General features: G+C 40.7%; 2 protein-coding genes across 3 annotated transcripts; both read left to right on the top strand.

The window, feature by feature from the left end:
- The first annotated feature begins 10,215 nt into the window (after nucleotides 1-10,215).
- On the top strand, nucleotides 10,216-22,389 carry LOC145359779 (hyaluronan synthase 1-like). The gene is made up of 4 exons (XM_080214557.1): nucleotides 10,216-10,914; nucleotides 18,943-19,168; nucleotides 20,682-20,814; nucleotides 21,714-22,389. The coding sequence occupies exons 1-4, from the start codon at nucleotides 10,216-10,218 to the stop codon at nucleotides 22,387-22,389; spliced, it is 1,734 nt and encodes a 577-aa protein (XP_080070683.1).
- Nucleotides 22,390-50,046: 27,657 nt separating this feature from the next.
- Nucleotides 50,047-243,590, top strand: sorl1 (sortilin-related receptor, L(DLR class) A repeats containing). Of its 2 annotated transcripts, none has more exons than XM_080214840.1 (48): nucleotides 50,047-50,334; nucleotides 87,264-87,380; nucleotides 109,718-109,843; nucleotides 120,354-120,515; nucleotides 121,298-121,365; nucleotides 122,718-122,895; nucleotides 144,594-144,692; nucleotides 145,274-145,443; nucleotides 151,995-152,187; nucleotides 152,688-152,805; nucleotides 155,810-155,883; nucleotides 160,342-160,430; nucleotides 160,990-161,168; nucleotides 163,087-163,273; nucleotides 165,331-165,459; nucleotides 165,719-165,804; nucleotides 166,581-166,753; nucleotides 168,482-168,613; nucleotides 170,442-170,533; nucleotides 175,722-175,968; nucleotides 177,462-177,600; nucleotides 179,387-179,557; nucleotides 181,727-181,840; nucleotides 183,596-183,718; nucleotides 184,919-185,038; nucleotides 188,060-188,185; nucleotides 191,147-191,257; nucleotides 192,897-193,028; nucleotides 194,876-195,007; nucleotides 196,193-196,324; nucleotides 199,719-199,877; nucleotides 201,094-201,243; nucleotides 201,977-202,105; nucleotides 204,835-204,958; nucleotides 207,470-207,633; nucleotides 209,703-209,809; nucleotides 210,305-210,409; nucleotides 213,121-213,193; nucleotides 214,367-214,449; nucleotides 216,975-217,071; nucleotides 217,366-217,550; nucleotides 218,946-219,065; nucleotides 221,897-222,061; nucleotides 222,752-222,932; nucleotides 226,476-226,582; nucleotides 233,352-233,544; nucleotides 236,369-236,575; nucleotides 238,877-243,590. In XM_080214840.1, the coding sequence occupies exons 1-48, from the start codon at nucleotides 50,056-50,058 to the stop codon at nucleotides 238,939-238,941; spliced, it is 6,612 nt and encodes a 2,203-aa protein (XP_080070966.1). In that variant the 5' UTR covers nucleotides 50,047-50,055; the 3' UTR covers nucleotides 238,942-243,590. The 2 variants fall into 2 exon arrangements, with proteins under 2 accessions (XP_080070966.1, XP_080070965.1); XM_080214839.1 differs by having other exon boundaries at nucleotides 122,718-122,898.
- Nucleotides 243,591-248,834: the final 5,244 nt, after the last annotated feature.

Genomic DNA, 248,834 nt, shown 5'->3' with positions numbered 1-248,834 from the left:
TTGGCCATAATAAATTGCCCCTAAGTGTCAGGAGGACTAGTAAGGTAAATGCATGGGGTTACAGGGATAGAGGCTGGGTGGGATTGCAGTTGGTGCAGACTTGATGGGCCAAATGGCCTCCTGCACTATAAAATTCTATGATTTCCAATTTGAAAACCTCTGGAGTCATCAAATTTCTATTTAAGTATTGCAGTGTACAAGTTGGGATAATACACTGTATTAAATAAAGAGTGTGTTGATCTAATTAAAAGGAAATTCATGTAGCTTTACTGAATCAAGGAGACTTGATTAGATATGTTCCTTTCATGTTCACCTTTGCAACCTGGTTTGGCTGTTTTAACATCTCAAAGTTTTTGTCCTTACCTAATGGTTATTCATATTCTTGTTTTGTTTCTATCTGCACAATTTCCTGACTTTTTTGTACTCATTATTTATATCTATCCAACCCCCTGCTGGCATGTTCTGAGCAATGAACTTTGGGCGGCACGGTAGCACTGCTGCTTCACAGCTCCAGGGTCCTATTCCCGGCTCGGGTCACCGTCTATGTGGAGTTTGCACATTCTCCTCGTGTCTGCGTGGGTTTCCTCCAAAGATGTGCGGGTTAGGTTGATTGGCCATGCTAAGAAATTGCCCCTTAGTGCCCACGGATGTGTAGGTTAGAGGGATTAGTGGGTATATATATGTAGGGATATGGGGGTAGGGCCTGGGTGGGATTGTGTTCAGTGCAGACTCGATGGGCCGAAGGGTCTCTTTCTGCACTGTAGGGTTCTATGTTGATGTTCAAGTTCATTTCCTTCAGCGTATCTGTGATGAGTAGCTTTCGCTGGCCACCACAAACTCGGTCCCTCTGCTGTGTTTCCACAAACCTTGAGGAAATCAGGGCACACCACAGGCCCCAATGGAACCCAGCAACATAATGCAATGGAAAACAAGAGGGGGGAGAGGCTGGCAAGGACATTGTTTCATTCTTGAGCTCAGCTCAAAAACCTGGGAATCAGAGGGATTCTGTTAGTCACGGTTTCTTGTTGCTTTTTTTTCTATTGCCATCTGCTGAAAAACCAATGGAATATCCACTGATTCATTGCAATAGCAGACAAATGCAATCAGATAAACATTGCTCCCTTTATGATCCAGATTCACTCCTTATCTAAAGGAAGGCCAAAAATACAAAAAACAATGTCTGTTTTGTGAAAGGGTGGAGTGAAGTTCAACTTGAACAGGGGATACAAAATGAATAATATTGCATCTGATACCAATTATGTTACTGGTTCACTATTAAGTTCCATTTGTTTGAAGGAAACTCAATGTGTGTAACTGGTTGGATTTGAGATGCCACCAATTTTGCATCCTCACCTCAGTGAAGTTGCCCTGCAAACTTTCTACAAGAGCGAGAGGGTCTTCCTTTAATTAGGTTGGCACTGGGCATGATAAAATGTTGGCCATTGGAGGAGGCATACTTCAGTGGGAGGGAGAATGAACTGAGGAGCCGTGATATTCCAGAGAATCAGTGGCTTTGGACTCGGGCTCTTAACAGGCAGTATTTGCATGGAAGTTTTTGCTGGTTCGAATCAGAGGGAGTTCAGGCACCTTGGTTTCCAACTTGCAAACCCATGCACCTGTTTCCTTCCCAACTCCCTGCCAATTTGTGCCACCCCTGAAGTAAAATGATCTTTCAGGAATTTTTCTTTGACGGCGGATTTTAATTCTTAACAGATACTTGGAGCGCCCATTGAGTTTGTCATTGTGGAATTGTACATGTGGTAATCAAAAACAATTCAAATTTCTTAATTCCCTTAGTCTTCCCTTCAGGTCAAAAAAGCCCAAGTTTAGGGTCAACTAACCTCAACTTCCTGATTTTCATACTGTTCGTTCTTTTTTAATATTTGGTGTTGTCCTGCTCCACGGGCCTTTGGTTTTCATTGAAGTAAATATTTCATGGCAAAAAACTGGTCTCCTGTTAATTCTGTAGAGCATCCCTATTCTGGCTATAACTAGAAACTGAAACCTCTTCTTTAAAACCAGATTGAATAGTAATATATTTACACTCACTCAAGGTTTGTGGCATTTTTTGAGGACACGCTGTCAGTCTGTCCTCCTTTCGTGCACCCTAGCTTTTCCCACCCTATTTTACGTTGCCTTTTCACTTCTTCTCCATCTGCCTCAAACTCCATCCCTCGTTGTGCTCTATTGGTAGAGCAATGAGTCTGTGCATTTACCACTAGGTGACTATGGTTGCTAGCACTCCTGCCAGCTGCTGTCTATTGTTATTCTGTGCTTTTTCTGAACCCTTCAGTGAACTAACTCTCAGCCCATGACATTGGAGATTTTGAGTGTCGTGCAATTGTGCCTCCAACCACAACACTTTGAAAGGGGCTTCTTAAAAGGAATATTCTGATATTTAGATGTTCTACAGGAAAGTACGTCTTGAATGATTGGAGCTTGGTTTTGTGGAACAGAAATGCCTGTCTATCTGATTCAAGCTTGGCAGTATAATTGACAATTATATCCACTTAACTCAACATCCTTGACTCCCGAAACAATCTTATTCAAGGTGAGCTTCATCCCTTCCTTTTATCAATCTTATTTTGCTTTGAAAAGGCCAATCAAACCCTTACTTATTCCCAACCAAATGCAAGAGTTGACTCAGATTTGCCGTCACTCAGATTGGGACAATGACCCTTGGTGCCATGAAGCAGCAGGGCATAGGGTGCACCTCTTGTGCCATTTAGACTGACCAGCTTTTGTAAAACGACATTGGTTGCAGCTTGATGAGGGCAAACTCACCTTCTCGGTTAGGAAGAGAACAAGTTTTTAAAAATATATATTTCACATCTTTTGTAAAGTAAAATTTCAAAAGCTTGTCTTACTTTGGGCTGACTGAGTCTTGTTTGGAAATGGGTTCCCCAGTTGAGGAACTCGATTCTTGGGTTGAAGCTGTACTCCAGTGCAGCAATCCAGGCCAACTCATATTCTCAAGGTTGGTTAAAGAATGAGAGGTTGAATAAATTGGAGCCAAGGAAACAAATTAAAATTAGTTTAAAAGTAAATCTGAAACCTTGTTAAAAAAGAAAGCATTTCCTGCACAAGTGTGTTCAGTTAACATCAATCAAGCATTAGGCTGTGTTCTCTCTTTAATTATATAAACCCTACACTATATATATTTTCCATATTAGTTTTGTATCTAAATTGTGAGTCTTGACAGTGAGTTGATCCTGGTTGTGTCTTGGTCCTTGTGTTCCCTACTTTCTCCTATGTGTAGGCAATATACATAAGTGGACTATAAATAAATTAAAGAAGAATATATTAAATTAAATATACACACACTCTATTAAAAAGCCTGGCGCTTTTGTGATTATATGGCTGGAGTGGGGGGGGAGGGGGTCGATTGGGGGGGGTGCGGGTGGGGTCAAGTGGGGGGAAGCTCGTCTTTGGCATGTCATTGAGTAGTAACTTGTTTGCAACTCTAACAGGCAGACCTCAATTCAAATGTCAAGTCTCTTGTTCTTCAAACAAATGCTTTATGTATTTAAATTATTGTTCCATTTTTATGTATTCATAAGTGTGTTCTCAAGAATGTGCAATTTTTTTTGTTACAAACGACTGCCTCGACAATTATTTACTGCTTCCTACTGTGTAAATTATGTTGCCAAATAAATGTTTTTATTAGCGTTAAGTATCAGTATTTCGTCTAAGTATCTTTTCAGGACTTTTTCAATTGCCTATTTGGTTTTGTGAATGTATAATTATTATGTCATCGTTCCTTCAAGGAATCAATAAATGGGGAAGAAACTCTGGCTGTGTTGTTGCTGAAATTTTATTAAAATACAATGGCAGTTGTCAGAAATATTCATACTGACCATTTGGGAAACACCTAGCAGGGAAGTTATATAGTTTCCTTCCAAACTTGAGTTGTGCATGGAGAAGTGTCTGTGAGCTGGTCAACTTGAGAGTGAAATGCAGCTGGGAACACAGCTATTTTTTTAGAAGAGGTGATGGCCTATTATCGTTAGATTACTAATCCAGAAATTCAGCTAATGATCTGGGCACTGGGTTCAAATCCCCTCATGGTAGTTGGTGGAACTTGAATTCAGTAAAAAAAAATCTGGAATTAAGAATCTACTGATGACCATGAAACCATTGTGGATTGTGGGAAAAACCCACCTGGTTCACTAATGTCCTTTAGGGAAGGAAATCTGATGTTTTTACCCGGTCTGGCCTGCATGTGACTCCAGAGCCACAGCAATGTGATTGACTGTCAACCGACCTTTGAAATGGCCCAGCAAGGCACTCAGTTCAAGGGCAATAAGAGATGGACAATAAATACTGGCATCCATGTCCCACAAATTTAAAAAAATTCTTGATGTCATTGGTGCTGGGGGTAATTTAAGATGGCAAATTAAAAGCCACAGAAGGAAGTGTTCATGCAACATTTAAAATGTCCAAATTTGTAAAATCATTTTGACAGATCATAGAATCCCCACAATGCAGAGGAACGCCATTCGGCCCATCGAGCCTACACCGAAAACAATCTTACCCTATCCCCACACAGTTACCCTGACACTAAGGGTGAATTTAGCATAGCCGATCTAACTAACCTGCACATCTTTGGACTGTGGAAGGAAACCAGAGCACTCAGAAAACCCATGCAGACACAGAGAGAACTTGCAAACTCCAACCAGTCTCCCGAAGCTGGAATTGAACCTGGGAGCCTGGCACTATGAAGCAGCAGTGTTAATCACTGTGCCACCGTCATTACAATACATTCAGCTTTGTGACAATACCAATCATATGTATTGCTATTTGTTCTTGACTCTTTTCCACCTCATTGAGAAGAAGTACATTAAGAAAGAAGGTTGACAGTGGAAATCTCAGGAGATCTCCAAGTGGCAATCAACCTAGAACTGAAGGACTTTTGAAGTATGATCAGAATTGTATTTTCGGAAAACATGACAGCCAATTTGTCCACAGAACATTTCCACAAACAGCAATGAGCTAAATACCAAGATCATAAGAAACGGGGATAATTCACTGGAAAGAAAATAAATTACTGGGCTATGGGAAAAAGGTGAAGGACTGGGAGTAGGGAAAGTTGCTTTTGTAGAGAGCTAGCAGGGACACAACAGGCTCAATGGCCTCCTTTTTTGTAATAATATGATATGGCTATGTTTGTAAGAGACAACAGAGGACACTGGGAAGAATGCTATTGCTCTTAAATAGTAGCCTGGAATTTTACACATCCACTTTAGAAAGCAAGATGGGGCCTGGGTTTAATCCCTCATCTAAAGGCTGACACTTCTAACTGCAAAACCCTCAGTTCTGCATTACATGTCAGCCTAGATCTCTAGAGTGGGGTTTGACTCTGATGTTCTAATTAAAGCAAAGTTTATTTATTAGTCAAAAGTAAGGCTTATGTTAACATTGCAATGAAGTTACTGTGAAATTCCCCTAATCGCCACACTCTGGCACCTCTTTGGGTCAACACATTTAACCAGCATATCTTTCAGACTGTGGGAGGAAAGCAGAGCATCCAGAGAACACCCATGCAGACACAGGGAGAATGTGTAAACTCCTCACAGAGAGTGGCGCAAGCCAGGAATTGGACCCAAGTCCCTGATGCTGGGAGGCAACAGTGTTAACCACTGTGCTGTAGGGGTGATCTGTAATTTTTTTTAAAAAGCAGTAAATCTCTCCTGATGATTTGGTAGGCAAATGGATGGCCTGTTACAACATCCACACCAGGAATCCTGGACTGACAATGACCTTGCAAAAGTGGGGGTATTATAATCCCACCCCCACCCCCTTGTCAATTAGGGGGAGGGGAAATCAAACAGGGTTCCTAGTCATCAGTCACCTCTGTTGAAGGCTATGGCTGCCCTTCCCTACCTCCAAAGCTCTCCATGTGGTATAAGTTATTAACGTTTATAAAATATATATATATATATATAAGCATTTTACCTGAATCTGGCACTCTTTGAACTAGCAACCTCAGCGATTGGGTTGTTTCCTTCATGTGTGTCCTGTGGAATGAGGCCCTTCCGCCCGCCCTCTAGCTCCTAGCCCCCTCTCCCCCCCTCCCCCCGCCCCCAACAACCATGCGCGCGGCCGCAGCTCCATTCAACCGAGTGCAAGGTTCTGGTGCGTGCACGCGCACCCAACGGTCAGAGGCCGGAGAGCAGAGACTGAGAGAGAGACCCCCGGCCAAGCTGCTGTCTGTCCACACCCAGACCAAATGTGGCAGGAATGACTAGACAGGCATTGTTTAAAACAAAAGTAATATTCTAGCCTAATTCAACTGTTCAAGTGCAACAGCTTATTTACTTATTACAGTAAGTCGTTTTAACTATTTTGTAAAAATGAGCTCATTGACAATATTTACAAAGTTTCTGATGTCCCTTCCACTTCTAAAAACAAAAGTGGTTGGAAAGTTTGGGTGTTTGTTTTGGTCAAATTTCACCCACATCTAATTTAACACGACAACAAAGAGAAAACAAACATCGTTTGGAGCTGGAGAGTTTGGAGAGAGTCGGGTTTCTTGATGTGGTTGGTTATGTTATTAGGCTAATAATAAGGTTTGAGCAAAAGATCCAGACTCAGGTTAAATACACCATGGTAGTCTGGAGGGTTAGACTATGTTAAAAATTCAACTAGTTCACTGGTTTGTAACAGTAAAGGGCCAATTCCTTCCTTCAGGGAAGAAAACTTGATTTTCCCATCTGATCTGGCCTATATGTGACTCCAGTCCCACACCAATATGAGATTTGTTTTTCTTTATTTGTTCACGGGAAGTGGGCATTTATTGCCCATTCTTAATTATCCTTCAGAAGGTGGTGGTGAGCTGCCTTCTTCAACTGTTGCAGACTGATTGGCTCTTAAATCGCCCCTAAATGGCCTGGCAAACATAGAAAATAGATGCAGAGGTAGGCCATTCGGCCCTTCGAGCCTGCACCACCATTTAATATAATCATGGCTGATTATGCACATTCAGTATCCCACTCCCATTTTCTCTCCATAGCCCTTGATCCCTTTAGCTACAAGGGCCACGTCCAGCTCCACCTTGGGTGGCACAGTGGTAGGGACCCAGGTTCAATTCTGGCCTTGGGTGACTGTGTGTGTGGAGTTTGCATGTTCTCCCTGTGTCTGCATGTGTTTTCTCCAGTTGCTCCAGTTTCCTGCCACTGTCCAAAGATGTGTGAGTTAGGTTGATTAGCCATGGTAAGTTGCCTCTTAGAGGGTAAATACATAAGGCTGCAGGGATAGAGCCTGGGTGGGACTGTTGTCGGTGCAGACTCGATGTGCCAAAAGGCCTCCTCCTGCTCTGAAGGCATTCTATGATTCTATATCTAACAAACTGCCCCAACAGCCTTCTGTGGTAGAGAATTCCTCAGGTTCATAAGTTCTTCCTCATCTCAGTCCTGAATGCTAACTCCTTTTTCTTAGACTGTGCCTCCAAGTTCTGGACTTCCCCAACATCAGGAACATTCTTCCCACAATTAACTGTCCAGTCTCATCAGAATTTTATATGTTTCTATGCGATCCCCCCTAATTCAGCAAGGCAGTCAATTGGCAACAAGTCCTGGCAATGGCCAGCAATGCCTCCATCCCAAAAACGAATTGGGGTAAATCTTCATTTTCACAATAATTTAAACAACATTTATTTTCAAAAGGGTAGCCCAGGTGTGTGGGGAAAACATAGATTAGATTTGGCTATGATGCTTCTTCCCAAATGAGAAGAACTTCACCCATTCACTGACCAAGCTCATGCATCCAGAATGGTCACTTGGACAAGATGTTGGAGAACTTCAGATGTTGATAGAATCTGTATCCCAATCAACATCTTTAGAAAAGGGGAGAAGACAGTAGAGACCATATATATTTAAATTTGGAATATCTTTGTGAGAACAGTGTACTCTCAAATTATTAACTGTTTGAAATTGGTGCGGAGCCTCCATTGTAACCTCGGCTTTTTTTTAAATTCATTTGTGGGACATGGGTGTTGCTGGCTGGCCAGCATTTATTGCCCATCCCTAGTTGCCCAAGGGCAGTGAAGAGTCAACCACATTGCTGTGGCTTAGGAGTTACATGTAGGCCAGATCAGGTAAGGATGGCAGATTTCCTTCCCTAAAGAACATCAGTGAACCACATGGGTTTTTCCAACAATTGACAATGGTTACATGGCCATCAGTAGATTCTTAATTCCAGACTTTTTTTATTGAATTCGAATTCCACCATCTGCCGTGGCAGGATTCAAACCCTGGTCCCCAGAACATTGACTGAGTTTCTGGATTAATAGTTTAGTGATAATACCACTAAACCATCGCCTCTCTCAAACCTCTGCTGACCACCTTTAAAAACTCTATCCTCGTCTCCTCTGTCTTGCAAATTAACATGCCACCTATAACCTCCCTTTTCTTCCCCAAGACCCATGCTGCACTCTCTTGAAACTCCCTATGTCCAATCCTGCCATGCAATTTTTCAATCTTCCCATACGACTAAAATGGCCTAATCCAATGATATTCGCTGTGACTGATGTGGCTGTGGTGCACACACACACACACACACACACACACACACACACCCCTCCACCCCCATTCTCTACAGGCTTTCAACCAGGTCATTCTCCTAACTCCTTCTCTTCGTTATCCACCTCAGCTGGACTGCTTTCGGTCACTCTTACCTATTATTATTTATTAGTCACAATTAGGCTTACATTAACACTGCAATGAAGTTTCTATGAAAATCTGCTAGATGCCACACTCCGACACCTGTTCCAGCACACTGAAGGGGAATTTAGCAAGGCTAATACACCTAACCAGCACATCTTTCGTACTGTGGGAGGAAACCGAAGTACCTGGAGGAACCCCATGCAGAAACAGGGAGAATGTGCAGACTCCACACAGACAGTGATCCAAGGCGGGAACTGAACCGGGGCTCCCTGACACTGTGAGGCAGCAATGCTAACCACTGTGCCACCATGCCACTCATACCTATCCAGATGTACTGAATGCATTTACACTAATGGTTTCTCTTCTGTCTCAGGGTATCCTAATGATACATCCTTAATCCCTTTCATCTCCCTCAACTATAGCCAAGTCAACTCAATTCTGCCATAATGATTCCTCCTTCAGGCTAAATCAGACCTTTTCCAACCTCGCTTTTTTTTAATCAGCCCTGGCCAAAACTTCTAACTATCCTCTCCATCATAAAGACAACTTCCCTTAAAATCATTCATTTCTGTTCATTCTCAGCCCATCTGCTAGTTTCCTCCAGGCTCACGCAGTTATAGAATCTCTGCAATTCAGAAGGAGGCCATTCGGCCCAACGAGTTGCACTGACTTCTCGACAGAGCATCCCACCCAGGCCCTATCCCTATAACCCCACATAATCACCCGCTAATTCCTCTATTACACATCTTGGGACACTAAGGGGAAATTTAGCATAGCCAATCCACTAACCTGCATATATTTGGACTGTGGGAGGAAACTGGAGTACCTGCAGGCATGGGGAGAATATGCAAACTGCACCCAGTCACTCAAGGCTGGAATCAAATCTGTGAGGCAGCAATGCTAACCACTGGGCTACCCTGCCACCTTATTCCAATGTACTTTTCCCCAATCACTCATCTTCCTGCCTGCACAAGTGTAATTCCATCCAAAATCTTGCTGCTATAGCTATTCTACACAAGTTCCACTGAGCCATCAACTCCAGCTCACCGATCTACGTTGGCTTCTGAACATTCAATGTCTATCATTTAAAATTCTTTTTCTAAATTTAATTCCTCCATGACCCTGTTCCCTATCTCTATTCACCTGAATCCAGCCTCTTGTACATTTTCTCCTCCCTTCATACCATCATTACAAACTCTGCCTTTAGCTGTCTAAACCCTGAGGAATTCCATCTCTTCACCTCTTATTCCTCTCCACTCATTTCTTGGCTTCCAACAGCTTTTTTAATACCAATCACTGACTTAGCTATTTGGCCACTCTTAATATCTCATTATTTGATTCAGCATTTTTTGTTGACTTACATCCCTGTTAAGTGTTCTGAGAATTTAAGCTGCTGTATTCAAGTCGCTGCTACTAACTAGACAACAATATGTTGGTAGAATTAGTGAATATTAGAATCAGCATACTCACCCATGTTGACAAAGCTTTTGGTTTTGTGTTTCTATCATTCCACAGTCAACCAGGAATTTGTCAGCTTTTATCCTTTCCAGCTATGGATAACAATGGCGTCACGATTTCAGTGGTTCATAGAACATGTACCATAGTCTTTGCACTGCTGTTATTTTTAGGTATGTCATGGGCATATCTGGCAGGATTCCAGCTCCTCTTAAATGGTTATAAACTCATTTCGCTTGGAGTGTATGGTTCCCTGATCATTATCCATCTATTCCTTCAAACAATTTTTGCCCTGTTTGAGCGCAGCACGCCGGAAGATAATGCTTTGCATTGTAATAGCAACAAGTCGGTGGCCATAATTATATCGGCTTATCAAGAGGACCCTTTATACCTGGCACAGTGTCTCAATTCTGTGAAGAACATTGCGTATCCAAGTCATAAGCTGAAAATTATCATGGTCATTGACGGGAATAGAAAAGAAGACCAATACATGATGGACATGTTCAAGGAGGTTTTCTGCAAGGAAGATATTGGGACATATGTGTGGGAGGGCAACTATCACTCAAGAAATTTCAATAGAATTATTCAGAATAAAGAGGAGGATAACAACAAACCGCACAGAGACCCTATCAATCTGTTTTATGGGGAGGCATGTATTGGAAATCCGGAGAGATTAGAAGTGGAGTCACTAATCAGGACCAAACGTTGTGTTTGCATCATGCAGAAACGAGGAGGAAAGAGAGAAGTAATGTACACAGCCTTCAAGGCTGTCGGGGACTCTGTGGATTACATTCAGGTATGATTGGTGCACCAAGTCTATGTCACTTATTAAGCCTTTACACTGGTGTGAATTTACCTTAGTCATAAAATAAATTCCTCTTGCTTCATCACTCTGAAACTGAAAATTGAGCTGAGTTTCTCAAATTCCATCTGACCTACTTCCTTTTTTTAATTCTTGATCATTTCCAGTGGTTGCAAGTCTATGATTTCAACTTCCCCAGAGAGCTCTGTGGTATGGTTTTTTAAATATAATCTCAGGATGTAAGTAAGCATGACTGTTGAGACTGACTTGTTTTCCAAGTCCCTGCTTGCCGTGAGATGGTGACGGTGGGCCAACTCTTGAGCTGTCATGGCAGACAGCAACTGAGCAGCTTGTTAGGCCAGTTCAAAGTACATTTAACAATCAACCATTGGTGATCGGAGTCACACAGCAGCTGATAAGAGGACATTCATAGAATCCCTGCAGCGCATGAGGCCATTCGGCCCATTGATTCTGCGTGACAAAATCCCACCCAGGCCTATCCCTGTGACCCCATATATTTACCCCAGTTATCCCTCCAATTTACCATCCCAAGACACTAAGGGGCAATTTAGCATGGCCAATGCACATAATCCATATATCTTTGGACTGCAGGAGAAAACTGGAGCACCTGGAGGAAACCCACGCAGACATGGGGAGAACGAGGCTGGGAATTGAACACAAGTCCCTGGAGCTATGAGGCAGCAGTGCTAACCACTGTGCCACCCACATTGTTAGGCTTTTTGCAACAGATTTGCAATGTTGTGGTCACTTTTAGTGATATCATTGATGATTTTCAGGACTTTGTTAAAGATTTCAAATTCTCCACCCTCTATCCCCCCACACATATACAAGCACCCAGAGAACTCCCTCCCATACTCCTGTCTCCCACACCATCCCTAAGTTCCTCCCACCAGCATCTTCACAGGTTTCCCTCACACATCCCCCACTCTCTGAGGCCTGACACTATGGGCCAGATCTGACCTGAGACCTGCCCCCCACCCCCCTTCCTCCCTCTAGGCCTGACTACCCCCACCAGACCCAGTCCAATCAGTGGATTTGGCTCCTTCACTTCGAATCTCCTGAACTTCAACGCTGGACTCCAGGGACACACTGCACTGGCTGGATTTCACTGAGCCTGAGTCAGAAGATTGGGTGAGATGGGATCTAAATAACAATGAGGTGTGTAATTGGGCACTGAATGCCAATCCAAACCTGATTACCACTCCAAAGAAGGTCAGGCTCAACATCCATATTAGTGTACCTCTGTTTGCCCAAATTAAATTACGAGCTTCAAAGTTCATAGAAAGGGACAACCTGTCCTTGTTTGAGTTGCGGTATCAAGGAGAAGGGAGTATATTGTATGCAAGTTGTGCAGACACTGTCCACAGAGAAAATGATGGTAAATTGACCTAAATTGTTCTGGGGCACCCTCTACTGATGAGTTCCACAAAAACAGCAAATCACAGACCTTACAAAGCAAAAATGAAAATTGGTACTAGTAGCATTTTTTTAAAGATAAATAAGGTCCAAATCCAGGTGCTGTCTTAGTTTCCTAATTTATTGTTGCATATTTTCTTCATACAATTAGCATATACATTTGTGCAACTATCTCAGTCTGAGAAGGGAGAAAGTTACAAGCCTAAAGTTACAGTTTGGACACAAAAGCAACTTTACCCAACATAAAAATTCCAGGTGCCTTTTTATCTTTTGATTATCTGCAAGACCTTGATCCAATGTTTTTCCTCCTTTTGAGGGATAACACCAATGAAGGTTGTTATACAAATGCATTAGAGAGTTCAATAAATAGTCTCACAACACCAGGTTCAAGTCCAACAGGTTTATTTGATAGCACGAGCTTTCAGATCATTGCCCCTTCATTAGGTGAGTGATCCACATGATGGCTAGAGAGTTCAGATCAAGCTTTGCTTGTCATTAAGTAGTATAAATGTGAGGATCATTGACTTACATTTATTCGCTTTACTTTGGGGCAGCACAGTGGCATTGTGGTTAGGAACGCTGTCTCATAGCGTCAGGGACCCGGGTGACTCAGTATGGAGTTTGCACGTTCTCCCCGTGTCTGCGTGGGTGCTCCAGTTTCCTCCCACAGTCCCAAGATATGCAGGTGAGGTTGATTGGCCATGCTAAATTGCCCTTTAGTGTCAAGGGAGATTAGCAGGGTAAACATGGGACTATGGGGATAGGGACTGGGTGAGGTTGTTGTCGATGGGCCAAATGGTCTCCTTCTGCACTGTAGGGATTTTATGATTCTGTGAATTCTGTGAGATATATTTCCATCTTCTGATAACTCACCAAGCTTCAATTTCTATTGTCAGCCTAGAAATTGAGTAATAATGGCCTTGGAGAAAGTGCTGCACAATTCACCAAAATCATACCTGGACTAAAAGGATTAAATTATAGAGCATAGATTGCATATATTACACTTGTTTTCCGTTGAGTGCAAGAGATTAAGATCTAAATGTTTAAGATAATTAATGATTTGATAAGATAGAGAAAAAAAAATTCATTTGCTGGGGGTGTCCAGAACAAGAGGATCTAACCTTAAAATTAGAACCAGTTTATTCAGGAGTGAAGCCAGGAAACATAACAAAGGTTGGTGGCAATCTGGGACTCATTCCCCCAAAAAGCTGCTGGGCTTGAGATTGGCCAAAAGACAATTGAAAATCATGGTGTAAGCTGGAGTTAAGGTACAGGTCAGTGCTGACTTCAACAAATGACAGAATAGCCTCGCAGAGCTGCATGGTCTACACTTGTCTACATTTTCACCAACGTTTACAGATGCACCATAAAAAGCATTCTTTCTGGTTGTTTCACAGCTTGGTATGGTTCCTGCTCTGCCCAAGACCACAAGGAACTACAAAAAGTTATGAATGTGGCCCAATCCATCACACAAACCAGCCTCCCATCCATTGACTCTGTCTACACTTCCTGCTGCCTGGGCAAAGCAGCCAGAATAATTAAGAGCCCCATGCACATCAGACATTCTCTCTTCCGCCTTCTTCCGTTATACAAAAGTTTGAGGTCATGTACCAACCATCTCAAGAACAGCTTCTTCCCTGCTGCTGTCAGACTTTTGAATGGACTTAACGTTGAATTAAGTTGATCTTTCTCTACATCCTAGCTATGACTGTAACACTACATTCTGCACTCTCTTGTTTCTTTCTCTATGAACGGTATGCTTTGTCTGTATAGCACACAAGAAACAATACTTTTTGCTGAATGTTAATTTGTGACAACAATAAATCAAATCAAAATCAAACTTGTTGCTCTTTACTTTGGAACAAGAGAGAGATAGAGGCAAACTGATTCTATCTCTATCCGACTTTTTGAACACACTTTTCAGTCAGGCATCAGGTTAAGGATCTATGGCTGTTTTTTACCCTTCCTTAGCCTAGGGGCAGTGAGGTTAGTTACAGGTCCTCCAATGCTATCTTGCTAACTCAGTACAGACCAGCGATCAAACCAGGAAACCACTGGTATGCAAGCCTTTAGATATCCTGTTTGACCTTGGTTATTTTCATTTCTTTTTACCAACACAAAAGATAGTTCTATTTAAGTTTGAATATCTCGAATAGAACTAACACTGCTTAGGTCATCAGGCACTGAAAAGGCACATAACTACAGTTTCGATTTCAGAAAATTTTCAAGGATGTCACACAATGAACATCTCTTTCGTCACAAGGCAGAACATTGAATTATGGGCCTGTAATGAGAAGAAAGTAACTGGAATAATGCAGCGGCTCAGAGCTTTGCAGCAACAATCAATATTCATTACCCTGCTCTCTTATATACAGGAAGTCTAAACTGTGTATAAATTTACAGTACGCATGTTTCTAGCTTGTCTCATTGCCCGCCAGATTATTTTTTACATGTTATTGTCATTTTGTCCTGCTGTCTGGTTAGACAGCTTCCATTTTATCTCATGGAACTTCAGCATGTTTCCATCAGTAATTCTAGAAACAAAAGCATTGACAATAGAAGCAGGAGGAGGCCATTTGGCCTTCAAACCTACTCCGCCATTCATTATGATCATGACTGATCATCAAATTCAATATCCTGATCCCTCCTTTCCCCATATCCCATAATGTAGCCCCAAGGCGTTTATCTAATTTCTTCTTGAGATCAGACAACACTTTGGCTTCTACTAGTGAGTTCCACAGATTCACCACTCTCTGGGTGAAGAAATTTCTCCTCACCTCAGTCTGAAAAGATTTACCCCTTATCCTCAAACTATGACTCCTAGTTCTGGACTTCCCCACCATCAGGAACATTCTTTCTGAATCTACCTTATCTTATTCTGTTAGAATTTTGTATTTCTATAAGATGTCACTTTTCTAAACTCCAATGAATATAATCCTAATATGTCTTGCTATTTGCAGAATTACTGTACAGGGAAGATTGCCACCTATCATTGATGGACTGCATTAACTAGTTTTACATCTGAAAATTTCTAAAATGTAAATAGGACATACTGGTTTTTTTTTCTCTATATTTCTTTGTCGCACAAACATGTGTATGAGTTAACAGCAGGAGTCGGACACTTGGCCCCTCGAGCCTGCTCAGCCATTCAATAAGATCACGGCTGATTGATTTTAACCTCAATTCCATACAAGTGACTTTTAAGGGGCATCTGGACATATACAAGAATTGAATGGTAATAGAGGGATATGGTCCCTGGAAGGATAGGGAGTTTTAATTCACATGGGCAGCATGGTCACTGCAGGCTTGGAGGGCCGGAGGGCCTGTTCCTGTGCTGGAATTTTCTTTGTTCTTTGTGCCAGATTCATGCATTCCCCCGAAAACTTTTCACCTCCTTGTCAATCAAGAATCTATCTCTGCCTTAGGAAAAATCCAAAGGTGTTACCAGGCAGCTTTTGGAAAAGGAGAGTCCTAGGCACTCACAACCCTCTGAGAGAGAGAAATTCCTGTCCTCTGTCTTAAATGGGAGACCTTTTATTTTTGAACAGGGCCCGCTGGTTCTAGATTTTCCAATAACAGGAAGCATCCTCTCCACATCCACTCTGTCAAAGTCCTGAGGATAATAAAGGTTTTCATTAAGTTGCCTCTTTCTCTTCTAAACTCTAGTGGATAAAAACCTAACCTCTCCAACCTTTAGTCCTAAGATAACCTGCCTATTCCTGGTATAAGTCGAGTAAACCTTCTCTAAACTGCTTCTAACGCATTTACGTCTTTCCTTACATAAGGAGACCAAAATTGTACACAATATGATTCTAGGATTCAATGAATACTCTAGATGTGGTCTCACCAATGTTTCGTGATGCATTGGGAATGAAGCTTTCCAACATATTTTGATCAGCAACAACAAAACTAAACCCAATCAAAAGCCATGCACTGATCTGATCCTGCCCAGCATTTGGTTTTCAGCTTAGCTACAAGTGGAACACTGGAGATAGATGGAATGTAGAATCATAACAGCACTGTACTAGTGCACCAAAATGAGAGAAAATGCTAAAAATTGCATTTTTATTAGCACTTGAAGGAGAAAAGGTGGTTTGGTATCTCAGGAAGGGTCCTTTACTGGATCAGATAGTTACTTTAATCATAGGTTAATTGAAAAATGGATCATTCTGAATAAAGATGGGACTGTATCCCTTGGATATAAAAAGAGAAAATGCTGGAAACTCTCAGCAGGTCTGGCAGCATCTGTAAGGAGAGAAAAGAGCTGATGTGTTCAGATGACTCTTTGTCCAAGTATAGCAGCACCTGTGGAGAGAGAAATAGCGCAGGGCAACGGCCTAGTGGTATTAGTAGACTATTACTCCAGAATAGAATCATACAGTGCAGAAGGTGGCCATTTGGCCCATCGAGTCTGCACTGTCTGCGATCCCACCCAGACCTTATCCCAACCCCATGTATTTACACTAGCTAGTTTTAGCTAATGTTCTGGGAACCCGGATTCAAGTCCAGCCACAGCAAATGAAGGAATTTGAATTCAATAAAAAAAACTGGAATTAAGAATCTACTGATGGCCATGAAACCATTGTCGATTGTCAGAAAAACCCATCTATTTCACTAATGTCCTCTAGGGAGGGAAATCTGCCATCCTTACTCAGTCTGGCTACATGTGACTCCAGAGCCACAGCACTGTGGTTGATTCTCAGCTGCTGTCAGGCAACTAGGGATGGGCAATAAATGCTGGTCAGCCAGCGACGCCCATGTCCCATGAATGAATGAAAAAAGGGATTAAAATTTCAGATCTATGACCTATCATCTGATGTATGACTGTAGGAGAGTATCTTCAGCACACATTGGACTGCAGTGGTCCAAGAAAGCAGCTCATTACCACCTTGTCAAGGGCAATAAATGTTGGCTTTGCCTATAATGCTCACATCCCTATTTTTTTAAGTACTTTGATTAGCAATGACAGATATCAAAACAACATGAGCTTCTTCATTTATATTTTTACCAGGTTATGACATGGCAAAAAGTAATTTCGCAGCTATGATTGATCACACAATGCTAACAAGCCCAGCCTCTTTGCAAGTGTATTCAATATCATAGTCTACTTTGAACATTGCTGATGTGTAGTATTTCCAGCTCTATAGCTCCTATCAGTCAATGCACCACTTTCTTTGTCACTTTCCATTTTTGTCAGTAGTGGAGTACCTAAACCCAAAGGACAGATTCTTTGCTCATTTCTCCATGTCTCGTGCTCTCATTTTTGCCTATCATCGCTTTCAAAAATGTCACGGAAAGTTCACTATCTACCGCACCGCCACCTTTGTTTTGCAGTGCTTTCACCCTCATCATGGGCATACAAATTTGAACGATGAGATAAAAGGTCACTCATAGTTTCCAAAAGAAATCTGCTTAGGTTTGTAATTGCACAGTGGAAGAATTTGCATTTTTATTGTTCCTTATCACATCCTCAGGATATTTCAAAGCAGTTTATAACCAATGGATTATGTTTGAAGTGCAGTCATTTATTATTCAGTCAAAGGCAACCAAAATATGCACAAAATGCTAAAAACAGCAAATAAAAAGCAACCAAATGACCTATTTTTGATGGTGTGGCTTGAAGAATAAATGTTGATGAGGACACTGGGAGATGTCTTGCACTTCTTTCTATATAATATTTCTTACAAGCACCCAAACAAGTTGACAGAGCCTTGATTTGAGCTCTCATATGAAAGATAGCAACTCTGATCGTGCAGCAGTATTTAGTAGTTTGCAAAGGGATAATTTTAATTGAACATTGTGGGTTTCACATCCGCTCCTACCCAAGCTGGTATTGGGTGTGCCCCAAATGTAAAAACCAGGCCTTGGTTAAAGCCTCTTTTGTTTTGAGTCTAACAGTGGCAAAGATAACAACTGGCCATTTTAGTGAGTGAATTAAACATTTACACTAATGGTGCAACTTGTGGAGCAGCAGGTCTAGAGAAACTGCACACTCCTCCCACCCTGGTCATGACACTTGTCCACAGTGTATTAGATGATGGCAAACACAGCATCCAACCTCTCACTTGGTCCTTTCACAACTGGAAATGTCTTTTTGGTTGGTGATCACTTAATGTATGAGTTATTGATGCTTGGAATGTTGATATATCCAGATCAATCCATGCAGCTGAAGACAGTCTTTGCAATAATGTTAAAGTTGGACATACAGATACAACAGCAATAGTCCAATGTTATTGACCTGGCCAGTTTTCATGAAGTGCTGCTGACTCTACCCAGATATAGTTAGATGGATGGTTATAGTTAAACTAATATGGGATATCTTTCTGAGCCCATGGATCTTGGCCTGCCAGCAATGTATATTAGGCACACTGGCTACATAACATTTTGGTGATTCATTATAATGTTTAGAAAATCAATGAAAGCATGTGCTGATATAGAGATTTTCTGTGCTAGAGTATGACAATCGCTGTCAGCCAAGTGAACTTATAAAATGACCTCTTATGTATCCTTATCAATTAATTATTTGGCTTTAGCCATGAATTATGCATGTTTATCAATGGATTTTGTTGATTTTCTATATTTTAGGTGTGTGATTCAGATACAAAGCTTGACTCACAAGCAACTATGGAACTGGTTAAAGTTTTGGATTCAAAAGAGAACTATGGAGCAGTTGGAGGGGAAGTGCGAGTACTCAATGTCACCGACTCGTTTGTTAGTTTCATTAGCAGCCTGCGTTACTGGATCACATTCAACATAGAACGAGCCTGCCAGTCTTACTTTGACTGTGTGTCCTGTATCAGTGGACCTTTAGGTAAGGCATGTGAACAAATCAGGATCTTATTGGAGGATGTCATGATCCCAGATAGTTTAAAATAAAACCCTTTCATTGATCTCCCTGGTACAGGTGCAACTTTTGTAAAGTAGGCCTAAGTTATGGATCTTACCTTTTAGACACCTGAAACACCTAGGTGCCTCACAGCACCAAGGCCTTAAGTGACTGTGTGCCATTTGTACATTCTCCCCATGTCTGTGTGCATTTCCTCTAGGTGCTCTGGTTTCCGCTAACAGTTCAAGGATGTGCAGGTTAGGTGGATTGACCATGCTAAATTGCCTCCTAATGTGCAAAGATGTGTATGTGAAGGTAGATGGGATTAGCCATGGTCAATACATGGGGAAACAGGGATAGAATGGGGGCAGATTGGGCCTTGATAAGATTTCTTTCGCTGACTTGGTGCAGACTTGACGGGCCAAGTTGCCTCCTTCTGCATTGCAGGGATTCTGTGGTTTTATGGACAAAGAAAGATTTTCCAGGATGCACTAAGGCTGAACAACAGTCACAGAGCAATACTGCCAAATTTGGGGTGTTAAGTCAGCCATTTGAAGTACAAAGGAAAGACTGGGATGTGATGCACTTGAGTCCTAGAATCATAGAGGTTTACAGCATGGAAACAGGCCCTTCGGCCTAACTTGTCCATGTTGCCCCTTTTTTAACCACTGAGCTAGTCCCAGTTGCCCATATTTGGCCCATATCCCTCTATAATCATCTTACCCATGTAACTGTCTCAATGCTTTTTAAAAGACAAAATTATACCCACCTTTACTATTACCTCTGGCAGCTTGTTCCAGACACTCACCATCCCCTGTGTGAAAAAATTGCCCTTCTGGACACTTTTGTATCTCTCCCCTCTCATCTTAAACCTATGCTCTCTAGTTTTAGACTTCCCTATCTTTGAGAAAAGATATTGACTATCTAGCTGATCTATGCCCCTCATTATTTTATAAATGTCTATTAGATCATCTCTAAGTCTCCTGTGCTCCAGAGAAAAAAGTACCTTTCTATTCAGCTTCATAACTCAAACCATCAAGTTCTGGTAGCATCTTAGTAAATCTTTTCTGCACTGTTTCGAGTTTAATAATATCCTTTCTTTAATAGGATGACCAGAACTGTACACAATACAGTATTAAGCCCTAGGAATGAGTGAGTTAGAATTGGAGACTGCGTGATGAGTCTTGATTTTGGCATAATGCAGGGAGAAGGAAGCATTTGGAGTTTAGGATGAACAAGGGTGAAAAGTTCAGGAGGGGAACTGAGCATTGTTATATTGGTAAATCACCAGACACAAGAGGAAGATGTGTTATCAGCCTTTTTTGGGTGTTGTTTGGTTTTGCTATCAGGTCTGACTTCCTCAGTAGCTCACTTCTAACCTTTTCAATTTCAAGGTCTATCTCTGGTATAAGAACTATTCATCATTGCATACAGAACTGTTTGACTAGACCCAGGTTCAAAGTCTGTCTTCAATTCTAACAATGGCATTCTCTTTCAGGGATGTACAGGAATAACTTGCTCCAGCAGTTACTAGAACCCTGGTACAATCAGAGATTCCTGGGAATTCGGTGCACATTTGGGGATGATCGTCACCTGACTAATAGGGTGCTTAGTCTAGGCTACTCCACCAAGTAAGATGTATCTATTTTCTGCTCGGTCTTATATTAAAAGAATTGTGTTGTAATCAAAATTTTAAATATGGGCCGATTATTTCCATTTAGATGGATGAGGTTTTCTCATCCAAACTATGGACCATAACTGCCTGATTCTTCAGTGTCACATCTGGAAGCAGTAGACCAATGATGCGCTGGAGAATTCCTCCAGGAAGTTCCTACGTAAAGTTTTACCCAGCAATTGTCCAGAAGTGCTAACTTCTCCTGGATAATAGTGCCGGGCTAGGAACCATCTGACAGAAGTGATTTGAATTGCTAATTCTCTGCCAGTTTTACCGATAGTTATTCTGAAAGAGTTGGTAGGAAGAAAATCACTTCTAACTTGAGAGTAACTACTAAACACCTTGACCCAGCCGCACAGGAGACACCCCCTGCCCACACATGATCCTCCCAGGGGACCCACCACAGTACCCCAACCCCCGACCCAACCTGAAACCTGACCCCTTCCCCCTCCTTCCTGGCCTGATGGCCTCATCCACTCTGACCCTCTGCTCTTAGATATTAATGAAGGGGACTTTGCAGGGTCCATTTGCTTGGGTGTGCTATTGTCATGTTCAGTGCCTAGGTCAATTCTGGTGATCCACCCAGTTATATTGTTATTATGTCCTGCGGCAGTTTGATACAAGTAAGTACTCTCCTTCGCTAATTCTCAGGTAGTTATGGACAGGAAGACAATGGCAAAATGGCTAAAGAAGCTGGCAGAGATGGGATTGCAATGTCAAGGTACTCTAGTGTCTGTGACCAGCTTGGTTTTAATGATAATATTGAAAGATGTGTTAAATTTGATTGCTTTAAAATGAAAGCCAAATACAGAAATAAGGGAAGTTAATTAAAGAAAACTGATTTGTTTCACCCAGGTATACACCCAAAGCTTGGTGCTACACAGAAACTCCAGCTCAATACCTGCGCTGGCTTAATCAACAAATGCGATGGACCAAGTCATCCTTCATTGAGTGGTTCTACAGTTCCCTCTGGTGGCATAAGCAAAGTCTATGGATTACGTATGAGTCTGTAGTCATGGGGATTTTGCCAGTCTTCATCATTGTGACAATTGTCAAGGTATTCTACCGTGGATATCTCTGGGATATTCTCTGGGTGCTCCTCTGCTTCCATGGCATTGCATTGCTCAAAGCAATCAACGCCATATGCCTGAACGGGGGTCTGGTGATGCTATTGCTATCTCTGTATCCTATCATCTATTTGAGTGGATTGCTGCCAATCAAATGCTTTTCCCTGCTTACAGTTAACAATGCCAGCTGGGGAACATCTGGGCGCAAAGAGAGAGTCAAGAACTACACCCCATTGCTTCCACTGTTGGTGTGGGGCATCACTCTCCTTGTGGGCTTGATTGAGACTATATTCACGGAGACTGAAAGATCTTGGATCCACGCTGAACAGCCGTCATATAAAAACTATGTGCTCTGTGGTGCATTGGTCTTGTTTTCATACTGGGCAACTATGGTTGCAATTTACCATCTATGGTCATGGCACCGGTGTAAGAGGACCATTGCAGTGTACCGCGTTGAAGTGTAGATTTTGTGTAAATCACTTCACAATTACTGAAACATTTGAGGAATATGTGAAACATATTTTACAAACATAAATTGAGAGGTTCTGCTTTTTGTTCCTGGGGTAACTTTTCTCTGGAATCCCTTCTGGGAGATGCACCTTTTCAAGCCAGAAAATTGGTAGGGATACTATCTCCCAGCTCTCTGCCAGCTTCATTCTGTGGTAACCAGTACCACAGAGCTTTATATATTTGGAACTCATTCATCAGTATTGGGTAAATGCACAAACAGACAGTGAAGACTATTCTTTCAGGGTGACAGTATGGAGCACTATAATTAGCCTTGCTAAGGTAGCAAGAGAGCTCTCTCCAGTTTGCTATCCAGTAACCTTTACTAGTTTGTATGACATGGGGTGAGAACAGGACTTGGTTCAGATGTGAAACTCACAGCTGACACTCCTTGTTAGGGATCAAACCAGAAGAGTGGCCACTTTACACTGATCCAAACTCCACATTAACAATACATATAGGAGATAACATAAGAACTAGGAGCAGGAGTAGGCAATTCAGTTCTACCTTGCCATTCAACACGACCATGGCTAATCTAATCTTGGCCTCTTCTCCATCTTCCTGCCCACTCCCCATAACTCTTCAACCCGCTATTAATTAAAAACATTATCTATTGCTCCTTCAGATTTGATTAGTGTTCCAGCGTAGAATATTCCACTAATTCACGACTCTTTGAGTGAAGTAATTCCTCCTCATTTCTGATTTAGACCTGCCATCTTTTTAACCTAAAACTATAGTCTAGAATGTCCAACAATGGGAAAGGTCTGTTCTACATTTATATTATCAATCCTCTTTAGCATATTATATACTTCAATTAGATCTCACCTTATTCTTCTAACCTCCAGTGAGTATAGGCCTAAACTCCTCAATCTCTCTTTATAAGATAATTCTTTCATCCCTGAAATCAACTAAGTGAACATTCTCTGAATCACCTCTGATGCATTTATGTCCTTCCTTAAGCAAGGGGACCAAAACTGTATGCAGTACTCCAGATGCAGTCTCACTAATACCCTATACAGTTGCAACAGCACTTCACTACTTTTATACTCTATTCCATTAGCAACGAATGCCAAAATTCTATTCACCTTCCTTATTGTCTGCTGCAGCTGCGTACTAGATTTCTGCGATTTGTGCATGAGGACACCTTTTGCACTCAAGAATTCTGAAGTTTCTTTCAATTTAGATAACAAGTTACCTTTTTATTTCTGACCAAAATGGAAAACCTCACACTTATCCATGTTAAATTCCATCTCCCAAATTTTGGCCCACTCAACTAACCTATTCATATCCATTTGTACATTTCTTATTTCCTCATTGCAACTTGCTTCCCCACCTATTTTAGTGTCAAATTTGCCTATAGTACATTCCATCCTTGCATTAACTCATTAATATAGATTGTAAATAGTTGGAACCCAAGGATCGAATCCTCGAATTCACACAAATATTTACAGATTGCCAACCAAGAAAAGACCCATTTATTTCCATCTCTGCTTTATGTGGGTTAGCCAATCCTCTATCCAAGGTAATATATTACCCGTAATCCTGTGGGATCTTACCTTGTGTATTAACTGTTTGTGTGACACCTTATCAAAGGCCTTCTGAAAGTCCAGACATACTCCATCTACAGGACCCCCATTATCCACTTTGCTTGTTATATTTTTAAAGAAGTCCAACAAGTTAGTCAAACACGATTTATCATTCATAAAATCATGCTGACTCTGATGGATTGCATTTTGAATTTCCAAATATCCCATTACAACTTCCTTAATAAAGGATTCTAACATTTTCCCTACAAAAGACTTAAACTAACTGGTTTACAGTTTTCTACTTTCTGCCTTTCTCACTTTTTGAACAGAGGCATTCCGTTAGCCTTTTTCCAATCAACTGGAACCTTTCAGTAAGAGAATTTTGGGATATAAAAACCAATGCCTCCATTATCTCTGCTGCCATCTTTTTAAGACTCTAGGATATTGGCCATTAGGCCCTGGGACCTGTCTGCCTTTAATTCCAGTAGTTTGCTCGATACTCAGTCCCTAATGATGGTGATTGACTTGATTTTCAACAACCTCTGCATTGCCTGTTATGGTTGGGATGGTTCTAGATTCCTCCACCGTGAAAACTGAGGCAAAATATTGATTTAGTATCTCTGCCAGTTCTGTGCTCCCCATTATTAACTCCCCAGTCTCATTCTCTAAGGGACCAATGATGATTTTAGCTACTCCCTTCCTTTTCATATAATTATAGAGAGGAGGAATTACTTTCTTTAAATCAGAACAGTATTCACTTTCAATTGTCACAGAGTATAAATGTCCCTTTGGGCAGGATTATTTTGTAAAAAGAAAGTGATGGTTCTGAAATATATAGAACATAGAACATAGAAGAGTACAGCACAGTATGGGCCTTTCGGCTCTCAATGTTGTGCTGAGCTATGTCCAAACCCAAGATCAAGCCATCCCACTCCCTATCATTCTGAAGTGTTCTATGTGCCTATCCAATAATGGCCTGAATGTTCCTAAAGTGTCTGACTCCACTATCACAGCAGGCAGTGCATTCCGCACCCCAACCACTCTCTGAGTAAAGAATTTACCTCAGACATCCCTCTTATATCTCCCACTATGAATCTTATAGTTATGCCCCCTAGTAACAGCTACATCCAACCGAGGAAATAGTCTCTACACGTCCACTCTATCTATCCCCCTCATCATCTTATAAACCTCTATTAAGTCGCCTCTCATCCTCCTCCGCTCTAAAGAGAAAAGCCCCAGCTCCCTCAACCTTTCCTCACAAGACCTACCCTCCAAACCAGGCAGCATCCTGGTTAATCTCCTCTTCACTCTCTCCAATGCTTCCATTTCCTTCTTATAGTGAGGTTATCAGAACTGCACACAACATTCCAAATGTGGTCTCACCAAGGTCCGGTTTAACACCAAGGCTCTTAAATTCAAACCCCCTGTTAATAAACGCTAACACACCATAAGCCTTTTTCATGGCTGTATCCACTTGAGTGGCAACCTTCAGAGATCTGTGGATATGAACCCCAAGATCTCTCTGTTCCTCCCCATTCCTCAGAACCCTGCCATTGGCCCTGTAATCCGCATTCAAGTTTGTCCGACCAAAATGAATCACCTCGCACTTATCAGGGTTAAACTCTATCTGTAACTTTGCTGCCCAGCTCTGCATCCTATCAATGTCTCTTTGCAGCCTGCAAGAGCCTGTCACCTCACCCACTTCTCCACCAATCTTGGTGTCATCAGCAAATTTACTAACCCACCCTTCAGCCCCTCTTCCAAGTCATTGATAAAAATCACAAATAGCAGAGGACCCAGCACTGATTCCTGTGGTACACCGCTGGTAACTGGCCTCCAGTCTGAAAATTTTCCCTCCACCCCACCCTCTGTCTTCTATGAGACTGTGAAAAGTCTGACAACACCAGGTTTTAGTCCAACCTATTTATTTGATAATATACTCACAAGCTTTCGGGGTTAGCCCCTTCGTCAGGTGAATGGAGAGTTCTGGCCTCAGACAGAACATATAAAGCACAGTAGCCAATCGGCCAAACTTCCTTCTATCCCACATCTCCTTACTTTCTTCATGAGCCAACCATGGGGAACCTTATCAAACACCTTACTAAAATCCACATGTACGACATCAACTGCTCTACCTTTGTCTACACACTTAGTTACCTCTTCAAAGAATTCAATCAAATTTGTGAGGCAGGATTTACCCCTCATGAAACTATGCTGACTATCCCACATTAAACTGCATCTTTCCAAATGGTCATAAACCCTATCTCTCAGAACCCTTTCCATTAACTTATCGACCACCGAAGTAATAACTAGCCTATAATTACCAGCGTCATTCCTATTTCCTTTCTTGAAGAGAAGACCATTTGCCACTCTCCAGTCCTCTGGCACAATCCCCATGGACAGTGAGGACCCAAAGATCAAAGCTAAAGGCTCCGCAATCTCATCCCTTGCCTTCCAAAGTATTTTAGGATGTATCCCATCTGCCCCAGGGGACTTGTCAACCCTCAGGATTTTCAAAATTGCTAATACATCTTCCCTCAGAACATCTACTTCCTCCATCCTATCAGCCTGTATCACACACTCATCCTCAAAAACACGGCCCCTCTCCATAGTGAACACTAAGAAAAGTATTTATTCAACGCCTCATCTTTCTCTTCTGACTCCATGCACAAGTTCCCACTACTATCCTTGATTGGCCCTAACCTCACTGTGGTCATTCTTTTATTTCTCACATAAGAGTAAAAAGCCTTGGGGTTTTCCTTTATTTGACCCGCTAAGGACTTCTCATGCCCCCTCCTACCTCTCCTAAGCCCTTTTTTTAAACTCATTCCTTAGCTACCTTGTAACCCTCCTCCACCTCTTTGAAAGACTCTACATTATGTATTAAGACGAAAGAGCTAATATTAACAATAATTAAACATAGGCGTGTCTGTAAAAAATCTACCGACATTTTACTTTTAACACCTGGAGTGTCCCAGTGCAGCTATGAGTCCCTTGTGGCTCCAGGTTTTTGCATAGTCTTTATGAAGCTCAGACAATTTGTAGTTTGTTTCCTCTTTTATGAATTACCCTGTTTGACTTTTGTGAGCCGAGAATTTGAAAAAAAAGCAATTTTTCTTGCTCTTATTTCATGGTATATAAATTTTGACTCAACACAAATTTCTAATTGTATCAAGAAATCAATGTAATATGGATTCCATATGGTTGCTGAGGCTTCATGGTGGAAACCTGTATGGTCCGCTGTTACATATTTTGAGAATCAGTCATTGTGTTTGCTCTAACAGATAGATTTTACAAGTAGAACCTTTCACACTATTAGCAACGAGAGGCCTATGTTAGGCTGATTTTGGGTGCCATCCATTGGACCGTATAAATGTAATTTAAACCCTACACAATTATGCCGATTTTGTAAATTAGCCATTAGCGGTTTATTTGTTACTTCTATCATGTACCATTTCAACTGGGTGAACTTTCTACCCACCAGCACACAGGAGACAATACCAACAGTGATAATGAAAGGGGAACCAGCATTTATTAGCCTGAGAACAGCCCAGAAGCTGTCTCTTTTCCACCATGCTGTGCCTGCACTTGTCCCTTCACCTCAGTTCCTCATTTGAAACTAAACCTTAGGCAATTACATGAATCGATATAACTGGATTGCATTGGCATCAGAAGTGCTGCTCATTTACTGTAGAGATGAACATGTCCCTTGAAGAGAGGTGCTTCACAAATGGGAATTACTAATTAAGGACCGAGTGTATGGTGTCGAAATTTGCTGATGACACCAAGATTGGTGGAACGGCAAATTGCGCGGGGGATGTGGAGAGTCTGCAGAAGGATCTAGATAGGCTGGGCGAATGGGCCAGGAACTGGCAAATGGAATTTAATGTTGGCAAGTGTGAGGTGGTCCACTTTGGTAGGAATAATGGTAGGAAGGACTATTACTTACGTGGCGAAAAACTGCAGCAGGCGACGGTGCAGAGGGACCTCGGGGTCCTTGTGCATGAGTCGCAAAAACCCAGCTTGCAGGTGCAGCAGGTGGTCAGGAAGGCTAATGGGATGCTGGCCTTCATAGCGAGGGGGATTGAATATAAAAGTAGGGAGGTCTTGCTGCAGCTGTATAGGGCATTGGTGAGGCCGCAGCTGGAGTACTGTGTACAGTTTTGGTCGCCGCATTTACGCAAGGATATTTTGGCCGTGGAGGGAGTGCAGAGGAGGTTTACTAGGCTGATACCGGAGTTGAGGGGGTTGAGCTATGAGGAGAGGCTGAATAAACTAGGCTTATACTCGTTAGAGTTTAGAAGAATGAGGGGAGATCTCATTGAGACATATAAGATGATGAATGGGATGGATAGGATAGAGGTGGAGAGGCTCTTCCCGCTCAGAAAGGATAGTAGGACTAGGGGGCACAGCCTCAAGATAAAGGGGGGGCAGTTTAGAACGGAGTTGAGGAGGAACTTCTTCACTCAAAGGGTGGTGAATTTCTGGAATTCTCTGCCCGTTGAAGTGGTGGAGGCTGCCTCGCTAAATATTTTTAAGACGCGGGTTGATGGGTTTTTGATAAGCGAAGGGATTAAGGGTTATGGGGAGAGGGCGGGAATGTGGAACTGAGCCACGACAGATCAGCCATGATCTTATTGAATGGCGGGGCAGGCTCGAAGGGCTAGATGGCCTACTCCTGCTCCTATTTCTTATGTTCTTAGAAACTTGAAGTAACAAAGGTGGTTACGTAAAAACATGGTTGCAGTACATATTTTCTTCCACACGATAGCACCACCACCCTCTGTAATATTAAATGGAATTTATTATGCCACACTGTGGATTTCCTAGGTACGGCATAAATTTCAACTCCATAGCCCTAATGAAAATAGTAGCTCTACGCACTGCTACTATTTGCCATTAGTGGCGACTGTGACAAATTTCCTGTGACAAACGGACTAAGGTTTTCTTATGAGGAGAGATTGAGTAGGTTGGGCCTGTACTCATGGGAGTGTAGAAGAATGAGAGGTGACCTTATTGAGAAATGTAGGGCGCAATTCTCCAGAGTAAAAACTAAGTGCTGACGCTAGTGAGAAAGTCAGATTGTTTCCTGCTGACACTGGCAGTGCTGCAGAGGTAGGATTCAGCCACCTTTGACATGTAAAACTATACAAAACATAAAACGCCAGCCACAGAGATAAGGGCGCCCTTTACAAATATCAGTGTTCAGAGACAGGCCCCTCCTCCACCAGCCACAGACAAGGTGACCCCCGCTGACCAGGGGAGCACTCCTAATGCCTTCGCACAGAAAAAGAATGTGTTCCTCCCCTCTGCTCTACAACACACACCAAGCAGGCAAGTGGGTGTAATGGTTATAATAAGGGAACAGGACCCCAATGGGTATAATTTGACTTCTGGTGTAATGAAGATGAAAGTTAATTCAATAAATCTGGTAATTTACAGGTAGCTACCAAAACAAAGCCATGAAAGCTGATGATTTATGAACAGAGATACATTTAGTTCGCTACTGTCCTTCAGGAGACTGGGACCCTATGTGTAATTCCTTTCCAATTCATAATATTAACCTTTAAAGTCATACTAAAGCTGGAATGATTCAGATGCTGTGAAGGGGAGATCGGATAAGGATGGCATAAGAGATTAAATAGGTTTGGGTGCCTTCCTGATTCAAACTGAACATGATCATGATCTTTGTTCTGCCCACGTCTGGTGCTGGATATTGCCAAAGATGCCCTACACAGATAGCAGACAGGAAAGCAGCTGAAGTATGATAGGTGGAATCTGACCATATTATTTCAAAGGGTCAGGCTGAGCCTGAAAGCTGGCATGTAGCACCCCAATTTTTAATCCAGATCTTGAGCCTTTCTGAGTGAGAAAAGCAAGTGGACAGGGATTACAGCATCACTCTGGCTTCACAGAGATTGGGTGCAGGAAACCCTGAATGGCAGTGAAATGGAACTTGACCCCCCCTCCTCCCCCCCATCTCCTGCCATGGATGAAATGGGGGGTTCCTTTGTGGACATAATCATGAAGGGCTTCCACTCCACCCCCACCCTGTACAATCATCAGGAGCTACCTTGCCTTAGAATCTCTGGTGGATCTCTCCCCCTTCATCACCGCAGGTGAAACGTTGCAGGCGTTCTCCCCATCACAGTCCGCTGCCCCATGTCTCCAAGTCCACTCCCTCCCACACCCCCAACTCTAAGTGCACGCCCCAAGGGGCTTCTACAAGGGCCCATCCCAGCACTACCACCTGGTCCTGCCCCTTGGCACAGGTTGTCACTGCTAGGTTAGTGTGGCCAGGGGATTGCTAGACTGAATCTCTCCTTTTAAAATGTATTGTAAATGTAGCCAATGTGACATCAGCGAGCTTTGAATATTGAGTTGGGGGAATCATTTGTTGGGGGGGGTGCGCTGCTGGGTAGTTATATTGAAACGTTTGGAAATCCATTTAAATAAGGTTCTCTTCCTCTGTGGGAGTGAACCTCATGACGTTCAAGAGAGGATAGTCATGATGAGGGGAATGGAAAGTTGGAAAATGTGATCTCTCCGGAGAGACTCATGTTTCCCAATTCTCTCTGGATTTTCCACTCATGTTGTTGATCCCCAGACTGCTACTGCAAGTTGAAAATCACCCTCATCATCTTGGCAGCAGTTTCAAAAAAGCAGATACAGCATTCTATTTGTAGGCTATTCCCCTGACCAGAGTGTTAGCATCTAGTGAAGATAGGCATCGATAAGTGTATTCAGGTGAAGTGGGGATAGGGGTAGAAATAATTGGATATAAGTACATAGACTTAATTTAGTACTCCTTCTCAAGAAATTACTTTTTGTTCATTTTCTATAATGATTTGATTTTATATTATTTATTTAAAAAGCAAAATAGTATTTTTAAAAGCTGGTTGATACAAAAGGGAGGTACCAGTGGCAGGAGAGTGTCATTACAGTGGGACAATTTCATTATACAGGTAGTTTTCAGCGTTACAATATTTGAGTTACAACATCACTTAGGACTTTTACAAATTGACACCCTGTTTCGACTTTACAATGCTGATTTCAACTTTATAATGCAATGCCAGTGAACTGTTGGTCTTTATTACTAGGTATGTTCCTTAAGGTCCACCTTTCACAATCTGAGGAAGGGCAAATTACTTCTCAGATGCAGCATAGAAGTGACTTTGAAAGTGTTGGCACTGTTATATCATGGGAAATACATTATTGTAAAGCAATTATATGAAGCAAGATCTCAAAAACCTTTCACTATTCAGTGAAAATAGTGTATTGCGTCTTGGTTCAGGAACCAATCCCCCATTTATAACATTGTTCCTATGGGAAAACCGATTCCAATTTATGCACCGGAATTCTACCACCCAACTCGCCATAGGAATTGGAGCGGGTGAGGGGCGGACAAAGGGAAGGCCCATTGACCTCGCAAGGGATTTTAAGACGATCAAGGCCATAAAATTCCATCTATGACGTTTTGACTTAAAACACGGTTTTCGGGAACCAATGTGTCATAAGTCCGAGGACTGCCTGCATACGTGGATGTAGAAATTAGTAATGGAAAAGATGACACAAAAACATGACAACAGAAAATAAGGCAGAGTGGTCAGGAATTATGTGCAAATGTAAAATTTGAAATATACCCAATAGCAATAGGATAACACTAGGATATATAGTTCAGGATGTGGTAAGTGGGAACTTGGAATATCACAAAATGATCAGGCAGAGTGAGGGCAGAGTTATGAATGGGAAATGGTCTGTGGCAAAGCTGCTAGAATTATATAGTAGCAGCTACTGTTACTACGCATGAGGTTCTTATGTGAGGTGACATCAAACACAAGTTTTTAACCTGTGAAAGGAGGAATCAAACAGGCAAAGAGCCTCACAGTTTTGGATGATTTGAAACACAGTGCAATAAATCTAGACTGCAACCTAGTTGACAGGTCTTTTTTCAATTTATCACATTTAGCATCAAATCCAAGAGAAAAGTCAGATAATAGAACTATTACATTTTTTTCTCACTCTAGCTGACATATGGCCAGAATTCTACCGCCTCGCCCACCACGGAATCAGTGCAGGTGAGGGTCCAACAAGGGAAATCTCCATTGATTTCCGGTGGGAATTTCTGGTTTTGCCTGTAAAATCTCCTTTACAGTTATTTCTTGCTTCGCTGATAACACCATAAGACCATAAGACATAGGAGCAGAATTAGGCCATCTAGTCTGCTCTGCCATTCAACCATGGCTGATATTTTCCTCATCCCCATTCTCCTGCCTTTTCCCCATAACCCCTGATCCCCTTATTAATCAAGAGTCTATCTGTCTCTGGCTTAAAGTCACTCAGTGACCTGGCCTCCACAGCCTTCTGCGGCAATGAGTTCCACAGATTCACCACTCCCTGGCTGAAGAAATTCCTCCTCATCTCTAATTGAAAGGATCGTCCCTTCTTTAGTCTGAGGCAGTTCCCTCTGGTTCTAGTTTTTCCTACTAGTGGAAACATCCTTTCCATGTCCACTCTATCAGGCCGCTATCCTGATCTTGGAGCATAACAAAAATCTAGTTTCAAATTCAGAAATTTAAAAATTCAGGAAGGTATTCCATTTTCTTTTCTTGCATTAATCCTGAGAAGGAAATTTGTGCAATTATTTATAACCACCAAATGGCTTCCTCAAGCACTAGACTGCTCACATTTCTGAGGGAGATTGGAATTGTTAGCCTTAGTATTTTTGACAAAAGGGAGTGTTATTAAACTGCCATATAACCACAATACAGTGAGAAACTGTACACCTAACAGCACGTCTCCGATGACCATTGTGGTTTTTATTTCAAACTGGTGTTAAAGTGCAAAATTCTAGTATATGTAGGCACAGTTCAATGAGTATGAATTTCAAATTGTCTCAAAGCCTTTGAGCCATGATGAGGTAAAGACAATCAGGACTCCCACTCTGGATTCTACCTAATGATGCCTGCTCCAAACTTGAGAATAAATATCTGTGAAGTACAGGATCACTTATTGCTGTGTTACCCTTTGTACACTGTTGTTACCATGCAGCCGATGTTTATATTTAACACATCTTAACGTAACCAGGGTGTCACATTCCTTGATACTTTCACCATCATCATGCGCCACACAAATTTCTGTAACTGGACAATGAGCGGTACCTGTTCTTTGATCATCGTGATACTTTAAGTGGCAAGTTGCTGAAAGCATGAGTTGGAAACGGCACACAGAGATCTGGGTTCTGACACAACAGGACAAGCACATGTGTATCTCTATAACAGATCAAGTTGAAGGGTTATTAATGTCCAACAGGTTTATTTGGTAGCACAAGCTTTCGGAGCATTGCTGCTTCTTCAGGTGACTCACTTGAGGAAGGAGCGGTGCTCCAAAACCTCATGCTATCAAATAAACCTGTTGGACTTTAATCTGGTGTTGTGAGACTACTTACTGTGCCTATCACAGTCCAATGTCAGCAACTCCATTTCAAGGATTACTAAATTAGTGGAGCAAGGACTGGGAGGAAGTGTAAGTTAGAATGGTGAATTCACCCTCAAATTAGGCACAAAGAGAAATAAAGAGAGAAAGAAAAATGGCGTGAGAGAGAGAAAAGAGAGATAGAAAAAAAGCAAAAACATTTTTTTTAATTATGCTTCATTAAAAATCTTCAATATTTATACTAACTGACTGAGGCGCCACATTTGTAATTTTCATTTTATGTATCAAGTGGCACTGTAGCATGGTGGCACAGTGGTTCATATGGCTGCCTCACAGTGCCAGGGACCTGGTTTCGATTCCCGGCTTGGGTCACTGTCTGTGTGGAGTTTGCACGTTCTCCCCGTGTCTGCGTGGGTTTCCTCTGGGTCCTCTGATTTCCTCCCACAATCTGAAAGTCACGCTAGTTTGGTGAATTAACCAAACAGGTCTGGAGTGTGACAACTAGGGGAATTTCACAGTAACTTTATCGCAGTGTCAACATAAGCCTCACTTGTGTAATAAATAAACTTTAAACTTTAAGTGAGGTCAACTCAGTACTCCATTGTTAAAAGGGTACATAAACTTGAAATGTTTTGACATAAAAAGTGAACTCACTACAGAAAGTCATGAACCATGCAAGTACAGGAACCTCATACCATTCATGCATTCGAGTTCAAAGCCAGACGACAAGGCTGGAATTTTACCTCTCTGCCCACCATGGGAATTGGAATGGGCAAGGGGCAGACAATAGGAGAGTCCGTTGACCTCGGGAGGGATTTTACAGTCTCAAGGCGAGTGAGGCCATAAAATCCCACCCCAAATGTTGCTTTTACAAAGCTAGCGGCAGAGCAATGCATCCCTAACTGAAAATTTTTTATTCCTGTGACTACCCACGCATCTGCTCTTTCTGGAATTTGCTGTGACGTTTGCACATTAATAACTGTGTGTGGTGTTAGCTTCATAGTTATTTCCACAGTAAATCTTTGGTCCACATAATGACCATCTGGAGTTGCATAGCACTGACCTATATTCAGAAGGTTTAAACTGGCTACTAAAATGTTAAACACCCAGTAATTAACTCTCAGAACAATGCCACATTATTAACATTTTAAACAAAAACAAACTTAATTGTACATAAAGAATTTATGCAAACTGAAAACCATGAACAACACTTGAGCTTAATAAAGTCTTTGCTATAAGCTCACTTCTACTTTTAGTTACTCCTGCCCCCAAGAGTTCCCTTATCTTACAAAATACTCCTTCACTGTTTCTTGAACCTATCCAAAATATGCCACAACCATCTAGCAGTTTAATTCTCCTCAATGTGCTAGCTATCTAGAATATTCTATTCTATTTTGTTTAATGTTTACTGCTCTCTACCTTCTAATTCTTCATTGTCTTTTTTCATTTTTTCTCCCACTTCCTATGCCTTTTAACTTTGACAAAGGGTCATCTGGACTTGAAACATCAGCTCTTTTCTCTCCTTACAGATGCTGCCAGACTGGCTGAGATTTTCCAGCATTTTCTCTGTTGGTTTCAGATTCCAGCATCCGCAATAATTTGCTTTTATCCTGGTCTGGATCATGTGTTTTCTAATATCACTGTTAGGGCAGTACTAGACTCAGTCCCACATTAACCCTAATTGTGCCAGACCCTTACACCACCACTAGCTGCAAGCTGGAGCAAATCTTCCAGCTGTTTTTCTCTTATGAAATCCAAATTGACATAGAGTTCCATCCACATTCCACATGATGAACCATCAAGTTAGTATTTTCTCTGCTTGAAGTGCAGGCCTAATAAACTAACTTTCTTTGGCTCTCTCAGCTCAGTAAGCTGCAGCCTACACAAGGTGAAGTCTGCAACTTCCTCTGTCTGTTCCCCAAACTGAACTGCTTGCTTCTGTCAGCAAATACACACAGATAAATTAAACAAAGGCATCTTCTAACCAAGGCTCTACCTTGAATCACTATCACTATGACAACATGATATGCTTTGGGTTCAAACAGAAATTCAAACTTTCTTTTATCATTACACAACTCTTTGACTCGGTAAACAAAATGAATTATTTATATTGCTAACAGAGTTTTAGGACTCTTTCTCTGGACTTCTTGGCTTCCTGTCAAATGTAGAGATGCATCATTTATTGTTGCAAGTTTTTTCATCTGTGACCTTGCAAGAGAAACAAAGGTTGTGTTTTAAGTATAATAAACCCAGGCCTTTTTGTTTACTTGAGAACATCCCCATTTTGCTAGTTAAAACTTTAACTCCTAAAACTAAATATTACATTCTAAAACAACTGAATTGTGAACTAGATTTTCATAGCAATGCAAATGACCTGACCCACAAAATTTACGGAGTGTGTGGAGTTTGTAATTTTTTGATATTTTGCACACTATTTGCATATTTTTCTTCCTGTTCTCTGGGACACGCTATCTTGTTCATTCTCCAATGCAACATGCAATTGGCTGCAATGGCAAGACACAAAATTGAACATGATTCAGGAGATGTTTGTTCTGAGGCATAAGTGTATGTTGGATCAGATACAAAAGAGTTTTTTTTTGGTGTGACTGGAACATGTTGCAGATATACACAAACAGCAAGATTATGGGTATGCTGGACGAAGGATCATTTGGAATTCAGCCACGGTGATCCCTGCACTTGTACATTTCCTCCGTGTAAACTTGATGTTGTGGCAAGCAGACTTTCTAAAATTGCAGAACTGTAATTACATCCCTCTAGGTATTGATGAATGTTTGCAAAGCTGGGCAAGGAAGCAGTGAATATAGAATAGAAGCTATTGGAGATGACATTGAAGATGGTGATTTTCATGTGTATTGATTAATCTTGTTTTATAATTCATTCCCCTCACAAAGCCAATGTATTCAGCAAGGGCATGTGCTAGCAATAGAACAATGATGTAGAGAGTACGGTGTCCAAAATCCAGGTTGTGCCAGTTAGTTTCTTAGCAAAACAGATTTTTGATACAGTCATAGCAACTCAATCTAAGGCCAATTTTCACCAAACAAGTTACATTGATTCTGAGTTATATGAAATGATATACAGAGTTCATAGTTTTCTCTTAGGAGAATCAAGTGTTGTTATCCAGACCTCTATACCATGAACAAGGTTCCACCCTGATTTAATAGCTTGGCAATATTCACTACATTCACACCTAAAGAACAGTTATTTCAGTGATGCATTGGAGGATGTTAGGGACCAGATAGCGTGCCCCAGAGAACAGAAAGAACAATACGTAAATGGTGTGCAAAATATCAAAAAATTACAGTTAAAAATTTTAATTTATTGGGGCACAGGAGGCAATTCGGCTCATCAAGAATTGATGAAACTGAGATCCCATATGGTCAAAGTTCTAACATGATGTAAGTATTATGGCTAAGTTAGAAATCAGTGTAAAACAAACTGATATTGTTTAAAATGGGCATGGAGTGTGACGGGGGTGGGGGGGGTCGTAGAATGGAACTGCATAAATATGTTAATCTCTCCCACATTTGGCAGGTACAAAGGTGTGCACACCGTCATTCCTCACTCTGAGCTCTGTTCTAATGTTCAATTGAGAACCTTGTCAGGAAATTGAATACAGGTGTTGGGACATCTCGTTGAAGTTGTACAAGACATTAGTAAGGCCACATAGTTCTGGTCACCCTAATATAGAAACAATATTATTAAACTAAAAAGAGTGCAGGAAAGATTTACTAAGATGCTACCGGGACTCGATGGTTTAGGTTATAAGGATAGGCTGGACTTTTTTCCCTGGAGCATAGGAGGTTTACGGGTGATCTTATAGAGGGCATGAGCCTGGATAAAATTGACCTATAAAATAATGCATAGATCAGTTAGTTAGTCAACATCTTTTCCCAAAGGTAGGGGAGTCTAAAACTAGAGGGCAGAGGTTTAAGGTGAGAGGGGAGAGATACAAAATGGTCCAGAGGGCAATTTTTTCACACAGAGGGTGGTGAGTGTCTGGAACAAGCTGCCAGAGGTAGTAGTCGAGGTGGGTACAACTTTGTCTTTCAAAAAGTATTTAGACAGTTGCATGGGTAAGATGGGTATAGAGGGATATGGGGCAAATGCAGGCAAGTGGGACTAGCTTAATGGTTAAAAAAAAGGTGGCATGGATAAGTTGGGCCGAAGGGCCTGTTTCCACGCTGTAAAGTTCTATGACTCTATGAGTGCTATTTTACCATTTTAAGTCTCAGTGCTGGGCAGACTTGAAACTGGGTGTGTTTCAGATCCAACTTTTAGACCCATTCTCAGGTGCCCCCCCAATATGCATTCTGCCTGAAAAACTAACAGCCATTCTGAATCGCACTGTGGGCAGGGCTTAATGGACCTGAAATCCTGCAGCGGTGCTGAAGGGGGAAGTGCTGGTAAAGTTGGGTGCGCAGCCCGCTAAGTCAATTGAAACGCATGCAAATGCATTTAAATGGCTGTCGGCCCACTTTGGGCACGGTCCCAATCGCGGCCATTTTTAGGCCTCGGTAAAGGGGGAACCAGCACAGCGGCAGGTGCGGATTGCACTACTTGCCTCACGCCCAACTTTACCAAGTTTTCATGCCTGAACACGAGCGCAACTTGATGGTAAAATTGGGCCCTATGACTCTAACTGAAGCTTGATTGGAACATAGATTGAAAAGTGGATTCTGTGCATCTTGAGTTGGTTGCAACTGACAGTAGGATACACTTCAAAGTTAAAGTGTAAAGTATAGCATCTAGTACTGATTAATAAATCAGGATATATTTACCTACATGAACACAACATTTAAAACTACTGTCTCACATGGGACAGCTTTTGCTGAAGTGTGGTTACTGTTTTAAGTCCAAGAGTACAACGATAGTAAATTGTTATAAGTAACACATTGACTTTAGGTTCAATATATCTGCAATAATTGCACAGAATAGGTAAAGTATTTAACCGCAGGATAAAAAAAATCACAAATAGAGTAAGTCTCCTAATGGAGCAACGTCATCTGTTGCAGTGTGAGCTTTTTCATTGGTGTCAGCACCATGTAGATAAAATGAATAAAACCCTAGAACCAGAAACATGCTTGCCTAATGCTGGTACCAGTCTGTTTATTACCAAGTGAAGTAGGTTCAATAAGTTAAAATCATAGAATGCCTAAAATGCAGAGGAGGCCATTCAGCCCATCGAATCTTCAGCAACTACTGTGCGCAATTCTGGTCGCCTCATTACAAGAAAGATGTGGAAGCTATTGAAAGGGTGCAGAGGAGATTTACAAGGATGTTGCCTGGATTGGGTGGCATGACTTACGAGGATAGGTTGAGGGAGCTCAGTCTTTTCTCCCTGGAGAGACGAAGGATGAGAGGCGACCTGATAGAGGTTTATAAGATGTTGAGAGGTATAGATCGGGTGGATTCTCAGAGGCTATTTCCCAGGGCTGAAATGGTCGCTGTGAGAGGACACAGGTTTAAGGTGCTGGGGAGTAGGTACAGAGGAGATGTTAGGGGTAAATTTTTCACTCAGAGGGTGGTGGGTGAGTGGAATCAGCTGCTGTCGGTGGTGGTGGAGGCGAACTTGTTGGGGTCTTTTAAGAGACTTCTGGATGAGTACCTGGGATTTAATGAGATTGAGGGTTATAGGTAGGCCTAGTAGGTAGAGATATGATCAGTGCAACTTGTGGGCCCAAGGGCCTGTTTGTGCTGTAGTTTTTCTATGTTTTTCTAACTCTCTGAAGGAGCATTTTATCCAGGTGCATCCTCTGCCCTAAACCCATAACCTCCCAATAATGCCCCTAACCTACACATCTTTGGACACTGAGGGGCAATTTAGCATGGCCAACCTGCACATCTTTGGTCTGTGGGAGGAAACCGGAGCACCTGGAGGAAACTCATGCAGACATGGGAAGAACATGCAAACTCCACACAGTCATCAAAGGCTAGAATTGAACCCAGGTCCCTGGTGATGTAAGGCAGCAGTGCTAACCACTGTGCCACACCTTCAACTTCATTGAAAGCCTGCAGCATGACACTTGCAGCTATGTATGTAAGGATTGTGTTGGCCAAATTGAGTAAAAGGCATAGGAGGAGCCCATTAACAGAGCAGTTTAAAGTATGGTAATTAATGATTTTTGAAACTCACTTATGGGGTATGGGTGTCATTTATTGTCTATCCTTGGGGCATTTAAAAGTCAACCACATTGCTATGGATCTGGAGTCACATTCACGTCAGACCAGGTATGGCCAGCGGATTTCCTTGCCTAAAAAACATTAATAAATTCGGTGAGTTTTTACGACAATCAATAATGGTTTCATGGTCATTATTAGACTTCAAATTTCAGATTTTTATTGAGTTTAAATTTCAACATCTGTCACGGCTGGAATCAAACCTGGGTTTCCAGAGCATTGCTCAGGGTATTGGGATTACTAGTCCAGCAACAATGCCTCCCGTTAATCTAGTTAGGAAGACAGTAAAAAACGCTTTTTATACAAACCCTTTTTCAGAATATCCCAAAGTGCGGTACTCAAATTAATCATTTCTTAGCACTGATTACATGTTATTATGTAGGTAAATAACCAGCTTTCAGTGATGTTGGTTGAGGGATAAATGTTATCCTCTACTGTTCTTTTTGAACATGGGAACTGTGACCTGAACAAGCAATTGAAATTTAACACCTTATCTAAAAGATTGTGCTTTGGACAATATAGCACTCCCTTGCATTGCTCTGAAACGGCAGCCTAGACTGTGCATTCAAGTCTTGCAGTATAACTTGAATATATAATATTCTGATCAAATGAAAGATTAATGGGAGGAGCTCAGAAATAGATTATGGATTGGAGGAAGAGTTGAGGCAGGGTTAGAAATTGGACAACTTGGATCAGAGGAATAGTGAAGAAAAAATGAAACAAATTAGATCTGTGACCTAAATTTAGCTTATAAACAGACATTTTAAATCTCTCTTGATCAGAAATGAAACAAAAGCACATTACTGCATTTAACTCTCTTAAAAACCTTGCTAATGCCTACCAAAGGTTGGAAACAGTTCTGCAGCAGAGATTTAAGAGCACCTAAAATAGAACTAGAGACAAAAACAAGCTGAATTAATTACAGAGTTATACAACAATTAAACCAACAAATTGGATCATATATTTCACAACCAATTGTACATCTGTTAATTTTATGTATAATCATCAAGTCATCTTTGACTTTATGGCCAAAAATGAATACAACTAAGAGAATGGAATAGCATGTTATAGTGCAACAGAATTGTTACAAGAAGAGCAATAATGTATTTCACCATTCCTTATTTGAAGGCACTGGTTTCAATTGGTTAATTCTCAGATACTCTGATCTAGACTTTCATACTCAAAGCAGATCGGGAGAAATGGAAATTCCCAGCTTGGCCTGTGTGGTGCAGAAGAAATTGTTTGCCAAAGTGGGATCATCATTGCTGGGGTTGGTGAGCCAATCCGAGAAGTGGTATGAAGGCAAGGCATAGGGGCTGTCGAATGTGGAGGCAGGTTGTTTATAAGGCCTGCTTTGTTGTGGTGGGGCTTTGTCCCAGCTGGAAATAAACTAGAAAGGTTCTCAATGCTTACCACATTCTTCAAGTTTCAAAACTCCCCCATGACCCATCCATGCCACGTCATGCCCTTCCATCTACATTTTCTGGCTTCCTATGTCAAGCACTGATCCATATCGTCTCATGGCCCTTGTCAATCTCGAGCACCTTGTTGCCCATTGACCCACCGTAAACAGCCTACAACCAATAAACATCACAGCATAAAATGGGGTGTCTCTAAAAAAATGTAATTGTTTAATTTCTCCTCTGAAAAAAACTCTGAACGACATGCTAATAAAATTGTCAACCATTCAATCTGTTTGAAATTTTGAAAACATCAAACACTTGGAACCACTTACATATGTCAATAAACATTGTGAAATTGACACAGAGATCAGAGAGCCTAAACTGTCAAACAAATAATGTTTCCTGTTGATCTGTTATTCCAATAGATCTCGGAACACTTGGACAAGCCTCCTTATGTATGCTGGGGGAGGGGGAGAGTGGAAGAACCAAGCCTGTCATAAGGGGCACAAGGGCGTGGGTACGGGTGCAACTTGATATGGAGGGCATTTGAATTTACCTTTTAAAAGCTCCTCCATGCACACTAGAGTTCACAACTCCACTAGGGGCTGTGAACCTGGCCCAATTCCATGAAGATTGCAGAGGTGTAGAAGGTACCTAGCTTTGCAATGGAGCCAGCCAGGTCGGGAGTGCCAGAAGCATACTTCTGACAGAAAGAGGCTCATGTCCTTTAAAAGGATTCCCAGGAACTGGGTCTGGAATCCCAAAATCGGGAATTACTCGCCATTCTTAGAGGTCTCCTGAATGTTAGGAAATAGTTTAAACAATTTATATTTGTTTGGGTATTAGAAATAAATCATAATTTTAAGCTTAATTTGTGTTTCATTATTTGTATGCTAAGAAAGGGTTAAAACTTCAGTTTAGCTTTATGTTAAACAAAGGTGCCTGCACAGCAATGATTTAGTTTCAGTTTAAACTTTTGCTGCATTGCAATTGAGGTTTTACAATGGAATAGAAATTGCAAGCTTTTTCTAAAAGAAACTGAGTTGTTGTTTAGTAACCAGAGGCCCATACCGAAAAGGAGAAGTAACCGAGAAGAAAGTCGCTCTCACAGAAACAGCCAATACAGGCCAGACAGTAGAAAAAGGGCAGCTAAAGAAAAGATAGTTCAATAAATCAGGGAATGGAAAGAGGAGTCCCAGGAAGACTGAAGTCAAAGGACAAAGAACTAGAATTTGAAGAAGGTACTGTTCACTGAAGTTAAAGCAATGGTCTAGAGAGGCTCCCAGTTAAAAGCAGAGTTACAAGGTACAAACCCTGGAGAAATCGGCGAGCGAGAAGCCAGACATCCAAAGTAATCCTAAGGTTCGTGATAGCTACAGCCCATGAAGCAGTGGCATTCTATTGGTGTGGCTGAGTATTGAGAGATTGTGTGGAAGCTTGCACAGTGTAGTGTTAATCTAGTGTACAGAAAAACCAGAAGGCTAGATTGAAATGCTAGATGTGGATCCTTGGTGAAGGCAATTGAGAGAAAGCCTTGTGTGGGATAAGATTTCAAAGTGTGCTCTTCGAGAGCCGTGAGAGTAGTAACTGGAAACCGTTGTGTGGAACCCAGTGTTCTAGTAAGGCCAGTTGGCTTTTAGTGTGACAAGCATCTGGGGGGATTTGATGAGAAACAAATAGAAGTTGTATTGAGTGACACCTGTCACTTGGTTTCAGAGCGCGGCATGTCTAACCACATTTCACCTATTGGCATATTTAACCACATTTCACATATTGGACAGTTTACTTAGTAAGAACATTAGAGTATAAGATATGTTTTGTAACTTGTGTTATCCTTATCAATCGATATATCCGTAAAGGTATAGCTAAGGTGAAGGAGTAGCATATTTCAGAAATCTTTTTCAGAAATGTTTTATTCTTTTGCTAGAAGTTCATCAATAGTCCTGTCATTCTGTTTATCCACATCTCTAAGGAAAAACACTTCACACAACATTAACGTGCATGGAAAGATTTGTCATCTTTTTTCTCTTGGTCACTTTAGGTCAAACATTGTAAGCTACATTCATTCCACTTCAATTATGTTATATAACTACAAAGAACAAAGAACAAAATCAGCCCGGGAAACAGGCCCTTTGGCCCAACGAGCCCGCGCTGCCATTTTAACATTACCAGTCCCCCCCTCCACCCATGAGGGAAGGAGATGCATTAACTACCATTTTATTGTCTGGATGATAATCTCTTGTTAAAATTAATTCTGTACATTTATGAACAACAGGAACTACCTGAGAACACTGGGAATGGGTTTACAGAAATTGTACACAGCATTGCACAACAGAATAACTAGCGATTCAAATACCTCACTGCATAAACTTGGATACAAGTTTATGCTTCAGATTGCTCACTCAATTTCCTCACAAGTGTTTTTTTGTGGAGAGTCAAGTGCATGAGTATTAGGAAAAGACTTTGGGTGGGATTCTCCGGCCGTCCTCGCCCCAAATACTGGAAAATCCTGCCCGAGGTCAACAGACCTTTACATGGTCTACCCTCTGCCCGCTTCGATTCCCATGGTGGGCGGGATGGGATAATTCCCCTCTTTGGGCTAAAGTTCCTGGTCAGCCAATGTTGGGTTTCATAATGGGTGGAAACACAAAATTTGGAGAGAGATCTAAAGTCAGATTTCCCCCCGGAGAGGAAACTTTTGGGGCCTCCAATATTTCTTCCCTTTTTAGAAGATTTGGCCTTGTTATTCACCTCCTAAACAAGATTTATTTGTCTATGGCCATGTGATGGTTAGCTACCGGACCATCACTGCAGACAACGTGTGTTCAAATCCCACCATAGCATGCTGTGAAATTAAATTTAGTAAACTTGGTAATTTGTGGGCCAGCAGCAAATAACAACAAGAAAAGCCGTTGATTGCTATCAAAAACCCACCTAATTCACTAATGTCCTGTGTGTGACTCCAGACCACATTATGTGGTTGACTATAACATACTCTGATGTAGTCTTGAAAGTCATTCAGTTCTCAGATCAACAATGGGTGGGCAGGAACTGTGGCTTTGCTATTGTTAACCATTTAAGAACAAAGTTTTAAAAATCATCTCCACTTTAGAGAATAATTGCCTAAAGATCCTTTGTGGGGATTGAGACATTGGTCATGGAATTTTATTAATGAAACAGAATTGTGCTGAAAATCTCTGTGCAGGCAAGAAATGTGCAAGTTACAGCTTGATTACGCAATTACAAACCATAAGAAACACACAAACATCAGTGTTTTTGATACACAGCCAGTTGCTTCATGATGAGAAAAGCAGGAACACAGTAAATAATCCAAAGTAATGGTGGAAATCCAGGTGCAATTGTTTGTTCATTGGTTAAATCACTTGTTTACTTTAATAAAACTAATGGGATATATGTAAAGAACACAATATTTGCAGCCTTTTACTAACATTTTTAACAGTCTCAAGGGCAATTAGGGATGGACAATATATGCTAGCCTACCCAGCAACTCACATCCTATGAATGAATAAATAATAAAAAAAACACATTCCTATCTTTTTCTTCCTCTGCTCAAGGTCCTGACTTATTCTGGGATACAGTTTATGTGTACTGAGAGTACTCAATTATTTTATCTAGTGCCCAGTCAACTAGTTTACCTAGTGAATCATAGACCTATATAACACTACCACACCTGACATGCAGACTCATGCACTTTCCACTTAGAACAACTGGACGCTAATCACTGGTTGGGACACATGCTGATTTGCCCCAGCTGAGGCAGCAGAGGTCAATTGCACCATTCCAATTATCAATTCCAGTGGGATCAGCTAATCATGCAGCAGTAAAAACCTGGGGCATACTGATTCATCTGCCTTGATCAACTGAACAATCACAGAAACCTCTTAATAGATTTTTAGATACAAATTGCGCTCATCCATATTTAAAAACAAAAATATAATAAAATCGGACTAAATTTAGAACTGTTGCTCACCAATTAAATATAGAGGTAGGCAGGTATCACAGCAACCCAGCAGAGGAGAGAAGCTGTTCTCTGTTTGAATGGGCTGACGTGGGACAAGAGCTGCACCTGTTACTCCTAAGCCCCAAACACCACAATCTCCAGGAGCAGATGCTCTCAGCGTTCCTGTTGAAAATAAATCATCAACATGGGAATTGGCTTGTAATTATAAATTTCCACCACATTGAACAAAATGATGTTTTGTTTTATTTCCTTCTTTCCCCAAGGATTTTGAAAACAATATTATCCTGTATTATAAGAAAAAACTATAAAGACACTGAACCAGATTAATGATAAATAAATCTAACAATGCGATATTAGTTTAGTGACACCACCAAGGAAGACTTGGCATTTTATAGTGCTGTGTAATTCTCTTAATGTCTTAAACTCCTTCAGATGTAATGAATCATTTTAAAGTCCACTGACTGTTATATTGGTGATATTGGATAATGGAAATCTACAACTTCATCGTGAGGCTGTGAATGCTGGGTCACTTGATAATTTTACAAACTTAATTGGCAGATTTTTGTTTGATAAGGATAACGGACAAAGGGCAGGTAAATGGAATTACAGGTCAGCCATGGTCCTAAAACTTTTACAGACGCACCATGGAAAGCATTCTTTCTGATTGTATCACCACTTGGTATGGCTCCTGCTCTGTCCAAGACCACAAGAAACTACAAAAGGTCGTGAATGTAGCCCAATCCATCACACAAATCAGTCTCCCATCCACTGACTCTATCTACATTTCCCGCCGCCTCGACAAAGCAGCCAGCATAATTAAGGACCCCATTCACCCTGGACAGTCTCTCTTCCACCTTCTTCCATTGGGAAAAAGTACAAAAGTCTGAGGTCAAATACCAACCGACTTCAGAACAACTTCCCTGCTGCCATCAGACTTTTGAATGGATTTACCTTGCATTAAGTTGATCTTTCTCTACACCCTAGCTATGACAGTAACACTACATTCTGCACTCTCTCCTTTCCTTCTCTATGAACGGTATGCTTTGTCTATATAGTGCGCAAGAAACAATACTTTTCACTGTATGTTAATGCATGTGACAATAATAAATTAAATCAAATCAAATCAAAGTGGCGGCCCTTTGAAGGCAGCAAGATCCTACAAATCACACAGATGAATGTTCAATGAATCTGGTTTTGATGGTGTTATTTGATGGTGTAAGACTGAAAGCCAGAACATGTGATCCTTAATATCTACCTGCACTACTAGATCAGGCAGACAGGGCTTTGTCTTCAGACTATACAAACAGATTGGTTGATAAAACTCAACTCTTTCGCTCTTACTCTGTTCAACTTTGGTGGCATCCTGCACTGTGGGTCTTGGGAATTCCTTTGGGATTTTTTTCATTAAAAATAGCTCCACCAGCTGTGATGCATCATAAGTAATTCAGTGCACTTGTATCAACACATTGCAGTGCAGCAACTTTTTTTTATTATTTATGGGCTGTGGTTTATTGCCCATTTCTGCTTAAAATGGGGACATTAAGGTTGGGACTAGGTAGGGCTGGAAACATGCGCAGGTATCTCAGGTTGTTCTCCCATGAAGGACATCAGTGATAATCTGACAGCTTTCATGGTCAATTTCTTTTGCTGTCAGCCCAGAAATTATTTGATTAATCACATTAAATTTGGCAACTTTCCATGGTTCCCTCCACCACAGGACATCTTTGACAGCAGGTCTGCAGTCCCTTAAAGTTGGCAAAAATGTAAACTGCTGAAAAACATAATCTTACTGACCTTACATATCCTTCAAGTTCAGGATAAACTAAAATAGTTGCTGTCCTGTTCATATTGGACAGTATGTCTTCATCAGAAATGAGAGCATACTGGATAAGTAATCTGGAGTTTATGCATTCATTATTAACGGTCAGTGATGTCAACTATTGATCAGTTGGTAGCACATTCACCTCTGATTCAAAAGGTTTCAGCTCCCATTCTAAAATCCTGTGAAGTACCAATGGAATGTGGCACAGTAGAAGGTGTTGTCTTTTGGATGGAATGTGAAATTCAGTCCTCATGTTTAGAGGGATGTAAATTCTAAAAAAAAATCAATTGTTCTATTTTAAAGGGGATCAGGGTGTTATCCCATGTGTCCTGTCCAACATGCTGAATGAGAATGCCCAACATGCCTGAATTAATTGAAACTAGGCTCCTTGCTCCTCAAGAGACCTTGCCTTACAAATGAGATCAGACTTGTGGGTCTATCTGGCTTATCAGGACACTTACAGACAATGTTATCTCCAAACTTTTCTGTTCAAATCATTCAAATTTAGGAGGCTTCTGATTTAAACAGTTTAAGCACCATATGTATGTGCCATATGCTCTATCCTTCCTTCTCTATATCAATTTATAAAACAGCCTGTTAGGATATTTCTTGGCAACTTTCCATTTCTTTGAAGTGAGGGAAAAGAGCATAAGAAATAGGACTAGGTCACAGTCCATCAAACCTGTTCCTTCATTCAATGTGATCATGGCTAATCTTGAGCTTCAACGCAATTTTCCACCATAACTCACTATATGATTTAATTCCCTGAGAAACCAAAAATGTGTCTATTCCAGCCTTAAATGTATTCAATGACAGAGCATTTGCAATCCTTTGGAACAGAAAATACCAAAGATTCACAATCCTTTAACTGAAGAAATTTCTCCTCACCTCAGTGCTAAATGATAAGTGCTTTATCCTGAGACGGTGTTCATGTGTTTTAGCTCCTAGACCAATGAAAACAATCTCCACCCTATCAAGTACCTTCAGGATTTTGTAGGTTTCAGTGAGATTGCCTCTCATTCTTTGAAACTCTAGAGCATATAAACCCAATTTACTCAGTCTCAAGTTCAAGGGGTTGATAATTAGCTTGGGAATCTTTCCACCACACACCCCCCCTAATTCTTCAAAGGATAGAAAAGAGGTAGGTGGGAAGAAAAACTACATCTTCCACATCCCAGGAACCAATTTAGTGAATATTCATTGCACTGTTTCTAATGTATGTATATCCTTTCTTAAATGTGGATACCAAAACTGCACACTACTCCAGGTGTAATCTCACCAAACCTCGTACAAGACTTTTTTATTATTATACTTCAATTACCTTGCAACAAAGGCTAACATGCGTTTGCCTTCTTAAATGAATAAAAAAACTTATTTAAATGAAAAAAATTGGAGTTGCCTTTCCAGCATAGTCAGGCTGTACCTGGAGTGCTGTAGCCAGTTCTGGGAACCACACTTTATGAAGGGTATATTCACCCCAAAGCGAGTTTAGTATAGATTTACTAGGATCTTGACTTGACTCCAAGGGCCACATTACGATGATGGATTACATTGTTTCCTGCAAATCTGATGCTTATAGGATGATTTGATCAAAGTTTTCAAGATATTAAGGAAACAGACAGGATAGAGATAAACTATTCCCACTGATTTGGGGAGTCCAGAATTTAGGGGCAGAGTATTTCAGGAGTGACGTACCAAACACTTCTTGGCATGGGAAGGTGGTTAACACTTCAGCCTCACAGCTCCAGGGAGCTGGTTTGATTCCAGCCCTAGCTGGGTTTGTGTGGAGTTTGCACATTCTCCCCATGTCTCCATGGATTTCCTCCAGGTGCTCCGTTTTCCTCCCTTTCCTCCAAAAATGTGCAGGTTAAGTTGATTGGCCATGCTAAATTGCCCGTTAGTGTTCTAAGATGTTAGGTTATATGGATTAGCCATGCACGGTATGCTTTGCCTGTGTAGCACACAAGAAACAAAACTTTTCACTGTAGGTTAATACGTGACAATGTTAAATCAAATCAAATCAAAAATGGTAAATGTGTGGGGTTACACAAAGAACAAAGATTATTACAGCACAGGAACAAGCCCTTCAGCCTTCCATGCCTGCACAGAACGTGCTGCCCGACTGACTTCTACCCTTCCGGGGACCATATCCCTCCATCCCCATTCTATTTATGTATTTGTCCAGACGCCCTTTAGAAGTCACTATCATATCCTCTTCCAGTAAACCCCCTCGCAGCTAGTTTTAGGTTCCCGCCACCCTCAGTGTAAAAACAACTTGCCTTGTACAGCTATGGGAATAGGACCGGGCTAAGATGCTCTGTAGGAGGGTTGGTGTAGCCTCAGTGCGTCAAATGGCCTGTACTGTAGGGAATCTATGGATTCTACAGAGTGATAGAAGTTTGAAACTCTGTTCCACTAATGGCGATTGATCCTGGATCGCCTTTCAACTTTAAAACTGATTTGATAGATTTTTGTACAGCAAAGCTATTCCAGAGAGGTGGAATAACTATTGTCTGATTGAAAGGCCTGGAGAGGCCGACTGCAGCACTGTAATCTTCCAAGTGGAGCCTCACGAGTTGAGTGATGATTGAAGGAGTGAAGGTGGAGCCTTACAGCACATTCTTCATCAGGAGCTGCTCCTTCAGGTGATGCTACAGGTGAGAGAGGCGGACACGGATCGGCCTGGCCGGATGATTGACATCTCACGCCGCCCCGCCTCCGCAGGTAAAGGCTGGGAGAGCTGGGCCATTGATTGACAGCGGGAACCCCGCCCTCGCTGCCTGTCCTCTAACGCTGTCAGCCTGCCAACGATGCCCCTCATCGCTCCACGCGCTTCTCGCCTCGTGCCATCTCCGACCGTTGGTGCCAACGGCCGCCGGGCTGTGTAATTGACAGCCTTTCTCCCCCCCCCGCCCTCCTCTGCGGTGATTGGTTCAGGCACCGAAACCACCCACCCACCTCCCCGCTTCTAACCATTGCAGGTCTGTGGGCGGAGGGGGGGGGCGGGGCAACATATTGGTTGATTGACAACTCGTTGATTGACAGCTGACTGCCTGATTGATTGACAGCTGACTGTCGCCTCTCTTGCTCGCTCTCGCCCGCGCAAGCGCACTGGCAATTCCCAACCCGACCTTAAAGCTCCGTTCCGTCACGCCCCCTCAGCGTCAGGCCCTTAAAGGGGCGGGGATATAGAGAGGGAAATAAATCCGCCGTCAGTAAAAAAAACCCACCACTGAGCACAAACCAGCGCTAAGATGGCGGGTGGCACAGCCAGAGCCCGGTGGTGTTTAGCCCTCTTGCAGCTCCTCCTAGCCACTGGCGCGGCTCGGCGGCCGTACTTCGGCTCACAGACGCTGCACTTTGGCGGGGGGGCGGCCAGCGACCCTCAGGAGCGGGGCTTTTCCACATTGGAGGCGGCGGGGGCGGGCGGCTTCAGGCAGCGGACTGCGGGGCCGGTGTTCCCGCAGCAGAGCCAGCACCGCCGGTGGCGCAGGAGCCTGGACCGAAAGGAGCATCTGCAGGTCTTTGGACAGGTACAGGAACCGAGACTCTCACACACCGACACACACATATCAACCAAACAGCCACCTTGTCAGCAAACTGCTCAGAGATTTCCACTCATTTCCCCCCAGAAAATATCTCCCAAATCCCGGCAAACATAATGCCCATTGCATTGCTGCAAATGTCTAACTTAAAGTTGCCCATAGTCTGTGAAACTAGTTGTTTATCTGCTTCTACAGACATATGTAATTGCTTGTTTTTCTTTTAACCATACCTTCTACGGCTAAAGCCAAAAAAACACTTTTTTTCCGTCTGAACTAACTCAGTTGCTAAATCATAACTCTTGTTATCGTACCCATTACAGTCTTTACCTGTACAGACATTGGCGTTAAACTCCGTGTTAAAGATAGCAAGTGAAATGAATGTGTTTTTCACCCTCTCTCCAAGTGACATTGATGTATTTATGCAGACGTACCTTTTTTTTTTAAGGGGGTTGATCTTGTTGCTGGCTATTTTATTTTAATCTATTATTGTTATTTGCATCACAGCAAAAAGTACTGTTTCTTGTGTGGTGTACAGACAAAGCATACCATACATAGAGAAGGAAAGGAGAGACTGCAAAATGAGTGTTACAGGCATAGCGAGGGTGTAGAGAAAGATTTTATTAAGATCTGCTCCTCCTTTATTTAGGGGAAAAAAACAATGACTTGGCTTAATGAAGCACTGACAAGTTGGGCTGAATGGCCTGTTCCTTGATTTTTTTTTTAACACATCACCTATGGTTGGGTTTTACTTTCAGTGGATTGACTTTTTAAAAAAAAACACCCAGACTTGTTTTGGTAGTTGATTGTGCAATCAAATATGTTCAGTACACTTGAGCAAAACAAGTGGCAAAGTTTATTTCAAGTTGCAGAATGTCTTTAAATGTTTAGGCCTTAGATACTTCCTGGTGTAGTTGATAAATATTCTAGTGCGCAACGTATTTCAACATTTCCTCTTTTGGTTGGGCTATAATACAGTATACGTCCCAAGAATGTTTTGTGGCTTTGGTTTGAAACCTTATTTTGAGAGAGGAGGCTGTGCAGAGTTTCATCTAATGTCATGATTCATTTTTCTGCTTATTGTGCATTTCTTAGGAGTTGTCTTCAGATTATGAAAATTTAAAGCTGTAAAACTTCATTTCTTAAAATTTATTTTAAGATGACGATGAGCAGGATTGAAGTGTTAGAAATGCATGAATCTGAACTTGAACTGTAGCTCACTGTCTTGATGACTGAGAGGCAAAAAGTCTTCATAACTAGAATACAAGAGCAGGGATGTACTACTGAGGCTGTGTAAGGCTCTGGTCAGACCCCATTTGAAGTATTGTGAGCAGTTTTGGACTCCATATCTAAGGAAGGGTGTGCTGGCCTTGGAAAGGGTCCAGAGGTGGTCACAAGAATGATCCCTGGAATGAGGAGCTTGCCGTATGAGGACACGGTCTGTACTCATTGGAGTTTAGAAGGAGGGATCTTATTGAAACGTACAGGATACTGCAAGTCCTGGATAGAGTGGACGTGGACAGGATATTTCCACTAGTAGGAAAAACTAGAACCAGAGGGCATAACCTCAGGTTAAAGGGACAATCCTTCAGAACAGAAATGAGGAGGAATTTCTTCAGCCAGAGTGGTGAATCTGTGGAACTCTTTGCCACAGAACACTGCAGAGGCCAGGTCATTGAGTGTCTTTAAGACAGATAGGTAGGTTCTTGATTAGTGAGGAGATCATGGGTTATAGGAAAAAGGCGGGAGAATGGGGATGAGGAAAAAATTCGCCATGATTGAATGGCAGAGCAGATTTGATGGGCCAAATGGCCTAATTCTGCTCTTAAGTCTTATGGTCTTTATAACATGTGGGGGGAAAAAAAAGTTGAATTTGCACCTCAAGGGCTGTAACCTTCAGATCTTGGGTAGCCCCTTGTAGGATGGTGCAAATGACCTTCCCTGTTGTAATTTTCTATGATTTTATGATTTGCTTATTATAATACTTGTTGGAAAAATAAGTTAAAATTCATTTTATTAGATACTGGACTTTAGGAATCAAGAAGTGATTTCCTTATAGCACATAATTAAACTTCTCTGTGTACAATATTCTGGAAAAAGAAATCACTTCAATAGCAGCCCCAACCCTTACCCTGACACCTGTGCTGATGGAGAAGTTTTTTGATTTGTGTCTCTATGGGTTCAGAGTCCTGTCATTTGATCATGAGTGCAATTCATTTTCTTCATCATCAGCACTAAATTTGAAGAAGTGCTGATTTCTGGTATTAAAATGACATGGAAATGAATGTACATGGAAATGAATGTACATGGAACAAAATGTTGTATGCATGATAATGGATCATCCAGATTCAATGTTGACTCTATTCTGTCTCCACAGGTACTGTCAAACCTGCTGAGTTTGTCCAGCATTTGCTGTTTTTGTTTTGGGTTCCAGCTTCTGCAGTATTTTGTCTTTAAAAATGCACATGGAATGGTTGTTTATGTATATTGTGATTTTTGTAAATGCTTGTATGTCCTTCCTCTGAAGTATAATGTGGACATCAGGAAAAATACTTTGTGATCTATTTTAAGTGTAACCTATAGGGATTAAGGATTATTTAATTACTTTGTTGTATTAAAATAAGCAACTCCCTCTTAACAGGGTGGTTTCCTGTGTCTTAAGACTGTATTTAACAAATACAGCAATTTGCAGAGCCATTTTCAAATTGTGTGACCTCCCTCTCTCTCTCTGGCATAACCTCTTTTATAAGCTCTAAATGCCTGTCCACACCCTCCACGATACTAAATCTGATCTTCTGTTTATTATTTTCTCATTCACTGAAAAGAACATTGGCCTCTGGTGGTGACGGGAGCTTTCAAATGTTCCCTGCAGTTCTCTCCCCAAACTTTATCTTGCTACATCCCTTTCACAAGTCGCCTGGAACATATCTGTTTGATCCTCACCCATAATCCCCATCTCCTTCCCTGCAACTGTGAAATGCTTGGGGATGTTGGCTAGGTTAAAGATGCTACATAATTACAAGTTAACATTAAGTGAGGATTAATATGATGCTGCACAGATGCAGGTAGGGATTCTCTTGAGCTTTGACCTAATTCTGAAACGGTGATCTTGGCAATGTTAAGCAGCAGTCCAAACTGAACAACTGAATCTTTGAGTGTATAGCTGTTTTTAACTTTTGCTCTTTACTTGTGAGCGTCTAGCCTCTAAATGTTTTGGTGCCATGACAATAGTGGAAAGCAGTTCAATTTGCTGAATTTTCTCAGTTGTAGCTCCTATGATGAACCAAAAATGACAGGTAATTTCAGCTTAAGATGCCCTGTGGGTAGCTGGCAGAATTGGGATTGGACCTATTTCACACTAGAACCATTTGATTCTCTGCTAATTAGGTTTGTTTTGAACTATTTTGCACTTTTTTTTTCAATGCATTGTCCAGTTCAACAAATGTTAACCCTCCAATGTTTTAAACTGGTGAACTTGACAAAATATTGATTCTTGTTTGGAAATGCAGTAGATGTCACAGTAAAATTACTTGTTGGATTTTTTAATTTTTCATTCCATTCTTAATGCAATTATATTTTGTTTTAAAAATAATCTAACCAAACTAGGTGAGGATTATTTGGTAATTGAAATGGTGGAGATATCCTCTTATCCATAAGAATTTCAATCAGATTTTCAATGTTTATAGATACACATCTTGATGTATATTATTTAATAAAAAGCACCATATAAAAGTTGTGTGTTTGTGTAGGAACTCTCCTGAGGAAGGAAGAGGTGTGCGGCATCCTCGAGTTAGAGTTTGACCACATGCTTGGTTGAGGATGGGTTTTTGTAGGAAAGCTTTTAACAGTAGGCATAAACACAACAGTTAAATGAGGGAGTTCCAGAGTGGGGGATTGGGATAGTTGAAGGCACTGCTGCCAATGAAAGGTAAGTGGAAGGAGCGGGAAACAATACCAAAAGGGCTAGAGACTGGGGATACAGGATGAGATGCGGTAGGCTGAGATTGTTGAGACTTTTTTTAAAAATAGCATTTTAAAATTCCATCTTGCCTACAGAAAGGGTGCTGGTTAGTGAGGAGCGGTTAATGAGCCATGGAACGTAGTGTAGATTGGGATGTGGGTTGAAGAATTTTGGATGTTCAGAGAGACTCCAGTTGATCATGCACTCGAAGCAACATACTCTGACAGTGACAGTCATTCATAGTCGGAATTGGAGATGGGATGAAGGTAGTGAAAAGATATCAGAGAATCCTTACAATGCAGAAGGAGGCCATTCGTGTATCAAGTCTGCAGCGACTTGTCAATGAAGTATCTTACCCAGGGCCTATCCACGTAACCCCACATATTTATCCTGCTACACCCTTCCTTCCCTCCCAACCTACACATCTTGGGACACCTAAAGGATAATTGAGTATGACCAATTTACCTAACTTGCAAATCTTTGGACTGTGGAAGTAAACTGGAGCATCAGGAGGAAACCCATGCAGACACAGGGAGAATGACTGTGTGGAGTTTGCACAGTCAGTCATCCAAGGCTGGAATTGAACCTAGGTCCCTGCTCTGTGAGGCAGCAGTGCTGACCACTGCCACTCTAAATCCTATCCTCCAGATTCCATAGATTGCCCTTTTATGAATGCTCAGCTTAATCTTGACTGGAATGTGAGGTGTGTTCTGTTCTAATATAGAAATGCATCATTGTTGGGACAAGGATTAAAATCTTGTCATGGGATTAAAGAAAAAACTGGATAAATATTAATCAATGCTATTTAAAATTTAATTGCAAGTTTGTTAGTAATGCCAAAATAGTTGACTGACTTTGAAGTTGGAATCTTAATGAATTATTGTCAGAAGAAAGGAAAGACTGGAACAATTGGAAATATCACGAAAGGTGCACAGGACCAGAAAGTCCCAGATTCCATTCTTGGTTTCTTTCGTGTGAGTTGAGCTGAGCACTTCAATTGAGTGCCTCTGGGTTAGGAAGGAATTTTAAAAAAAAAAGGCCAGATTTCTACTCTTAATCTCATCCAATGACACTGTGCAGAAGAATCTGTTTTCTTGGCTAATGAATGAGAACAGCATCAAGCTGAGCTCTGATGCCCTCCGTAACCTGATGATACTTACTGTTTAGCATCGAGGCAAGAAGAATACCAAGACCTCTGAACCTAGGGAACTTTGATAAGAGTCAACAGCTTTAGAAGATGGGAGATGATGTTTGATCTGGGATGTGTCTTCCCATCAAAGAGAGCACATGGATTTCAGCTTTCCTTACAAATGTCTTGCAGTAAAAATGTAGAAGCCATAATTTTGTTTTCATAATAAACAAAGATGTGGGTTTCCTCCCACAGTCCAAAGATGTCAGTGAAGTGGATTAGCCGTGGCAAAAGTGTGGGATTAAGTGCTCTTTTGGAATGCTGGTACAGGCTTCCTGGGCTGAATGGCCTCCTTCAGCATTGTAGAGATTCTATGGTTCTGTGTCGAAATCAGGATGGGTCATTCAGAACATCTATTTTTATACAGTTCTGCCTTCCAAACCATGCCAAGCTACTTATCTTTTTCTTGTTTTTGTACAAAGTCTTTTGTTCTGTCCAGTGATACAAGAGCAAGACTAAGTCCAAATAAAATTATAAATCATAGCTGAATATTAAGGTCTGACAAAAGCTGCTAAAATTGAGTGAGCTATAATATATGCTATAACTGTGCATTCCTGTTACCTTTCAAAGGAGTGATGGGTGGACAGTAGGTGGGAAGGAGTGGATGAAATTGGAGGGCTAAGTGGTTGGATCAGGATGGGCAAAGTGGCAGTAGTGCATGATGTGGGTGGCAGGAGAGGGGAGGGTACATGGTTGGAAGATGCCACATGTTTGCCAGGGGGTGAGGTTGGGCAGGCAAGGTTTTGTGAGCTGTGTGCAAGAGGCTGCAAGAAGAGTGAGGCTGCATAGGTGGACAGGCGATGACAGACCATGTGGATGGGTGGTGGAAAGTAGGGTTGATGTGATGTGGGTTCTGGTGGAGAAGGGTGGCTGTGGATTGGGTGCAGGAGAGTGGCAAGAAATCCTGATTTTGGATGCAGGCATTGGGGGCGGGGGTGGAGTGTTGTGGGTTGGGCATTGGCACGGAGTGGTGGAGATGGGAGGAGAGTGGTGGGAGGCTCCATTGCTGGCTGTAGTGGCACATGGAGGGGCAAATATCTGAAGGGATTCTGGCGCACTCAGATGGATGTGCCGTAGACCCAGTCAGTGACCTACTGGCGTGGGGGTTCAGTGCGGCTGGGGAACAGCATCAGGGACAGGGATGATATGAGTTGTAGGCTGGAAAGTGGATGACAAGGAAGAATGGGTGAGATGGAGTTGATTAGAGAGGGATGAAAAGAGCAGTAAGGGGATATCAAGAAAGAAATCACATTGGAAGAATGGAATCATAGAGGATGGAGATTTAATGCAATACTGTTGTCATTAAGATGATTTCATTAACTGTTTTTGTAGGTGTTACCAGTTTTTAAAAAAAGTGTGATCAAGATGTAGGTGATTTGCTGCTGGAATAAGATTGCTCCAGTAGTGTTATCGGAGGCCATTCAAGGATGCAAATGGAATATTTTGCTTGAACGTTAACACAGAATTAGAAGACCCAGATTAAAAACTGCTGTCTTCATGTGTGACCAGAAACAATAAGAAATTGTTCTATTCAGTTGTGGGTGTTTTTGAACAAGAGTCACAACAAGCAGTTGTTTTTTTCATAGACACTGCAAAGGCACAATAAACTCTGCGCTGTTAGGGCCCAAAAATGCCATCTCTTATAAACAAATGGCCAGGTTCCAATAGTATCTGGCATTCTACTTAATTACCTTTTGAAGATCAGGGAATATTTATGCCGAAATTGCCTTTGGGAAATTAAAGTTGCGTGCTTTGCAATGATGATGTTCCAGTGCAGATCTGAAATTGAGAACCAATCCGAACCAATTCTGCAAAGTGAAATCTTGCACTTTGGATTGGTTTGATACTAAATGAGTGATCAATGTAGAAAGAGCTGTAGTGTTTGCTTCTTTTGAAGACTGAAAACAGATTAACTGAAGACAAGTTTAAAAATAAATTTACTCTAACGTGGGTCTGAACTCTGAGCATATGTGGACCACTGTTGTGGTCCACAGGACTGTTGTTACAGCTTTGGCACTATAAAAGAGGATAAAATTTGATCAGGAGCTCAGGATGTTGATTAGTCGCTTAAAGTTACATTTGCTTTTTAAAGAAAAGGCTGCCCACTTTAGTGAATCTGTTGGCGAGGAGCTAATGACTTTTGCATCCCTTCGAGCTTTGTGAAAGCATCTTTAAATGCATCCTCAATGTGAAGTTGTGTAGAATTTGTAGAAGGAAGGCATTTGAGCTGAGTAATGTTTTCCTTTCTTCATTTGTTTTTGTGAATTAATGGAGATTATAACAAGCTTGAACCGTGTTCAAAAACTTGAGCCCAATCTTGCAGTTAACTTTGCTGATTTTTTTTTTTAAGAAGTACTCATTTTTGACTTGAATTTAAAAAAACATTTTGTAATCTCCACTTTCTTCCTGTATAACCATAACCATTGTTTGATCAGAGAACTCTTGACTACAGCATCAATAATTTGTGTTTTGTAATTAATTCCATGGATATTGGTATCCCTAAATGCTACAACTGAGCATTGTTGGGGCAGCTAAGAGTCAACCATGTTACTGTGCAACTGGAGTCATATAGGCCAGACCAGGTAAGGATGGTGGATTTCCTTCCTGAGACAGCATTGGTGAATACTTCAAATTAAATATTTACAATTTTAAAGCTCCTGAGCAAAATTTGTAAGATACTAATAGAGAAGAAGCTGTTAGATTGACTCTCTCTTTGAGAAGAGCAAAGTCTCTCGCTCTGAAGGTGAACTTTGTGTAGTTGAAAGTAGAGAGGTTTACTGTTTATTGCACAGAGCTATTCAAATATTCATTTTGCAATGATCCCTGTGAAATTGACATTTTTTTTTCAATTTTGTGTACAAGCATCTGTTATTTTGGTTTGATCATTTCTCTTGAAGAAAATAAGCTTTATTTGAATGCAATTATTTTTAAATGGTTGCATTGAACAATCGTAGTGAGATGAGGAGAAACCTCTTTACTCAGAATTGTTGGGAGAATGTTGGAGGTGGATTCCATAGGAGGTTTCCAAAGAGCTGGATACATTATTTGAAAATAATGAATTTAGAGGGTTAGGGAGATGGGGCTGGAGAATGGGGGCTAGCTGGACAACTCTTTCGGGAGTTGATGTAAACACAATGGGCTGAATGACCTCCTTCAGTGCTGTTTTTAAAAAAAAAAGTAATTCTGATGCTAATAAGCAAAATGGGGAAATATAGTTTTCTCAGTTTCAGCATTAAGCATGCAATATCGCATATAGAAAAGTTTGTTTGACTTTTCTTTTTGCAAGTCTTGCTATTTTCTGTTTCTAGCAATACTTTTTAATCTGAGTTATTTTAACATGGATAAGTGATGTGACTGAACAGGGCCATAAGTGCTGGGAATGAATATAAAGTATAATAATCTGCAAGACAAGTTGGAGATGGGAATAGAAAATGCTGGAAAAGCTCTGGTTTGGTAGCATCTATGGAGAGAGAGAATCAGAGATGATACTTCAAACCTGAGCTCTCCACAGATGCTGCCAAACCTGCTGAGTTTTCCAGCATCATGCATTATTATAGTGGGAGGTGCATTTGGGAGACTCGTGGCTATCTGAAGTTATCAAAGCAGACTTCCTGTATGCAACAGCTGTAATTGAAAAAACCAGTCTAATATAACCAAATGTCCAGGGTGCTTTACATGAGCATTAAAAAGTTGGATGTTGTTAGAAATAGTAAAAAATCAACATTACTGAATTTATGCAAAGCTCTAGTCCAGCCTTTACCTGGAATATGTATACGTTTGATTACTTGGATATGTTTGTACTGGGTAGGTCTTTTGAGGCATTCACATTTCTAATTTGAGCTTTGATATGTTTGTCACGTCTTTCTCTAGACAAGGAATGTATATTTTTAAAAAATTATATAATTAAAAAAATGAACTTCCCAAGCAGGTGGGATAGATGGGCGTTGTTGCCAAATTCAATGGAATTAGTTAAATATTTGACAGAAAATAAGGTTTAGTGTGGAAAATGAATGCATGTTATAGTCTGAGAGGGGATCAATTGGATGCAATGATCTTTATCATCTGTATTTTCAAAGAAATATAATTGTCTAAGTTAAGTAGGGATGATGCTTTAAAAGTTTATTTATTAGTCACAAGTAGGCTTACATTAACACTGCGATGAAGTTACTATTTTAGAAAAATCTCCTAATTGCCATACTCTGTTCAGATACACAGAGGGTGAGTTTAGCAGGGCCAGTGCATCTAACCAGCATATCTTTGGACTGTGGGAGGAAACCCACGCAGACACGGGGAGAACGTGCAAACTCTACACAGACGGTGACCCAAGCCAGGAACCAAACCTGGGTCTTTAATGCTGTAAGGCAACGGTGCTAACCACGTGTCACTATGCTGCCCAGAAATTACTCTTTGGTCTTGCTGAGACATATCCTTCCGAACCTCCTTATTTCTCTTTTAGATATTTAGTTGTGATGGGCACTCCAACCACAAACACATGACAGTATATAGAATCTATAGTGCAGAAGGAAGCATTCTTCCCACTGAATCTACACTGCCTCTGACAGAGCATCTTGAGCAGGCCCTATTCTTGCAACCCCAATTATTTATCCCTCTAACCTACACATCTTTGGCATACTAAATTGCCCCTTAGCATCCCATCAATCTAAACTGCAAATCTCTTGACTGTGTTTGGGGGGAGGGGGTGGGGAAACCAGAGCACCTACGTAAACATGAGGAGAATGTGCAAATTCCACAAGTGAACTGGGTTTCTGGTGCTGTGAGGCAGCAGTGCTAACCAATGTGCCACCTTCCTATGCCACCCTTCCTATATTCATGCCTGTGTCATACTTAATGCTATTTCATGTTCATTCTCTTCCCCCTCCAAAAAGGAAGACCAATTCAGTATCATAAATGTTTAATAGGCCAGAGGAGGAAAGGAGGATAAAGCGTAAAGACATTCAGTACTGCCAGATGTTTATTTCACTGAGCTTCCATTGACAATCTGGAATATAATGTCTAAAGTGGCAGTAAAGCTGTTCTTGGTGTTGCCAGGTCATTTACATGTCATTAAAAACATTCAACAATGGCAAGGATAATCCATTTGTAAGCTGAAAGAGGGGGAAGAAAGAACTTCCTGGTTCTTAAATGTCGGGAGGGTATAATTTACTTAGAATTACCTTCTTGATAAGCAGAGCAAGGAACTGGTAAACTTTTTAAATCAAATATTGCAATAATTCCAGCTGATCGGGGAGAATTGTAATACTTAGGGCAGCATGGTGGCACAGTGGTTAGCACTGCTGTCTCTCAGCTCCAGAGACCTGGGTTCAATTCCCAGCTTGGGTCACTGTCTGTGTGGAGTTTGCATGTTCTCCTCATGTCTGTATGGGTTTCTGTGTTGTGATCTGGTTTCCTCCTCAGTCCAAAGATGTGTGGGTTAGGTGCATTGGCCATGCTAAATTGCCCCTTTAGTGTCCCTCTGTTTTTAAAATGTAATATCATCCTTCATTTTGTTCCCTTCTTCAAAGCTCAGCCAGGTATATAACTTTTGTAGTAGTCTAGGCATAACACTGTAAAATGACATTCTTCAAAATGCACTGTTTTATAGATGTTCTGAATGGTTCAGAATGCCTCTAGGGGAGGAACTCTGCCCTCCTCCATTTTGCAGCGTAGAATGAGACCATTGGGCACATCATGGAGCAATCCAGTCAGTTCCTCTCTCTACATGTTTGTTTCTTTTAAATGCCTATCCAATTTCCTTTTGAATTTCATTGTTTCTGCCTCAGCTTCCATGTTGGTGAGAATTCAAGCCATTACCACTTGCTGCATGACAAATTCTTCCTCACTATCCTGCTACATCTCTTGCCCAAAATCTTAAACGTGTCCCCTAGCCTTTTGTATTAGCAGCAAATGGAAAGATTCTTCAGGTCCACCTCACCTAAGCCTGGAAATTATTATATTTAAAAAAAGTTAACTTGGACAAAATGTAACACAGTATTCAAAATAAATGTTGGTAACATTCAGAGTTCAAATAATAATTGGATTATGTTTTAACTTGCTTCCCTCAATCTTTCTAAGACATCTGACAGGAGACCATCAACAGGATGGCCATCAGATTTAGGGGGATGGTAGGAGTGTAGTCATACATGTCTGGATGCCACAGTATTTCTCTATCCTCGATTTCCAGCAGTTGAGTTCAAACAACAATATTTATATTGTCCTTTTTGTATTTCAAGGAGCATTAAAAGCAAAATGTGACCTAAGCCACTAATGTTCAGGCATGATTTATTTATTGAAAAATTGCACAGAAGCAAGAGACTTGTGTAAAATATATGAATTGCACACTATTTCAACACAATGGGAGTTAATTTATTGGAACACTAAGAGCTTTTTTGATAATCTGAGATCAAAACACTATGTTGAAGTTTTCATGGCATTCCGCATAATTATATTGATTAGAATAGCATAAACCATAGTTCTTGGCTTCCTGGAATCCAAAGACTGACAGATTTAACTGCTCAGGATCGTAGAGCTTATTCTAGATGGATGTCATCATAATTGACTAATCATTTTAACACTAAGTAGAAGTGATCAATGGTCTCTAGGTTACCTATTCATTTACACTTGACATCAAACTGCAACATAAAGCATTCTTCTTCTGCCAACAAATAAAATATCCAATGCCTTTCGAGGTTTCAGTAATTCAAATTTGAAGGTTAAGTCCCTGATGCAGACACCAGATCATTTTCTGACTGAAACTTTTTTGTAAGGAAAGCTATTCTGAAGCTAATCTTCGATTCATTGCCTATCCAGGCACAGTTATATTGATGAGAATTATGTAATGTCAAAATTCTTTATGTTCTGTTTCTTTCACATTTCAGTGAGATTTTTTATTTTGAATTTTCTGCACTCTGCTTCTAGTATAGTTGCTGATACTATTTTGTTAATCACATGTAACTATCACCAGCACCAACTATAATTTTGTTTGTTTTTGTCATGGAATTGATATTTGTGACCTTAAAGTTGGGGAGAAAGAACTAAAGGGGAGTGAAGCAATAAAGTGAGTGGCAATTGTGCATAAATGGACTAACCATGCCCAGGCAAAATTGCCCCTTTAAAATCAGGGTGACAGCAGGGTAAGTAAGTGGGTTGTTGGGGTGGGATTGTTGGTGGTGCAAGCTTGATGGGTCAAATGGCCTCCTGCACTGTGGATACTCTGCGATTCTTTCTAACTAATACGAAGCTTACAATATTTGTTTAAGCCCAAGACTAAAGTTTAAGAAAAGAAATCCCCACACAAGTGTCTCCTGTCCCTATTATTCGTTCTAGAAAAATCATTCATTGTGAGTTTCCAAAAATTGACATTCCTTTCCTAAGATAACTTGGTGTTTTTTCCCATCTCACTTTCTGCAATATGCTTAAAATTAGTTTACTTTATTCTTGTTGAATATGTTTGAAACAGTTTTTGTTTCTTTTCTAGCCTGGTCTTCATTGCTTTTTTGCCATGCTATGTCTTGAAGAATTAATTTTATCCTTTGCTTATTTTTGTGCCTATTAATGATGGAAATGTCCAGCCTGGGTGGCTGAGTTTGTCAATTGGCATACTTCTCTTTTGTTTAATTCTCTGCTCATTTGGATGGTGCAGAAATAAGATTTACTTTTAATGTCTTGTCATCCCCTTTGATGTAAATTGTTCTTTCATTAGTTCAGAATAGAATTGAATTATTAGAAATAATTAAAACTTTTAATGAGTTTGCAATGTTCCTCTAATGAAAACTGCACAATTGGGTCTAAACTGAGGGTTGCCTGGATATTACCTTTTATTGCTGTCTGTAACACATCCATTTTGTTGTGGATCTGAATTCTATTGGAGTTTGACTGGGCAGACATGAAGGAACTGCTCCACTTAGTGTCTTGATACATATATGAAAAATAATTTAAGAAGACATGATTACAGGAGCAGAAGAACTAACTATGGTGAGAGGAAGTTTGTGTGGAGTAGAACAATGCATCAATCTGTTGGGCTGAATGGCCTGTTTTATATGCTGTAGATTCTGTGTAGACCTAGATTTTGCCATTGTAGTGAAGGAGGAGAGTTTTACCAAAACTTGCTGGATTCCGGGGAAGTGCCGGAAGATTGGAAAACGGCTAATGTTACGCCGCTGTTTAAAAAAGGTAGCAGACAAAAGGCAGGGAATTATAGACCAGTTAGTTTAACGTCTGTAGTTGGAAAAATGCTTGAATCCATCATCAAAGAAGAAATAGCGAGGCACCTGGAAAGGAATGGTTTGATAGAGCAGACGCAGCACAGATTCATTAAGGGGAAGTCGTGTTTGAAGAATTTATTGGATTGCTATGAGGATGTGACTAGTGCGGTAGACAGAGGGGAACCAGTGGATGTGGTGTATCTTGATTTTCAAAAGGCGTTTGATAAGGTGCCTCACAAAAGGTTGCTTCAGAAGGTTAGGGTGCATGGAGTTGGGGGTAAGGTGTTAGCATGGATAGAGGATTGGTTGTCTAATAGGAGGCAGAGAGCTGTTATCAATGGGTGCTATTCTGATTGGCGGTTGGTGACTAGTGGAGTGCCGTGGGGATCAGTGCTGGGGCCTCAGCTATTTACCACTTATATAGATGATCTGGAGGAGGGGGCTGAGTGTAGGGTGACGAAATTTGCTGATGACACAAAGGTGAGTGGAAAAGCAAATTGTGCAGAGGGTGTGGAAAGTCTGCAGAGGGATCGGGATAGGCTGAGCGAGTGGGCAAGGACCTGGCAGATGGAGTACAATGTTAGCAAGTGTGAGGTTATCCACTTTAGCAGAAATAATAGTAGGAGGGATTACTATTTAAAGGGCAAAAAGCTGCAGCATGCTATGGTGCAGAGGGACCTGGGGGTCCTTGTGCATGAGTCGCAAAAACCCAGTCTGCAGGTGATCAAGAAGGTGATTGGAATGCTGGCCTTTATAGCGAGGGGGATAGAATATAAAAGCAGGGAGGTTTTGGTGCAACTGTACAGGGCACTGGTGAGGCTGCAGCTGGAGTACTGTGTGCAGTTTTGGTTGCCGCACTTGCGCAAGGATATTTTGGCCTTGGAGGGAGTGCAGAGGAGGTTCACTAGGCTGATACCAGAGATGAGGGGGTGGGATTATGAAGAGAGACTAAATAGACTGGGTCTGTACTCATTGGAGTTTAGAAGGATGAGGGGGGATCTTATAGAGATGTATAAGATAATGAAGGGGATGGATAGGGTAGAGGTAGAGAGATTCTTCCCGCTCAAAGGATAGCAGAACTAGAGGGCACAGGCTCAAGATAAAGCTGGGGGGGGTGTGTGTATGTATGTGTGTGCAGTTTAGAACAGAGTTGAAGAGGAACTTCTTCACTCAAAGGGTGGTGAATTTCTGGAATTCTCTGCCTGTTGAAGTGGTGGAGGCTACCTCACTGAATATATTTAAGTCACGGGTAGATAGGTTTTTGACAGACAAGGGAATTAAGGGTTATGGGGAGAAAGTGGGAAAGTGGAACTGATCCACTTCAGATCAGCCATGATCTTATTGAATGGCAGGGCAGGCTCGAAGGGCTAGATGGCCTACTCCTGCTCCTATTTCTCATGTTCTTGTGTTCATCTACAGGGGATCTGTGGTGACGATGCAGGCTATTTTGGGGTGGGGGAAAAGAGACAACGGCCTAATAATCTATGGGCCCAGGCTATTGCCCTGAAGGTGTGGGTTTAAACCTGATATTGGTTACTAAACCTGGACTAAAAGCCAGTCTGTCATGGTGACCACGAAACTATTGAGTCACAAATGCAGTTTGGGGAAAGAAATCAGCCGTCCTTTGCCAGGGGTCAAACCCAAACTGGGTATGTGGCTGACTCTCAATTGTTGTCTGAAATGAACAATTAGGGCAAGCCTTGCCTTACCAAAATCCCATGAATAAAAGAAGATAAATATGATTCAGCCAGTTGAATTGAAGAACTCTTACTGAGAAATGCAGAGAGCAAATTAGGAACAATAAATCAAGGAATACAATTTAAATTTTATTTATGCACAGAAAGCAAAATGAAGATAGGCAAAGGGAGGAAGATCAGAGCCAAGAAAAAGGATATTTTTAAAAAAAATTCCTTTGAAACTGAGGGAATGAGACTTTTTTTTTGAACGACCAGTGATTTGTTCACAATTGTTAAATATTAGGCCTTGTCTGCTATTTAGACACTCAACTATCACATTCAAAATTTGCATTCAACAATTTTAGATCTTCACTTGATTATTCTGGCCACTTGCAGTTCCTCTAAGTCATCCTTTTTGTTTTATTACTTGTCCCATATCCTTTTTGTCATTTAACATCTAGTCTGATCTCTGCCTTATCACTGTGCTGCATCTATGCTATAAAATTATGTTGTATCTCTTGATCTTTTGCCAGAACTAAAAAGTTGCCAACCTGAAATGTTGCCTGATTCGAGTATTTCTAGCATTTTCTGTTTCTATTTCTGATTTCCAGCCTTAAATGTTTTGCTTCTATAAAAGCAGAGTATTGGCAGATCTGATTGTCCCCATTTCATAGTTTTTGTCTAATGCTGCTTGTTGAAAATAGAAGCTAGAACTCAAAATTATTGGTTTTGGTGTTCTGCTTGACTGGTCTATTGCCTAGTGGGAATAAAAATAAGCTAGTGTTTACAGTAAATGGCTCAGTTCAAATTGTTGGGTTGACCTCTGACTGGGAATTGCATATGTTGTTAAATGTGCAGCTTTATATGTAAATTATTAAATTTTGAAATTTCATGTGTTAAAGCACTTTGGAAAATGTTTTATAAATTGATGATAAATGGCTTAAATATTCCAGGCAAATGTGACAAATGTAAAGCTGATGTTGTTAATCCATGTTGTTGCACTTAAAGTATGATCATGGAAAGTACAAAGATAGTGATGATAGAATAAGTTAACAGCATGACTTTTTGTGTTAAGTTGTTAGGTACTATGCAAAAATAACTTTTTTATTTAATGGATCTCATATATGGAACAATGCTCCTTTTGATAACACTTGGTTTTTGACTGTTAGACAAAGCAAACCCTTCATTAGAATGTTTTTAACTTGAATGCTTGTTATTGAAACTACAAATGTTCTGAAACTTTCCCATCTGATGCTGGCTATTACACAACTTTCAAAAATAACCTTAATGTCCTTTCCTGTTTGCCAATATTGTAGAAATGCATAATTATCAGAAACATTTAGTGTACTTTAAGTGGAAGTCTGTAATAGATTAATTGCCAATCCTGGGATTTGTGATTGACTTTGGAAGGACAAGGCTCTGCCTTCTAGCAAGAATGATGTGGAAATGCCAGCATTGGACTGGGGTAAACACAGTAAGAAGTCTCAACAGATTAAAGTCAACCTGGTGTTGAGAGATTCCTTACTGTGGTTACCCCAGTCCAACGCTGACATTTCCACTTCATGACTCCATCGACACCGCAAACTGCCGGCTCCAAATGGAGAGGATCTCCAAGAAGATCATGCGTGTTGACACAGACGTCAAGTTTCTAGGTTGGACTTTAATCTGGTATTGTGAGACTTCTTCTTGTGTTCTAGCAAAAATTCAGGAGGTTTTGTCTTCTCCAGCAATAATTTTTTTCCCACCCCATACTGTTGCATAGAATCCCCCAGAATCTATTTCCACCTCCCTTCATCTGCATGATTCCCCTTTGATAACATTTGCTGATACTGGATCAGCCTTCATGTGTATACCACCAACACTAAGCTCTGGGGAGTTGATGGCCTAGTAATATTATCACCAGACTATTATTCCAGAAAATTGGCTAAGGTTCTGGGCATCCAGGCTCGGAATCCAGCCACAGCAGATGGTGGAATTTGAATCCAAAAGATATCTGGAATTAAGAATCTACTGATGGCCATGAATTCATTGTCAATTGTTGGAAAACCATCTGGTTCACTAATGTCCTTTTAGGGAAGGAGACCTGCTGTCCATACTTGGTCTGGCCTATATGTGACTCCAGAGCCACAGCAATGTGGTTGATTCTCAACTGCCCTCCAAGGAAGGACAAGTAGGGATATGCAATAAATGCTGGCCAACCAGTGACACCCATGTCACACTGATGAATTTAAAAAAACTCAACCCAAATATATATAGAAGTTGCAAGGTGGAATGAGAATATTTGACCAATCATGTTGGGGATAGCTAGTAGAGTGTTGTACTGTTATGATACTTTGACTCCAATAGGGCTCCTCTCCTGATCAGACTGTATACCATGCTAGGAGCAGTTATGATTAAATCTGCATACTTGCCAGAGAAAGTACAGGGTAATCAGCCCAAGAACTCCTGAGCACGTTTTGATGAACTACGACTTCTGGTTTCAAATATAGATTGGCTTCAGATGTAACAATTCTGTCATGGCCCTTTGATAGTATAGAAGGCCTTGATATTCTCTGCTATTGGGGCTATAAGATTCAGGCCAATGATTGGATGCGTATTTCATAATGTGGCTGAAATTGACAGCTTCAGGATAGGTTAGAATTCAAAGCAATGACCTGAATTGCTGTGGCACCCTTTTGTCAGTAGATTTTGACTAGATGTGGCCACTGTGACAATGCTTCAATCACATACGCAAATAGTTAGTAGAAAATGCCTTCCATTTATCTGTACTGTTGAGCAAAAATCTGGCCCAATTTGAATGCTACTGTTTGCAGTCTTTTTTTTAAACTAAAACCTGGAATTCTGGACTGAACTCTTTACCCAACAGTTGCAAGTTGGAGTTTTAACTTTGTCAGTGATTGCTGATTGATTATGTTGTCCCACATAAGACTTGCCAGACTTGTGCTTTCTGGCTGTCCTGTTTGGGTTTACTTTCTTCTGCTGGCCCTCTCTCCATCTCTCCATAGTGCCGTTGCTGTTTCCTTGGTACTGAAATCTGTTATCACCCACACTACACACTATGAACCAGTAGGGCATAACCTGCAAAGAAGTGAAATAGATACAGCACTGAAGCATTCTCACATTATATTAAAATACACATGCATATACCATAAAATGGGTTATGCCTTTCTCTTCAACCTGTAAAGAGCAATTTGAGTTTTAAAAATCCTCAAGGCAATTTGAGACCGTTTTTTTTTTGAATGATGAGCAATTACTATCGTTAGAAGTGTAAGTGGTAAGTGGCTGACTTAACCAGACCTCAGTAGGATCTTTTTAGTTTTCCCCCTCCCTTTGTTTCCCTCTTGACGGCAATGAATCAGTTTCATGATTTCAGTGAAGAAAACTCAATAGATTGGCATTCTCTTCAGTTGCACATTACACCCATATTTATAAAACTTGAAGGTGAGAGATGCTACAGCAGAATTCAATATGTGCAGGCCTTGCCAGCAATGCCACATCCTGTGAACAAATATGAAAGTATTCATCTCAGGATTTTTTTTAAAACACTTACAGGTGAATCTCTGGAATTCTCTGCCCGTTGAAGTGGTGGAGGCTGCCTCGCTAAATATTTTTAAGACGCGGGTTGATGGGTTTTTGATAAGCGAGGGGATTAAGGGTTATGGGGAGAGGGCGGGAATGTGGAACTGAGCCATGACAGATCGGCCATGATCTTATTGAATGGCGGGGCAGGCTCGAAGGGCTAGATGGCCTACTCCTGCTCCTATTTCTTATGTTCTTATGTTTTATGTTCTTAAAGAATTAATTGTAATCATCTGCCATTCAGTTTTTTTTTTCAAGTGTCTGAATTTGGCTGCATGAAGGAGTTAAAATGTTGTTAATGCTTAACTACATTTTTTTTGTTTGACTGTACTGATATCGATTCTGCTCTCTACTTGACTTCAGTTACTCATCCAAGTAAGCACAAACGCTTGCATCATTTGCATGTGCTCTGTGCAAATATCAACAAATGATCCAAAAAATACATTTTCCTAACCGTAACTAGTGTCGTGATTTTTTTTTTTGGTCATTTGTGTAACTGACAATGAATTTTTATTCCTTCCTTTGCTAAAATTCATGTGCACATAAATTTAGTTGACCTAATGTTAACACACCTGAATCTTTTCTCTACACCAAATAAAATTTTGTCATAAACCCCCATAGAGCTGCAACATAATTCCTCAATTAATTTCAATGCCTAATCCAAGGCAAGTTCAGCATTGTAGTTCTTTATGCACAGTATGTCATAAAATTATTAAAACAAATTCCTTTAGTTGTTAAAACAAAATAATTCTTAGCTTTCTTTAACTGTAATATGTTTATTAGTAAATAGTCTCATAAGACCAGGTTAAAGTCCAACAGATTTGTTTGGAATCATGAGCTTTTGGAGCATTGCTCCTTGCCTGATGAAGGAGCATTGCTCCAAAAGCTCATGATTCCAAATGTTGGACTTTAACCCGATGTTGTGAGACTACTTACTGTGCCCACCACAGTCCAAAGCTGGCATCTCCACCTCATGTGTATTAGGCAATGGAGTAAATGCCATATCTTAAATTCACAGGCAGGAACAAAATTGCTTCCATAAGTTCAAACTTGTGTTTTACAAGTTTATCTTTTCAAATGTCAAGGAATTAAAAACTTAGATACTCTGCATTCTCTTCAACCCTAAAATGGTTTGGAGTCTAAATTCAAGGTCTGACAGATTTCCGAAGAGTTTGCGCATTGAAATGGGTTACTGGGATAGTAACCTAGTGTGGTGTTCTCCATCCTCTACATCCTCTTCCTGTGTCACTCCTGCTTTTGTACCCCAGCTGCTGTGTTGTTTGAAATTTAAATTGACAAATAATAAGAAGCTTTATGTAATTGCAAGCTCTTTATACAACTTCATGATGTCCTAATGTGCTTTACAGCCAATTTAAGTATTTTTGGAATATGTTCTGTTCTGGGTATGTGTTCAGCTGGTAGGCTGTCATAACAGTTTCATCCTAATCTTATGTGAGTAAAATGTAACCTTTTCGAAGTATTAATCTAAACAATTCCCTTTTGGGCAAAAGCCATCTATTAAGGTGCAGTGAAACAAAATAAAGTACAACATTTTAATGAAATGTCCATGAAAAAGAAACAATAGTAAGAATTAATATCTAGAATGACTTGTTGGATTCCTTTTTAATACCATGGCCATGCCCAATTGCATCTGGAACCAAAGCTGCTTTATCCTACCCAGATCCAGATTACTCTACTCTATCTGGTTTGAATTCTGTAAGCAATGTTTCATTCTTGAAATGTGTCCTTCATTTTGAAATTTGGTGAGGGATGACTGTTTCTTTAAACTTAAAAATATGGAATTTTGCTCCTTTTGCCAAACCATTAGCATTGAATTTAATTATCTGTGCAATTAATGTTTAAAAAAAAATTATCGATGGGACAAATAGAATCACTATGGTGCAGAAAAAGGCTAAGTTCATCTGCTGTGAAGATAGAATTCTAATTCACTGAAATGGCATTTTTATGTAGAATTATCTAATTTTAGTCCAATAAAGAAGCTGTTTTGTGTTTAGTAATCTGTAACCTTACTGTTGTTAAGGTGTGGCCTCTCAGAATCAAAGAAACCTGATCTTTCCCACCTGATATCCTTTTTGTAACTTGCCAGCCAATCAATTGAGCAAGTTGGATTTTATTTTGAGCACTGACCTATGTAGATGTTTTAATGTTGCTTTGCAGTAATCCCTGTAATTACCTGTCCTACTTCAGAACAATGAAAATTCAAAATACATAACTTCTGTTAATTTCAATTAACGATTTATAATTGGTAGAGTTGAATTTTAAATATGGAATCCAAACACTCAGTATTTACACACTTTGTTTCAACAAATTTTAAAATGCCATACATACTGCTCTCTTTCTAAATCTTGTGCACATGTCAGTCTCCTCTGTGTAAAGTAATTAGGGTCAAACAAGGGAGTGTTTAGTTTTTGATTTCAAGTCCATGGACTCTTTGCAGAACTACTTCCTATAACACAGGTAGTAATGGTCAATTAATCCAAATCTCTTTAGGTAGTTCTTTTTAACGGCCCAACAAGTAAAACAAACTCAAATTAACTTAGCGACAAATTAAGAGGGGCAGCCCCCCCCTCTCTTTAGGTAGAATCACAGAAACCCAACAGGGCAGAAAGAGGCCATTTGGCTTATTGAGTCTGCATTGACTGCAATCCCACCCAGGCCCTACCCCCATATCCCTACATATTTACCCACTAATCCTCTAACCTAAGCATCTCGGGACACTAAGGGGCAATTTCAGCATGGCCAATCAACCTAACCCATGCATCTTTGCTGTGTGGGAGGAAACCCATGCAGATATGAGGAGAATGTGCAAAGTCCACACAAACAGTGACCTAAGCCGGGAATTGAACCCCAGGTCCCTGGAGCTGTGAAGCAGTAGTACTAACATGCCACCCCCAATTGCACTTGGGTTTGTTTTTGTGCTGCTTTTATTCAGATTCAAATATTCTCGGTTTCTATAGCTTTACCTGTGTAAATGATCAAACTAAGGCAGCTATTTAGTTGTTCTTTGCTGTACTCTTTGGTGTGATGTATTTCCTTATTTTTATAGATCGGAATTGTATACCAAACTAGATCTTATCATTTCCCTGAGATTTTGTACTCCTGTTTTATATTCCCTAAATTGTTCTTCATACCTGTAACTAGCTAATAGCTTAAGCAAGGTATGCATACTTGGATCACTTGATTGCAATGCTCCCTGTAACCAGTGGGTTGAGATTATAGGTACAGTGATACAATTTTAGCTTTGTTTGCATGCAGCATCTCTCTTGAATTTATACAGTTTTTCTTTTAATGACTTTCTTCACACCAGCTTTCCTGCTGTATTCTTGTTTTAGCCTGTTTTTCTCCATGTCCTGATTTGAAACCAACTTTAATCTGTCCCGGCTTCCAAATTGTATTGTTGGCATATTCTGTAGTAGCCTGAACTCTGATTCCTAAGGAGCCATCTTCCATGTTCATGGAATCGTAGAATCCCTGCACTGCAGAGGAGGCCATTCAGCCCCATCAAGTCTGTACCGACCACAATCCCACCCAGGCTCTATTCCAGTAAACCCCATGTATTTGCTCTGCTAATCCCCCGACACAAGGGTCAATGTAGCATGGTCAATCAACCTAACCCCCACATCTTTCGATGTGGAGGAAACCCATGCAAGACATGAGATGTGCAAACTCCGCACAGGTAGTGACCCAAGACCAGAATTGAACTTGGGTCCCTGGCACTGAGGCAGCAGTGCTAACAACTATGTGCCGTGCTACCCAAACATTGATGCAGCCTTATATATAACTATTCTTATGTTCACTTAAAATAATCAACTCTTCCCTTCCTCCCTGTTTTCTTGTAATATGAGCAAAGGTCTACTAATATCTAAGTTTCCAATATGTTACTATTTCTTTACTCGTTCCACTTCCTTTTTATTAAGGACCACAATCGAATTGACCTTATTCTCAACGGCCTTTTGATTGCCACTTTTATGCAAGGAGCATTGAAGTATTTCATAGCCACTGATTTCAGAAAGCCCTGTAATGTTTTCTATTACAGATTATAGTATGAAGTGTCCATCCTTTGTAAATGATTTTTAAGAATTGTGTTCATGGTTCTCAAATGTTCAGTTATTTTTCTGATTTCTAAAATTGTAAAGATAGCAACAGCTTGCACTTATATAATGCATTGAAAACATTCCAATGTCTTCACAGTGGCATTGGTTCAGCAACAATCTTAGTCAGTGATGTTATAGGTGAATAAACACATGGTCAAAAGGTCGGTTTCAAGGAGGTTCTTAAGAGGAAAGAAAATTGGAGAAAGTGAGAAACTCTACCTGGATAAGTGATCAGACAAAGCAAGATTAACATACCTTGGCAAATACATTTTATAGTCACTGGCTAGAAGTTGAGGTGAAGAATCTCAAGTCCCCTGAATAGCACTGTATCATCTTTTAATATGATCATAGGAGTAGGACAGTAACCAGTTACTTCAAAATTGTAGATTATATCTTTTCCCACTTTTGCTCTCCTATTTGAGGCTAGGACCTTGTGCTGCATATCATAGAAACCCTACAGTGCAGAAAGAGGCCACCTGGTCCATCGAGCCTGCACTGACCACAATCCTACCCAGGCTCCATTCCATATCCCTATATATTTTACCCGCTAATCCCTCTAACCTACACATATCAGGACACTAAGGGGCAATTTTAACATGGCCAATCAACCTAACCCGCACATCTTTGGACTGTGGGAGGAAACTGGAGCACCTGGAGGAAACCCACGCAGACAAAGAGAATGTGCAAACTCCACACATTGACCCAAGCCAGGAATCAAACCCAGGTCCCTGTTGCTATGAAGCAACAGTGCTAACTACTGTGCTACCGTGCTGCCCGTATCTCATTGTTCAATTTTAAAAATGTAGATGTAGCAGAGAAATTAAAAATGCTGAATAGTATGTCTGTCTATGACCCCAGAACTAAAGCCACTTGGCACTTTTAAGAAATCTCTCATCTCTGAAGGAACGCCTGTGGACTGAACAGTCCAACTTTAAAGAGAGCTACATAGAAGTCGTCGGTATTTAATAACCCAAGCTGGCCAGAAGAAAATGAATTGTCTGCTAAGACAAAGGTCCCATATCTTTCAATTCCTAATTGCTGAGCCATATACTAGTCTATGAAATCAAAATAATGGATACAGAAGCTTTGTCAAAGGTGACGGAGAGGTGAGAGTTATGTAACATAGGCCTCTGGATTGTGCAGCAAGTAATATTGTTTTGCTGAACTGCATAGACTTTGTCTGCTGTTCACCATCTAATTAGCACCCTGACAGCAAAGGAGCTCTGCCCAGGTTAAACACCTGGCTCCAGTTATACTGCTTCTAGAATCATAGAATCGTACAGTGTAGAAAGAGGTCCTTTTGGCCCATCAAGTCTGCACCGACCACAATCCCAACCAGGCCCTGCCCCCATATCCCTACGTATTTTACCCGCTAAACCCTCTAACCTACACATCTCAAGACACTAAGGAGCAATTTTAGCATGGCCAATCAATCTAATCCACATATTTTTGGACTGTGGGAGGAAACCGAAGCACCCAGAGGAAACCCACGCAGACATGAGGAGAATGTGCAAACTCCACACAGTTACCCAAGCCAGGAATCAAACCCAGGTCCCTGGAGCTATGAAGCAGCAGTGCTAAGCACTGTGCTACTGTATTGTCTATTGGAAGTTTTGTGCAATCACCTACAAGACTTCATCGCTATACGCTAATCTTATCTTGTAAAGTTGGCACCAATGCAAAAGAAATTATACCATATTTATTTTCAGCTTAGCAATCTCGATGAACAAATACCTCATTGGCATGAGTCTGGAACTCAAACAAAATATTTCTTCCCTCTGCTCTCTACCCTATCCCTCATCTGAAAGTGAGGGGGACATTATAAACTGCTTTTGCGATTTGTGTGAAAATAAACTAACCCCTTGAGTTAATTTTATCTCTAGATTGCTTTGGGGTTACTAATAGAAAATTTAGATCATAGCAAAACCTAGGGGCTGGGAAATATGCCAGTGCTTATAAAGAGGAAAATAAATCAAAATGCTTATCTGTTTATGGGCAGGTGGTGAGTAGAAATTAGTGCTGTTGTAAATGAACTTTCCCTTCAAGTCTGTAACATGACTTAACCTGATGGAGTTTTTTTTTTAAAGTTACAAAGCCATTGTTCAGAGTGGACCAGGCAAACTCAAATCCATTCCTTGCTTGTTCCAAAAACCATAGAGACAAACAAGCTGACGAGATAAGACATTGCACCCCACCTTGGGCTTAATCTGACACTTGATTTTAGCTAAAAGGCAAAAGACGTTTGAGCTATTGAAAATTTTCATCCCATCATAGTGCCAGTTTAAATTTCTTAAACAATTCCATGTGTTTTCCAAGTCTGTGTACCTGAATTGGTGAATAATTATACAAATACACTGACTTCTATTAGCCCTTTAGCAGTCTGGCAATATTAACAAAATTAGTATCATTTTGATATATACCTTTACTGTATTTTAATGCCCTTCCTCTTTAACATATTCCAGATTAAGATAAACTTTTATATAGGAAACAGAAATGCCTACAACTTTTAAATCAATAGTACAACACCAATCTAGTCAAATTATTTTCTTTTCGAATCTTGAGGTTTTTTTTATGTTGACCTTCTTGATGGTCATTTTGCTTGTTGGTCTTAACCCCCCCACCGCCCAGCCTCACCCTGACCACCACCATAGTTTTCCATTCATTTGTCTCTGAAGCAAAGGCGATTTGAAAATACATGAGAAGTTTTTCACCGTTCCTCCTAAGCCTAGCTAGGCAACTGCTTTATCTTTAATCTGTTTTTTTTTCTGAAGAGTACATTGTTTCCAAGGCTGGTTGATACAGCTGAAATAGTAATAACCTTTTGAAATTTTTCATCCTTCCTAGATGCCATCTAATCAGTTTAAACTTTTTTAATGAAAATCTGTTCATTGCCAAGGTGTTTAGCTCATTCTATTTTGGTTTTCTTTTTAAATGTTCAAAATCCTTCATTTGAAAATTGGCTCTAAGTTTTGAGGGCACTTGAGGACAAAATATGTCCAATTAAATGACTTTGGAGAGATTCCATCTTCAAACATCCCTTTGAACTGTTGGAAGTTCCACTGGGAGTATTTGGTTTCACTACAGATAACCCTCAGCACTTCTCCAAGATAAACTGATGAAAATAGTATTCCTCAAGAGGCCAATTCAGTCTTATGGTTTGTTTCATTACAATACAAACAGCTTTTCTTCCAACAAAGGATTAGAGACCAAGTAGCCAATATATCTTTTGAGGTGTGATACATGTTAATGAGAAAAGTTAATCTGGAAAGAAACTTTACTTGAGAAGAAATGACCAACAACATAGTATTTCAAGTATTCCCTTTTTGGTGCCCTTTCATTACAACAACCTGCCATTGGAGTGAATCCCCACTTTATAGTATAATTCCAATTGTATAATGGCTGTCCTTGACCAAGATTAGCCATGGCAGATGGTGGAATCAGAATTCAATAAAAGGTATCTGGAATTAAGAATCTAATGACAACCATGAAACCATTGTCGACTGTTGGAAAAATCCATCTGGTTCATTAATGTCCTTTAGGGAAGAAAGTCTGCCATCCTTATCTGGTCTGGCCCACATGCAGCTTCAGAGCTGCAGCAATGTGGTTGATTCTCAACTGCTCTCCGAAATGGCACAGCTAGGGATGGGTGATTAAATGCTGGCCAGCCAGCAATGCCAGTGTCCCATGAATGAAAAAAATTACACATGCTAACCCAAAAAGACCCATTTATGCCTATTTCCTGCTGGTCAGCCAATCTACTGTCCATGCCAGTATGTTATCCACTATATCATGAGCTCTTATTTTTCACAGTAACCTTATCAAATGCCTTCTAGAAATCTAGGCATAGTATATCCATTGGTTCCCATTTATCCACAGCATTTATTACTTAAAGAACTTCAGTAAGTTGGTTAAAAATGATTTCCCTTCCTCAAAACCATGTTGACTCTGCCTGATTACCATGAACTTATCCAAGTTCCCTGCTATAGTTCTTTAATGATGGCTCCTAACTTGCTTCCTACAACAGATGTTAAGTTAACTGGCCTGTAGTTTCCTGTGTGGTCTCCTTGCCTTTTTAAATGACAGTTACATTTGCTATGTTCCAATCTAATGGAATTTTTCCTGAATCTAGGAAGTTTAAGAAAATTAAAACCAATGCCTCAACTATCTCACTAGCCACTTCATTCAAGACTCTAGGATAAAGTCCATCAGGATATAGCCACTCGTTGGCCCGCAGCTCCAACAATTTACTGTGTCATTTCTCTGGTGATTGTAATTTTCTGGAATTCCACTCCCCATTCCATTTCCTGATCTATAGTTGCTTCTGGAATGTTAATTGCATCATCGATAATGATGACTGTGTGCAAGGTCCGTAGACTAGTGAATCAGATGGTTTTTTTAAACGATGGTTGCTGATAGTAATGTGACCATGAAACTGAGACTACCTTTCAATTCCAGATTTCATCGAATTTTAAAATTTCACCAGCTGTGATGATGGGGTTTGAATCCATAGCAGCAGAGCTTTAGCCTGTGCCTTGGATTGCTAGTCCAGTAAAATTATCTTCACAGGACTTTCTCCACCTAACGTGTAACATTCTGTGGTTCTTTCCCATTTCTATGATTTTTAAAAAATTACGGGAGGTTGTTTTGAGCTCGGTAGAGATCCATAGCACTTTTTAAAGAATCACATTTACTAAAATGAAGCCACAAGGTTCATTGTTTAAATCAGAATATTTTCCTACACAAAACAACTTGTAGCCCAAAACTATAAGTCGGGTATCAGAAATTTGGAGGATTGATCACCTAGGTCTGAGCTCTATTTCAAAGATTTGTGTAAGGGTTGAGGTTTCTTTTGTGCCTTGCACTTGCTTCAAGTTGTCCCTTTTTTTAAATCTTTTCCAACCATCTCGGTTATAGACTTCTGTTTAACACCTGAAGTGTAGCTACTTCAGAATTCTCCTGATTCTAATATTTTTAATGCTGGAGTTTTGCACCTAAAGATTTGATTTTTTTTTGAGCCTTTGCACTCAATTACGGAATAATCTCATTGGATTTGGCCTTCCATATTTACTATTCATAAACTGAATTATTCTAGAATGCTGTTCACCTGTAACATTTGCTCATCCCCATCACTCCTGTTGGTACGTTTTAACTCACTTCTTGTTACAGAGGTCACATTTTAAGATTGTTGTCTTTATCTTTTCTGCTTTTGCTGTATGCAGCTGTAGAGGTATGGATCTTGGTCAGCCTGCAGTACATAAGATTGTTTGTTTATATTATAGAATCCTACAGTGCAGAAGGAGACCACTTGGTTTATCAAACCTCAATCCCACCTAGGGCCCATCCCCCTCACCCCATGCATTTACTCTAGCTAGTGTCCCTGACACTAAGGGACAATTTGGCATGGCCAGTCCACCTAACCTGCACATCTTTTCTTCTTGAGCTGTTGTGCTCAATTATGGAATAAACTAAAGGAGAAGAAAGTCAATATAGCTTAAAAAAAAGCGTAAATTGTCAGTAAATGTTGAGAGGGAGGAGGATGAGCCAGGGAGCAAAGGTTTTTTTACATCATTGGATTTGGCCTTGCACATTCACTATTTATAAATTGGATTATTGTAGAATGCTGTTCACCTGTAACACTGCACCAAAAGGGAACTGGAGCACCTGGAGGAAACTCATGCAGACACGGAGAATGTGTAAACTCCACACACATAGAGACCCAAGCCAGGAATTGAACCCAGATCCCTAGTGCTGTGAGGCAGCAGTGTTTGCCACCGTGCCACCCCTTAAGTTATGGTTCAAATCCTACTCTAGAAACAAAGTTTGAGTTGATTGTCAGTCTAATGCAGTACTGAGGTGGTGCCTTTGAGATGTTAAGCTAAGGCATATGTGTCTACTCGGATGAATAGACATCCAAAGGAAAATTTTTCCTGGTGCCCTGGTCAATATTTACCCTTCGGGTGATATCATTAAAACAAAGCTAGTTATTATCATGGTGCTGTTTGTAGAACATACCTTACCCAAGTTTTTATGTGGAGCAAGTGTTTATGGGTTATTTTACTGTTTGGGTGCACCAGTATCAAGTCTGATCCTATCTTTGGACAAATAGCCTTCAAGGGATCTGGCTTATCAAAGTTTAGCAAAGGTATCAGCTGTTTTCTGCTTTTTATTATTGCACAGCAATTTAATTGGAAGCTAACATACTTGCTAGAGAGCTTTTTGTATGCATTTTTACAAGTCTGAAAGCTGTGCAAAACTTAGACTACCAATATTTTTTCTTTAACTCCATTCTCATGGCATGTAATTCAGAGTAGCAAATGTGATTTCGTTATTCATCAACTGCAGTGAGTAGGTGGTCTATAAGTGCTAAAGTATCTCGTATGGCTTTCTAAGCAGTAGCGGTTAATGTTTCTCACTTCATCATGAAGATTTGGTTCTTGTTTGCCTGTTTTGCTGCAAAGCTGCTGGGATAAATCAAATTATTTTCATAAAAATCTAAAATTTTTGGCTATGCTTTAACATTTTGTGATTGGGTGACCAGAGGAAGATGAATTGAGAGGAGCTAAAAACCTACATTCTAGATTATTTATAACATTTAACACATGATTACTGCAAGGAAACAAGCCTATAAAATCCCCACAAGTTATTAGTTGAGGAAATGTTTGAATTTTCATTTTCAGCTTTTTATTGGTATTTTGCAGAAGCTTCAACTGCACAGATATTTGCTGCAATTTGTGTCCCATCAGGTGTATTTCTGGCGCGATGGAAGCATGCTAACTCGCATAGAGTGGTTCTGTCTTTGGGAGCTGCTCTTTATGGATCGGGGAGCAGGAACCAATCCCCCTTCATATCTGCCTGCAGCCTTAAAATCAGCCCATTGTTGGCTGTAGATGAAGTATTTTAAGATACTTAGTGAAAATCCAGTAAAATAGCATTTGCAGTAGGCAATGGATGCAGAGTCTTTGAATATTTTGAAGACAGAGATAGGTTGCTTATGAGCAAGGGTTGCAGGTGGGAATATGGGGTTGAGTTTACACTTGGATCAGCCATGATCTTAGTGAATGACAGTAGGCTTGAGGAGCCAAGTGTTTTGTTCCTCCCTCATTTGCAACAAATGGATGCAAAACTTCTATGCACAGTTTGGTCATGATCCTAGGAAGTGCCTTGTGGAAAACCACAGTCAGTTTTTGGGACCTGTACAATGTAGGGCCAGTATTGCAAATAACACATCTTATCTTATGCTGCTGCATAAGCCTGTGTTATTGGGCCACTATTGCAAAAAAGGCCTCAGCATTTCGCTGAATACTGACATGTTGTGCTTGAATTGAGTTTGAGTGCTACCAAATGCTTGCTCATCAGGAAGATGGATAATTGATGCATTTCTCACAGTACCTTTTTAACATCTTAATATTTGTGTCAAGGCTACCCCAGATTTTGTCCCTTAGCTTGGCTTTTTGTTCTACGGGATGCATCACCAGCAAGGCCATCATTTGCCTTTGCATTGATTTAGCTTGCTGTGCTATTTCAGACAACAGTTGAGAATCAACCATATGAAGGCCACAACAGGTAATGGTTGTAGATTGACTTCACTAAAGGAGATGAGTGTGATTGGTTTTAGAAGATAGGCTGCAGGCCTCAAAGATTTAACAAAGAACTTGATTAAAAAGATGTTAACACTACAAGCTGCCTGTGTGATGTCATGTGATCGGTCTTTAAGTTTCTTGTGTTCCACTGCAAAGCTGCTTGTGAATACACTGTAGCAATAACATGTATGTACAACCCCTTTCCTCCTCTTGATTAACAGCTCCTGACACCCAATAACTGTATTAGCAATCAAAGTTAGCAATATGAACAATTGATAAATAGTATTTAATAAATCAGACATTCTGGAGTTGTCATTCTCTATGGTTGTCAGTGAACCTTGGGCATCTGCTTTTTTGGTATCTATGCAACCTCTGGTGGCTTTGGCTTGGTTTGGATGTCGTCTGTGGTTGTCTTAATTGGATGGTGTGGAATGCCAGCGTTGGATTGGGATAGGCACAGTAAGAAGTCTCAACACCAGGTTAAAATCGAACAGCTTTATTTGGTAACACAAGCTGTCCTTCATCAGGTGAGTGAAGAGCTGAGCTCGCAAACAGGGCATGTAAATTATCTCATATACAAGATAATAGTTGGAATCCCAGTCTTAACAAGTAATCAAATCTTTAAGTACAGACAATGCAAGTGGAGAGGGGGTTAGGCACAAGTTAGAGGTGTGAATTGTCTCCAGCGAGGACAGTTAGTGAGATTTTGCAAGCCCAGGCAAGTTGTGGGGGGTTACAGATAGTGTGATATGAACCCAAGATCCCAGTTGAAGCTATCCTCACGTACGGGACTTGGCTATCCATTTTTTTGCTCGACAGTTCTGGTGTTGTGAAGGTTGACTTGGACATGAAGATGGAACATCTCGCCAAAGCCATCCCCACTACTTGCCTTCAAACAACTGAGCAACCTCAAACATACCATTGTCCGCAGCAAACTACCCAGCCTTCAGAAGAACAGTGACCACGACACCACACAGCCATGCCACAGCAACCTTGGTCAGATGTGCTGGATCATCAACATGGATGCCATCATCTCATGTGAGAATACCATTCACCAGGTACATGGTACATATTCATGTGACTCGGCCAACGTTATCTACCTGCAGGAAAGGATGTCCCGAGGCACGTACATTCTGCAAGGCTATGCAGACACTATGACAATGGATGAACAGACACTACTTGCCAGTCACCAGGCAGGAGGATTCCCTTTCTGTTGGAACACTTCAGTAGTCAAGGGCATTCAGCCTCTGATCTTCAAATAAAAGTGTTCTCCAAGTTGGCCTTCACGATACACAATAATGCAGAACCGCCAAGCAAAAACTGATAGCCAAGTTCTGCACACAAGACAGCCTCAACTGGGATCTTGGGTTCATGTCACATTATCTGTAAAAAAAAAACCCCCGTGACTTGCCTGGGCTTGCAAAATGTACTGACTTGAGACAATTTACACCACCTAACCTGTGCTCAACCCTCGCTCCACACTCACTGTACCTGTAAAGACTTGATCACCACCTGTTAAGACTCGCATTCCAACCATTAGCTTGTAAGTTGAGTGCCTATATATGCCCTGTTTGCGAACCCAACTTTTCACTGAAGGAGCAGCTATCCAAAAGCTTGTGCCATCAAATAAACCTGTTGGACTTCTTGCTGTCTGTCTTAATTGGAGTCTGTAGTGTCCTGAAGTTTATTCAGTGATGTGTTCTCACTTGAGGTACTGTCTTTCCCAATTGGTTTTGGTAGTATAAGGTATTCTAAGATCCAAGTCTCTTGGCAAAGTTTGATGTTGGTTCTGTCTCTGGTTCCTGTTGTCAAAAGTTGATCCCTATTGCATCATCTTGTGTTTTGTATGGTGCAGGAAATTGGTCCTGCCTGTGCTGAGATGATGGCAGTTATCAGTTTTCATGTGTGGTAAAGTTCCTTGCTGGAACCTCCCTTGACCCTGATTGAAAAACATGTTTTGCCTTGTTTGCTTGTTGTATAACCTGATTTTTGCTGGGTGTTTTTCCTCAACAATTTCTCTTGCCTTGGATGGTTTGCTCACAGTTGGTATTTAATCATGAGCAATGCTGAAGAAACTTGGGTTGTTGAATATGCAGTATTTCTGTACATCAGCAGGAATTGGCTCAATCATTCAGACAATGAACCTTGCTCTCTAGTTAACGTCAACAAAATGTTTCATCTGTACAAAGCGTTCTGCCAGCTCATTTGTGGTAGGATGATGAGAAGCAGATCTGATGTGTTAAATCCAGTTCTCTTGTAAATAATTGTGATCAATTTTCAATTTACAAAATGAACTGCAGCCCATTATCGCTCATGAGTTGTTCAGGGTTACCAAATCTGCTGAAAATTTCACCGTTCCACGAGGGACATTGTTGTCTAATGGCAACATCAGGTGGTTTCAAGTGCACATCAACTAGAATGCAAAACAAATGCCTGTTGAACAGATCAGCATAATTTGTATTTACTCTTTGCCAGGTCTCTTCTGGCCATTCCTATGAGTGTGATGGCGGCAGGTTCTGTACTTTTGCGAATGCATTTTTGGCATCAGCCCCTGGCTGTCAATAATAGCTTCTTGCTATCTCCTTCATCTTATGATGCCACAGTGGCCTTTTATGTAATTTAATACTGCTTTCCTTAATGGTGAAATGATGACTTTCGTTCCCCAGATGAGACAATCTGCCTCTAATGGATGGTTCGAGATTTTGGGTAAAGTATATGGCTTAAACTCATGAAGCACCATGTCCATGACTTCTGATAGTATTGGATCACTTCTGGTATGCTGCTTGTCCTGCACTTAAAGGAATATTATCTACTTGCTTGAAGTAGAACATGTTTCCACATCAACTGTTTATTGATGATGAATTAAGGGTAATCTGATTCGACAATCAGCATTCCTATGCAGATTTCACTGACGACACTTTATTGTGCTTGTGTGTGCTTACAACAGCAAAGTTCACCTTTTGTACCCTGCTTGCTCCCAGTTATGGAATCCAGGTATGAGGCCCAATATCATTGTCAAAGGACGATGGTCCATCAGTAAAGTAAATTGCCTCCCATACAGGAAGTGATAGAACTGTTTATTCCAAAAATGATTCCTAGGGCCTCTTCCTCTTCTTCTATCTGAGCGTAATTGATTTTTGCTTTATTCCAAGATTTCAATGCGAAAGCTATCAACTTCTCTTCACCTGTGGGTATTATGTGGGAAACCTCTGCCCCCACTCCGTAAGGTGATGCATCACATATCTTATGCTCGGGGTTAATTTCAGATCCAAGTGTGTCAGGACTTCTGACTTAGTGGTGTCTCCTTAACATGTACAAACGCTTTCTCACACTAATCCACCCATTTCCAATTTCTGTTTTGATGCAAGTTATGTAAGAATTTAAGAATAATAACCAGATATGGGGACAGACCTTCTGTAATTAATTTAGGAAGACCAAAAAAGATTGATGTTGATTTTGACATTTTTGCGGTGCGTGTTTCTCTGTAATGACTTTGACTTTCGAACATGACTTCTGCAGTCTCTTATCTCTGTCGTGACCTAAAGTATTCGATTGATGGTTAGAAAAATTTGTATTTGTGTTCCTGGGCTTTTAACCCATAATCTTCTAATCTTTGGAATGTAGGTTGCAGAGATGTTCTTCCTTCTTTTTCCAATATCGACTTGAGTAACACTGGACTCTTACAATTTAATCCTTCACATGTTTGAACAGCGCAGATATGGCTGTGATGTCAAGTCTTAAATCAAAATAACCTTGTGTCACAATTGTCAAATATTGTTTTGAATCTGGGTTGACATTCATCTGAAGATATGCTTGAATGAGATCAATTTTACTGAAGTGTTGGCCTCCAGCTAACTTGGAGAATAAATCATCAATCGGGTAGAAGGACACATTACAGGATTGATAAGTCACTTTAAACTTGCCACAAATGCGTACCGATCTGTCTGTCTTCATCACTGGTACAATTAGTGTGACCCAATTGCTTGTTAGTGTTCGAGAACTGCCATTTTGTCTAGCTTCTCTAATTCTGCCCTATCTTGGGCCTGATTTATATACAGCACTGATGTATCTACCATGAAATTTACCTTGGCCCAATTTAATCTGCTCTTTTCCAGTCAGGTTCTTCCCAGTAGTGATGGATAGTTTCCTTTTTAACAATGCAAGGCCAAGTCTGCAGACGATTCATTTAACTGTATGTTGCATCAATACAGCCCCTCAACTGAACCACTTCTCTATTATAGGTTTTTAATATTATCTTTGAGGGTTTCAAGGCAATACGTTGAAGCTTTTATTGGTGAATGGTGGGTCCAGCGTCCACTTCCATTTTCACTGTCCGTTCAGTAAAGGGGAGACTCAGTAATGGTTTGTTGTACCAGCAATAGCCAGTATGTTTTAAAGTTTTGTTTGTTTTATTAGTACAAGTAGGTTTGCAGCAACACTGAACCCCCTGGTCGTCATACTCTGGCACCTGTTCAGGTACACTGGAGAATTTTTAGCCTGGCCAATCTTTCAGACTGTGGGAGGAAACCAAAGTAGCCAGAGGAAACCCAGGCAGACACAGGAAGAATGTGCAGACTCCACATAGATAGTGACTCCAAGCCTGGAATCAAACCCTGGGTCCTTGGCACTGAGGCAGCAATGCTAACCATTGTGTGTGGGGGGCCCCCCCCATGACAATTCATCTTTGATTTTATTATTGTCACAAGTATTAACATTGTGAAAATTGTTATTTCTTGCGCACTATACAGACAAAGCATATCATTCATAGAGAAGGAAATGAGAGAGTGTAGTACGTGACCTCAAACTTCAGTATCTTTTCTCTGACAGAAGAAGGTGGAAGAGAGAATGTCTTGGGTGCATGGAGTCCTTTTAATGATGCTGGCTGCTTTGCTGAGGCAGCAGGAAGTGTAGACTGAGTCAATGGATGGGAGGCTGGTTTGCGTGTTGGATTGGGTTACATTGATCCATCATACACGACTTTTGTAGTTCCATCCTTGGATTTACTCAGCTTTGTTTGATGCATTGAACTTGTACATTTTGTAATTCTGGTCTGAACCTTGTTAAGCAAGATGCTTAAAGGCTAGGTCAATGCCATATGCAATTCCTAGCATTCAATGTGTCTTTGTCACAATTCCTGCATATAATGGCTTTGCACCAACAATCTGCCTGATTTTTATTTTTTTGCATACCAATGGCAATTACAAATATGTCTGTATAGGTTTTCGGCTGATCCTTTTTATGAATTCTTGTGCTCCTCAACCATTTGAGCTGCTTTGGCTGCTATTCCCATTGGTACAGCAACTTCCAAAGCTCTCTTTAGGGTTAGGGTGCAAGAACTTTTGAATAGCTACACTCCTTAACCCCAAGACTAATCTATCTCTAATGGTGTTGTTCAAGACATCCCACATTCGGTGTTCAGCTAGTCTCGTCAAAGTAACTACAAACTGTGATCAAACAGAGCCCGTGGTAAGCTGCTTTCCAAAGAATTGTTTTCTCAGAATTTTTGATTACTTTTCTGTTGTCCTGGTGGCTGCACCTTGTGTCATCAGTTTAAGTAGTGATAATTCAAAGAAAAATACAACACAGGAACAGGCCCTTCAGTTCCAATGATTTTATTTTTCTGTCAGGTGTCTGCAGTGCTGTTGAGTGTTTTCCCAGGTCAGCAGTTTTCTAAGTAGTGGTTTTAGAAGGTAGGCTGCAGTTCTCAAATGTTTAAACAAAGAGCTTTATTGAAAGGAGGTTAATACTACAGACTGCTATGAGAGACTGCCCACTTGTCTGCACAAATGGCTGATGGTATCACGTGTTCTACTGCAAAGTTGCTTGTGTGGAAACACTAGAAATAACATGAATACACGAAGTGAACCAGACGAATTTTACAATAATTGATGGTCATGGTCACAGTCTCTGGGCCTAGCTTTTAATTCTAGATTTATTAAATGAATTTAAATTCCACCAGCTGTCATGTTGATTTGAACCCATTTTTCCCCAGGGTATTAACATGGGCCTCTGTACATTATGCTACCATCTCCCCCATGTTGTCAGGGCATTTTGAAAAAAATTAGTGAGTGAAAAAAAATTAACAAACATTGCTCTTTAATAACCTGCTGCAGATTGAGATATTCAGAGCTCAAATTTGATAGTTTGTCTACTCATGATCAGGAGAGAAAAAGAAGACTTTGGGACAACTCAAAATTGCCACCATTGTCTTTTTTATGAGAAGAGCAATGTGTGCATTTTAATAGATTTTCATGTATTTCTTTTCAGCATAACAATGTGCTGTGTACACTCTGGTTACCCTCCAGTTAAGCTATTCAGGCATTTACAATAATGAAAGTTTGTAATTTACTTTCCAGTAAGTTTCTGGGTAGAAAATGTTTTCAATTTGTACTACATTTCCCTCTCCTGCAGGTTTTCCTTGTTTTTTTTTTGATGCAGCATGAGACTTTTTCTAATGCTGAAATGTGGGATAGTTTTTATACTTGAACAGGCAAATGTTGCCTAAAATGCAACTGACATCTGACAATATTTCTAAGTGCACTCCTAATGTAACTGCATTTTTTTAGACTCTTGCATATTGATTAGATATTAATGCTGTCTCATGATTTTTTTATTGTAGATGAACCTCAATGATTCTCACAATCAAATGGTTGTCCACTGGGCTGGAGAAAAGAGTAAAGTGATAGTGGCACTTGCTCGGGATAGTCCAATCTTGCAGGGACCTCACACCAGTTCTGTAAGTAAAGCATTCAAGATGATGCATGTTTCCACTCTGGAAGAACATGAAACTTCGTGGCTTCTATATAACAAAAAATTGTGAAGCAGTACCTTATTTATAACTTAATGAGAAATTTGTTCTAGCTCCAAATTGGGACACCCTTGTAATATTTAGCTACATGCCTATGAAATCATGAGGCTTTTTTTGTATATATTTGTATAAAAATGTGCCTTGTGCATGGACTGTTTAAAATCATGTCTGGTTTATAAATCCCCTTTTGGGTATGGATGGCAGATTTCCTTCTCTAATTTGACTCCATACTGACAGCATAATGGTTGACTCTTAACTGCCTTCTGAATTTGTTTTGCAAGGACATTAAGGGTAAAAGGACAACCAGGCAATGAGTAGGGCTTATCCAGGACCACAATGGTAATTTTGTGTGGGGAACCAGATGAGAGTTCTAAATGAATACTTTGTGTCAGTATTCACTAATGAGAGAGAATGTGGATATAGAAATCAGAAAAGGACTAATACAACGAAAGAAATTAACATAGTCAAAGAGAAAGTTCTGAATGGTCTGGCAGGCTTAAAAGTAGATAAATTCCCAGGCTGTTGGTGAGGCAAGGGAGGAAATAAGAGTGCTGATAACTTTTTTTAATTTCTCTCTGGCCACAGGAGAGGTGCTAGAGGACTGGAGGACAGTCAGTGTGGTTCCATTATTCATGAAGGGAGGAAAGGATAAATCAGAAAGCCACAGGCCAGTCAGTCTAACCTTAATGGTGTGGAAGTTATTTGAAGCAATTCTGAGAATTAATCTGCATTAGGAGAGGAAGGGATTAGTCAAGAACAGTCAGCATGGTTTTGTTAAGGGAAGGTTCAGAATGACCAACCTGATGGAACTTTTCAAAGAGGTGACCAGGTGTGTAGATGAAGGCAATGCTCTTGATGTCTTCTTGGACTTCACAGCAAGGTTTTTGACATGGTCTCACGCTGGAGACTGTTAGCAAAAGTAAGAACCCATGAGATCCAAGGAAATTTGGTAAACTTGGATCCAGAATTGACTGCATGGCAGGAAGCAGAGAGTGATGGTCAAGAGTGTTTTTCTGACTGGAAGCCTACGTCCAGTGGGGTCCTGCAGGGATCAGTCATGACACCCTTTTCTGTTTGAAAGTCTAAATCATTTACATAAACCACAATGTCAGAGGGTTGATCAGTTAAGTTAATTTGATGGGATGGTAAATAGCGAGGAGGATAGCATTAGATTACAGGAGGACATGGATGGGTTGATCAGTGACAAATAGAATTCAATTCAGATGAAGCACTTGGGCAAGACATAAAGCAAAAGAATACATGGTGAACGGCAAGACCTTGGGAAGCACTGCTGATCAGAGGGATCTTGGTGTGCATGTACACTAGTCTGTTTTTTAAATGTAGCTGAACAGGTGGATAAAGTGGTTATGGAGACATGTGGTGTACTTGTCTTTATTAGCTGAGGCATAAAGTTTGAGAGCAGAAAGGTTATGCTTGAACTATATAAAATGTTGGTTAGGCCACAGAGTATTGTGTGCAGTTCTGGAATCCAAATTATAGGTGGGATGTAATAGTATTGGAAAGGGTGTATAGGAGATTCACCAGGATGTTACCTGGCTGGAGAGTTTTTGTTACGAAGAGAGATGGATGGACTGGGATTGTTTTCCTTGTAGCAGCAGAAGATACTGAAGGCAGAAATGACAGATGTATAAAATTAGGGGAGATGTAAGTGTAGACAGGAAGAAACTTTTCTGTTTTTGGTGGAGGCATTGATGACGAAGGGCATAGAATTAAGATAAGGGACACCTGGGTTGTATTTGCGAAGAGCAGTTAAGTTTCCTCGAGGGCACTTGGAGATGAGCCACAAATGTTGGCCCTTCCCTCATCCTCTAATTTTAAAAAAAAGTATTAGGAAGAACTGTGCAGATGTTTTTAGAGATATACAAATTAATATTTCTGCAGTGTGTGGAATTTTGAGCTGCCTTGTTTATTACTTCATGGTATAATATGAAATTTACCTGGCAGTACTGGATGTCTCAATGCAATACACTGCAGAGATTCAAGAAGACTGCATGTTGGCACCTCCTTATGAGGATGGGGCCTGGATGGTATTGTTGTCAGTGCAGGCTGAATGGATCGAACGGCTGCCTTCTGCACTGGAGAGTCTATGATTCTATGAATTTAGCTTATTTCATGCAAGACCTAATAGCTGCTGGGTTGGTTAGACTGGTTTTTGTTCTGTGGAACTGTTCTCTTCGTTGTGCAGCTGCCAGGGAGTGTTTCACAACTGATGCATTACATTCCTTGTCTGAAGTGCTGTGATACAATTTGTTGTCCAAAATGTAGCAATTCATGGACACAATACAAAAAATTACAAATGATTTGTAAGATCAGTAGCAGACCCTCATGCTAATTTAATCTTTAAATCGATTTGGTTTATCAGGTAATTTTTAAATTAATCAATTGGGAACAAAGAAAAGAAGGTTCAAGTAATGGAACTGAATAAATCATTCATGCTTTGATATTGAGCAGTACGTCTTTGCTGAAGCCAGAGTTTCATCAGTTTGTTGCAACTTAGTAAATTCTGGGATGGATTGATAACTTGCTGCGTGGTTCTGTTGGATGTAGCTGACAATGTCTTTGGGTAATATATGGTCACGAGGAATTTTATAACAAATAGTGAAGCATCTTGAACTTTTTTCCATTACCAACATTCTGTTAATTTTTTTATAAACCATCTCAAATCATCATATTTGGTGACATCATATTTATGACTGTCTTGATATTGCATTTTATCAAATTTCTTCTAGAAATCTAAGTACAGTGTATCAACTGGTTTCCCTTTATTCACTGTACATGTGACTCCTTCAAATAATTCTAATATATTGGTTAAAATGATTTCCCTTTCATTAAAACCACATTGACTCTGCCTGTATTTTTAAGTGCTCTGCTGTAACATCTAATGACAGATGTTCAGATAACTGGCCTGTAGTTTCCTGCTTTTTGTCTCCACCCCTCAGTCCCTTTCCTTTTGAAATAAAGGAGTTGATAGTCACTATTTTCCAACATAAGGGCACATTGGAAAATTAAAATCAACACATTAACTATTTCACCAGCCACTTCTTTTACGACCCTGGGATGAAATCCCTCAGGATTCAAGGAGCGGTCAGCATGAAGCTCCAACAATTTGCTAAGTACCACTTCCTTGGTGATGTAACTTTCCTGAGTTTATCCCTCCCCTTCCAATTTCTGATCTTACAGCTTTTTCTGGGGTGGTACTTGTTTTCTCTATAGTAAAGACTAGTGAAAAATTCCTGTTCAATTCATCTGACATATCCTTATCTTCCATTATTTACTTCCAAACATTTTTCTGATCCCATACTTTTTAAACTCCTTCCATTACCTTGACTAAATACAATGCTTACAAACAAAATAATCCTGATCCCTCCATGATGACTTGCTTTTTATTGGAGACTCTTAAAATTTATCAGCTTGCAGTAAGCATTCAGCAATTTAAGGAAATGTACCAATCTGACATGAGTTGATTGAGATGTTGTTGAAATCTCCAAGTTTCTTTAACTGAAGCTGTTGAAACTTTGGAAAAAGTAGAGCACGTAGGACAAAGCTTTTCAGGCTTGTGTAATCGCCTTTTGTAGAGTTAATTTAATCAGGGTTACTGAACTCTCACATTTCAGCTTGCTTCAAACATTTACATAGCCTGCTTTTAGATACCCAAAGTGTAGCTTCCTGGGAAGCTCATATACAATGGCTTTGCATAGAGGTTACATGTACACAGGAATTGTGCTTGGCAAATTTGTGATTTTTATGGCAATTCAGGCCTTAGAAAATTGCAGATGACTTGACAAAAGCAATTCTAGTTTTGACTGATTTTTATTGTACAATGCACTGCTTTTAGTACCCAATATATTTTTGAGGGAGTTTTCAAGCTGATCTAGTTTATGGAAGAGTTTCAACCTGGGAACTTGGTTCTTTTCTACGTCACAGATGTAGTGCAAGTTTCAGAGAAATTTACATTTTGTTTACCTTTTCTAAAAATATTTTGAACACCTAGACTTCACCCCTGCCATTCTCTGAATATACTTGTTTGTACTTTCCACTCTACTACTTCTATAATTTTGTGAAATTAACCAGATTGATACTATTCTAACCTGATGGAAGGAAAAGTTAAATTAGAACTGAATCGTTAAGTATTAATGTAGAACAGATTGGCAATTTCATTTGAAGCAGTTTTGTACCAATAATTTTACTTATCCCTTCAGGTATTCTTTTCATGTGAGATAGAAAACCAGGATTAACTTGCTGAAAACTGTAGATTATACTTGAATAGGGGCTGTAATGTAACTGTCTATATGGAGTTTGTATGTTTTCCCTGTGTCTCCATTGGTGTCAATTGCATGCTCTGATTTTTCTTCCACACTACAAGGATGTGCAGATTAGATTGGCCATGGCAAATCACCCCTCAATGTCAAGGAAACCAGCAGGGAAAAAACGTGGGATCCAGGGTGAGGTCACTAAATGGATACAAAATTGCCTTGATGACAGAAGACAGGGTGGTTGTAGAGGCTTGTTTTTCAAACTAGAGGCCTGTGACCAGCAGTATGCCTCGGATCAGTGCTGGGTCCATTATTATTTGTCATTTTATATTAATGATTTGGATGAAAATATAGAAGGCATGGTTAGTAAATTTGCAGATCACACCAAGATTGGTGAAGGTTTTCTCTGATTACAGTGGGATCTTGATCAATTGGGTCAGCTGACGAATGGCAGATGGAGTTTAATTTAGATAAATGCAAGGTGATGCATTTTGGTAGATTGAACCAGAACATAAGAACATATTACTTACGTGGAGAAAAACTGCTGCAGGTGACGGTGCAGAGGGACCTCGGGGTCCTTGTGCATGAGTCGCAAAAACCCAGCTTGCAGGTGGTCAGGAAGGCGAATGGGATGCTGGCCTTCATCGCAAGGGGGATTGAATATAAAAGTAGGGAGGTCTTGCTGCGGCTGTATAGGGCATTGGTGAGGCCGCAGCTGGAGTACTGTGTGCAGTTTTGGGCGCCGTACTTACGCAAGGATATTTTGGCCTTGGAGGGAGTGCAGAGGAGGTTTACTAGGCTGATACTGGAGTTGAGGGGGTTGAGCTATGAGGAGAGGCTGAATAAACTAGGCTTGTACTCGTTAGAGTTTAGAAGAATGAGGGGAGATCTCATTGAGACGTATAAGATGATGAATGGGATGGATAGGATAGAGGTGGAGAGACTCTTCCCACTCTGAAAGGACAGTAGGACTAGGGGGCACAGCCTTAAGATAAAGGGGGGGGGGGCGGTTTAGAACAGAGTTGAGGAAGAACTTCACTCAAAGGGTGGTGAATCTCTGGAATTCTCTGCCCGTTGAAGTGGTGGAGGCTACCTCGCTAAATATTTTTAAGACGTGGGTTGATGGGTTTTTGATAAGAGAGGGGATTAAGGGTTATGGGGAGAGGGCGGGAATGTGGAACTGAGCCACGACAGATCAGCCATGATCTTATTGAATGGCGGGGCAGGCTCGAAGGGCCAGATGGCCTACTCCTGCTCCTATTTCTTATGTTCTTAAGAAGTAGGAGCAGGAATAGGCCATCTAGCCCTTCGAGCCTGCCCTGCCATTCAATAAGACCAAGGCTGATCTGTCATGTCTCAGTTCCACATTCCCGCCCTCTCCCCATAACCCTTAATCCCCTCGCTTATCAAAGACCCATCAACCCGCGTCTTAAAAATATTTAGTGGGGCAGAGAATTCCAGAGATTCACCACCCTTTGAGTGAAGAAGTTCCTCCTCAACTCTGTTCTAAACCGCCCCCCTTTATCTTGAGGCTGTGCCCCCTCAGGGCACGACTTAGTTAACGGTAGGGTGTTGGGGAGAGTTACAGAAGAAAGAGATCTCGGGGTACAAGTTCATTGCCCCTTGAAAGTGGAGTAACAGGCGAACAGAGTGGTGAAGAAGGCATTTGGCAGGCTTGGTTTCATTGTTCAGAACATTGAATAATGGAGTTGGGGCGTCTTGTTGAAGTTGTGCAAGACATTGGTAAGGCCACACTTGGAATACTGTGTGCAATTTTCGTCACCCTATTATAGAAAGGATATTATTAAACTAGAAAGAGTGCAGAAGAGATCTACTAGGATGCTACCGGGACTTGATGTTTTCATATATGAGGAGAGGCTGGATAGACTTTTTTCTCTAGAGCATAGAAGGCTGAGGGGTGATCTTATAGATGTCTATGAAATAATGAGGGACACAGATCAGCTAGATAGTCATACCTTTTCCCAAAGGTAGGGAAGTCTAAAACTAGAGGGCATAGGTTTAAGGTGGGAGGAGAGGGGCAATTTTTTTTCCAGAGGGTGGTGAGTGTCTGGAACAAGCTGGCAGAGTTAGTAGTAGAGATGTGTACAATTTTGACTTTTTAAAAGCATTTGGACAGTTACATGGATAAGATGGGTATAGAGGGATATGGGCCAAATGCAGGCCATTGGGGCTAGCTTAAGGGTTCAAAAAAAGGATGGCATGGACAAGTTGGGCTGAAGGGCCTGTTTCCATGCTGTAGACCTCTGCTTCAGGTGTGGTATTAAGGTGGTAGTAGTAATAAACACGATGGGTTGAATGGCCTCCTGCACTGTAGGTGTTCTATTCTAAAATGAAATGTGTGCTGTAAGTGAATTATTTTAAATCTGAGATTCTGTAGAGGCACAACTCAGTTATATAGACAGCTCACAACACATGCTCAGATGAATAATAATTTATTCACTTATAAACCATTATCATGTAAATATTGATTGTGAATTTAGTAAAGGAGCTTAATTGACATTGTTGGAGTAGGTTAGCTTGATAAAAATCCCTACAATGTGCCAATTGGAAACTTGGCAGTTGTCATTTTTGCCAGTGTAGTCCTTTTGAATGTGGGTGGGCTAATGAGAACTGTAATTGCATGTTCCTCCTACTCTGTAGTCTGACCCAGTTTCCTAAGCACCATGTGATACTGTGACAAATGTAGCAACCTCATTAAAACATTTGCTGAGACTTGGAGAGTGAGGATGCATTTAATGAATTGATTGGTTCAAAGTTTTAAAACTGTACCCTGAAATGTGGTGGGAGGGTGATGGTGGTAGATGAAGAGAAATCTAGTTAACTTAATGTTTCAAATAGAAATACTGCTCAAGTTCTTATGAGCTATTTATATTTCAATGATTTATGGCCATGACTGTGTGGTCTAATTTAGAAAAAAACACATCAGAAACAAGTGGATTGCTGTACTGGGAGTTTCATATGTGCAGAACTATGTAGGAGTTTTTGATTCAAAAATTAATTGAGGATAAATCGTAGTTAGGAATTCAAGGCATTTAATATGCTTTGTAGAGCTTGGTGAACTTGCCAAACCATGAATGAAGCTCAAGTAATTTTAAACACCATTCAATCAACAATTTGAAATCTGCAATTGTAGAACCAAAGACTCTTGGATAGCTGAATTCTGTTTTTTCTTAAGTTTGCCAAATAGCATTATCTGCAGTCATTGTAACAACAGTAATTTTTCTCTTGACTGCATTCTGTTTTAATGACCAGTAAAATGTTGTTCAAGGACATAGTGGTGGTGCCAGAGTTGTGAAGGCAAAAAAATGTTTCTCAAAACAGATCCTCTTATATTTGTAATTTAAACTAATGTTTTTGAATTCTATTTTGTCAATATATATCAATCTGAAAATATTTTTAATTACTGGATAGTTCAGTTGTAACTTTATGGACTTGAACTGTTTCTTTATTTTGAGCTTCTATTTAATGGGGGACACAATTTTTACTGCACTTGACCGTTTAACCAATCATGTTTGTGCTGACTCTGAGCCATCTCTTTCTTCTTCCCCACCTCTGGCCTTTCCTGACACTTCTTTATAGCAAAATAATCTTCAGATTTGTTGCAGCACAGTAAGAGGCCATTTGGCCCATTGTTATGTGTTGGCTCTCTGAACAATTAACTAAAACAGGGCATTCCACTGTTTTCCCAGTAACTCTGGGAATTGGTCAGCTCAGTTAGCTGGACGGCTGGTTTGTGATGCAGAGTGACACCGAACGTGGATTCAATTCCTGTACCAACTGAGGTTATTCATGAAGCTTCCTCAAACTGGCCCCTCACCTGGGGTGTGGTGATCCTCAGATTTAAATCATCACCAGTCAGCTTTCCCCTTTTTTTTTGAGGATGGTCATCTGGGACTATGGCCATTTACCTTCTCACAGTAACTCTGTACTTTTTTCGGATAGTTAATATAATTCCCTCTTGAATGCTTCTATTGAACATGCCTCCACCACATGCTCAGACAGTGTATTCCAAGGCTTAACTACCAACTGCATGGAAAAGTTTCTCCTTGTGTCTCTTTCCAATCATCTTCACCCACTAGTCTCCATCCTCTGGGAACCAGCTTTTCCCTGTTTACTCTGTCCATACATGTGATTTTTGAATACCTTCAGAGTGAACTCGCTTTCAAAAATTATTGTACTAATGTTTCAGGGAGGGATTCCTGTCCTAAACAACCTTCAGTATAATTTTGCTTACCCTGTTCCTTTTGGGAAATTGGTGATGAAGTTTTAGAACATAGAACACTACAGCACAAACAGGCACTTTGGCCCACAAGTTGCACCAATCATATCCATACCTACCAGGCCATAGAATATCTGTAACTCCCAATCCCATTAAATCCCATGTACTCATCCAGAAGTATTTTAAAAGACCCCAGCGAGTTCACCTCTACCACCACCAATGGCAGCCAATTCCACTCACTCACCACCCTGAGTGAAAAACTTATCCCTAACATTTCCTCTGTACTTGCTGCCCCGCATCTTTTAAACCTGTGTCCTCTCATAGTGACCATTTCAGCCCTGGGAAATAGCCTCTGAGAATCCACTCTATCTATTCCCCTCAACACTTTATAAACCTCTTTCAGGTTTATGCTTGTTGGTTATTAATTTATTGACCAGTGGAAATAAACATTTTAATTCCACTTCAGCGTATCCAAACCTGGATGTCTGCCTAGGCTCAGTGGCAGTACTCTTGCCTAAGTTGTATGGTTTTGCTTCAAGGTCCACTTCAAAAACTTAGTCTGACACTTCAACACAGTGCTGCAGTGTTCTAGGTGCCATCATTGAGATGAGATGTTGAACCAAGTCTCCCATCTAATCTGAATTCTTCCTGGTCTCAGCCAACATCACAAATGAAACATGACTTGGCTATTTATTACGTGGCCTTTTGTGGGACCTAATTATGTCTTTAAAAATGATAATGTGATCATGACATTACACCACTGTCTTTCATTGATTGGAGTGCATTGGAATGTCCTAAGGAAGTGAAAATGGCTATGCTAATGTAGTTGTAGATTTATGAGCTAGTTCAACATTTATTGTCCATCCTTAATTACCTTGAAGGTGATTTGTGCTCCCCTTGCTTGCTGCAGCCCATGTGGTGTAGATATAACCACAGTGCTGTTGGGGAGTGTTCCAGGAATTTGTTACAGTGAAGGAACGGTGATATATTTTCACATCTGGTTGGTGGATGGCTTTGCAGGGAACTTCCAAATGGTGGTGTACTCATGTGTCTGCTGCTCTTGTCCTTCTAGATATAGTGGTTGTGAGTTTGGAAAGTGCTGTCCAAGGAGCCATGGTGAAATCCTGCATGGCAGCTTGTTGGTACGCACTGATGCCACAGAGCGTGGTGCTGGAGAGAGTAGATGTGGTGCCAGTCAAAAGTGCTACTTTGTCCTGGACGATGTCAAGTTTCTGTTAGAGCTGCACTCATCTGGCAAGTGGAGAATATTCCATCATATGCCTGACTTCTACCTTTTGTAGATGGTGGACAGGCTTTGGAATTAGGAGGTGATTTACTCACCCCAGGATCCTAGCCTCCTGACCTATTGTTAGAGCCACCGTATTTATTTAGATGGTTTATTTTCTGGTTGATGCCTCTCCCAAGATATTGATAATTGGGGATTCAGTGATGGTAATGGCATTGAACGTCAAGGGGTGATTGTTTTTTTTTCTCTTGGAGATTGTCATTGCCTGGCGCTTGTGTGACGTGGATGTAACTTACCACTTGTCAGTCCAAGTCTGGATGTTGTCTAGGTCTTGCTGCATTTTGACATGGCCTGCTTCAGTATCTGAGGAATCACAAATGATGCTGAACATTGTGCAATCATCTCCGAATGTCCCAGTTCTGACCTTTTTATGATGGAAGGAAGGTCACTGATGAAGCTATCGAAAGGCCTAGGACCCAACCGTGATGAACGCTTGCAATAATGTCCTGAAACTGGCTTCCAAAAACTATAACCATCTTCCTTTTGTGTTGAGAAACCAGTGGCAAATTTTCACCTGATCTTTGAATTGATAAGGATCAGTTCTTTTGCTCATGTTTGCTCAAAGACTAATGAGGTCAGGAGCTGAGTGGCCCTGGTAGAGCCAAAACTGAGCATCAGTGAACAGGTTATTGCTAATCAGTTACCACTCAATCACACTGACTCCTTCCATCGCTTTGCCACTGATTGAGGATAGATTGATGGAGTGTGAATTGGCCAGTTTGGATTTATCTTGCTAGTGTTGTAGCTGCACTTGAATAGCTTGTTTAGGGGTGCAGCATGTCGTGGAGCAGAAGCCTTCAATGTTATTATAGGAATTGTCAAGATCCGTAACTTTAATGTATTTGCTTCCTTTTCATGCCCAAATGTTCAGTTCTTCTCTCTTCCTCGTTTTAAGTGTGCACGTTCTCTTTATTGCTTGCTCTACATAATTTTCTCCCTACGGTGGCAGTGGTTAGCACTGCTGTCTCGCAGCTTTAGGGACCTCGGTTCGATTCCCAGCTTAGGTGACTCTCTCTGTGGCGTTTGTACGTTCTACGTGTGAGTTTTCTCCGGGTGGTCCGATTTCCTCCCACAGCCCAAAGATGTATGGGTTAGGTTGATTGGCTATGCTATATTGTTCTTGGTGCCAGTGGGTTAGCAATGTAAATAAATGGGGCCATGGGGATAGATAGGGTCTGGGAGGATTGTGATTGGGATAAATGGCCTCTTTCTTCACTGTAGGGATTCTGGTTCAGTGATTTACTTTGAATAACTTTACCATAATCTGATGGGTGATTGCAATACTTTGGAAAGGAAGAAAAAAATCCTTCAAATACCAGCTACATTGTACTATTTATAAAAAGACAAAATAGTCCCTGATGATGATTCTGTTGAGGGACAAAAGTCAATGGTCTGGAAAACTAGGGATAAATCTTCAGTCCTCTCTGAAGAAACACTGACACTTCTATGGTACTTCTACGATCTCAGGCTAAAATATAGTCACTTTTTTGTAACAAAAGAAATGTGGAAACTGATTTACACACAGCTTCCCCAAAGAGGAATAGAACAAAGATCGAAGATTTTGTTTTTGTCAGTCAATGGATAAATGTTGGGTAGAAGACTGCAGAAGTTCCCTGGATCTTGTACTCTTTCCACACAATACAGAAATAGTGTCAATTGATGCATGCACATGTTACCCATTTAAAGAGATATAAATTTCTGGTTAAATGGCTAAAGTGATATTAACATGCCACAACATCAAACAGAATGAGGTATATTTAAAGATATTAAGAGCCCTAAGAAGTGGTGGTTAAGGCAGGTTGAAATGGGGAGAAGTTGGCAAATTTGACCCAGGAGACTTGGAGGAAAATGTTGATGTTAAGGGTGCAGAAGGCCCCAACATTAATCCTGTTTTTTTCCCCATACTCTAGCCATTATGAGGGAGCTGAAGTTAAGGTTTGGAACTCTTGAGTTCAGTGTTTTTGCATTGAGCCCAGAAAATATTTAATCAATAAATGCACTGTGCTTGCTTTGCCCTGCTGAGTCCTAATTGGCAATGTATGAAAAACTTATGACCCCAGCTTGCATATTGAGACCTTTAATCAGCCATCCAGTGGTACCTTGGGGAGGGAATGATGGCCACACTCCATTATTTTAAGAGCATTCTCTTTTCCTTAAAATCCTCATTAGTAAATTTGCATTTTATTTAGGACTTTAAATAGGAGGAATATTGCTGTAAAACTAGTTCCTAATGCCAAAAATTGGCTGGGTCACATCAAAAGGGAAAGTCGAGTTTTACTGCATTTTGTGCACAATTCCTTAAAGCTGTTTATCTATTGCATTACATTTATTGAGGTCCAGAATTGTTGTTGCTTAAGTAAAATGGTAATTCTGCAACATAGGGAGGGTTGTGTGTTGACTAGTACCACACGTGAGAGTATTGGTTATTTCATTGGATCAAATTGACGAAGTAGTTGACTACTTTTTGAGTGCAATAGTTTCCTGCATTTGATCATATTGGACATTGCAATTAGTTTCTTGAAATTAGCTAACTTGTGGAATAGATAGGTTTGCAGAGATAGTCTTCCAATCCAAAGTCACTGAACAACCTTACATTCCAGATGTACTTTGCAAAAGGTGATGTATATAATTTCTTAAGATTAATCTGCAAAGCCTTTGTTCTTCAACAGTTACACATTTTGAGTCAGAGTTCAAATTCTGGGGTGAATCTCTCTTTCTGCAAATTGTGGCTTTAAAAATATAGTTTGCTAACCTATTTACAGTGTCTAACTCTTGCTATTCTTAGATTTCCTCTGTGTAAAGCTTAAGTTGATAATTTGTCTGATAAAGCATAAAAGATTGGTCACACATTACTGTGACATTTTCTGCTTGTCTTTCAAAACTAACACAATAATGTCTGCAGGGACCTGCTGTGACAGAAATTGACTGGATTGGGTCGACTACCTATTTTGCACATTACCTGATTTTACTTTCCAAGTGAAGAATAAAATTGGGTGTGGTGCAAAATAGGCACCTGATTCCAACCTGGACCTGCCAGCTTGGTTATGTATAAAATTATCCACCCCACAATATACCCAGTCATATTACACTAGTTGAGATTAATTCTGCTTGGATCATCTTAAAAAAATGTTCACAGAACTTTTAAGTAGTTGCTGACACCTCTTCAATATCCATTTATGGGTTAGGACCAGAGAAGAAAGGGAACAGCTATGTGTGAAATAGAAATTTTCAATATTGGAAAAAGATCTAATTTTCAGGATTGAATAGTTTCTGAAATGAATGTTGCCTTTCTGATATTGCTGTACACTTAAGTGGCTTTAATGAAGTGACTTTGTAATTTGCATTTAAATAGTTTTAAAATTGGTAGTAAACATAAGAACATAAGAAATAGGAGCAGGAGTAGGCCATCTAGCCCTTCGAGCCTGCCCCGCCATTCAATAAGATCATGGCTGATCTGTTGTGGCTCAGTTCCACTTTCCCACCCTCTCCCCATAACCCTTAATCCCCTCTCTTATCAAGAACCCATCAACCCGCTTAAAAATATTTAGCGAGGCAGCCTCCACCACTTCAACGGGCAGAGAATTCCAGAGATTCACCACCCTTTGAGTGAAGAAGTTCCTCCTCAACTCCGTTCTAAACCGCCTCCCCTTTATCTTGAGGCTGTGCCCCCTAGTCCTACTGTCTTTTTTGAGCGGGAAGAGTCTCTCCACCTCTATCCTATCCATCCCATCCATCATCTTATACGTCTCAATGAGATCTCCCCTCATTCTCCTAAACTCTAACGAGTACAAGCCTAGTTTATTCAGCCTCTCCTCATAGCTTAATCCCCTCAACTCCGGTATCAGCCTAGTAAACCTCCTCTGCACTCCCTCCAGGGCCAAAATATCCTTGCGCAGGTGCGGCGCCCAAAACTGCACACAGTACTCCAGCTGCGGCCTCACCAATGCCCTATACAGCTGCAGCAAGACCTCCCTACTTTTATATTCAATCCCCCTCGCTATGAAGGCCAGCATCCCATTCGCCTTCCTGACCACCTGCTGCACCTGCAAGCTGGGTTTTTGCGACTCATGCACAAGGACCCCGAGGTCCCTCTGCACCGTCGCCTGCTGCAGTTTTTCGCCCCGTAAGTAATAGTCCTTCCTACCATTCTTCCTACCAAAGTGGACCACCTCACACTTGCCAACATTAAATTCCATTTGCCATTTCCTGGCCCATTCGCCCAGCCTATCTAGATCCTTCTGTAGACTCTCCACACCCTCCGCACAATTTGCCTTTCCCCCAATCTTGGTGTCATCAGCAAATTTCGACACCCTGCACTCGGTTCCCTCCTCCAAATCATCTATATAAGTATATAAAGTAAGACGTACTTTATTTAGAAAGCCAGAAACTGGGGTTTCCCCCATCTCAGTGCCTTACTGCCACATTCTACAATGCAAATTATTGATGAGGCACAGGAATCGGAAATCCTTGAAGCCCATTTTAAGAGGAGTCCTAATATGATTATAGTCATCTCAATGTAAATGTACAGGAATCCCACTTTTGTTAGCTTGGCTGTGAACGTTTTTGTTTACATCTCCAGAATTGGCAACAGTTGGAATTAACCAGGGTATCCTCTTGTTTTATCCTGGTTCCTCGGGGCTTAGTCTCCAAGTTAGAGTATTGTTTTTGCAGCGTAGTTGGCAGGTTAAGGTCACAGTGGACCTTCAACAATCCCAATGGTATTTTTCATAAACCTCATGGAAAGAAATTAATCCTTGTCAGTGCTCTTGAACTTCAATGTGTGAGCATGCAGACTATGTCTCCATTTTAAAGCAGTATTGCATGGTTTTTGTTTCAGAAGTATTGTAATAATTGGTATAAGCTTTAAAATTGCACTGAGCTACTCAGTGGCAAAAGTCCTACATTTTATATAGCACCTTTTGATTTGTCTAACAATCAATTAGTTTTAAGTGCAGTTATTGTTGTAATGTAAGAAGTGCAGTTTATGTACAGCAGCAAAATTTCTTGCATTCATCACTGCTATTCAATTCAACATGTACTTGTATATTCCTTTAAAGTAATGAAAGACCTGTAACTTCCAAGCTTTGGGAGCATCATTTTGTTTTATAAATGGTCCTGAAGTACCTTGGATGTTGTGGCTTGTAACTTGCGTGGAATTACCCCAAAGATGTGGTGGGATGCCCTGATTGAATTTCCCAGGCAATTGCCATGCAATCCTTACTTGTGGACATCTAACTGCCTTGCAATAGGATCCAGTCAAAGTACAGTATAAATTGCCAATCTCAGATCATTCCAAATGTCTTTACAGTAATAGTTATCCAGGAAAGTTTTGTAATTAAAAGCAGTCCTAACTCTGGATAACCGTAGTACTTTTCTTTCCACCCCCATGATGCCACTCAGTTATTTTGCAAACTTACCTCATCCTGGCTTTTCAAAGCGGTTGGAACTTTAGCTGTTGTAAAGCAGCCAAGTTTAATGTTGTAAAGAATGGGGTGCGGCTTCATTGTCTCCTTCTGTTTCTTAATGAAAGGCCTCAGAAACCTGTTGCACTCTACTGTTCTTGTTCAGCTCAAGTTGGAAGGCCACATGAGAAAGGAGTGGCTTTATTTCCAGTCGTGTGAATGGAGTAGCAATATGACTCTGCCACACCATGGAAATTACAAGTCAAAACATTCAAGGAACTTCTCAGGACCATTTACAAAACATAGTTTGGTCCAGAGGGTCACAAGCTTAATGTGAGGACATTTTTATTTTCACAGATGTTGTGTTGTAATTTAAAAATCTGATTGTAGATGAGACAGTGAAAGCTCATGTATTTCTCTGTCTCGCCTACGCTTGATTTTGAAATGTCAAGGCAACTACCTTGTATGACAAAATTCTCATTACTTCTGTTTGGCTTGAGTGGTGGGGTACTTATTATTGCTGATACATGTGTGAAATGGTACAGAAAATGTTACTTTCCCTTGGGCATTATCTCCAGTTATAATAAAGTTTTGAAAAAAGTGTTTTCCTCCCACATTTCTGTATCTTAAACTCTGCTTCATTTTAGAGTTGTTGCAAGATCAATGCACAATTTTAAACAATAGATTCTTTCACTCAGTTAGCCGCTAATGTGTTTTGGTGCAACTTACGCAGGAAGTAGAATTTGCAGGCGCAAAACCAACGTTTTGGTTGAAAAGTGTTGTTTGCTTGCCTAAGGTCTGTTTTCACGGTGACTAATCTCAAGGTAAAGTGGTTTCACCACCGCAAAGTTCAGTAATGAGTTGTTCGATTCTGGACTCGAATAATTGTTCCATACTCACTTCATGATTTATCTTTAGTCCTAATCTAGTTGCATGCTTCCGTTTTCATAAAGTCGGTTTAGTTTAATCGCTCCATTTGAAAATTGCTTCACCTTGTACAGGAATATATTTATTTTGTAATTTTAAGTCGTCCCTAAGTGTGTGTGAGCCATTGGACAGTGTCTTCCTTCCTCCCTTGGGGCTAGATGGGGTTGAATTGTTGGCCATCTGCTGTGAAACAGGTTATGGTGTCTATTGGTTCCTTCAAATAACTTAGAGACCCCTTTTTGAAGAATCATACTATTTTATAAAAGTTTTTTTTTGTTTTAACTGGTACAAATAAGGAAGTATTAAATATTATGTACATTGAGAAGCTAAAGTTATGTAAATTCTTTGTACCCAGCTTTTAAAAATTATATAAAGTGTCTCTTTCGTTCAATTTTTAAAATTAGAGGCACTGATTCTTCTCTTCTTCTGCATTTCACTTCCTTTAAACAGATCACAGGGTACATATATGCAGACACACTTCCTGCTTTTAATGTTAAAATTCTTTTTAGTTCTTGAAATTCATAGCGAGGGGGATTGAATATAAAAGTAGGGAGGTCTTGCTGCAGCTGTATAGGGCATTGGTGAGGCCGCAGCTGGAGTACTGTGTGCAGTTTTGGGCGCCGCACCTGCGCAAGGATATTTTGGCCTTGGAGGGAGTGCAGAGGAGGTTTACTAGGCTGATACCGGAGTTGAGGGGGTTGAGCTATGAGGAGAGGCTGAATAAACTAGGCTTGTACTCGTTAGAGTTTAGAAGAATGAGGGGAGATCTCATTGAGACGTATAAGATGATGAATGGGATGGATAGGATAGAGGTGGAAAGACTCTTCCCGCTCAAAAAAGACAGTAGGACTAGGGGGCACAGCCTCAAGATAAAGGGGGGGCGGTTCAGAACGGAGTTGAGGAGGAACTTCTTCACTCAAAGGGTGGTGAATCTCTGGAATTCTCTGCCCGTTGAAGTGGTGGAGGCTGCCTCGCTAAATATTTTTAAGAAGCGGGTTGATGGGTTTTTGATAAGAGAAGGGATTAAGGGTTATGGGGAGAGGGCGGGAAAGTGGAACTGAGCCACGACAGATCAGCCATGATCTTATTGAATGGCGGGGCAGGCTCGAAGGGCCAGATGGCCTACTCCTGCTCCTATTTCTTATGTTCTTATGTTCTAAATTCAAACTAATTCAAATTTCCTGTCTGCCCCTTTGGGTGGATGTAAAAAAAAAACTCATGGCATTATTTTGAAGACCAGAAAAGTGCTCCTAGTGTTCTGATCAAAGTTTGTCCCTTGACCATATAATCCTGCTCATCCCCCTAACCTACACATCTTGGGACACAATTTGGCTTGGCCAATCCAGTTAACCTGCACGTTTTTGCACTGAGGGGAAGCTGGAGGAAACCCACACAGACATAAGCTGATAGTCACCTGCATCCCTAGTGTTATGAGGCAGCAGTCACTGCTGCACTGCTGTTTGTGGGATCATGCTGTGTGCAAATAGCTGCAGCTTTTCCTACATTGCAGGAGTAACACCACTAACTGTAGTGCTTTAGGACCTTCTAAAGGGCATTGTTTAAATGCAGTTATAGATTGGAGGAGAGAAGGTGATCAATGAGCACAAAGTGAAGGGTTTTAGAAGGGAAGGTGCACCATTGTTGACCTCCAAAATAGGCCTTCTATGTTGAGATAGGAGTACTTAAAGTTTTTATTTATTTGGTCACAAGGCTTACATTAACACTGCAATTAAGTTACTATGACATTCCCCTAGTTGCCACACTAGGGTGCCTGTTCGGGTCAATGCACCTTACCAGCACATTTCAGACTGGGAGGAAACTAAAGTACCTGGAGGAAACCCATACAGACACAGGGAGATTGCCAGCTTTGTCACTGTCTTTGCAGAGTCAGCACAATGGAACTAGTGCTGTGAGGCAGCAATGCAAACAACTGTGCCACCCACTCTTTCTTAGATGAGTTAGGGAGCTTTTAGAAATAAAAATAGAAAATGCTGGGAATACTCTAAGTTGGATACTTAGAGAAAATAATGAACATTGCAGGTTTGTGACCTTTGTTAGAAGTTCTGAAAATGGCCACAACTTAAATGAATAAGCTGCTCAATATTACTGGGCCTGCTGACTATTTCCAGAATTTTCTGTTTTTAATTTGGTTTGTGTAGGGAATTTTTTCCTTTGTTTTGTTGAATGATGGAACTCCTACTGGGCATTTTGTAGTCCTCCACATGTCATCCTCACAGAATTTAGAGGGTGTTCTGTTTGTTTGATTTTCCAGATTGGGAGGGGTAAAACAGAATTCTCTCCTTTTTGGCAGAGGAGGTGGCTGCATCCTGGATGGTGAGGCAGTGGGAGGGTTGAATACCCACTCTGGTAGTGGGGCTAACTGGTCAACTTTCAATTTCTGGGTAGAGATAGTGGTACCTGAATATTGCTAGTTGAAGGAAGGGGGAAATGGGAGTGAAATACCTTCAACCAAGAGCCTTAAGTACAGAATTACAGCTTCAGTGAATTGAGGCAACAGTAGGGCTTTATGCCACTTCCCCCTTCAACTATTGAGCAATGTACCTTCTGTCGCAGCTCAGTAGTGATCTCTTCAAAAAGCCATCCCCAAGATCCATTCCACCTGTGTGCCTGTCTGTATTTATCCAGCATGTGACGTTCTGAAGGACTTGTGTTGTACTGTAAATTAACTGGCAGAGATTGATCTAGTAGAATCATTTTGGAGGGAGATCTGAAGACTACTTGTTTTCACTGTAATATGGTTTAATTATTTTCCTTCCTCCTTCATGCCAGGAAGGATATAGCTTGTTTGTTAGTTAGTTAGAATGACGTATTGTTTATGTACCTTGTCACGCTGCAATAAATATATTAATGCAATGCCACCTGGTGAGAAATGTGAAGGACTGCATTCAAAATTCAGGAACTCCTCTAGTCACACAACGTTGGGTACCTATGTGTGACACAGCACCCTGCCCGTCAGTATCGTAATCATAGTCGCACTTCCTGGCTTAGTATCCTTTTGGAATCCTTAGGCCATTCAAATTGGTTGGATTTTTCTGCTCAGCAGCAAAGTGGTGGTGATTGCTTGATGAAAACAGTTCACAGAACTAAAGATTGGCATGAGTTTCCCAGTTGTTGGCAGCACGTGAAGGAGATTTCTAGATAAGTGGCAACAGGGGAGCAGTTGTGCAGGATAAACAGGCAGCCGTATTGAAGTGAGGTTCAGGGTAGCAAATCGGGAAGTCAAAACTATTATCGCATCTCCTTCAGCATCTGTAAGACAGCAGTGAGATTCTTCAACAGTAATTTAAGAACAAGGGGAGGTGGTGGAGTAATGGTAATGTCACCAGATCAGTAACCCAGAGGCCCAGGCTCATACTCAGACACTGGTTCAAATCCCATTCCTGAAGCTGGTAGAAGTTAAGTAAATTCCATTCATAAGTCTGAAATTAAAAAGCTAGCCTCAGTAATAATGACCATGAAACCATTTATTGATTCTTATTTCTTTAAAAAAAATCTGGTTCACTAACATGAAGGAAATTTACTGTTCTTGTCTGGCTTACACGTGGCTCTCTCAAAGCTTTGTTGTATCAAACTGGACAGATCACCCAGAATTGAATTATGATGTGGAGATGCTGATGTTGACCTGGGGTGGAAAAGCTGAGAGGTTACACAACACCAGGTTATAGTCCAACAAATTTATTTAAAATCACCAATCATCTATCACTGGGGGTGCCAGTACAGTGGTATACAGTCAGGAAGGAGTTGCTCTCATTCTCAACATCAAGTCTGGACCCCATGAAGTCTCATGGCATTGGTTTTGCTTTGTCTGGCATATCCCCCTACTGTGCCATTACCAGGGATGAGGGGGATCAACTGATTGAACAAGAGCATGGGAGGGCATGCCAGAGCAACACCAATCATACCTAAAAATGAGGTGTCAACCTGATGAAGATAGAACACAGGATTACTTGATGCCAAAAGCAGCATCTAACAGAGCTGAGTAATCTACAACCAATATGTCTGGCCTAAACTCTGTAGTCCTGTGCTGCCTTCCAGTTGTAAATGGTGATAGACAATCAAACTGCTTGCTGGAGAGGAGGCACCACAAATGTCCCCATCCTCAATGATGGGGGAGTCCAGTATATCAGTGCAAAAGATAAGGCAACAGTTTTCAATCAAATGTTGAATGGATGATCCATCTCCACTTCCTCCTAAGGTCCCTGCATTGAAACTGCCAGTCTTCAGCCAATTTGATTTACTTCCCATGATATCAAATAACGGCTCAGAACATTGAATACTTGAGTCTAATTGCCTGATAATATTCTGACAATGGTACTGAAATCTTGTGCTCCAGCACTGGCTACTCCCCTAGTCAAACTGTTCCAGTACAGGTCCAACACTAGTATCTCCCTGGCAATATGGAAAATTTTCCTAGATACGTCCTGCCCACAAAAATTGAACCTAGCCCATTACTGCTCTTGGTGTACTTAATTTACCAACAGAGTGATGGAAGGGATTATTGGCAGCACTTAGTCAGAAGCAACCTGTGTACAGATGTTCAGTTTGAGTTCCACCAGGGCCACTCAGCTTCTGACTGTGACCTCTCGTAGTTCAGACGTGGACTAAAGAGTTGAACCCAAGTGGTGAGAGTGCCCTTGACCAACACGTTTTGACAGTGAGTGGCACTGAGGAGCCTGAGCAAATGAGCATAGAAGGAGAACTCTACAAGTTAGAGTCCTACCTTCGCACAAAAAAATGGTTATGGTTGTTATGATCCATCATCTCAGTCCCAGACATCATTGCAGAGTTCTTCAGTGTAGTATCCTAAGTCAAATCATCTTCCACTGTTTCATAAATGACCTTCCCTCCATCATGAGGTCAGAAGTGAGAATGGTATGAAACAAACATCCCCCAATACTGAAGCAGTCTGTGCCCATCTGCAGCAAGATCAAGACAGCATTCTGTCTAAGTGGCAAGTAATGTGGTAGGAGTGTCCTTCTGCAGCAAGAGAGAATTTAACTCGCCCTTGGTATTCTGTTACATTACCATTGCTGAATTCCCCATTTGCCATTCTGGGGGTTATTGTTGCCCAGAAACTGAACTGGACCAGCCATACAATGGTGACTAGAAAGGCATGGCAGAGGCTGAGTAACTTCCCTTCTGAGCCCATCCACCATCTACAAGGCACAAGTCAGAGTGGTGGAATACTCTCCACTTGCCTGGATGCAATTCCATCAACACCCAACACCATCCAGGACAAATCAGCTCACTTGGTTGGAACACCATCAACCAACTCCAACATCTGTTTCCTCCAGTGGCAGCAGGTAGAACTCACCAAGACTCCTTCAACAGCATCCAAACCTGTGACTTTGCCCACCTGTAAGGGCAAGCCATATGCCAACCTGACTTGGCAATGTATCACTGTTCCTTCCTAAATAGGCTGTGGGTGTCACATGTCCATGACAGTTCAGGAAGGTGGCTCACCACTACCTTTTAAGGGCAATTGCAATTGGGTAATTAAAGTTGGCACCAGTAGCACCCACATCCCATGTAAGAGTTAAAATTATACACTGATTATAAACCCAGTTACACCTCTTATAACACTGGTGCAACTTTTTTTATGGTGAGGCTAGTAGAATGTCCACTGTTACTCTGTTAATAGTTTCAATAATAGCATTATTTAGATTGTAGAGTCTGCACATGTGGAAGTTACTCTGGAAACTAGAGTTATAGGGTTGCATGCAATGATTAATATTTAAGTATTGAATATGTTATGTGAAATATTATTGTAGAAGATGAAACTGTGGTTGACACAGATCAGGGGAACTACAGATAGCAGCTAAAATGAAGCAGAACAGGCTGGAAGTACTCATGTGATCAGCAGTATCAGTGAAGAAAGAAACGAGTTGAGCTTTTCCAACCAGACCTTTTCTAACAAGGAATTTTTTACCTGAAGGAATAGTAGTGGTGAACCATTAGCTTAAAGAACAGATAAGCATGAATTGAAGGTAATAAAAGGCTGTGCTGCAAGTGTTGAATGAATTAAAAGAGACTTGTGGAGTAGTTTGTTTCTGTGGTGTCACCTTTTATACAATTCTTCTCTTTTTCTTCTATAGGTATATGTTTCATATAACTATGGAAAAACCTTCAGGAAAATTGATGAGAAATTCAAGCTACGAGAGAGAACAAAAAACCAAACAGTTATTGCTCAGTTTTATCACAGTCCAGCAGATAACAAACGGGTAAGAAACATTTCTTATAATGTTGGCAAATGCTTTGAGCCATTAATGTGAAATGAGGATAGCTATATGGTATCCACAGATTTTATGAATTTGTCAAATTTTCATCTTATCAAATGACTCCCTTTCCTGTGCTTTACTGAATTTAGGCAGAACTGTATTAACATTAGGTGCCATCAGTTTTTTGGTGCAGTCTCCCTATCTGGGAGGATTGAAGCTGTTGTTATCTTTGTTGCCTCATCTGTTATGTTTTGGGTCTTAAACTATTGAAACCTTGTGACACTTTGGCTAGCTGCAGGAAAATGTGTCATATTTCTGTTGTGAAGCAATTCCTAGTGAAACACTAGGGATGTGAGGTGTCTAGCTGAAGTAAGAGTTAAACTGTTAATTGCAGTCGACCTAATTTTACCTGAGTGAAACCACTGGTTCTCCATCTTTTTCACCCCCTCTTCAGTTTGCCTACAAATTCTGAAAAAGAATTGTGCCAAATGTATCCATACCAGGCAGAAAATAGGCCTGGGCCAGTGCTTTTCAGTTCTTTGCTATTGCATCATCTCTTGCATCAGTTGTATTCCCTGTCCTCGCCCCCATCATCCACTGCTTGCTATTCATTCGTTACCGTTCTGTCTTATTTGAATAGTTCAATAAGACTCTCCGCGTGCAACATCAGGGCAGCTTGACGATGTAAAATAGAGGACCACACTTGGAAGATTTGGGGAATTGATTTGGGGGGGGGGCACTACAACAGAAGTAGGTGGGCTGGGGGAGGGGGAAATTCAGGAAGGACACCATAACAATGGGTACTCATGGAATTGGGGGAAGCTGTGATCGTGGTGAGTGGGAATTGGAGGCCAGCATCATAATGGTGGCAGAAGGGCATTCTAATGATAGGGAAGGAATTTGGAGGGTGAATTTTAACTATCGGGCCAAGGGGAGGGGTTTGAAATTTGTGGAGGGTGCCATAAGGGGATTAATTTTGGGATAATCAGTGAAATGGACCCAATGAGACTTAAACTGCTTGAGTGTATTGGCATAGAGAAGATGCTCCTGCTTGTGAAAAGGACACAATTATTGTATAGTAATGAATAAATCCCATAAGAAATTCCATTGTGGTGAGAAGCAGTGCTCGTCACCACCTTTTTAAGAGGTAGCTAGATGTGTAGATGAGGGGGAAAGAAAAGCAAATTTTATTTATTAGGGAGAACAGAAGTTATTTTAGGGTGACATGCTAAGAGTGGGAGGATGTTCATGTGAAATATAAACACCAGCATGGTCCTGTTCAACTGAGTGACCTGGTTCTGTCCTGTAGATTTTGGCTAAAATTCTTTTGGGGGAGATGTGACACAGTAGCGTCAAGAGTTGTGGGCATGTCCCAAATCCTGGTTATGCAGATTCAGGAAGGCTTAAAATAGAAGGAAAGCACAAGGTGTTTTTCATCTGTTCTATTTCAGCACTAGAGCATAGCCCTAATTAAAGTTGGTGCAAATTGAAATAAAAAAGATATACTTTAGAGTAACAGACTCTGAATGGGGGAGGGGGGGTGTCAGGTGAGGGAAGAAAATGTGTATAGGCAAATTTGAGGAATATCTAGGAATGGCAAATCCACAACAATGGGTAGCTAATTATTATTAGATAATCTGGAATAGATCTAACAAAAGGGCTAAGTACCATGATGATGAGACGGAGTACAGGAAAGAGTAGGGAAATTGAGGGGGGGGGGGGGGGGGGGGGGGGGCGTGGTGACAATAATCTGTCCAAATTCAGTAGAACAAAGGAGATGGTCATCGACTTCAGGGAGCGTAATGGAGAACATGCCCTGTCTACATCAACAGGGATGAAGTGGAAATGTTCAAATGTATCCGTTATAGTTTCCTCAAACAGTAGTAATGGAACCTACGAGGGAGCAGGCTTTCCTAGGTACGGTCCTGTGTAATGTGACAGGAATAATCAATGATCTCACAGAGATCTTTTTGGAAGGAGCAATCACAGTATGATTGAATTTAAATACAGATGGAATGTGAGAAGTTGAAGTCCAAAACCAATGCCTTGTGCTTATACAAAAGTAACTACAATGGGATACAAAGAACAACCCAGCACGGGAAACAGGCCCTTCAGCCCAACAAGCCTGCACCACCGCATCCTCATACACCTACCCTACCCTGCCCTGCGTGTATGCGAGTGGAACCCCTAACTTAGCCAGATTCAGGGGAGAATAGTGTCAATTTGGTATACCAGTCAGCCTAAGAGCGCATCTTTGGGGTGTGGGAGGAAACCGGAGCGCCCGGAAGAAACCCACGCAACCACAGGGAGAATGCGCAAACTCCCACAGACACAGGCCCAAATCCATGTATCTGCACAGCTAGCAGTGCTAGTCACTGAGCTGTTGCGGCGCCCGTCTACCGGTCCAGGATCAAGCACACACACCGACACGAAGTACTAGGCCACTCCCGGAACCTCCAAGAGCAGCCCACGCACGACCCACCGTGTGCATGCCCCTCGTTTGACAACAAGTGGACCGCCACCTGCGGAATAAAAAGACAAAAACGTTAACATATAAGTCTGCATTTCCGGTGTCTCCCGAGGCTCTGACCCTATTTAATACCCCCTACTATAACCCTCCATCCTTGTTTCGCTCATGTGTCTATCTAAGTAAACCTTAAACAAGTCCAACGTGCCTGCCTCCACCACCCTACTCGGTAGCGCGTTCCATACCCCCACGACCCTCTGCGTGAAGAACCTTCCTCTCACATCCAAATTATACTTCTCCCCCCCCTCACCCTTAGATCATGACCTCTCGTAATTGTACCCAATCTAGGGAGCAGCCTCTCACTATTGACTCTATCTATTCCCTTCAGGATCTTGTATACCTCTATCATGTCTCCCCTTAATCTCCGTCTTTCCAAGGAGAAAAGTCCCAGTTTCTCCAACCTTTCCTCGTAACTCAGTCCTTCCATGCCAGGCAACATCCTGGTAAACCTCCTCTGCACCCTCTCCAGAGTCTCCACGTCCTTCCGGTAGTAAGGTGACCAGAACTGGACTCAGTACTCCAAATGCGGCCTAACCAACGTTCTGTACAACTGAAGCATTAGACGGCAGCTCCTATACTCCATACCCCTTCCTATAAAGGCTAGCATTCCATAGGCTTTCCTCACAACCTTCTCCACTTGTGCTGCAACCTTCAAAGACTTGTGAACCTGCACTCCCAGGTCCCTCTCTATTTCTAAACTCCTAATCGGTCTACCTTTTATCATGTAGCTCCTCTCTGCATTACTCCTTCCAAAATGCATCACCTCGCATTTGTCAGGATTAAATTCCATCTGCCACCTATCTGCCCAATGTACCAACCTATCTATATCCTGCTGTATCACCTGACATTCCACCTCAGTATCTGCCAATCCTGCCATCTTGGTGTCATCCGCAAACTGGCTAAGGTAGACTGGGAGCAAAAACTTTATGGTGGAACAGTGGAGGAATTTCAGAGCAATTTTTTTGGAAAGGGCTTAGAGCTAGGAGGGGGCATGAGAAGTCCTTGGCGGGTCGGATAAAGGAAAACCCCAAGGCTTTTTACTGTTGTGAGAAATAAGAGTGACCGGGGTGAGGTTAGGGCCAGTCAAGGATAGTAGTGAGAACTTGTGCATGGAGTTAGACAAGATAGGTGAGATGTTGAATGAATACTTTTCAGTGCTCACTGAGGAGAGGGGTCGTGTTTTTGAGGATGTGTGATACAGGCTGATAGGATGGAGGAGGTAACTGTTCTGAGGGAAGATGTATTTGTAATTTTGGAAAAAACATGAAGGTCAATAAGTCCCCTAGGCCAGATGTGATACATCCTATGATACTTTGGGAGGCAAGGGATGAGATTGCGGAGCATTCAGCTTTGATCTTTGGATCCTCACTGTCCACGGAGATTGTGCCAGAGGACTGGAGAGTGGCGAATGTCGTTCCTCCCTTCAAGAAAGGAAGTAGGAATGACCCTGATAATTATAGGCCAGTTAGTCTTTCTTCGGTGGTCAGTAAGTTAATGGAAAGGGTCTTGAGAGAGATGATTTATGACCATTTGGAAAGATGCAGTTTAATCTGGGATAGTCAGCATGGTTTCATGAGAGGCAAGTCCTGCCTCACAAAAATTGAATTCTTTGAGGAGGTAACTAAGTGTGTAGACGAAGGTAGAGCAGTTGATGTTGTATACATGGATTTTAGTAAGGCATTTGATAAGGTTCCCCATGGTAGGCTCATGAAGGTAAGGAGGTGTTGAATAGCAGGAAATTTGGCCGATTTGGATAAGTAACTGGCTGTCTCACAGAAGACAGAGGGTGGTAGTGGAAGGAAAATTTTCAGACTGGAGGCCGTTTACCAGCTGTGTACCACAGGGATCAGTGGTGGGTCCTCTGCTATTTGTGATTTTTATCAATGACTTGGAAGAGGGGGCTGAAGGGTGGGTTAATAAATTTGCTGGTGACACCAAGATTGGTGGAGTAGTGGATGAGGTGGAGGGCTGTTATAGGCTGCAAAGAGACATTGATAGGATGCAGAGCTGGGCAGAAAAGTGGCAGATGGAGTTTAACCCTGATAAGTGTGAGGTGATTCATTTTGGTTGGACAAACTTGAATGTGGATTACAGGGTCAACAGCAAAGGGTTCTGAGGAATGTGGAGGAACAGAGATCTTGGGGTTCATATCTGCAGATCTTTGAAGATTGCCTCAAGTGGATAGAGCTGCAAAGAAGGTTTATAGCATGTTAGCATTTATTAACAGGGGGTTTGAGTTTAAGAGCCGTGGGGTTATGCTGCAACTATACCGGACCTTGTTGAGATCACATTTGGGATATTGTGTGTAGTTCTGGACACCTCATAAGAAGGATGTGGAAGCATTGGAGAGAATGCAGAGGAGATTTACCAGGATGCTGTCTGGTTTGGAGGGTAGGTCTTATGAGGGAGCTGGGGCTTTTCTTTTCAGAGCAGAGGATAAGAGGTGACTTAATAGAAGTTTATAAGATGATGAGGGGGATAGATAGAGTGGAAGTACAGAGACTATTTCCTCGGGTGGGTGTAGCTGTTACTAGGGGGCATAACTAAGGTTCATGATGGGAGATATAGGAGGGATGTCCGAGGTAGATTCTTTACTCAGACTGGTTAGGGTGTGGAATACGCTGCCTGCTCTGATAGTGGAGTTGGACACTTCAAGAATTTGTTGAGCAGTTATTGGATAATCATATGGAGCACGCCAGAATGGTAGGGAGTGGGATAGCTTGATCTTGGGTTTGGGCATAGCTTGGCTCAACATTGAGGGCTGAAGGGCCAGTACTGTGCTGTGCTGTTCTATGTTTCTATGTTTTCAGTGCTCAGCAAAAGTATATAGCAGGATAAGGGAGAACTGTAGAAAGAGAGAATCGCCCATGGATATCTAAGGAAATAAAAGTATCAAATTGAAAGAAAATGCATACAGAGTGGTAAAGATTAATGGGAACCTAGAGGATTGGGAAATCTTTAAAGGTCAACAGAAAGCCACGAAAAATGCTACAAAGAAAGGTAAAATAGATTGAGAGTAATCTCGCTCAGAATATAAAAATAGATAGCAAAGATTTCTACAATTATATGAAAAAAAAAGTGGCTAAGGTAAGCATTGGTCCTTTAGAGGATGAGAAGGGGGATTTAATAATAGGAAATGGCTGAGGCATTAATTAGATGTTTTGTGATGGCCTTCAGTGGAAGACACAAAAATAACATGCCAAAAATTGATGACAAGAAGGCAATGGCAGGTGAGGACCTAGAAACAATCATTATCACTGAAGGAGCAGTGTTCAGTAAAGGTAGGACTAAAGGTAAACAAGTCTCCTGGCCCTGCTGGAATGCATCCCAAGGTACAAAGAGATGGTGAGCAAATGCACTCGTGGTAATTTATCAAACTTTGCTGGGCAAAGGTCAGGCAGATGGAGTACAATGTTGGTAAATGTGAGGTCATCCACTTTGGTAGAAATAACAACAATAAAATGGACTATTATTTAAGTAGTTTTTAAAAAAAATGCAACTTGCTGCTGTGCAGAGGGACCTGGGTGTCCTTGTGCATGAATCACAAAGTTGATTTGGAGGTGCAGCAGGTAATTAAGAAGGCAAATGGAATTTTGTCCTACATTGCTAGAGGGATGGCTTTTGAAAAGGGGGAAATTATGTTGCAGCTGTATAAGGTGCTGGTGAGGTCACATGTGATGTTACTGTGTCTAGTACTGGCACTGGAGGGGATACAGAGGAGATTCACTAGGTTGATTCTGGGGTTGAGAGGATTGGCTTATGAGGAGGGACTGAGTAGACTGGGACTATACACATTGGAATTTGGAAGAATGAGGGGGGAATCTTATAGAAACACAATTATGAAGAGAATAGACAAGATAGAAGCAGGGAGGTTGTTTCCACTAGCAGGTGAAACCAGAATTTGGGGCATAGTCCTAAATGTGCTCCCCCTTGTTTTGAGGCTGAGTTGAGGAGGAACTTCTTCACACAAAGGATTGTGATTCTGTGGAATTCGCTGCCCAGTGAAGCAATTGAGGCTATCTCTTTGAATGCCTTCAAGGCAAAGGTAGATTTTTGAACAGTAAAGGAATTAAGGGTTATAGTGAGCAGGTGGGTAAGTGGAGCAGAGTCCACAAAAAGATCAGCATGATCTTATTGAATGGTAGAGCAGGCTTGAGGGGCCAGATGGCCTACTCCTGCTCCTAATTCTCATGTTATGAGAGCTTCAAATTTCCAGGTGTTGAGATCACCAACAACCTGCCCTGGTCCCTCCACACTGACACTATAGTTAAGGAAGTCCACCAATCTCTCAACTTTCTCAGGAGGTTAAGGAAATTTGGCATGTCTGCTACGACTGTCCAATTTTTACAGATGCACCGTAGAAAGTATCCTTCCTGATTTGTATCACAGCTTGGTGTGACTCCTGCTCTGCCCAAGACTGCAAAAAACTACAAAAGGCCATGAGTGAAACCCAGTCCATCAAACAAACAAACCAACCTTCCATCCATTGACTCTGTACGTTTCCTGCTGCCTCTGAAAAACAGTCAACATGATCGAGGTGCCCACGCACTTCAGATATATTCACTTTCACCTTCTTCCATCGGGGGAAAAAGATAAAGTCTGAGGTCACGTACCAACCAACTCAAGTACAGCTTCTTCCCTGCTGCCATCAGACCTTTGAATGGACTTGCCTTGCATTAAGTTGATCTGTTTCTACATCCTAGCTATGACACTACATTCTGTACCCACTGCTTTCCTTCTCTATGTATGGTGTTTTGCCTATACAGTGCACAAAAAATACTTTTCACTTATAATACATCAGAAAGCTAGTGGCTTTTGCTACCAAATAAACCTGTTGTTGGACTTTAACCTGGTATTGTGAAACTTCTTACAGTACTAATACATGTGACAAATCAATTTTTTTAAATTTTGTTCCTTGTTCTGTCTAATTGCTCCTGTATACTTCATCCCCACCATTCTAAGTCTGCACTTTGGGTTGGATTCAAGCCCTATTATAGAGACTTGAGCCCAGAATCTTGGCTTGCATTCCAATGTTGAAGGGTGGCTGTATTGTCAGAATTGGCTCCTTTCCAGTGACATACCTTCTGCAATTGTTCCTTCTCCATTTTCATTTTTTCCTATTTAGGCTAAGTTGAAGCTGAACAATAGCCTGCAGTTCTAAGTTTTGTAAAGGGCTTTAGTGCGTGAGTAGAGGTAAAGTTAAACCTATACAAATCATTAGTTGGATGTGTTTAGAAGGTTGCCATGTTTCTGGGTGCCCATTTAACCACCTTTAGGATATTGAATTTTTATGTTTGACGCATTAAGGCAGTCCCCTACAGAAGAGGATTGAGGATAAGATAATTAGGACCATTGTTCACAATGTGGGAAAGAGAAACCTGAAACCCTTTTATCTTGAGGATCAGAATGCTTTCCTGTAGGCTACACTAGAATTTGAAAATACCCATTAGTATTTTGCTGAGACTTGGGAACCAGTGATGCTATGTATGCCAAACTATTTTTTCTGATGGCTTAATTGCCACTAGCTGGGAGGTAATATTCTCACTTCAGCTTTTATCTGAAGTATGTTTTGGTCAGCACAAAGTGCTGCCAGTTGTGTACGGTCGACCAGTCAGTGGGAATCCCAATTCCACCTTAGGATGGTGTAGCGAAACAATGCTATCCCTGAAAATGTGCATTTCTCGTGGTTACCATAATAACTCCTTTCTATGTTACACCTTGAGCTGAACATAGCAGATAGATTTTGTTCAAGAAATTTGTTTAGCCAAGTCTCACTCCAAAAAGATTTTATCTGTTGGAAAACTATTTGGAATTGTGAGAATTGTAACATTTTTAGAACGTTGGGTAAGTGAGGTACAATAGCTCAGGACCTGTCATTTAAAGATTCAATATCCCATTCTTAACCTGCTTTATTTTAATTTTGCAGTGAATTTGTCTGTCTTCATAGATTTACAGCTTGTTGTTCATAAACTGTTCATTTCTACTACCTTTATTTGTGCATGCCCATCATATTGAAAATCTGGAATTGCATCTTGTAATTGGCCTAAGCCCAACCACCTTTTTTGGCTGCTTCATCAAAGACCTTCCTTCCATTATCAGCTCAGAAGTGTGCAATCATCAGCGGGCATCTTCAGTGGCTCCTCTTTCCTCCCTCTCCCCCCCCCCCCCCCCCCCCCCCCCCATTCATGATTCCTCAGATATTGGAATAGTCCATGTCAAAATGCAGCAAGACGTAGACAATATCCAAACTTTGGCTGATAAGTTGCAAGCCTCATTCATCATGCACAAGTGCCAGGCAATGATCATCTCCACCAAGAGAAAATCTAACCATTGCTCCTTGACATTCAATGGCCTTACCATTGCTGAATCCCCCACTATCAACATCTTAGGGTTAGCATTGACCAAAAACTGAACTAGACTAATCATATAAATACTGTAACTGTGAGAAAGCCAGGGGCTGAGAATCGTGTGTTGCATAGCTCGCCTCTTGACTGTTCTTTGCCTGTCCACCATCTAGAACATAAGCCAGGAATGTGATGGAATATTCCCCATTTGCCTGGATGTATGCATCTCCAATAACATTCAAGAACCTCATCACCTTCTAGTACAAAGCAGCCTGGTTGATTGGCACCTCATCCACCAACATTCACTCCCTCCACTACTGAAGTACAATGGCAACAGTGTGTACCACCTACAAGATGCACTGCAGGAACTCTAAGTCTCCTTCAACAGCACCTTCCAAACTTGTCATTGCTGGCAGCTAGAAGTTCACCACCATTTAGAAGTCCCTTCCAAGCTACACACCATTCTACTTAGAAATGTATCACCGTTCCTTCAGTGTTGTTGAGTCAAAATCCTGGAACTCCCTCCCTAACTGTGCTGTGGATATATCTACACTACATAGGCTGCAATGGATCTGAAATGACTCATCACTAAGGTCAATTAGGGATAGCCAGTGATGCCTACATCCCATGAATGAATAGGAAATAAAATTGAGTTTCATCCTGCAATTTGATATTTTGTAAGTAGCTACCACCGTTTTTTAAAAAAACTGAGAATGCCACTCATTATGAAATGAATGCACAAATTCTGCCTTGCAAAACTGTAGTTAATACAATTAATAAAGTGATTAAATTACAGAGTGACATGTAAATCTGCTTGTGCAGTATGCTGCATGCAGTGAAATGGGCTACGACTATTCCAGTTATTCAACCAGAGTATGAAGGTGTTCTTTCTGTGGTAAAGTTAAATTCCCCTGGTTTAAAGTTGCAGCTTTGTTGCAGGTAGAAACTGAAGTGGAACTGGTGTCCAATTCTGGTTTTGTATTGATGCGTGGGGCTAATTCAACAATGATATTCTAGTCAATATAAAGAGTACTGGTCTGTGAAGACCCAAGTTTAGTTACACTAATAGCTGATGTTGGTAGAAAAATGCAAACCCACCTATCTGTTGGCCTTTGAATAGGTCCTACAGGGTCTGTGGCATACTCTCATTTGTAAATTGCTGTAAGTGTCTGCTCTGAGGAATCTACTGTACAATATATTTCAGCCTAATGAGCATTAACTTTTTGGGTCTACTATTAACAAATTTGTTATGTAGTTGATGCTGAGCATTGATTTTAATCTGAATATTTGAAACAGAAAATTTAGTAGAAAAGCTTATCTAAAGCTATTGTAATTATCTGGTGGCTTTTAATTTCATTTCTACAACATATGACTAGTTAATTTTCCCCAGAAAATAGTTTTAAATGTTGAAAGTTGCATGTTGAATTTTGGCTGTAAAGTATTGTTGGCTAAAGACTGATTTCAATCTGAGATAATGGCATTTGTAGAAATGAAAGTACATTTTTGATACTGATTTCAGCAGTATTATATATCACACAAGCCTAATTGTGCATTTAATGTGTTTTTATTTTGTTAGCTGTTACTTTGTGAAGACCAGTTTAAGCCTATGCATGTGTAAACATGTGCTTTTTTTTTCTCTCAGTATATGTTTGCAGACACCCAAAATCACTACTTGTGGATCACTTTCAACTTTTGCAATGATATTCAAGGCTTCCAAATTCCATTCAGCCCTACTGATCTTCTCATGCACAGTCAGGATTATAATCTTGTTCTGGGGTATGACAGTTCCCACCCAAACAAACAGGTATGGTTATCCTTTGTAGTTAGACAATCTGTGGATGTTACTGATTAGCAGTTATACTGATTTGATACAGCAAAGTGTAAAGGGAAAAACATTATTGAAATGGAAAAAATAGATCATGGTTCACTAAGATTTGACTGGAAGACTTTTGGAATCAAACTAAAGACATGTTAAGTGCAGGAACTTAAATGGTTGTCCTGTAAAATAATTTGAGTGCTGTTCAGAAACAAAAGGAACATTTTTTTCCCTGTGGCTTTCCTGCAGTGAGGAATTTATATTCCAGTTTGATATGAGGAGGCTGCTATTGAACATCCAGCAAGTAAGGCCTTTTAAGTCCTCGGAGTGTTAAAGGAAACCTGTGGCGGGGCAGATCAGAATTTTGCTCTAGACCCAGAGGAGCATCCACTTGCATGTTCCATATCATGAAACTAAAATAAAAAATACATTTTGAAAAGTTACATTGAGTCCTTTTCCTGACCTGAGCCATTACTGGTTGAAAAATCACTGCTACTCCTGGCCAGGTCTCCAATTAAAATGGTAGCACTTTTAAAGGTGACCCTTTCAGCTGAAGGTATTTGTTGATGTCTACAATTTTAAATTGCCATCAGTAAGGATGAAGTGGTTAAGTTCCCCACTATTTTTCAGTTGCTTTCTTGGCCTTGTTTCTGCCTGTTGGATATGAAATTGATAGAACACATACACTACAAATGGGATGAATAGTTAAGTGTCTGGAAGTTGTGCTTGAGTATTGCATGTCCAAAGTGAAGTATGGTTTTATCTTGCAGCTTTGGAAATCCGATGACTTTGGACGAACCTGGATCTTGATTCAGGAGCATGTGAAATCTTTCTACTGGTATGTATACTTATGTAATTCGTTTTGTATGTAGGAGTGCTCAAAAGTGATACATGTTATAGTGCATCCCTGATGCTTTTTTTTCAGCCAGTAATGCAAATATTCCCATGTTGGGGTGTGAAGCTGCGGTTTGTACATAGTATATAGTGCAATGTATAACCAGAAGTCACTTATTGGAGTGAAGATTGTGTTGACCTAGCCATTTTGAAGCTTCTTGCCAAGTTTATTGTTGTTTCATAGCTCCTGTGGAGAGCTGTGCACCTTGGACTCTCCTCAGTCAGACAGTTGTACAAGGTGAGGAGCAAGCTGCGAATGGGGAAAGATGCATTAATGAAAGTTTTCTTTCAGCATTTGTTTTGGGCTCCCAATCAGTGTGAGGGCATTGAATGTTCCCCCACCCCACCATGACTTATGATGCTGTGTAGCAGGTTGGGAGGAAGAATGCAAGAATAACTTGGGTGACTTGAGCAAAATGACCTATAGCCACTTCATCAATAACTGTCTTTCCATCGTAAGGTCAGAAATGTGGATGTTCAGCACTATTTACAACATCTAAGGTACTGAAGCAATCCATGTCAAAATACTGTATCCAGGCTGGAGGTGGCAAGTAACATTGGCTGGCACTTGTGTGACAGCAAATGACCATCTCTAAAGAGAATGTGACTATTACCCCCATGGCATTACCATCAATGAATCCTTCACTATCAATATCCTGGGGTTAATATTGACCAAGAACTGTAGCCATATAAATATTGTGGCTGCAAGAGCAGGCCAGAGTTAGGAATCCTGTGGTGAGTGACTCACCTGACTCCTCAATCTGTTTATACATCTACAAGTCAGGAGTGTGATGGAATACACTCCACTTTCCTGGATGAGTGCAGCTTCCAACTTGAGAACAAAGCAGCCTGCTTGATTGACACTCCATCTACAAATATCCACTCCCTTTTACCACTGTTGCTGAATGGTCATAGAATTAGTTCCTTATTCAGCACCTTTCAAACCCATGACCACTATGATCTAGAAGGACAAGGGTAATAGATACATGGGAGCACAACCACCTGGAAGTTCCCCTTAAGTCACTCACCATTCTAACATAATCCTGGAACTCCCTCTCTAACAGTATGTGGATGTGGCAGTTCAAGAAGGTAGCTCACCACCACCTTATTCTCAAAGCAATTCGTGACAGGCAATATATGCTGATCTATTCAGTGACATCAACATAAATGAATAAAACTCCAATTGCAAGGCTGACCTACTTAGTGGTGCAGCACAAGGCAGTTAGTAGACCAACTGCTGCAGCAATGAATTAATGTTTTGTAAACTTCAAATATATTTGGTGTTTAATTTTCTAGGGGTGTAGAACCATATGATTCGCCTAAAACAGTTTTCGTTGAACGACATGAACCAATGGGTTCCTCAAGTGTCATTAAGAGCACAGACTACTTTCAGACTGATGAAAAACGTGAGATCCTGTTGGAAGGAGTAGACGACTTTCAGTTACAAGACAAATACATGTTTGCCACAAAGAAGGTGGTGAGTATTGCGAAATGTGCTTTCTTAAAGTTCTGCTTTTGAAGTGAAAGCAAACCTGAGGAATGATATTTTACTAGTAAAGTGTCCCCCAATTTTAATTTTGTAACTTGGAATAAAAGTATCTTAGATCTATACGTAACTAAAAATTTTCCAAGATTGTGTTTTTTTAGGAGAAAAGTATCCACTTCTTTATATAATGAGGAATAAGGGCAGCACAGTGGTTAGCACTGCTGCCTCACAGCGGCAGGGACCTGGGTGCAGTTCCCGGCTTGGGTCACTTTCTGTGTGGAGTCTGAATGTTCTGCCCATGTCTGTGTGGGTTTCCTCCAGGTGCTCCAGTTTCCTCCCACAATCTGAAAGTTGTGCTGGTTAGGTGCATTGACCCAAACAGGTGCCAGAGCGTGGTGACTAGAGGAATTACACAGTAACTTCATTGCAGTGTTAATGTAAGCCTTACTTAGGGGGCTTGAGAGGATGGGGGGGTAGGGGTGCGTGTGGAGAAAGAAACTGACTGGAATGTCCTGCCTGAGAGGGTGGTAGATGCAGGTTGCCTCATCCTCTAAGAAAGTATCTGAATAAACGTTTACTATGTCCTAACATTCAAAGTTAACGCCCAAGTGCTGGTAAATGGGATTAGATAGGTGAGTCAGATGTTTCTCGTGCATTGGACTTGATGGGCCGAAGGACCCCTTCTGCACTAAAATAAACTGGAATTCAATGCCTGGGTGAGCTCAGAACTAAGTGACATTAGTCACACCAGTAGTACAGCTGGCAACACCTCACACACCAAAATAATAGACATTAAAGTTGACACATTTACTTTTGAAACAGCAACTTGTAACTAATAAATAAACTTTAAATAAATTTTACCTTAATTGTCCTCCTATTTCAAATCTTTCTCTTTTAAAGCTGATCTAAAGTTGCCTTTTGTTCAGTGTTAGTTAGTCCAAATGTCATTGGATTTTTTTTCCTCTCTTGGTTAATCCATTCAGCAGTTTTTATTTTTGAATAAATTTGAAATGGCTGAAGTCAATTTATTTTAACAAACCGGAGAAGATACTCCGTAATGAAACCATCACCAGCATTAACAAACAGAAATACAACAGAATTGAGAAAATGCTGGAAAATCTCCACAGATCTGGCATAGTAAGAAGTTTCTCAACACCAGGTTAAAGTCCAACAGGTTTATTTGTAGCAAATACCACTAGCTTTTGGAACTGGCTGTTCCTTCATTAGATGGTGGGAGTTCTGATTACAAACAGGGCATATAAAGACAAACTCAGTTTACATGAATAATGATTGGAATATGAGTCTTTACAGCTAATCAAGCCTTAAAGCTACAGACAATGAGAGTGGAGAGAGCATTAAGCATAGGTTAAAAAGATGTGTCTTGTTTCCAGACAGGAAAGTTAGTGAGATTTTGCAAGTCCAGGCAAGTTGTGGGGGTTACAGATGGTGTGACATGAATCCAAGATCCTGGTTGAGGCCATTCTCGTGTGCGGAACTTGGCTATTAGTCTCTGCTCAGTGACTCTGCACTGTCGTGTATCGTGAAGGCCATCTTGGAGAATGCTTACCCAGAGTTCAGAGGCTGAATGCCTGTGACCACTGAAGTGTTCGCCAGTGGGAAGAGAATAGTCTTGGCTGGTGATTGTCGAGCGGTGTTCATCCGTTGTCGTAGCGTCTGCATGGCCTCCGCAGTGTACCATGTCTTGGGATATCCTTTTCCTGCAGCAAATTAGTTAGACAACATTGGCCAAGTTGCAAATGTTGTCTACCTGACACGCTTCAGGAAAGGATGTCCAGAGGCATGGTACACTGGGGAGACCATGCAGATGCTATGACAACGGATGGATGAATACTGCTGGACAATCACCAGGCCAGACTCTCCTGTTCCTGTTGGCGAACACTTCAGCAGTCACGGGCATTTGGCCTCTGATCTTCGGGTAAGCATTCTCCAAGGCAGTCTTCATGACACATGACAGCTCAGAGTCACTGAGTAGAGACTGATAGCCAAGTTCTGCACGCATGAGGACGGCCTCAACCAGGATCTTGGGTTCATGTCACACCATCTGTAACCCCCTGGACTTGCAAAATCTCACTAACTTTCCTGTCTGGAAACAATACCCATTTTTTTAACCTGTGCTTAATGCTCTCTCCATTTGTATTGTCTGTACCTTTTTTTTAAGCCTTGATTAGCTGTAAAGACTCTCATTCCTATCATTATTCATGTAAATTGAGTTTGTGCCTTTTATATGCCCTGTTTAGAACTCCTATCCACCTGACAAAGGAACAGCCAGTTCTAAAAGCTAGTGGTGTTTGCTACAAATAAACCTGTTGGACTTTAACCTGGTGTTGTGAGACTTCTGACTGTGTTTACCCCAGTCCAACGCTGGCATCACCACAGCATCTGGTGTGCCATCTTTGACAAAGGGTCATTTGGACTTGAAACATCAGCTCTTTTCTTTCCTTACAGATGCTGCCAGATCTGAGATTTTCCAGCATTTTCTCTTTTTTTTTGGTTTCAGATGTTTGTGGTTGATTTGTCAGTAAAGCAGATATAGTTGTTAGACTGAAATTACATGGCTGTTAACAGCTTTTCATTCAGTTACTCATGTTGCTGAGCTCTGTGGGGGATTGTCCTTGGAGCTTTTTCAGGAAAAGACCCCAAATCATTCCTGGTCACATTTATTTTAATTTTTGCTGACTCTTTTTAAAGTGTTGCAGGTTTTTTAAAAAAAAAATGCTCCAACCCACTTTCTGTTTACAAATGAACTTTTTAAAAAAAAGGTAGTGTTTCAGTTAAAGCTGCATGCACATCCCCAGGTGATTTCCTTCTCTAATGCAGTAAAATCCTTTTATAGACCTTTTTATGGGTCTCCTTACAAGGTAAGCCTACTGCAGTTACCACCATTTAGGTATGCTGTGCTCATTTTGAGTGAGCTGTAAATGACAAACTGAGGAGCACTTGTGCAGAGACCCAGACTGAGGAACTAAATTTATTCTGAGTGTCTAAAGCAAGCAAACCAAGCAGAAATGCCAGAAATACTCAGCAGTCAGAACTTCTGTGGAAAGAGAAACAGCGTTAATACCCAAGGCTTGTGACTGTGCCTTACTGAGACCTGTGATTACCAAGGAACTTAATTCTACAGCTCCCCTCCCCCCACCTCCCCATTCCCCTCCTACATTGAGCCCTCCACAAAAGTTGTTGTTCAAAGTAAATGTGTCAATTTTAATGTCTATTATTTTGGTGTGAGGTATTGCCAACTACTACTGGTGTGACTAATGTCACATTAGTTCTGAGTTCACCCAGACATTAAATGCCAGTTTATTTTACAGTGCAGAAGAGGCCCTTTGGTGCGGACTTGATGGGCCGATGTGCAAGAAACATCTGACTTGCCTATCTAATCCCACTTACCTACACTTGGGCCTTAACTTTGAATGTTAGGACATACTAAGTGTTCATCCAGATATTTTCTTAAAGGATGTGAGGCAACCTGCCTCTACAACCCTCCTCGGGCAGGACATCCCCCCACCCCCCAATCTTGAACTTGTCCCCTTGTGACAACACTTCAATTACAGGGAACTGCTGCTCCTTATCCAACTTGCCCATGCCCCTCAATCTTGTACACGATGATAAGATCATCCCCTCAGTCTCTTCTGCTATAAGGAAACAACCCGAGACTATCCAACCTCTCTTCACAACTTAGATATTCTATCCCGGGCAACATCCTGATGAATCTCCCCGAATCCCTTCCACTGTAATCGCATTTTTTCTATAATGTGGTGACCAAAACTGCACACAGTACTCTACCCTAGCTGTGACCCCACCAAGTTCAATACAACTATAACGTGACTTCCCTGCTTTTATAATCTGTTTTGATTAATAAACACAAGTGTCCCATTTGCCTTTTTCAGCACCTAATATTCCCATCTGCCTTCAGAGATCCATGGACAAACACGCCAATGTCCCTTTGTTCCTCAGAACTTCCTAATGTCATGCCATTCATTGAATACTTCCTTGTCAAATTACTCCTTCTGAAGTGTATCACCTCCTGCAACTTACCTGCCCATTTGACCATTCTGTCTATATCTTCCTTTTAACCCAGACATTCAATCTGTTAGCCACCCAGCCAATCTTTGTCATCTGCAAACTTACTAATTCTACTAAGCCCCCCCATTGTTATGTTGTTTATATAAATGATGAATGCTTCCAGTCACTAAAGCCTTCTGTTGTCACCCTTTGTCTCCTACAACTAGCCAATTTTTGTATGCACCTCATCAAATTTCTCAGTCTCCCAAGTGGGACCATGTCAAAGGCTTTGTTGAAATCCATATAAATTACATGATCTCACTAACCTAATTTATATACCTGATCACCTCAAACAATTCAACCCAATTTGTTAGGCTTGACCTCCCTCTGACAAAAAGCCATGCTGGCTATCCCAGATCTTTCCTTGCCTCTCCAAGTAGAGAGAAAATTCTGAAGAAGATAATCTGAGTTTCCCTACCACTGATGTGAGACTCACTGGTTTGCAGTCCCCTGGTTTATCTCTACAACCCTTCTTAAATAGCAGAACCACAGTTCTGTAGCACCTCACCTCATGGCCAGAAACAAATTAAAAATTGGGTCAGATCACCACTTCCCACAGCAACTTGGGACACAATTCATCCAAATCTGGAGATTTAGCCACTTTTAAGCCTGCTGACACCTCCAATATCTCGTCATGCTCTACGTCAATTTGCTCATTTTTGTCTAATGGATCGGGGGTGGGTATTGTTGAAGTCTTGGTGATTTTTGTTGCAATGCATCTTGTAGGTGATGAAAACTGCAGTTCTTGAGCACCTGTGGTCGAGCGAATGAATGTTTTGAGGTGATGGGTGGAGTGCCAATTAAAAAAATTACAATATCCTGGCTCAGTGTTATTTCTTGAGCGATGTTACAGCTGCATTCTTCAAATGGAAAATATTCCATCACACTCCTGTTGCGGTTTTTAGGTAATAGAGATGCTTTATTATCACCACTTGCCACAGACTACCCAGCTTTTAACTGGATTTAGTAGCTTGTGTAGTACGTGCTTTGTGTTTAAAACAAAATAAGGCAGATGTTGGAACTGTGAAATTAAAAGTGCTGGAAATGCTCAGCAGGCTAGACAGCATATGTAGAGCGAGGAAACAGGGTTAACGTTTCAGGTCAATTACCTGTGATCAGAACTGGACAACAAAGTAAATAGAGTTGGGGAAAACTGAAGTGTGGATGGGGAATATCAAAGACTTTTGATTGGATCTCCCTGATGTGCATCTGATAACAAAAAAGGATGATTGCACAAGGCAAAAGAAAAGTGATGCAGCAAATAAACGAACAGTCTAAAAATATATGCAAGTGGAAATAACATCAGTGCTAATAGCTGCCATTCAAAATAGTAGGCCAGTGAGTCTGGAATGCCGTGAAGCACTTAATTGATTATATCGCTCAAGCTTCCATTGACCTTCATAGGAACAGCGTAGGAAGACATGGTTGGGTTGGAAGTGGAGCAGAAAATAACGGTAAGCTTGAGGGTCACACTTACTGATTTGAACAGAAATTGTGTGCAAAGCAAATGCTACAAAATTGTGGCTGATGCTGATTGCTAGCCTAGTTTGTGATGCTTCTGGCTAGAGTTTCCATGAAACCTATTGACTTTTGAAGCTGAAATAGTCACCTTATACTAACTGGTAAAAGATAATTGGATTAATCCACTACCAAAGAATGTTTCTTCTGGCATCTCTCAAAGATGGCAGTTTTAAATGAATTATCTGAAATGGTTATGGGTTTTTTACCCAGTTTCACTAATATTAATTAATTTTTCATTCTATAGTACTGAAGATAGAAGGGTTATGGCCTAGAATCTATTATAAAGGATGTGACAAATGAACACTTGGATAAAAATAATGTGATCAGGTGTGATCAATGGGGAATTATGAAATGATTTTGAGGATATTACTAACAATGTAGACGTAATAAGTTTTTGGATTTTTAAAAGGGTTTTGATAAAGTTTCCCAGAGGAGGTTGGTAAGCAAAGTTTAAAGCATGTGGTGTATTAAACAGAACTAATAGCCCATCAATGTGTGTTGGCACAGTGGTTAGCATTGCTACCTTCATAGCAGCAGGGACCCAGGTTCAATTCTGATCTTTTGTGACTCTGCAGAGTTTGCACATTCTCTCCATGTCTGTTTTGGGTTTCCTGAGTGCTCTGGTTTCCTCCCACATTGCAAAGATGTGTGGGTTAGGTTGTTTGGCCATGATAAATTGCCCTTTAGTGATGGTGATGGGGGAACAGCAGGATCAATATAAATACGTGGGGTTACAACGATAGGAGCTGGGTGAGATTGTTGTCGGTACAGGCTTGATGGGCTGAATGGCCTCCCTCTGCACTGTAGGGATTTTATGATTTAAGGATTGACAAAATACTAGGTATAAATGAGTCATTCTTGCATTAGCAAGCTGTGACTAGTACTGCAAGGAACAGTGCTTGGTTCCCCAGCTATTCTATATGATTTGGATGTGGGGACCAAATGTAATATTTCCAATTTTGCAGATGACAAAGTCAGGTAGGAATGTGTTGAGAGGAAGATGCAAAGTGGCTTCATGGGATTTGGACAGACTTAGTGAGTGGGCAAAAACATGGATGAAATATGGAAAATGTGAGGTTATCCACTTTAGTAGGAGGAACAGGTGTGCAGAGATTAAGTGTAGATGGACAAAGGAACAGTTGTGTCCTTGTCAGTAATTCATTAAAAGCTAACATGCAGGTGCAGCAAGCAGTTGGGAAGGTTAATGGTATGTTATCATAACTTGAACACAGGAGTCGTGAAGTCTTGCTTCATTTGCATAGAATCTTGGTTGGACTCTAACCTAGAGTAGTGTGTGTAGTTTTAGTCCCCCTAGCTTAGGATAGTATTGCCACAGAGGGAGTGCAACAAAGGTTCATCAGACTTCATCCTGGAATGATGAGACAATCCTATGAAAAGAGATTGGTTTCAAAGAATGAGAGGTGATCTTGCTGTAAGCTGCAAAATACTTTAAAAGACGCAGGCAAGATGTTCCCCTGGGTAAGGAGTCTGGAATCAGGCAACAATTTCAAAACAAAATGGAAGGCACTTGGGACTGAGGAGTTTTTTCAACTCAAGTTGTGAATCTTTGGAATTTTTTTATCTAATGGGCTTTGGAAGCTCAGTCATCGAGCATATTTAAAACAGATTGACAGATTTCTGAATACCAGTTACAAGGGATATGGGGAGAATGGGGGAAAAGGCATTGAAATGGATGATTAAACATGATATTGAACAATAGAGCAGGCTTGATGGACTGAATGGCCTATTCTAGTCCTATGTTCCTATGGTTAATGCAACACTTGAAGATCGGTGCATGAAAATGGTTCTGAAGTTAGCAGTTGAAATTCCTTTCACTCCTTTTCTTGTCATTTGATACTTTAATTAAGCCAAGTGTGGGAACAAGGTAGATCAAAATTTATTAGTTCCAAATCCTCAACTCCCATAGTATATCATGTTGAGATTATTAACAACTCTGGCTGTAATCCGATTTACCATGTTGAAGGCTACAGTATGAGGAGGTTTAAACTGTATTGTTTTTGCATGTTTAAATGTAGCCAGCTTTAAAAAACAAAGCGCCGATATTAAATCATATTCTTGCACATTATCGCAGGCATGTTTATTGCCTGATGCGCTGTGTATATTCTTCTTCCTAATGACTGGTTTGTTTCTGGATGACAACTGGATGTTTTCAATACATCCAGCTGTTCAAGCACCAGCTTTTTTTTTGCATCATCATGTATTTGTGTATATGCACACATATATGGTGTGTGGGTATGCGCAGTAGAGATGGTATCCGAACTTGTTACACTGGGATGTGGACAGACTAGACTGGCACAGAAATTGAAGAGTGATGGATGGTCTTTGCTTTCGAAAGTTAAATATTTAGTTATTCATTCATCAAGTATGATTTACAGTGGGAAGTATTTCATTGCTTTAAACTAGATGGGGGGGAGGGTGCAGGAATGGGAGAAATTACAAGATCTAAAGTAAAGGAATGGGAAAGGGCGTGGGAAAATGTTGATGTCCCAATAATAAAAGGAGTAGGGGGCATGAGAGAGGTTAGTAGCGTTCCTTCAAATAAGGTCCAGATAAAGGCTGGTATAAAGACACTTTACCTGAATGCACGAAGCATTTGGAACAAAGTGAATGAGCTGATGGCGCAAATCAGCACAAATGGATATGATCTAGTGGCCATTATGGAAACGTGGTTGCAAGGTGACAGGGACTGGGAGCTGAATGTCCAGGGGTATCAAGTGTTTAGGAAGGATAGACAGGAGGAAAAAGAGGGTGGGGTAGTTCTGTTCATTAAGGATAATATCAGGGCAGTAGTAAGGGAAGATAGAGGCTCCAAAGAGCAAAACGTGGAATTGTTGTGGGTGGAGATAAGAAATAGTAAGGGGAGGAAGATACTGGTGGGTGTGGCTTATAGGCCCCCAAATATAACTTAGAGGTGGGGCGGGCTATAAACAAGCAAATAAATGATGCGTGCAGAAATGGAACGGCGATAATTATGGGAGATTTTAATCTGCATATTGATTGGATGACCCAAATTGGATGCGGTGGGCTTGAGGAAGAGCTCTTGGAAAACTGTCGGGATAGTTCCCTTGAACAATATGTGACGGAACCTACAAGGGAACGGGCTATCTTAGATCTGGCGTTGTGTAACGAGGCAGGTAGAATTAGGGATCTTATTGTGAGGGATCCTCTTGGGACGAGTGATCATAGTATGGTTAAATTTTTGATGCAGATGGAGGATGAGAAAGTAGGGTCCTGAACCTGTGTCCTCCATTTGAACAGAGGGGTGTACGATTGGATGAGAGAGGAATTGGCGAGTGTAGATTGGGGACACTGGTTGGTAGGACGGCTGAGGAGTAGTGGAGGATTTTTAAGATCTTTTTCAGTACTCAGCAGAAATATATTCCGATGGTAAAGAAGGAATGTAGGAGAAGGGATAACCAGCTGTGGTTATCTAAGGAAATAAAGGAGAGTATTAAATTAAAAGCTGATGCGTTCAGAGTGGCTAAAAATCAACAAAGAATGACTAAGAAGGTGATAAAGAAAGGAAAGAGTATGAAGCTAAACTAGCACTAAATATAAAAAAGGACAGCAAGAGTTTTTACAAATATAAAGAAAAGGCTGGCTAGAGTGAATGCTGGACCCTTAGAGGATGAGAGGGGGTACTTAGCAGTGGGAGATGAGGAGATGGCTGAGGCTTTAAATGAGCTTTTTGCCTCGGCCTTCATGGAGGAGGACACGAATAGTTTGCCAGATCTTTAAAGATAGAAGGATGGTAGGAGTTGAGGGCCTGAATGCGATTACTGTCACTAGAGAGGCAGTGCTTGATAGACTAATGGAACTGAAGGTGGACAAGTCCCCTGGACTGGATAGAATGCATCCCAGGGTTCTGGAAGAAATGGCAGAGGTGATAGTGGATGCCTTAGTAATTACTTACCAAAATTTGCTGGATTTCGGAAGTGCCAGAAGATTGGAAAACGGCTAATGTTACGCCGCTGTTTTTAAAAAAGGTAGCAGACGAAAGGCAGGGAATTATAGGCCGGTCAGTTTAACGTCTGTAGTTGGAAAAATGCTAGAATCCGTCATCAAAGAAAAAATAGCGAGGCTCCTAGAAAAGAATGGTTTGATTGAGCAGACACAGCACGGATTCGTTAAGGGGAAGTTGTGTTTGACGAATTTATTGGATTTCTGAGGATGTGACTAGTGCGGTAGACAGAGGGGAACCGGTTGATGTGGTGTTTTTAGATTTTCAAAAGGCGTTTGATAAGGTGCCTCAAAAGGTTGCTACAGAAGGTTGGGGTACATGAAGTTGGGGGTAAGGTGTTAGCATCGATAGACCCTTGGTTGCCTAATAGGAAGCAGAGAGTTGGTATCACTGGGTGCTATTCTGGTTGGTTCTCTGGTGACTAGTGGAGAGCCGCAGGGATCGGTGCTGGGGCCACAGCTATTTACCATTTATATAGACGATCTGGAGGAGGGGGCTGAGTGTAGGGTGACAAAATTTACTGATGATACGAAGATGAGTGGAAAAGCAAAGTGCGTGGAGGGTGTGGAAAGCCTGCAGAGAGATCTGGATAGGCTGAGCGAGTGGGCGAGGACCTGGCAGATGGCGTATAATGTTAGCAAGTGTGAGGTTATCCACTTTGGCAGAAAATAATAGTAGGAGGGATTATTATTTAAAAGGCGAAAAGCTGCAGCATGCTACGGTGCAGAGGGACCTGGGGGTCCTTATGCACGAGTTGCAAAAACCCAGTCTGCAGATACAGCAGGTGATCAAGAAGGTGAATAGAATGCTGGCCTTTATAGCGAGGGGGATAGAATATAAAAGCAGGGAGGTCTTGCTGCAACTGTATAGGGTACTGGTGAGGCTGCAGCTGGAGTACTGTGTGCAGTTTTGGTTGCTGCACTTGCGCAAGGATATTTTGGCCTTGGAGGGAGTGCAGAGGAGGTTCACTAGGCTGATACTGGAGATGAGGGGGTTGGACTATGAAGAGAGACTAAATAGGCTGGGTCTGTACTTGGAGTTTAAAAGGATGAGGGGGGATCTTATAGAGACGTATGAGATAATGAAGGGGATGGATAGGGTAGAGGTAGAGACATTCTTCCTGCTTAAAAAGGATAGCAGGACTAGAGGGCACAGCCTCAAGATAAGGGAGTGGGCAGTTTAGAACGGAGTTGTGGAGGAACTTCTTCACTCAAAGGGTGGTGAATCTCTGGAATTCTCTGCCTGTTGAAGTGGTGGAGGCTACCTCGCTAAATATATTTAAGTCACGGGTAGATAGGTTTTTGACAGACAAGGGAATTAAGGGTTATGGGGAGAAAGCGGGAAAGTGGAACTGATCCGCTTCCGATCAGCCATGATCTTATTGAATGGCAGGGCAGGCTCAAAGGACTAGATGGCCTACTCCTCCTATTTCTTGTGTTCTTATTGCTCCTAGTTAATTTTAATTTAGTTCTTGTATTGCTTTGATTTAATTTGTATTTTAAATTTAAGACAAACTTGGACGGGTTCATGGATGAGAGGGGTGTGGAGGGATATGGTCCAAGCGCAGGTCTGTGGGACTGGGCAAAAAATGGTTCGGTGCAGACAAGGGCCAAAAAGGCCTGTTTCTGAGCTGTAATTTGCTATGGTTCTACTTTCAGGCCAACACCTACATATAGGGCAGAATGCTTCACTAATGCAGAGGCATTAGAAGCGTGCAGGGTGGAGCCTAAGAAAGCAATTATGAGAGTGCTGGCTGGTAAAAGTAGGGGAAATCTTGTATATTAATGGGAGGAGGATAACCGGGTGAAGAGTAGGGCCTGTTTGCTCCCTCTCTATGGGTGAATCCAGAGGACATCGGAACCATGTTGATTAGTTCACATCCCTCTTCACCCAAGCGAATGAGAATGAAGGTATGGAATTTGGGGAGAGGCTGAGGTTTGAGCAAATTGACTTGGGGAAGGACAAGGCAGACATAAGACAAGACGAGGAGTCGTAGGCAGGCCTAAAAATGGACAAATTTCCAGATCCAGATGAATTGTGTCCCAGGCTCCTATGAGAGGCAAAGGAGGAGATTGCAGGGGTTCTGACCCAAATTTTTAGTTCCTATCCTGCCAGGGGACTGGAGAACAGCTAATGTGATTCTGCTATTGTAGAAGATTGGTCGACAAAAGCTAGGGAGGTGATCTAGTGCATAGTTTGTCATCTGCACTAACCTCATCTGTGTGGATTTCAGCAAAGCCTTTGACGTGGTCTCACATGGGAGACATAAGGAACGCAAATACATGTGGGATACAGAATAATTTGATAAGGTGGATTGAAAATTGGCTTAGCTTTAGGAGACAAAGGGTGATGACAGAAGGTTTAGTGATTTGGAAGCCAGTGTTAGAGTCCAGATGAGGAGGAATTTCTTCAGCCAGACAGTGAATCTATGAAATTCATTGCCACAAAAGGCTGTGGAGGCCAGGTCATTGAGTATATTTACACCACACAACCTTGCCATGGCAACCTCTGCAAGATGTGCTGGATCATCAACATGGATACTACCATCACATGTGAGAACACCACCCACCAGGTCAATAGTACATAAGTGACTGTCAGTGTTGTCTACCTCATATGCTGAAAGAAAGGATGTTTTGAGGCTTTGTACATCAGCGAGACCATGTAGACACTAAGACAATGGATGAACAGACACCATGACAATCACCAGGCAGGAGCGTCCCCTTCCAGTCAGAACACTTCAGCAGTCAAGGACATTCAGCCTCCAATCTTCTCCAAGGTGGCAAGACATTACAACACAGAGTCACTGAGCAGAAACTGATGGCCAAATTCCTCACACATGAGGATGGCCTCAACCAGGATCTTTGGTTCATGTCGCACACATGTAACCCCCACCACTTGACATGAGTGAACAAAATATTACTAACCATACTAGTTTGCAAAATCTTACTTACTATATCCTGGCTTGAGACAATTAACACCTCTTGAACCTGTGATTATTCCCCTCCCTACTTGCACTGTCTGTACCTGTAAAGATGTGATTACCTGAAAAGACTTGCAACCATTATCTTGCGATTGTTTCTTTGTCTGTATATGCCACGTTTGTGAAACCTACCTCTCCACCCATCTGATGAAGGAGCAATGCTCCGAAAGCCCAAATAAAGCTGTTGGATTTTAACCTGATGTTATGAGACTTCTTACTGTGCACACTGCAGCCCAAAGTCAGCATCTCCACATCACAAGTATATTTAAGAAAGAGAGGTTTTTGATTGGTAAGGGGATTAAAAGTTGCAGGGAAAAGGCAGGAGAAACTTATCAGCCATAATTTGAATGGTGGAGCAGCTTTGATGCTGAATGGCAAAATTCAGCTGCATCTTGTCTTATGGTGTCCAGTAGTGTACCATGGATGTGTGCTGGGTCCCCTATTATTCATCTATAAATGACGTAGATGACTCTGTGCTGGGTAGGATTAGTAAGTTTGCAGATAAAACAAAGATTGGCTGGGTATTTAACTGTATTTTACCTTAGGTTGAGGGAGCTAGGTCTCTTACAGGAGAGACGAAGGTTGAGAGGTGACCTGGCAGAGGTTTATAGAGTGGATTCTCGGAGGCTATTTCCCAGGGCTGAAATGGTCGCTACGAGAGGACACCGGTTTAAGGTACTGGGGAGCAAGTACAGAGGAGATGTCAGGGGTAAGTTTTTTTTTCACTTGGGGTGGTGAGTGAGTAGAATCGGCTGCTGTCAGTGGTGGTAGAGGCGAACTTGCTGGGGTCTTTTAAAAGACTTCTGGATAAGTACATGGGATTTAATGGGATTGGGAGTTATAGATAATTCTATGGCCTGGTAGGTAAGGATATGATCGGCGCAACTTGTTTGTGCTGTTGTGTTCTATGCTCTACGTAAGGCCGTGTGTTTTGGGCTACGAGGAAAAAATAGATGGGATTGTCAAGTGGGCTGATAAGTGGCAAGTAGAATTTAACCCTAAAATGTGAGAGGTGATACGCTTTGGAAGGAGTAATTTGACAAAGTATTCAATGAACGGCATGACCCTAAGTTCTGAAGGACAAAAGGATCTTGGCATCTATAGATCTCTGAAGACAGAAGGGCATGTTAGTGAGGTAGTGGAAAAAGACATATGGGGCACTTGCTTTTATCAATCGAGACATGGATTATAAAAGCAGCGAAGTCATGTTGCAGTTGCATTTAACTTGGGAGAGGGCACAGCCAGGATACTTTGCAGTTCTAGTCACTGAATTATAGGAAAATTTGCGATGGCACTGGAGGGGTGCAGAGGATATTCGCAGACATCTCCAACTTCTCTTTTAAAGCAACTTGAGGTCCCTTTCTGCTCCAAGAAGATGGCCATCATCCTTATACCAAAGAAAAACCAGGCAGCATGTCTTAATGACCATCATCCAGTGGTTCTGATGTTCATCTTTTATGAAGTGTTTCAAAAGGTCAGTCATGACACAAATCCACTCTGGCCTTCCTGATTGCCTGGATCCACTACAGTTTGCCTACCACTGCAACAGGACCACAGCTGATGCCATCTCCATGGCCCTGCACGCAACTCTGCAACACCTAGCTAACAAAGACACCTATGTCAGACTTCTATTTATTGAGTACACAGCTCAGCCTTCAATGCCATTTATTCCTAAGAAACTGATCTTGTAACTCTTATGGCCTGCGGCTTGGCTCCTCTCTGCGACTGAACTTTCTAACCCATAGACTGCAATTAGTAAGGATAGGCAACAACAACTCTTCCATGATCATCCTCAACACTGGTGCCGCAAAGGCTGTGTCCTCAGCCCCAAGCTATACTCCTTATACACCTATGAATGTGGCTAAATTCCCCCAACTCGATTTTCAAGTTTGCTGATGACATCACCATAGTAAGTCGGATCTTAAACAATAATGAGGCAGAGTACAAAGAATCTGGTGAACTGGTGCAATGATAATCTCTCTCAAATCAGCAAAACAAGAGATGGTCATCAACTTCAGGAAGCATAGTGGAGGATGTGCCCCTGTCTACATCGATGGGGGAGAAGTAAAAATGATCAGGAGTTTCAAGTTTAGGTGTCCAGATCGCCAACAACCTGGCTTGGTTCCTCCATGTCTGACACTATATAGTTAAAGCCTACCAACGCGCCTATTTTCTGAGAAGACTAAGGAAATTTGGCATATCTGCTACGACACTCCAACTTTTACAGGTGCACCATAGAAAATGTTCTTTTATTGTATCACAGCTTGGTATGACTCCTGCTCTGCGCAAGACTGCAAGAAGCTACAAAGGGTCACGAACGAAGTCCAATCCATCATACGCACCATATACAATCCATCATAGACTCTGTCTACACTTCCTGCTGCCTCAAAGGCAGCCAGCGTAAGTAAGGATCTCATGCACCCCGGACATTTCTTCCACCTTCTCCCATCGGGGGAAGAAGTTACAAAAGTCTGAAACACAACACATACCAGCCAACTCAAGAGTGGGAGCGATGGCCCCCACAGACATTACCCCACCCCCACAATATAACTGCCCTGCTTATCTGTCAACCACCCCCACCCCTGCCACCTGGGGCGCCACAGCCACCTCAGCAATCCATCTGGCCTCCCCCGTCCCACCACTGATCTGAGCCAGAGAGCCGTTGGAAGCTCTGAACTTATCTCTTCAGAAGCTGGAGGCCCAAAACAGACCTTTGCCAAGCATATCTGTTGCATGCCAAATCTAGATGGGCGAACAAGATGGTAAAGGGGAAATGTTGGTAAAGTTGGACAGGTAGCCCATTAATTCAATTTAAATACATGCAAATACGTTTAAATCGCCATTGCGCCCATTTCAGTATTGGTTTGGATCATGGCCATTTTTGGGCCTTGGTAAAGTAGGCATCTGAGCGGACACAGGCATGGATCACGTAATCGCCTCACACCTGACTTTACCAGGTTTTCGTGTCTGAAAACGGGTGTGACACAATGGTAAAATTGGGCACGTGATGCTCAATATGAAGAAATATAAAATCATTTATTTTGGTAGGAAGAACATGGAGAGACAAAATCAAATAAAGGACATAAAACAAGTGGGTGCAGGAGCAGAGGGACTTGAATGTGTAAGTCATTGAAGATGGCAGGCGGAAAGACAGATTTGAGTGTGGTTAATAAAGTAAAACTGTATCCTAGGTTTTAATGAGGGCGCAGAGTACAAGACCAAGGAGCTTATGTTGAACTTGTATGGGACACCAGTCTGGCTTCAGCATTTGATTTGATTTTATTATTGCCACGTTTATTAACATATACAGTGAAAAATATTGTTTCTTGTGTGCAGTACAGCCAAAACGTACCATTCATAGAGAAGGAAACGAGTGCAGAATGCAGTGTTACAGTTATAGCTAGGGTGTAGAGAAAGATTAACTTAATACAAGGTAAGTCCATTCAAAAGTCTAACGACAGCAGGAAAGAAGCTGTTCTTGAGTCGGTTGGTACTTGACCTCAGATGTTTGTATCTTTTTCCCAAAGGAAGAAGGTGGAAGAGAGAATGTCCAGGATGCATGGGGTCCTTAATTATTCCGGCTGCTTTGCCGAGGCAGCGGGAAGTGTAGGCAAAGTCAATGGATGGGAGGCTGTTTTGCGTGATGGATTGGGCTACATTCACAACCTTTTTGCAGTTCCTTGCAGTCTTGGGCAGAGCAGGAGCCATACCAAGCTGTGATACAACCAGAAAGAGTGCTTTCTATGGTGCATCTGTAAAAGTTGGTGAGAGTCATAGCTGACATGCCAAATTTCTTTAGTCTCCTGAGAAAGCAGAGACGTTGGTGGGCTTTCTTAACTGTAGCGTCGGCATGGGAGCACCAGGATAGGTGGTTGGTGCTCTGAACACCTTAAAAACATGAAGCACTCAACCCTTTTCTGTTTCGCCCCCATTGATGTACACAGGAGCATGTTCTCTTTTTACATTTCCTGAAGTTGATGACAATCTCCTTTTTTTTTGTTTTGTTGATGTTGAAGGAGAGATTATTGTTGCCGCACCAGTTCACCAGGTGTTCTCTCATTCCTCTAATCTGTCTCATCATTGTTTGAGATCCCACTATGCTTGTGTCAAGCAGACTTGAAAATCAAATTGGAGGGGAATTTGACTGCTCAGTCATAGCTGTGCAAGGAGTATAGTAGGGGCTGAGAACACAGTATTGAGAATGATCGTGGAGAAGTTAGAGTATTGCTTCCAGTTTTTGGCACTTCACTTTAGGAAAGATGTGAAGTGATGAAAGATGAGACAATGCAAGAAAAGATTATGAAAATAGTTCTAGGGATGAGGAATATCAGTCGTGATGATAGATTGGAGAAGTTGGGGCTGTCTGTCTTGGAGAAAAGTCTGAGGAGATTTGATTGAAGATATGGGGAAAGACTGCTCCCACTTGAGAATAAGAAGGCACACATTTAAAGTATTTGCAAAAGAAACAAAACTACATATAGCAAGTGGAGAGTGCACTGCCTGAAAATCTAGTGGAAGCAGGTTTGATAGAGAATTGTGTAAAGAAATGTGCAGGGTTATGGGGAGAAAACAGTGGAATGGTGCCAGGCGCATTGCTCATTTAGAGAGTGAGTGAAGAGTCACCTGGCCAAATGGCTGCTTCCTGTGTGCTGTGTTGTAATGATTCGGTAATTTTTCTGTTCCCCTCACTTTTTATTATGTTGCACTTTTTTGGAGACAAACTTGTCAAGGCAGCAAGTATTCCTCCATAATTAGTAAGGACTGAAATCAGGTAAAGATACCTTTCGGGAAGAAGCAGAGTAAGAGAAAAACTAAGGACAAAAAAAAGCTGGAAAAACTTGTCAGGCTTCATGTTGATGACCTTCTTCAGAACTGAAGAAAGATAGAAACTTAAGAGTTTTTAAACCAGTTGTAACAGCTTAAAATGTGATGTTTTTTTTTAAATCTTCCCATGCTGATTAAATTATTGTGGATTTAATCTTGGAAATATTCTAAACAGTGGTTCAGAGTTGTTTTTTGTTTTCCAGTGCATGATGAAGTGGTGCGACTAGATCCCGGACACTTGATGCTACATTCATGTTGCATTTCCTTACAATAGTGTCTGAATAAAAGGGCTGATAACTCACTATGCCAGCATGTTAACTATCATTTAAACAGCCTCCTAACAACCCTTTAACAACTGTACTGTACGGTACTATAAGGTGCTGCTCAAGTCATGAGTTTCTGTTTACTTAAAGCTGTTCTTTGTATTTTGATATCCATCAAATAAGACACAAGGTGGATTCAAGGAGAAAGCTACCCTTCAGTGTTTTCCCAAAATATTGTTCTTATTTCATCACCTGCTTATATGGAATAGGTAAATTTACATTCCTAATGCAACATATACTTATTTGCTTACACAAGAATATGCATGACCCTGTCAGAGATGGATAGAATTCAGGGGCACAATAAAGGCTCATTAATGCAAATAAAGTTGGTTTCTTCCTCTTGTGCACAGGATTTCATAAACAGCTATAAACTCTCTCTAGCTGATTTAAATTTGTTCTATGTAAACAAGCTCTTTGAAATTCATAGCTCAGGTAATGCACTTAAAATAACTGGTGAAGGTTAAAGCACTGCTGGCTGCACTTAGCAATTTACTGTTTATAATTTACTGCTGGAATTTGAGCCTAATAACAGTGTTGAAAGATTTTTATTTTCAGATGGAAAAAAAGAGAGGGATGATTTTTTTTTTCTTCAATGTTTTCCCCATCTGTGCTGAAATTTTGTATGAAACTCTCAAACTGAAATTTTAATTAGTAGTTCCAATGTAGAGTTAGAATTGGCACTTTCATCACTGAGTGAGTGCCCTGCTTGAAATTTTTATGACCCTATGTAATGCAGCATGTTCATCTATCTATGTCTCTAAACATTTGAATGTTGGCTATTCTGCGCGTGAAATGTCACTTCGCTATGGTGTTTGCTGTGGGCAGCTGCCATTTTAGGCTATAATTACCCTAGGTACCAACCCAGGAGACTTGTCCAAATCAAAGGATGAACAAACTAGCATTGATTTATAGTCCCTTTTTAGTGGCAATGGGATCTCCCAGTGATTTTATGGTCATTCAGGACATTTATGAAATATGTTCACTTTTGAAATGAGTGGCATCCTTGTTTTGTTTTTTGAGGTATAATTTGAGGTCTGTTGGGTCTGCATCGACTCTCAAAGAGCGCCTTGCTCAGGCCCCTGTGATCCTGTAATCCTGTACACCAAGAGGAAACCTACATAGACACTGGGAGAACATGCAAACTCCAAGGATGGAATTGAATGTGGATCCCTGGTGCTGAGACAGCAGTGCTAACCACTGTGCCACCATGCTACCCTTTTTGCCTTGCACTCATCAGGACAGATGCAAGAACACCAAATTTCAAAGGGAGCGATTAATATATGCTGCACAAGAAAAGGTTGCTGATTGTTTGGCAAGTCTGTTTTAATTGAGGTATTGCCTTGAAGACTGCACCATGGAACTATTGTCCTCTATGCTTTTTAACTGAAAAAGTGCAACATCGGGGAATTTCCTTTTTGCTTGCAAAGGACAGGTCCCTCTATATGAACATACGTAGCAACTAGCGAGTCAACTGATAAATTATTGGTGTGCAGGACTTGTCCACTGCAGGCAAAAGGAAGGTATTCAGGTATTGAACCTTTTTTTGAATTAAACAAAAATGTGGGGGAAATAGTTCCCTGGTGAATTCTCCACAACAATGGCTCAACCAATCAACACCCTTTCCTGATGTAGTTCGTCTTGCTTCCTTTGTAATTTGCTATTGTGTTTGTCCTGATGAATGCCAGTTGAAAAGCTTTAGACAGTATGAAAAAGAGGAGACAACAACTTTCAGATACTTCCATATATACCTGCAGCTGCATTTAGTAAGGAACAATTTTATTTACAGACAGTATCACTGCTGGGTTTTATATTGAAACATTGGACTTGATGAAATGTTTAAATCTTGATTTTGTTTTTGAAGTAACATTAAAACCTGGAGTCACAAACTAAGGATTGGGATTTAGGACGGAGATGAAGAGACATTTCTTCACCCCAAGTGTAGTGAGCCTGTGGAATTTGTTACAGAAAGTAGTTGATCCCAGGACATTGAATGTATTCAAGGGGCGGCTAGATATAGCACTTGGGACAAATGGGAACAAAGGTTATGGGGAGAAAACAGGAGAGTTGGACGATCAGCCAGGATCGTAATGAATGGCAGAGCAGGCCCGAAGGGCAGGAGGAGGCCAGTTGGCCTGTCTTCTATGTTTCTGTGCAACATCGAATTTAAAACAACAGCACTGTGGAAAAGTATTAACTTATCCAGGTTTATGATTTACAAAATTGCCAATCCAGGCACATCCTGTTGTGGGGCAGGCAGTAAATGGAGAGTTCAGTCTCCAGTTTTGCGTTTGCCTCTTTCCAGAAATATCATTGGGTTTTAATAACTCAATCCAACTGGGAGCTTTAACTGCCTGCTAGTGTTAATTTGTGGTTTTTAATTGAAGAGTGGCTGTAAATTATGGAACCCAGAAGTAATTTACAGCACTGGTGTAAATGGCCTGTCTGGATGTTAGTAAGGAAAATTGATTACCCAGAATTGGGCCAGCTGACCCAGCGCCAGAACTAAGCTGGTCAAATCTACTCCATTTTACGTCGAACTGACTGTCGATCATACAATTAGGTTGTAAAATTGCCTCAAAGGAGATTTGAGTTTCAAAGCAGTTTTGTTTTGGTTAGGAAGGAAGTGACAAATACTAATACCAGTCTGGGATTTCATAACTCTTTTGTTATGGTTAAAAAAAAATGAGCTTAACTGGAAAATGAAACCATGTACAGTAGTTTGTGATATTCGAGTGCCACCTGGTGTTTTAATTTTGCAATTAATTTCAATTGGGATATAGTTTTGTTTCACAAAGTAGTTTCCATGTTCAATTTACAGACTTGCAATCAACAATATTGCATGTCTGCTATTGATTCTTGCCATTCTTAATCTGCTGAAAGGCAAAATAGTTTGGTAAAGTATAATGCAAGGTGATTCAGCTTTGCAAAAGAGGTAATGTAGCACATTGATGTCATTGCATCAGTATCTAGTTGTAACATTTTAAATTTTAATAAAATTGAAGCTGGGGTTTATTAATGTTAACAATGTTAAACGAACTCCAAACCATGGTACTCTATCTCACTCATATTTATCTTCCTACCATCTATAAGATTTTAAAAACCAAGTTGGGTGTTAGCTCCCCACACCTTTTTCAGATTTACTTGAGTCTTTCAGCTTTTTTTCAATTTTGTATCCCATTATAGTCAGTTTTCCTTGAATTAGATTACTTTGTAAAGGCACATACAGGAGATACCTAACAGCACTGTGGGTGGAGCTGTACCACATCGACTGCAGTAGTTCAAGAAGGCGGCTCACCACCGCCTTCTTGAGGGCCATTGGGAATGGGCAATGGATGCCTGTGCAGCTGGCGAAGCCCACAACTCTTGAATGAATAATTTTAAAAATCTGTATAATGTGCTCATCCTCCCTAGTGGAAAATGTAACATAAAAGGAAGGGAAACTTTGAGGCAGGCTGCTTATAAAACTGATTATACCTCAAAGTACATATATGTAGAACGTCAGAGCTGCAGATTGTGTGGTACAGGAGGCACCGATCACTGGCCTACAAAGCCCAGGCAACTTCATCCTATTTGTGCTTATTTCTTAATTGCTGGTTTGTCCTGTTTGAAATTTGCACATGTGGAAAGTTGCTACAAAGCTGATTCAGAACACCAAAAATGTAAATGTTGATTATCCTGAATGTAAGCAATAAATGGGAACATGGATTGAAGCATTTCCTGTATCTTAGACATTCTGTATTTAAATAGTTCATGAAGCCAAATACTTTAGATACTCCCTTTCAAGTAACATTACATGGCTAATTTCTGTCAGCTCTAAGAAATCTGATTTTCCAGAAGATGTGCGTGAAGAAAAGCAAGCTAAATGGTATAGTGAGGAAATTTAATAATACATATAGTTAATTTTTTGAAGAGGAAAATTATTGTTCACTTAAATCTCCAGTTCCATTGCAACTTATTTCTCTCTTTTTTATAGCATCTCCTGGGGAGCAGTAACCCGAAAACAGTACAGTTGTGGGTTTCATATAATCGGAAACCTATGAGACGAGCAAATTTTCTTACAAGAAATATAATGGTGAGTATGTATAAATGTGAATATCAAGTCAAAATCCTTTATTATTACGTTAATTTATGTATGTCCTTTGCTGAAACCCATCTTAGACTGGAGAAACCCAATTGCCTGAAGATTCAAGGCCTTGGCAAACAGGTGCCTTTGTGGGCAACTTGATAACATGTGCACCTATAGTTACTGGGTATTCAGTACAGTGCTACCTGGGTTACAAATGCAGTGAAATATTAGATGATTGAGTCATTAGACTAAGAACATTACTTTAAAATGATGAAACAAGGTCTGCAACAAGGTAGGATTATTTGTGTGAGAAGTACTGAAGTTACATTTTAGATTGTATTTTTTTAATTTTCAACTTGCTTGCTTTGCTCTGTTCACCTATCTCTATCTTGGCTGGCTTTCCATCTCTGTTCTTCTTTCTAAGCTGTTCACACTATGGTAATCTGCTGTTGTAGATTCCTGGAGATTTTAAGTGTTTCTGTTTCTATTCTGGGTTCATGTAATATAAATTGCACATTATAAATATTACCTTCTATTTTGGATTCTGAAAACATTTGATGTACCATTTTCTTTTGCACATTCTTCAGGAGTATTATGTGGCTGATGCATCAGAAGACCAGGTGTTTGTCTGTGTCAATGTCAACAATAATGTGACCAACCTCTACATCTCTGAAGCAGAGGGTCTGAAATTTTCCCTTTCTCTTGAAAATGTATTGTACTACAGTCCAGGAGGTGCAGGAAGTGCAACTCTGGTGAGGTAGGTACATGAACCTTTCAGCTTGAAAGGAAGAAACAAATCATTTATCACTATACTCGTTTTCACCTGAGCAATCTGACAGACCAGCAAAAAACTAAAACGTGCCTTGTTCTGCCTGAGCAATGCACGTACCTCTAAGGTGAATGGTTTAACGTTTCCCAGATTTCCTATTTATTGTCCAATCCATGCCGAATTGTGAGCGATCAGACTGCCTGATCTCCTTTCCTTGCTTTTGATAGGAGATTGTATGTTATTATTGTCCACATTCTAAGATGGGACCGGAGTATTCCTTTTATGCTATGAAGTCCATTAACATTTATAAGGCGGAGGAATGATATAGAAGTTACTCTTTACAACATGTCCAATCACAGTGTATGGTGGAGGAATGTTGTGGAAGCTTGTTTTTTTTATCTTTAGCAAGTTTATTCTTCAAACAACTCAGTGCAATTGCAACATCTTTATGGTTCCCCACATCAACTGTTGCAGCTATCTCTATTATACTCCAATTTTTAAAAACAATTAACAATACTAAATCCAATAAACTGAGTATCTTTGTTTTTTAATCCGATGCTCATTATCTGACCGTAGCAATTTAACAAGATATTGTCAAAGAATAAAATTACTCATTGACATAGCACTCTATCTCATCATCTCAAAATCTCCAATTAACCTTTCAGTGTATCAAAAGTGGCCCTGCTGTGACATTGTGCTTTCTGGCAATTTTGTAGTAAGCAATTATCCTTTTTGGTAAGACCCTATTTTAATGCCCCAGTCTTCAATTGACCTCAGAGTGAAAATGTGAAGGACATTAGAATTATTGAGTGGATTTGGGGCTTCAGCTGCTCAGTAGGGTTTGATGTGATGAGGTTGAGCATGATCTGAAGTTGTTTTGAATGCAAAGTTGTTTTTTTAATACCTGTATGAAAGTAGGTTTGTTTTACAGCAAACAATTGGGCTTCAAAAACCTGTCTGTTAAACTGTGCCCACCATTAGAAATTACTGAGGATTTAGGCTCTCAACTCTGGGTGTTCAGCCCAGTTTCCTCAGCTGCCATTGTTGCCTTGAAGCTTGTGACCCCAAAATGTTGTCTCATGACCCAACTAGAGGTTGAGACCTATGGTTTGGACAGCTCTATTATAGCAATCTTCGTATTGTGAACTATGCATAAAACAAATTTTGCCTGTCCAGAGAGAGGGCGAGACTTGACATCCTCTTCGGAAATAAGGAAGGGCAGGTGACAGAAGTGTTAGTGAGAGATCATCTTGGGACCAGTGACCATAATTCTATTAGTTTTAAAGTAGCTATGGAGAATGATAGGCCTGTCCCAAAAGTTAAAATTCTAAATTGGGGCAAGGCCAATTTTGATGGTATCAGGCAGGAACTTTCAAGAGTTAATTGGGGGAGTCAGTGGAAAGGCAAAAGAACATCTGGTAAGTGGGAGGCTTTCAAAAGTGTGTTAACTAGGGTTCAGGGTAAGCACTCTTGGCATGAAGGGCAAGACTGGCAGAAGTGGAGAATCCTGGATGACTCAGGATATTGAGGCCCTGGTTAAGAAGGAGGCACGTGACGTGCATAGGCAGCTGGGATCAAGTGAATCTCTTGAAGGGTATAGATGTTGTAGGAGTAGAGCTAAGAGAAATCAGGGGGGCAAAAAGAGGACACAAGATTGTTTTGGCAGATAAGGCAAAGGAGAATCCAAAGTTTCTACAAATACGTAAAGGGCAAAGGAGTAACAAGGAAGGGGGTAGGGCCTCTTAAGGATTAACAAGATCATCTATGTGCAGATCTGCAAGAGATGGATGAGATCCTAAGTGAATATTTCTCATCAGTATTTACTGTTGAGAAAAGTATGGATGTTAGGCAGCTTGGGGAAATTAAATAATGATATCTTGAGGAGTGTACACATTAGAGTTGCTGGAAGTCTTAATGCGCATCAAGGTAGATAAATCCCTGGGACCTGATGAAGTGTGGGAGGCTAGGGAGGAAATTGCAGGTCCCTTAGCAGAGATATTTGAATCCTCGACAGTCACAGATGAGGTGCCTGAAGATTAGAGGGTGGCAAATGTTGTGCCTTTGTTTAAAAAGGGAAATGCCAGTGAGCCTCACATTTTTGATGGGTAAATTATTGGAAGGTATTTTGAGAGACAGGATCAACAGGCATTTAGAGATGCAAAGAACGATTAGGGACAGTCAGCCTGACAGAGTGGAAAATCATGTCTCTCAAATTTGATTTTTTTTTTTGAGGGGGTAACCAAGAAGGTAGATGAGGACAGTGCAGTTGATGTTGCCTATATGGACTTTAGCAAGGCCTTTGACAAGGTACTGCTTGGCAGGTTGTTGCATAAGGTTAAATCTCATGAGATCTAGCATGAGTTTTCTAAATGGATACAAAATTGCCTTGACAGAAGCCAGAGGTTGTAGAGCTTATTTTTCAAACTGGAGGCCTATGACCAGTGGTGTGCCTCAGAGCTCAGTGCTGTGTCCGCTATTATTTGTCATTTATATTAATGATTTGGATGAGGATATAGGAGGCATGGTTAGTAAGTTTGCAGATGACACCAAGATTGTGGCATAGTGGGTAGTGAAGAAGGTTATCTCTGATTGCGACAGGATCTTGATCAACTGGGTCAGTGGGCTGACGAATGGCAGATGGATTTTAATTTAGATAAATACAAGGTGATGCATTTTGGTAGACTGGACCAGGGCAGGACATATTCAGTTAATGGTAGGGCGTTGGGGAGAGTTACAGAACAAAAAAATCTAGGGGCACAAGTTCATCACTCCTTGAAAGTGGTGAAGAAGGCATTCAGCATGCTTGGTTTCATTGGTCAGAACATTGAATACAAGAGTTGGGATGTCTTGTTGAAGTTGTACAAGACATTGGTAAGGTCACACTTGGAATACTGTGTGCAGTTCTGGTCACCCTATTATAGAAAGGATATTAAACTAGAAAGAGTGCAGAAAAGATTTATTAGGATGCTGCTGGGACTTCATGGTTTGAGTTATGAGGAGAGGCTGGATAGACTGGAACTTTTCCTCTGAAGTGTGGAAGACTGAGAGGTAATCTTAGAGGTCGATAAAATGAGGGGCACAGATCAGCTAGATAGATAATATCTTTTCCCAAAGGTAAGGGAGTCTAAAGCTAGAGGGCATAGTTATAAGGGGAGGGACAGAAAAGGGTCCAGAGGGGCAATTCTTTTCTCGCAGAGGTGGTGTGTCTGGAGGAAGCTGCCAGAGGTGGTGGTAGAGGCGGGTACAATTCTGTCTTTTAAAAAGTATTTAGACAATTACATGGGTAAGATGCGTGTAGAGGGATCTGGGCCAAATGTGAGCAATTGAGATTATCTTAGGGGTTTTAAAAAAAAGGTGGCATGGACAAGTTGGGCTGAAGGGCCTGTTTCTATGCTGAAGAAACTAGAGTGCTGGCAACAGGAAAACTCATGACATGCATACTTGAGAATTTTGTTCTCAAAGTATTAACAAATGTTTATGGTTTCTTTATGTGCTATTTTAACTGAGGGACGTGCTAATGACGAGTTCTGACTGTCACGGTATGAATTTATTTTCGTATTTGAACAGGGTATTTCCAAGGCATGAGAAATATAAATAATTAATTTAATGCAAAATTGATAATATTACTGTAGAGGTAGTTCAACACATGTTGAACACTGTTTCTGATATAGTTCCATTGGAGGCTGTCAACGTTATTAGCTCTGATATTGGATAGAATTTGGGTTTGAATCCTATTAGGAATATTTCTTCAGAAGGAGAACCTCCCGCCACCCGTCACACACACATTACTACAATGACTGCACTTCAAATGTATTTTATTGGATTTGAAACGAGTTGTAGGATGCCTGAAGGTATTAAATGGCATTGCATTTTCCTTAGTTTAGCAACATTTTTGAGTGATTTGAATTTAATCAAAAAGATTGGTTAAATGGTAAACATTAGCATAGTTCAAATTTACACTTTTCTTGACCTCTCGCTTCCAACTTTGGGAGGGATGCCGAACAAGAGTGAAAGCGGGAGAGAATTGCACCCATTTTTTGGGTGAGCTCCCAGATGTAATTGTACCGCCCTTAGAGAAAGAAATGAGGCAAGATGTGATTCTCGCCACTGATGATCTCCACCAGCAAAGTCATTAAGGCAAGTGAGCCTGAACAATTGTGTCTAGAACTTGCTAATAATATTAGATTAACCTAATAAATATTTAAATCAACCTCGTGCCCAGGAAGAGGCTGGTAACATTGCAAGAGACAAGAAATTCAGCACAAACCCAGTTTTTCACCTCTCTGAATCTTATGAGTCGCTAAGATCACTCTGCAGATGTCTGGGTGAAACCACTTGCAGTGAAGGAGTTTTAACCAATTCAAAGCAAATAAGTTTAACTCTTGGTAAAAATAGTAGGTAAAGGGATTTCACACAATGGCATGAAACATTTATGCACCAACATACATTTCATTTCATCCTTTTGATATTCATGGAATTTAGGCTGTAAACTTGACAACATTTCCTATAATCCAGCGTTTAAACCTTGCTTCCGTGAAGAAAATAGCAAAATTGGATGTGACAGGCCTATGAACTAACCTCGTATGGTTGGCTAGTCAGTGAGCTAATTGGCCTGACACAATCGCCTCATGGAAGTAAGACAGTGTATAAGGGATTCTTCTCTGAAGAAAAGAAAATGAGCAAGAACCTAGAGACCTTTGCATCCTATTTAGACTTTTATTTTCCAAGAGCATGTGGCCTCTTTATTCTTCCCTCCAAAGTACCTTTGTTCACCAAAAAGCTCTAAGTAGACCATATTAAAACATAGTCTTGATCTTGTTCCCTATCCAAGCATAACATTTTTTGACAAGCTGGCTTTTGAGTTCATTTGGATTCTGATGTACTTTGCTGCAACTAAATATATTACAGGTCCCTAAAGATCTGTTTTAGGATGAGGCACCAACTGAGCAAATAGTAAAGATGTATGTTTTGCTGATAGGTTCAGAATTGCTAAAGCCAATGAACACATTCACATAGCCCACAGTTATGTCAATTCACTTTCAGATGGTTGGTTGTGCACCACAGTCCTGTTCCCCAGCCAAAGGGGTTTTCAAAACCTTCGGAAGTAAAATCAGCTTTATTTATATAACGTGGCTACATAAGGAGCAAGGGAATGCTCATTGTGATAGAGCTGTGAATTACTGTGAGATGCAATCATGCCAGCTAATTAAACAAAGTCCTCTTTGTCTGCCCCAGTTGAGAACGGCTCACTCTGCTCTAAGTAGACCATGTTAAAATGTGCTCTTGAACTTGTTCTGTAGTTTATATATTCTAAAGAAAAGGAGGTTTTAATGTAAACTGGGTTGACATCAGCTGGTTTATCAGTCTGTTTATTTTGGTTACTTTAAACAGATTGAAATTGGCAAGAGATTTATTTTCCTTCAGGCACACAATTGAAACATGGAATGATCTTGATGTAATCTTTTAAGATTATCTCTGCCAGCTTTTATAGCAAATGTTTATAATTAAATTGCAATAGATCAAACGGATTCGAGCAGCCCTTTTCATCTGTTGACCATAATGCTAAACTGCGATCCTAACTGATTTTTCTACGGCTATGAAGACTAATGGGGGCATGCTGAAGATTTCTCTTCATCTAAACCTTTTCACAAGATCTTGAATTTGATTCATGCATCCAGAAAAACCCAACACAGCGCCTTGTATTTAATTAATGTCTTTAATGTAGAAAAATGTCCCTAAGGCATCTCAGAAGTATGATTAGGGCAAAACTGTCACTGTGCCAAAGGAGGAAATACTACATGGGAATGACCAAAAGTTATGTGTTTCGAGAAGAAGCAGGCCATGGAGAGAAGGCAGAGTTTAGGGAGAGTGTTCAAGAAGGGTGTCGGGCTGAAAGAGGTTAGAAATAGTGACACAATCAAGGGCATTAACATGAGAATAAGAATTTTAAATTAGAGTTGTTGCAGCCAGTGTGGAACAAGAGTAATAGGCTAGTTGAATCAGCTGAAATTTTGGTTTTGGGCCGCAGAGGTTTGGATGAGCTGAAGCTTAATGATGAGAAACTACATAGGGGAATGTTGGAGCTGAGTCCAGAAGTGGCAAAGGCATATTTTAGCCTTTTGGTGTCAGATGAGCAGACATGGGGCATCAGAAGTACAGAGTGGAAGTAGATGGTCTTTATGTTGGAGAAGATGTAAGATTTCTCCCCCAACTCTATCGTTTGAATTAGTGTCCCTCTCTCTTGGCTCCAGTAATTAACTAGAATTATATCAAGATGTGTTTTGGTCATTCCTATGATCCTTCGTAATGCATATGACATCTTGTACATAATTTTCTGTTCAAAATCAAATGAATGTAGTTGCTCACTTGCTTTGCTGCTCCCTGCCATCCTCTCTTCCCTCCTTTCTATCTCACCTTCAAACACAGGAATCTTGGTAATGTATGTAGGATTTAGTGAGATGTACAGTTACAGCCTTGATCCATCAAGAGCACTCCACTGTCTTCTAAGAAACTTGATTGTATATTTCTTAAATTCACAGATACTTTGCAAGCGAACCATTTGCAGATATTCATCGTGTAGAAGGATTGCGGGGAGTCTATATTGCTACCCAAATGAATGGATCTTACACTGAGGAGAACATGAGATCAGTGATAACTTTTGATAAGGGCGGAACTTGGGAATTGTTGCAGGCACCAGCCTTTGGCAGTGATGGTATTAAAATTGACTGTGAGGTAAGGATGGAGAAAGAAATTGCACTCATCTTGGGGCTATTGGGATGTGTTCTAAAGGTGCAGAGTTGTTGCTGGGAACATAGTTCCATATGTGTTAGTTTCTCTCTTCACTCACCCAAGTAGCCTTGTTTAGTGAATGTTGACCTGTTATTAGAGATTGATGGGTAGGGGGAGAATAATAAAGCTAGGTCTTCTCGAAAGCATTTTATAGTTTGTGGATAACCAACAGAAGCTGACATCTCTTTCATGATATCCTCTTGCTTCCTCAACGGGTTAGCAAATTCAACTGGATGGAATTGACAGCTTCAACTATATAGCACACCTTTTAACTTAAGTGCCTTGGGATGTTTAAAGAACCTGGAACCCCTGCTCTGTGGTTTCGTTACTTGTTGAAATTAGCACCGAGATTGTTTGTTTAATATTTGAACTCGCTGGATGTGTTTTTTTAATCTAGAAGTTGGGGTTACTGAAAGATGCTTCATTCTTGCTTTTTCTTGTAGTTAAACCAAGGCTGCTCGCTCCACCTGGCACAGCGTTACAGCCAGCTACTGAACTTCCAACTCCGCAGAATGCCCATCCTTTCTAAAGAGTCGGCACCAGGCCTCATTATTGCTACAGGTGATGCTAGATTTCTTTTGGTAAAGAAAACGTAACTAGCTTCAGTGCTGAGATTCACTTGCAATATCTTTTGCCTAGAAATCATACCCATTTGTGCTAATGAAAGGCCATCAAAGATTGGTGATTTTCTTTTTTGAGGCTGCTGTTCCTTCAGTAATTGTTTAGAGCAAAGCAGATGTTCTGTTTCTTCAATGGATTGCCTGACCCAGTTTGAATGCAGAATCAATCTGATATTTATGCTCCTCCTCCGTTTAATTTTAAACTAATGGAACTTTGGAGAGACACCTTACACTTTCTGCTCCCACCTGCAGAAACATGCTTGCACCACAATAGGGAACGAATAGTATTTTTGCAATACCACATGAATCTGTGATAGGTATGCCATACCTAGTACTTCCAGTTGCCACTTGGTTGTGGGGGGGCACAACCTCGGCATCTCACCTGTCGAGCTGTAAGGTTCAATGAGAGCATCTCTCCACGGAGTATTGTCCCATCAGTTGTAATTAGCCAGGCAGCATAGCTTGTTATTTGATTACTGGGAAGAAGGGAAATGAGTTGATGGATTCATCTCTTTCTCTGAGGGTCAGTAGTGTTTGGAATTCTCTTCCCCAATGAACAGTGGAGGCTGGGCCATTGAATACATTCAAGGATAAGTTGGGCAGACCTTTTTGGTGTAAAAGGAGTTGAGGGTTATGGGGGACAGGCAGCAGAGTGAACTTAAAGCCTTGATCAGGATGTGATCTTTTGAATGGTGGAGCAGGCTTGGGGCTGAATGACCTATTCCTTCTATTCATTTTCTTATCTTGTCCATTTTCTTTTGAGGGTAGTAGAAATTGGAAGTTCTGTGCTATGAAAGCAAGCATTTCTGAAAATTAATACTTAGCTTTTTTTTCCCTGAAGTTAGTTCAAGATTGAACATGGCTATTGAAGGACCGGTTATAACAGTTTTTACTTGAACTATTTAATTCCCACTTCCCGTAATGGAGGGAAAACTCTGCCATACAAGTTCAGTGGTACTTATGGTTGCTTAAACTGCTGTTTAAGCTCAGTAACCACTCCCTGTGCTTGCTGATTGGCATTGGTTCTGCCTCTCCTCTCTCCACTCTCCATAAAAGTCTTGTATTTAAAATGATCAATTTCTTATTCAGTTTCTCATCCCTACACTCTGGAACCACCTTCTATCTTAAATTGTCTGCATTCTTCCAACTTATTGATTGCTATGTTTTTAGTCATCTGAGTGCTGAGCTGTGGGATTTCACCCTGGGTCCATGTACATCTTTTTTTAAAAAAAATACTCTTCTACACACTTTGGACCTAGTTTTTATTCAGCCATTTTCTCTCTGCTTTTCTACCTTGTCAATTTCTGTCTGACTATTCCTCTGTTAATTGAGTTTTCTTTGCCAACAGTACTTTGCAAATGCATGTTATGTAGCTGATGGAGTACTTGTGATTTGATTTGATTTATTACTGTCACATGTATTAGTATACAGTGAAAAGTACTGCTTGCGCGCTATGCAGACAAAGCATACCCTTCATAGGGAAGGAAAGGCGAGAGTGCAGAATGCTACAGTCATAGCTAAGGTGTAGAGAAAGATCAACTTGATGCAAGGTAGTTTACAGCAGTCATAATTTCTAATTCACACGTATTTGAGAGATGTTGCAACATTCAGATACTAGTGAATTAAAGCCCTGTTTAGTTGCCAAATGTTATTTAAATGTTTTTTGTAAGAAATGGGTTTTCTGGATCCAATTACGTGAATGAAAAAGTGACATGCAATGCCTCTAAGGTAAAGGTGACTGAACAGATGTATAGAGTATCTTCAGTTCAATAGAGAAGAAGGGCAAGGTAATTGAACATTCTGTTGCTAATGTCAACATTGAATTGGCAGTTTAAGGATCAAGTGAAATGTTTTGAATTGTTTAAAATGATGATTTGACTTGCTGTGTAATTGGGTAATATAGGTGCTATCCCTCAAGCCTGCTGTTTTCATATCCATATTACCTCACTGATACAGATGAGGTAATTTGGGGCTTTTCATAGTGCTCTGCAACTTTAAAAAAGTATATATTATTCCTTGATGAACTGTCATTTTGGGGCAGCTCAGTGGTTAGCACTGCTGCCTCACAGTGCCAGGGACCTGGATTCAATTCCTGGCTTGGTTTGCTGACTCTGTGGAGTTTGCACATTCTGTGTGTCTGAGAGGGTTTCCCCTCATAGCCATGCTGGTTAGGTGCATTGGCCATGCTGAATTCTCCCTCGGTGTACCCTAACAAGTGCCGGAGTGTGATGACTAGGGGATTTTCACAGTAACTTCATTGCAGTGTTAATGTAAGGCTACTTAAGAAGAACAAAGAACAACCCAGCACGGGAAACAGGCCCTTCGGCTCAACGAGCCCGCGCCACCACTTCAACAAAGCATTTTCCTACACCTACCCTGCCCCGTGTGTATGTGAATGGTACCCCTAATGTAGCCAGATCCAGGGGAGAATAGTGTAGGGTCAATTTGGTACACCAATCAGCCTAAGAGCACATCTTTGGGGTGTGGGAGGAAACCGGAGCACCTGGAGGAAACCCACGCAACCACAGGGAGAATGCGCAAACTCCCACAGACACAAGCCCAAATCCATGTATCTGCACAGCTAGCAGGTCTGCTGGTCCAGGATTAAGCACACACAACGACACAAAGTACTAGGCCACTCTCAGCCTCCAAGAGCAGCCCACGCATGACCCACTGTGTGCATGCCCCTCATTTGACAACAAGGTGACCACTTGTGACTAAAACTTCAATTGTTTGGTCAATGCATACCTGTAATCTTTCGTACATTTAATCCTAAATGTTTTTACATGTAGAACACGGTCATGGAGGAAAATATACATGTCCATATGAATTTCAACCCATCTATAACCTAATATTTTCAGTACTTGCCTTGATCTATGCTGTCATTTATCGAAGGATGTAGTAGTGGTTTCATGTGTTTCTTTCTTCCTGCCTCCTTCCCTCAGGTTCCATTGGCAAGAACTTGGCAAACAAACCAAATATCTATGTTTCCAGTAGTGCTGGGGCTCGGTGGCGTGAGGTAATGTGTTTTTGTATGATCAGTTTAGTCAACCAAAGCTAGCTGCACTAATAAAGGAAAATGTGGTTTTTAAATTGAGATATTGAAAATGTGGGAACATTGCTTTTAGAATGGGAAAATGATGAAGTTATATAACCAAAGAGCAGTTTAGTTTTACATTGTTTGTTTGAAACTTATTGGGGAGAGCACTGTAACAAAACGTTTTAAGCTGACATTAATTCCAAAGTGGGAAATTTGTAAATAGTAGAAAGCAAATGGAACACTTATGAAAAAATCAATCAGGAATTTGGGCCAAAATAAATTGTAACTCTGTGGGAAAGTGAAAAAAGATAAAAACTGTGGGACATGCAAAGGAAGTCCAGAGGAGGAATTTCTTAGTTTCAAAATTACAGTTTTGATTTATAGTTGGAGAAAGAGGTGATGATTTAGTTTGGGCAAAGCATTAACCAAGATGCATATAGAGTATAATATACAACTGAGCAATGCTCAGCTTAGTAGAATTGAAGACTTGTGCTCCAGAACGAGTCATGCCCCTATCCAAGCTGTTCCAGTTCAGCTGCAATATTGGCATCTACTCAGCAATATAGGAAAATTGCCTAGGAATGTCATGTCCACAAAGCAGAACAAATCCAACTATGCCAGTTACCACCCCATCAGTCAACTCTCCACCATCAACAAAGGGATAGTAGGTGTCATGGTGGTATAAAGTGACACTTAATCAACAATAATCTGCTTGTGACACTCAATTTGCGTTGTGCCAGGGCCACTCAGCTTCTGACCCCATTACAACCTTGGTCAAACATGGTCAAAATAGATGGACACGAGAGGTGAGATGAGAATGAATGCCCTAGACATCAAAGCAGCATTTGACTGAGTGCAGCAACAAGGACTCTTAGCAAAACTGGAGGCAATGAGAATTGGAAGGCGAGGGATGGTGCGGGGAAACTCTGTACTGATTGGAGTCATACGTAGCACAGAGGAAGATGGTTGTCAATGTTGGAAGTCAATCCTCTCAGTCCTACGACAACACTGAAAGACTTATTCTGGGTAACGTCTCAAGTTCAACCATCTTCAGCTGCTTCATCACTGATCTTCCTTCCTTCCATAAGGTCAGAAATGGGGATGTTCTCTTCAATGTTGAACGCTATATGTGAATTCTCAAATACTGTTACAATCCATCTTCAATGGAGCAAGATTGGGACAACATTTGGGCTTGGGCTGATAAGTGGCAAGTAACATTTGCACCACATGATTGTCAGGCATTGACTACCTCCAAGAGAGAATCCAACCATCTCCCCATAACATTCATAAAGACATTACCGTTGCTGAATCCTCCACTTGCAAAATCCTGGGGAGTTACCATTGGCCAGGAACTAAACTAAACTGAACTGAACCAGCTATATAAATGCCATGGCTACAAGAGAGGGTCAGGGAATTCTGTGGTGAGTAACTTGCTGCTGACCCTTTTAAAGCCTATCTGTTATCTGCAAAGGCCAAGCCAGGAGTGTGATGGCATATTATCCAGTTGTCTGGTTGAATGCAGCTCCAACAACATTCAAGAGCCTTGACACCATTTAGGAAAAGGCAGCCTGTTTGGCGCTCAATCCTTCCAACATTTACCCTGTCCAATACCAGTGTACTGCGGAAGTCGTGTGTTCCATTTACAAGATGCACTGCAGCAACTCATGAAGGCTCCTTCAACTGCACTTGCCAAAGCTGTAAACTCACCCACCCAGGGCAGCAGATGCAAAGAAAGACCACCACATGCAATTTCCTCTACAATCTCCTGTCTGAGAAGTGTATCGCTGTTCCTTCTCTGTCACGGAGTCAAAATCTTGGAACTCCCTCTCCAACAGCACTGAACACGCTTGCGCCACATGGGCTGCAGCTGTTCACAAAAGCAGCTCATCACTTCCTTGAGAGCAATTAGAGATGGGAAATAAATGTTGATCTAGCCAGCAAGGCCCACATTCCGTGCTAGAATAATAAATATTTATTGTGTTGCAACGGAAGACCGAGATAGTGTAGTGTTATTATTTTTATCCATTTAGGGGAATAATTTTTTATTACTGGCTCTAACCTAGAGTTGTCTGTGCCAACAACCAGAGAAATTGATGTCAAATGTTTTACTTTCTAATCAGACAACAGTAAGTTACTAATCTAGACCATACTGACAAATTGTTCAGTATGCCAAACCACCTTGTTCAGGAAGACACTTCAGTGGACATGGTTGTTAGAGTCTTGCACCAGAATCAAAAGTATATTATGAAACCAGACGAGACCCAAACAATTTTTCTATTTGAAAGTATATTTCACTGCAGGACTAATTTCACTGACAAATTATGGGTCTTTTATTAAAACAAACATTATTCATAACACAGTTTAAACAGCATTCTAACAAAATTAAGCAGCTTAATTTTTAACCATTGAATAATCTTTAAACATGAAAAGAAAGCACTCTGATTTCTAACTTATCACTATTTAAGTTCCAAGCATGTAACATCCTTAGACTTAAAACCCACTTTAAATATAGTTAGCAGTTACAGATATGCTTGCACTTATTTAGGTTAATGGCTATGAAGCTTCCAGAGAGATTTTGCAGGGAGAGAGCAGACTTCTATCTTTTAAACAGCTCCAGTCAGCAATGGAACTCCATGCTGAACCCAGGAAGCTGTTTCTCTGTTACAATCCCAGCTCTTCCCATTTCTTTAAAAAAAACAGCTGTCATTCCTTTAATCCAAAAAATTTGGAAATCTCCATTTAGAAACAACAGCCCATTAACCTTCTGTTAAATAAACACTTAATGGCTAAAATGTCTTAATTATCCTGTTGTCCAACATCCAAACTGCCTGTAAAAGAAGAAGAAAACACTGAAGGAGGCAATGGCACAGTGGAATTATCACTGGATTAGTAATCCTGAGACTAAGGGTAATACTCTGGGAACTTGGATTCAAATCCCACCATGGCACAGCACATTTCACCAAGGTGAAATTTTAATTAATCAAAAATCTGAAATTATATCTGGTGATGACCATGAAGTAGGTCCATGCTCTCAAGACCAACCGCAACATTGTCATCGAACCAGCAGATAAAGGAGGGGCTATTGTCATCCTGAACAGAAGAGATTACTGCAAAGAAGTGTACTGGCAACTAAACAATGAGGAACACCACAGACAGTTACCCACAGATCTGACCAAAGAACACACCTGTCAACTCAACACTTTGATCAAGACCTTTTTGATCTGGACCTTCAGAGTACCCTCCATGTTCTCATCCCACGTACTCCCCATGTTGGAGATCTCTACTGCCTCCCAAAGATATGTAAGGCAAACACATCCGGCCATTCCATCGTATTGGGCAGTGGGACCCTGTGTGAGAACCTCTCCGGCTACGTCGAAGACCATGAAACCATTGTCAATTGTCATTAAAAACCCATCTGGTTTACTAATGCTCTTTAGGGGAGGAAACCTGCTGGTCTTACCTGGTCTGGCCAGCATCTAACTCCAGAGCCACAGCACTGTGGTTGAATCTCGAATGCCGTCTGAAATGGAAGGCAGTTAAGAATGGGCAGTAAATGCTGGGCGCAACCACGTTCTAACCTAGAGTTAGAACAGCCAGATAATGGCTCATTATCTTGAGAGCATTAAATGCTGGCCTTGCATTGCCTTATCCTGTGAACAAATTGTAAAAATTGCTGTTTGTGGGAGCTTGCTCTATAAAAGTCAGCACTTCAGAAAGGCTTCATTTTAATTGTACCTGCTTTGGTATGTTCTGAAGGCTTGAAAGATGCTATAACAATATAACTTCTGCCCTTTTGCTTGGAGACCACAAGCTACTGCAATTCCTGACATTTTGCCAAAGTGTTACTGATATTTTTTCAAACCTAGACATGTGAAAGATAATAAAATGGTAAGAGTATTGTAAAGTTTACAATCTGCTTATTTTCCATCTAACAATACTAGTAATGCTGGTTGAAACAGATTGTTGTTCTGCGTGTAGCACATACTGCACCTGTTGTATTTGGTGCTATGGCACATATTTGACTTGCTTTGCAAAGAAAACTTTGAGCTGCCATAATCCCACTTGTATGAAAATAAATGTACCACAGGATTATAATTAGGATACAGAAACGCTAGAACAAGACTTTTGAGTTTAACTGAGACCAGATACTTTCTGACAAGAACAAAAGTAAAATAAGCCAGAAGAATTCCTTGGCTCATCTTTATATACCTTCTTGAAGTGAATTGTTATATAAATGTTTTCATTTTTATCAGGGAAATGCTGCACAATGTATGCCATGGCACAGCAGTTGGGAACCGCTGATCTGAGTGTGTCAGACCAACAATACTGTTTGGAGAGTGATGGGGGGGAAAAAAGCACATGTGTGTGAAAAAGCAAAAAATGATAGTGTAAAGATGACTTGGCATTCTGAATCTGACTTTTGTGTTTCTTGTTCAGGCCCTTGAAGGTCCACACTATTATTCTTGGGCTGATCATGGTGGAATCCTGTTGGCAATTCCTCAGGGATCCCCTACTACCCAACTGAAGTGAGTAAACCAAAAAATTGACTCTTTCTTCCTGCGTAAAATAAAGTGAGCTGTAATGAGAAACTTCATTTTCAATTACTTTTTATGCCATTTTTTGGTTTCTTTTCCCATCCCTAATGTAGTGTTCAGTTGAAATTTTATTTTAAGATCATATTTTTAAGCATTTTTGTAAGATCTACATAAAAGTAAAGTTAAACTTTTTATTAGTCACAAGCGAGGATTACATTAGCACTGCAGTGAAGTTACTGTGAAATTCTCCTTGTCGCCACAGTCCGGCACTTGTTCGGGTCTATGTACCTAACCAGCACGTATTTCAGAATGTAGGAGGAAACGCATGCAGACTCCACACACAGTGACCCAAGCCGGGAATCGAACCCGAGTCCTTGGTGCTGTAAAACAGCAATGCTAAGCACTGTGCTACTGTACTGCCCAATTATATTTCACTGTTGTATGAATTTGATACACCAGAGATGTGTAGAAGTGAAAATTCTTCAGCTGTTTAAAAACCGATAAACTGCTGCATTGTTTTACATGTGCATCAATCTCTTTTAATAAAAAGGTACAGCACCAATGAGGGAGAGACATGGCAGATTTTTAACTTCATTCAAAAGACTGTTGTTATATACGGATTGCTCACTGAGCCTGGGGAGAAAAGTACGGTTTTCACAATCTTCGGATCGTACGCTGAACAATCCCACAGTTGGCTAATACTGCAGGTCAACACAACATTAGCATTGGGTAGGTTCATGTTGATTTCAGTTCTTTTCGTGAAACTGGCACCACTCTTTCCATTCCCAGAGAAGGCTTGGGAAGGACAAGGTTTAACCCTGACCTGCGTACTAAATACATTTTCTTATACATTCTAAATCCTATTTGCTTAAATTCCCTTTCTTACTCCCATTTGGAGTTGGTGATTTCCCCAAGACTTTCTCTCGTGTGTAACCCCTTGACTGTGAACATTTGAGGAGGCATTGCATCTGTACTGGTTCCAGTTTTTGACCAAACTCCACACGTTTAAATATTCAGCATTCCACCACCGCAGCTTTAGGGGCACGGTGATGATTATCTCGCAGGGATGACCAAATCATGGCTTGTGTCGCATGCAGCTCTTTGACATACAGTGTGGTTCATTCCTTGTGTTGCAAAACCTGCTAAATTGCACGTTTGAAGGAGATTACCAGCTTGTTGCAGCCTTAGCATGAGCAACTTTATAGAGGGAGAGAACCAGAGAGGTGGCAGTGGCACTTGGAGGATGCAGGGAGGAGGGTTAAGATCATCGATTCATTCCAGCACTGTTTTATGATTTTTGTCTGTTTTATGTAGGGTTGTATGACACAGCCATTCTCTCTTTGGCTTCCTCACCTACCCCCTTGCTGAGCATGTCAGTGACCCAGATTTGTTTTCATCATGATCTGAATTGTGCATGATGTAAACCTAGAGCATTTAAAGTTGAAGATACTGTCCCAGAAGTATGTATAATAGTAATGAAAATCTCTCTGCAAAGGTTGTTCATATGGTGTTGACCTCGAATGTCTGAGGATTATTGAATGCGGCTCTAAGGTTCAGAAGGCTTGAGAACCTATTATGTAGCTTCTATAGTTATTTCGGGTAGTATTCACTAACTCAACACCAACAATTGATCAAAACTATAACCTTTCTTGTGCTTAATTTTATTTGATTTGTTTCTAAGTATTTTGACATAATCCTTGACACGTAGGTAACCATATTGTAGGTGTTTGAAAAGTGATGCATGTGCATTTGAGAGGATAGATTGTCTTCTCATTTCTTAATGGTTGTGCATGTGGTAACCTAACTTGAAAGGCTGAGGGTGGGCAGAGGAAACAAAACCAAATTCCTGCTACCTTGATTGACTATCAATGTGGTGGGAGCAACAGCAACAATTCTGCATTGCCCAAATTTCATCAAGTGCTGTAACTAATATGATTAGTTTTATTGCTACAAAATGATATGAAGAGAGATGGGGCCAAATTATAGAGCGCACAAAATTTCAAGAAAATTGAAGTGGGATGTGGGCTCAAGTTGCATGACTCATCAGGTAGTTCCTAGAACAGTGAATAGATATTGAAATGGACTTTAATCCATTTTTTATTTTGAATTATATTTGATTTAGTGAACTGAATGGTATTTGCATTTTGTTCTTTTTTTAGAATTATCTTTCTGTTAACATATTGCAAACAAAGTTCTTGCGTTTAAGTATTTCCTCCATACCGACTGAAAAGTTAAGATTTTTTAAAGTTGCACTTTAAAACAAAAAATGCATGGTGGCTGGCTTGCTAATTACCTTTTGAGCAGATAAACAAACTTTTCCATTAGAATGTCAGAATCTATTCATTTTCTAATTAATTTTTACTAGTTGTAAAAGGATCATTGTTCACTTGTGAACTTAGCTTATGTATTCCACCCAGTCCACTTTTTAAGCCCAGGTGTAGTATGACTGAAATTGTATAGGCCTGATTCCTTTTCCAGTTAAAGGATATGTCATGCAAAAAGACCTGATTTTGCTGATTTGACAGTGAATGTGCAGCCAGACAAGAGGTGATGGACTTACCAGTTAACAATTTGCAAATTATCCAATGTGTAATCTTTCTATTTTAAACTTAAAAATGCAAGTTCGTTCTTGTATCTTCCTTTTAAGGAGTACCTTGTTCTGAGAATGATTACAAGCTGTGGTCCCCTTCTGATGAGCATGGGAATGAATGTTTACTCGGTCGGAAAGTTGTCTACAAACGAAGAACCCCGCATGCAACCTGTTTCAATGGGGAAGACTTTGACAGGCCAATCACAGTCAGCAACTGTTCCTGTACAAGAGAAGACTATGAATGGTAACTAATAGAGCGAGTATTTAAAAGAACAATGACCATTGATGGGTTTTATAATTGCACCACACTGCAGCTTTAAAAAGGTAACCTGTATTTGTATGATGGGTGTGCCCTATCAATTCTCTCTGCCCAATACCTGTGCATTTATTTGCTTAAATTATTCAGCAGAGTGATGTTTTAAATAAATCATGCAGTGCCATATTTTGTTGCATTCTCAGCAAACATTTGGTGAGTCTGTGATGTGGTAACATATGGAAAGCAAATTATTCTGTGTTCCCTGAATGATGGCTCATGTCCTAATTTAGGAAAATGGGATTGTGACCATTGTTAATCTTGTGTGAGGAATGAATCACTGTCTATTTTAAATTTTATGACAGATCATGACCCATTTTTTGGAAGAGTGCAATATTGGCTGTCATGTATTTGCTTGGCTTAACTATTCCTGTGCAAAGGAGTGATCTATTACTATTGGGTAACCCAGATTGAAGTTTCAAAGTCAAAATCAAATATTCTTCCAACATGCATATATAGGATTATTGTTAGTAGTTTTAAAAAAAAACTGTCAAAAAATCCATTGTGGGAGTTTCACACTATTCAACTGTAGTACATCTCACTCTTTTTGTAACTGACCAGCTGAAAGAGTTGCAGATCCCTTTTTGAGCTATATCAAGGACGTCCACCAGCCGGTGGAAAGGGGGATGGAGGTGTACATTTGCACAAATGATCTATATCCACTCTTAAATTAATAATTGGGATTACATGTATGACATAAGGGTATAATTGTCCAATTACAACTTGTACACATCTATCTAATTATATCACCAAGTGTGTATTTCTTTCTATTTTCTTCCGGACACAATTTTGATAGCTATATTTCTAACCAGTGGTATATCAACTCCATGTCTATCCATGTCCATTGTCCCTCGTTAGCATAGATACTAACAAGCTGCAGCTGTGTATCGTTCAGTCGAGGCCTTGCATATGCTGTACAACTTGAGGCCTTCCTTGTAAGTAGGAGTTTTATGGTCCTTGACTATTATCTGGATCTACTTTAATCAAGACCTTTGGTGTTCAGTTTTCCCTGTTTAGCAGCTTGTGTGACTTTTAAACTTGTGTGATTATTAACCTTTTCAACTTTAAGCTGGGTTATCTGATAGTAATAGATCACTCTTTTGCATGGGGATAATTAAGCCAAGCAGTTGAAGGTTCCAAGTTTGATCTCTGGTTTGTATATAATCTCAGCAGGGCTGAGGGTAAGCGTTCATTATTTGAAGGTCAGACTGAGTGTTAGAACTGAACAAGTTAATAATCAAAAAATTAGAGCTTGGCCATTCAGGAGTGGAAACTACAAGTACTCTTTCGTAGTGTAGTGATTGGCAATGTACTCTGTCCAAAACAAAAAAACTGAGTGCTAAAGCGCAGTTAGAGCTTTCAAGAGTTAAGTTCAATAGGTTTTTGTTAGTAAAGGGGATTAAGGGATGGAGTCAAAGTACATATCATCCACATCCAATTGTCTGAGCTGTCTCGAAGGGTTGAATAGCTACCAGGATTCCTAAATTTAACAAAATGCCTTGTGTTTACTAAAGATTTATTTTTCTATTGCAGATCTGTCATAAGTTTGTATTAATTGTGCATTGCTGGATCTTTAGGCTGTAGTGTTTGTGCAGTATTGAGTAAAAGCTAAATGAAATCAGAGGTGATGAACATATCCGGGATTTGAAATTAATTTTTGTGCCCCGATATTTCAGCTGGAGTTGGCATTTGCTCAAAAATTGTAGACATTTTGTCTGAAAGCCCTGTAACTTTTACAAGGTTTCTTGATTATTTTACATGCAATCCTATTCTTGTACTTCTTGTAAACTTTAGTATTTATAAACAATGTTTTGTTGAAATACAAAATGTGCTGGAGGGAACTATCTGGCAGCCTCTGTGGAGAGAGAGAGAGAGACAGCTATAGAGTTCGTATGACACTTCAGAACTGAAGAGAATTTTGTTGGCTAAACTTTTTGAAGAGTGCAAATTTTGAAGAGTCCTTGATTCTTTTGAATTCTTATTTTTAGTGACTTCGGGTTCAAGCTGAGTGAGGATTTGTCATCGGAGATCTGTATCCCTGATGCAGAGTTCACAGGCAATATGTTTGCTCCACCTGTGCCCTGCCCTGCTGGCTCCACATACAGGCGAACAAAGGGGTAAATGTTCACTAACTCATGGTCATTTGTACGGTATTAATCCCTCATCTCGGGGCTTCCTGAAGTGCTTTGCAACCAATGAATCAGTCTTGCATCTAGTCGTTGTTGTAATGTAAGCAATTTTACCAGCTTAAAATTCAGCTGAACTTGTACTCATTGGTTAGTCTATCTGTTTAGTTTGGATTCAAGAATGGATGGGATTAAAATCAATTGTGGAATTTTCAGTGTAAAGAGACATGCACCTAATTTGTTTTCCCAGTTACCGTAAGATTTCTGGTGATACTTGCAGCGGAGGTGATGTTGAGAATCGTTTGGAGGGGGATTTCCTGCCCTGTCCTGTAGGAGGCAAGTTGAAATCATTTACCTTTTTTACCTGGTCTTTTGTAGTGAGTGGTAACCAGGTGCAAGCAACATTAATATAAAAGATTTTATTGGTCTAATGTGAATGGATTTGGTGGCTGTTTGCCCTCCTGAAATGTTAATTGTTAATGTGACCCTTTCTTCCCCAGATGATACCAATCATTTTAGTGTCCTGGATATAATAATAGGCTGAGAAGAGAAAAGTAGTTGTGGCCATCTTGAATGGTTTAATTATTTGAATTGTGTTCTTAAATTTCGATCCAGAGTGGGGGGAAGCACAAGTTACCCATCGGGAATAGGCAGTACCCTTCCACTGAAGGGCAGTGAGTAGAGAGAGAAAATGGACCCACTTTTCTTTGTGCCGTGACCAAACATGGAATTTCACTGGTGTGTGGTTGGCCCTCCCATTTTCCGTGGAAAAGCAGAATCAACTTGCACGACAAAATTGATGGATTCTTCCTGCAGTAGTTCAGATGTCACAAGCTCCCAAACCTAAACATTAAGAAACAAATATGGGATTGAGATCATGTTGAGCGACATTTGCAAGTTAGGAGTGTATGGGGAAGGGTAATGTTCGCAGTGATTATTACAGCAACTAACTGGAACACAGCAAAGTCTCATGGGTCTGAGAGGGCAAGTCTGCCTATTTTTCTTGCAGAACAGTGAATGACAAGTGGGATAAACAGAAAATATGAAAACAACAGCAATTTACATTAATGCAGTAGAACATTCAGTACATTTCAATTTTCTTTTGATTGCAGAGGAAAATGAGTTCCTACTTTATGCTCTAAGGACCACTATTCATCGCTATGATCTTTCTAAGGGCACAGATGAGGTATTGCCACTTCAGGGTCTACGAGGCACTGTATCTTTGGATTTTGATTATGCAAACAACTGCATATATTGGGCAGATATTTCGAAGGATGTTATCCAGGTGAGCACATTCTGCTGTTAGATTTTGGAATTTGTGCTGAACAGTGTATAAAAGTTTGAAGACATTTTTGGAGTGAGAGTTTCGGTGCCAAGCCAGCATTTATTGCCCATTTGTAATTCCCCTTGAGAAAGCAGTTGTGAGCAATTTTCTTGAACTGCTGAAGCCTGTGTGGTGTAATTATATTCACAGTTCTGTTGAGGAGTTGATAGGATGGTATGACTTGGGGGTGGAATACTTGCAAGTGGTTGTGGTGCTCCTATGCATCTGTTGTCCTTATCTTTCTACTTAACAAATGTTCCAAGTTTGCAAGGTAGTGTTGCAGGAGCCTTGGGAATTGCTGCAGTGCACCTGTAGGTGTTATACACTAGGTTTGTTTTCATACAGCAAATAAATCTCATCTTGCTAAAATAATTTCCAGAAGCTTAGTTTTATTTTTCCAAGCCTTTTCACGGGATTTGAGCAATACCAGTATTGATTGCCCATTCCCAGCTGAAAGTGATGGTGAGTTGCATTACTGAATTGCTGCAATCCATGGTTCTCCTGCAGGGTTGGCTGGAGGGGTTTGGTACAACTCAATGGTTTGTTAGGTCAGTTGAGAGTCAACCACACTGCTGTGGGTCTGGAGTCGCATGCAAGGAGAAAACCAAATAAAGATGGCAGACTTTGTTCCCTGAAGGGCAGTACAGAATTGAGAAACATCGATATTTTTGGAGTTTGGAGAAAGAGGAACACGTGCATAGAAAAAGGAAATTGCAAAAGAGAGACAAGTAGATGAGCAGTACTTAAATACGTTTTGGCACATTAACTGCATTGGTATCCATTGATGTGTTGCCTTGGAATCTGATGTGATTTGGGTCAGCACTAATTGCTGCCCGACTTCTAAATAGTAAATTTGCAAGTGATATTTCAGAAATCAATAAACCTATTTGCTTTGCTAATGCCGTTTCAAGTGCAGCAAAGCTTTTCATCTTGCACTCATCTGGGCAGATGCAAGAATACCAAATTTCAAAGGGAACAACAATTTGTATTGCAAGTGTATTTGGTTGACAATTGGACTTTGACTGAGGTGCTGCTATGTAGAATGTCTATCTTTTTGTCCTGTCTTAGTGCAGACTTGGTGGGCTGAATGGCCTCCTTCTACGCTGTAGGGATTCTAAGAGTAAAACAAAAGTTCTAAAGCAAGCTTTCAGTATTATTCTAATCTGTACTGCCAAGCAACTATTTACAGAAAAAATGCAATTTGGTTTCAAGTACAGATATCCTTGGTGTTAAAACTTGAACTCCCAATGTTAGCAAGAGATGAAAAAGAATGTTCCAAATATACACTTGGATGTTATGGTACTGTTTTTCTTTTGTCAAATGCATCACCTGAATCCTGACCTTTTGTTAAATATCACAGGATAAGTTTATCTTTACAACCTATTCCTGGACTTGGTGAAGATGATTAGCTCAGTCTCATCTGGGTTGTGTCTTTCATCTGTATTTTAGTTGGTGCCCAGGTGGTCTTGATGAAAACGTTTGGAATCTTGCATTGGGGTATCATGTCAACATTGATGAGGATAATGTGGATAAACTGGGATTTATTTTACATTTACAGAATTTGATTTTGGTCACAGAATGAGGTATTAAAAGTCGTATGTGGTGCACTGAAACATTCATTTATTGTTTTGCTACTATTTGGGCACCAGCTTGCCAGTGTTCTTTACTGATTAATATTTCTTCGCTCAGCGTTTGTGCTTAAATGGAAACACCAGCCAGGATGTAATCATCAGAGAGGGCTTACAAACAGTGGAAGCTTTAGCCTTTGACCCCATCAGCAAGCTTCTCTATTGGATAGATGCGGGAGCAAAGAAACTTGAGGCAAGTAATATATTTCAGTTTAAATGTTAAATGTCCGTTGTTCAGAGGCTGGGCTGATCACCACAGAGTGAAGAACAATGTGAATGAGACTTAACCTGGCCCAAAATGCCACATCTCAGCAGCTGGATCAAGAGTACCTTGGATAGAAGTGGATTGCCAGATGCTGTCCATTAAGCAATCGCAAGTGATGTGGGTGTGTAAATGGGAGGAGTGAACTGTGAATGGGAGGGCTGGGTATATTTGATGTAAATTTTGTAGTTTAATTGATGCTAGGTTAATTGGTACTTATTAATAGATTAATATCTACAAGAAATAACTTCAATATTGCTACTGTTTTAGTCCAAAACCTTGCTGTATGTATTCTACTAACTTGTTAAATTATCATTTAGTTTTAAACTACCTGTAATGTGTTCAAAAGTTTAACCTTTTTATATCGGCAATTGTTGAGAGAATTGAATCAGTCCTGACAACGATTGTTAATAAATAATGCTGGTTTTTGTGAAAAATAAGGACAAGGTACGGCACTGCTGATGTTCAGGAATGGATATTAGATATCCTGTTCTTCCGAAGATTGGGATTCATGCTGAACTACAGTTTCAGCAACCTAATTAGTCAAGTTGCACATCTGTCTGTTTGAGCCTAGATTATCAGCAAGTTACAAGTCTGGTCATGTCTGCAAGTTCTCTATTCCAACAGAGAGAACCTTGGATCAGCAGTACAAGTTTATTGCTCTTCCTCTCTGTCTCTCCTAGTCTGTACCATTCTGGTGGAAATGCCGAGGACTTTCTGGGTTTTTCTGTGACTCAGCTGCGCTGCTATGTGGTCTTGAACATGCTATGTCTTTTATTTGAAAGAAGAAACTAAGACCATAAGATATAGGAGCAGACTTAGGCCATTTGGCCCATCAAGTCTGCTCCACCATTCAACCATGGCTGATGTTTCTCAACCATTTTTTGTTCGTAAACTTAGATTCTTGAATGGCAAGGGGATCAATCTATCTCCTGTCTTAAGTACACTCAATGACTTTGGCCTCCACAGCTTTCTGTGGCAGAGAGTTCCACAGACTTACTTGGGATCATGCTGAAACAGGTGTCATAGCCTTAAAAACACTGTTTCTCAACCTTTTTGCTATAAGACTCGATTGTTCTGATCGAAAATTTTGTCGCGTTTCTAGCAATTTCAAGTACAATGTACTTCGCAGGCCTTGAACCCTATTAAATGGATATAAATTTGCAGTGCAAAAACCTCCTGATGTAAAGTAGAAAAAAGGAAGATGTGGCTCTGCCATATATCTCTATTTAGATAAATGAATTTTTACTCTGATCCAGCCTTTAGTTTAATTTCAGTCCAGCCAGTAGTTTCAAGAAGAATTTCATTGTGGTAGTGACAAATCCTACCCACTGATTTTTAAAAGTTTATTTATTAGCCACAAGTAAGGCTTGCATTAAACTGCAATGAAGTTACTGCAAAATTCCTCTGGCCGCGCCTGTTCGGGTCAGTGCACCTAACCAGCATGTCTTTCAGAATGTGGGAGGAAATGGGAGTACCTGGAGGAAACCCATGCAGACACGGGGAGAACGTGCAAACTTCACACAGACAGTGACCCAAGCTGGGAATTAAACCCAGATCCCTGGCACTGTGAAGGAGCAGTTCTAACCACTGTGCTACCATGCTGATTTTAAGAATTCCATTAAATAAATTCATGCAATTAGTTGATATCAACCTATTATAATAGTTCCAATTTTAAAAATATTGTTTGATGGAAAGCAAAGTTTGGGAGAAGAAAATTTTAAATTTTAATTTGTAATTTACTGTCTCATTTTGTTAGGTTTCAAACCCTGATGGAGACTTTCGTGTAACGCTACTGAATTCTACTACATTAGATCATCCAAGAGCTCTTGTATTAGTTCCTCATGATGGGTAAGTTTTAGAAAACAATGTCTCTATGGTGTATAATATTGTATAGCTAGTCAGGAAAATCCAAAAGTCCCTACAGAGATAAATTTCTAGTAAGGAACAATGACCAATAACAGATTTAATTTAGTATTGTCACATATATTAGTATACAGTGAAGAGTATTGTTTCTTGTGCGCTATACAAAGCATACTGTGCACAGAAGAAAAGGAGAGGGTGCAGAACATAGTGTCAGTCAAAGCTAGGGTGTATGTAGCTTCCAAAAACTCAAGATATTTAGAGTGGTACTAAGGAGCATTTTTTTTAAAGAGTCATAAATGGGAGCTCTGTTCTAGTAGTCAGCAACTGTTAATAACTTCATGGAGGTCACTGGTCAATGAAATAAGATTTTTGTTAGACCACGTTTGGAGTATTACGTACCATTCTGGTTGCCCCACTACCAGAAGGATGTTGATGCATCGGAAAGGGTGCAGAGAGATTTACCAGGATGTTGCCTGGTTTGGAGGATATGGACTATGAAGAAAGGTTGAGCAGGCTTGGATTGTTTTCACTGGAGCATTGGAGGATGAGGGGGAACCTGAAAAAGGTTTACAAGATTATGACAGACTTGATAGAGTGGATAGTCAGAGTCCTTTTCCCAGGGTCAAAGGGTCAATTACTTTGGGGCATGGGTTGAAAGTGAGAGGGGGAAAGTTTAAAAGAGATGTAAGGGGCAAGTTTTTCAGAGGGTGGTGAATGCCTGAAATGTGGTGTTGGAGGAGGTGGTGGAAGCAGATTCTGTAACAACGTTCGAGAGGCATCTGGATAGATATGTGATGGGCAGGGAACAGTGGGATATGGATCCAGTAGAGACAAGAAAATGTTTGATTAGAGAGGCATTTATGTCAGCAGAGTTGGTGGGCCAAAGGGTCTGTTTCTGTGCTGTACTGTTCTTTGTATTAACACTGCAATAAAACTACAAAAATTCCCTAGTCTCCACAGTCTAGTGCCTGTTCAGGTACACTGAAGGAGAATTTAGCATAGCCAATGCACCCTAACCAGCACTTTTGGACTGTGGGAGAAAACTAGAGCATCCAGAAGAAACCCATACAGACATGGGGAGAACTTGCAGACTCTGCACAGAGAGTGGCCCAAGCTGGGAATCAGACTGGGTCCCAGGCACTGTGAGGTGGTGGTGCTAATCACTGTGCTGTCCCTGCTTATATACTTGCTTATACTCGAAATAAAACTTCCAAATTCAAGTTTCCTTTTTGACTACACTCCAAAAACTAATGGTTATCAGGAATTGAATTGGTTAGAAGATTTGCAAGAAGGGTGAGATTTATTGGGCCTTCTGCTTGCCTCCAGTGGGATTATCCCTTCAAATTTCCTTTAAACCCTTGCACATTTATAGAGTCCCAATTCAGCACAGGTATCACTTGCATCTTGAACATAATCATCTTGGATTGTTCTTTAACACTCGATCTTTGTATTTAAGTGCTCACCTTTTTCTTTCTTGCTCGCGTTGTTAGTATAGTCCTTCCAGTTATCAGAATGGTTTTTTACACTTCTTTAGCCAGCACACCTAAATTTCAGTTGAGCTTTGCTTGAAAGAGATGTTTGCTGCTGCAATTTGTTCCAAACTAAACTGCTTTAAAATCACAATCACAAACAGGGTTCAAATTTCCTGTAGTTAATTGACCTTTTTTTCCTATTGTTTATGGCCCAAGCAGCTTGGTGACTTGATCATTTCATAGAAACAGATGTCTTTGGACAAGAAATTATCTTCCAGAAAGTACAATCACCCCAACATAAGTTTTTCCCCAAAGGCACATACACCATCCCAACTGGAATAGCAGTCCGTATCAGTCTCGCCTCCCCTTCTTCCTTAGCCCAGGTGTACTGTAACAGCAAACCAGCTACAGTGGATTAACTCTCTTTACCTTCTGGAAATTATCTTCTGGGTAGATTGCACCAGCTGAACATTAGTTCACTGTAACAATGGCTGAACATTAGTTCAGCTGCCATTGTTACAGTAAGAAATCTCTCAACACCAGGTTCAAGTCCAACAGATTTATTTGGAATCACAAGCTTTTGGAGCATTGCTCCTTCATCACCCGTCATCACCTGATGAAGGAGCAGCGTTCCGAAAGCTCGTGATTCCAAATAAACTTGTTTAAACTGATGCTGAGACTTCTTACAGTGCCCACCCTAGTCCAATGCTGGCATCTCCATATCATTGTTACATTTGGGTTTGTTGTTGGCCAATTTGAAAGTATTATTCCTGAAACTTCCCGATGCTGACTCTGATTTAAGAAATTAATTTATATAACTTAGCTAGTTTTCCTCTTTAGCATCTGTGAATTTGGTTCTTTTTGAGCCTGAACTTTCCTCACTAGAGGGCGTTTAGATGCACTAAATAATAAACCCAAATACAGGTGTGCCACCCAATGGTGTGAGAGTGCATTGCAGGAACTGCACTATTAACAGCTGCGTTTTAGACCAAGAGGAATTATTTTGTCACTGTCTTTTTATGAGTTGAATTGCCACCTCATTGGATGATTTTTTGTTTTTCTTTTCTCCAGTGGGTGCTATAGAAATTTCTGATGCCAGCATTGGATTGGGGTGGGCAAAGTAAGAAGTCTCTCAATACCAGGTTAAAACTCAACAGGTTTATTTAGAATTATGAGCTTTTGGAGGGCTGCTCCTTCATGAGGTGAGTGAGGACAGATCACTCACCTGATGAAGGATCAGTGCTCCGAAAGCTCGTGATTCCAAATAAACCTGTTGGACTTTAAGCTGGTGTTGAGAGATGACTTACTGTAGAAGGTTCTAGACCATAACGTAGTCCTCATTAAAATAGTCACTTTCTGCCTCTACATAAAGGTGTCAATTTATTATTTAATAAATTTCCAACTGTTGACAAGCAAACCTCGCTTGTGCCATTTTCCTAAGCCTTGTCCTCTGTTTTGCCCTTACCTATTGTTTAGCTTTGGTATCATTTAACAAATGGACAGCTTTTTCCTGTAACGGTTTGCATTCAAGTGGCACCTCTGGCATAGTCAGACACGATGTGGGTATGCTGGCGTTGGACTGGCGTAAACACAGTAAAAAGTCTGACAACACCAGGTTTTAGTCCAACCTATTTATTTGATAATATACTCGCAAGCTTTCGGGTTAGCCCCTTCGTCAGGTGGGGCTAACCCGAAAGCTTGCGAGTATATTATCAAATAAATAGGTTGGACTAAAACCTGGTGTTGTCAGACTTTTTACATAGTCAGACATCCCAAGTGCTTCAAAGCATTGATTTATCGAACAAAATGTGCCACCGAAGCATTCGAGGTGACATTGGGCAGATGACCAAAGGCTTGGTCAATGAGGTAACGAGAGTCTTCCTACCACAGGATGAAACTGAGTAAGGCTTTTCAGTGAGATTTGATTTGATAGTTAGAATTTTTTCCATGTGAATTCCTCCCTCAAGTTAAGTTCCTGTATTTTTGGACAGAGGAAACGAGCAGGGGCCTCCTTCTAGGCCTTTGCCCCATTGCACTCTTTAAACACATGCCATGTAGTACAAGAGAGCACTTCTATAATCGCTTTGGGTTTCAGATGGACAGTGCTCCCCTCTGCCCTTTTTAACCTTTTTGTTTTATCATGACTACAAATTGGGGTCATGTTTTTTAAATTCATTGCTTGAATTGAGTGAGTTGCTAAGCTATTGCAGGGCGTCTTTTAAGAGTCGACCATATTGCTAGGGAACTGGAGTTACATTTGGGCTAGACCAGGTAAAGATAGCAGATTTCCTTGCCTAAAAGGCATTGATGAACCAGATGAGTGTTTCCACCAATTGACAATGGTTTCATCATCATCATTATCTTAATTCCAGATTTTTATTGATTGAATTTATTAAAATTCGAATTTTACTATCTGCATAGTGGGATTCCAACCTGGGTCCTTGGATCACTAGTCCAGTGACGATACTGCTATACTATCACCTCCTCTAAGTAGAGATAGGAAAAATAAAATCAATGTGATCTGGCTTGCCATCTCATAAATAAATGGTGACCTTGTTGCAGTTGGCATATGCCAAAAATATAAATTCGACTTGTCCCTATGACCCCTGCATTGTATGTTCTGGCACTGTCATGTGGTTCTGAGTGTTATGTGGTTAAACACTTGGAGTGTTTGCTGGTAGCACATAACAATGTACATATAGCCCAAGCTAACTCCATACTTGCTTCTATACCAGTTTCTAAACAGTTCACAACTGACTCTAGTCTCAGGTCATGTGTCTTGTAACATCATACTATTTTTTGGTCCCATTTTAATCCTTACTATGCTATATAGCCCTACAATACACAAATGGGTTCTGTGCTTTGTTAGAGTCTAAGTGATTTCTGTAACACTACATAGGTCTGCTGTTTTAATATAACAATATATACAAAATGACAGTCCTCTGATCTCATTTTTACATCCCTGTCTGCTGGAAATTATCTCCTCTTCCTTTGTCATCCATTGACTCTGGGAACTGAATATGAAGTATCCCATGAACTAACTTGTATTTATACCAAAATATCAGTGCACGGCCCTGCTCTCTCCCTCTCTGTGACAAGAAAACCTCGGTGGGGCAATGAAACATTTTTGTGCATCTGTTTTAAATCTTTGATGTAATGATGAGCACTATGTAACTTCTCTTACAACCACAAAAGATTAATTACTTTATAAAGAAATATGGGATCAGTGGTGGCCCTTGCCCAGTTTCTTGATACAGTGGAGTGCTTGATTTGAAAAAGAAACACTTTGATTTTGGAGTGTTGCATGTTGAAGTGTTGAGTGATGCATCCTCTTGGTCTCCAGTGGACGGTCTTATCTAGTTTTTTTTTCGACAAAAGCATGAAGTATATAGATTTACGTTTACTGCATTCTGTTTGAAAATTGCTCTTGTTTTGAATATTTAATAAAATTTGAATTTCATAGAGTCCAGTTTTCAGTTCCTCCAATCTAGCTAGGATTGCGTGTTGCTCCTGAACCCTTGTGTTATATGATAAGACAGTCAAGGAAAAGTTACTTCCTTTTTCTTTTTAAAACTAGACTGCAAGTAGTTTTTCTTTGTTGTTGAAAGGATGCTTGTTCTCTGTTGCAGCAAATGTTGATGCAACAGGATGGATATTTTATAAGATGTTGAATTTTATCTGTGCTGATATTCTCTCCACAGCCTGATGTTTTGGACAGACTGGGGTGATGATGCTGTTGGAATTTACAAAAGTGAAATGGATGCATCTAATGTCAGACGAATCGTTACTGATGGCATTAAATGGCCTAATGGAATTACTGTGGATGGCTCTTGGATCTATTGGACTGAAGCCTATGTTGACCGAATTGAGCGAGCTGACTTTAATGGTGGTCAGAGATCAGTTGTGATACAGAATCTTCCCCATCCATATGCCATTAGTGTTTTTAAGGTATGTGACTTGAGGTACTGGCCTATCATTGTCACTTGCAAAATATGCATTTGAGGAGTCAATGACTAGTTTTTAAAATTTTGGTAATTGTGAAGTTAGGTGTTTGGGGAGCAGCAGTTATAGTGATTGCTCCTTAATAGATTTGTTTTTGAAATTGGCCCTATTTGATCTAGTTATTAAACAGTTTCTGTACGTTAAATAATAAGTGCATGGGATGTAAATAGTTTTCATTTTGTCCTTTTTTGACAATTAGAATTTTAATTATGCTCAGTAACCATTTTAGCTTCCATAAATTGAAACATAGTAAAATTATGATGAAGTCTTTCCGTAAGCAAAACATTGAAACATACGCAGTCAAACTGCCACTAAATATTTCCTCCGGTTAAGTTAGTAGTGATAGGACTGTAATGACATTGTTATTGCATCACCTTTTAAATACTCATAAAAATCATAGAAACCCTACAGTGCAGAATGAGGCCATTCAGTTCGTCAGGTCTGCACTGACCAGAGTCCCACCCAGGTCCTACCCCTATATCCCTACATACTTACCCACTAATCCTCTAACCTATGCATCTCAGGACTCTAAGGGACAACTTTTAGCTTGGCCAGTCAACCTAATCTGCACCTCTTTGGACTGTGGGAGGAAACCGGAGCACCCGGAGGAAACCCACGCAGATACGAAGAGAATGTGCAAACTCCACACAGACAGTGACCCGAGTTGGGAATCGAACCCAGGTCTCTGGAGCTGTGAAGCAGCAGTGCTAACCACTGTGCTACTGTACCGCCCAACTCAATTGACAACGTAGATTTTTGTACCTGTCCAATTACTGGCCAGTTTTTATTCTCCTTTTCTGAATGAGGAAATGTGCTCAGGTTCAGCTCCACAAGTTTTGGAAGTTCTCTGCATGGTCCAGCTGGCCAGCATTCCTGTGCAGGGCTTTGAGATAACTTGGTTAAGCATTTGAGCAGCTAGTCTAATCTGATACTTTGGTGCATTTCTGAGGAAATACTGAATTTGGGAAGTGTTTTTTTTAATTTATCCTCTAGGATGTGGTATAATTTTAAGGCCAGAATTCAATTACCCTTGGGAAGGTGGTGGTGAATTGCCTTGTGCTGCTGTCCCTGCAGTGTAGACATTTCAACATGCTGTTAGAGGTTTTTGATCCTCTGATGGTGAAGGAATAGTGAGATGTTAATTCTAATTAGGTACAAATTCTACAGCACTAATGAAGTGGAACATGGAGCTCTCCAATCAATATTCCTCCCTCAACTACTACCCATAAATGACGGATTTATTCATTTAATATTTGTTGAACCCTGATGTTTGTAATTGACTGCCACAGTGAATAATGTAGCAGCGTTCAGAAGTAATTAATTGGTGTAAAAATGTGCTTTGCGATGTCCTGAGGTTGTAACAATTTTCTGTAAATAAATAAATGCAAGTTTTTGTGCAGAATGCTATGCATGCACTAAATTATTCTTACTTTCTTCAGAATCAGATCTACTGGGATGATTGGTCTGAAATGGGCATCTTCAGGGCGAATAAGTATGATGGCTCAGGTATGGAGGCTCTGGTCACTGGTTTAACAGGAGTAATGGACATGAAGGTGTTCCACAAGCAAACAACACAAGGTAGCAGCTTTGGTTAAGTACTTTTTGTGTTCCTGGTCTACTCAACTTAAATTTTGTTTGGTTGCCAATAAAATGTTAATATTACCCAAGAATCTTTTGCCAGTGCAAAAAGAAGACTTGAAGAGCAGACCATAGAAAGTTGTGCAAATTATCTGTGGACCATCTGACATATCTTATTAGACAGCCTGGCTGTCAACAATGGCATGGTTTCTAGGGAGTGACGGATTGGGGAGAGAAATTATACACGTGCAGTTTTCTAATTGTATACTGATTTGTGATGACCTGGTGAAGGAGTTTTCAGGTGAGCAGAATTGTCTGCTTATTTGATTTATTATTGTCACAGTTATTAACATAGTGAAAGGTATTATTTCTTCTGTGCTTTACAGACAAAACATACCATTCGTAGAGAAGGAAAGGAGAGAGTGCAGAATGTAGTGTTAGGGTACATAGCTAGGGTATAGAGAAAGATCAACTTAACGCAAGGAAGGTCCATTCAAAAATCTGACAGCAGCAGGGAGGAAATTGTTCTCGAGTTGGTTGGTACGTGACCTCAGATGCTTGTAGCTTTTTCCCAAAGGAAGAAGGTGGAAGAGAGAATGTCCAGGCTGTGTGGGGTCCTTAATTCTGCTGGCTGCTTTGCCAAGGCAGCAGGAAGTGTAGACAGAGTCAATGGTTGGGAGGGTGCTTTGTGTGATAGATTGGGCTACATTCATGACCTTTTGTGGGTGGTCTTGGGCAGAGCAGGAGCCATACCAAGCTGTGATACAACCAGAAAGAATGCTTTCTATGGTGCTTCTGTAAGAGTTGACTTGGTGAGAATTGTAGCTGACATGTCAAAGTTCCTTAGTGTTCTGAGAAAGTAGAGGCATTAGTGAGCTTTCTTAACTGTAGTGTCAGCATGTGGGGACCAGGACAGGTTGTTGGTGATCTGAGCACCTAAAAACTTGAAGCTCTTGACCCTTTCTACTACGTCCTCCTTCGGTAGGTATTTTATAATAGTGCCCACTTCTGCAAAATAAAACAAAACAAAACAATGCATTAGGATTTCCTCAGTGACTCTACCTTCAGTAAAGTGTTTTCTCTGTTTCAAAGGCAAAATTTCTTTTGTAGGATGGACTGTTCCTATACATGTCTGGAAGTTGCATTGAAATCTTTGGATTTCTGTCCACCCATTTACGATCAACTCTGAAATATACCCAATTATTTGAAAGCAACTTGTACTTGTATTGCGTATTTAACATTAAAGCACCTTGGTGTCTTTCTCGGAAGCATTGTCAGACAAAAATTTGCACCAATGAAGCAAATGTTAGGAAGAATTACTTAAAAGCTTGGTTGAATGGGTTGGCTTTAAGGTGGGCGATGGAGGAGGAAAGAAATAAAAACCAGAGCCTCAGAGTTAGAGAGATTGCATGTTCTCCCTGTATAAGGGTGGGTTTCCTCCGGGTGCTCCAGTTTCCTCCCACAGTCCAAAGGGTTGCAGCTTAGGTGGATTGACCATGATGAAATTGCCCCTTAGTGTCCCAGAAAGTGTAGGTTAGATGGATTAGCCATGGTAAATGTTTGGGGTTAAGGGAATAGGGTGGGGGGAATGGGCCTCAGCAGGATACTCTGCCAGAGAGTTGGTGCAGACTCGATGGGTCGAATGGCCTCCTTCTGCACTTTAGGGATTGTGAAAGGTCCTTGCACATGTGAGAGGGAATTAGTGATGTCAAGTTGATGCCCTTCATTAATAGTTAAAAAAGCTGCAAAATAGCGATTTTGTTAATGACTTGCTTTTCTTTCAAAGGGACCAATGCTTGTCTGGAGAATGTCTGCACCATGCTTTGTCTTCCTAAATCTATTGGTAGGAAATGTGTGTGCCCTGAGGGAGTGAAGAGCACAATTTTGCCAACTGGAGATGTTCATTGTAACTGCCTGCAAGGCTACACGCTAAGGAATAATGTCTGTGTGAAAGAAGGTGAGTGGCTTTACAATTAGCATTGCTGAATATTGGGCCATGATACCTCTTTTTCAAAAAAAAAGCTAATGGTAATTTAGTGACAGTGTAGAAATCGGTGGTGTGATGTATGACTTTGTGAGTGTGTGTGTGCTGTGTCTTGCATCATGCTTCCGTATTCCAATAGTCTGCTCATTAATTGTGTAGGTCCATACTCCGAAAGGGTAATGGAAACCATAATAGCTGGCATAAACTTAAGCATGAGCACAAGTGGACCTTACAAAGATTGAACCTGTTCTGCTATTTATCAGCCTTCACATTCTCAAATCCCTTAATTCTCATGACAGGGAGTTAGAGGAGGGGTGGGATGTGGGGCAGGAGGAAATTTGAGGAGATGGAGTTCAGTTCTTTTCCTATTTGCCTTTTTGTCATAAAATTAGTTTCCAATCATTTGTTGTTTTTGAAGCATCATTAGGTGATAAAATACAGGAAATTCTGACAATTTGAAATAAAAATGGGAAATGCTAGAAGCAGTCAGCAGGTTAGGAGCGAGGAAGTTATGGTTCATGTTTTGGGTATAATCTGGTTCTGGTCAGGTAATCAGACCTGAAATGTTACCCCTACCTTCCAATTCTCTCGCATGTTCTCTGACCTTTGCTGGTGTTTCCAGCATTTATTGATCTTTATGGAGTCCCAGCTGTTGAATTGTGTCAATTATCAACCTACTCTTAAATGCTGAGCTGAAAATGTTGACAAAATGTAGGACTTGTTTGTTTTTTGAGCATAGTCTGTGTAATCATCACCAAATGATTGGATACCTTTATGCTAATTACTGATGGTATTAATTTGTGGCACGCTGGACCTTGCTAATACTGTTTAGCTACAAATTGCACTCAGTGGGGGTAGGTTTATGTTCCTTATGGATAAATTTTAACTTCACTCTGTCTAGTGTTCAGGAGGCTCATCAGAATGCTTGCATGCTTTCAAAACCTGAGTAGCTACAGCATTGGAGCTGGTCTTGAGTAGTCTCAAGACAAGCTGTTCTGAAGTGGCCTCACCAAGGGATCGATTTCTTTATCCTGTCAGTTTTGCCTTTGCCAATTGGAAATCTCTTAACAGCAATGCAGGTGTGATTATGTAAATGCAGCCTTGAGATATAAAATCTTTTTGTACTGTATGATTGGAATCAAATCATTTCTAGATTTTGGAATTTTCTAGGGACTGGAAAATCTACCCTTGTCACAGGTCGGCCAAACCAAGTAAGGATGACAGAGTTCCTTCCTTAAAAGATATTTGTATTGGGTTTTATGACAAATTGACAATAGTTTCCTGCCCATCATTAGACTTTTTATTTCAAGTATTACTGAATTCAAACTTTACCATCTGCTATTTTGGGTTTTGAACCTGGGTTCCCATATCATTACCTTGGGTCTCTCAATTGCTAGTCCAGTGACAATACCATTACACAGGCCACCACCTGCAGTGTATTAGCTCCACACTCCATTTTGGGATTAACTGGCTTCTGCAGTTGCTTTTACATCAATAACTGCAGTGTTTGGGATAAAATTGTCTGCCAGTACTACAGCTATACTGCAGACTAAAAGTAACGTCGCCATCATAGATAATCATAAGCTGTGACCGGTGATGATTTAACCTGAGGATCACCACACCTCCAGGCAGCAAGAGACAAGGTTAAGAAGGCGAGACCTTTATTAATAAGCTCAGCCAGTAAGGAAATTGAACCTGTACTGTTGGCATCACTCTGCAATCACGAACCAGCTGTCCGACCAGCTGAGCTAGTAATATGTCAAAGGAAGGATGGGCGTGGGGAAGAAGGAAAGTGTTTTTGTTTGCAGATTATCCATCAGTTCCTTAAATCTGCAAAGTGCTGCGACAAATTTATTTCTAAATGGAATGTATCAAACTGTTTTGTTCCCCTCTCTCCTAAATTTTGTCTTCCCTATTGTAACCCCTCCTCCATGCATACACAATAACAAGTACTTTTAACACTTTTTTTGAGTTTTGTAGCAAAGAATTGTTTTGTGTTCGATACTACCCCAAACTTTCCAGCTGTTTGAAATTACCTGATATCCATGTAGCTCTTTTCCCCCTTTTGAGGGAAATAGAATTTCTGCTTTGTCCTGGAAGTAATCACCTGTTCCTTTTTAAATGTGTTTTATTTTATTACAGAGCTTACTTGTTTGCCAAACCAGTACAGGTGCTCCAATGGCAAATGTATCAGCAGCATTTGGAAGTGTGACAATGATAATGACTGTGGCGATTACAGTGATGAAAGAAATTGCCGTAAGTATAGTTTGAATTTAGTAACTGTGCCAAGTAATAGTTATTATCACTGCAGGGTAAGTTTGAAATAAGACATTACACCCAAAACTTCACCTGGGATGTTTCTGTTGCATGTGAGATGTAGTGGAATACCTCCCCTGTTCTTCCTTTCATCTTTCCTATCTTGAACAGAAGACCATAAGATGTGGGAGCAGAATTAAGCCACTTGGCCCATCGAGTCTGCTCCACCATTCTGTCATTGCTGATATTTTTCTCATCCCCATTCTCCTACCTTTTCCCTATAACCCCTGATCTCCTTATTAATCAAGAACCTACCTGTCTCTGCCTTAAAGACATTCAATGACTTAGCCTCCACAGCCTTCTGGGGCAAGGAGTTGCACAGATTCACCACTCTCTGGCCGAAGAAATTCCTTATCTGTTTTAAAGGATCGTCTCTTAGCCTGAGATTGTGCCCTTTTGGTTCCAGTTTTTCCTACTAGTGGAAACATCCTCTCCACGTCCACTCTATCCAGGCCTTGCAGTATCCTGTAAGATCCACCCTCATCCTTCTAAACTCCGAGTACAGACCCAGAGTCCAGAACTGTTCCTCATACGACAAGCTCTTCATTCCAGGTATCATCCTTGTGAACCTCGTCTGGACCCTTTCCAAGGCCAGCACATCGTCCCTTAGATATGGGGTCCAAAACTGCTCACAGTATTCCAAATGGGGTCGGACCAGAGCCTTGTACAGTCTTAAAAGTACATCCCTGCTTTTGTATTCTAACTCACTCGACATGAATGCTAACATTGCATTTGCCTTCCTAACTGCCGACTGAACCTGCACATTAAACTTAAGAGAATCTTGAACAATGCCTCTCAGGTCCCTTTTGTTTTTCCGATTTCCTAAGCATTTTCTCCCTTTAGAAAGTAGTCAATGCCTCCATTCCTTCCAAAGTGCATAAACTCACTCTTTTCCACATTGTATTCCATCTGCCACTTCTTTGCCCACTCTCCTAACCTGTCCAAGTCCTTCTGCAGCCCCCCTTGCTTCATCAATACTATCTGTCCCTCTACATATCTTTGTGTTATCTGCAAACATAGCAACAGGTGTCTTCAGTTCCTTCTTCCAAATCATTAATGTATATTGTGAAATGTTGTGGTCCCAGCACCAAGCTCTGAGGCACACCACTAGTCACTGGCTGTCATCCTGAAAAAACCCCTTTTATCTTTGCTCTCTGCCTTCTGCCAGTCAGCCAATCCTCTATCCATGCCAGAGTTTTACTGTTAAAACCATGGGGTCTTATTTAACAGTCTTCTATGCAGCACCTTGTCAAAGGCCTTCTGGAAATCTAAATAAATCACATCCACTGGTTCTTCTTTATGTAACTTCTTTGTTACCTCCTCAAAGAACTTTCACAGATTTGTCAGATATGACCTCCCCTTGACCAAGCTGTGCTGACTCAATCCTATTTTATCATGTGCTTTCAAGTACTCTGCGCTCTCATCTTTAATAATGCCCTCTAAAATCTTGCTAATGACCGAAGTCATGCTAACTGGCCTATAATTTCCCATCTGCTGCCTCCTCCCTTCTTGAACAGTGATGTTACATTAGCTGCATGAAGCCTTGTTTGGCACCAGGAGTTTGTAATAATGAGATTTAGCTCCCTTGCTGTGTTTTATTCACTTACTAATGCAGGATGCAACATGAGGATGTGTTATTATAGTCTTATGACATTTAAGTTTAATAAGCATGAGTTTTTTTTCCCTTTTTCACAGCAACAACTGCTTGTGATCCTGCTTCTCAGTTCAAATGTCGGTCATCGGGGCTGTGTATTCCACTGTCGTACAGATGTGATCGTGAAGATGATTGTGGGGATGACAGTGATGAGGAACAGTGCTGTAAGTGACTTAAGGAGCCTTGGCCTACCTTTACTTAATCAGCTGTAGCAAACTAGGGTACTCCATCATGTCCTATATAAAGGTGAAGGTGCATTTTTGTTTCATTGTTTCCTTAAACCTGTTCAGGTGATTCTATTTTCTCCTGTAGAGTTTCCTTGCATTTTGAACCTTCTCCTGCAGAGGGCAGGCACAAACCTCTCTCTAACTAACTAGAAAACATTTTCAGTATCAATTTCCTTTTCACATGCATGCACCAACACAAGCAAATAAGAGCACACACATATATTAATGCCTGGTGAGGAAAATCGTGGGCAGGAGCCTAGCTGACAGATCATGTTGTAAATTCTAATTTTAATGTTGCATCTCAAACCCAAAAATCTACCCTATTTAGTTTAATCTGTGTATCTAACGATAGAAAAAAAATGTGCTGAAACACTTGGAGATATGCTGCTTTCATCCAAGTCAGTAGAATTTGGCTATCTGAGTGTAAAGCTTTATTGAAAAGTTAAGTGTTGCTTTCCTGATGCTAATGTTTGATCACTGAAAATTTTGAGATTGTTCTGCTTCTGGGTTCATACAAGTCAGAAAATTCTTGGCAAGGTAAAGTAGAAGGGCCTTTTTAGCCTATTGGATATTAAAACCACCCAATCTGTGAAAACCCCTTTTTATCAGAAACTCCTATTGGTCAATCTTTTGACAATGTTTTTCCACTACAGCCTCCTTACTTGATTTTTCAGGTTGAATACAAGTGGACCCTCCACCTTTTGCAAAGAATTTGTTGCTTCTCACAAAATTAATCCCTTGGAAGTCTTAGTAGTCATGTTTCCAAAGATCAATGTTGGTGTAGAAGTGCCACCACCGCGCGCCCCCCCCCCCCCCCCCCCCGCCCCAAGTCAGTTCATTATTGACGATCAATGTGCTGTCCTTGGATATTTTCTTTCCAGTGTGCCCATAAATTTACGACCAGCTAAATGTGCTAAGGAGTCGCACTTGATAAATTTCTCTTATCTATAGAAAATATTAGAATAAAGGACAAATCCTGTACGTAGCCACAGCACACACTATTCCTGTTCTAGTCCAGTTGTGACAAATCTGAAGTTTCTTTTAAAAGGTCACATAAGATTATGCGAGTATATTGCATAGATCCTTAGTGCAGAAATCTTATCAAAGTGTAATTCTTTTCCCTTGAAACCCCCACAGCATTGAGCAGCTGCAAGAGTGACGAATTTACCTGTGCCACTGGCATGTGCATTCGCTTGTCTTGGACGTGTGACGGGGACAATGACTGCCGAGATTGGTCAGATGAACTGAACTGCACTGGTAAGTAATGGTTCATTTTATTACTGAACTTCACTGGGATTTAACTTGTTCCTGGTATTACTTTTGGGTTTCTTTGGAAAGACGTAATGTAGTATTCCCTCAGCTCATTTCTGGTAAATGTTTAACTGGTTGTTTTTAAAATCCAGCACAATCCCAGAGTTCATTCCCAATGCATATGGTTAAATGGTCAGTCAATTTAAAATATTCGTAACCATTAGTATCCAGAATGGACCAGGAGATAGAGAGAGGGTCAGAGTCATAGAGGTTTACAGCATGGAAACAGGCCCTTTGACCCAACTTGTCCATGCTGCCCTTTTTTTAAAAAAAACCCTAAGCTAGTCCCAATTGCCCACATTTGGCCCACATACCTCTATAACTATCCTACCCATGTAACTACCTAAATGCTTTTTAAAAGACAAAATTATACCTGCCTCTACTGCTACCTCTGGCAGTTTATTCCAGATACTCACTACCCTCTCAGTGGATAAAATTGCCCCTCTGGACTCTTTGTATCTCTCCCCACTCACCTTAGACGTATGCTCCCTAGTTTTAGCCTGCCCTATCTTTGGGGAAAGATATTGACTACCTAGTTGATCTGTGCCCCTCATTATTTTATAGACCTCCCTTAGATCACCCCTCCAGAGAAAAAAGTCCCAGTCTATCCAGCCCCTCCTTATAATTCAAACCAGGTAACATCCTAGTAATTTTTTTCTGCATTCTTTCTAGTTTAATAATATCATTTCTATATTATAGGGTGACCAGAACTGCAAAGTATTTCAAGTGTGGCCTTGCCAGTGTCTTGTACAACTTCAAGACATCCCAACTCCTGTAGTCAATGTTCTGACCAATGAAGGCATGCTGAATGCCGCCTTAACCACTCTGTTCACCTGTGACTCCGCTTTCAAGGAGCTATGAACATGTACCCCTAGATTTCTTTATTCTATAACTCTCCCCAGTGCCCTACCATTAACTGAGTAAGTTCTGCCCTGGTTCAGTCTACCAAAATGCATCACTTCACATTTTAGCTAAATTAAACTCCATCTGCCATTACAAGATCCAATAGTAGGTTAGAATAAGGGCAGCACAATTGCAGGATGGTTGGTACTGCTGCCTTTCAGCACCAGGGACCCGTGTTCAATTCTGGAATTGGGGGGATAGGGTCTGGGTGGGATTGTTGTCAGTGCTGTTGCGGAAAGCGGAATGGCCTCCTATGATTCACTCTTTTGAAAGATGAATCTGCTAAAATTGATAGTTAAATTTAAGCAAGGAGTAACGTTTCGACTTGGTACAAGAAACTGTGCTATCCTCGTTCTGGCAGAAGAAGGAATGATCTAAATACAGGTTATGGATTAATTTTAATTGTTATATTAGAGTAAATGCCAGTGTGAAAACTAGGAATGGAAATGGGGAGAAAGCAGGATTAGACGATTGAGTTGGATGATCAGCAATGATCATAATGAATGGCGGGGAGCAGGCTCGAAGAACCAAGTGGCCTCCTCCTGCTCCTGTCTTTTATGTTACTATGAATGTATGTTTGGCCACTTGGCATTTGTTTTTAAGCGGTTTAGTCAATGGGGAGGTATTACAGGAATGAATATCATGACAGAAAATTAAATGAATTATGGGCTCAGAATTTCCATTCTGTGGGAGTTGTAACCTCAAATGATGTGCAGGGATGTCCCTATCCAGATGTCTCCACAAATGGACTGCTCGGGAAGTACGAAATTCAAAGTTCCAATGTGCTACACTGGAGACTATCTGATACGCTGTTTTAAATTGGAGGCTTAGAAGCAGATAAATTACTCAGGAAAAAGTAGTGACTTAAAACCACATTTAATTCCTGAGTAACTACACTACTGACAAATGGGATGCTGGCCTTCATAGCGAGGGGGATTGAATATAAAAGTAGGGAGGTCTTGCTGCAACTGTACAGGGCACTGGTGAGGCCGCTGCTGGAGTACTGTGTACGATTTTGGTCGGCGCACTTGCGCAAGGATATTTTGGCCTTGGAGGGAGTGCAGAGGAGGTTTACTAGGCTGATAGCGGAGTTGAGGGGGTTGAACTATGAGGAGAGGCTGAATAAATTAGGCTTGTACTCGTTAGAGTTTAGAAGAATGAGGGGAGATCTCATTGAGACATATAAGATGATGAATGGGATGGATAGAATAGAGGTGGAGAGGCTCTTCCCGCTCAAGAAGGACAGTAGGACTAGAGGGCACAGCCTCAAGATAAGAGGGGGTGCAGTTTAGAACAGAGTTGAGGAGGAACTTCTTCACTCAAAGGGTGGTGAATCTCTGGAATTCTCTGCCCGTTGAAGTGGTGGAGGCTGCCTCACTAAATATATTTAAGATGCGGGTAGATAGGTTTTTGATAGGCAAGGGGATTAAGGGTTATGGGGAGAAGGCGGGAATGTGGAACTGAGCCACGACAGACCAGCCATGATCTTATTGAATGGCGGGGCAGGCTCAAAGGGCTAGATGGCCTACTCCTGCTCCTATTTCTTATGTTCTTATGTTCTGACACTTCTGCCTCCATCCTATTAACTGACCATGTACATTTACCTTCCCTCTGACTTCTCATAGGGCATTTAAACAAATGCATCTTCTAATCTTACCTGGTTAATGACAGCTAGTGCTGTAAAAATGTGGTATGGTTTCACTTCCCCAGCACTTGCTGCCCTGCATTGGAAAGCCAGGGGAATCAGTTTCTACACATGCCCTGACCAGAAGACTAAGTAAGAAATGTGCTGCTCCTGACCAGTATAAGTAAGAAGGAGTGGAATGATTGCCACTCCAACAAATTTGATTTGTTTATGGATCACTCCTAAATTAAAAATCTGACCAGAGGAACAGATGGAATATGAAGCTAACTTCTGAAGAATGCTGTTTGATTAAAATGTTTTGGCTCGCAAATGGCACAGCAAAAATGCAATTAAGCTCTGGAAGTTGCTATAAATTGTATGTAAATACATTGCTGGTCTGTCACAAGAAGCATTGATGTTTCACCATTGTTGTTCTTCAGCAAATGCACGTACCTGTGACCCTAGCAACTTCTCATGTCGCAATGGACACTGTATCCCACTTAGATGGATTTGTGATGGGGATGATGATTGTCGTGATGGATCTGATGAAGACGCGGCTCACTGTAGTAAGAATTCTTTGGATACGCCTTGCTCATTCGTTGTATGATATTTTGTTTGGCTTAACAGTGACAATCAATTTCAGGTATAGATTCAGTTAATATAATTCAAGCATGTAAATCCAGGCTGAATGTGTCTCTGTCCTGATAGGCACCGTGTTGCAATCACTACGCCTGTATGCTCAGTCTAGTGTGTTTTGGAGGGCAAGGAAATAGAAGAAACATTAAATGTTGAGTAAAAAAAAGTCACAAACAGCAAGTCTCTACATCAAAAACAAATGAAGTATGCAATATTTCTTTATTAACAATTTATGCATGTTATTAAAGTGGTAAATAATAAACCAATAATACAACAATGCCACCAAGCTACAGAGAGATTGTCAGATGACCAAAAGTTAGGTGAAAGAGAGATTCTGATAAGTATCTTAAAGGAAGAAAGCAGAGTAGAAGGGTGTAGAGGGTACAGAAGGATTTCCTGAGTTTGCAGCTTAGGCAACTGAAGGCACAGCCACCAATGGTGGGGCAATTATAATTAAGAATGCACAACAAGCCAGAGTTCAAGGAGTGTGGATATCTTGGACGATTATGGAAAGGAATGGAAATGGGAGGGTGAGGCCATGGAGGAATTTGAAAGCAAGATTAGGAATTTTTAAGTCAAGTTGCTTATGCTGGCAAGCATAAGGATGATCAAGGAATGGGATTTGCTGCAAGTTTTAATAACACAGGCAGTAGAGTTTTGAATGATCTCAAGTTTGCATAGGGTGCAAGGGAGACCAATCAAGAGTACATTAAAATAATAGGGTCTAGACATAGCAAAGGCATGAATGGGAATTTCAGCAGCAGATGAGCTGAAGCAGGAGCAAAATTGAGAGATGTTAGAGGTAGAAACAGGCAGTATCAATGATAGCACAAATTAGAGTTCAGAAGTTTATCTCTGGATCAAGTATGCTGCCAAGATTGTGAACAGACTGGCATCATCTCAGATTGAGGAGAGGAGGGGTGGAGTCAATAGCTGGAGAACAAAGTTTTGAGTGGGGACTGAAAGCAGTTCAAATCTTTGCCAGTATTTCATTGAAGGGACTTCTCACCCAGTGCTAGATGTTGGATAAATAATTTGATAATTTAGCAACAGTAGAGGAGGAGTTGGGAAGAGGTGATGTTGAGGGTGAAGCTGGGCGTTGTCGGGATACATGTGAAAATTAACTCTAAATTAGGATACTATGTAAAGTTAAAGTACATGGAATTGTGGGTAATGTCTTGATGGATCGAAAGCAGTTTAGCAGACAGGAAGCAAAGAGTTTGCATAAATGGGCCCTTTTTTGATTGGCAGTCAGTGATTAGTGGGGTTCTGCAGGGATCTGTGCTAGGACCCCAGCTGTTCACATTGTACATTAATGATCTGGAAGAGAGAACTGAATGTATTATATCTTCAAATTTGCAGATGATATAAAGTTGGTTGGAGGGTGAGCTGTGAGGAGGATGCAGAGATGTTTCAGCATAATTTAGATAGGCTGAGTGTGTGGGCATATGCATGACAGATGCAGTATAGTGTGGATAAATGTGAAGTTATCCACTTTAGTACCAATAATAGGAAGGCAGGTTATTACTTGAATGGGTGTAAATTGAGAGCGGTGGATACTCAGTGAGACCTTGGTGTCCTCGTGCATCAGTCACTGTGAAAGTAAGTGCGCAGGTACAGCAGGCAGTAAAGAAGGCAAATGGTATGTTGGTCTTCATAGTAAGAGGATTTGAGTATAGGGATGTTGTAATTGTTTAGGGTATTGGTGAAGCCACACCTAGAGTACCGTGTGCAGTTTTAGTATCCTTTATCTGAGGAAGATGTTCTTGCTATAGAGGGAGTGCAGCAAAGGTTTATCAGGCTGATTCCTGGGATGGCAGGCCTGTCATATGAGAAGAGATTAAACTGGAGTTTAGAAGAGTGAGAGGGGATCTCATAGAAACATATGAAAATCTAACAGGGTAGATTCAGAAAGAGTGTTCCTGATGGTGGGGAAGTCCAGAACGAGTTTGAAAAGGGGTAAACTTTTAAGAACTGGGGTGAGGAGGGGCTGGTGAATGTGTAGAATTCATTACCACAAAGTCGTTGGGGCCAAAATGTTATCTGATTTTCAACAAGAAATTAGATATAACTCCTGGGGCCAAAAGGATCAAGGGATATGGGAGGCGGGATCAGGATATTGAATTCGATGATCAGTCATGGTCAAAATCGATGGTGAAGTAGGGCCGAATAGTTTACTCCTTCTAATTTCTATTCAGGGGTTTGGAACAATGATACAGTATTTTGCTTCCAATATTTAACTGTTATTTTGCAGTACAAATCTTAAATCCAATATTTGTAAACTTTGATTCCAAGTGCTGTTTGTGAAAAAGACAGGTTATTTCTATAGATGAAATTGAATTGTGTTATGTATGCCAATGATGCTTGGGCCCCAAACTGGTTTGTGCACAGTTCACTTGGCCAGGTACATCACAGTATTTTGCATTAGTAAATGTGTAGATACTGGAAATCTGAAATAAAAGCAGAAAATACTGGAAATGTTCAACAGGTCTGACAGCATCAGTGGAGAAAAGAACCAAGTTAATGTGTTAGGTGGTTGACATTTCATCAGAATTTTGATTTAAGAATAATAGGATGCTAACGTAATAGCTGGTGTAGAAATCTGCTGCAGTGGTGATACCAAATATGCAGGGGATAGACTTCTCCGATCTCCTGTGATGCCCTGCCAACACTGCCAGTGCTTTTTAGGCCTTGCTTTGTCTACATTTACTTTTTCCAATTAAACACAATTTGATTTGTACTCAAACTATTTGGGAAGCCAATTTTACAGTTATTTGTATTCTTGACTGCTATTCAATGTCTTAAGATGATGATGAGGCTGGATTGTGGTGTTATTTCCAAAGTGTCTCCATTATATTTACCTTTCCTCCCTTTGCTATCCTGCCACCCAGATAATGCCACATGTAATGGATTTCGCTGTGGCAATGGTAGCTGTATTGCAATGACCAGACGTTGCAATGGTGTACCGGACTGTTCTGACAGATCAGATGAGCAAAACTGCTGTGAGTATTTTTATACTCAGTTATAATTAAGTTTGCATAACTCAATTTGACAGCTCTTTATTGCAAGAGAGGTTGGAACAAAATCACTTAATGTCATAGTGCTCTTAACTCTAATGTAGCATTTATCTCGGGTGTGCACTAATGATTTGTTTGAGTCCAGTTGGTGCAAGAATATTCACGCATATTTTATCATGATTGGAAAAATTTGGAGATCTGCCCAAGACGATTGAGTGATGTCTTCCCTGTTAGTATCGTTAATAACTAATTAACAGGTAATTTTGTTCCAACTTCTACAAAGTTAAATTACTGCATAATTTGCTGCACAATATTGAGTAGGAACCTTGTTTCTTTATTCTTGACACCCAAAAGCTATGGTTATTTTTGCTTCCTCTGGATTGAACCATTCCTTAAAATAAATTGAGTCACCAATTTCAAACTTGCAGTGACTTGGGTGAATATATGGTATCTAAATTTCTTTGCAACGAAGATGGTAAATTAGTTATAGACACCCTACCCCTCCTCAATAAAGGGACATAGGTTAAATGATTGGGCAAAAATTTGGCAAATGGGCGTATAATGTGGGTAAATGTGGACTTGCCCACTTTGGCAGGGAGAATAGAAAAGCAGTAAATTATTTAAACGGAGAGAGATTTCCGAACTCGGTAGTATAGAAGCACTTGGATGTTCTGGTACACAAATCACAAAAAATTAACATGGAGGTACAGCAAATGATTAGGTGCGTTGGCCATGCTAAATTCTCCCTCAATATCCAAACAGATGCCGGAGTGTGGTGACCAAGGAATTTTCACAGTAATTTCATTAGTGTTAATGTAAACCTACTCGTGACTAATAAATTTTAACTTTGATTAGAAAGATAAATGGAATGTTGGTGTTTATTGCAAAGGGAATGGAATATTAATGTAGTGAAGCTGCACAGGGTCACACTGAAGCTCTATCTAGAGTACTGTATGCAGTTACTGTCTCCTTATTTGAAAAAAATAATTGCTTTAGAAGCAGTTCAGAGAAGGTTCGTTCCACTCGTTTCTGGGATAAAGGGGTTATATGAAGAAAGGTTGGACCTGTACCCGTTAGAGGTTTTAGGAAAATGAGAGCTGATCCTGAGTGAATTTGACAGGTTGGATGCTGAAAGGGTATCTCTCCTTGTGGAATGGACTAGACCTAAAGGGCACTTTTTTAAAAAAGAGAGGGTTTCAAATTTGATTGAGATGAAGGGAATTCCTCTCTGTAGGAAATTTATGAAATTTTATTCCCCAGGATACAGTGTAGCCTGGGCCATTGAATTTATTCAAGGCTAAGTTAGGTTTTTGATGATGATAAAGTTATGGGAAGACAGACAGAAATGTGGAATTGAGACCACAGCCACATGAGCCATGATCTTATTGAATGTAAGAGCAGGTTTAAAGGATCAAATGACTACCTAGGCCCTATGTTGTTCCAGAACTGAAAGGGAATTTAAGTATTTGAATGAAATTGCAGTGCTTTCTAATGAACATTATTTTTAATGTAAAGTACATTGAGCTATCTCTCTGCATGAGTGCTATGGGAAGAAAGTTACTGCTATTATTTAAAGGTTAGACCTGGAAGTCTACCATGTTCTTTTCTGTCATCTGCTTTTCAGATCCGTTGTGCTCTCAGTATATGGATTTTGTCTGCAAGGACAAGCGACGGTGTCTGCACAGCATCATGGTGTGTGATGGAACCCCACAATGCGAAGATGGTTCAGATGAAGATCCAAATTATGCATTTTGTTGTATGTTTCTGATTAGTAATACTGTACCATATACAGTCAAAAACCTGCTGAGGGTGACTTGCTATAAGGATTTCTGTTATGCTGTCATTTAGTCAAATTGGGTCATTTGATCTTGTGGATTGTGGGGGGGGGGTGGGGAGGAGAAAGGTGTACTTTGTTACCTTGTCTACATGACCAAACTAGGGCCTGAATTCTCTGCTCATTCGTGCTGGCAAGATTCTCTTGTCCCATCAGCAGTGTGTCTCCCTGCTGTGGGTTTCCTGGCGGCACAGGGTGGCTTCAGTGGGAATTCCCATTAACAGCAGTGGGACCAAAAGACTGAGGGGAGGCTAGAGAATCTCGCCCTTAATGTATGAGCTTGGTCACTTGATTGGTGACTGGCTTATTCAGTCATGGATGGTATCACAGCTGAGTGATCTTCAGCTCACCTTACGTGCACATACCTGTTCTTCCAAGAGAGGCAGGTAAATAATGAGCAGGAGCAAGTATGTTGGTTGAATGTCTTTACCCATACCTTTCTGCTCACATCTACCCAGGGAATGAGGGGCTGCTATAGTGCCCCAAATGCTAACCTGACTGAGATCAGCAAACTCAACACAACAGGAATCAACTGCAGGACTCCCTAGTCTGATCTAGTACTATACCGGTTTTCTGTGTTTTTGCCCAACAAAAAAAATGTAAGCTTGACCATAAAAGCCTATTTCATCCCAAGTACTTCAGTTCAAGGCAGCATCCATTGTGCAGTAACGAAAGGAGAATAATTGTCAATCTGTCATACAAGATATATCTGTGCAAATTGGATATGTAACAAATATCTTTCAAGATTGTTTTCACAACTGACAATAATCTACAACTATGTTGATTGTACATATGAAAAACATTAAACTCAAGCCAAGCACATCCCAGAATAACAAAGGTAATTGGTAAAATACTGACTGGGTGGTTGGAATTTGAAAAATGCATTGAAAATCTCAGATTACAAAAATGTAGGTTCATTAACCTATTCCAACTTTTCTCAGGAAAAATAATTTGAATCGCCAGTTGAATCCCAAATGTGATGGAAGGTTTCCCAGCAGGAATTATAACCACAGAAGCAACAACTTGTTCTTGACTGGAAGTTGGATAGCAATGTAGTGTTACCTAAAAAGACTAATTTTGTTTTAGAGAAATTATAAATCCAAAATAGGGGGTGGAAGAAAAAAATGCTGGAACTAAGTTTGTTATTTCCATCAGCCAGGTATCTGCCCAGCATGGAAATCCATTACCAAACTTAATCATCCAGCCAAGCTTCTGAAAAATTCCACAGGCTTATCCAATATAGAGCTTGATTACACTTCCCATTGGAGCAATGCTCCAAGGCAGGAGTGCTCAGGCCAGCAATACCCAAAGCTTGGAGATCCTCTTTGCATGCAGAAAGATTGCAGGTGGTCACGGAGGCAAAAGAGTGCAATTTACTATCTGAAGAAATTGCAAAGCTTATTCGTCTAACCACAACTTGGGGAGTTGCAGGGGAGAAAAGGAGAAACTTGTGGGATGTTTCAGAATTGGAGTCTCTCTCCCCACCCCTGAAACATTGACATGTATGTTTAGGTTGAGCATTTTTTTTCTGTTATCAAATTAATAGCCCTGCAAATCTGAAGGTTCTTCTAGTTGAATAGCTACAGGAGTGCTCCAAAGCTTGAACTGATAGCCAGTGTCTGCCAGCACAAAGTTAGGATTGAGGCCTGTAACTTGTCAATGTAATTTTCTTTTGGTCCATGCTTCAGTTATTAGGCTTGTTTGTAATTAGTAGGTTTATAGTTAATAAATGGTGGTATTAACACTGCTCTTGATGCTTATGTTTATAGCAAACACAGATGAGTTCAGTCGAACTTGTGGACCATCCAGTTTTAGATGCTCTAACGGGATGTGCATTAGCATGGAATGGAAGTGTGATAGCGTAGATGATTGTGGCGACTACTCTGATGAAGCAAATTGCAGTTAAGTGGAAAAAATACTTGACATACGTAAATCAGAAACTGTCACACAAAATACATCTAGCTTACTGGTGGACACTTTTACTGAGGTTGAGCTAGGTTTCATTATTTTTGACCATCTAAATGGGATAAATTGTTCAATCCAAAATTTTAACTCTGACACAATATTTGCCCAATATTGATTGCACACTTCGTCCCAAGAGGGAAGCATGCGCACTTCAATACAGTGTCATGGCTTGCAGACTCCTGAGTAAAAGTTTATTTTTTAAAGTTTATTTATTAGTCACAAGTAAGGCTTACATTAACATTGCAATGAAGTTATTGTGAAGTTCTCAGTCCAGCACCTGTTTGGGTCAGTGCACCTAACCAGCATGTCTTTCAGAATGTGGGAGGAAACTGGAGCAGCCAGAGGAAACCAACGCAGACACAGGGAGAATGTGCAAACTCCACACAGACAGTGACCCCAAGCTGGGAATTGAACCTGTGTCCCTTGCGCTGTGGAGCAGCAGTGCTAACCACTGGGCTACCGTGCTGCCCCAATATGCATATTGGGATTAACAAGCTCGGCATATGTGCAGTGTATCAAATGAGGTTTCTGCTGCTTATCTGTGCCACTTTTATAAGGCTCGATTTGCACAGCTGTCCAGAATCAAGTGAAAAGAATTACAATCCCTTTAATTGGTCTCCCTTTCCAGCTGCCATTAGTGAACCAGATTTTTGGCTGATAATTCTGTTTCTATGGTTTTTGAAGCTGACTGGTTCAAGTATTGGCTCACCAAGACTCCAACACTTGAGTGTCAAAGTTCACTGTGGTGCTAAGCAGCTCAGTATTTTAGAGCTCAACTTTCATGTTTAATATTTTCCTTAAGGTGCGGCATAGATATTTTCTGTATATACTTTATAGATACATTTGTAATGCAGTGCTAAGGAAAATACTATTTTAAGAGTAATTGTTTGTCATCCTCAGGCCAGCTATCAATAAGATGAAATATTGTGATTTTGGAATAGGTAGTTCACCAGTTAATTGGAAGATAATTACTTACTAAATTTTCTAACCATGGATTTCATTGTTAGCAGATTATTAAGTTTGTTATTCGACTCTGGAATGCAGTATAAACCATTTTCTTTGTTTCTTGCTAATTATGTTAAAAAAATCTTTTATTTATTTTTGTCTTTGACTCTTTGCAGGAAATCCTACTCAAGAACCTTGTTTGACATATTTTCAGTTCAGCTGTCGAAATGGAAATTGTGTTCCAAATTGGTGGAAGTGTGATCAAGAAAATGACTGTGGAGACTGGTCTGATGAAGATATTTGTCCTGGTATTAAAATTTGTATCCAATTAATGTGATTATGAATATGGTGTGGGTGGGATGTAGGGCACCAGACTGAATCATAGAATCCCTACAGTGCAGTAGGAGGCCATTTGGTCCATTGAGTCTTCACTGACCACAATCTCACCCAGACCCTATTCCCATAATATTTACCCTCCTTGTCCCCCTAACACTAAGGCGCAATTTAGCATGGCCAGTCCACCTAACCTGCACATCTTTGGACTGTGGAAGGAAACAAGTGCCCAGAGGAAACAGTTGCAGACATGGGAAGAATGTGCAAACATCACACAGACAGTGACCCAAGTTGGGAATTGAACCTGCGTCCCTGGCGCTGTGAGGCAGCAGTACTAATCACTGTGCCGCCCTCAGTGGTACGAGGTGACTGACTTAAAGTATTGCAGATCGTAAACTGTTTTAAATGTACCTCCGCATTCTGTGAATTATCACAAAAAAGTGCTTACTTGTGTGCATCCATCTTATTTTAAGAGCAAGATATAACTGACTTACAGTTGAATAATAGAATTCTGTATTGTGGTGAGTGGTCAGTTTCACTTCCAATTCTTATGTTATTGTTCTACCTCAAAAAAATTGTAACCAAGATTAGACCAAATGGCCTATCAAGCTCTGCCGTTCAATATGATCATGGCTGATCTTGGGTTTCAATTCCATTTTCCTGCCTGCACCCCATATCTCTTAATTCCCTGAAGCCAAACTCCTGAGAGCAATGTATTTTGTGATGGAGCAACCACTATCCTCTGGGCTAGAGAATTGCAAAGATTCACGCCCCGTTTCGGTGAAGTAATTCCTCATCCTCATCCTCATCCTCATCCCCCTGCCGCCCCCCCCGCCCCCTTAATGATCAGCGTCTTTTGTACTAAGATTTATGTTCCCCGACCTATTGAACAATTTCTCAGTGTCTACCCTATCAAGCCCCCTCAGAATTTCTGTACATCTCAATGAGACTGCCTTCCTCTAAACTAGAGGACAGAGAATGGAATAAAATTTAAAAAGCTAAGTAAGTATGTGTGTAATATAGCTGAGGAAGCTTTCTGCTAATATCCTTGCTTCATATCCTTAGCAGATAGATTACTTCTAAAGTTTAGTCATTTACATGCATAAATGTGACTGTAAGGATTTATTTTTAGCTAACATTTTGTTGGAGATGGTTAATGGCTGAATAATGGATGGGATTCTGGGAGATCTCCCTGCTGTTTTTCAGACATAGGGATAGGATGTTTTGCTGCAATTGTATAGTGATGATGAGGTCACACTTGGAGTATTGTGTTCAGTTTTGTATCCTTATCTGAGAAAGGATGCTCTTGTTCTCGAGGGAATGCAGCAAAGGTTTACCAGGCTGATTCCTGGGATGGCAGGTCTGTCATTTGAGGAGAGATTAAGTTGGTTAGGATTATATTAACTGGAGTTTAGAGGAGATCTCATAGAAACTGTTAAAATTATAACAGACAGGATCAATTCAGAAAGAATGTTCCCAATGGGGGATGGGGAAGAAGAGCCCAGAACTAGGGGTCATAGTTTGAGGATAACCTGTAAACCTTTTAGAACAGACGTGAGGAGAAATTTTTTCGCCCAGAGAGTGATGAATTTGTGGAATTCACTGTCACAGAAAGTAGTTGAAGCCAAAATGTGTGATTTCAAGGAGAAATCAGATATAGCTCGAGGCTAAAGGGATGATATGGAACGAAGGCAGGGGATCAGGACATTTGAATTTGATGATCAACCATAATCAAGATGAATGGTGGAGCAGGCTTGAAGAGTAAAATGGCCTTCTCCTGCTTCTAGTTTCTGTGACAACACAATGAGGTCCCTTGAGTTCACTTGAGCTGTTAAACATGGCCTTGGTTTAGCATGATCTTTGACAATGCAGCATTTTCATTACTGGCCTGATGCTTCTGTTAACTTTATATACTAAAGCCATTAGGGCATTATCTCATGTCCTTATTCCATGAAAGTGAGTTCTACAGAATCAGGCTGTAATTTTGGATGGTAACAAGAAACAATTGGACATGGAGGATAAGTGAAAAGTGATGAATGATTGATTGTGAAGGAGGCTCGATGTGATTTTTAATGTCATGCGCGTTGCTGCATTTATTTAGTTGGTCCAGTTATGGATTTGATCCAGTTAAAGAGCTTGTTTGTTGGTGGTTACTAACTTGGAGTTGGTGACTAATGTTTGTGTGTAGAGAGCACTGGGATCAAGCCCTTGCGAGTGTAACTTCTTCATATCTATTCTGTGTAATCATATGTGGATTTGGTTTTGCAACTGACAGTGGAAACTATTGTGAAACATGGTCATTTATTTTCATTTATCTCAGCACTTTTATGGTAGTTTATTGCTCAAAGAATCTCTCTCACTGCACAAAATTGTATCTCCATGCAAATGTGTGGTCACAGTAGCTCCTTGAGTCGAGGGTTTTTTCCCACTGCGATTAAAAAACCCTAAAAAGGTGGTGAAATGTAAATAAATTCTTACTATTGTTTATAAATAAACACTATCCAAAGGAGTGCTTTGAGAGGAAGCCAAGAGAAAAGAAAGCTGTATAGAATCCCTACAATGCACGTCGCCATTTGGCACATTGAGTCAGCACTGATTTTCCAAAAGAGTATCTTGTCCAATCCCCCTCAGCCACCTTATCCCTGTAACCCTCCACATTTAGCATGGTTATTCCATGGAAATTTTTCTCCCTCTTTGGCGCACCTCACCACAGGAAACCCCATTGACAGCAGCAAGACCATAAAATTCTGCCGACGTGAACAGCTGCAAGATTTTGGCAACTGTGACAGAGTGGTTAGCACTATGCCTCACAGCATCAGGGACCCAGGCTCAATTCTGGCCTCGATCACTGCGTGGAGTTTGCACATTCTCACTATGTCTGTGTGTGTTTCCTCAGGATGCTCTGGTTTCCTCCCACAGTCCAGCGATGTGCGGGTTAGGCTGATTGGCCATGTTAAATTGACCCTAGTGTCGGGGGGGGTTATAGGAATGGCGCCTGGGTGGAATTGTGATCGGTACTGTCTTGATGGACCGAATGGCCTCCTTCTGTAGTGTAAGGATTCTATAACTTTTTTGCTTCTCTAACAAGGAATGGCCGCTTTTCTTTATGCTGTCTTCTGTACTTTCAATAAAGAATGGAATGTTATGGATTGCTTAGTTCCTGCTTCCTTTTCCTTGCCTCAAATGGTGCTCTCTCGAACGTTGCTCAGGAATGAATTAATAACTTGGTGTAAAATTAGCAGTAAACAGAAGGGTTAATTTTAGATACTGAAGTGCAGTTTGCAGTTGCTAATTTATTTCAGACCCTGGAAGCTTTTTCTTAATCAAAGGCCCAAAAACTTGATGTTATTCTATTTTCAATTGTTTTAGATTGGGTTCCTGCTCAACGTACTACTGTGCCTCCATTGACTTGTGGTCCCAACCATTTCCGATGTAATTCTGGAGGGTGTATCATAAACCGTTGGGTGTGTGATAACTATAAAGACTGCCCAGATGGTTCTGATGAGGAAGGTTGCCCCACCTTTTCAGGTAAATGTAAATAGAGATGGGCAGCTTATCCTTACTGTGCTGTACTTGAAGCTTTGGCTTCTTGGAACATTTTGTTGTTGGTTATTGAGGGGTTTTTGAAGCTGTCATATCTGAGCTGTCACTATAGAAAGTGCAAACCAGCAATAGATTTCTTTCCCTGATATTGCTCTGCTAGTTTTTGATTGAGGAAAATTTTAAATCTGCCACAGTCAAGGCTCATTCTTTTTGAGATATTGTAGCTAGTATTCCTAATACATAATCACTACTATATGTTGAGTTGGTCAAAGATAAAAATGGTTGTCAAAATTGCTAATGAGATGTTGAAAATTATAACTTATTGAACCTCTAAACCATTCACTTTGGCTTTTCAGTTATGAAGCTTTCAAACAAAGGCTGCTTATGAATAAAGTGTTATCTCCAGTCAAACCATCCTTGGGAGACTTAAATCATTTTAACACAAGGAAAGAAAATCGTCGTGACTTGAAAACAGTTCCCTCCATTGGCCTATCACTTCTTAGTGACCATATCTTGCAATGATGGGCTGTCGAGTCTTTCAAAGTTGGCCCTAACGGCAATTGCTTCAAATGAACTTCTGTATGATCAGAATAATAGTAACTCAAATTTGAGGAACTGGATTGTATACTGAGATAGTACCTTTTGTACTTTTTTATATCTGGGGGTATGGCTTGGAACCTGCACACATGATAGAATAGAAGTCTCCCCTCTTTGCTGATTGTTTAGAAGTTTTAAACCCATTTCCAAGGGATGTGGAATTGTAGAATTGCTAAGTCAACATTAAACTGGCAACCTCTGTAGCTATAAGAATGGTTACTATAGAGAAATTAACTTGCTGCTGTGAAAAATAATGTTTTGCTCTTCAACAGTTTGAACAGAGTTGAAAGATTTCAGAAACACCGTCCATGCTCTACCTGACCCAACAATTTTGGACAGCCTGACACGTTCCCAGAAATGGAAACAGTTTTGTTATTATGGATAATTTCAAGCATATACCAAATCAAACATTAAAAAATTATCTTGAATGAGAAAGTTCCTTTTTCTGTAAACCAATTTTATGTTGCAATCTAAGTTGCTCAATAAGAGCCTCCTTTATCCACTGCATACAGAATAAATCTCTGTCTGGTATTTAAAAGATAATTATGTGGTCATATTAAAAGCAGTGGGCTGTTGTATTAAGATGCTGTGTTTTTATTGGTAGTAAACACAACTACATCAACCACTGCAAAACCTGCCGGCAGGTGTAGCTTCTCGGAGTTCCGTTGTGTTCGAGGTCATAACTGTATCCCCAACTGGAAGCGGTGCGACCGTCACAGAGATTGCCGTGACGGGTCAGATGAAATGAACTGTCGTGAGTACTTCTCTTTAAAACAAACCTTCTACATCAGAGGTTGGTTACAGGATTGTAAATTAACAGAATGAAAGGATGCTTAAAAGGTTTAATTTCAGAAGCAGGAAGCAGTTTAAATTCAAGCTGGGTTCAAAGGCAGTCTAATTTCTATCACTATTTCGTGTCCCTTCTCGACCTGCAATTGTTTCAAATTATTCCTTGCTACTTCTGTTTATATGCGCCATGCCACTGACTGGTAGCACTGAAATTGTCCCTTTGTTTTCATGTAATCAGTAAGCTGAGTAAGTGATTTGAGTTCAACTATTTTATACCATGGAAGGAAATGGAAAAATTTGGTACCACCTCACTACTGTGCAACAATCTCAAGATTTCCATTGTGGGAATAGATTGTCTGTATGCTCTCTGTTGAGAAACCATCTATAGTATTTGAAGAAACGGGGTGAACGACTCTACAAATGTATTGTGACATTTTCTTTTTAAAGCAGCGTTGCTCTCAATACGAATGAGTACAAAGTTGCAAAATTTAAATTTCAGAAACTGGAAATGTACCAATTGCTAGTGACTGAAAGAGAAGGGGAGGGATAATGTTATTAATCTAACTCTTATCAGCATGATGAATGTTGGCCTTTAACTTTCAAATGGATATTGATCTGCATAGTGTTTCGTGTTTTATTTTCATTGAGATTTCTCAAGCTTTCGTTTTTCTGTTCTAATGGAGCAAATTAATTTTCAGCTACCCATATTCCATTATTTTGTTTGAACGGAACTGTTTGTGAGGATGGGGAGACCTGCATAAGCCAAAAGGAACGCTGTGATGGATTTCTGGACTGTTCCGATAACAGTGATGAGAAGAACTGCTCTGGTAAGTCACAAATAGGAGGAGGTAAGAGGCTATGAATCAAACTGACTGACCTTTTAAGGGGAAGAAGAACTATTACTTCTGCAGTGTTCAGTTATTAAAAGAAGGTCCTAAAATTTGAATCTTGTTGGTGATAGTTTGACCTCAATAACCTTTCACAGTAGTGAAATATTAGTTAGGATTGCTCCATAAATTCTCATTGGAAAGTACATGGGGGAGGGGAAAGATGTTGGATGCAGACAGGTTAGCTTTGATATCCTGAATGATTGACTAGTTGACCATGAGGTACCAAAGAAAGCCACATGGAATGAGCAATATTGAGCAGCAGTAGAATTGAGGAAAGGAAAAATATTTTGGTAGTAGAAATTAAATCTATTCGATGTATTTTTTTTCTTAAGAATTAATTCTGGTGAAGATATTTAAGTAGTCATAAAAATCTGAGATTGGAAATATCTACATAGGTGGGCCATTCAGCCCCTCGAGCCTGCTCTGCCATTCAATAAGATCATGGCCTAACTCCATGTACCAATAAGGAGATATTATCTATTCCCTTCATGGTATGTTTCTATAAGATAGAAGCAGGGAAGTTGTTTTCACTGGTGAGTGAAACTAGAACTAGGACGCATGGCCTCAAAATAAAGGGGGACAGATTTAGGACTGAGTTGAGAAGGAATTTCTTCACACAAAGGATTGTGAATTTGTGGAATTCCCTGCCCTGTGAGACAATTGAGGCTACTGTATTAACTGTTTTTAAGGCAGGATAATAAATTCTTGAACAGTAAAGGAATTAAGGGATGTGGTGAGCGGGTGGGTAAGTGGAGCTGAGACCACAAAAAGATCAGCCATGATCTTATTGAATGGCAGAGCAGGCTCGAGGGGCCAGATGGCCTATTCCTGCTCCTAGTTCATATGTTCTTATGCCCTAGGCCCATATTACTTGATATCCCTTTACAGTAAAAATGTGCCACTCTCAGACTTAAAGCTAACAAGTGAACCAGCATCCACTGCAGTTTAAGAAAGAGAGTTCCAAACCCGTGTCATAGTGTTTCTGACATTTCTCCTGAACGGCTTGGCATTTGTTTATAGATCATGGCCCCTGGTCCTAAAGCCTTCAACTAATGGAAACGGTTTATTCTTATCCACCCTGTCCATCCTTGTAAATATTTTATACCCGTCAACCTTCTGAATTCGAGAGAATAAAGGCCTAATTTGTCCGACATCTCCTTGTAACTTAGTCTCTGACGTTTGGGCGTCATTCTTGTAAACGTGTGAACTCTTTCCAGGCCCTAAACATGCTTCTTAAAGTATGGTGCCTGTACCTGCTCACAGTACTCTAAGTGGAGTCTAATTAGAGCTTTGTACAACTGCATCATAACATCTGCATCCCTATACTCCAGCCTTTTAGATATGAAGGCTAGCGTTCCATTGGCCTTCTTAACTATGTTCTGCACCTATTCATGGAATTTTAGGGAGTTATACACCTGAATCCCCAAATCTTTTTGGACTTCTATTAAATTTAACTTTTGTGCCTTCTTAAAAAAAATACCCTGATCTATCCTTTTTGATCTGAAATGAGTAACCTCGCACGCACTTATCAAAATCCATTTGCCATAGCTTGGGCCTATTCATAGAATCTATCAATATCTGCCACTGTTGGTTATTGTACTTTGGCACTATTGGTTAGAAGTGTGTTGGAAGCAGCAGCTTTTCTGTTAATCCTACGGATGAAATGAAAGGAGGCAGTATTCATGCCACGGTCTTAAGCAAAATAAATTTGCACTAATGATGAAAAATTGCAGTGTAAATACAGATTTGGGACCTGAGTGGTAATCTGGTTCCTTCCGGAGAGGCTGTCCAAAATGCTGCAGTTGTAGCATGTATGCAACAGTAGTGTTCATTGCCTTTTTAACACATTTTAGATTTATGGATGTAATTGTGCCCATTCAATTAGTTCAGCAACTGCTCTTTCTATTCTGTGCCACTATTTTCTTCTCTGGTCCCTGATTTTGGTGTTTTCTTGTGCTCCAACTGTAAATGCAAATGGCTGGGTGTTACTGGAGCAGGATATGTTGTGACGTATTCCATTAATTAGACTTTTTCTGTATCTCCCAGTTTTGATATAGTTTATGCAGTGACTTGCTGCTTGTAAAAAGTTTTGTTAAGAGTAAATAAAGACAAACCACTTCCAGAGGGAACATATTTAAAGTGATTGACAAAGTAAAATATTTACCAGGGTTATGAGGAAGGCTCAGGGAAGTAGGTTTAATTAGATAGCTATACTAAAGAGTTGGCATAGACCTGATGGGCGGAATGGGTTCCTTCTGTCTTAAACTGGCATGGCAAGGGCATTGGGGATCTCAGTGAATGACCAACAGCATGGTCCCAGTTTGTTATCAGGCCCAATTTTTGTCCTTTCCAATTCCCTGACTTTCTATGCCTTTTTCCGCAATGAAAATCTGTTGCATCCAAAACTTCTAGTTCTGACAAAAAGCCTTTGACCTGAAATGTTAACTCTGTCCATCTCTGACTCCACCTGTGTTTTTAGTTCAGATTTCTGGCAAGCACGCTTGCCTTTGCCCAAGTGGTTATTTTAACAATAGAATTATTGTAGTATTTCTGCAAGTCTGAAATTAATATATTCAAAGTAGTCCAGTCACTAAGGAGAGCGTAATATATTGTACGGCGTTATAAAAAATTCTGACACTAATTTTGTGCTTTTTATTTGTTTTAAGCTGAGAGTATATCCTATAATGTTCGCCATTTGCAGTGGGTGTTTGAATTTAATGGTGCGGTTTCTCTAATGTGGGAGAGCCCAAAGAATTTCCCATCATCATGTACCTATGTTGTACTCTACAGGTAATAATCCCATAGTTCTTCTGTTTTACACCGTTTCTTTTCCTTCCCAAAGAGATTTGTACAAATTGGATGTTGCCTGGAAGTTCTGTTTATTTTCAATTCATTATGTATTTCACTGCCTTCAAAGGAATCCACATTTGGACCCAAATTTGTCATTTGAATTTGAATTTGCATTTAGAAAGTGTAGAAATTGTGTAGTTTTAAATTATGCTCCTAGGAGTAATTTGTTTCCAAATCGAAGCATGCACTTTAAAGTCCAGTCCCAAAGCTGTGTTTGTGTTCTGGAAGCATACTTCCTACCACATGCAGCATTGTTGACTTTCTGTTGGACAGTGGCTGGCCTGCAGCTAAATAGACTTCTGGCGGGGGGGGACTTTCTGGCCACGTGTGCCCCAAGACTGGAACATCCTGCCCGAGGCAGATGGACCTTTTACGTGGTCTGCCAAATATCCTGCCCGCTTTGATTCCTGTGGCGGGTAGGATGGGAAAACTTCACCCCTGATTTATTCTCTGATGGTTTATCTATAATGACCTCTATGATACCATTAAAGTGCTACCAGGTGTTCTGTTAAATGTTCTGCTCCCACCAATAGAACTGTACAAAACCAGTGATCTCACAGAAGGCTGCCATAGTTGCCTACATAACTGAAATTGCGCATATATGTTTTAAGGTCTTTGTAAGAGATGCTAAATTGGCACATTAATTTTACATTTAGTTTTCATTTTATTTTGAGTTTGCCTTTACAAGTGGATTGCTAGCAATTGTCAGACGAGCAGTATCAATGAACAGTGACAGTTCTGGGAAATGTTTGTGATGTATTTTGGCTACTGTGGAAGTTATAGATGGTCCAGGTTGGAGAGGGGGGACAGCTTTCTGCATTTGTTCATGCTTTACAATGTGCTTTGGATTATTAATATTTCAGGCAAGGCCTTATGAATGTTTGGCACTATTTAGTCCTAGGAATTGAATTGGTTCTTGAGAAACTATTGCTAATAGTATCCATAATCTTGTCAATATACTGTCAATATTATTTACTGTTTCGATATTTCATAATCCTGTTGTGACTTTAGCCAGTTGTATTGAATGGCTGGTTCTCCAGTGCAGTCGAGATGCTCATCTCACATCAGGTCATTATGGTTCCTGGAAATGATGTGATGATGAACATTGAGAAACAATAACTGATCATATGTCCTATTTTGCAGATTTGTTTTTCTATGTTACTATCTGTGCCTTGGCTGCAGAGTCTATTCTTTTGGTCCTCTGCATTGCACGGAATTTTTGCAGCACGGAGAATTTTAATTTTTAGAATTTCTTTAGGTGTCGCTGGCAAGGCCAGCATTTGTTGCTCATTGCCTAATTGCACTCAAACTGAGTGTTTTGGCCATTTCTGGAGACTGTTGAGGGTCAACTGTATTACCGTGAGTCTGGAGGCACATGGGCTTTTATGATGATTTGATAATGGTTTCACGGTCATCAGTAGATTTTAATTCCAATTTTTTTATTTAATTCAAATTTTACTATCTTCTGTGAGGGGATTTGAATCATAGTCCCCAGGTCATTACCCTGGATTTCTAGTCCAGTGACAATACCAGTATGCCACCACCTCCCCACGATGAAGGTTTTTTCCCCTCCTGCTCCATCACATTGGTTAAGAGCTATTCCATTCTCTGATAAAGCAAGCAGCAGAACAACTGCCTTTGAATGGAAATTAGGTATTGTGGGATAGGAGAATGTGCTTTGTGAAATAGGCTGGAATTCAGAATCTAAAGTCCAAAAATGTGCGGGTTAGGTTGATTGACCATGTTAAATTGCCCCTTTGTGTCAGTGACATTAGTAGGGTAAACGTGTGAGGCTGTGGGATTGGGGTCTAGATGGGACTGTGATAGGTGTGGACTTGATGGGCCAAATGGCCTCCTTCTGCACTGTAGGGTTTCTATGATTCTATGAAAACCTTTAAACGGCTGCCAAATTTGGATATCATACAACAGCATTAATGTAAAGTACTGTGAGAAATTATAGTACAGGTTCATATTCATGACGAAATGTGGTGGAACTCTTATCTAAACCAAACTATTATGAGGAGATCTAAGGAAAGAGTACTCTGCTCACTGCTGTGGGAAGAAGGAAAAATCAACAGCTACCCTTAATTGCTGTAATACCTCCTCCTTTTCAATCAGAGTAGGTGTTGATGAGGTGAATTAAAACAAGTTTATATGAAGAGGGAAGGCAGGAAATGGAGAGACAGAAGTGATGCAAGGAAAACAGGCGAACATCCAAATGATTGCATCTTCTTTACGATGAAGCAGAAAGGTTTAGACCAGAGTCTCTTAATCTGGTTATTAAATTTGAATTCAGAAATGCACAGTATATCAGTCAATGTCTGAAGAACAAGATGCTTCCTGTTACTTGAGCATGGCTTCACCTGTCATTTTACAGGAATCCTACTTGAGCATTTCAGAAATTTCTGGGACTCTGTATACTTTAGAATGACAATCTTTTCTCTATTCCAGTTTGGTTAATGATCACTGGGTGAAGTTGGAAGCTGGTAACAAAACTGCTCTTACAATAACAGTTCTGAAACCTGACACAACTTACCAGGTGAAGGTGCAAGTACAATGCCTTCTTAAAGTCTACAACTCAACTAATAGTATTCTGCTGCGTACACCAGAGGGTTGTAAGTGCAATTTTCTTTTTAAATTCTTTTGTTCTGTAAAGAATAAGAAAGATTATAAGACCTGGAATTGGTTTCACACTTCTTTTCATAATGCAGCCCAATTGCTGATCTAATTCCCTTGCTTACTGCTGAAGTCTGAGAAGCAGGTGCTTAATGCAGTGTATTCTGAAAATCCAGGTCACTGCAATAGTTACAATGACCCTGACACACATGTGCTTTGATGAATGGAAGACTAAAACTGCAAAATGCTTTAATTTCATGTTCTACTTAAGTTGCTGGTGTAGACTAATTTTTCAACCTCCCCTGAAGCACCCTTTTGTGCACCAGTGTGACCTATGGTACTAAATACAGTCACCTATTGATGAATGCTTAAGTCAATAAGAGTGGATCTCCATTTTATTCTATGGTTTATTTGTATTTATGTATTTTTCCTGCCTTAAAATTCATTGCTACTTTCTAACCACCTGTTAGCTGCCTGCAGTTTAATTTTTTTCCTCCACCATGTGTGCTTATCATAGAGTAACCTATGCTGAGGTCTTGCATAGAATATTTAGTGTCGTGAAAATTTGAACTAGAGAAGATGTTATTCTAAATTGCTAAAAGAATCTAGGTTTTTGACATCAAGACCTTCTCTGGTTGCATTGGTTTATGCAGGTGTAAATGTTTTGTGCTGGAAAATCATAAAAACATTCCTGTTTCTTGGTTAAATTATTTCTATTATTTTTGCAGTGTTTTTTTAAAAAAATTCCTTTTTGTTCTTCAAGGTTACCTTTGGGGTGTTATTGTCCATTGAGTTTTAAATTTCACACCAACAGCTTGCATTTTTATACACCACCTTAATGTTGTAAAATATCCTGAGGTGCTTCACAGAATGTTATTAGACAGAATTAAAATTGGCAATCAAAAGCTTAGCCAAAGCAATGTTTTTTTTTAAAGAGTTGTAAAGGAAGAGAGAGTGTTAGAAAAGCAGAGGGAACACCAGGGTCCAGGGTTTAGGCACACAGTGAAGCGAAGCAAATTGGAATAGGGAATAGACAATAGGACAGGTTTAGGGGAGTGCAGAGATCTCAGATCTTGTAGGTCCAGAGAAGAGATGTAGAGGGATGAGCCAATGGAAGGGAACTGGAAGCAAGGATGTGAATTTTAAACAAAGCAAAATAGTGTGTGGATGCTAGAAATCTGAAGTAAGAAAACAACCATGCTGGACATACAGGACAGGTCAGGCAATGTTTTTTTTAAAAGAAATCCTTACAGGATGTGGTGTCTTTGGTTTGACCAGCATTTTTACTGTGCATCCCTGGTTGCCCTTGAGAAGATAGTGGTGTGTCACTGCCTTGAGCTGCTGCAGCCTATATAATGTGGGTACTCCCACAGTACATTAGAAAGGGTGTTCCAGCACTTTTAGCCAATAGCATTGAAGGAATGCTGAGATCATTCCAAGTCAGGATAGTATGTGCAAGGGAAACATGCTAGTGGTGGTGTTTCCATGTGTCTACTGCCTTTTCCTTCTAAATGGTAGAGATTACAGATTTGAGGTGCTGTCAAAGCAGCCTTGGTGAGTTGCTGCCACTACATGAGTGATGGAGGGAGTAAATGTTTAAGGTAGCTGATGAATTACTTTGTGCTGGATGTTGTCAAGCTTCTATAGAGATTCACTCATCCAAGCAAGTAATAGTATTCCATTAAACCCCTGCAAATTCTTGACACATTGCTGGACCCAAAAGCCAGTGTAGGTGGTGAGCACAGTGAGTTTGGGTGAACAGGATTTGGTGCAAGCTAGGCCGAGTTAGCAGAGTTTTGAATAAGCTGAAGGTTATGTAGGGTGGAAGGTGAAGACTGGTCAGGACCACTGAATTAAGTTATCTTTGAAGGAATCCTGATCAAAAAGTTAAATCTGTGCATTACTGCACTTGGAAATATTGGCCATAGTTTAGTATTAACTTGTGTTGGTGGAATGCTGGAAACATTCTTATAAAAGATTAGTTTATACGTGTTCACTTAATTTGTTTAGTCAAAGATGAAACCAGATCATACTCTACGTGTTCTGATCGTGTGTTTTGGCTTTCCAGTACCTGACCCACCACAAAATCTCCAGCTGTCCAGTGAAGTAGATGGTACTATATCCTGTAGCTGGAGCCGCCCTATCAATGCACATGGTCTGCTTCGAGAGTATCTTGTAAGTTTTTGTACAATTATTGACAAAGCTCTTGCATTCTTCAAGTCCTATTCCTTCAGTCTTTTTGATAAGTTTTTAAATTGAAAATGTGGTGATTCACAGGATTAGTCCAATTGCTTTGTGCCCCATATTCATTGTGTGGAACTGAAAGTGTGAAATGAATTCTTTTTATGTCTAACGAATCTGCCTCCCAGCATTCTGATTACGAACCATAGCATTGTTAACATTAAAGTCTTAGTAAAGTTGAACCATAAGTTCCATTTCGGCCTGTAATGGAACCTCAACAGATTTACATTAATGTTTCACTGTTCAAGGGAAACCTGACCTAAAGTAGCACTTTACAGAATTGGATGATGCTGAATGCAGAGTAAGATATTTTCTTCCCCAGAATTAAAATGAATGTGTCTCATTGGCGTGTAGGTCTTTGCATGGGGTCTGTTGTGGTATTTTAAAACTGCATAACCTTCTCCTTTTATTCTTCCTTCCCCACCTCAGGTGGAATATACCAAGGATGGCAGAAATGAGTGGACTGCGCTAAAATGCACTGAACAGCACATGGAGATTAGAAATCTGGAGATGAACATCATGTATAGAGTCAGGGTGAGCGTGATGGCTTGACAACTAGCACTATTTTAAATTTGCAATTTCTTCTATTTAAATAATACGCCAAATTAGTGTAAAATGTTGTTTACAGGTTGTGTCTTTGTGTTTAACTTTAGGGAAAATAGTCTTGAATGTAATTTAATTGGCCTTTTCTCCCTGTTTTCTTTCCTCCTTTCTCCTTTCCTTTTTCCACTGCCACTTTATTCCCTCCGTGGCCTGGCACCTTTGACAAGTTATCACACATCCAGATAGCCACTATTGAGTACATCAACATGCCGCTAATGGATAATATACAACATGATATTCCAATATGCAGGACAGCTTCCTGTTCCCACACAATGCCAATGTGTACATTTCACAGCAGCCAGGCAAATAGCATTTCACTGGAGATCATTGGGTAGCAATCAAGAGTGATAATTCTGCTTGGTCCCTAATCCAGGAGCTCCACTGCTATGTCACATGAGCTTAATGAGTTTGCCAAAGCTGGGAACTTACTGCAATGGTTCAGATATGAATTGTGTAGCATCATGGCGGGGGGACTCTCAATGTTACCATAACATTTAAATACAGAAATAGGCCATTCAGGCCATGCTGGATAAGGTGTCTGACAATGAATATCAGTATTTGATTTATTATTGTCACATGTATTAGCATACAGTGAAAAGTATTGTTTCTTGCGCGCTATACAAATAAAGCATGCTGTTCATAAAGAATAAAAGGGGAAGGTGCAGAATGTAATGTTTTAGGATGTAGAAAACTTAATACAAGGCGGTCCGTTCAAAAATCTGGCAGTAAGGAAGAAATTGTTCTCAAGTCGGTTTGTGACCTCAGACTTTTGTATTTTTTTTCCCAATTTGAAGAGCGTTTGTCTGGGGTGCGTGGGGTCCTTAATTATGCTGGCTGCTTTTCCAAGGCAGCGGGAAATGTAGATGGAGGTTGGTGTGCATGATGGATCAGGTGACATTCTTGTGGTCTTGGACACAGCAGGAACCATACCAACCTGTGATACAACCGGAAAGAATGCTTTCTATGGTGCGTCTGTAAAAGTTGGCGAGAGTCGTAGCAGACAGACAAATTTCCTTTGCCTCATGAGAAAGTAGAGATGTTGGTGGGCTTTCTTAACTGTAACGTCAGCATGGGAGGATCAGGATAGGTTGTTGGTGATCTGAACACTTAAAACCTTGAAGCTCTCAAGCATTTCTACTTTGTCCCCCATTGATGTAGACAGGGGCATGTTCTCCTTTACGCTTCCTGAAGTTGATGACAATAGAACATAGAACATAAAACAATACAGCACAGTACAGGCCCTTTGGCCCTCAATGTTGTGCCGAGCTTTGTCTGAAGCCAAAATCAAGCTATCCCACTCCCTATCGTTCTGGCGTGTTCCATGTGCCTACCCAGTAACGGCTTGAAAGTTCCTAAAGTGTCTGACTCCACTATCACAGCAGGCAGTCCATTCCACACCCCAACCACTCTGAGTAAAGAATCTACCTCAGACATCTCTCCTATATCTCCCATCATGAACCTTATAGTTATGCCCCCTAGTAACAGCTACATCCACCTGAGGAAATAGTCTCTGAACGTCCACTCTGTCTATCCCCCTCATCATCTTATAAACCTCTAGTAAGCTGCCTCTCATCTTCCTCTGCTCTAAAGAGAAAAGCCCTAGCTCCCTCAATCTTTCCTCATAAGACCTACCCTCCAAACCAGGCAGCATCCTGATAAATCTCCCCTCCATTCTCTCCAATGCTTCCACATCCTCCTCATAGTGAGGTGACCAGAACTGCATACAATATTCCAAATGTGGTCTCATCAAGGCAATCTCCTTCGTTTTGTTGACATTGAGGGAGAGATTATTGTCGTCACACTAGCTCACCAGATTCTGTTACTCTATCCTGTACTCTGTCTCATCATTGTTTGAGATCCTCCACTATTGAGTGTCATCAGCAAACTTGAAAATTGAGTTGGGGGGTGGAATTTGGCCACAGTCATAGATGTATAAAGAATATAGAAAGAGGCTGAGGACAAGACTTGTGGGACACTGGTGTTTAGGATGATCGTGGAAGTGGTGTTGTTGTCTATCCTTACTCATTGCAGTTTAAGAGTTAGAAAATCCAGGGAGGAGTCAAGGCCCAGGTTGTTTGAATGAGTTTAGTTGGGATAATGATGTTAAAGGCTGAACAGTAATCAATTAATAGGCCTTTGTTAATCAGGTGTTTCAGGGTTGAGTGTAGGGCCAGGGAGCTGATGTCTGCTGTGAACCTGTTGTGGTGATATGTAATGGCAAATTTGTAGTGGATCCAGGCAATTTGGGAGGCCAGAATTGATTTTGTGCCATGACTAATCTCTTGAAGCACTTCATAATGATGGATGTCAGAGCCACTGGATGATAGTCATTGAGGCACGCTGCCTGACTGTTCTTTCGTACAGGGATCATGGTCATCATCTTGAAGCAGATAGGGGCCTTGGAGCAGTTAAAGATGTCCGTGAATGCCCCTGTAGGATCTGAGTGCTCATCCGGGCCAGTCGCTTTCTGTGGGTTGACTTTTGCGAAGGCTGATATGATGTCAGTAAAGCGATACCAATGTTAAATATCATCCAAATTACCATCTCATTCAGGTTTTTGTAGGTAGTCCCATGGAATTAGCTCAAATCGGAATTTCAGACCATAATTTCAACAGATTATAATACTTCTCCATTGTTTGCAGGTTGCAGCTGCAACAGGTCGTGGGATTGGCAACTGGAGCGAGTCAAAAACAATCATGACAAAGAAAGGACATGGTACAGTGCTTCTAAAACAGTGAAAGCAATGATGTGCAATGTGCTATAATTTGTAGTCTTGTTTTTGAGTGCCACTATTACAGTACTAGTTCAAGCTTAAAAAAAAGTCGGATATCTTTAATATCCTATACCTAGATTGAATATCAACTAGCTGTTCATGAACTTGCAGTGTTTGGACCTTGGTTTGAAATTAATGCATGAGTAGATGGTTGATTTATAAAATATCTTAATTGTTTCACTGGTTGTAGAATTTTTTGTGTTCCATTCTATTCCCTACAGCGGCCAACCCTGTACTACAAATTCTAACTAATCTTATTGGAAAAGTACAGATCATGGAATCAATGTTTGTCACTTGGAGTGAATAATAAGCAGAGTTAGTTACATAAATATAATCGGATCACAGCAACAAACGCCTTTCAATTTAGCCCCCAGCGTTGTTGCTGGATTTTGTATTTTTTTAACCCTTCATCCTGTGAATTGTTACCTTGCGATTAGTTTCCTGATCTCCAGAAAGCTGTGATGCTATTTCAATTTTCTGATTGTTGTTAGCATTCTTTCTGATCTCTGATCCTATTTGGAAAGTGTACCTGGTGCCTCTCAGAAACAGGATTTAAAGCCCTGGTTTACACAACAATGTGCCTCCATGTATGTTTCTGGATCATCCACTAAAGTTTCCTTTAGAATACTTAGTGATGCTGCTGCAGATCCACACTAGCATCTCTTCCCACCTCCAAATGTTATATTGGACTTGCCTCAGTTCCTCCTAAATAGAGACTGCCAAACTATAGAGGTACAGCTTTCTGGCAACATCGAAATGAAGCCTATCCTCCAACTTGAGGAGAGCTTTGGCCCTCTGTTTATGCCGTACAGGGAGAATGCCAGTCATAATGAACCTCCAAACAGGCTGATATAAATTTTTAGCTCCGTATTTCTTCCCTAGTGTGTTTGGAAGCAAAATTATCAAGTCTAAGATGCCAGAAATTAATTTTGGAGAAAGAAAGGATTTTGATTACTGACTTAATTAAATCTTTTAATAACCCAAAATGGATGCCGAGTTGTTAAGACAATTTGTCTGGCTACTGAAATCTGTCAAATCCGATTCTGAGGGGAGTACTGAAGGTGATGACTTGAGCATGGCTATGTGTGAATTTGGTCTTGCTTTTCTTTTAATAGCAATTCCAACACCAACAGTTACAGTCGAAAGTACAAAAGAAGATACTGTGAACTTGAAACTACAGATGGACAACAATATTAAGGTACATATTGTGCAGGAGAGATTTTAACCAAACTAATTTGATATCTTTAAGACAGAGTCTTTGTACAGCTTAGTTATGTCGTACAGCTTAGTTATGTCATACAGCTAGTGCCAACTTTCAATGGTGGGTTTAAGTAGAAATAGTAGCAATGCTATTCACTTGGGATCTACCTGCAAATCATAACTATATCATAATGAGTGCCATTGTGGTTTACAGGTACCTTGTATAGTGCCACAGCTTCGTAGACTGCAGGTTCAAACTGACTTTCCATCTGAAATGCTTTTGACTTGAGGTTAAAGTTTATTTATGCATCACAAGTGACGCTTACATTAACACTGCAATTAAGTCACTGTGAAATTTCCCCAGTCGCCACAGTCTGGCGTCTGTTCAGGCCAATGCACCTAACCAGCACTTCTTTCAGAATGTGGGAGGAAACCAGAACACCCAGAGGAAACCCATGCAGACACAGGGAGAGAGTGCAAACTCCACACAGACAGTGATCCAAGCTGGGAGTCGAACCCAGGTCCCTGGCACTGTGAGGCAGCAGTGCTAATCACTGTGCCACAGTGCCATGCTATTACATGGACATGACCACTAAAAATCAAGTAGTGTTTGTAAGGGAGTGGGAAAATTACTATGTTTGCATATTAGCTTGTTAGCTGATAATTTAACATCCTTGGAGCAGGCTGATTTACTGGTGACTGGGAAGTAACATGAGGAGTTTCTTGAAAAATCAGTCTGTAGTTGAGTGGAAGGGATTTAACCTTGTACTCAATGCATGTGTCCTGTTTTGATGCTGGTTTCATGTCTGTATTTTGGTTTGGCATGACAGGAGAAATGAAAAGAACTAGAAACAGGAGATGGTCTTTCTGGCTCTTCGACCCTCTTCTGTCATTTTAATGCATCATGTCCAATCCCTGACCTTGACTTTGCTTTGATGTCCAATACCCATATATCTTGTTTCTCTTAGTGTCCAAAAAATCTCAGTCTTGATTGTACACATTGATTTAACATGCCCTCTAGAATAACAAGCTCTGTTGACTCTCAACCCCCTAAGTGAAGAAATTTTCCTTCATCTGAGGATAAAATCTCCATCCTACAGTTCTTGACTGTCCAGCAGGCAAAACAACCTCTCTCATCTACCCTGTCAAGCCCTCTAAGAGTATTCTTCTTAATTCTGTGCTGAAAGCAGGTCTGCCCCACAGCGCCATGACCTCCACCATTGGTAAGACAAAGGGGCAGACCCCAAATCTATCCCAGCCAGAATGAGGATTGAACCTTGCCCGTGCTGTTGGGACCAATCTGACGCATACTAGCCATCCAGCCAATTGGCTCTCAAGGAATCTGTATTGCTGTGGCAACATAAACTTCTAAATGCATGTTGTATCCTGGAGCTATAGACATTGATGGTAGAAGCTTCTAATGTCTTTCCTTCAGATGGGTGACCAGGAATCTATCCCACACTTATCACCTGCCATTGGTGTATATTGGGAAGACTTACAAGTTGATGCTCAACTAGTTTGGCCGTGTTATGAGCATGTCTTTCTTGGTCACCAAGTTTGGCGATAGGACTTGAACCTAGAGCTTCTGGCTCAGGCAGGGACACTTGTTCACTGTACCCGAATATAAGATCTAGGAGTAGGCCATCTGGCTCCTCGAGCCTGCTCCGCCATTTGATAAGATCATGGCTGATCTTTTCGTGGACTCAGCTCCACTTATCTACCCGCTCACCATAACCCTTAATTCCTTTACTGTTCAAAAATTTATCTATCCTTGCCTTGGAAACATTCCGTCAACTGCTTCATTGGGCAGGGAATTCTGCAAACCACCTTACAAATATTCATAAAGGCCTAGTCTATTTGATCTTTCCTTGAGGCTCCTTTTCATCCCAGGAATCAATTTAATGAGCCTTTGTTGCACAATTCTGAACAAAGTTTAAATAGTTAGAAAATGGAACTTTGGGTGAATATGTGCAACTTTGTCTCTTGTCACTATGGAGCAAGCCACTATGAATACATACAAAACACCTCTGTAGCAATCTTCCCCGTAATATACTTTTGAGTCACTATCTGAACAGCTCCTTGCCTAATGTTCTATGCCCTTTTTTTGGTTTAGAAAAGCTTTTGTATTTTTGTTTCAAAGGCTGGGCTGAAGCCTTATTTTCACAGTTAAACTAAGAAATACTAACTGATCCTGCACAGTCTTTTTCCCTAGTATGTGAAATACTGGGGGATGTTAGTTTAGATTAAAGTTGCTTTATAAATGCATGTTGTTAATATGTTGAGCAATAAACATATTTCAGATCTTGGGAGACTTTAAGGTGCTAGAAAAAAAATTGCTTCTCAGATGGTTAAAATACTCCCAACAGGATATTTATGGTGAATCAAAATTGTAGTATTTAATGCACATCTGTCTGAATCCTGTTGCATTTTGTAGTTAAAAATATGTTTCTGTTTCAGTTGCAAGTGCATCATAGACTAATGTTTGAAATGCTGTAATAGTTCATTTCTTCCCTTTGTTTTCAGGTGGTCAGTTATACCGTTGATGTGTCGTGGACATTTGATACTCGTATAAAAGAGCAGCGAGTATTAACTGTTGACGGAAGAGAGACTGCTTTATCTGGTATGTGTGTATCATATGCTCAAACATGAGGTCACAGCAATGCCAGCAACTTCCCATGACACCCAGTAACAAGATTGTGGTTTAAAGATTTTTAATTGCAATCAGGTTTTTGAATAACCTTGTATCCTGTGCCAGTGTTTATCAACAATTAATTATTGTGCAATAGCTAAGGTTTATTTAAAAAAACTTATTGATGTAGTGACATTCTAATTTACACTCTTTTTGACTGGATAAATGGCAGGATCTTTTTAATTACATGAAATTGTATTAATACCTTTTATTATTTTTGCACAGTTTCCAATTTAACTGCTGGTACAAATTATGAGATTGCCACCTGGGCTAAAACTGAAGCTGGTGATAGCCCAACATCTTTTGTACGAATTAAAACCAAAGGGACTTCTCCAGCACCTCCCAAACTTAAAGCAGTTCCAATCAATCAGACCTCTGTGGATTGCTCTTGGAATGGTTCTCAGAATGTGGTGAGTATCTTGTGCTATTCTAGGGTTCAGATCTTCCAAATAGCCTGTCATTGTATTTGTTGACCTTTTTTGAGGATGTGCACGTGGTTACTGGAGAAACATCATATCAGTCCTTTCTCATGGTGCTTTGAAATCATGCAGAGCGCACAGATTATTTCATAAATCTTAGTCAAGTAAAAGCAATGCTTCTTACATATGTGTGCATCATCAATCTGTGATCATCTAGATGTTGCCAGCCCTGTTAAGATGTCAAGATCATTCTATATTTTTGATTCTGGATGATTATCAGCAGGCTTTTCGAGTGGGGATCATACACTTCAACTGGATCCTGTTTTCTTCTTGTATACGTGTTCTATCTAGCACATTCACTGGATAAGGATCAGGATTGGGACCCTTGGCTGACTTTCTTTCTGATATTAAGATGAGCTTCTGATATCTATGATATCATTAATTCCACCTATTTTCAACTCTGTAGCTTTACCCAACTCCACCCTACCTTAACTCATCTGCTATGGACCAATCGTCCATGCTTTTGTCTCTGGTCTTTGTATTCTAACAGTCTCCTGCCTGACTTCCCATATTGTTCTTTCCATAAACTTGATGTTATCCAAAGCTGCTGCCTACGTCCTAACTCTCACCAGTCCACTTCGCTCATCACTCCTGTGCTTGTTCACTTACTTTGTCTCCTGGTCAATTCTCATCCTTGCTTTCAAGTTCTTCTGTTGACTTGCTTCTTCCTATCTCTAACCTCCTTCAGCCCTTGGAAGATCTGTGTTGAACTAATTCTGGTCTTTTGAACATGGCTGTGCCTTCGGCTGCCTAGGTCATAAGTTCTGAGATTCCCTCCCCAAACACACTATCTCCCTCTTGCTTATCTGTGTCAAATCTATTTTATAACACTTCTGTGAAGTGCCACTTAACTATGTGGAAGGAATGCACATTGTTGTTGCACTCTATGCAATCAGCCAACCGCATAAACAGGAAATTGAATCAGGGTCTCCTGGTCCATATGACCTGATGGTGCCTGCAATGACTAGGCCAGGGGCCATTACGTATCATAGTTGAGGAAATGGAATTCTTTTACACATGGTAAATATTGCTACAAAAAATTATGAAGAATTATAAATAATTTTAACTATTATTTAAATTGCCCTCCATGATGATGCCTGCTCTTAATTACATTAATTGTTTGCAGACTATCATACTTGAGCTAAACTTAAAGGTTTATCATTTTAGTCACTGATGTAATTAGAATAGTTGTCACTAACTCGATTGTCTAATTATCATTATTATTATTTGCTATCCTTATGCGAGTGCGGCTTTCCAGTAAAAGATTTCTTAAAGATTAGTTGCGCAGAAATTTTCTCATCAGTAATCGTCTTCTTTCCTCAACAGGTTTATGGTGTTTTCTTTGCTACATCATTCTTGGAATTGTACCGAAATCCAAAAAATGTCACCTCTCATTTTAGCAACTTAACGGTGACCGTGAGCAGTGACGAGCAGTATCTATTTCTGGTAGATGTCTTTTCATTACACTTTTTAAAAAAAACTAATGAAGCTTGTGTTATAGGAAACATTTACGTAGAAATCTGAAAACAGACTCTTGAATTTGAAATTCTAGATCAACTATGTTTATCCTATGACCTCTTAGGTTTGATTCTTTCAATTTATTCAAGTTTGAGACATAGTTTAGCTATGATGGTAAACAGGTTACACTTGCCTGACCAGACTGGTTTAGAAATTATTCCCTGGTCTCATTTATTTCTGGCTGGTGATCTGCTGGTGTGAATTGTGGTCACTTAGCAGATTTGATTTATTATTGTCACATGCATTAACAAATTGTGAAAAGTATTGTTTCTTGCACACTTTTACAGACAAAACATACCATTCATAGAGAAGGAAATGAGAGAGTGCAGAATGTAGTGTTACAGTCATAGTTAGAGTGTAGAGAAAAATCAACTTAATGCAAAGTAGAACATAACATAAGAACATAAGAAATAGGAGCAGGAGTAGGCCATCTAGCCCTTCGAGCCTGCCCCACCATTCAATAAGATCATGGCTGATCTGAAGTGGATCAGTTCCACTTTCCCGCTTCCTCCCCATAACCCTTAATTCCCCTGTCTATCAGAAACCTATCTACCCGTGACTTAAATATATTTAGCGAGGTAGCCTCCACCACTTCAATGGGCAGAGAATTCCAGAGATTCACTACCTTCTGAGAGAAGTTCCTCCTCAACTCTGTTCTAAACTGACCCCCCCCCCCCCCACCCCCTTATTTTGAGGCTGTGCCATCTAGTTCTGGTTTCCTTTCTAAGTGGAAAGAATCTCTCTACCTCTATCCTGTCTATCCCCTTCTTTGTCTTATCTGTCTCTAAGATCCAACAAGTACAGACCCAACCTGAACAATCTCTCCTCATAAGCTAACCCTCTCATCTCTGGCATCAGCCTGGTGAACCTTCTCTGTATTCCCTCCAAGGCCAGTATATCCTTTTGCAAATAAGGGGACCAAAATTGCACACACTACTCTAGTTGTGGCCCTGTACAGTTGCAGCAAGACCTCCCTGCTTTTATATTCTATCCCCCTCGCTATAAAGGTCAACATTCTGTTTGCCTTCTTGACCACCTGCTGCACCTGTAGACTGAGTTTTTGCGATTCGTGCACAAGGATCTCCAGGTCCCTCTGCACAGTGGCATGTTGTAATTCTTCACTGTTTAAGTAATATTCCATTTTACTATTTTTTTTTCCAAAGTGGAAACCTCACATTTGCCAACGTTACACTCCATCTGCCAGGTCCTCGTCCACTCACTTAGCCTATCCAAATCTCTCTGCAGACTTTCTGCGTCCTCCACGCAATTCACTTTCCCACTCATCTTCGTGTCATCAGCAAGCTTTGTTACCCTACACTCAGCCCCCTCCTCCAGATCGTCTATGTACATGGTAAACAGTTGAGGCCCCAGCACCGATCCCTGCAGTATGCCACTAGTCACCAACTGCCTACCAGAAAAGCACCCATTTATTCCAACTCTTTACTTCCTATTAGACAGCCAATCCTCAATCCATGCTAACACTTTACCCCCAACTCGGTGTACCCTAATCTTCTGCAGCAACCTTTTGTGAGGCACCTTATCAAACGCCTTCTGGAAATCTAAAAACACCACATCCACCGGTTCCCCCCTCAACCGCACTAGTCACATCTTCATAAAAATCCAGTAAATTTGTCACACAAGACTTCCTCTTCATGAATCCATGGTGCGTCTGCTTGATCAAACCATTCCCTTCCAGTGCAATATATCCAATATATGCACAGTGATAGTAATATGCGTCATTTACAGGAGGAACTGTGGCAACCCACCAAAGCTCCTTCAACATTTCACAATCCATGATCTCTGTCACCCTTGAGGGACAAGGGCAGCAGATATATGGGAAGACCACTAAGTCTGTCAGCAGGGAAGAAGCTGTTCTTGAGTCAGTTGGTACATGACTTCAGACATTTGTATCTTTTTCCCGAAGGAAGAAAGTGGAAGAGAGAATGTCTGGGGTGCGTGGGATTCTTAATTATGCTGGCTGCTTTGCTGAGGCAACAGGAAGCGTAGACAGAGTTAATGGATGGGAGGTGGTTTGCGTGATGGATTGGGCTACATTCATGACCTTTTGTAGTTTCTTGTGGTCTTGGGCAGAGCAAGAGCCATACCAATCATTGGTCCTTTGAGATCACTAATAAAGTTTGGCAGAATGAGGCAGATGATTGAGAGGGGAAGGGCAGGCAGTGGCTGGGAGTGAACTGCAGATGCAATGTGGAGCCAGACAGGAAAATTCTGGCACAAATTCTGAATCCAGCACTTATGGTGAGCATCTCCAGTGATCCATAGGGTTGCTACCAACACCAGAGAACTTGGATCATGTGTACAGTATGTGATGCAGCCAATTGCAAACTAAGTTTGCAAAGATTGCCTCAAACAGGCAACAAGCTCTGTTATTTGCATATGAATAGACTTAATTTCCTTTTCAGACACCAGGTTTAGATGTCTATGCAGTAGCTTTTGCCAGTGCAGTGGGTGGTGCAGAATGAGCATGTGCTCGCCTGCTAAATTGGGCAATTAGATGCTGCTTTTGGGCAGTACTTGCTTGACTGGTATAATCAGATTTCCAGGCTATTGTTTAATCTGTGTTTGAGGATGATGATAAATGGGTTGTTAATGCCTGCATCTTTTTGTGAAAATAGGTTAAAATAATATTAGTTTTCTGTTTTTCTCACACTGATTAGTTTTGTGCAGAGACTGGTATTCAGTGTAAGAAGTTTGAAATGGAGGGCTTTGACTGAAACCCGTATCTATTTACTTTCTAGGTTCGTGTAGTAGCCCCATATTTCGGACCACCCTCTGAATATGTTGCTGTTAAAATGATTCCTGATAACCGGCTGCCACCTCGCCACTTGCATGTGGTGAAAGTGGGTAAGACATTTGCAGTACTGAAGTGGCAACCTCCATATGATCTGCTGAGTGAAACTTTAGTAAGTATCTGCACAGGGGGGTGAAATGGGAAGGTTCTATTGTACATTATGCTCATTTGTGGTCTATGCCCTTTGCATCTAGAAACCATTAACTTCTTGGAAAGTCTGGTGGGGGAAGAAAAAGGCATGGAGGGCCCATGCTTCCCTTCTAAAGTTGCTTTAATTTTAAATGCTGTGTTATTGACGTGCTGTAACCTTTGTCCACGTGTTTCATTCCCTAAAGAATGTAAGGCTCCTTAAAAGCATTCTTTCCTTAAAAGCACAAGTGTGCGTGCCTTGGGCAGAACATATAGTTTGAATATTTTTTAAAAGAACAAGAGTTGTTGGCTTTGGTGTGCAGACCTGCTTCCAGCATGCAGTAGATAATTGAGCATATTGTGCTTTGAGACTATTTTGCATAGCAGTGCAGATATTTGTTTTAAAAATGGTATACTATTAATAGAGGCATTTTGATGATGCCTGAGGGAGTGAGCAGTTCCTGGCTGCAATTGCAGTCATCTCTGCCAAAAGCCAGCTCTTCCCCTAGAATAGGAGTCATCTTCATTCTGTGCTGCTGTATATACCATATGGCTAACCAATCCTGGAAACTGAGTCTCTCTAAACATTTGCGATTAACTGTACTGATTGTCACTGCCATAATTGAATCACAATGTACAGATTGCTGATCAGATTTTTGTTTTCTTTAACCAGACCTATGCCGTTATTGTAAAAGATTCTATCCGTAAGAATGGCAAGAATAACAATTACAAAGTGAGCTCAAACAACAACACAGTAGAATACATAGTGAAGCAACTGGAACCAGGTGGAAAGTACAGTGTTGCTGTCAGACTGATCAACATGAGCAAAGAAGCCAGTCTCTCGCTCAACCCAGGTGAGGTAAATTGTCGGATCTCAGATGAGAGACATACACACAGGCAATTTAATACCTGTTTAACTTTTGTGGAAAATTGAACATCCTAGCTATACTAGTAGTGATGTTGATTTGCATTTCTACAGCCAGCCATCACTTCCTGGTTCCGCAGTGTCAGATTTAGGGGGTACTACAGTGATGTGCTGGGGAATCCCTCTTGAAAGTTCCCACACAAGGGATTACCTGGCAATTGTCCAGAAAAACTTAACTTCTGCTGGATGATTGTGCTGGGCTGGAAACCATCCAACAAAGCAATCTTGAAATTGCTAACTTGGTTTTGCCAATTATACACTCAGGGTGGGATTCTCCAGTCTCTTCAATCGACCTGTAGAAATTCCAATGCCCCACAGAATGTACCAAAAATCAGGATTCTTGACGGGGTCAAGGCAATCAGAATTCACACTCAAGCCGCCTCGCTGGCTGTGATTGGGTAGCTGCCCATAGTGTGTGGCAACCTGATTTAATCGGGTTTGACTGCCAGGTATCCAGTCCCCCTGAGGAAATGGCACTGGGTGCGCTTTGGTGTTGCAGGTACATGGGAGCACCACCAACCCCTCAGAGGGGCAGCACCCACATCAGGCATGCATGAAGGGGACCCAACCTGACCCCTCCCTTATTCAGGCCATGTGCCTTGGCTGTGCCAACTCTGCACTGCTCCCCAGCACTGACAACTGGGCCTTGTGCTTTGGGCCCCAAGAGGGTGTTAAGAGGTAGATCTAGTGGCCATTTTTCCCTCTGCTGCTGCAGGGGAAGGGTTTCTCAAGAGTAATGGAGATTTGGTGATCTTGGCCTAGGGGATGGGGTTTTGTGAACTGCCCCTCCTAACCCTGGCAAACCTGAAGATTATCCCCGGCGATGATTTCAGGCAGCCCAGCGATCAACAGCTGCTTTCCTGCCTGTCAGCTATGAAAATTTTGAAGTAATCATTTTAATCTCCATACTCCTGGTCACCTGGCTTTTAAATTGCAGCATCACTCTATTCTGTAGCAGTGCTTTTACTACTTCTGTCAGAAGCTGCAGGTGTGAGTACACTCCTTTTGAACTCCTCTGATGGGGAGAAAAGGAGAAGGTGACAATTTCACCGGGGGCGGTGGGGGGGATTCATAGTTACTCTAGAAAAAGTTAGAAGGAATAAAAGCTCTTCTAACTTAAGTGTAATTTTTAAATACACTGACTAGGCTCAACTCCCAACCCAAATGTTGGCCAGGACACTGGAAGAGCTCTGCTCAAATAATTGCTTAGGATCTTTAATATCCAGCTGAGCCATCAGGACAAATTGATTAGCATTTATTAATCACAAGTCGACTTGCGTTAACACTGCAATGAAGTTACTGTGAAAATCCCCTAGTCGCCACACTCTGGCGCCTGTTCAGGTACGTTGAGGGAGAATTTAGCATGGCCAATGCACCTAACCTGCATGTCTTCCGGACTGAGAGGAAACCAGAGCACCCGGAGGAGACCCACACAGACATGGGAAGAACGTGCAAACTCCAGAGTGTCCCAAGCCAGGAATCTAACCTGGGTCCCTGGTGCTGAGAGGCAGCAGTGCTAACCACCGTGCTGCCCTTGGGCTGTTCCAAAGTTCTGCATGTCAAAAAATACAGCATTGCACTGTTGATGCCATAATTCATGTGCGCAGAACTTGTACCAATAAACCTCTGATTAAAAGGTGTCAAGGTTGAAACAGAGCTAAGCAAGCAGATGATGAATTGACGCTCTTGCATGTTGCATCTCTTGTAAATGTATAAAATTCAGTATTACTACTGCCTGGTGACATCTGGTGGTAGAATCTCAATGCTGCAGCTGTAATTCTTGCTTGATGCAGCTAAAGGGAATTATCAATAGCATAACAATGTTAAAAGCTAAAAAGCCATGCAATCCTGAATGTGTTACCCTTCTAACACTTATTAAAGAGGACTTTGAAGCTCTTTGCTGTTCAGTTTTATGTGAAAGGGTGGCACAGTGGTTAGCACTGCTGCCTCACAGCTCCAGGGACTTGGGTTTGATTCTCAACTTGGGTCACAATCTGTATGGAGTTTGCACATTCTCCCCATGTCTGTGTGGGTTTCCTCTGGGTGCTCCAGTTTTCTCCCACAGTCCAATGCGAGTTAGGTGGACTGGCCATGCCAAATTGTCCCTTAATGTCCTGGGATGCATAGGTTAGAGGGATTAGTGGGGTTAATATGTGGGATGGCAGGTATAGGACCTGAGTGGGATTGCTGTCAGTACAGACTTGATGGGCCAAATGGCTGCCTCCTGCACTGCAGGACTTCAGTGATCTATGAAATATTAGCAGAGTTCTGTGCTGCAGTGTAACCTGTACACAAGTTGGAGCAGTGATGCACAGCAACCTCAGTGGTGAGGTTCGGGTTCAATCTTGTGTGTGCTAAATTCTTGGTCTCATTCGTGTTGCCTTAGTGGTTGTTGCATGGAGGCCAAAGATATTCTGCATCGTGGAGCAAAAAGCAGAGTCTCTTCACCAAGCTCAATCTGGCAGACTTTCTTACTGCTGATCTTGGAGCAGTGTTAATGAAGTTCAGGGAACTGATGATTCACTTTCTCATGTGGCTGAAGATTGGGGATGGAAGGAATGTTTCTTTAAAATCCACTTCAGAATGCAAGTTAGAATTTTAGATCTTCACCTGAATACAAGGAAGAAGATGATGTATTAATTTGGTACTTGATTAGGATCTGTATTTTTGCACATCCTTAATAAAATTGTGTCTTATTAAAAATCTAGTTTCTTGTACCTTTTTAGCCACATTATTATCTTGTCATTTTCCAGCATTAAATGTTCACTATTCCAGCGAACAGTCTGGATGGTTGCTCTTATTTTGCTTTTGTTTAGCAACAAATACAATAAATTAAACCATTGCATTTCTGCAGATTTAAATTGATTATGTTAGTGCGTGTAATTAATTTTGATGGCATCTAAATATCCCGCGTATTTAATCCCAGTAAAATCTAATTTCTAATCAAATTAATTTTCTTGAAGGCACACCCAAATCCAACATGCTTTCTTTGGCTTTCATTGTAATTCATGATGAACATCATAGAAAAGTCTGAAGTTGTTCCTTATGCACTTTACCCGACTACCCTTGTGTGCTTTGAAAGCAGCAAAGGGCATCTTGATGCTTGGAGAGTTAATTACTCTTCATGTATGCGTGGAAAAACAGTCAACTGTTGACCACCTTCAACCGTACTGATCCCACAGAGTTCTTGCCAATGTTCAGGTTCTGCCAAATGATTTCAAAATGCAGCAGTGCATAGCTGAATTTTCCTCGTGCTTCTGTGCCACAGGAATGGTGACAGTGACCCAAAGAAATTGACCAAGATCTTTGCTCGGGGGCCAGACATGCAGTGAAAAATGTAACTGGAATGCACTGAACAATGAGTTCTGTCTGTTGGGAGGGTTGCAGGAGGCAGCTGGTGGTATTCCGGTATTTGATGGCTTGAATAACTCATTGTGTCCCAATTTTTTTATTTTATGTTCTCTTGTGGCAGTTCCTCTGTCGGCACCGGAGTCGCTGAAAATCTTACCAGAGAAAGACCACATCCTGCTGTTCTGGAAAAGCCTCAAATTGAAAGAAAAGAACTTTAATGACAGCAGGGTGAGTGCAAAATATGAACAAATATTGCTGCTATTTATTTTGACCTAACTCCATTTTTAGCTGGAATTATTCAGCATTAAACTGTCCAGGAAAATAAGCCAAATATGTGCAATCTGGTATGCTTCAAAGAAAAAATTAATGCTTGTGCACTTTTTTTTACCCTATTTGATCTAATTTAAAATTTGCATTAATTATTACATTTTCCAGGAATCCAAAGCAATTGTTTTTAGGGATGTTCCACTCACGACTATTACGCATGATTTACCACATGTGATTTTGGCGAGCTTCTAGCTGTACGTAGGTACCCCCTCCCCCACCTAAATTTATGTTGATGAGTGATGCAGTGAGTTTGCTTTTTATCTTCTAGGATCTTGGATAAGTTTCAAACCTTGCAAATTTTTAATGGTAAAATTTCAATTGTGCCATGGCTATCGGGTGCTGCTTGAATCATGTCTACCTGGGCTGACGAGTTTTTGTTTTTCTCGTGCCTGACTGTTGCACAGATGCTTTTTGCTCCAATAAAATATTTTAACAATTTGATGCTCTGTCCCACAATAGATGGCTGCCCAATGAGAGTTGCTTCACCATATTAGATTATTAAAATGTTTGCAAGCCTCAGCTACTCTGAAGCCAACCACAGAGGTTGCTGGAACATCCAGAGTTAAGGCCTCCATTCTCATTCTCTGAGGAAATATCTAACCACTGCTCTCCAGTGGAAGCTCCAAGGATTTTGTATTGCTGAAGGATGCAGTGTTAGATCTGCACTTTATTACTGCAGAACAGCACATTGATTTCCGGTGTGTATTATATCTGATGCTGATTATGTAGCTAGGGAAGTATCAGGCTCTTTCCCGCAAGGATGGAAAAGTCCAATAAGTATTTACCTGGGCTAACTTTCCCATTTACTAGTAATTGGCCTGTGTGATGTCATCAGAGGGCATTTTTCAAATTGTTTGCCTTTTCTTACTGCCTTTAATTTTCAAACTTTGCTTGGATGGGAAAGTTTTACTAAAGCGCAGAACTTGCGGATGCTGCACCTCACTCAGGAAGGACTGTTGGCATGGATTTGTAAATATTGCCCGACAAATATATTTGAGTTGCTTGATGAAATGAGAGTTTATATGAATGGAAATGCAAATGATGTTTTAAAAGGCATTTAGTATCCTATAGATGCTTGTTGGCTAAATAGTGACATAATAAAGGCTTGGATGAAAAACTGGATATAGGGCAGAAGCGTGTTTACTGACTTAATTTGGGAAGTATTCCCTATGGGAAATAGTGCAGGAAGTGGTTAAATATTTGAAAATTAAATATTTTAAATAGTATTGTTCAAGAGCAAAGGAATAGAACTAAGTGGGTAACTTTTTTTTAGATGGGCTGAATGGCTGCTTTCTAAGTTTTATGATTCTATGAAGTGCAAATCACATGAGGGGACTGACGTTTTCAAAAGGTTAGGGTGAAAGAATGACAATGAGCTGTTAGGGAAAGATGTTGACTGGCTGTGCTTGATGTTTAAATAGTGCTATTTTAATAAAAAAAGCATTTGCCCTCAGAATTTAAAAATATTTCCATGGTGTTCTAAAAGATTGAAGCATTTGTGCAAATATTAAAATTCTGGATTGAACTTTTTAAAATATATATATTTCTGTGGTTCTGCTCCTTTTTTGCTTTTTGTTTGCATCAGTAAAATACTAAAATCAGACTTCAAACAAAGTCCGCTTAATGTTACAATCAAAGATTTTCAACAAGTGAATAACATTGCTGAAAAAAGACACATGTTATCAAAGCTTTTCATCTTGTACTCACCAGGACAATTTGCAAGAATACCAAATGTAACTTTTGCAGGCAAGGGCTGGTCGGGTGTGGTTGGTACTTTGCCAGCTGTGAATTGCTGAACGGCAATTGATTGATACAGTTTGTATTAGAACATAAGAACATAAGAACATAAGAAATAGGAGCAGGAGTAGGCCATCTAGCCCTTCGAGCCTGCCCCGCCATTCAATAAGATCATGGCTGATCTGTTGTGGCTCAGTTCCACTTTCCCACCCTCTCCCCATAACCCTTAATCCCCTCTCTTATCAAGAACCCATCAACCCGCTTCTTAAAAATATTTAGCGAGGCAGCCTCCACCACTTCAACGGGCAGAGAATTCCAGAGATTCACCACCCTTTGAGTGAAGAAGTTCCTCCTCAACTCCATTCTAAACCGCCCCCCCTTTATCTTGAGGCTGTGCCCCCTAGTCCTACTGTCTTTTTTGAGCGGGAAGAGTCTCTCCACCTCTATCCTATCCATCCCATTCATCATCTTATACGTCTCAATGAGATCTCCCCTCATTCTTCTAAACTCTAACGAGTACAAGCCTAGTTTATTCAGCCTCTCCTCATAGCTCAATCCCCTCAACTCCGGTATCAGCCTAGTAAACCTCCTCTGCACTCCCTCCAGGGCCAAAATATCCTTGCGCAGGTGCGGCGCCCAAAACTGCACACAGTACTCCAGCTGCGGCCTCACCAATGCCCTATACAGCTGCAGCAAGACCTCCCTACTTTTATATTCAATCCCCCTCGCTATGAAGGCCAGCATCCCATTCGCCTTCCTGACCACCTGCTGCACCTGCAAGCTGGGTTTTTGCGACTCATGCACAAGGACCCCGAGGTCCCTCTGCACCGTCGCCTGCTGCAGTTTTTCGCCACGTAAGTAATAGTCCTTCCTACCATTCTTCCTACCAAAGTGGACCACCTCCCACTTGCCAACATTAAATTCCATTTGCCATTTCCTGGCCCATTCGCCCAGCCTATCTAGATCCTTCTGTAGACTCTCCACACCCTCCGCACAATTTGCCTTTCCCCCAATCTTGGTGTCATCAGCAAATTTCGACACCCTGCACTCGGTTCCCTCCTCCAGATCATCTATATAAATGGTAAATAGCTGAGGCCCCAGCACCGACCCCTGGGGCACCCCACTAGTCACCAACCGCCAATCCGAATAGCACCCATTGACCCCCACTCTGTGCCTCCTATTTGACAACCAATCCTCTATCCACGCTAACACCCTACCCCCAACTCCATGTCCCCTGACCTTCTGCAATAACCTCTTGTGAGGTACCTTGTCAAACGCCTTCTGAAAATCCAGAAAGACCACATCCACCAGCTCTCCTCTATCCACTGCCCTAGACACATCCTCATAGAACTCCAGTAAATTTGTCAGACACGACTTCCCTTTAATGAAACCGTGTTGCGTCCGCCCTATCAAGCAATTCCCTTCAAGATGCCTCGCAATTTCCTCCTTAATGACGGATTCTAACATTTTACCTACCACAGACGTTAAACTAACCGGCCTATAATTCCCCGCCTTTTGCCTGGCACCCTTCTTAAACAACGGCGTAACATTACAGCTGCATATTTAGCATCAACTGACACTGAAATTCATATACTGCATGAATCATTTGTGTGATCAGCATATTATCATTAAATCTTATATTTTGGTTTAACAGCAACATCCTATTGGTGGCGAACACCACTTGCGTTGTTACCACATAGTAGCAGTGTGAAATAACCAGCCTAATCTGTTGCTCAAATTTTTGAGTCATCTTGTCCTCCAAAGTAATCTTAGTTAGACTGCCTCTTTCACTCCTGAAATGTGCACAGTCTTAAGCCCAAGTGTTTGTGCAGAGACAACAGGGTAGCTACTCGCAGGATGGCTGTGTCCTATTTCATCATCAAACTTTGACATTGAACAAATGTCTTTGGCTCTGTTGAGGTTGCCAATAAGACCAATCTTAGTGTGCGGAACTATAGGAATCACAAAGTGTATATTGACCAGTGAAGGTAGGCTTGTGGTAGAGAACTCCCAGGCAGATTTCTTAGTTAGCATGCTAAGGCAAGGGAGCTAATTTGACTGCTCTATCCTTGCACACCTTTAATGGGCGTCATCTCGCACTCAAATTTACCTTTTTGAAGTAGTGTAACCACATGATCTCCCATTACTTAGTACTGTTTTGGATGTCACAGTGGCACAGTGGTTAGCACTGCTGTTTCACAGCACCAGGTTCAATTCTGGCCTTGGGTAACTGTCTGTGTGGAGTTTGCACATTCTCCTTGTGTCTGTGTGGGATTCCTCCCATAGTCTAAAGATGTGCAGGTCATGCTAAATTGCCCTTAATGTGTAGATTAGGGTGATTACTAGGGGAAAATACATGCGGTTACAGTGATTGGGCCTGGGTAAGATGTTCCATCGGAGAGTCGATGTGGACTCATTTGGGCCGAATGGCCTTGCTCTGCACTGAGGATTCTATTAATATTTTATATGAATTTTGGTGACACTGTTATGCTAGGTAAGTAGGCCAAATGTCCCAAAGACTGGTGGATTGTATCAAGCAGGATGTCCCTTCGGTTGTTTGCGATAGACAAAGTACTGACTATACCCAACCTGCCAATGCTTGCAAAACATGTTCAACAATGGATGTGATTCTGCGATAGGACAACATTTTCTAAACAATCCTGAGTAAGTTAACAATTGTGCTGACAACCAATTCAGGATTATCAGTCGGGTTTGCAGTGTGGTGCACTTGCCTGTGCTGGAAGCTACGTATGTTATACACAGGGGTCCTGTTTTCTGCATATAGAAAGAACATATGTAACCATTGTGCCTGTGTCAAATTAGGCGACAACCTCATTCTCTGTCCATTCCTCAGGACAATGCCTTTACCGTTCAGAATCATCCTTTTCTGGTTTGAATTTAATCAAAGCTTAGCAGTTAACATGGCTTTGCTTCTACCAGCGAGTGTCCATGTGCTGACCAATCAACGTTCTTGTGAAGTAAAAATTGTTGTTCTTTTACATTTTGTATGACTGAGAGAAAGCTACATTTGAATCTGTAGCATTTTTCAAGAACATGTTTTGCTGTGATCTCTTCATTTTGTGTTTCTTAACTCGCATCATTTGGTATTTTCTTTCTCATCTCCCTGTATTTTGCACTAAAACACCAGTGGTGTTTTTATATCCCAACCTGTAAATATCACTAATTCAGAGTGATACTTGTGTGTTTGCAAGCATTGCATTTCAACATTTCTTGCTGTTTAAAATTAATGGCACTTCATCTGATTTAGTGGGCCTGTGATCTGCCTCACTCTTAACCATAAATTTCACTCCTAACATTTCCCCAGTGTTAACTGCTTATATCGGTGAATCATATATAGGATGAGTCAGACTCTTGCATTCCTGTTGCAGAATAACCATTCTCTCAAGGGTATTTCTTCTTTACGATGATTGAGTGGAATTCAGCACACTTAATTACTCTTTTATAAACAGTAATATGCTGGATGAGTAAATAAAAGCTTTAAGGAAGTATTTCTGGTTTACAGCTCCCATGAGGTCAGTTGGGATACTTTATATTTTGGAAGATTTAATGAGTTTCTAAAATAGATGGTGTACTGAAGGACTGCTGCTCTGTGCTTTCATTGATGCTTAACCAGTGAATGAATGTGAAGAGCGTAAAACAGCTAATTGAGTAATCTACCAGTCCTCCTCCCGATGACTGGTGATCATTTAAAAAAAAAAGGCATGGGAACAGTAAAGAGATTCATGAATGATCTTTCTTTCAGTTGCTGAGAAATTTATCCAAGGAACTTCTATTGAGGAGAGGGGGCTGGTGGGAGAATAAAGATTTGAATTTTAAAATAAGTCCTTGTTTCACAAACCCCGGACAATTGTTCGGTTTACGTAGGAACAAAAACTGATTGTCATTTTATTTTTTAAATTTTGCTGGTCCCCATTTTGACTGAAGTATATTTCCCAAAGTACCCAAAAAATTATCCCAGGCACTTTGTTTATGGAATGAAAATTGCTTGGTTGCAACTTCACAGCAATTGTTTATTGAAAGCGTTGCTAGCATTTTGACCAATGCCTCATTTTCCAAGGTAGTGCGTTCTGGAATGCTCAGCATTGGAGCTGTGAACATTATTACAAAACTGGTTCAGTGTTAGGACAAGTACTAATCTATATATCTAAAACAAAAAGCAAGTTCTGCAATAGCACAAAGATGCTTGCAACCTAAACGCTCCAATGTGTGTATCACTGTGTATGTGGAGAGAGGTGTATATAAACAGGGTCACATGAATAACTGAAATTGGTGCTCAAAGTAAGGATGGAGTCGACTCGCATTGTAAATGTGCATTGAATGAATCTGGCTGGATGTTACAATGTGACTGTAAATCAAACTTTCTCCTGATCAGGGCAGATGTATGGGGCTTCAGAGTATCATTTTGTTCTGCTTCCCACCTACATGGACATGTAGAGTTTTAAAATTTGTTTGACCTGGGTCACAATTTTCCAGCTGCAGTGATTTTTGTTGCTGTTTAACATTTTTTGGTTGTTTGCAGAATTTTGTAACAGCCTGGGTTGCCCCTTGGCGTCCAAAGAAGTGCAGGTTGGGTTAAATTGGCCATGCTAAATTGATCCTAGTGTCGGGGGATTAGCAGCGTAAATGTGTGGGGCTATGAAGATAGGGTCTGGGTGGGATTGTGATTGGTACAGACTCAATGGGCAGGATGACCCCCTTCTTTACTGAATGGATTCTATAATTCTTCCCTTTTTGTTGGTATGTTTTATATACAAAGTGCTGCATGCCTTGGGGGAGAGTGACTGACAAGACTTCTGATTTTTCTCACTTGTGAATCCATTACCTTACAGACTGCAGAACCTATTGGAGGATGGCATCCAAGGAACTGGAGAGAAAACAATCACTTAATACTTTGTCCTTTGTTTAACCTCAGGGTTATGAGATCCACATGTTTGATCATGTGACCAATACAACAGTGTGTCTTGGGAATACGACGGAAAACATCTTCAAGATTTCTGATCTGAAGTTTGGCCATAACTACACATTCACAGTGCAAGCCAGATGCTTGTACAATGGGCAGATTTGTGGTGAACCTGCTTCCCTGCTATACGATGAACTTGGAACTGGTGAGGTTATAAAAAATTTGATTACTGAAGCACTGAACACAAGTACATGGAATTAAACTAATTCTCAGCCTGTGGTGCACAAGTTTAATATGCAGTTAAAACAATACTTGGCTTTGGCTCTGTATTTTCCTACATCCAGCCAAGTATGCATCAGATACCCGAGGTCTTGTCATATTTGCTTTGTCATCATACCATGCATGTTCAATTGTTATTCCTCTATAGAATCCTTTTATACATGCTGTGTATTGGTGCAACTTAATACTTGAGCACTGAAATCTTGTTTTGCATTTATTCTGGAAAGCATTTTATTTTTGTTTCCTCTCTGGCAGAAAGGTTTTGTCAGTCATCTTCACTTACATGGACTCAATGGTAGAATGGCCTCCTCTTTGGCTTTTCTAGTCTGATTTATAGTTACGGAAGAAATATAGTTCTGGTTGGGGTGGCACAGTGGTTAACACTGCTGCCTCACAGTGCCAGGGACCCGGGTTCGATTCCTGGCCTCAGGTCACTGTCTGTGTGGAGTTTGCACATTCTCTGTGTGTCTGCATGGGTTTCCTCCTGTACTCCAAAGATGTGCAGATTGGGTGGATTAGCCATGCTAAATTGCCCCGTAGTGTCAGGGGGACTAGCTAGGGTAAACGCATGTGGATAGGGCCTGGATGGGATTGTGGTTGGTGCAGACTCGAAGGGCTGAATGACTCCTACACTGTAGGTTTTTATGATTCTATGATTAAGCATTGTCATTTAAATTCTAGCTCTTTTGAGAAGGAGATAGGGAATCAAATTTAGTTCTTCCAAAGATTTCTGTTTCCAGCGTTCGTTCCCAAGACTCTTTAGTTTTTGTCTGCTGTCCTCATCCTAAGTGCTACTTTTCATTTTTGGTTCCAATGTCAGGAACTTTTGCTGTAATTTTAACTTGGTGATAAATGCACAGAAGATTTGCTGAACTACTTTCCTTGTTGACTTTCTCCACTCCCTATTCCCATAATCGATACTTTGAATATTTTAATATTACTGAATTATTGACATAAATCCACATCTCAAATCTCTTAAGAGTAAAGTGTGTCCTACATGTTATAAGTTCTGTAAATTCTTACTGGGAAAGTTGTTGCATGATATTTGATTTGAACATAAAGATTGATTGCACTGCCCTGGTTTTGATAAAATTGTTTAGCAGTGGATCTATAAATTCCATTTTTGTCTGGAGAACGCTTCCATTTCTACATCCCAGCATTGATTTCACATTTTGTATGTTGTTTGCATCCTTGTGATCTGCTGTCTGTCTAAAAATTCACCCACATCAAAGTGGAATGTGGAATGTCAGTGTTTATCTGCAAGTGCTCTCTGTGGACGAAATCAGTTCAACTGAGTACTTCCCTGATGCAGTCTTCTAATTATACAGCATACTGATTTAGTTTCTAAAATAATACAACTACTGACATTTTCTTTAGGTAGAAAAGTCAGATTTTGTATCTCTATGGAGTTCCTAAGCTTGAGTCTCCCTGACTGCTAAGTTTCTCTGACCTTTATTGAGTGCAGGTAGCTGCAGTGAAGGCAGCTATGCCTGGCTCCTGGGAAAAAGTGAGGGTGTACAATACCCAGCAGGCAGCAGTTTCCAGGATTTGAGGTTGGAGCTATAATTGAGGTAATCTGAAGTTGATTTGTTTTTTTCAGTGATGCCATTGAGACATGTCCTTTTTGCCACTGTTCACTTATCTAGAATGGAGTGCCAACTATAAGGTTTCCATGCAATTCAAATCTAAATTTTTACCAAAGTTTGTTTTTATTTATTCATGGGACATGGGTGTCACAGGCTTGATGTGGATATGCTGGCGTTGGACTGGGGTAAACACAGTAAAAAGTCTGACAACACCAGGTTTTAGTCCAACCGATTTATTTGATAGTAAACTCACAAGCTTTCGGATTAGTCCCTTCGTCAGGTGAATCAACAGGCTTGCCAACACCTATTGCCAATTCCTAAAAGTGTTAAACTATGCATGATACTTCTGATTAAAATCAGCAAGGAGAAAAATCACCCTTTAAAGGTTCCCCTTAAAGAAAATGGTGTAACTAAAGCAATTGGTTTAGAATTTTGAGCCATTAAATTTAATTATCAAGCATTGAGAGTTGGTAGCAATGAGCCCAGATTAAATCTGTGATTAAATCTCTGCTGATAATTTGTTTTGCAATTATGATTTTCATTCTCTTTCATTTCAGAATAACTTGTTTAAGATGCTGACTGTTCACAGAATTATAACCTAATTTAGTTCTCCAATTTATACTCTAGCCCTGGGGCTAGAACAGGGGTCTCCAAACTATGGCCCACGGGCCACATCCGGATCGGAGTTTGGAGACTGCTGGACTAGAACATCAGAGCATTGGACAAATTAGGAGACAGCACCTGAGGAAAAACCCAGCAAAATTTGAGGTCCAGATTTAAAAAAGAAATGCCTCTTGGTAGTTCTTTGTAATAAACTGCTAGTTTATTGAAGATTATATTTAAATAAAGGCTTAAATTTAGGAAATATGAAACGTACAGGGACTGATTAGCAGGTTAATATGAAGGCAAAAGAGAGATGCACATTTTCAGTATCATCCTTTTAAAATACCAGTTTTGATGCAAGATTCCACTCCATATTTAACTTTTACTTTCAGATGGCAACGAACCTGCTGTATGTTTGCAGAGCTTCTTGTATTATTTTATTTTTAATCGTTGATTGGGATCATTCTGTTGTTTGGCTAAAAAGATGCATGTTTGAAATCCTCTTTAATGTGGATACCATTCGCTAAATTCTGTGTTCTGTTTCTTCATCCTGAATTGCAGATTCATTAGCTTCCAAGGATCCCAAAACGACAGATGTAGCAGCCATTGTGGTGCCAGTAATGTTCCTGCTACTTGTGATGTTAGGTGTTGGTTTTGTTGTGTTATATGTTCGCCATCGACGACTCCAGAACAGCTTTACAGCTTTTGCCAATAGTCACTATAATTCTCGATTGGGATCGGCTGTTTTCTCTTCAGGTGATGAGCTAGGTAAGGATTTTCTCTGCTTAAAATATGTTATATGAATAGAATGGCCTTACTGCAGCTTGGCAAAGCTATCCTAAGAGAATGTTCAACCATGTTCGTACACTGGGTTTTTACTTCCTTAACCTAGTATAAATTATTCTGTAATGGTGAAAATGAATATTCTAAAACGCTCAACAAATGCAAACTAATTGGGAATGTCTTCCAGATTTTAGAAACTAGTACTCCGATCAGGTGAACAATGATCTTGAAGCATTTTGTGGAAAGTGTTTTGGGTCATCTTGAGGACCTGAAAGGCACGATGGCAATTTGTTTGTTGCTTTTGCCCCTTGTTTTTCTGTGTCAGTCTAGTGGTTCAGGAGTAGCACTTTTGATTGTGTGTTACTGGTTGAATCTCTGCTCTTGAGTCTTCATTTAATCTAGGTTCCCTGCAATACTGAGTTGAATGCTGTGATGTTAAACTGAGATTAGCATTGAACATTGCAGAAAGCATCCTGAGATTTTGTCACTCTTGATGCAAAATCTTTGGATCCACTGCAACCTTGCTCATTTTGACAACAGTAATACTAAAGCAGGTGCTACACAAACCTTTGCAAGATCTGTTGAATTAAATCTAAGTTCTGCACTTAAAGGTTATATTTGCATTAGGGCGATGCAAGAAATATTTATTAAACTAATTCAGCAGGTGAGTGTTGACCTATGAGCAGAAATTGAGTAGTCTACGCCAATATGCTCTGCAGTTTAGAAAAATTCTCATTGAAACATAGGATGCTGCAAGGGTGAGAAGGTAGGTGCTGAGAGGCTGTTTCCACTTGCTATAGAGGTTAAGAATAGGGGTATTGGAAACATAAGGGGTCAGCTTCTACAGACCAATGAGAATTTTCTTCACGCAGAGTTGTAAGTTGTAAATCTTTTGGAATTTTTTTATCCCAGTGTATTATGAATGACTTTTGTTTGTGGGATATGAGCATCACTGGGAAGCCTAACATTTGTTGTTCAATCCTAATTGCCCTCAGATGGTGGTGAGCCAGTTTTTTGAAACACTGTTGGCTGTCTGGTAGATACACCCACAGTGCTGTTAAGAAGGGAATCCCAGCCTTATGGCATAGTGACCATGAAGAAATAGTGATTATAGTTCCAGGTGAGGATGGTTGAACATATTCAAGGTAGATTTCTGAGTCCTAAGGATCATAGTCATAGAGGTTTACAGCATGGAAATAGGCCCTTCGGCCCAACTTGTCCATGCTGCTGCTTTTTTTTAACTCCTAAGTTAGTCCCAATTCCCCGCGTTTAGCCCATTATCCATCTATATGCATCTTATCCATGTAACAATCTAAATGCTTTTTGAAAGACAGAATTGTACCCGCCTCTACTACTACCTCTGACAGCTTGTTCCAGACACTCACCAACCTCTGGAAAAAATTGCCCCTCTGGACACTTTGTGCATCTCTCCTATTAAATCAATGCCCTCTAGTTTTAGACTCTTCTACCTTTGGAAAAAGATATTGACTGTCTAGTTGATCCATGCCCCTCATTATTTCATAGACCTCTAAGATCACCCCTCAGCCTCCTATGCTCCAGAAAAAAGTCCCAGTCTACCCAGCCTCTCTTTATGACGCAAAACATCAAGTCCTGGTAGCATCCTAGTAAATCTTTTCTGCACTCTTTCTAGTTTCATAATAATAATCTTTCTATAATAGGAATGGGGGGGATAGGGCATGAAAGAGGATTTGCGGTCAAAGATCAGCCATGATATTAAATGGCAGAGCAGGTTAGAGGTGCTACTTGGTCCACTCCTATGTATGTTCTAATGGGAGGATATTAGAATCTGTTTAGTTGAATTAAGGTATGGCACATGGCTTCATTTCAGTCGTAACTATTTTGTGAAGCCCAATTGAGTGGTTAAGCAATGAAAACCTGGCTATCTTAGTAAATAATTGTCACGTCATATTCTCATTAGGGTCCCAGAAGCAACACCACATTTTTAAAAAAATTACCAGTTTAACTGCTTAATGCTTTAAGGCACCATGTAGATGGGGAAAAATACCATGTAGTTTCAGCTCATCTTCCTGGTGCTCTGCCAGCCTTGATATCCTGCCTAACCTACTTTTGCTAGAGCTAATGAGATTGGGAAATATCCCCTTCAGTATTTACAAAATGATACAAAGACTCGTACCTTATGCTTTATTTATACTGAAAGAAACTATCATTGATGTCTTCGTGCTCAAGAACTCAGTGCTGGGAGAGTGGACCAGAGGAGTGGGTTTTTTCATGGTTTGTTTTTTTTTACTTTTCCTCCTTTTTTAGGTGATGATGAAGATGCACCATTAATTAATGGTTTTTCGGATGACGTACCGATGGTACTTGCATGAAGACCTTGCTGCAATACAAGCGGTGCAAGAATTCTGCTAGGAAGTCTCTGCAGCAGGAAAAAAAAACCCTTTATAAAAAATGCACTTTTCTGAGTTGCAATACATTATTTTTATATGGACCAAAATTTAAATTTTATTGCAATGTGCTGTAATACCTAGGTAAGACTGCAAGGTATACAGCGCAGTCCTGGTCCCTGACTGTAGGCTTTTGCACAGCTGTGCTTGTGTTCTCTGCCTTTGGGCACCATTTAATTTTCAGGTTATTTGCTTGGTGGCTGTTTAACAGCTGCAGTTTCTTTTTCTGATGGTCTTTAGACAGCATTATCTGTAGAAAGATTAGGCTTTAAGTTCAAATCTGCTTTTTCGAGGCTCAAAATATTACAAAATCATGAAAAAAAGTTTAGGATGATTGGATAAATAAACTGAAGTTACTCAAAAGATTTTAACAATTTATACGAATATCATGTCAATTGAATTTGCTAAATGGTCTTGATTTAAATTTTAAAATATTGTTTTATGTACCAGAAGGAAAAATTTGATCCATAAGCAGCATAACTCTTCAACAGAAGCTGAATATGTCAATTGGACTCAATATTGTCACTATTACCTTATTTGTCTTCTATCACTATTTTAAGATATCCAATTGATCAAATGATCTTTTTTTTAAAAAAAATGGAGAGAGTTTTGGCAAATTGCAGTATAATTAAGTTATTTCCAACAACAAAGGTGGCAAACATAGGCTGCTGTAAGATATTTGCTTGCAATTTAAAGTCGTATGGTGTCCACTGTTTAATTACTATAATTTCAGTATGCTTCTTGCATATCTTAAACACAGTTTCACAAAAACCACATGTTACTTGTTTGATTGAAGCTGGAATAGAATCATAGGATGATCAGCACAGAAGGCATCAAGTCTGAGCTTGGTCTTTGAAAGAGCTATCTAATTAGTGTTCCGCATTTTTTTTTCTTTTCAAACGTTGCTCTGGTTCCTGTCTGAACATTACTATTGAACCTGCTTGCAACACCCTTTCAGGCAGCACATTCCAGGTCAGAACAACTCAAAAATTCTTCTCATCAGTGGTTCTTTTGCCAATTATTAGAATGTTGTTGAATAAATGTAGCATGTCTTCATTGAAGAGTATTTTAACAGGGATGCCTGTTTCCCTTAAAATAAAACTATACATTTTGTCAGGCGATCTAATCCCATAACTAAATATTTTGATCTCAAATCCTTTACCTCTTTTTAAAAAGAAAAATCCAGTTGCACATGTCCTTAAAAACATTAGCCAAAACCCCTGGTTGCCTTCCAGAATCTCCCTTCAGCTGCAAAACTGCACAGGACCTTGCATTCTTGAGCTAGATCTGGTTGAACTTACTATCGCCTCTTACTTGGTGTGGAATAACAACAAGTTTCTTGGTTGTCTTTTTAAGCTGGAATTGGCAAAAAAAACCTGGTTGCCTCTTTCGTTAGGGCAGAAATACAGGCAGGATTTATTTGTAACCCAGGAACTTAATGCCCCAGCCTTGTTTGTCTTGGAATTCACTTTGACGAATAACTGAAATAGAACTATCCTTTATAAAATTTTTAACTCTCCTCAAGCCTAGCAATAATTGTGTTTTCTGAAATCAATTTTACTGCATTTGTTGTAGGAAGATTTATCTATCTGGGCATTTGAAATATAGATTTTTTTTAAAAAAAAACAGTAATAGGATGAGGTGACCAATATGCTGGAAATGGGCCATGAAGTCACATCATAAGCTGGAGATGCACAAACACACGGGATCTGAAGAAGAGGTTAACATTTATCAAGAGAAAACCTGATTCACAGCAAAAACTTTTATGCTATGCTTCCTCTTTCTGATGCTGTACACCTGCTGTGATTCCAGTATTTTCTGGTTTTCTTTCAGATTTTCGGCTTCTGCCTATTTTCCCCTGACAGCACCTGAAAATCTAAGTTCCACACCCGCAGAGCTGCATAAACACATCTACGATTTACTCAAACCCCTGGGCTAAATTGTAATTTTAAATTGCGTTCATCCTTGTAACTGGAATAATTTTAGAAAGAAGAGAAAACTATTTTAAGGAACCTTTGCTGCAGAAAGACTCAGTAAATTCAATCAGTTATATTTTTGAACTTGGCATACAGATGGAGCTTAATAGTGATATAACTGGTTTTAATTTTTCAGTGTTGAAGGCTAAAATGTTTAAAAGGAGACTTTGGGGCCAAACTATTCAGTTCTGATTAGCTTTGGAGTTGATTTTGCTGAAATATGGTGATAGTCTGGCCATCAGAAAGAGAGAGCAGCTTCAGTTCAGAGCTTGATACAAAGCTGCTGGCAGTTGCCAATTCTGCATCATTTTCTGATCATAATATGTTAATCAAGGATCTACCAAATCTTACACACATGCGCAACAAACATTGCAAGTTGGTATTTATCCCCTTCACTGGGCCAAACATGCACGAGAGAGAGAACTCCACAAAAACATTTCAGATGGCTATAATTTGGTATTTCCCTTATCTTTCAACTCCTGCTATCAAAAATAATGGAACATTTGAGTTTAACTCAAGGCCAAATGCAAAATCTGTAATTTAATAAAAATGGTCACATGGAAATTTCCCAACTTAGTGTACTAGCTGTCTACAATTCTTAAAGCAGTTTTGGTTGGATCTTAATTTTTGCAGCTGATCTGCAATTGGCTTTTGTCAGACTGGAGCAAAATATCTGATCATAAGTCAAACTGTGGGTTTTTTCAGTGTATTCCTTCGCAATTGTACATTGTGTGAGGGATTTGGAAACTTTTCCCCCAGTTCTTGGATTGATGGCTGTTCTGAATCTTGTTTTCTTTTAAAGGACAATCGACTGCCCTGATCTAATGTAGATAATTCCTCTCGCTCTCTTGCCTGTACCACATGTACTCCCCATATAAGTTTACATCATTTGGATTGTCACCTGAAATGTGGACCAGCTATATTTATTATGCAAAGCAAGAACATGTACTGTTCAAATTTTATTCTAGAAAAGCAGCAAAAAAAGTTTCAAATGGATGACTAGCTTTATTAAACTTTAAACTGATTTTATTAAAAGCATTGACAGGCTTTCGTACTGCAATTTAGTCTGGTTGGTTACAGCAAGTTATATCTTAAGATTTCATACATATTGTTGAAGTGTAAACGCAGCTCCCCTAATTTAAAAATCCTGCTTAAGTTTATAGCTGATCTTTTTATGCGCTGCTGTATTACTTCATCAGATCCTTTTCAGTTTTAGTGAGATATTAAAAGTTCCTAGGAGTTTGAGATGGAGTACCTGCCTGCATTTCCACCGCGACGTATAAAAGATCTGCTTTGTAGCAGTTTTACTGAAATGAGGGGTATTTGCCTGTATAAACATATAACTGTGGATAAATTGCTCATAGGGTCTTATTTGTTTCCAAATCAATCTCCCTTTTTAAAATGTATCATTTGGATCGCACTAACATAGAACCTTGGTCCCATCCCTACTATCTGATTATGTTGAACTTGATCACAGGTTGTGTGGAATTTTGTCAAATGTGCATGGTGTGAAGGAAAAAGAACAACAGTTTTGGTAATAGTGTTTCCTCCCCACTTTATCATCTTGAGCTGGCAAGCCATCATGTGATTGTTGGCAATCTGCTGTCTTACAATAGTTTAGCTTTACTGTGTAGTATTTAGTTCTGTGTTGTAGTTGCTATATGAAATGAAGCCATTTTTATTGATTGATAATTTTTTTGCGTTTTATTTAAGTCACATGAATGTACTATTTTACTGCTGGTTGCATAGGAGGGAAAGTCCAGCAGGGCTGCTTGTTTTATCATATGGTACTACTTTTTAAAGTTTCCGAGTTTTCATTTGATTTCTTGCCTTAAAACTGGAGTTTTTTTAAAAGAAAATGCTTAAAAGCCTTTAAATCATTCTGCCATATCTGCCTTACTGAGTAAAACTTAAGTGTCTGTATTTTTGTGCATCAGCCTTCAACAACTTCCCAACATTTGAGTTGCACATATGGGTACACGTGCTCAACTCTTCATCAGCCTGCCACCAGGACTCGAGTGGTTTTAGTGTATTTTTGCTTCATTTTTTTGTAAAAAAAAATCAACTGCTTCAACTTGTAGAGAAGGAAAATGCATATTAAATTCCAAAGTTGCAGATTGTACAGTGCACAATGTACAACAATGGGGTGTTTTGTATAAATGGCAAATGTTTTTAAAAAATGTAAATTTTTGGGAAATATTGCTGTGGATCTATTTTTATGTTTGGTAGTGTGAAAGCACAGAGTAGACTGTTTGCATGGGGATGTGGAGGGTATCTCTGTATATAACGACCACATTGAGTCTTGTGTCTCGCATTATGTTCTATGTAAAAAAAAATGCAACGAAACAAACCTTGAATAAGCATAGCTCTGCCAGAAATCAGCAAAATTAATGGTACTGAAGATGTCAGGTTCAGATTTTTCATTGTTTTTGATTTTCAGGCTGTTGTGCTGTGAGACTTTGCACTAATAGGATGTTGGACAAATTGTGTAACAAACTTCTAATTCTTTAATCACCTATTGCTGTACACTTTTGAAAGGGTGCCATGTGCTTTAAATGTGAATTTTTATCACTTAATAAATCTCACTTGGGTCAAGAATTTTTGGAGTCTTGTCATTTTATCTAAGTTTCTTCTGACTACTTCAAGTTATCCTGTGTTTTGATGTTTGTTTCCTGCGCAACTGTTTTGTTTTCTTCCACTGTCTCCCTAATTCTTCCTTCTCCTCTTCCCCTCCACCCCCTCCCCTATATCTTCTTTCCTTCTCAACTAAAAGAATAAGCTCTAGTTCAATTATTGCCTACTGTGCAGCAACCATTTGTCATTTTTGGACTTGGACAGTAAGCATCAGTAGGTTATTTATCATAGGTTGTGCAATCTGTATTCACTCTCTGTCCATATGGGGGCAATTTCCCGCAAGAGACCTCTGGCTAGCAATTAGCAGTGGGAACCCCTCCCCTCTTCCAACAGCCCCAAATGAACCAGGGATTTCAAGTATCAGAACAGCCCCACAGCCATTCTGCCTGTAAACCAGTACAAGAATTCAAGAATTTTAGATTTAACAGGTCCCGGTTTACATTGAAAAAGGAACGCTTGATCTCCATTCCATCATATCTCTGTCTCATATACCATAATCCCTTCTCCAGGAATATTTCATTAGCTTCTTGAATCCATTTATGCTGTTTGCTTTAATGTCCTTCCTGTAACTTTAATTCAAACAGTCTTTATTATCCTTTGCTATGTCTTCTGTTAATGTTTGATTGGACCATTGGAGACTATATTGTCCTGTATTTAAACTGCCCTAAAATCATGCTATTTTATGACATTCAGCCATGGGTATTGATGGAGCATGTGTTTTGCAACAGTTGCCAATAGCTTTAAAAGCTTGCTGAAGTTGGCAATTGTTCCCTATGACCGGAGAATGCTTGTGTAGTTGCAATTTTAGAAGCAGCCAATATAAAAGGAACAATTCTAAAGTGGATGCAGGAGCAGATCTAGAGGTATATGTATATCATTCAAGATTGATGTATATCATTCAGGCTAGGCAGATTGAAAACTTTATACATGGGACATGGGTGTCGCTGGTTAGCCAACATTTATTGCCCATCCGTAGTTGCCCAAAGGCAGTTGACAGTCAACCACACGCTGTGGCTCTGGAGTCACGTAGGCCAGACCAGATAAGGACAGCAGATTTCCTTCCCTAAAGGAGTTCAGTGAACCAAGTGGGTTTTTCTGACAATCAGCAACAATTTCATGGTCACCAGTAGATTCTTAATTCCAGATTTTTTTTTATTGAATTCAAATTCCATCATCTGCACAGCAGGATTTGAACCACGTTCCTGGAATGTTAGCTGAGTTTCTGGATTGATAGTCTAGTGATACCAGTAGGCCATTGCCTCCCCTATATTTATTATTAATACAACATATGAGATTCTGGGCTTATACAAAGGGGTGTAGAAGATCGAGGCAAGAAGGTTATAAAACGCTGGTTTGGCCTCAACTGGAGAATTTTGTCAAATTTTGCGCACCACAGTTTAGGGGAAAAAAAAAGGATGGTGCCGGACTGAGTTGATATCTTGTGAGCTGTTCCCAGCCTACCCTCTAATTCCATCTTTTGCCCTTGTTCTATACTCTTAAACTTTAACCCAATCTCTCTCAAAGAACAAAAGAACCAGGAGTAGGCCATCTGGCCCCTCGAGCCTGCTCTGCCAGTCAATAGGATCATGGCTGATCTTTTCAGGGACTCAGCTCCACTCACCGCAACACCCACCAACCCGCCCGCCCCCCCCCCCCCCCCCCACCATAACCCTTAATTCCTTTATTGTTCAAAAAATTATCTATCCTTGCCTTAAAAACATTCAATGAGGTAGCCTCCTGTTAATCAAGTTTTTGGGGTAATGTTCTTCAAGTTTACAGATCTTGCTGAGATTTGTGCAGGTGTTGCAACACCTGCAGGCAGGTCTATGTTAAAATGAGCTGTCATTTGGGAATTGGCATTTAACTTGGAGAAGAGCAGAATTGTGCAAGTGGACAGATGTGACAAAGCACCATTTCACTTTATTAGGAACGGAACTGAGGCCTGTGGTGAAAGAAAATCTTATCTCAATTCATAAATCTCCTACAGGCTTAGAGAAATGTCATGGAGTTACAGGTAAAGCAAATTGGGTTCTGGCTGCATTCACCAGACCCGTGGGTGGCACAGTGGTTAGCACTGCTGCTTCACAGCTCCAGGGACCTGGGTTCAATTCTCAGCTTGGGTCAATGTCTGTGTGGAGTTTACACATTCTCATCATCATGTCTGCGTGGGTTTCCTCCGGGTGCTCTGGTTTCCTCCTCCCAGTCCAAAGATGTGTGGGTTAGGTTGATTGGCAGTGCTAAATTGACCGTACGTGCATAGGTTAGAGAGGATTAGTGGATAAAATACGTCCAGATTGGGGGTAGGGCCTGGGTGGAATTGTGGTCAGTGCAGACTTGATGGGCTGAAGGGCCTCTTTCTGTACTGTAGGGTTTCTATGATATAAATCACAAAATTATTTTATCCTTGATCAGGCTTCATTTTAATATTGATTTCACCCCCCACCTCCCGGCCCTCTATAGTGAAGGTCATAGAGGTTTATAGCATGGAAACAGGCCCTTCGGTCCAACTTGTCCATGTCAGCCTTTTTTTTTTAAACCCCTAAACTAATCCTAATTGCCTGCATTTGGCCTATAATCCCTCTGCACCCATCTTATCCATGTGACTATCTAAATGCTTTTTAAATGACAAAACTGTACCTGACTCTACTACTACCTCTGGCAGCTCGTTCCAGACACTCACCACACTGTGCTGAAAAAAATTGCCCCTCTGGACACTTATGTATCTCTCCCCTCTCACTTTAAACCTATGCCCTCTAATTTTAGACTCCCCTACCTTTGGGAAAAGATATTGACTATCTAACTGATCTGTGTCCCTCTATTGTATAGACCTCTAAGATCACCCTCTGCTTCTTATGCTCCAGAGAACAAAGCCCCAGTCTATCCACCCTCTCATTATAACTCAAACCATCAAAACCTGGTACCATCCTAGTAAATCTTTTCTGCACTCTTTTTCTAGTTTAATAATATCCTTTCTATAATAGGGTGATCAGAACTGCACACAGTATTCCAAGTGTGGCCTTACCAATGTCTTGTACAACTTCAACAAGCTGTTCCCAACTCCGGTATCCAATGTTCTGACTGATGAAACCAAGCATATCAAATGCCGCCTTCACCACTCTGTCCACCTGTGACCCTACTTTCAAGGAGCTATGAACATGTGCCCCGAGATCTCTGTTCTGTAACTCTCTCCAATGCCCTACCGTTAACTGAGTAAGTCCTGTCCTTGTTCAATCTACCAAAATACATCACCTTGCATTTATCTAAATTAAACTCCAATTGATCAAAATCCTGTTGTTATCTCCGATTGTATTCTTCACTGTCCACTATGCCACCAACCTTGGTGTCGTAGAACAAAGAACAATACAGCACAGGAAACGGGTCCTTTGGCCCTCTAAGCCTGCGTCGCTCATTGGTCCAAAAGCCTCACCTGCAAACTTGCTAACCCTGCCTCCTATATTCTCATCGAAATCATTAATATAAATGACACAATGGATCCAGCACTGATCCCTGAGGCAGACTGCTGGTCACAACCCCACCCTGCATCCTGTAAGATTTAACGTTATGGAACAATCTACCATGTGGTACCTTGTCAAAGGCCTTGCTGATGTCCATGTAGACAATATCAACTGCACTGCACTCATCTACCTTGGTTACCCTTTCACAAAAATCAAGTTTGTGAGACATGATTTTCCACTCTCAAAGCCATGCTGACTGTCCCTAATCAGTCCTTGTCTCTAAATGCCAGTAGATTCTGTCAAAATACCTTCCAACAACTTACCCATCACAGATGTGAGGCTCACTGGCCTGTAGTTCCCAGGCGTTTCCCTGCAGGCCTTTTTAAACAAAGGCATGTCCAATCTTCAGACACCTCCCCCATGACTATCAATGATTCAAATATCTTGGCTGGGGAACCAGCAATTTCCTGTAATACAGTTCATTAGGTTCTGGGGTTTTATCTATCTTGATGCGCTTTAAGACTTCTAAGACCACCTCCTCTAATATGTACACTCCTCAAGACATCACTTTATTTTCCCAAGTTCCCTAACTTCAATGCTTTTCTCAATAGTAAATATTCATTTAGGATCTTACTATCTCTTGTGGATCTGCACACAGATGACCTTGCTGATCCTTAAAAGGCCCTACTCTCTCCCTTGTTACTCTTTTGCCCTTTATTTGTAGAAGCTCTTTGGATTCTCTTCTGTCTTATCTGCTAAAACAATCTCATGTCCCCTTTTTGCTCTCCTGATTTCTCCCTTTACTCTACTCCTACACCTTGTATACTCCAAGGGATTCGCTTGATCCCAGCTGTCGTGTGCCTCTTTCTTCTTCTTGACCAGGGCCTCAATATCCCCAGTCATCCAGGGCGGGAAAGTGGAACTGAGCAGCGACAGATCAGCCATGATCTTATTGAATGGTGGGGCAGGCTCGAAGGGCTAGATGGCCTACTCCTGCTCCTATTTCTTATGTTCTTATGTTCCTGACCTTTGCCATGTATTTACTCTGAACCCTGGTTAACACACTTCTGAAAGCCTGCCACTTACCAGACATCCCTTTGCCTTCCCACTGACTCCCCCAATTAACTTTTGAAAGTTCCTGTCTGATGCCATCAAAGTTGGCCTTGCCCCAATTTAGAACTTTAACTTTTAGGCCAGACTTATCATCCTCCATAGCTAACTTAAAATTTATAGAATTTGGGGTGTTGAGGCCATAGAGAAGATTCAGAGGATGACTAAATTATGCCAAGTTTAGCTGCTGAGATATACTTGACTATGTCTATCTACTTTAGAGAGTTGGAATGAAAGGGCTAGATTCTGCACATGCTGAAAGTTAACTTAAGTGGGTCCGAGAGAACCAATTTCAGAGGAGTTATGAGTAGTGATGGTTTACTGTACAGCTTCCAGGGAGAGTGCTGGCCTGGTTCCTATCTGAAGGTCAGTCTATCTACATACCATGGAAGGGTGTAGCTGCCTAATTATTAACTAAGCCATAGTTTCTGGTTCTGCAGTAGTTTTGATCATCCAGAGGGTTCATGGAGAAATTTTCCAGATGTTTATTTGTACTTGGCAGCTGGTTAAGAAGACTTTTGCTAAGACATGAAGCATTACAATTGAATGAGCTAAGTTTTTTTTTAAATTTATTTATTAGTGTCACAAGTAGCCTTACATTAACACTGCAATGAAATTACTGTGAAAATCCCCTTATCGCCAC

This window comes from Carcharhinus amblyrhynchos, chromosome 29 (genome assembly GCF_965287045.1).
Source record: "Carcharhinus amblyrhynchos chromosome 29, sCarAmb.v2.hapA, whole genome shotgun sequence".
Lineage (NCBI taxonomy): Eukaryota > Metazoa > Chordata > Chondrichthyes > Carcharhiniformes > Carcharhinidae > Carcharhinus > Carcharhinus amblyrhynchos.
This window is presented reverse-complemented; position numbering and strand designations above follow the sequence as displayed.

What these genes read in the sequence shown, in the direction of transcription:
- LOC145359779 (XM_080214557.1), top strand. Translation starts at nt 10,216, where the DNA reads ATGGATAACAATGGCGTCACGATTTCAGTGGTTCATAGAACATGTACC. An exon ending in ACTCTGTGGATTACATTCAG is followed by an intron (nt 10,915 to 18,942) that starts GTATGATTGGTG and finishes TCTATATTTTAG; the next exon opens with GTGTGTGATTCAGATACAAA. An exon ending in CTGTATCAGTGGACCTTTAG is followed by an intron (nt 19,169 to 20,681) that starts GTAAGGCATGTG and finishes ATTCTCTTTCAG; the next exon opens with GGATGTACAGGAATAACTTG.
- sorl1 (XM_080214839.1), top strand. Translation starts at nt 50,056, where the DNA reads ATGGCGGGTGGCACAGCCAGAGCCCGGTGGTGTTTAGCCCTCTTGCAG. An exon ending in GCTGCGTACACCAGAGGGTT is followed by an intron (nt 207,634 to 209,702) that starts GTAAGTGCAATT and finishes TTGGCTTTCCAG; the next exon opens with TACCTGACCCACCACAAAAT. An exon ending in AGAACTTTAATGACAGCAGG is followed by an intron (nt 226,583 to 233,351) that starts GTGAGTGCAAAA and finishes GTTTAACCTCAG; the next exon opens with GGTTATGAGATCCACATGTT.